The sequence below is a fragment of the Trachypithecus francoisi genome, unplaced genomic scaffold (assembly GCF_009764315.1).
Source record: "Trachypithecus francoisi isolate TF-2019V2 unplaced genomic scaffold, Tfra_2.0 Lachesis_group9, whole genome shotgun sequence".
NCBI lineage: Eukaryota > Metazoa > Chordata > Mammalia > Primates > Cercopithecidae > Trachypithecus > Trachypithecus francoisi.
The window spans coordinates 63,716,389-64,004,746 of record NW_022681474.1 but is presented as its reverse complement, the minus strand read 5'-3'; the positions used below and the strand labels follow the sequence as shown (position 1 = coordinate 64,004,746).

General features: G+C 40.6%; 1 protein-coding gene and 1 non-coding gene across 8 annotated transcripts; one reads left to right on the top strand and one right to left on the bottom strand.

Moving 5' to 3' along the window:
* Nucleotides 1-113,022: 113,022 nt before the first annotated feature.
* ARHGAP12 (Rho GTPase activating protein 12) lies at nucleotides 113,023-238,174 on the bottom strand. Of its 7 annotated transcripts, XM_033209944.1 has the most exons (21): nucleotides 237,969-238,078; nucleotides 234,003-234,124; nucleotides 214,638-214,675; nucleotides 212,330-213,084; nucleotides 169,029-169,292; nucleotides 161,421-161,561; nucleotides 159,866-159,946; nucleotides 149,903-150,028; nucleotides 146,099-146,173; nucleotides 145,767-145,781; nucleotides 137,950-138,011; nucleotides 132,841-132,922; nucleotides 126,909-127,010; nucleotides 124,376-124,474; nucleotides 120,917-121,022; nucleotides 119,369-119,485; nucleotides 117,347-117,445; nucleotides 115,951-116,028; nucleotides 115,715-115,849; nucleotides 115,375-115,477; nucleotides 113,023-114,565 (listed from the first exon to the last, which is right to left on the bottom strand). In XM_033209944.1, exons 4-21 carry the CDS (start codon nucleotides 213,011-213,013, stop codon nucleotides 114,391-114,393), a joined length of 2,544 nt encoding a protein of 847 aa, XP_033065835.1. In that variant the 5' UTR covers nucleotides 213,014-213,084; nucleotides 214,638-214,675; nucleotides 234,003-234,124; nucleotides 237,969-238,078; the 3' UTR covers nucleotides 113,023-114,390. The 7 variants fall into 7 exon arrangements, with proteins under 7 accessions (XP_033065835.1, XP_033065834.1, XP_033065836.1 ...); XM_033209943.1 differs by lacking the exon at nucleotides 234,003-234,124 and having other exon boundaries at nucleotides 237,969-238,174; XM_033209945.1 differs by lacking the exons at nucleotides 145,767-145,781; nucleotides 234,003-234,124 and having other exon boundaries at nucleotides 237,969-238,174.
* LOC117082943 lies at nucleotides 188,346-188,456 on the top strand. Its single transcript, XR_004436856.1, has one exon. It is a non-coding gene; the product is annotated as a U5 spliceosomal RNA (small nuclear RNA).
* Nucleotides 238,175-288,358: the final 50,184 nt, after the last annotated feature.

Sequence of the window (288,358 nt, the reverse complement as noted above, 5' to 3'; positions counted from 1 at the left end):
GTGAACAGAGACATGTTGCAATGAACAACAATCAAGTTTCCCACTATCTGTGGTTTCAGGCATCCACTAGGGGTCTTCAAATGTATCACCACAGATGGAGGGCAGCAGGTGGGGGACTACTGTACTTTGGGAAACTGTGTCTGATATGACCTAGCATTTAAGACATGACTCTGGTTGTCTGAAAAGACCTGAACGTTTGGAGATACAGAAAGAAGAATTTGGATATACCATTTGGGAGACATAAAGCACAGTGGAACCCCAGCACCTGCTGTCTGATGAGCTATCCTCCCCACATCTTTACCTTTGGGCCAGTATACCTAGAAGGGACATTCTGAATATCAGTGACATCCCAGAAGGAAAGTGCCCAGCCCTTCTCTCTGTGCAGGGTTCTCTCACCACCAGCAGCAAATGGATGGCAGACCTATTGATGTCCTTAAAATAGGGGCTCCTATGAGTCGAAAACTTAATGTGTGATTCCATGAAGATTTGTGAACACCAGCTATGCTTTGCCACTAATGAGCAGCACTACTGAGGGGATCGAAGGCCAAAACCCTCAAGGTACTTTGCTAGGAGGACCATTTATAGATACAGACAGTACAAAAGGATGAGGCCAAAAGGACCCCATTAGAAGATACATAACTTCTGAACAGGCAGGAATAAAACTTGGCAGGGAAGCGTCCCCACTGTCAGCAGCTACAGAAAACAATTATGTATACAACAACCATACTTTGAAGCCCTCCCCAGTAACTAGTAATTGACTGTCCTAAAGAAGCCTCATTTGGGATGCTTCCACACCCAACCTATTCTTATTGCTTGTTCCAGGTAAACAATGTCCCCCTTTTGACTAAAGTAACTGTTCTTCTTGCTTCTGCTCTCACCCACCTCCTGGGCACACTGCTAGATAAATCTTCCTAAAACATTGTCTTCACCATGTTGATTTCTCTCTTCAAACATTTTCAATGTCAGTTTGAATGTGGCTTCAGTCTTGCCACCCTACCTTATTCCCACATGGGGACTCTATACAGCCTCTATGATCCAGCCAAAGTTGTCCCTCTCCCAAAAGTTGCACATCCATTAAATACTCTGGTTATGTTCCCATTCAATCAGCTTGGTTTATGTTGATTTCCAACCTCAATCGTCATTTTAAGAGTGGTATCAGAGGGAATGGTTTAATAAAGACCTCTAAAAATTATCTCTTCCCTAAAAGCAAGGTGAACACTGACAAAAATGGTCATAATCAATGTTTGCAGAACTCAGAAAATTAAACAAAATCTTGCAGCAACCTGGGAGAATTTATTGAAAAAAAAAATGGCAGAATCTCAGTAAGAACAGGGAGTTTCATAGTATTTTGACTTACCTTATTCTCATCCCCCTATCTCCAGCTCCATGGTAGCCTTGGAAACCAACAGCATGCAATTTCAGTGAAAAACAGAAAGCTGGCAGTCTCTGGAGGGGCAGAACAGAGTTAGACCTCCTTCAAAGCCCCACTCTCATATCTACCTGGTGGTTCCCTGGAAGACCCCACTCATAAGACTTGTATTTTCTTGACCTAAGAGCTGACACAGTGCAAACAGTCTTTTTCTTGGAGGCATGTATAAAAATCAATCATCAGCAATTGTTTAACATCATAGCTGCCTGAGGAAGTAGATGATAATTAAGGCAAATAATAGGCTAGCCAAAAAAAGCTTAAAAGGAAAAGCTAGGAAATGAGATGTCCATGAAGAGCTCTGAGAAGCTCTAATATCTTCTTTGAAATCTTGAAGACCATGTGCATAATAGGCCTGTGCATATGCTCAGGGTAAACTTGAGAAGTCTCTAAGTTCTAACCTCCGGCTGACCTTGAGGCTCTGTGGAAGCAGAAAGCAAAGGCTAAGGAAGAGTTGACAATCAGCTGACTGAGTATTGAAGGCATGCCCCAAAATGCACACAGAACTTCTTTGCAAGGAGTGGGAGTCTTACTGATTAGGCATTTAAAGATGTCTCTGTCCAGTAATTAGCAGACCACTAAACTTACCAAGCAGAGACTTCAAGGTCCAGGATAAAGAATAGGGACTTTACAGAATTAGTTTTCTAAAAAAATTACTGAACAAACACACAGCCACAACAATGAATAGCAGTAGCAACAAGCCCCAGGAAAGAGTGAGAATCTGATTTCCAGAGTTGTTACATTATATGATTTTATTGTCCAGTTTGACCAAAAAAATTATGAGACATTCAGTAAAACAAGAAAGTATGGCCTTCCACAAAAATAAATGAATGAATAGAAACTGTTTCTAAGGAAGCCCAGATGTTGGACTTATTAGTCAAAAACTTTAAATCAGTTTTTTAAAATGTGTTCAAAGAACTGGAAAAAAAAGTCTAAAGAATTAAAGAAATGTATGTGAATGGTGTTTTGCCAAATAAAGTATATTGATACAGAGATATAAATTATATAATAGAGCCAAATAGAAATTCTAGAGTTGTAAAGTATAGTAACTAAAGTGAAAATTCACTACAGAGTCTGAACAGAGCAAACACAAGAGAGAATCAGTGAATTTGAACACAGATCACTTGAAATTATTCAGTCTGAGGAATAGAAAACAAAGAAGAGAAGTGAATAGAGTCTCAGAGACTTGATAGACAGACTCAAGCATACAAAATGCATGTAATAGGATCCCCAAAAAGAAGGGAGAGGGGACGAGAAGTCAGAAGAAAATATATGAAGAAATAATGACCCAAATTTCCAAAATTTGATGAAAAACATTGATCTCCACATCCAACAACCTCAGTGAATTCTAAGCAGCGTAAAGTCAAAGAGCTCAAACCTAGACAGGTTATAATCAAACTAGTGAAATACAAAGAGATAATCTTGAAAGTAGAAAGATAAGTGAGACATCACCTACAAGGGCTCCTCTATAAGAATTAACAGCAGATTGGCTGGGAGCAGTGGCTCATGCCTATAATCCCAGCACTTTGGGAGGCTGAGGTGGGCAGATCACAAGGTCAGGAGATCAAGACCATCCTGGCTAACATGGTGAAACCCCATCTCTACTGAAAATACAAAAAATTAGCCGGGCATGGTGGTGGGTGCCTGCAGTCCCAGCTACTCGGGAGGCTGAGGCAGGAGAATGGCGTGAACCCGGGAGGCGGAGCTTGCAGTGAGCCGAGATTGCACCACTGCACTCCAGCCTGGGCAACAGAGTGAGACTCTGTCTCAAAAGAAAAAAAAAAGAATTAACAGCAAATTTTTCATCAGAAATCATGGAGGTTAGAAGGCAATGGGGCTACGTATTAAAGAAGCTGAAAGAAAGAAACCTGTCAACCAAAACTTTCATATCCAGCAAAACTATCCTTCAAAAAATAAAGGAGAAATTAACAAATTTTCTGATAAACAAAAACTGAGAGAACTCATCACTAGCATACCTGCCCTACAGGAAATATTAAAGAAAGGCTTTCAAGTAGAAATAGAAGGGTACTAGAGAGTAACTTGAATCCACCTAAAGAAATAAAGAGCACTAGTAAAGGCAACTACATAGGTAAATATAAAAGGCAATGTAAATATATTTTTGTTTGTCTCTTTTTTCTCCTATTTATTTAAAAGAAAACTGCATAAAAATAATTCTAAATTCGTATTTATGGGAATATACATATAATATTTGATTTGTATGAGAACAGAACAAAGGCAGGGGAAATAAATGAAGCTATATAAAAGCAAAGTTTTTATACACTATTGAAATCAACTTGGTATCAAATGTCCTTTAATTCTCTTGTTACTAATTATGATTCCTACCAAGCTTGACTTGGCCCACCTCTAACATTGTCTGGTCTCCAGGGAAATGGAGACCTCAGAAAGACTTTATTTGCAGGATCCCAAGCCTTATGTACATGTCTATATGGAGCACCCTAGTCTATATGCCAATGATCTATGGACTCTCCAATGTAAACACCACAATGAGCATAGTATTAAAGAACTGTGATCTTGACAGCCCAAGAATAATGTCAAGAGCATCACCAGGCCAGTGCAGAGATCTGGTTCACCAAAGGTGTTACAGAGTCCAGGGATTTGTAAACCATAGATTGAGGTCATTGTTGGATTGTGAAATCAATTTAGAGGGCAGTGACCAGCATTGTCTTAATGAAGTAAAATGGAAGAGAAAGGAACGCCTCATGATGCATTTAGTAAGATGAATGATTTTCTGTAAAATTGTGTGATGATGATGTGCTTGTGAGACCAAGCACACTGGTTTGCAATGTAGAAATGTATTTCTTACAGTGGGCCATTGCGGAAAACATTTTTAAAGCAAGTTTTCAGACCAGCTTTCAACAATGGCAGAAGACACAGTAGCTGAAAACTTCAGGCTAACATTGGGTCAGTCAGATCTCCAGTTTTCTTTCTTCTGTCCAGTTTTCTAGTATAAGAATAAATAACTCACTGGCATACTTGGAAACTTTGAGGGGATGAGATAAACCTAATGTGACAGACTCTCCTCATCAAATTCACACCAACAGCAAATTCTCTGGCTTTCATTTCAAAATATCTCCAGCATTGACCTACTTCTCACGACCCTCACTACCACCCTTACTCAAACCACTGTTCTCTCTCCCATAGACCACCATATTAGCCTCCTAATAGGCATTCTTCTCTTACCTTTGTCCTTCTAAAGGTCTCCTGCCAAAAACCTAGATTAGATCACATTGCTTCTCTGCTCAGAACCTTCCAGTGTCCCTCTTCTCACTCAGAGTGAAAACCAAAGGCCTTTACTAATTGACAAGGCCCTATATGATCTGCCCACCACCCTTCTCTATCCTCATTTGCCTGTTCCTCCCATCCCACCACACTGCCTTCTTGATGCCCTTTGAAGAGAATAGGCAGACTCTCACTCAGTAGGGCCATCACCACTGTCTGGATTGTCCCTGCCATGGAGCCCAGATGTCTTACTCCCCACCTACTTCAAGTCTTTGCTCAAATATCATACACACACACACACACACACACATATACATACACACACATATATATACATATATACACATATATATACATATGTATACACACACACACACAAGGACTCTGAAAGGTCTAGAAAAGGCAGACCAGCTAGAGATCTCAGGACCCAAGAACGACAAGGCAAGTTAAGTTCCCCTGTGTTTCCCTTTTTGCCTCATATATCTCAGACAAGGTGCTGATAAAGGCCAGCAATCTGAAAACACCAATGGGATCAGTTAAAAAGAAAAAAAAAAAAAGCCTCTAAGAAAAACTTGCTTTCCCTAGCCAAAGACAAAGTATAACCTAGCAAGATGGAAAGTTTTTAGACAATAACAATCCCACCCCTAGCCAAACATCGAGAAAAAAAATGCAGTTGCACTGACACACCTACCAGCAAACACAGAATTGGGGAGCTAGGTTTCCTCTTTGCTAGGCTGTAATGAGGCACCTTTCCCTCTACTGCCCACCAGAGTGATGTCAAAGAAGACTGACAGAGGATCTGGAACTTGCATAGCTACCCAGCAGTTATAATCTCACCTCCCGAGTACCAATCGAGACTACATGAAGATCCTGGACTTCTGCCCCCACCCAGAGCTAACAAGGTACCTCTTTCTCCTCTCCACTAGTGAAAGAGAAAGGTGAATGAGAAACCACAATTATCACCACCATCCAGTGGTACAGAGGCCTGCCTTACCCTGGACCCTGTGAAGTCAGTGTAAGTTTGCTAAAAGAGAACATCTAAATAAAATCCATACTCCGTAGCAATACACAGGTTCAGGATACAAACATAAATCATTCACCACATCAAGAACCAGAGAAACTGCAAAATAAGTGAGAAAAGACATTCAATAAACACCAATACCAAGATGATGCAGATATTAGAATTATCCGACAAGGAATTTAAAGCAGCTGTTATAAAAAATGTTTCAACGAACAACGGCAAACAGACTTATAAGAAGAAAATCTCAACCAATAAACAGAAAATGTAAAGGAGAACTACATGAAAATTTTAGAACTGAAAAAAATATGCTAATCAAAATTTTAAAACTCTAGAGAATGGGCTCAGGAACAGAATAGGATGAACAAAGGAAAGGATAAATAAACTTGAAGATAAAACAATAGAAATTATCCAATCTGAACAAGAGATAGAAAATAGACTTTAAAAAAAGAGCAGAGCCATAGGAATCTATAGAACTGTTGTAAAAGATCTAGCATTCATGCTTTCAGAGTCCTGAAAGAGGAAAAGAAGGGATGAAAAAGCATTAGAGGAATTACGGCTGAAAATTTTCAAAATTTAACAAAATACATGAACTTACAGGTTCAAGAAGCTGAACAAACCTCAGTCAGGATAGGCTCAAAGAAATTTACGCTAACACATATCAGAGTCACACTTCTAAAAACCAAAGACAAAGAAAAAATCTTGAAAACAGAGAGAGAGAAACAATACCTTACCTATAGGGAAAAAAAACAATTCAAATGACAGCAGATTTCTCATCAGAAGTCAAGGATGCCAAAAGGAAATGGCACAACATTTTCCAAGTGCTGAAAGCAAATAAGTGTCAACTCAGTTATTTTTTCTGGTGGAGGATTTTGACTCAATGTTGATGGCTACCAACTGATTAGGGTGGTGGTTGCTGAAGATTGGGTGGGTGTGGCAATTTCTGAAAATAATAAAGACAGCAGTGAAGTTGGTCACATCAACTGACTTCCTTTCATAAATGATTTCTTTGTAGTATGTGATGCTGTTTGATAGCATTTTACCCACAGTGAAACTTCTTTAAAATTTTGGAGTCAACTCTCTTGAGTTCTGCCACTGCTTTATCAACTAGGTTTATGGAATATTCAAAATTCTTTGTTGTCATTACAACAATGTCCATAGCATCTTCACCAGGAGTAGATTCCATCTCAAGAAACCACTTTCTTTGCTCACCAATAGGAAATAATTCCTCATCTATGCGAGTTTTGCCATCAGATTGCAGCAATTCAGTCACACCTTCAGGCTCCACTTCTTATTCTAGTGCCATTGTTATTTCCACCACATCTTCAGTCTCTTCCTCCACTGAAGTCTTGAACTTTGAAGTCTTCAAAGCCATCCATGAGAGTTGGAATCAACTTCTTCCAATCTCCTGTTGGTGTTGATACTTTGACCTCCTCCCATGAATCACAAATGTTTATAGTAGCATCTAGAATTGTGAGTCCTTTCCAGAAGGTTTTCAATCTACTTTGCTGAGATCCATCAGAAAAATCACCATCTATGACAGCCATAGCCTTACAAAATGTAGTTCTCAAATAAAAGACTTGAAAGTTGAAATTACTCTTTGACCCATGGGCTGCAGAATGGACGTAGTGTTATAGTCATGAAAACAGCATTAATCTCCTTGTACATTTCTATCAGTGTTCTCCGGTGATCAGGTGCATTGTCAATGAGCAGCAATACTTTGAAAAAAAGTATTTTTTTCTGAGAAATAGGTCTAAACAGTGGACTTAACAGATTCAGTAAACGATGCTGTAAACATGTTCTGTCATCCAGGCTCTTTTGTCCCATTTTTAGAGCACAGGCAGAGTAGATTTAGCATAATTCTTAAGGGCCCTAGGATTTTTGAATGGCCGATGAGCATTGGCTTCAACTTCAAGTCACAAGTTGCATTAGCCCCTAACAAGAGAGTCAGCCTGTCCTTTGAAGCTTTGAAGCCATGTAGCTATGAAAGTCCTATAGAAAGTCTTCTAATAGAATGCTGTTTTCATCTCTATTCAAACATCTGGGGCAGACACAGTGACTCATGCCTATAAACTCAGCACTTTGGGAGGCCGAGGCAGGCAGATTGCTTCAGCTTAGAAGTTTGAGACCAGCCTAGAAAACAGCCAAACCCTGTCTCCACTAAAAATACAAAAACTGGCTGGGCATGGGTGGCGCACACCTGTAGTCCCAGCTGCTCAGGGGCCAAGGTAAAAGAATCACTTGAACCCAGGAGGTAGAGGTTGCAGTAAGCCTTAATTGCACCACTGCATTCCAGCCCAGGTGACAAAGTCAGACTTTGTCTCAAAAAAAAAAAAAAAATCTGATGTTTATTGTATCTATCTTCAAATTATCTTAGCTAGATTTTCTAGATAACTTGCTGCAGCTTCTCCATCAGCGCGTGCTACTTCACCTTGCACTTTTATGTTACGGACATGGTTCTTTCCTTAAACCTCATGAACCAACCTCTTCTAGCTTAAACTTTTTCTTCTTCCTCACCTTTCTCAGCCTTCACAGAATTGGAGACAGTAAGGCCTTTTTCTGTATTAAGCTTTGGCTTAAGGGAATGTTTTAGCTTGTTTGATCTTCTGTCCATTCTATCCAAACCACTCAAGTTTTCTTCATATCAGCAATAAGGCTGTTTCTGTTTCGTATCACTTGTGTGTTCACTGGAATAACAGTTTAAATTTCCTTCAAGAACTTTTCCTTTGCATTCATAATTTGGCTGTTTTGTGCAAGAAGCCTAGCTTTCACACTGTCTCAGCTTTTGACATGTCTTCCTCACTAAGCTTAATTATTTCTAGATTTTGATTTAAAGCAAGAGATGTGTGGCCAAGGCCTTAGGAGCCCACCCCTTGCATCAGTGTGGGCTGGATGTGAGACGTGGAGTCAAAGGAGATTATTTTGGAACTTTAAGATTTAATGACTGCCCTGCTGGGTTTCAGCTTGCATGGAGCCTGTAGCCCCTTTGGTTTGGCCAATTTCTCCCTTTTGGAATGGGAGTATTTACCCAATGTCTATACCCCCATTGTATCTTGGAAGTAACTAACTTGTTTTGATTTTATAGACTCATAGGCAGAAGGGACTAGCCTTGCCTCAGATGAGACTTTGGGCTGTGGACTTTTGAGTTAATACTACCTAAGACTTTGGAGGACTGTTGGGAAGGTATGATTGTATTCTGAAATGTGAGAAAGACATGAGATTTGGGAGGGGCCAGAGCAGAATGATATGATTTGGATCTGTGTCCCTGCCCAAATCTCACATCAAATTATAATCCCCAATATTGACATTGAGGCTTAGTGGGAGGTGATTGGATCATGGGGGCAGTTTCTAATGGTTTAGCACCCTCCCTCTAGTGCTGTCTGTGATAGAATTCTCCCAAGAACTGCTAGTTTAAGAATGTATAGCACCTCCCTGCTGCTTCTGATCCTCCATGTGAAGATGTGCCTTTTTTCCCTTCACCTTCCGCAGTGATTGTAAGTTTCCTGAGGCCTCCCTAGCCATGCTTCCTGTACAACCTACAGAACTGTGAGTCAATTAAACCTTCTTTCTTTATAAATTGCCTAGTCTCAGGTAGTTCTTTATAGCAATGTGAGAATGGATTAATACAATGTGTAGCTCTCCCTTTCACTTGAACACCTAGAGGCCATTGTAGGGTTATTAACTGGCCTAATTTCAATAGTGTTGTGTCTCAGGGAATAGAAAGGCCTTAGGAGAAAGAGAGAGATGGGGGAACAGCTGGTAAGTGGAGCAGTCAGAACATGTTATCAATTAAGTTCACCACCTTATACAGGTGCCATTCATGACACCACAAAACAATTATAGTAGTAGCACTAAAGATTGCTGATCACCAATCACCATAACAAATATAATAGTAATTAGAAAGTTTAAAGTATTCCCAAATTAGCAAAATGTGGCACAGGATGCAAAGTGAGCACGTGCTGTTGGAAAAATGGTACAGATAGACTTGTTCTACACCGGATTGCCACAAATCTTCAATTTCTAAATAAATAAATAAATAACATCTGAGAAGCACAAGAAAGCAAAGTACAATAAAATGAAATACAGCTATATTTACTTAAGAGAAAAGAAAGCTACTTCCATGCAAAGATGTGTACATGTATGTTCGTTGCAGCTTTATTTGTAGCAGCCAAACAAGAAACAGGAAAAAATATTTTGGGGGAAAGCATTGGCTTTCCACAAATAAAACCATTGGAACACTTATTTTGGCAAGATTTTGTTGCCAGGAAGAAAAAAACGTCTAATTGTTTGAATGCATTCTTCATTGAGCATGCTGGTGAAGGATTTGAGTGATCCTCTCACTGAATACTAGCGGCTTTCTCTTCCTCCAAGCTTCTCTTTGCTCCTCTGGAGGGATAAAGGAGTAAAAACATTAGGATGGGAAGGAGCGGAAATGGAGCTGGTCTTTCACTTCAGGCATGATTGGTTTTCTCCCGAGGTATGTGAAACCAAAAACAATCCACCAACGGAAGGAGTATTGCCCTTCCAAAAATCAACCCACTTAATCTGTATGAGAAAAGTGTGTTCTTCATATTAACATGAAGGAGCTGTTTTTTTGCAAAATAACCACAGTGTCCTTGCCATTCCTGTGCTAAGGGCTCCTGTGCTCCTTCCTGCTCCAATGACTTCCAGAGCTTCCTCATTTTACACAACAGCGAATGGTGGCAGTCAATCTGGCTTCTCTCCACCACATGGGGCTTCTCTCATGACCACAATGAGGATTAGGTGGTGGAATTGAAGCAGGAGTGTGCAGAAAGAAGTTTCAGTTCACTCTGCCACAAATGTACTATTTCCTCATGTAGACCGAATCCCAGCACACCACACATTAGCTGTGTGAACTCAGGCAAACTCCCTAACTACTCTGAGCCTCAGTTTCTCCATCAATAAAATAAATTTAATAATGTTGGCCCCAGTAAGGTCAACATTATTTATAACCCTTCAAACAGGGTTGTTGGAAGGGTTGTAAGTAATCTGTGGATCATTCCTTCCCTGGGATCTGGAGCTCATTTAGTGATAGATACTATCATTATTGTTATCACTCTTACATTAATGTATGCACCATACAAATGCATATATTTACATTACAAATCAACCTGGTGAATGAATACAAAGCTGCAATCGTACTTTCTTTTTAATTAACTTGCTGTGCCAGAGAGGTAATAAAAGGAATGAAATCAGCATTTTTTTCTCAATGTGCCTTTCATCAATTAAGCATCTCGGTAAGTGCCTCTTTCCAAGGCTACAAATATTCCTGTCCCAACGCTTGTGGGTGAGCAGGGCCAGATGGAGAGGGTAGTGTGTCACTTCTCTGCTGGTCTGCCCTTATGCCCTTTGCAGAGAGGAGCCTGCTCAGGGTGTTTGCTTGTGAGTTGTGTGATTATGACTCCAACCTTGCAGAACCTTGACAGGGAGCAAAGAGTCCTGGGTTTTCATCAGGTGCTGCCAGTGGGTCTTTTCCATCTGACATATTAATTCCTGCCTCTTCCTGTAAAGATAATTCACGCTTCTTGGCGGCATTGTGCAGTGCACAATGCCGGGTGCCAGGAATCTCCTGCAAACTTCAGCAGGGCTGCATTGTAATGTGCCACTAGATTAATCCAGCCATCTAAAATGCATTTTTAAAAAGCCAAAGGTCCTTCCCATGAATAACCTGGTGAGTATTTGAGCTTCATTATAATTTCCCTCTAATGGAGTTTGGGGAAATGAAATGGGAGTTATTAGCCAGATTTATAAGGCTGTCTACTGAGAAAATAGGGATGAAGAGAGGCTGACTTAGCAGACAAGGTGCATTGGCTACCTACCTAGCCAAGGAGAAAGAGCTGGCCCACAGTTTGCAAAGATGGAAAATATCCTTACCCAGCAAACACTTTTCCTGTGCTTCCAACAGAAGGCTGGCTGTGCTTTCATAATCTGAGGAAGCACTGCACATACATCCTCCAGCGGCCCCCTTTCTACGCCTGAGTCTTGGATTCAACACCCCACTCTCAGAGCGCATAATGTCAGTGATGCAAATGGACTGTGCATGAAAACTCTCCCACTGGTCTTTGGAGGGTAGAAAATCACTTCATTCAAGTGCAGACACACATGTTGTATTGGAAATGGCTGACCAAGGTTCCTGAAGGAGGAGGAAGCACTTGCCCTCCAAATGAAGCCAAGAAAGACCCTGTTGCCTGGAAGAGACAGGCCTGGTGAGGCAAGAGCCTGGGGTCTCTGCACAGCCAAAGGATATCATGCAGCCACCGGCTACCCTGTGAAGGCAAGGGGAGCTTCTCGTGGTAGGCAGGAACTTCTGGGCCTGCAGTCGAGCTGTTTTCCACTTGTCTAGGGTATACCAGCTGCCTCTGCACTGCGCTTAGATGAGCAACTATAACACTGATGTTCTTGTTAAGGAACTGCATTGTTTTGCTAGGGCTTCCATAACAAAGTCCACAGACTGGATGGCTTACCCAACGGAAGTCTGTTTTCCCACTGTTCTGGAAGCTGAAAGCCCGAGATCAAGGTGTGGGCAGGTTTGGTTTCTCCTGGGGCCTCTCTCCTTGGCTGGGAGGTGGCCACCTTCTTGCTGTGTCCTCACATGGCCTTTCCCCTGTGCAAGCGCATCCCTGGTGTCTCTGCATCTTCTTGTTATGACACAGTGGTATTGGGTAAACATCCACCCCAATGACCTCATTTTAACTTAATTACCATTGTAAGGATGCTGTCTCCAAAACAGTCACATTCTGAGGTGCTGAGGATTGAACTTCAACAGATGTATTTGTAGAGACCAAATTCAGTCCATAGCAGGGACTTTTAGACTTTTTATTTATTTATTTATTACCTTGTTTTTATTTTTTGAGATGGAGTTTCACTCTTGTTGCCCAGGCTGGAGTGCAGTGACACGATCTCGGCTCACTGCAACCTCTGCCTCCTGGGTTCAAGTGATTCTCCTATCTCAGCCACCTGAGCAGCTGGGATTACAGGTGCCAGCCACCATGCTGGGCTAGTTTTTTGTATTTTTAGTAGAAGAGGTTTCACCATGTTGACCAGGCTGGTCTCAAACTCCTGACCTCAGGTGACCCACCTGCCTTGGCCTCCCAAAGTGCTGGGATTCCAGGCATGAGCCACTGTGCCCGGCCAGACTTTTTATGATGGCAATGTTCATACAAAGCCTTAATTGTCACTGAGGACCAGTTATTTACTGGACTTCAGCTGCATCTTCAAAGCTGACATGTGAGGCAGGTCGCATTATTGTTCATACTTTACAGATGAAGAAACTGAGGCACACTGCCATTAAGCACCTCATCTGGTTAGTGGCAGGATTGCACCCATATCACAGGCTGCCGAAGCCTACACTTCCAATCGCCACGCTATTCTATCTCTTCTCCTGCGTTTGTGACAGAAAAATGTGCACACTCTAGAAGAGAAGAAAGAAAAGAAAAGCCACCCACAACTTTCTCCATCTGGGCTTTGTATGTAGATGTGGATTGTGTGACGTACTCAGTTCTCCTGTCCCCGTTCCTCCTTCACACCAGCTAACGTCTTTGACACAGGATTGTTGGTGGCAAGGTCAAAGGAGAGCTGTAGAGACTTAAAAACTGTGTCTGCGGCCTGACGCAGTGGCTCACACCTGTAATCCCAGCACTTTGGGAAACTGAGGCAGGAGGATCACTTGAGGTCAGGAGTTCAAGACCAGCCTGGCCAACATGGTGAAACCCCGTCTCTACCAAAAATACAAAAATTAGCCGAGTGTGGTGGTGGGTGCCTGCAATCCCAGCTACTTGGGAGCCTGAGGCAGGAGAACTGCTTGAATCTGTGGGGCGGAGGTTGCAGTGAGCAGAGATCAGGCCACTGCACTCCACCCTGGGCAACAGAGTGAGACTCTGTCCAAAAAAAAAAAAAAAAAAAAAACTGTGTCTGCAAAAATAAAAGAGCATGGGACAGTGTTAAGAATACAGGGTTGGGTGTAAGCAGCAGGTTCCTTAGCAATGTGTGCAGTATGAGCCCAATTTAAAACAAAACAAAAAAAAATGATCACTGGAATTCTAGGTAGATCTCTGGCTACTGGGCCTATGGGTGATATTCATTTTCCTCCTATATTACCTATATGTGTTTCCCATATTTTTTTGAATGTGCTATAATGAGCATGTAGACACAATGACCTCTGAAAGCAGAAATAAAAACAATAAATGTCATAAGAGAAAAATTAAACTGTGCTGGCTCACAGCACCACAGGTCTGATTTACTACTGCGGTCTCCATTCTGGAAGATTTCTCTGTTTGCCCCAGAAGGGAAAACAAAGGCAGCAGACGGAGTCTGTGAGGAAATCTACTGGAAACAACATCCTGAGTGAGGAAAGCGACAAAAGAGCCACCTCCCTAAAAGCAGCCCAAAGTGGCCATTCAAATAGTCAAAATGACGCAGGGATTTGGAAACAAAGTCCCAGCTTGCAGTCAGAGCTTCCTGAGCCAGTGAAAACAGCAAGTGCGGAAGAAGCAGCCCAGGCTGCCCCGTGTCCCCAGGGCCCATGGCTGCCACCTTTGCCAGGACCCCTGGGGGCTCAGAGAGAGCTCCATTCTTCTCCTCCCAGGTGGAGGGTCAGCCCCGTGCCCCAGGTGCCCAGCAGTCTAGGGGGCATGCCAAGTTTTGCTTGTGGGGAGCAAGGCTGCCCTTGGGCAGGAACCCAGAAGTGGCCTGAGCTGGGCTGGGCATGTGTTTCACCTCAGGCCACCTGCTTCCTGCTGGGCTGCACAGCCGGGAGCCAGCGAGGCGGACACAATGGGCAAGACCCACGTCACTTTCTTAGGGGAAGAAAATTACTCTTTGTGGACCGAGAGATCAAGACAGGATATCTATAAGTGTTTAAAGAAAAGCCCAGTCTGCAGTTCCCTCCCCCCCTCCCTCCCTAAGCACTTCCGAAATGTCCCTCAACACACCCGGCTCTTTAAATATCCAAACTCAGAATAAATGTGCACGCAGCATTTCCCCCAGCAACTGGGTCCACGCGGCTGCCAGCTGAGTCACAGATGTTAGAGCTGGGCCGGGCCTCTGAGATCACCAAGTTCAGGCTAAGAGCAGATTCACCAGCTCTTGGTGCTTCTTCCTTGTGCAGACACTTGCTGGCTGTGTCACTGCTGGGCCCCTCTCCTCTCCCAGTGGCTCCATGGGCTGTGCTTGTGCCACTCAGGTCTCCCTGTGCCCTTAATAACCACTGAACCACCCAGCCTAGGCTGCTAGGGCCACCGGATGCTTTTAAATGAGATGCTGAGTCTAGAGAGGCAAAAGAACTCCCTGCATTGCACAACTTGTTCCTGGCGTAACTGGAGCTAAAACCTGGCGTGACTCGCCTCCTCCAGCTCTTTCCTGGACTCTTACGGACGTCTTGGGTCTGATGATTGTTTTGTGGGGCCATCCTGTGATGGTGTGGGTGATTGCTATAGATTAAAAGTTGTTGCATGTACTTTCTTTAAGATCCCTCCAGATAGATTTAGACAGGCATTTTCTTAAGTTTTGGATTTTTATCAACTTGGACTATATGTATGGTTTGGTTTTGTTTTTCATAAAAATTCTTTTTGGCCTCTGGTAAAGATAACTTCCACCAGACCTCAAAATGTGAAACAGATACAAGCAGAGCTGATCTGGTTGGAGCAGGAGCAAAATCCCAAAGCTCCCTCTCCCACAGCCTCCCTCTGCTGCACACCCCCACCCCCACCCCCGCCATGTCCTGGGACTCGGAGCTCTGAGCAATCATTTGCAAAACACTGGGCTGTCAGTATCTGATGGACTTGCTCATATCTGAGAATCTGTGATTCGTGATTATGTGACTGTAGATAATGAAGGAAACGTCCCCAGGTTCCTACCCTATCCTCCACCTAACTTGGCAGCATAGAGTAACAAATAAGGATGAGGAGAGACCTGACAGGTATGCTGAATTTAAATGCACCCAGGGGTCATCAGTGAAATGTACACGCCCAAGCCCAAAATAAATCATTCATTCCTTCATTCCTCCAATAAAAATTGACTGCTAGGCACAGCAGATTGTATGCAGGAAAGTAATTCACAGCCTTTATTCTAAAGAGGTTTGGGTTTTATGTAAGAAAATCTGACATCTAAATACAAAAAAAATTATAAACACTTCCAATATAATGTTTTTCAGATTTTCATGATCAAGAGACACCACCCTTTCCAGCAAGAATCACCATCAATGGCTTCATGGAGGAAGCAGCATTTGAAGAATAGTGTGATTTTGATAGGTGGAGCTGGGAGAGGAGGGCACTTCAGAATGAGGAAGCAGTGTGTTCAAAGGCCCGGGGTCCATTTGGTCATACAGGCCGAACCATATTCACCTCTTGGAAGCACATTCAGGTAATAGTGAAGGGAAGGGCAGCCGTGGAATCAGTCACGTGGCAGCCCTGCTGGAAAGCACAGATGTGTTCAGGAAATCCTGAGCTTGGGCAGACCGTGGGAGGGATCTGAATGGGGAAGCAGAGAGATCAGGCAGGAGCCTGGGCACAGAGGGCCTGGAAAGTTGGGCAAAGGCACCATAGCTCCCCTCTGCACACAGTGGGAGGTTGCTAAGTGTTTTTGAGCAGGTAGTGACAACAGGGTCAAGCTTTCAGAAGCTGGGCCTAGCCATCGTATGAGGGTGAAATGGAAGGAGAGGGATGGAAGGCCAGGGCATGGTTGAAATTGCCGCTGCAGTAAAGGGGACAGGGAAGGGGCCAACTGTCGGGGGCAGGTGGTGCGGTTGGAAAAGAAGGGATAGGTGCAAGATAATTTTTTTAAGTCCTGGGAAAATCAACCAGGTTTGACAAATAACTGACTCTGGAGGTCAGAGGAGTGCAACAGTCAGAGGGACCAATCGGCCTGTTCTGGGAACCTGGGGAAGGAGTAGGGATCTTTTGCACTTTTACGGGAGACCACAGGGGTTTCTGCAACTGGATAGGCAAACGAGAAGTTCGATTTTAGGCCTGGGATGTCTGAGATGTTGGAGAGAGAGCCAGTTCAAAGTACTAGCTTTACCCCAAGCAAGGCTTTCTTTATGTCACCACACACACGTACACAAAGACTCCTCTTAGTGTTGATAGTAAAACAGTCTGACTTGGAAGGAAGGTTATCGATTCCACTAGGCCCCATACTGCATTTCCTCCATCTGATTTTCTCCCTTTCTTCTCTCCTTCCCAGGCAACACGGGGCTCAATGTGAGAGAAAGCTAAAAATGCAACTTCCTTGTGGCAAACATGGGCAACAATTAGAAGAGCAAGGAAGGGGAATTCCCCCCGGCCCCATATTTTCCAGCTGAGCTGTGCTCGTCAGGCTAAGCAGCGACAAAAATAATCACAGTTGCTTGCCACTTGGAATATTACTATCTGAACAGTTGGTGGATATGAACTGTTTTTAAAACAGGCTATCAAAACAAACCCGGGGAGAACATCTGTGGGGCCACGGGCCTGCGAGTCAGCTGAGGAAGGAAGCCATAACCCAGCAGCCTCTCCATCAAGTGTCCTTGCAGGGTAGGCAAGGGGGCGTCCCAAAGATCACCAGGGTGGGGTGGGATGGCCCAGGGTGGGAGGAGGCAAAAACAGGAAAGCAAGGGTCCAGCATGCAAACCAATTCTGAGCAATATACAGAAATGCAACTTCTAGAAACAATGAGGCGTAGGTAACGTGGGACCTCGAGCAGCGGTGGGAGGATGGGGTAGCTGCAGGCTCCACTGAAATCGCTTTAGGGCCTGAGGACATCTGCAGTGAAAACATCGCATGTTATTTTTAGCCGTAAGTTGAAATCCATGTTATTTAGTATGATGTTTATAAAAAATAAATGGTAGGCAGCCTTTCTTTCCTTGCTTCTCCAGCCGTCGAAGAAAGGTTTTTAGGTGCATACTTCTCTGCTTTGTTTAGCTTATTTTGCTTTTAAAAAATGTAACAAATGAGGGCAAGGATAACACCTGTTTATTATTTAAAAGCTCGAATGAGGCCCAGGCTGAGGCACCTGAACTTCCTGGAAAGAAAAGACAGGGAACCAGAGAGTAGGCGCCACGGTGGGAGAGCCGTGTCCCGCAAGGCCCGGATCCCTTCTTTGCTTCTCTTTGACCTGGGGCAGGGAACAGCTTTCAAAACAAAATTCTTACAGGTGGTTTTGTTTGTGGTCTTCGTGTGTGGTGAGTTTTTTTAAGTAGAGAAAGGATTTCCACCGGCAGAATTGCTTCCTCCCCTCTCTTCTGGTCCCCTAATCCCCTCAATAAACCTTATAAACACTCCCCAACTCTCTCTCTTGGGTCTCCCCATTGTGTAGGGTGCTTGTGTAAAAAATAATTGCACCCTGTGGTTGAAGAATAAGCGGGCAGATTTGATGTTTCAGGGGACAAATTTAATTAAAGGAGGGAATGGAGATTATTTGAATGCCCTCTGGGCTGCAGATCTAAGGTCAGTTTTATTAGTAATTCTCCACTCAGTTTTATTAGCCATAAATATGATATTTTGATCTTAAAAACAAAAACAACTGATGGCCCATGGATTCGTGTGCCAACTGCAGCCTGGAGGTATAACGAGGCGGACAGTGACTGGAGATCTGGCAAGAAGCCTGTAATCTTCGATGCAGATGCTCTAGAACTGTCTTCCTCCTCTGCCCTGCCTCTCTGGGGTCCCGCACAGAGAGCCCTGCCAGCCTCCCTGAGCCACGTTCTCTCTCTCTCTCCTCCCAGCCATGAGAAACCACAGCTTTGGGAATCCCATGGCCCCAACAAGGATGGAGAGCTGTCTAGCCAGAGCTGAAGGGATGGTCTTGGAGAGCTGCGAGGCCAGACAGCATCTCTAGGGGGCCTGGGAGGCAGGAGGGCCAGGAGGATTCCTTCTCTAAGAGCCTGTCACTACTGGGGGTTTTCCGTGCCCAGCATAAGGAAAACTTCATCCTTCAGCAATCATAGGCTCTCCAGATGAGTCCTTGAGAAGACCAGAGTGGAAGCAGCTTTGGAACTGGGTAATGGGTAGATGCTGGAACTGTTTTGAAGTGACTGCTGGAAAAAGTCTGTAATGCTTTGAACAGAGCACTAAGGATGATTCTGGTGAGGGTGCAAAACAAGAGAATAGATACAGAGAAAAACTAAAACTTCTTAGAGATTACCTTCCTGGTTGTGAGCAAAATGCTGGTGGGAATATGGACAGTAAAGGCCATTCTGGATGAGGTCTCAGATGGAAATGAGAGCCAAAGTATTAGAAACTAGAGCAAAGACCATGCTTGTTATGAAGTGGCAAAGAACTCGGCTGAATTGGGTTCATGCCTGAGAGCTTGATTGAAGGCTGATACGGTTTGTCTCTGTGTCCCCACCCAAATCTCATGTCAAGTTGTAATTCCCAATGTTGGAGGAGGAACCTGGTGGGAGGTGATTAGATCATGGAGGCGGACTTCCCCCTTGCTGTTCTTCTGACAGTGAGTGAGTTCTCATGAGATCTGGTTGTTTAAAAGTATGTAGCACTTCCCCTTTCACTCTTTCTCTCCCACTCCACCACGTGAAGAAGGTGCTTGCTTCCTCTTCACCCTCTGCCATGATTGTAAGTTTCCCCAGGTCTCCCCAGCCATGCCTCCTGTACAGCCTGTGAAACTGAGTTGATTAAACCTCTTTTCTTTATAAATTACCCAGTCTCAGGTAGTTCTTTATAGCAGTGTGAGAATGGACTAATACAGAAAATTGATACCAGAGAAGTGGGGCATTGATATACCTGAAAATGTAGAAGCGACTTTGGAACTGGGAAATGAGCAGAGGCTGGAACAGTTTGGAGGGCTCAGAAGAAGATAGGAAGATGAGGAAAAGTTTGGAACTGCCTAGAGACTTGTTGAATGGTTGTGACCAGGGTGCTGAAAATGATATGAACAGTGAAATCCACGCTGAGGTGGTCTCAGATAGAGATGAGGAACTTATTAGGAACTGGAGTAAAGGTCACTCTTGCTATGCTTTAGCAAAGAGACTGGCAGGCATTGTGCCCCTGCTCTAAAGATTTGTGGAACTTTGAACTTGAGAGAAATGATTAGGGTATCTGGCAGAATAAGTTTCTAAGCAGCAAAGTATTCAGGATATGGCCTGGCTGCCTCTGACAGCCTACATTTATTTGCATAAACAAAGAAGTGACCTGAAACTAGAACTTATATTTAAAAGTGAAGCAGAGCATAAACGTTTCAAAAATTTTCAGCCTAAACATGCAATAGTAAAGAAAAACCTATGTTCTGAGGAGGAATTCAAGGTTGCAGAAATTTACATAAGTAAAGAAGAGCCGAATGTTAATAGCCAAGACAAAGGGGAAAATGCCTCCAGGACATTTCAGAGACCTTAGGGGCAGCCCATCCCATCACAGGCCTGGAGGTCTAGGAGGGAGAAATGGTTTCATGGGCCGAGCTCAGGACCCTACTGCTCTGTGCAGCCTTGAGACATGGTGCCCTTCATCCCAGCCACTCCAGCTCCAGCCATGGCTAAAAGGATCCAAGGTAAGCTTGGGCCACTGCTTCAGAGGGTAAAAGTCCCAAGTCTTGGCAGCTTTCATGTGGTGTTGGGCCTATGGGTACACAGAGGCAAGAGTTGGGGTTTGGGAGCTTCTGCCTAGATTTCAGAGGATGTATGGAAATGCCTGGATGTGCAGGCAGAAGTCTGCTGCAGAAGCAGGGCCCTCATGGAGAACTCCTACTAGGGCAGTGCAGAGGGGAAATGTGGGGCTGGATCCCTCACATGGAGTCCCCATTGGGGTACTGCCTAGTGGAGCTGTAAGAAAAGGGCCACTGTCCTCCAGATCCCAGAATGGTAAATCCACCAACATCTTGCACCATGTGCCTGGAAAAGCCACAGTCACTCAATGCCAGCCTGTGAAAGCACCTGTGGGGGCTGTACCCTGCAGAGCCACAGGGGTAAAGTGGCCTAAGACCTAGCGATCCCACCCCTTGCATCAGTATGACCTGGATGTGAGACACAGAGTTAAAGGAAATTATTTTGGAGCTTTAAGATGTAATGACTACCCTGCTGGGTTTTGGACTTGCAAGGGGCCTGTAATCCCTTTGTTTTGGCCAATTTCTTCCTTTTGGGTTGGGGGCATTTACCCAATGCCTGTTCCCCCATTGTATCTTGGAAGTAACTAACTTGTTTTTAATTTTACAGACTCATAGGCAGAAAGGACTTGCCTAGTCTCAGATGAAACTTTGAACATCAACTTTTGAGTTAATGCAGGAACAAGTTAAGACTTTGAGGGACTATTGGAAAGGCATTATTATGTTTTGAAATGTAGAAGGGACATGAGATTTGGGAGGGGCCAGGGTGGATTGATATGGTTGGGCTCTATGTCCTCATGCAAAGCTCATGTCAAATTATAATTCCCCATGTTGGAGGAGGGACCTGGTGGGAGGTGATTGGGCTTATGGAGGCAGATTTCTCCCTTATTGTTCTTCTGATAGTGATCAGAAGACCTGGTGGTTCTCTGGAAGAGATCAGTGCCTAGGGCCCAACAGGAGGTGGCCAACCAGAGAGCTGGAATGGGGAGCAGAGGGACGGGGGAGCCTGTGGTCTGCAGCAGTGAGAGGTGGGCACAGAGCCAGCCTGGAGGGTGAATGGCACAGGACATTAGAGGCAGGACAGCCCTCACGACTATTGCCACACATCCCTTCTGCCTCTTGGCTTGGGTTTGGAGAGACAAACCTAAGCCAAGATCTCGCAAGATCTGGTTGTTTAAAACTGTGTAGCATTTCCCCCTTTGCTCTGTCTTCCACTCTGCCATGTGAAGAAGGTGCTTGCTTCCCCATCACCTTCTGCCATGATTTTAAGTTTCCTGTGGCCTCCCGAGCCATGCTTCCTGTACAGCCTGCAGAACTGTGAGCCATTTCAACCTATTTTCTTTGTAAATTACCCAGTCTCAGGTTTTTTCTTTATAGCAGTGTGAGAACAGACTAATAAAAAGGCAGAACTTAAAGGCAATGAACTACAATATCTGGTGGAAGAAATATCTAAGCAGCAAAGCATTCACTGTGCTGTGTGGCTTCTTTGAATTGCATATAGTAAGATTCAAGAGAAGATAAATGATGTAAAGATGAAATGTATCATTAAAAGGGAAGCAGAATAGAAATATTTGGAAAACTCTCAGACTGGTCATATAAAGAATAAAAAGTGTGTTTGTGAGAGAATACTAAGAGTGTGACCAAGCTGCTGTTTGCTCCTCTTTTTATAAAAGTGAGAGTGAGAGATGGTGAGAGGTGAGTTGGGAAGGGTGAGGAGGAAGGCTATAAAAATGAGATCAAGATGACAGAAAGGTGTGGGGTAAAGGGAAGGAAATGGAGCTGAAAAAAATGAGAAAGAAAGGAAACCCACATTTATTCTACTTTTCCTGAGTGCCAGAAGAATATTAGGCATCTGCTGGGGCAGAGAGCCCCACACAAAGGTAATTCATGAATGAAAGGAGGCTCCATTCATTCATTTGTTCATCAGATATGTTTTGAAGCATTTCCTATGTGTCAGACACTGTTGTAACCATTGGTCACATGACAGAATGAAACCAAGGTCAATGCCTGCCCTCATGGGGTCATGTGGACTGGGGCAGTGTGGAGTGCCATGGATGTTAGCTCACTCACTCACAGCAACTCCAAGAGGCTTGGAGAAGGTTATTGAGTTGCTCAAGGTCATGTGGCCAGTAAGTGGTCAAGAGGGCCTTTCGATGAGGATTTCTTTGGCTTTAAGTCAAAACCCATTGAAAAAAGGAAAGCCCTGTGCTTTGAGAGGGTCACAGCAGGAAGTACCCAACATTCTTATGGGAATGGTACCAAGAAAATGCAGGCATCTCTGACAAAGCTGCCCTAGACCCTAGAATGGCCTCACTGGTACCTGGGGGCACTTCATATTGGCACTGAGAACATTAATTCCTCCTGAATTCAGGAGCTGAAGTTCAGGCATGGGCTGTGGAGTTGGCCTTGCGATTTGAGTGTGGGAGAGGATGTCAGGGAACTCATGCTGTCTCCTCATCCCACTCTGGTCCCCAAGCCTCTGCCTCCCACACCGCTGACCTCCACAGCTCCGGAGTCTTGTCTCTCTAAACCCAAGCCAAGAGGCAGAAGGGATGTGCAGCAATCATCGTGAAGCCTGTCCTGCTTCTCTAGTGTCCTGTGCCATTCACCCCACAAGCTGGCTGTGTGCCAACCTCTCACTGCTGCAGACCCCGGGCTCCCCTGTCCCTCTGCTCCCCATTCCAGCTCTCTGATTGGCCACCTGTTTTCCTGCTGGGCACTAGGCACCGATCTCTTCCATCTCTGCTTCCTTCCTGGCCTTCCTATCGTTCATGCAGGATGTTTCCCTGTCTCAGGGATTCTACTTGCCCATCCGAGGGTTTGCAAAGCCTGATAGCCCTACAGGATGGGCTTGGTCCTGCTGTCCCTCTGAAAGCCCAAATTCACAACAATTAACTCACTTTCTTTCCCTGGATGAACTGCTCCCAAGTTCAGCACCTGGGTAAGTGCTCCAACCTCCTTCTGCCACTTCAGTGGGGACCTCCTCCCCTTCCCCACGCCACCCCCAAGCACGAAGCAGGTGTCCCCATCTCCACTACTCCTACTTAGTCCTTAGCCTCCTGCCCACTGCACCCTCCCAACCCCTTCCCCAGATGGTATCCAGGATGAGCACTTGAAGATACAAGCCTGATTATCTCATTCTAACCAACCAACTCTTGTAGATCTTGAGATTTTTAAAGCTTCATTTTAGGCTTCCCTTTGCTAACAGACTTTTCTCAGTCTGATTCTAGCCTGTCTTTTCAAACCTCTGGTTCTATACCCCTTCACAGGCCTCCCGCTACACACATACACACACATGTACACACACACACACGCACATACATACACACCATACTCTGGGCACACCCGTCTAGTTATTCACACGTGCAGTCCCTGCTGCCGATATTTGCACTTGGGACGTGACACTGATGCTTGTTATATTTCTTAAACATACCACATGTTTATGTCTTCTGTGCTTTTCCTCCTATTATTCTCTCTGTTGGGAATGTCATCCTCCCTTTCAGCCTAACATAATCCTATCCCTTCTCTTCAGGACCCCTTTCCTCTATTATTCCCTCTGTTGGGAATGTCGTCCTCCCTTTCACCCTAATATAGTCCTATCCCTTCTCTTTAGGATCTGGCCCAACAGCACCTCCTCCATGAAACCTGCTTCCCTGATGTGTCTCTTACATTCCCACCATCCAAAAACTGACAGCTCTTGCAGGAGGGAGCCATGACGCTCTCATCTTCTGCATCCGCAGCTGGTGCCGGGGACCAGTGCATTTGCTGCATGAGTGAATGAACCAATGTCCCAGTAATTCCGGAGCATTCTTAAGGCTGGTCTGTCTTCCCCACGAAGCCTGGGCCCCCAGAGTCAGCGAGCTGTGCACACAGAGAGATAATCATCTTGGTGTCTGTCTGGCCCCAGAAGCTGGGTGGTGCCGCTAAGAAAGCCAGAGCTGCTTTGCCTCCTATATTGCTACTGAAATTTGCAACTCAACTGTTGCATAACCAGGGGAACCTGGCTTCCCTCTGAACATCCCTCCCACTTAGTTTGAGAAATAGAGAAAGAGTCAAAGTTAGGTCAAGACTCACCTGAGGAGGCCCACCATCCAGGTCATGCCTGTCACTCCCCAGGCTGCCCCTCCCAGGGAATGGGGTCATGCGGGGTTAGGGGGTAGCTCACTCCCAGTGGTGACTGGATTGCCCTGGGGAGGGGGACAAAGAATCAGAGCACAGGCCGTTCTCACTTCTGACCAGGGAGATTGCACACTCTCCCTCCTTCCCTCTTGGAGGAACATCTGCAATTCAGGGACTTCTGCAAAAATTTCACACTCAGGGCTAAGAGCAATTCTATTTCTTGGAGGATTCTAGCTTGGCTTAGAGGAGGTTTGTACCCTCCTCCAGTTAAATGAACCAAGTATTTGGGAAATTACCTCACAGAGTCATGCCACCAACACCAAATGAGAGCCATCTGTACAGATGAAACAGTTAGGAGCTTTTGTGTCTCTGCGGGCCGAAATGTGTAGCCCATTCATTGTGAGAGGAGGCACTTTATTCCTGAGTTTCTTTTTTTTTTTCTAACACAGAAGACGCCTCAGTCAGCGCGTAGGAAACAGGAAGGAACCCGTTGTTTTAAATAGCAGACAGCAGAGAATTGACTCATTATGGTCCGCTTGCTGGAGAGTGTCAGCCAGAAGGCAGCCAGCCCAGCCCCCACAGCCCCAAGACACAGGTCAGGGGGCATGGCTGGGATTTTCTCACAGAGAGTCTGAGAGAAGCCAGTTCAAACCCCTTTCAGAGGGAACTGGTGAAGCCCTAGGTTTCTGTCTTACTAGAGACTTCACCACACGCGGCTCTCTTAAAAATATATAAGAATAAGAAAAGACAAAAACAAAAGCCCCCGTAAAAACCTACAAGAATACCTGGAAGTCAGACATCCTGTGTTTCCCTTTCCTACTCTGAATGACTGGGAGTAGGACAAACACAGCTCCAAGCCTCCTTTCTTATCTTGGCAATTGCTTCTTTTCCCTCTTCTGGGGTTTACAACAGTTGGCCCAGGGGTGTGAGGGAACAGACGGGAGCAGCATCTGCTGGGACAGAGGGCCCTACACAAAGGTAATTTCATGCAGGGAAAATGTGTCCCCCTCCCCGCCAACCCTGGGCTGCTGGGCCCAGGAGCCCAAGGGTTAATCTGTCTCAAATCCATCACTGTGACAGCCAAGCACACAAATTAGTCCTGCCCAAGCTGTCCGGACCTCTGAATTTAATTTTTTAAAAGTGCTTTGTATTGTTTCTGATGTGCAGATTGGAGTCCAGGTGTCGTGATGGAACCCGGGGGAGATGAGAGGGTAAGACTCTCGTGTACTGCATCTCACATCGCCCTCCAATGTCCTGTGTCTTCTTTGTCAAGGCAGACTAAGGGCGACCTAATTTCTAACACACAGGCCCAGGAACCTTGAAACTGACCCACTCGAGCCTCCTTGCAAGCCTCTCCAGCTGTGAAAATCCCCTGGCTCGTAGTCCTATGTCGTCCACAGGATGCTTTTCCTGCATTCTGCAGACAACTGCTGATCCCCAAGGGCAGGCCATGTGTGGCTGTATCTCCCATCCAGAGAACATCTACAAAGCTCACGCAGCCACGGAGGCTCATAGTTTGACCTGAAACCAATGGTGACTCCTGTCACCAACAGGAGTGGTAAAAACATCCTTTTTGGAGTATTAAGTGTTTGTAGAACCCTGGACATTTATGGCAGCAGAGTGTGTAGCAGCCTCAAAGAGAAATCTGCCCCCGCCATTGCCCCTTTCTAGAATCATACCAAACAATTGGGGTTTTCAGTAGAGTCTGGAGGCAATCCCGGAGACTGAGGAAGGGGAGAGCGTTCTACTTTTCCATTTCTCCCAAGCCATTTTGTATGCCTACAGGTGTCAGTATAAACCAAAGAATGTGCCTTGTCTCAGATGAAAAGTTAGAGTAACCATATAATTTATTGGCTAAACCTGGACACCGATGAGAGTGAAAAGGAGAGCTATTAATAACGATGCCAGAATGACAGGTGTAGACGGTGACTGTCCCAGGCAAACTGGGACATATGGTCATGCTATGACCGTGAGCTCTAAATTGGTGCAGGCTCCAGTGCTGGCCATCTATTAGGTTTATTTATAATATAATACCCAAGTGACCCTAGGTCCACAGGGTAGAGGGGGTTGAGGAGGGTAAGGAAGGTCAGCAACCATGCCTGTCTGAAGACCATGTGGAGGTAAGGAATGGGGAGAAAGGGGATCAATTTAATCTAGAAAAAGCTGACTCTGCTACAGACTTGAGGAAATCCAGGTCCTTTTTTTTGTCTGAGCTGCTACTTGCTCTCAGCAAAGAAATTGAGTTCTGCCAATCCCCTCTCCAGCTGCAAAACGCAGCAGAGTCCTGGGTCTTGAGGTTGGTTGGAATTCCAGGCCTACTATCCCCACTACCTTCCGTGAGTCCATCAGAAGATAGAACCTCAGGTCTGCAACATTTACTTATCCTTGGCTTTCTGTCAAAAAGTCCGAGCAGATGGTATTCTCCTTCATCCCTTCTTCCAGACAGTGACAGATCCACTGCTCAAAATCCTTTCCCCACCCTGAGCAAGGCTACAGCAGAAACCATCTTCTTCTAAGCCTTACCTGTTTAACCCAACCAGCAACAGGTTTATAAAAGACAACTTCCTCTATTTCCAGAAGCAAAAAAAATCTAAAGTAGTCTATTTTAAATTTTCTCTCCTCAGACCCCAAAGAATAAAAAAAGTTTTTAACTGTTGGATGGAAATTCTTTTTTGTTCACTTAAAACAGATTATCCCCTTCTAGAGTAGAAACAGTTAATTGGCCTATAAAATGGTATTCTATAGCATGTCTTATCCTTATCCTCAATCTGTAAGCAAAAATTACATTGAAATCCAATTGAAATGATCCAAAGTGGCTTCAAAGATAAAATTATTCTTCCAGAAACATGGTACTGTGGATAGACAATTCAAGATAATTCCTTTAGATATCATATATACCACAACATATCACTTGAAAAAGAAAAAATCCTTTATGTAACCATAAAAAATAAGAAACATATTTTGCATTCTTATATAAATTCAATTGAATAATCGATTAGAACTTAAAATAGGTTTTTGTCAGGGTCAGTTCTCTCATTATCACACTTTCCTTTTCCCTGAATAAAGCTATTATTAGTGGACTCATCATTTACTAGACTGTGATCTCCCAAAAGACATAGACTTTTACTTTGTTCATATTTTTGCTTTAAGAAAAAGACACAATAAATATTTGATAAGTATGTAAGTAAAAAGTCATACTAAGCATCAAATTATAGCAATAAATATAAATGGCTTATATTTCTCCAAAGCCTCAGATTGAAATGAAAAAGCAAACTTCAGTAATTTTCTGCTTACAAGAGTTATATCTAAAACAAGCCAGGTACAGTAGTTCACACCTATAATCCCAGCACTTTGGGAGGCTGAGATGGGTGGATCATTTGAGGTCAGGAGTTCAAGACTAGCCTGGTCAACATGGTGAAATCCCATCTCTACTACAAATACAAAAATAGCTGGGTGTGGTGGCACATGTCTGTAATCCCAGCTATTCGGGAGGCTGAGGCAGGAGAATCAGAATCCCTTGAACCTGGGGGGTGGATGTTGCAGTGAGCCAAGATTATGCCACTGCACTTCAGCCTGGACAACACAGCGAGACTCTGTCTAAAAACAAACAAACACAACAACAACAACAAAAGAGTTATATCTAAAACAAAATGGGCCAAACATACTAAATATAATAGGATTGTGGCAGCCAAAAATAAGAAGAAACATGAGCAAAAAGAAAAGAAAACTGGCAATATTAATATAGCAGAAGTAGAATTTAAAGCAAATCATTAAATCAAAAAATCAAAACAACATTTCTATATTCTCAAGGTCAACTCAACTGGATTTACATGTAATTATTTATTTTATACGTTTTTGTTTGTTTGTTTAGGGATGTGCCAAAAAGCCATTTGGGGATTTATGTATTCAATCTTTTGTGAGCAAAATAATCTGAAATATTCACCAAATATGATAACAATATACATAAAGTAAAAAACTAGAAATACATAAATTATTGACCAAAAAATTGCCATGAGATGCTTTAATGGATCTATGATGTATCCATAGCAGATAAAGTAAATTAAAAAATAAAATATTTGGATGGTGATGATATTGAATTACTTTATGTTGAGTTTTGCTTCTAGTTAGGATATAAAAAATTCCAAGAAATCCTGGCTCTCACCCTAACAGCCAAAACAACCTGGATAAGCTAAACAATAGTTTTTCGGAACCCCAAAGAGGCCTGAGGATGCAAAGTAACCTAAATTAATTCAACTCCCAAAAATGACAAACTATTTGTAGGAGACAAGATTCCTACAGCTGCTCTTACCCTTGCAGTGCTAACATGTCAGGAGGAGGAAGAATATTTGATAATTGAGGATAAGGACAAACCAGCTGAATCTCTAAAAAATTTTGACAATTATGTATGGACTGGTATTCTATAGATTAGAGTCCCAAGCACAGAATTAGGCTGTTCCCCTCCAGTAACGCCTTCCACAGATTTCAACAGGTTCTCAGGAGCACTGTGCCAAAGGCTGGGAGGCAAGGCAGAAGAAGTGAGAGAGATACTGCCTGAGATGTGTGAGTTCTCCACCAAGTTCAAAGCAGCCAACCTATGAAGGTAGGGGAGTGGAGTAGGAAAGTCAAGAAAAATCAACATGAGGCACCATGGACTTTTGGCTACCAAGAGAAGAAGGTAGAGAAGGACAGCTGAGAAAAATTGCTTCAGAAATTTCAGGCAGATAGAGATCTTCCCAGGTACAAAAAGACTGGGGCAAGACTAGAAAGCAAAGAGAATGCCTACAACTCAAAATGCTGGTAATAAGGTGGTCAAGCTGTAAAATTCAGAAAGCTGGAAGCTCAGCTATAAAGAACTAAGAATTCTCCGGAACCTTACCAGTACTCACACTGCCAAGGCCCAGAGAAAGGAAAGTCCTGATTATGCTCTTAAAATATTTGCATCTATTCATGAACCAAATCAAAATAAAGCTGCAATAAAATCTGTACCCAACCACATAAATTTTAACCCAGTCTCCCACTCTAGTACCTTCCTGGAGGTAACTATTATTTACTTCATTCTTTATTGTTCTTTTATGCAAAATAGCTGGCATCAATCAAAAATTACAAGACACGTGAAGAGTGATGAAAATGTAATTTAGGATCAAGAGTAGAAATAGTCAATAGAAACAGACAGATTGTCCCTGATTCAGATTTTGGAATTGCCAAAGATTTTTAAATAGCTATGGTAGGAATGCTAAAGAATCTAGTAGGAACACAGAAAACACATATGAGGAGATAGGAAATTTATAGAGACATGGAAGCTATAAAATAATCAAATGGAAATGCTAAACATTTTTTAATGCAATATTAGAAATGAACTCAACCGATAAACTTAGTGGGAGACTGGACTTGCAAAGAAAGAAATCAGTAAACTTATGGACAGGTCAATAGAATTTTTTTCAATTTGAAACAAAGAGAAAAAGCAAGTGAAAACAACAGAACAAAGAACTCGACATCTGTGAGACAATATCAAATATTAAGCAGTTCCATGTATGTGTGACTGGAGTCCCCAGAGAGGGCAGAAAGAAGAGGAAAGAAAAATACTTGAAGAGATAATGGCCAATATTTCCTCCAAATCAATTCAAGGAGCTCAGAAAATCCTAAGCAAGATGAAATGAGAAGAAAATCACACCAAGGCACAACACAGCCAACTACTGAAAATCAATATAAGAGGCAAATCTTCACAGCAACCACCTGGAATCCCAGCCCTCTGGGAGGCCAAGGCGAGTGAATCACTTGAGCCCAGGAGTTGAGGACCAGCCTGGGCAACATGGCAAAACCCCATCTCTACAAAAAATACAAAACTAGCCACGCGTGGTGGCACATGCTTGAGGTCCCAGCTACTAGCTGGGGTAAGGTGGGAGGATCACCTGAACCTAGGAGATTGAGGCTGTAGTGAACCAGAATTGTACCACTGCATTCCAGCCTGGGTGATGGAGTGAGATCCTGTCTCAAGAAAAAAACAAGAGCAACCAGAGAAAAAGTACATATTGTTTCATACCAGAAGCAACAGAGGCAAAGGACAGTGGAACGATACCTTTTTTTAAAGTGCTGAAAGACGAAAATGTTAATCCAGAATTCTATATCCAACACAAATTTGCTTGGAAAATAAAGGCAAAATGAAGATCTTTCAAACACACAAAAACTTAATTTATTTCTAGAATATGTGAATCATAAGAAATGCTGAAAGAAGATTTTTCAGGTTGAAAGAGTAGTATCTTTCTTAGGGGAAATAGTATACCAGATAGACTAGATAGATCCCTAGATCTGCAGGAAGAATGAAGAACAGGGAAGCTAAACATGAAGGCAATCGTTATTATGAAAGACCTCATCATTGTAGTAGTAGTAGTAGTGTGTGTGTGTGTGTGTGTGTGTGTGTGTTGCTATGTACAATTTTATAAAAGATTATTGACAGCTTAAAGTAATATCTTAGGGCAGTTGCAGTGGCTCACACCTGTAATCCCAGCACTTTGGGAAGCTGAGGTGGGCAGATCACTTGAGAGCAAGAGTTCAAGACCAACCAGGCCAACATGGTGAAACCCATCTCTACTAAAAATACAAAAATCAGCCGGGTGCAGTGGTGCACGCCTGTAATCCCAGTTACTCCAGAGGCTGAGACATGAGAATCACTTGAACCCAAGAGGTGGAGATTGCAGTAAGCCAAGATTGCACCACTGCACTCCAGCCTGGGTGACAGAGTGAGACTCCATCTCAAAATAAATAAATAAACAAACAAACAAATAATAAAGTAATATTTTATAAATAGTTTATAAAAATATTATTGACAATTTAAACCAAAAATAATGACTATATGTTGTGGGCTTTATGGCATAAGACAAGATTACAAAACTTGGGAGGAAATAAATGGAATGCTTATATAGTGTGCAATTTCTAGACGTCATTTTAAAAAGAGACAGTCCCCTTCTTCCTCTTTTGTCCTTCCTGTTGACTGGAGTGCAGACATGATGGCTGAAGCTGAAGCAGCCATCTTGTACCATGAAGTGAACTTGGGAAACAGAGCCTAACACAGTGGAGCAATTAGATCAAGGAGACCAAGGAGCTGACTAAACTTAAGTCAAGCACAGCTCTTCCAAAGACTGTGCAAATCTGAGGCACCCAAGAGGAGAGGAGGCTAGAAAGTGAAGGCCTAGCACTATCACTGGCCTCCCCAGTGGGAGGGAGAGCTTAGCAGACCAGACGTATTCGGGCTTCTCTTTGCTAAGGTTTCTCCCAGCAAAGACTGGGATGAGACACTGACTCCTCTAAGGCAGCAATGTCCACTGTCATCTGCTCTGCATCAACAAATGCCATTCTGCTTTGTGTCATCTGGAGCTCCCACTTGCTTTCAACTATAGAGAAAGATGCCAGAGAAATTAGGTTGGTGTTAAGCCAGGTAGAATTAACACTCGTTCTTGCCTTTATCCTAGATTAGTTGAATAACTGTCTGTATTGGTCTTATTCAGAGCTTCTCACAGTTGCTAGCAAATGATTCCTTTGGCCCTACATGAAAGAAAATAAATACAGTTAACCCCAGGGGTCCCTGTGGGAATTGCCAGTATAGTCCAGATGTGCCATAAAATTTCATTCAGACAAGGAACCCTGTACATAAAAAAATATGCCAGTGTAGGGACCCCCGTCTGACATGCTCGGGAGTGCATCCTCCAAGCCTTAAAACCCTAACTCCTGGCCTCCACCCTCTCTCTCCAGGATCCCTCTAAGCAGAACCACCTACTGTTCTTTCTAGGGCTGGAAAAGGAGAACAGGACTGCACACCTTGTCCCCACGCTGTGGCTGGCTGGTTTGGGGAGGACTCTGCAGCTGCACAGACCTCACCTCAACCTTGGTGGGTTCCTAGAAGCAGAAGCAAGAAGAGTCCAGGGCAAGTGAAGAGAGATGAGGATGAGAGACAGGCCAATTTTACCATATACCTTGGAGACCCTCAGAGTCTTCTCTGGGAATTCCCCTGACCCTATATTTCCTATTAATGATAAGTAGACAGCATAGTGTAGTTATAATTTCCATGTCGGCTAAATCTTCTGGCCACTCAAAATTTAGGTAAGGTTGACACAGATTTCTTTTCCATGACCTTTGCACATCCAATGTATTCCTGGGGATCGTCCATTTTCATTTGAGGGGTTAAGGTATTGTGGGCATCCCTGCCTCTACCCATGATATCTTGGGTTCCTACTATGTTGATTGAGACATGGAAGTCACACCATCCTTGATCTACACATGCTCAGGGTCATATTAGAAATGCTCACCCATCCTTGGCCAAGTGCAGGGGCTCACACCTGTAATCCCAACACTTGGGGAGACTGAGGCGGATGGATCACTTGAGGTCAGGAGTTCAAGACCAGCCTGTCCAACATGGCAAAACCCATCTCTACCAAAAATACAAAAAAAAAAAAAATAGCTGGGTGTGATGGCATGCACCTGTAATCCCAGCTACTTGGGGTGCTGAAGTGAAAGGATCGTTTGGACTCAGGAGGCGGAGGTTACAGTGAACCAAGATCACACCACTGCACTCCAGCTTGGGCAACAGAGTAAGACTCCATCTCAACGACAACAACAAAAGAGAGACAGAGAGAGAAAGAAAAAAGGAAAAAGAAATGCTCACCTATCCTGGTACAAGCACCAATGATCAGAACAGACAAACGATGGGGGTGAGCCCGCCCCAGGGCACCAGATTGATAGGAGCTCTGCACACAAGCCCACACAGACACATGTACACACTTACACACTGTGTCAGTGAGGAGGGTCTGCGAGACAAATTGCTGAAGGTCAAGAGGAGAGGTCATTTGTGTGCCATACGTATTATTATACTATCATTGGACATTCTCACTCTGAAAGTTATTTTGGCTGTGCCGCCATCAAAGGCTCCTCCTCACTTGGTCCTCACTCATGCCAGACACCATGAATACCTAACAGCCGCCTCCTGTTTTTTCCTTGCTATTGAAATCTCATTTTTATCCAAACACAGGGTCTGTGCTCTCCAAAGATGAGCCTTCCCACAGATATCAGGGGATGAGCGATGAGGGACTCAAGCAATTCAGACAATTCCGTTGTCCTTTTGCCAGGGAGGGGGTAAGAGGTAGGCACACATAAGACAAGTCAGATCCAGCCAGTGGTCTGAACAAAAGTCTCCTAGATGCTTCTAGAAAATATTTTCCTTCTTGGTAAATATAAAAGAATACAAAGGAAAAGCCTCTCTCAGCCGAGCACAGTGGCTCATGCCTGTAATCCCAATACTTTGTGAGGCCGAGGTGGGAGGACCACTTGAGGCCAGGATTTCCAGACCGGCCTAGACATCATAAGACCTTGTTTCTACCAAAAATTTTTTTCTTTAATTAGCTAGGTGTAGTGGTGCATGCCTGTGGTCCCAGCTACTCGGGAGGCTGAGATGGGAGGATTGCTTGAGCCAAGGAGTTCAAGGCTGCAGTGAGTCATGATCATGCCACTGAACTCCAGCCTGGGCAAGAGTGAGATCTTGTCTCCAAAAAAGGAAAGAAAAGCCTCTCCCCTCCTCTGCTTTCAGCCCTAGCTTTGGTGCAGCTGCATGAGGACATGTCATCCAGAGTTGCACAGACTTTGCTCGACCAGGAGAGGAGACTAACTGAGCCGAGGACAGCAGGCAGAAACGTCGAAGGAGCCTGTGTGCCTACTTGGGGACTTCGCCTTTATAAATGAGACACTTTCATTTCCTATTGGTTCTGCCACTTTTAGAGAGACATTCCGCTTCTTGTAGTCAGAAACTTGATGACACACAGGCTCCCCTCTCTTCTCTCCCTGTTCCTCTCAAGCTGAGGTAAAATCCTTCTCAAATTCTCATTCAGGGCAGTTTCAACAGCTCTTTCTGTTGCTTGGGTTTCTGCCAAAACCATGCCTTTCATACTCTCATCTTGTATCCCAAAGAGGTTTTTCAAGATATTTTCCCAAACAACAAGAAAAAAAATCCCTTCCCTAAGAAGAAGAACTGTGGTGCTGACCGTAAGCACATTTTTTGGTCTTAAAAAAAAAAAAAAAAAACAGATTCAGGGCAGATTCTATTCAGGGATCTCCAAGAGATAACAATGTCTATAAATCGTGGGATGTCCTGTCTGTCCTCTGTTGATTTCACTGTAGGCCTCCCATCTTAATCATCATAAAACCCCAGAGAAACATCCCTGATGATTTAGTCTCAGGAACCAACCCCCTCAATGCCCCCCCACCGCCACCTCCGCCCCCAACCCTATGATGGCCTCTTCTGAACCTTGGTTCCTGGAAGACTTTAGCCTTGAAATGGAGGCTTCTCCACTCTGATCCCAGCCTTTCTTTCCAGCTGGGACCTCCCACGGACATACTCTGTAATCCAAGAAAACCAAACTTACTTCCCCGCTACTCCCACAACCCTTATCTTTCTCACTTTGTCAATAATACCATCCCTTCTTTCCTCTCACTCCTTTTTCTCTAATTCCTTAGTGTCCAACATAGACCTGTCTTTGTCCATCCCCATCCCAAGAACCTATCTGACATGCAACAAACACTACTATGTTCCAGCTGTCGGACCAGGCTGGAGAGTCTAGGGAGACTGGGTGTTTAAGCTCATGAAGCTAATATTCTGGCAGGGAAAACAAACATGAAGCAGATGATTACGCGAATAATTGAGCTCAATTGAGACAAGTGCATTTCCTCATTCATCAGAGGGTGGGGGGTGGGAAAATGGCCCTCCTCCTCCCAATCCCTTGTCATGGAGAGGTGGGTGTAGTGTTATACAGGAAGGAACACATGTACAGGGGGAACTTGGCTTCAAACTGGCTCTGGCTGTCTTTCATTTGTAGAGCCAAGAGTAAGTCATGAAATCTCTCAAAGCCTCAGTTTCTTCATCTGTAAATTGGGGATAATAACACTTGGCATCGCAGGATGGCTATGAAGACTAAGGTATCTCAAACACCTAGCATAGCACCTTGTTAGGACTATTATTGTAACACAATGTTAAATTGGAAGTTTTGCCATGCTACAGTAAATGGCTTATTATATAAAGGAGATCTTAGATCATTTGCAGAATTTCAAAGCAGATAGCTGAAAATCAATTATACAACCTTGAATCCCTCATTCACATCAAGGAAATAAGAGTCGAGAGAGAGTAAAGATAAAGAGAATTTTGTAAGGAGGATTTTTGAGAGTTATTGGGAGCTGCAGGTCCCACCTTCATCCCAAGGGTAGTTCTGGTGGGGAGGGAAGATCTCTGCCCTTCATCTTGGGCCTCATGGGAGGACCTTTGGCGGGACCTTTCAGAAAGCTTGATGTGTGTTCCTTAGAGTTAGGGGCCCAAGACTGGTGCTCAAGTCCTGTCTAAGCAAGCCCAAGCAGCCTATGCCACTGAGTTGGAGGGTACCATTGATGTAATAACTTGAAATGCTCATGAAATTCGTATTGGAAGCTCCCATCCAGAGAAGGAAGGGGAAGCATCCATGCATCGGCTCCTCGTGGCCTGCAGGTCAAAGTTGCTCCGCAGGCGTTAATGCTCCCACACTTTCAGATTGGGAGTAGCTTTTTGCAGCTGGCTTATGGCAGGGCTTCAGAAAAACCACACGGCAGGAATCTAGCTGCCAAGGGGAACCTAGAGGCCAAGGAGCACCTGCACTTCACTGATCAAAGCAATGGCTGGAAGAAGAGGTAGGCCAAGGGGACTGAAGAGGTGCCAGAGGTGCACCGCAGAAACACCAATCCTACCTCCAGAATCACCCTTCAGAGCATCCAACTACGGAATGGTATGTGTGCTTAACTATACCTAAGAAAGAGACAGAAGAGAAGAGATGGGGTGGGAAAAGGGAGGAAACGGGAAGGAAAGAAAAATGTCTTTGTTTACTCTATTAAGCTTTCTTAGCCAAGTACATTTTCTTCACTGCCCCAAGGAAAGAAGTCACAGCTAAATGCAAAGAGAAAATACAAGTAGTTAACTCTCAGCATTTGAGTTTACAGTGCCCTTGATGAATTGACTGATTGATGGAACTGCTTTAAGCAATTTTTTTTTCAAAATTAATTTTAGGCCAGACATGGTAGTTCGTGTCTTTAATCCCAACACTTTGGGAGGCCAAGGCAGGTTCAAGACCAGCCTGGGCGACATAGCGAGATGCTGACTCTACAAAAAATAAAAAATTTAGCCAAGTGTGGTGACATGCATCTGTAGCCCTAGCTACTCCAGAGGCTGAGGCAGAAGGATTGCTTGAGCCTAAGCTATGAGCATGCCACTGCACTCTAGCCTGGGTGATAGAACAAGACCCTGTCTCAAAAAAATTTATTTTAACTATATTCAATTTTTGCTTTATACTTTGATTTTAAAGCCCAGCCCCAGTATAAGATGCAATTCCACTATACAAAGATTTATGTACCAAGATATTAATTTAAACAGCATACTTAACAGTAAAAAAAAATTAGAAGAAAGTCTAACCTGGTTGTTCAAAAATGAATGTCTTAATTAAGTAAATGATGGAACATTCTTACAAGGGGTCATTACACAGCCATCAAAAATGATGTTTACAAAGAGTTTTTAACGACTTGGAAAAACGCTCACAATAAAATGTCGAAAGAAAAAAAGCAAGATACAAAATTACATATACAGTGCAATCTAAATCATGTAAAAATATGTAAGGAAAAAAGCTGAAGCAAAACATGTTAAAATCTGCCTGAATTACAGAAATTTCCTCTCTTATGCTGATCTATATTTTCAGTTTCCAAAAATGAGTAAATAATCAGAGAAAGAAAGAAAAGCAATGGGGGTGTTGTTGGGGGGCAGTGGGAAACCTTTAGTTTTCAGTCTTGAGGATGGTGTAGACACTACCCTCCTATGCGTGTTTTGATCTAAAGGCTCTGCTGCACCTTCGTGGTTGCTGGGACTGTCCTGACTGTCATTCCTTGAGGCTTTGGTTCTCTACCACTTTCTCCTTCTACAGTGCTTCAATGTGATAACCATAGGAAGCCAGTATGTACAGGCCATGGCATCTGCACGCTTTCCAGCCATGGTATATAAGAACAGCATCACACCATCCAGGGTAAAAGCACTTGCAAGCCTCGTTCTTTCCTCTGTGTTAAATTAAGAACAGTGTCTCACTCAACATTCGTTCAATAATTTTGATGAAATTCAGACCAGCCCTCTCTTGATAAATTAGACAGTGTAGAAGACTATAACTCTGGAGGAGGAAGAGGCTCCGAGGGTATCTGGCATTTCCCTGGGTCATTATACTTGAAGTAGCAGTACTGGGGGTGGGCTTTGGAATCAGATGGGCACTCATTGGTTTCATAACTGTGATAGGTGGTATAAAGGCCCCCTAACGATGTTCACATCCTAATCCCAGAATCTGTGAATATATTACCTTACATGGCAAAAGGGATTTTGCATGATTCCGTTAAGGATCTTGAGATGGGGAGGTTATCCTGGGTTATTTGGGTGAACTCAAGTGTTCCTCTGTTTTTTGTTTTTTGTGGGTTTTTTTGAGACAGAGTCTAGCTCTGTCACCCAGGCTGGAGTACAGAGGCACAATCTTGGCTCACTGCAGCCTCCACCTCCCAGGTTCAAGTGATTCTCCTGCGTCAGCCTCTGGAACAGCTGGGATTACAGATGCCTGCCACCATACCCAGCTAATTTTTGTATTTTTAGTAGAGATGGAGTTTCACCATGTTGGCCAGGCTGGTCTCAAACTCCTGACCTCAAGTGATCCTCCTGCCTTGGCCTCCCAAAGGGCTGGGATCACAGACATGAGCCGCCATGCCTGGCCCCAAGTGTTCTTCTGAAGGGAAATCAGAAAGGCCATGGAACTGCCTTTGCAAAGATAATGACAGTGACAGAAGTCTAGTGTGGCTGACTCCATCTTGCTTCTACCTCACAGGCTGGCTGTCCTCGCTCATTTCTGGGCACAGGCCAACCTAATCACGGGAGGAGTTTGTAGTTTCAACCTTGAAGGAAAGATGAGAAGAGTCCCTCCCTAAAACTAAGCCCCTCTTTGCTCAGGGACTGAAGTCATCTTTGTAAAAACTAATGAAAGGCCATGAGATTAGGATTATAGAAGGAGCCTAAGTTCTGCTGAAATGTAAGTATAGTTTGTATAAGCCCTTATTGCTCATGGGTTATGTAGCCAGAAGTCACAAGATTTGTGACTTCCCAATCGCTCCTATAGATAACATCACTATTATAGAACCTAAGATTGGTCTTTTGAGACATTTTTCAGACTTTTGGATTCTGGCAACTGACCAACCTCACCCAGACTCATGGCTCAACCGATTCTGTGGCCTCTACCCAGACAGAGACTGATGCAGCTCAAGAGGACCGTTTTCTACACCACTGTGATTTCATCCCAATCAATCAGCATCACTCATTCCCCAGCCCCCTGGTCCCTAAATTATCCATAAAAACCCCAGCCTCTAAGTCGTTGGAGAGGCTGATAGAAGTAATAAACTCCTGTTCTTCCATTTGGCTAGTTCTGCATTAATTAAATCCTTCCTTTACTGCAATACTGCAATCTCAGTGAATTGTTTTATCTGTGTAATGGGTAAGAAGAACCTGTTGGGCAATTACAGTCAGAGTCAGAGGAGGTGTTGTGACAACAGAAGCAAAAGTCAGAGACAGAAAGAGAGATTTGAAGATACTACACTGCTGGCTTTGAAGATGGAAGAAGAAGTCCTAACCAAAGATGCCAGGAGTCTCTAGAAGCTAGAAATGTCAAGGAAATGGAGCCTCCAGAAGGAACACAGCCCTGTTGACACCTTTATTTTTTGAGCCTTAAGGAAATGTGATTGTAGGGCTTGAGTCATGTGACAGACAGCTGTAACCTAGACAGCTATAAGCTTTGTTTCTCTGATTATAGACTAGCTTTCTTCCCTACCTACACTGTTTTGTAAAATGTTGCAAATGACTAAAGGACCTCAGGGAAGATCCCTTCCCCCTTCCCTGTTGATCTTAATTGCAAATTAACTCCCTTCTTAGCTTTCTCACACGAAGACCTCATAGCTATCACATTGTCTGAAGATGGAAGGTTAAATACACTCTTTTAAATTGGACAGAAAATGAAAACCAGCTGTAAAGAAAAGAAAACAAGCCATCAGAAAACAAATTGTAACTAATTAAATTGTTGTAACTCGTAACCCAGCCTTGTATAGAAAGTGTTATGATCCTGCGAAATGTCTCTGTTTTCTGCACATATAACCAAGAGCTTAACTTTTAACTTTGGAGCACTGATTCCATTTCTCTGCAGTCTTTTTCTCCCAGATGGCCATTCCCAGATTTTTGCTTGAATACTCTTTAAACTGGATTCTGATGCTTTCAATTATTTCAGGACAGTGGTCATTTGTTATAGCAGTGACAGGAAACTACTGCAACAACCATGGACAAGTGCATTTCCTCATCTGTAGAGAAAGGATAGTCGTGTATATCTCACAGCATTGTTGTAAGCATCAAAACCAAAATTATATACACAATGCTCACTAGAGTATTCAATAATTGGTACCTATTCTCTCTCATTGTTTAGCACATCATCTTATACCTGTGTAGCACTTTGCAGAGCACTTAGGAAACAGGCAGACCAGCTTGAGCAACATAGCAAGACCCTGTCTCTACAAAAAATAAAAAATAAAAATAAAAAAAAACAAGCTGGGAGTAGTAGTGCATACTTTTAGTCCCAACTACTCAGGAGGCTGTGGCAGGAGGATCCCTTGAGTCCAGGCATTCAAGGCTGCAGTGAGCTATGATTGCACCACTGCACTGCAGGCTGGGTAACAGAAAGAGACCCTGTCTCTAATAAATACATAAATAGAAACATGTAATGTGAAATTAAACCAATCACTGAGGTAGGGAAGTTGGCGTTTATGAAATGTCATTACTTTACATGCCACACCATGGAGGCTCACAGAAGTTACGTAAATTGTCCAAGGTCACATAGCTATTTAAAACAGAATCAAATTGTTTCACTGTTGACTCTTAGCTGTGTGGATAGCTCACTACAACTATGATTCTCACCAAAAGAATCTGTTAAATATGAAGATGCTTGTACCTTACCCACAAGAAAATCTGATGCGAGGGGTCCTGGTGGTGCTCAGGAATCTGCATTCTGTTGAGCTTTCTAGTAATTTTGACATGGGCTGGTCTAGTGATCCCACGTGGAGAAGAGCACGCCACCTAACAGGTGCTGAGCTGTTGGGTGCTCCCATCAGCTTCTACTTCTTTAAGGAAATGAGAAACTACAGCTCCCTCATCAGGTTTTTAACTGTTTATTTCAAAAAATTTCAAACAGACAGGAAAAGACTACATCAATAATCATCTATATACTCAGTTCTTAGATTTTAAAACTGCTAGCTTTTTGTCATATTTGTTGTGTCTGTATATCTCTGTATTTTCCTTCTTAGCTGACCATTTTAAAGTATATTACAGACACCATGACATTTTAAAAACCGTGTCTATAAAATAAAGACATTTTCCTACCATCCACAATAAATTATCAGACTTAATGAAACCAACAATTTTTGGACATCATATATGTTCGTATTCAAATTTCCCTAATTTCCCCCCTAAATATCTTTCATAGGTGGAAAAAAAAAACAGGAACTGTGCTCTATCAATTTTGATGTAACTTCTTGAGACAGATCTTGAAGATTTCCAGGGTGATGTGTGGTGGGAGTCCCCTAGCTTTTCTATAGTCTGATGAGCACATGGATCACAGGGTGGTTTTCCCCTGGAGCCCAGGCCAGATGATGCTGCAACCTCCCCCTGGCCAGAAAGTCCCTCTTGCTGTCTGTCAGTGGTGAGGATCAGCAGGACCATGGCCTCATGGTCACCTGTCACTCTGTCACCTGTCACTGTGATGCCATGGAAAGCTGAGAGCTTAGTAACCAGTAGGGGCTAGGGTTTGGCAGAACAAACATTCAAACTATAGCAACAGGTATTTATTTCAGGGAGTTGTGTCATCTACCAAATGCTCAAGCTGCAAACTTTGGAACCATCCTTGACTGCCCATTCCTTTTTCCTCACATCCAAGTGATTACTTAGACCTGCCCATTTTACTCCTTGACTCCCAGACTCAACTGAAATCTACTCAGAATCACCACATGAATACAACTGGGAGGCTGTAGAACCCTTTCCGATAGTTGTTGCTATACTTGTTGATTAAGCAACAAGTATAGGAAAGAATTCTAGAGCCTCATAGCCACCACAATCATCTCATATGCCACAATCATCTCATATGCCACAATCATCTTTTGTGCTCTAAAACCTTCCATGGCTCCTCATTGCCTACAGAATCAAGCCTAAACTGCATCACACAGCATGCCAGGCTCTGCTTATCTGTTTCAGGATCTGTCCCTCTGTTTGGCTACTCTTCATTCATCAGGCGAGTGAAGGGAAGTACGGGAAGGAGAAGAGACAGACCTCCAAGCAGAGGGAACAGCATGTGTGAAGGTGTGAGGTAGCACAGAGCAAGGCACTGGGGATGTGACATGGATGAGACCACATTCCTACCCTGGAGCACACAGTCTGGAAGCAGAGGCAGATGTGTCTCAACTTTAATAAACAGCGATTGGGTGTTCTGTGCTGTGGCGGCTCAGATGAGGAGTGGGGAGGCTCTAGGAGGGTGTCTTCAAGGAAATGATCATGGAGAAGAGCATCAAGAGGTTAGTATTTTACAGGGAAGGAAAAGAGGATATTGTGTCCTAGCAGCGGGAGCACAAGGAGCCAAGATGTGGAGGTGGGAAATTGTAGGACAGATTGGGTAATGACCTGTCATCAGCTGCGACTGGAGAATAGAGAGCATGCATTAGGGATTGACAGGTTTGATCTGTTCTTACTCCAGTTTCTCAGAAGTTTATCTACTCTCAGGATGTCAGGCATTAGCCATATACTGATGACTGTCAAATCTCTACCTCTAATATACATCTCTCTCTTAAGCTTCAGACGTGTATATACAACTGCTAAATGGTCATCTCCACTTGACTCCTGCAGATACCAAGACATCAACAGATCCAACCTCAATCGTACGTGTTAAACCAGTTCCTTCACAAGTGTCTTAGTCCACTTAATGTTGCTATAAAGGAATACCTGAGGCCGGGTACTTTATAAAGAATTTATTTAGCTCATGGATCTGCAGGCTGTACAAGCATAACACCAGCATCTTCTTGGCTTCTGGTGATGGCTTCAAGCTGCTTCTACTCATGGCAGAAGCTGAAGGGGAGCTGGCGTGTGTGGAGATCACATAGTGAGAGAGGAAGCAAGAGAGAGAAAGGAGATGCCAGGCTTTTTTTTTTTTTTTTTTTTTTTTTTAACAACCTACTCTTGTGGAGGCTAAGAGAGTGAGAACTCACTCATTACTACTGGGAGGACACCAAGCCATTTATGAGGGATCTGCCTCCATGACCAAAGCACCTCCCACCAGACTCCACTCCAACACTGGGAATCACAGTTCAGCATGAGGCTTGGGGGAACAAACATTCAAACCATAGCAACAGGTGTTTACTTCAGGGAGTTGTGTCATCTGCCAAATGCTCCAGCTGCACACTTTGGAACCATCCTTGACTGCCCATTCCTTTTTCCTCACATGCAAGTGATTACTTAGACCTGCCCATTTTCTCCTTGAATAATTCTACATTCCACCCTGTTTTCACTCCCAGTGCCACTGCTGTAGTTCAGACCATGCTCATCCTCAACCATGCTCAGGCTATAATCAATGCATCAGTCTCCCAGTTGGTCCTCCTGCCTCTAGTGCTGACTCCTTCCATCCAATCTCCACACTGCAAATCAAAATGGTCTTTCCAAATCGCAAATTTGACGATGTTTTTTCCTGTATTCCTGCACACATATGCCTCTTAAGTTGCTTCAACATGCTCCCAACTGCTCTCAGAATAATGTCCAAACCTTAACATGGTTGCTCCCACCTGTCTCTTCAAGCTCATGGCTCTCACCTCCCCTTTTCCATCCCCAGGCCCTCTTCTTCTATCTCCCCTCTCTTTCTCAGTTCTTGGAAGAAGCCCTGGAACACTCTTCAGTTCCCAACTTGCTGCTCCAGGTAATTTTTTCCCCACAGGAAACAACATACCCGACACACTCCCTAGGCGCTGACAGAACCACATGTATCAAGGGCAACTTCAGATGGGGACCAACTTCCCCAGGCATTCCAGAGCATGAAGAAATTGTTGTTAGCCCAAAGAAGAAAAATGTAAAAATCAACCCAAAACTGCAAGATAGTTATCTCTAAACATTTTCCATCAACACCAAAATGTAGCAGGAGCTCTAGGAGAGCTTGGGTCACCTTTTCACGTGGCACAAATGGGTAGCGTCCTCTTTGCTGGCAACATGATGTGACACTACTCATTCTTCATGGTCAGCACTGAAAATCACAGGCTCCCTAGCAAATGGTCCAAGTGCCCAGAAATCAAAGTATAGGATATTGATTTATTTTTACGCACCTATTTGGAGCAGGATAATGTATACTGTAAATGAAAAATAAATATCAGAACCCCAAAGTCACTAAACCACAGGGAAAAGTCAAGCTGGGAACTGTGTCAGGCAAACTTGCCTCCTATTTCAAATAAGATAGCAACAAAGATTTAAAAAAAAAAAAAAAAAAAAAAGCTACATACCTCCCTCAAAATTTGCCCACAAAGAAATTCCTGTGGGCCTCAAGATCTTTACCCTAAAACAGTTCTGTTGAATTTCACCTTGGCAATGTAAATTGATAGCTTATCTTCACAGGTGCAGGACAAAGGACAGAACTCAAAGTCATCCCTCTGGTCACAAATGCATATCTAATTGCTTCTTCTGCGCTACTGTTTATGTAAAAACGCAGCTTCACTGAGCAAGACTAAGGCATACGTGACTATTCCTCTACCTCCTCTCACATGTAAATTGTATATTCAGGGAAAGGCTGATCAAAGACTCAAAAGAATGCAATCGTTTGTCTCTTATCCACCTATGACTGGAAGACCCTACTTTGAGTTGTTCCACCTTTCCAGACAGAACCAATGTACATCTTACACATATTGATTGATGTCTCCTGTCTCTCTAAAATGTATAAAACCAAGCTGTGCCCCGACCACCTTGGACACATGTCATCAGGACCTCCTGAAGCTGTGTCACGGGTGTGTCCTTAACCTTGGCAAAATAAACTTTATAAATTGATTGAGACTAGTCTTAGATACTTCTGGGTTCGCAATGCACATCTATATTTTGTCTGATTTCTTAAACACTGCCACACTGGGGGATGCCAAACAGCTACACGATCATTACTTACATTCTTACCAGCCTTGACTTCAGACACTGTGATTTTTTTTTTCAGACTTTTCCCAGAAGGATCGAGAGTCATACAGTTCAACTCTGTTATCATTTTCTGAACACAATCCATGTCCCATTCATGGAGAAAACCATTTCATTGGTCCCTTTTACAACTCACATTCCACTCTTCAGATAATAGTGCATCCCCACATTCAAAATTATTGGGTTTTAATTTGTGGAGCATATGGGAAACAAAGAAGAGAAGTTAGTGGCATTTGGCTCCATGTGGCCTCCATCATCTTCTGGTAGACTTCAGAACACAGATTATGAGGGAGTAGGATAACTGGTGTCTCTGTTCCCGAATGCTACTTCCAGTACTGGACTGCTACTTTTAAATCTTGGCTGTCTCAAAGCATCCCATATGACACTGACTGTTGACAAACCTTGGCGGCAGGATTTATCATCTTACTTACTACATCCTCCACATAGGCCCTCAGGAAAGTCTAGTCTAATAGTTACACAGCCACCTGTAACATGAAACTGAACTGATGTTCTCTCTTGCCCTGATATTGATGAGTAGGACCCAAGCTTAAGACAGGGGAATTAAGTACTCAATCTTCTAAAGAGAGCTATGAACTTTATACCTGCCCCACAGAGGCCCTCTTTGCCGATCTGAGCAATGGGACATGTTGTGGTCATCATTAGACTTGAGTACAAGATCACTTGCAGAGTCACTATCCTCTACCACTGACCTCCAGTCACTTCTGTCTTTGCTGCTCCCTCCTGTCTGTTCCCTGCCAGTTTTAGTAGAAAGATCAAGCTAATGGCTTGGAATGAATCTGTTCTGGTAGGAGCCCAGCTTGAGTCACATTCAGGATCTCTTGATATCTCTTAATCTTCTCTTAGTGGGCTTCAACTTCTAGGATTATCTTCCTCACCAGAATTTCTCTGCATGCACTGCAATCCACCATGATAGCAGATTAAAACGAATGTCTTATTTGTCAGAGAAATTAGTTCCTGTGTTAGTCTGTTTTCACGCTGCTGATAAAGACATACCTGAGACTGGGCAATTTACAAAAGAAAGAGGTTTAATCAACTTGCAGTTACATGTGGCTGAGAAGGCCTCACAATCATGGTGGAAGGTGAAAGGTATGTCTCACATGGTGGCAGACAAGAGAAGAGAACTTGTACAAAGAAACTCCCCTACTCAAAATCATCAGATCTCATGAGACTTATTCACTGTCATGAGAACAGCATGGGAAAGATTTGCCCCCATAATTCCAATACCTCCCACTGGGTCCCTCCCACAACACGTGAGAATTCAAGATGAGATTTGGGTGGGGACACAGCCAAACCATATCATTCCACCCCTGGTCCCTCCCAAATCTCATGTCCTCACATTTCAAAACCAATCATACCTTCCCAACAGTCCCCCAGAGTCTTAAATTATTTTAGCATTAACTCAAAAGTCCACAGCCCAGAGTCTCATCCAAGACAAGGCAAGTCCCGTCCACCTATGAACCTATAAAATCAAAAGCAATTTAGTTACTTCCTAGATGCAGTGTGGGTTTGGCATTGGGTAAATACAGCCATTCCAAACATGAGAAATTGGCCAAAACAAAGGGGCTACAGGCCCCATGCAAGTCTGAAATCCAGCAGAACGGTCAAATCTTAAAGCTCCAAAATCATCTCCTTTGACTCCATGTCTCACATCCAGGTCATATTGATGTAAGAGATGGGTTCCCATGGTCTTGGGCAGCTCTGCCCCTGTGGTTTAGCAGGGTGCAGCCTCCCTCCCAGCTGCTTTCACAGGCTGGCATTGAGTGCCTGCGGCTTTTCCAGGCGCATGGTGCATGCTGGCAGTGGATCTACCATTCTGGGGTCTGGAGGATGGTGGCCCTCTTCTCATAGCTCCACTAGGCAATGCCCCAGTAGGGACTCTGTGTGGGGGCTCTGACCCCATATTTCCCTCCTGCACTGCCTCAGCAGAAGTTCTCCATGAGAGCCCTGCTCCTACAGCAAACTTTTGCCTAGACATCCAAGCATTTCCATACATCCTCTGAAATCAAGGTGGAGGCTTCCAAATCTCAGTTCTTGACTTCTGTGTACTCTCTGGCTCAACACCACATGGAAGCTGCCAAGGCTAGAGGCTTGTACCCTCTGAAGCCATGGCCAGAGCTCCACATTGGCCCCTTTTAGCCACAGCTGGAGTGGCTGGGATACAGGGCACCAAGTCCCTAGGCTGCACACAGTATGGGGAACCTTGGCCTGGCCCATGAAACCACTTTTTCCTCCTAGGCCTCTGGACCTGTGATGGGAGAGACTGTCCTGAAGACCTCTGACATGCCCTGGAGACATTTTCCCCATTGTCTTGGGGATTAACATTCAGCTCCTCATTACTTTTGCAAATTTCTGCAGCTGGCTTGAATTTCTCCTCAGAAAATGGGATTTTCCTTTCTATCGCACTGTCAGGCTGCAAATTTTCTAAACCTTTATGCTCTGCTTCCCTTAAAAAACTGAATGCCTTTAACAGCACCCAAGTCACATCTAGAGTGCTTTGCTGCTTAGAAATTTGGTCTGCCAGATACCCTAAATCATCTCTCTCAAGTTCAAAGTTCCAGAAATCTCTAGGACAGGGGCAAAATGCCACCAGTCTCTTTGCTAAAACATAATAAGAGTCACCTTTGCTCCAGTTCCCAACAAGCTCCTCATTTCCATCTGAGACCACCTGAACCTGGACTTTATTGTCCATATCACCGTCAGCATTTTGGGCAAAGTCATTCAACAAGTCTCTAGGCAGTTTCAAACTTTCCCACATTTTCCTGCCTTTTTCTGAGCCCTCCAAACTGTTCCAACCTGTTAGTTTTCGTGCTGCTGATAAAGACATACCTGAGACTGGGCAATTTACAAAAGAAAGAGGTTCAATTGACTTACAGTTCCACATGGCTGAGGAGGCCTCACAATCATGGTGGAAAGTGAAAGGCACATCTCACATAGTGGCAGACAAGAGAAGAGAACTTGTGCAGAGAAACTCCCCTTTTGGAAACCATCAAATCTTGTGAGACTTATTCACTATCATGAGAACAGCACAGGAAAGACTTGCTCCCATGATTCAGTTACCTCCCAGTGGGTCTCTCCCACAACACATGAGAATTCAAGATGAGATTTGAGTGGGGACACAGCCAAAGCACACCAGTTCCCTTACCTCAGCAGCAGTTTTCAGGGAGCCTAAAGAACACCTCACTCCCCCAAAGCCTTACAACAACAGGATTTTTAATTATTGGGGTATTTTTTCATCTATACGAGCCCTCAGGACCTTTGCTGAAACCACTGCAATAACTATTTCTGAGCAATATTTCTCTTTCTCAGGGAGGTGAAAGACTGTTACCTTTTCCTACCCTAACTTAAGTAACTTTGGTACCTAGAGAAAGTTGAAAGATTGGGTGTTGTCCTGAATATTTCCCATCAGTTCCTCAAGATCCATTCTGGATGACACAGGAGACTGACTCGTTCAGACTGTATCAACAGTCCCTTGTCCTGTTGCTTCTGGTTAGATTCAACCACTGGGACTCACTGACAGGCAACTGAAAGGTAGAAAAAGGGTGACGCTAGGGGTATTCATTTGCCCTAAAGAGTTGAGGATTTGCCCTTTAGAGCTGCAGGTTGGCAGTAACAGCATTCCCCTTCCCAAGACCAGAGGTTCTCTTCTCTGGCCCTCTTCCTACAGCTATAGCTCCCTCTCCAGGCTCTGGTAACCACTCAGACCTGCATAAGAAAGCAACCCAGCTCTTTCCAGCCCAAGGGTGCTATGCCATGCCCTACTGATTTCCCTTAAGTCTGCTCACAACTAGGAAATATCTGTTTGTTAACTCTCTTTAATTACACTAATTCAATGTGCCATCCCTTTCCCACTGGAACCCTAACCGACAAAGTAATTGGGACCAGGAATAGCCCCAGAGGAAGATAACCCTCAAATGAAATTCTAGGGTGGGATTGAAACAGTCTTTCACCTCCCTGAATGCAGATAATTTATAAAATACAGTTGCACCGTAGTTACTCAAATGATCACCAGTAGTGGCATTGGAAAAATGTAGATGGATAGCAAGATGCTGGCAGAACAAGTGGCTTGGCTATGCTGGTAATGGATAATACTGATCTACGGTGTGGAATGGCTTTTCTGACAGCCCTGGAGACCATACGCAAACACACTGAAGGTCCTGCATGCCTGACTCAGAACGTGGGTGGAGAGCTCAATGGTAGATTTACAGAAATTTCTTATCTCCTGTAGGACAGATATGACTAAGGTTCAAGGCCAAGGACTGATTATAAAGGTGACAGACATGCAGCACCAGTTAAATTTTCAGCACCACTAGATTTCTTATGCTTCCCTCTGACTGAGAATGGTAAGTTGACGAAAAGAGTCAAACTGTAAAATATTTTAAGACATTTATTCTGAGCCAAGTATGAGTGACCAATGGCTATGACGTAGCCCTCAGGAGATCCTGAGAACAGGTGCCCAACCAAGATGCTAGAGCTACAGCTTTGTTTTATACATTTTAGGAAGACACAAGACCTCAATCGATACATGTAAGAGGTACATTGGTTCAGTCTGAAAAAGCAGGCTAACTCAAGGTGGGGGCTTCCAGGTCATAGGTAGATTCAAAGACTTTTCTGATTGGCCATTGGTTGAAAGAGTTAGGCTATTGTTTAAAGACCTAGAATCAATAGAAGGGAATGTTTTTTTGTCAGACTTAAAGTCTGTTCTGTCTGTCTTAAGGTATCTGTTTTAATATTAATGCTGGTCAGCTCTGCCTGAATTCCAAAGGGAGGAGGGTATAATCAGGCATGTCCGACCCACCCTTTGTATCATGGCCTGAATAACTTTTTCAAGTTAACTTTGGAATGCCCTTGGTCTAGAGGAGGGGTCCATTTAAATGGTCGGGTGGTCTGAAATTTTATTTTTAGTTTACAGGTGAAACGCTGATTCACAAATCAAGACATTTAAGCAGTCACAGATGTGACTCCCAAGTAACCACTGGACCCACTTCCACGCCCCTCGTTGCCTCCAGGCTCATAGTAAGAGCTACATCCCAGTATATCCCAGATGGAGAAGGACAAAGCGGACTCTGTACATCAGAAGAGTTGCAGGAAAATTGGCAGGAGTGTGCAGAGCACGTATGGAAGGGAGTCCTAAGGGTATTTGATGGAGAAGGATGAAATGCAAAACTTGATCAAGGAGAATGTAATGACATGGGTGGATTCACTCAAGACTCAGGATTTGCTGTGCTGGCTTGAGCACCTGGGAGTGGCCTTCATAGCTATGTTGGCTAGCAGAAGTCTCATTTGACAGTGGCTAGCAGTTAATGAGGACTTTTCTAGCATTCTGAAGAAAAGGAAACTGAAGGCTTAGCAAGTTGGGAATGTGGGAGAGGATCTATTCTGTGAGGCATTCTTAACCACGCCTTAACCACACTCCCCAGGAGGCCAGAGGACACTCCCTTCAAAGACCATAAGAATTCCATTAGTGAAAGGTTCACAGGCGTCCTGGAAAAGCACTTCTTGGCTGTTTTCTGTAAGCAGGAAATGACACTGGGAGAGGCTGCAATGGAATTAGGCTCCCTGATTGTAATGGAAAAAAAAAAAAAAGGAATCCCAGAGTAGTAGAGGCCAGATGTCTCAAAAGCACATGGGACACAATTACCCTAATGAGCTGCAGGACTGATGTGGTAGTTGGAGCATTTTACCCTATAGGGATCTGGGGCACTGGCTAACTAATCATGGAGTCCCTAGGATTGCAATAGATATGTAGACCTAATGGTGCTGCTTGACGTATGACAGCAAAAAAATTCTGAATCTGGTGGGCAGAATCATAGCGGGAATTTACCCAGTGTTCAGACCCCAAAACCCAGAGACCCAGAATCCCTTGACTTTGGGAGAGGGAGGAACAGTGTCTTCGCACAAGTGCCCTGCAATGTGACCATATGTATATACTGTGAATCTTTCTCCAGTCCTCCAGAGAGACTGGAGGTCATTTAGCAGAGTGAGAAGGGGAAATAGCTAGACCTTCCAAGGACTATTATATGCTATTTCTGAACTCATGCTAACCACCAGAGTCTCAGATTGCCACTGTAGCCCACAAGTCGCAGCGAGTTCATGGAGACCAGGTGATAAACAGAATAGTGGCCCAAGTCTGTCTTACAGTGGGCCCAATAGGACGGAGGATGTAAACTCCAGCTACATTTCCAGGCCCAGAATGTATGACAGTAGCAGATATATTAGGCAGAATTTTATCTGGAATGGTAGGAGGGGCCAAGTAGGAGCTGCCCACTTCCAAGTGGAACTGTCCCCTCTCACACTGAAAAGATAGTGAATCCAAAGAAATATCATAACTGGGGGGAATTACAGAGATGAGTGCAGTCATCAAATGCTTAAAAGATGCAGGAGTGGTGATTCTTACCACATTAATATTTAACTCATGTGTTTCACTGGCACAAAAGCCAGATGGATCACAGAGAATGACTGTAGGTTATAGAGAATTTAGTCACATTGGTGATGCAAATTGTAATTGCAATTTCAAATGAGTATTTTTACTAGAGCAAATCAAAAATGCCCCTGGCACCTGGTACACAGCTATAGTTCTAGAAAATGCTTTTTTGCCAATTCCACCAGTGAAGCTGGTTGTCTTCATATGGCAAGGACAACAGTACACATTCCCCCGAGGGTTTATAGCAGGGCTGTATCAATTATCTGCTCTCTGTTGTGATATAGTCCACCAGAACTTGACATCTTGATCTCTTACAGAACATCACCATTTCACTGGTGACATTGTGTTAATTGGACCTGGGGAACAGGAAGTAGCAAATATTTCAGATGGCCTAGTAAGATACTTGCATGCAGGAGATGGAAGATAAACCCCGAGACAGTATAGGGGTTTCCATATTGTGATGTTTCTAAGGATTCTGGGGCCTGGCAGATGTTAAGAGTGAGTGATGAATTGTTACATCTTATACTTCCTACCACAAAAAAAAAAAGAGATACAACATTTGGTGGACCTGTGGGTTTTAGGGATAACATATGCCATTCTCAGGCATGCTGCTCTGAGCATTTAAGCTGCCAGTTATGAGGGACATGAGACCAAAATATTCACTGGTTATGGTGCAAGCTTCTCTGCCTCTTGATGTCTATGAATAAGCAGACCCAGTGCTAGAGGAAGCATTTTTATGTAGCCTATTGATGTAGTTTACTCTGTGTCCCCACCCAAATCTCATGTCCAATTGTAATGATCAGTGTTGGGGGAGGGACCTGCTGGGAGGTGATTGGATCATGGGGATGGATTTTCCCCTTGCTGTTCTCATGATAGTGAGTGAGTTCTCATGATAGCTGGTTGTTTAAATGTATGTAGTACTTTTCCCTGGGCTCTTTCTCTTGCCTGCCACCATGTGAAGAAGGTGCTTGCTTCCCCTTCACTCTTCTGCCAGGATTATAATTTCCTGAGGCTCCCCCAACCATGCTTCTTGTACAGCCTGTAGAACTATGAGTCAATTAAACTTCTTTTCCTCATAAATTACCCAGTCTCAGACATGTCTCTGTAGCATTGTAAGAACTGACTAATACACGTATATAAAATGTAGTCAGTATCCCCTGGAGGACTCTAACAAAATTACTGGCAGATCCCAAGGCTTTGGGTGTAAGGCCTCTTTTGCTGATATTTGCAACGCAGCTTCTTGCTTGCCACTAGGCTCTGGTAGACAGGTTGAATTCCTCCCTGGTAACAGGACAGCAAGTGACTCTGTGACCAGGGCCACCCATCATGACCTGAGCATTATCTCACCTACAAAATCAGCCCGGAGTAAATTGCATAAGCAGTATGCTGACTAATTTTACATGTCAACTTGACTGGGCCATAGTGCCTAGATATTCAGTCAAATATTATTCCAGATGTTTATGTGAGGGTGTTTTTGGATGAGAATTAAGTTCGAATCCGTGGGTTTAGTAAAGCAGATTGCCCTCCATAATGTGACTGGGCCTCATCCAATCAGCTGAAGGCCTGAATAGAACAAAAGGCTGACCTTTCCCAAGCAAGTGGGGGTTCACGAGCAGACTGTATTTGGACTCAAACTGCAACCTTTTCCTGAGTCTGCTGGCCTACCACCATCACATTTTGGACTCACCAAGCCTTCACAGTCGAGTGAGCCAATTCCTTACAACAGATCTTTCTATATATATGCATATCCTGTTGGTTTCATTTCTTGGAAAATCCTAATTCAAGCAGATAGCTCAGACTCTTGGAACCTGCCCCTATTACTTACTTGCCTCTCCCACAACTTACATTTTCGGCTTTGTAGGAATCCCCTATGACTATTTAATGAAGAGAAAACCCCAGGCCTGGTTTAAAGACACACAGCATCAGCCAGGAGCAGATGGCCAGTGTCATTTTATCCCTATTCAGCTGTGGCTGTGAAAGCGAGCAGTGAAGGAAAATCATCCCAGTGGGCAGCATTTGGGGAAGGATATCAGATTATTCACTTCGGATGGAATGAGAAATGATCTGGAGTACAGATTTACACAGATTCACGAGCAGACGCTAATGGGATGGCCAACTGGTCAAGGACTGAAGAACAAGACTGGAATACTGGTGACAAGGAGGGTATGTGAGTAGACTTCACTACCTCAACACAGATTGTGAAGACATTTGTGTCCCACATGAGTGCCTACCAGAGGGCATCCCTGGACTTAATCATTGAGACCATGTATGAGGTGGCTTGTTCCACCTCTTCTCTGGGATGAAGACTGTGATTGTTTTAACAATGTGCAAGCAGAAGTCAGTGCTGAGTTCCCCATATGGCATCAATGCTCCTAGACATACGACCTGGTTGTGTCCCCATAAGCCCGTTGCAAGTTGAAAATATCGTAAGTTGAAAATGTGTTTAATACACCTAACCTACCAAACGTCATAGTGTAGCCTAGCCCACCTTTGCCATGCTCAGAGCACTTCCATTGGCTTGTCGTTGGGCAAAGTCATCTGGCCACACAGTGCTCTGTAAAGTGTTGTTTGTTGGCCCTTGTGATCACTTGGCTGACCAGGAGCTGCTGCTGCTGCCTCTGCCCAACATCACCGAAGAGTATTGTACCACATATTGCTAGCCAAGGAAAAGATCAAAATTCAAAAATTGAAGTACAGAGCCTACTGAATGTGTGTCACTTTTGCACCATTGTGAAAGTCGGTAAGTTGAACCATCCTAAGTCAGGGTTGGTCCGTATTATTTGCTGAGCTGAAGTCACCATCAATCTGGTGGTAGATTGCTAATAGTAAATCCCCTCTAACATAGTGTGGCAGTGATGGGTGCTTATATGAATAGATCTATATTCTACATGTTTTTGGTTTCCCTGTTCGGAACACTCCGCCAACACTATCCCTATAGAATGCCTTATTCTTCACTATAGATCACATTGCCTATGATCAGGAAACTCATCTTAAGACTTAAAGAAAAGGTGCAGCACAGGGTTTATTTTTAATTTTTATTTTTTGAGACAGGGTCTCGCTCTGCCACCCAGACTGGAATGCAGTGGTGCAGTGGCATGATCACAGCTCATTGCAGCCTCAACTTCCCAGGCTCAGGTGATCCTCCCACCTCAGCCTCCCAGGTACCTGGGACTACAGGCACACACCACCATGCCCAACTAATTTTCTGTATGTTTTGTAGAGATGGGGATCTTGCCACATTGCCCTGGCTGGTCTCAAACTCCTGGTATCAAGTGATCCTCCTGCCTCAGCCTCCCAAAGTGCTGGGATTGCAGGCATAAGCCACCATGCCCAACATATTGCATCCTCTTAGGAGGTGTTTGCTTCTGATCCTTGCAACCTTGAGTTCAGTGGGTTTGCAGGTCTTTGGGCACAAGGAAAGAACAAGGGAACATAACCAAAGTTCTATTAAATGGGAAGCTGAGACTGCCTTCTAACCATTTCAGGCTCTCTTTCTACTGATCCAACAGGCAGAAATGGGACTCACACTGCTGATCAAGGTATCTGATATGATTACAAAGGAGGAACTTGCTTGCCACTCACTATACAATGAGGGCAGAATCCAGGAATTTACAGGCCAGTGCTTGGTATTCTCTTAATTCACTGTTCAGTGGAAAATTGAGGCAACCTAATAACAACAGGACCACCAAGGATGCTGATCATGAAGGAATAAAGATAAAGAACACTGATCTGTTGAGGTACTATCAGAGAACAGGGAAATCGGTAATAGGCAGTAAGAGGAGGAAGCCATTATGATTAACTTGGGTCTCAGAAGCAGGTATAGAAGTGGGCATTGTAGCAGCTTCTATGTTAATTACTTGATGTTCTTTCTTCACTTTCACCCCAAAACCTCGCATGAAGAGCATCGTGGCTAACACTTTAGGTTTGAGATGAGAGCATGATGTTAGCGACCTGCCATCATTCTGTGGATGGTGAAGTGCAGGGTGGTCTCTTTTTTCCACTCTCTACTCTATGTCCCACAGGCAGGCCTTTGCATACTGCACCAATAGGTGCCATGGTCTTCAGCAGCTACATGGATTTGGCCAGAGGAAAGCACTGGCAGGAAACTGGAGGCAGGAGGACAGCGAGTTGTAGCATTTTTTCCACCTGCTCCTTCCCACTGGATTGGAGGTTGCCAGTGGCCTCAACACTGTGCCAAAGATTACAGCTTCCACCACACAGAGTTTCTTTTCCCGGGTTCTGATACCTGCTCCCTCTGCCTCGCTCCTTCTCTTCAAGCCTAGAGGGAGTAATGTCTCCCTCCTCCTGTGGTGCTTCCTTAACTATTTTTGACTTTCCTTAACTCTGTAAACTCTTGTCAATAATTTCTTTATTAAACTCTGCTGGACCAGGCATGGTGGCTCACGCCTGTAATCCCAGCACTTTGGGAGGCCAAGCTAGGTGGACCACTTGAGGTAAGGAGTTCAAGACCAGCCTGGGCAACACAGCAAGACCCCTTCTCTACCAAAAACCTTAAAAATTAGCTGGGCGTGGTGGTACACGCCTGAAGTCCCAGCTGTTTGGGAGGCTGAGGCAGGAAGATCGCTTCGGTCCAGGAGTTTTAGGGTGCAATGAGCTATGATCACACTACTGCACTCCAGCCTGGGCAACAGAGCAAGATCCTGTCTCTAAAAAAAAGAATTAAATATTTTAAAAACTCTTCTCAGTTGCTCCATTTGAATTGCCTATGACAGACCTCTCTGATACAGTCTGGCGTGGTCCAGCTGAATTTAGAATGGAACTCTTCTCTCAGACTACTGCCAATCCTCACGGGTTCTCAGCAGGCCTGATTCATATTTCCTGAATCTGTGAGTCACCTTTCTGCATCCTGTGTAAAGGTCTTCAGCCCCACATACATGCAGACACCTTTTACCAGCCTTCTGACTAGATAATCAGGAAGTCGTCCAACAAGGCTCTCCTAGTCTCAACTGGCTCACACATGAGCTTGCTTCATGGAAGTTTCTAGAGCATTTGGTCTCAGTCACTAAACATCTTAGGAGAAAGTTTTGAATGGTGAGCAAACTAGAAACCTGCAAATGAGTTGCAGGCATACCATGCACGATGATCCCCTCATCCTTCAGGGCAGCTGAGCAGAGCCTGGAGCAGCTGGGGGAGCCTCACTTAATGCTCCTGGGAGGGCAGCCAGGGAGCATGGGGTCTGCAGGCATGGTCCAGGGTCCTGCAGGCAGCATGCACAGTGTGTAGCCGCCCCCACCTGTTGCTCTGTCTCCGCCACCTGGCCATGGGCTTCAGCAGCCAGCCACAAAGTCTGCAGCTGCTGTACATGGACAAGAAGCCACAAGCAGCTAAAGGACCTTGTGTTTCATGTGCCCAAGGAGCGTGGCCCACAGCCCAAAAACCAGTCGGGAGCAGGCAGGTGCTCCTGGCAGGCCCAGCTCTACCTCTGTCTTCACACAGATGGGAGGTTTCTGTTGTGATTTGAGTGATGTGCCCTTTGGTGATGTCCAAGATAGTTGATGAAGCACTCCTCTAACAATGTGTGTGTATTCTGAAAATGAAAACTTATTTATTCTGAAATACTTGATGCAAAATAAATTAGTTTGAATTTGAAATTCTATTCACATAGGCATGCACACAAAAGTCCGACATTGCATATGACACAAAGAAAAGAAAAAGCTTACATTCCTTAAATACAAATATCTATTAAATACATTTGCAAATATATTTAAATATACATCTGTTATGTTACATATAATATCTATCTAGATGTAAATACACAAATATAAAGATTTAGTAGTTGTAGAACACTGTCTTATGTGTTATCAGCTACTACTACAAAAATATCTCTTCCACTTATGCCAGTTTGCCATATAAATATGATCATGTTTTACAGTGGCACTTATGGAAAAGGTCAGGAAACACTGCTCTGAGGCACTGTGCACACATAATTCCCCTGCCTCTGAGACCTGCCACTCCTATAACGTATCGACACCAACCACAACTGGGGATTAAACGCTGAATTGAACACCTGAAATCAAGACTTCCCTAACAAAACCACAACTCTCCATAATCATTTCCCTCATAATAGCAGAAATAATTTCCCATGGGGCTAAAGCAGTCTCTCTCTCTCTCTCTCTCTCTCTCTCTCTCTCACACACACACACACACAGTCCTCTAAGGTTACCCTGATATAAGACATGAATTGGCCTAGGATGGAGGTAGTTGATTTCAAAGGGTGAAAGGAACAACATAACCAGTAAACGGTTCAAGTAAAATTCGAATTCAGAGATCTGGCATGTCATAGGGACTGTGCTACTTAGCCATAGTCAAAACAGATGGGTCTGGAGTTGAAACACCTTGGTTCTCAGGCCCCTAGATCCTTCTAGGCCTGCTTATGAAAAGGCTAAGTATAAGAAAAGAAAGTGGAAATGAACGGCAATTTGAAGGAACCAGACACTAAATAGTACACGCTATGTGATTAAATTATTATAAAGAAGAAAAACATGCAAATTTAATCTATGCTGTTAGCAATGGGGATAGTGGTTAACCTCAGCACGGTGGGTCAAGGATGGTAAAGGGGGACACCAGAGGGGCTTCTGGGCTGCTTAATCTAAATGGTGGTTCCACAGGCATTTTCTATTTGTGAAAATGTATCAAGTTGTATACTTATGGGTTATCTTATATACATGTTTATTATGCTTCAATGACAAAGTTCTAAATGAAATGGCAGGGAGCTGATACTAATATCAAGATACTTGGTAGTCAGGTACTGGCACAGAAAACAAAACAAAAACAAAAATTCAGGGGCCCTCCCCAACCACAACCTCAATATGAAATAGCAAGTTAGTGTTTTTAGAAGCAAAGAAACAAAATGAGCTGGTAACTGGACTATAACAAAGTATACTTGTGTGACTTAGAGATTGGAAAGTAATTCTTCTCTGATACAATGTAGCAACTCAAGCCCTGATTAGAATAATGGGTAGTTTTGACTAATGTGTTTTTTTTTTTAAGATGAAGTTTCGTTTTTGTTACCCAGGCTGCCACCATCCCAGCTCACTACCACATCCACGTCCTGGGTTCAAGCGATTCTCCTGCCTCAGCCTCCTGAGTAGCTGGGACTACAGGCATGTGCCACCATGTCCTGCTAATTTTGTATTTTTAATAGAGACGGGATTTCTCCATGTTGGTCAGGTTGGTCTCAAACTCCTGATATCAGGTGATCCGCCTGCCTTGGCCTCCCAAAGTGGTGCGATTACAGGCATGAGCCACCGTGCCCAGCCACGTCCTTTTTAAAAACATTGAAAATTAGAAGGGATTCAGAGATGGGCAATAGAGATGATTAAAGAGATAAAAAATAAAAGCTCTCCAAAAAAAAAAAAAAAAAACATTAAAAGTAACACATTTTTTTTAAAACTTGGGTGGCTGGTCCTGTCATCTTGATAAATGATCATATAACTTTCCTACCCTTTCCTCAAATTATTTGTTCCTTCTCCCTTTTCTTTATTGGCAAGTGGACTTCTAAGAGCAGAATAAGTCGGTTGAAGTTAATGTATTGAGCAGATATACCAAGGTCATTAAAACACAAAATAAAAAGATGTTTGGTCATTAAAAAGCACTAGCTAGGCCAGGCATGGTGGCTCACACCTATAATCCCAGCACTTTGGGAGGCCAAGATGGGCGGATCACCTGTCAGGAGTTTGAGACCAGCCTGGCCAACATGGTAAAATCCCATCTCTATTAAAAATACAAAAATTATCCGGGCATGATGGTGTGTGCCTGTAATTCTAGCTACTCAGGAGACTGAGACAGGATAATCGCTTGAACTCAAGAGGCGGAGACTGCAGTGAGCCGAGATCACACCACCACACTCCGGCCCGGGCAACAAAGAGCAAAACTCTGTCTGAAAAAAAAAAAAAAAAAAAAAAAAAAAAAAGCACTAGCTAAAGTAATTGAAGTTGCTTAGCTTAAAGAAGAGAAGGCTTAATTGGCCTTAAAATAGCTGAGGATTTTTGAGAACCAAGGTTATTGGTCATCCGGCACCTCAGAGAAATAGAAGTAAATAATCTTAAAACAGATTTCAGCAAGATATCAGAAAGACTGGATAAAGGCATGAACCACAAGGTCTGGGGACATTCAAGTGAAGAATTAAGATATTTTGACTAGGCTAGGTTTTTTCTAACATCATAATTTTTATTATCTCATGAGTAATGAGTTCGATTTTATTTACAGTGACAATAGTTTAACTCTGGAATGCCCTAGAACTCTCCTGGAGAGGCGCTTTGACAGCATTTGCCTCTGCTTGGAGCCCTGCTTTTGAACTGGTACTGCCGGGGGAGATTGACTGTCACAGGATGCCCTAGGCAGCTGGTGGGCAGGGTGTGACCTGCAGCCCCTGTGCTCCCGGGGGCCCTGCCACACCAGGCCTGAGGATGCTGGCTGTCACCAGTCACTATGGTGACCTCATAGCCAGCAGCTGCTCTCCCCACTGTGGTGAAGGTGTCTAAATGGCTTCCGAGGCGGGTCCATGGGCAGTGGGCAGTCCCACATGAGGCCCGAAGCCAGGGAAGGTCCCAGCCACTTATTCAGCTGAGCCCATCACCTCTCCTGGGGCTCCCAGCAGAAGTTGGGGCTCACTTCAGAGGAGGTTTTGCCAGAATAGTCTGAGAAATGTCTCCTGGCACTTATGCGCCTCTGCTGACGTCCCCCTTGCCCTGGGAAAGTCTCTGAAGCCTGGAAAAGAGACCACAGTGGGAGACCATTTTTCCAAGTAAAAACTGAATTATGTGAATCCCAGGTTCAGGGCAAGACTCTATCCCGTCAGCCTGGTGTTTTGTCCATTTTTGAGCTGTTGCCAATAGGAAACCTGGACACTCCAGACCTGAATCTAGAAGCAGCTTCTGTTCTTTGTCCCAACAACCTGCAGCCCCTTGAGCAGACCCTTTTCCCCAACACCCCTGGTGCTCAGCCCTGCACATCCAGCCCCTCCACCACAAGCTCCGGGGCCAGCACCCCCTGCCTGGCACCTGGCGCCTGGCACACACACAGCAGGGCCGGGCCAGTGCCCGCAGGAGCCTAACAGCTGGCAGGCCACCTCTCAGCCCGGCTGGGCTTCAGGGGAGAGGGGAGGCCGGTCTGGGGAGGGAGGTCTCAATGGAGACTCCAGCAAGACATCTGCTGCCCTGGCCACGAGATCTGAAGGGCGGATGCAAGAAGAGACAGAGCGGGGGTGGCAGGACAGCCCCTACCCTGCAGCTTTGCCAAGCACTGGCTCCCACTCTCAGAGGTGGCCACAGTCTGTCCCTTTCAACGCCTGTCTCCTCTCCCCTCCCCCTGTCAGCTGGCATCTCAGGAAAGAAGTATCACAAGCAAACTGCCACGGAAAAACAAAGCTGTCTGCTGGCCGCCAGCCAGGCTTGCACTGCCGCCCATGCAGCCAGTCCAGGCTCCCCCGCTGAACCCCACTCCAGGCCTACAGGCCCTTCCCTGACATGTGGATCCCCGGCCCTGGGCAGCAGCTTGGCCCCAGTCAGCTCAGGGGAGGACACCTCTTCGCTTCTCCAGCCTCCTCTGACCTCCCCCATCCAATGCTGGGAGGATAGATGGGCTGAAGCTCTGTAGGCCCAGTGCCCGCCTTGGGGAGCGAGGTACTGATGAGCAAGAGGACTCGCCTTCTCACTAAATCACGAGCCTGGAGCCTACCGGGTGGCTCCTGTAGAAACAGCCCCTCCACCCCATCTGTTTTTCTTTTCTCTGGGCCATTGCTCCTTTCAATCCTATGAGTTATAGAAATTGGTGTTAGGGTGATGGACTGTCTCAAGGATCCAACGCTATTTCTGGGAGCCTGGTAATAAAGAAGAAAAAGAAAGAAAGAAAGAAAGAAAGAGAGAGAGAGAGAGAGAGAAAGAAAGAAAGAAAGAAAGAAAGAAAGAAAGAAAGAAAGAAAGAAAGAAAGAAAAGAAAGGAAGGAAGGAAGGAAGGAGAGAAAAAGAAAGAAAGAAAGAAAGAAGAAGAAAGAAAGAAAGAAAGAAGAAAGAAAAAAAGAAAGAAAGAAAGAAAGAGAAAGAAAGAAAGAAAGAAGAAGGAAAGAAAAGAAATTGTCAAGCCAGGTGCAGGTGCAGTGGCTCATGCCTGTAATCCCAGCACTTTGGAAGACTAAGGCAGGAGGATCGCTTGAGGCCAGGAGCTAGAGACCAGCCTTGGCAATGTAGGGAGACTCCATTTCTATTTTAAAAAAATAGGCAGATGTGGTGCTGCACAACCGTAGTCCCAGTTCGGGAGGCTGAGGTGGGAGAATCCCTTGAGCCCAAGAGTTCCAGGCTGCAGTGAGCCGTGATTGCACCACTGAACTCCAGCCTGGTGGCAGAGCAACACCTTGTCTCTAGAATGAAAAAGAAAAAAAGAAACTGTCATCACCCCATGATTAGCATAAGGATTTAAAAATAAACTAGCAGTTCTGGCCCTTGGCCTTGCAGAAGAACAGTTTATAAGTTGACTGAGGGGGTCCAAACATTGATGTCACCCACAACTCTCAGCCAATCTGGGATTTTTTTCCTTTTCTCCAGGAACGTTGCTGATTGTGTCCAGGATATGAAAGCAGTGATCTTAGGGAAGCTGGGCAGGGGGACAGGCAGCAACAAAAGTGACCTCTAGGCCCAGTAATGGAGGGGACTTTATCCCTGGTGACTAGTGGACCCACGTCATGTCTACAAGAACGTACTGTCCTGCTGGCCTAAGCAGTCCAAGGATGTTCCTTTGGGAAGTCCCCAAGTCAGAGTACAATCACAGGGTGACAAGAGGGTCATTGGCCCCGTCTTAGATCCTCCCCACTGTCAGCAGCACAGTGGGGTCCTGCAGTTTGTAATCACTATCTGCCCACTTGCTTCCCATTTCTGGTATTTTGCAGATTAGGCTTTAACCTTCCTTCCCACCCTTCCTGAGATCTCGAGACTCACCAGGAGAACTCCTAGGCAGTTGAGCTTGTCTTATAGGTGGTCACCAAACAGCCTTCCCTCAGGGCGGCAGCCTCTCTCCGTTGCATCTTCTCCCACTGGTCATCAGCCACTTGCAGCATGCAGGCCCCTGAGAACTGCCAGCTCTGGCTGCAAATTCTGTGAATCTCCCAGAGCTTCCACCTGCATGGCTCAGGCTCCAAGGAACACAGAGAATGCAGACCAGGACAGGTGCTGTGCATCACAAGAGCCAGTGCATGCTTCTGCATGCCAATGTGTGCTCATGCATGTTTGTGTATGCACACACACATGTGTGTGTGACCTAGCTAGGTGTGACCATTACTCCTCAGCCCAACTCTTCCCTTAGACCTCGACTCCCTCCTGTCCTCCCTGCCTCCTGACCCCTTTATCGGGCCATTATTGAGGACCTCAGTGTACCTCTCCCTTTCTTGCCTTTCTACACCATCATGTTATCATCCATTTATTTAACTGTCTCCCCTCAGGTTGCACGAAGTGGCAGCAGAGCTGTATCTGGTTTGCGGGCTAGCACAGTGATCACTTGTGTGTGGAGTGAATGGAATCCTCCAGATCTTCTGCTAATTATTAGCTCAGCCATCAGTCTCTGGGGCTCCAGAGGCACAGCCTAACATGACTAGCCTGGTCTCCTTGGCTCTTCCATCTTCTCACCCTCTGCATCAAAGCAAATGGAACATGTATTTTTAATGACTTAGGCAAGTCCCATGCTTTTAATAGGGAGAAAAAGGAGAAACACTTAACTAAATACACAAAATGGGCTTTATTCTCCTAGGAGTTCCATTTCAGGGTAGAATGTGAGAGATATATTTTTTTAAAAAAGCAATGGAATCTCTTTGCATCACCCCTTGTCACCCCCTCGGCAACTCTCACTTGGACCTCTTAGCCCTCCTGGGACACTGCACCCCCAGTCCCTGGAAGCCAAGGAAAAGCACATCTTATGTGCAGCAGGTGCTCTGTGTGGCCATGGAAAGAGCACTGTTCTGGGGGTCATGAAACCTGGTGCCAACCATGGTGTTCACAGATGTGCTGCTCACTTCTTTACACTCTTGTTTTTCCACAAAATAACACTAGATCCCTGCCTTGCCCTGCTGGCCTGCCTTATAGGATGGTTGTAAAGAATAAGTGAAGTAAGAACTAGGAAAGGACTTTGGAAAATCCCATTCTATCTCCCAAGTGCAATGGTGGTGGTGAGCCCTCAGAGGCTGGTGCAGAGCAGAGGCCAGGCCACCCTGGGAAAGGCCTGGAGCAGAAGAAGCAGGTGTGACATTGCCCCACTTCTCCCTTCAGCCTCACATCCCTTCCCTTTCTCCACCATGCCCTGTGTGTCCCTGCTAGGGACTGCATTGGGTCCCTCCAAAATTCATGTGTTGAAGTCCTAACCTCTAGGACCTCAGGATGTGACTATGTTGGGAGACAGAGCCATTAAAGAGGTAAGGAAGGTTAAATGAGGTCACCAGGGTGGCCCTAACACAATAGGACTGGTATCCTTAGAACAGATTAAGGGACAGACATGCGCAGATGGAAGACCACGTGAAAACGTCGGAGGAAGATAGCCATCTACCAGCCAAGGAGAGAGGCCTTGGGAGAAACTAACCCCGCCTGCCTTGATCTTGGACTTCCAGCCTCTAGAACTGTGAGGACACACACTTCTCTCTGTGGGGCTTTGCTATGCAGCCCTAGCTGATGAACAAAGCCCTCCCATTCTTTCTACTCATCCTTTGACCCAATCGGGTGTTGCAGGCCTTCAAGGTGCCACTTCCCTAGCCCCTGAGAAGCAAATTCCCAATGCCTGATTCACAGCGCTCTCTCCCTGACAGGGCAGAGCATGGCAGCTGGGGACGCTTTCACTCAAAGGTGTCCCCTTCAAGGGGCGATTTCTACCATGCAACTAAGACACTCAGGAGAGCAGAGCGTCCTCCCTGTCCATGTGGAGCCTGCGCTATTGGAGCATCCCAAAAGCGCATCCTTACAGCTAACAGTATCACCTGGGAGATTGATAACGATGCTGATTCCTAACCAGGTGCAGTGGATCTCGCCTGTAGTCCCCGCGCTTTGGGAGGCCCAGGCGGGAGGATCACTTGAGGCCAGTTTTAGACCAGCCTGAGAAACATAGTGAGATTTCATCTCTACAAAATCGAAAACACATTAGCTGGGCGTGGTAGCCAGTGTCTGTAGTCCTAGCTACTTGGAAGGAAGAGGCAGGAAGATCACTTCAGCCCAGAAGCTCAAGGCCACAGAGAGCCATGACCATGCCACTGCACTCCAGCCTGGGTGACAGAGAAAGACACTGTCTCTAAAACAATAACAAAAAGACTGACTCCTGAGCACACCCTTAGAGATTCTAAACCAATAGGTATGAGGTGGTCTGAGAATCTGTGCCTGCAGTCTCTGGGGACTTGGGGCACAGCTGGGTTTCAGAATCACTGACCAGCTTGCCACTGTGTGAGGATGTCCCTACTTTCATAGACAGGTCTGGTCTGATGAGCGGATCATGGTGGTAATCAGAATAACAGCATAGTTCCTCAGAGGGCACAGTCTGTTAACTCACAAGCACCTGCCAAGTCTACGCAGAAAACCTCTGAGAATCTCCTTTGTGAAGTCTGATAGGCCCTGGCCTCCTGGTTCCCCTTTTTTTTTTTGAGACAGAGTCTTGCTCTGTTACCCAGGCTAGAATGCAGTGGCGCAATCTTAGCTCACTGCAAACTCCGCCTCCTGGGTTCAAGCAATTCTCTTGCTTTAGCCTCCCAAATAACTGGGATTACAGACACCCGCCACCATGCCCAGATAATTTTTGTATTTTTAGTAGAGACGGGGTTTCACCGTGTTGGCCAGGCTGGTCTCGAACTCCTGACTTTAAGTGATCCGCCTGCCTTGGTCTCCCAAAGTGCTGGGATTATAGGCTTGAGCCGGCCCTGGTTCCTGCATTTAACAGAGCCCAGTAAAAAAATGATGTTTGCTCAGAGTCACGAATCACAGAATATTGAAGCCAGAAGGCACTTTAGGGGTCATGGAATGCAAGCGCCTCTGTTTACCTGTACAGAGACCGCAGGGGTGAGACATGGGATAAACTTGCCCAGACCTTTAATCAGCCAGCACTGGAGCCTGGGCCCAGGTTTCCAGATTTCCTATTTCATTCTTGCTTTCTCAAGAGCCCTATTAAACCCCATTCCTGTTCCCGAATGTGACCCTGACAGCAAAGAAAATAAGTGTGTCAGGGCTGACTGTGCACCTGCATGCCAAGCCTCACTGTGCATTGCCTCACTGAATCCTCACAGTCACCTGGTCACATTTGACTGCATGTTTCACATTTTGTAGGAGAGAGAACTGCTCGAAATCACAGACAATAAAGGTGAAGTCTGGACTTCCCCCAGGTCTGTCTCACTCCAGGTCCCAGCAGCCCCTAATCTGGAAATGAGAAGCCTGGGCTTTTCAAACTGCTGTGGAGAGCTGGAAGAGCACCAGGGACTCTCCTGCTGGGCTGGCATCCCGGGAATTTGTGCCGTTTGCTTTATGGCCTGGTCAGGAATCCTTCCTTTTTTTTTTTTTTTTTTTTTTTTTTTTTTGAGACAAAGTCTCACTCTGTCGCCCAGGCTGGAGTGCAGTGGCCGGATCTCAGCTCACTGCAAGCTCCGCCTCCCGGGTTCACGCCATTCTCCTGCCTCAGCCTCCTGAGTAGCTGGGACTACAGGCGCCCGCCACCGCGCCTGGCTAATTTGTTGTATTTTTAGTAGAGACGGGGTTTCACTGTGGTCTCGATCTGCTGACCTTGTGATCCGCCCACCTCGGCCTCCTGCCCCACCCCATGGCCTTCTGGCTTTGCTGTCTCTCTGAGCTGGGCCAGCAGGAGAGGGTCTGGCTCTGCCAATGGCCCCTTGGGTCTCTCCTGGCAGCTCTCAAATGACACTCCTACTGGGTGCCAGGGACTGGGGCAGACCTAGCAGAGGAGGGGACAGCTTCTGCCCTGGTGCCGTGGCTTTCTCTCAGCCTCTTGTTACTTAAGACTGGGCCATTTCATCCCAGCTGTCCGTTTTAAACACTGCCATCTCTGGCATCTCATTTTGTTCAAGGACCTACAGGAAGGCATTCTGTGAGCGTCCCCAACGTGTGACAGAGAAGTGAAGATGAGAGATGCGGGGGTTGGTCTCCCATACACACCAGCTTCCAGGACGTCCACTTTTAACTCCTGGGTCACTGCCCTCATCACCATCACAGCCTCCTTAATCCCACCTTCCACAACCCTCCTGCTCCCCACCTCCTGTCCTATCAGAAGATTCTAGCTCTTTGCTGTGACATGAACTAAATTGTGGGGCTTCCTGCATTCATTCATTTGTTCAACAAATATTTATTAAGTTCATGATGTGTCCCAGGCACTGTTCTAAGCACTGGGATGGAAGAAACCAACCAAACCACACAGACAAAAACCCCTGCCCTCATGGAGCTCGCATTCTAGCTGGGGAGATAGAAGGTTAATGAAATAAGTAATTAAGTGTAAGTTAGGGGCCACACCGGGGGGGAAAGAAAACAGAAGGGAGCCAGGAGGTGTCAGGGGTGGTTGAAATTTTCAATAAAGAGGCCAGGAAATGCCTTACTGAAGTTATTTTTGTTTTTAAATTTTAAAGCCAGTCTCATTAGCAGTGGGGGAGTGTATACCAATTTTAGTGACAGTAATGTTAGTAAGTTCTGATAACCCACTGCCATGGGCCCAGCCTGTGCCTGAGTGAAGACAAGAAGCGTTGCGGGCAGAAAGATCAGCAAGTGCAAGGGCCCTGAGGCAAGAGCAGAGGGAAGCAGAGTCAAGGATTGAGGTCAGGTAGGTGTGGGAGGGAGCAGGAGGCAGTTCATGCAGTGGGGCGGGGTCCGGGTAGCGGGGAATCCTGCAGGATTTGGCAGAGGAATGCAAAGGTCTGACAACACAGAAGGAAGGCGGGCAAGGGTGGAAGTGGGCGGAGCTATCAGGAGACAGCCGTCACCTAAGGTAGGTTTGGTGGTCGCTGGCTACATCCATGAAGTTGATAAAAGGTGGCTGAAGACATATCTCGAGGGTAGTGTCAACATCAACTGTGGACTGACCGGGAGAATGGAACTTGTTTGTTCCATCGCCAGCCCACCCCGTCTCTCCCACTGACTCATAAGCGCACATCGGCCCCCAGCTGCCCACACTTCCTACCCTCCTGGCAGACCCTAATTATCCAAAATTTTTCGACTCCTTCCGAATTCCCAAACCTTCCCTGTCCTGTCCCAGGAAGTCAAATCCGACTCAGACACTTAATAGCAGATGACCTTGAGGGAATTATTTTACCCCTTCTGACCCTCTTGGGGGCTTGGGTTTCATCCTGCCTGCGTTCAGGCTTCTCTGGCCTCACAAGGGGTCATGTAAAGAACTGCTGGGTTGCAGCTTAGAATCACCTGGTTTGAATCCCATGCTACCACTCATGAGCCTTGGGAAAGTCACTTAACCTCTCTGAGCCTCCAGTTCATCTTCTGTGAACGGGAGTAATATTAATACCCACCGTGTGGAGCTGCTGTGAGATAAAAGAAAACTGCACATGCAATGCACTTAGCCTCTAGTCCACTCCCTGGTAATGCTCTGATGCTGAATTATCAAATGCTGCCTTAGCTTTAAAATAAACAGAATGCAGGTTAGCATGCCTTTCCACCCCTACTCTGTAAACAAAATTAGGACGAGAATGAAAAACACCCCATCCTCTTTTTTGGAGAAAAAAAAAAAAATGCACGTTTGTGTCCTCTGACTTTGCTCAGCCTTCTTGCTGAGAGCACTGACTTTGTATGTAATTAATCTGTTCTCATAAAAAGGGCGGTGTCCCAGGGACACCATTTTGTAATCCCCTACGATTTGGCTTAAGGATTTGCCTCTGGGGGTCTGCAACAAACTGTGTGAATGTATGTAGCCTCTGAGGGGAGCAGATCTTCCTCCTCCCTGCTAATGAGCTCTAGGGGGCCTGGCTTTCCCTCCACCACAGGCAGCCTGCACCTTCCAGAAGCAGGTGAGGATGGGAACTGCTCCCTCTTGGCCTGCCTGGGTATTCACAAGTCTGTGAGCCAAGAGGCTGTCTCAGGGCTGTCTGGGCGGGTGCCAGGGGATGAGAGAGACAATAAAACACAAGTGCCAGGGCCATTTTCTTTTCTGAAAAGATCTTTATTTCCACGCTAATTGCAATTTCTGGTCGGCCTCAATTCAGACTCAGCCTTGCGCGCCTGGAAGTCATTCCTGGCAAGCTTCCTCCACCTTCTTTTTCTTGGCCAGACGTGGCCAGTCATAAACTGACAGGGAAAAACAGCTCTCCAAATGATATTGGTGTCTTGTCTAGGGTTATTATTGAGCTTGGGACAAATCCCAAACCAGCCTCTGCTGCTGCAGATGCCGACCTGAACTAGCTCCTCTCCACTTTACCTTCACCTTCATTCTGGTTTCCTGATTACAGATGAATTCATTTTTCCTTGGACCCTCCAGGCTGCCCCACAAACCAACACCTACACGAAGGCCAGAGATAGGCTGGGTTTGCTGGGCAGTCAGGCCCTGAACCGGTGGCCTCTCCTCCAGGACTGGACTCACCCTCACATCTGAAAGGCCCTTTATTCTAGGACTTAATGAGGCAAAAGCAGTTAAGGGCATGAGTATGGAACCCACCAGATGTGAATGGAGAATGGGGAATTTGCAGGGTGGAGAAGAGTTCAAGGGATGAAAGGAAGGAATTCTGGACAGGCTAAGAAATAAGCATGGATGTGGGAACAACACGCCACCTCACGTCTATAGACAGACGGGTTTCCCTCGAGCTGCGCTCCATGCTTCTGATGGCAGAGGCAAGGAGTTTGTGTTTGTAGGACGTTAGCGTGAAACCAAGAATCATCTTGTGCTTTGAGCATAGAGATAATGACGAAAGAACACAAAGAAATGATAAATGATTGAGGTGATGCATACCCCGTTTACCCTGATGTGATTATTACACATTGTGTGCCTGTATCAAAATATCTCATGTACCCCATAAATAGATACACCTACTACGGTCCCATAAAAATTAATATTTAAAAAGAAATACTGATGAAAGCCCAGATTTTTTCAAGGATGGGAATGGAAGGAGTTTCAGTGTATGTCAAGGCTCACAAACCTTATCTGAAAAAGACCACTGAGGCGTGTGTGTTCCTGTCCTTCCCTACCCCTTCCTATCCCTGAACCACACCTCTGGCCTTCCATGAAATTCAAGATTGCAAAATCATTGAATTCCAAACGGTCCATTTTCTGCTGGGTGCGATTGGTACTTGGTCTGTGTGATGACAGCTAAAGGAAAAAACACAATTACTTAAAATTATGAGGAAAGCCAGGCACTGTGACTCACGCCTGTAATCCCAACTACTCTGGAGGCTGAGGCAGGAGAATTGCTTGAGACCAGAAGTTCGAGACCAGCCTGGCCAACATAGGAGACCCTGTCTCTAAATAAAAATAAATTTAAAAATAAAAAATAAAATAATGAAGGAAAAAATGGTTTGAAAACAAAGGATGCAGACCAACTCAATTCATGCCATGTTCCTTCTTCAGGTGACAGACAGGTCCTAAGTGAGAAGAATTTTATTCACATAAGACTGACCAGTACACTATAATAAAAGGGTTAATTTTTATGTTCAGTTTTTTGTTCTCTCAGTTGCCAGAGATGGGGGGAAATCACATTAAGTGCTGGCAGCCAGGTTTTGTCACGAGAACAAGGCATCAAAGGGCGAAGTCCGTGAATGATCTTGGGAACTGTGCGTCACCCTGACCTTTAGAGGCGACTGCATCCTGATTGGCTGCCTATGCCGCCCTTTCCCCGGGAGTCGGGAGGGTTGTAAATACAGAAGAAATGGAAAGGCAGGTAATCAAACAAGGCCGCCGCAGTACGCGGCGCTGGGAAGGGGAAGGGGGGCGCTTTGGCCTTGAATCGGGTCCTCCGGGTGGGCTGGACGGTAATCCCCAGTGGAGTGCGCAGGCTTGCGGAAGCACGGGAGGGAGTGCAGAGAGCACAAGAGGGCCCACGTGTGTCCCGTGGGCGTCGCCCGAGCCTCCCCCATCCCCACCGCAGGACAGGTAGGGGCGGGGATGGGTGTGCTGGGGGGTGTGGTGTGCGTGCTGGGGGGAGATTGCGGGGGGAAAGGGGTGTGCTTGGGGGGTGGGCATGCTACGGGGTGGGTGTGCTGCCGGGGCTGAGTGTGCTGGGAGGGAGGGGGTAGGTGTGCCGGAGGGGTGGGCGTGCTAGGGGGCTGGGCATGCTGGGGGAAAGGGGTCTGGGCATCCCGGGGGCGGGGGGTCTAGGCGAGGCCCCCAAGGAAGGAAGGCCCTCCCCCGCACCCCTGCTGAGTGCGCGTCCGGGTGAATTTGGGGAGCAGGTCGCGCGGGTGTCTCCGCCGCCGTCCAGGTGGGCGACGAAGAGTCCTCACCCAGGAAACGGCGTTACTGCTCCACCGGGGGGACAAGCCCGAGCGCCGCCTCGGGTCCGGACAGGCCCCGCAGGGCTAGTCCCCCTAGGCCTCTGTAGTGTGACCAGGAGAGAGGCTTCTCCTCAGGCGATCTCCATCCAGGTCCTGGGGCTGGCAGCCGCGGCCAGGGCACCTCCTGCGCTCGGGAGGAAGCACAGGTTCCAGAAGAGCCGTAAAATGGCAAATCATGCCAAACTCTGGGGTGGAGCTGAAGGGGCCCTGTCTCCTCCTCGCAGCCCGGGCTTCGGGGTGGGGCGCCTAATTAGTGTTTGCCGATTGGCGACCGGCCGGCTCTGTAACCACGGCGACCGTGCGGCCCCGCCCAGCCCCGGCCCAGTATCCCCGCCCCCCACTCTCCCCATTGGCCGCCGGCGCTTCCCAGCCTACCAGTCACCGGCCGCGTCTCCTTACAAAGGGTGGAAAGACACCGCCTGGCAGAAGCCACGCCTCGCACCGGGAAGCCCGGCTGACGGCTTAATTGAGATTAACATAAACTCCAATCAGAGAAGAAAACGCGGACAGGATTACCTAATCCTATATGCTTAAAAGAGTACCACGAGAGCGCGAGCAGCCTCTAATAACAGGCCCTCGGCAGGTTCTTCCTCCTGGGTATCTAGACTCTAGTTCAGGCTCCATCATTACCTAATTCAATGCCACTTCCCTTCTAGGGGTATCAGTTTTCTCAATTTAAAGAGAAGGCTCGTCTGTCAGGACCCCACCAACTCCAGATTTCTATGAGCTACAGGGTCTGAGCGACGCCTGCAAACCAACACTGTTCATTCAGACCTGAACCGCTAAGCACTGAATCGGAGTTGATTTGACTTTGCTTTTTTCTTTGCCTCTGTCTGCAGAGGGAGAAATAGCTGCCTCATTCCCTCTTGCTGGAGGAAAAAAAAAAAGAGAAAATCAATAGGTGTTTAATCTGCAAGGAAGATGAATTTCGCATCTAACCCAAGGAGATATGGGACAGCTCCGGGGTAAAGATTGACAGAACTGTCAGATGTCAGAGTAGGCACAGGACATAAATAATCCAGTCCAACCCCCGACTTTCCAGATGAATCAGGCCCAGAGACGCCAGGCGACTTGAGCAAGGCCACTCAGCTGTCAAGAGCCCGGGTAGAAATCAGTGCCCTTTCTGCTACACCATTCTGAATGGCTCCGGCCACCTGCTTGCCTCAAGGATCCCAGTTTTCTCTGTCTTCCCTTTCTCTTCTTCCTCCTCCTCTTACAATGTTCAATAATAATTGGCAATGTGCAAATCAGACTCTCAGGACCTCAGAGGCAAGGACCAGGCTGAATTTTTCTGATCCTAGCAAAGGTGGATTCCTTGAAGAAAGCTGCCTTTCAGTCTAAAGTTATGAAGGATTCCAGTGATTTTGCAACCTGCAGACTTTGGTTCGGAAGGACTTACAGTCGGTTTCACAAACTTTCAACGCCTTAAGGAGCAGTGATGAAGCATTAGTCAGCAGTTTCGGGACTGAGGCTACATTCTCTGATTTTCCAAATGACCTAACCCCACAGCACAGAATCTACTGGATTTGATATCTGCAAAGACTTACCAGCCAGGCACAGTGCCTCATTCCTGTAATCCCAGCACTTTGGGAGGCCAAGGAGGGAGGACCTCTGGAGGCCAGGAGTTCAAATGCAGCCTGGGCAACATAGTGAGACCCTATCTCTACAAAAAAATTAATAATTATCCAAGTGTGGTATCCATGCCTGTAGCCCCAGCTACTTGAGAGGCTGAGGCAAGAAGATTACTTGAGCCCAGGATTTTGAGGCTGCAGTGAGCTATAATCACACCACTGCACTGCAGCCTGGGCCACAGAGTTGAGACCCTGTCTATCTTAAAAAAAAAAAAAAAAAAAAAAGGAAAAGAAAGAAAGAAAAAAAGAAAGACTTGCTTCCATTCAAGGATAGATTTCCTCATTTTACCAAGCCCACCTCATTCCCTTTACCTCTTTCTTGGGCAACCACCTCTACCCTAAAATCAAGCATTTATCAGAGTCGTATAATTTCATCAAATGCAGGCACTTACCAGGTTTACAAAAAATAGTCTGTCTTGGAGAGCTTCCATTGTGATGTTGAGGCAGAGCAACTGTATTTAAGGGCAACTCAAGACTAGCCCACCTGAAAGGTTCCCACACCCAAACTAACTTGCAGGTACAAACGAAGTCACATCACTATGAATACCCAGGTTTTGATGACTCACAGCCCCCACCAACAAAACTTCAGGACCTTGGGTGCCTCCCACCCTCCAGTGGGCTCAGGGGCTCCCTCCCTTGTGCTAATAGAGTCTTTCTTACCTGTGGTCCAGGGCCTGGAAAGCCACTTAAAGTCATCACTTCCCCATTGCCTGTAATCCCAGCACTTTGAGAGGCCAAGGAAAGAGGATCCTGAGTAACTGGGGCAACAGGAATGCACTACCACACTTGGATAATTCTTAATGATTTTGTAAAGAGGGAGTCTCCCTATGTTGCCCAGCCTGTGAATGCTGTCCTATTGCTTCATCACGCTGCTACTTCTGGAAAGTTTGTGAAATCAGATGTAAGTCCTTCTGAGTCAAAGCCTGCAGGTTGCAAAGTCCCTGGAATCCTTCAGAACTTTAGATTGTGGCCACATGAAAGGAAGGTTTCTTCAAGGAGAGGTGGGGTAGAGGAGTAGTCACTTATGTCTTGGTCTGGCTTGGTGAATCTGCATTTTTACACAAACAATAGGGCAGAGGGAGCAATCAGATATGCATTTGTCTCAGATGAGCAGAGGGATGACTTTGAGTTCTGTCCTTTGTCCTGCACCTGCGAAGATAAGCTATCAATTTACATTGCCAAGGTGAAATTCAACAGAACTGTTTTAGGGTAAAGATCTTGAGGCCCACAGGGACTTCCTAGTGGGTAAATTGTGAGGGAGATATGAAGGTTTTTAAAATCTTTGTAGCTGTCTTATTTAGGAATAGAATGAGAGGCAGATGTGCCTGATGCAGTACCCAGCTTGATTTTTCTCTTTGGCTTAGTGATTTGGGGGTCCTGAGATTTATTTTCTTTTCACATTGGCATGAGGAGAAAAAATCCACCGAACTCTCTTGAGTAGGCATCCCTTTTCTGGACTTATGCAGGAGGGGACACTGGTATTTGTTATCCCACCCAGCCAAGCTTGGGGTATAATTGATTTTTGGTCTTTGGGTTTCTAAATCAGTCTTATGACCTCATTAAAAAATGAATGAGAGCCAGGCGCAGTGGCTCAGGCCTGTAATCCTAGCACTTTAGGATGCCGAGGTGGATGGATCATTTGAGGTCAGGAGTTTGAGACCAGCCTGGCCAACATGGCAAAACCCTGTCTCTACCGAAAAATATAAAAATTAGCCAGGCATCATGGCACATGCATGTAATCCCAGCTACTCAGAAGGCTGAGGCAGGAGAATTGCTTGAACCCGAGAGGTAGAGGCTACAGTGAGCCGAGATCACGCCACTGCACTCCAATCTGGGTGACAGAGCAAGACCTTGCCTCAAAAAGAAAAAACAAAAAACATCCCAGCACTTTGGGAGGCCGAGGTGGGCGGATCACGAGGTCAGGAGATCGAGACCATCCTGGCTAACACAATGAAACCCCATCTCTACTAAAAATACAAAAAAATTAGCTGGGCGTAGTGGCGGGCGCCTGTAGTCCCAGCTACTGGGGAGGCTGAGGCAGGAGAATGGCGTGAACCCGGGAGGCGGAGCTTGCAGTGAGCCGAGATCGCACCACTGCACTCCAGCCTGGGGGCAGAGCGAGACTCCGTCTCAAAAAAAAAAAAGAAAAAACAAAAAACAAAACAAACAAACAAACAAACAAACTGAATGAGTCCCCCAGAACAACTGGGCAGGTGAAAAAAAAAATAGTTTTTAGACCTACAAACTTATGAATCAGATTCTGACCAAATTCCTGCCTGTGAGGTCCTACAAGCAGTAGGTCAGAGTCTTCCCAAGCCCCTCTGAGCCACAGCCAGCCATTTGCAGCAAATAGTTTTCATGTTTGTTGAATGAACAAATGGATGACTGAATGAGCAAATGAAAAAACAGATGACTGGCTGGTTAGCTAGTTGGATAGATGAACAGATAGATGAAAAGAACCATTTGATAAAATACTTGTCCCCTGAAAATCTCAAGCTGAAATGTGATCTCCAGTGTTGGTGGTGGGGCCTGGTGGGAGCTGTTTGGGTTGTGGGGACAGACTCCTCATGAATGGCTTGGTGCCCTCCCTGTGGTAATGAGTGAGTTCTTGCTCTATTTATTCATGCAAGAGCTGGTTGCTTAAAAATGCCCGGCTGAACACTGCTGGTGGGAGTGTAAATTAGTTCAACCATTGTGGAAGACAGTGTGGTGATTCCTCAAGGATCTAGAACTAGAAATACCATTTGATCCAGCAATCTAATTATTGGGTATATACCCAAAGGATTATAAATCATTCTGCTTTAAAGACACATGCACATATATGTTTATTGCAGCACTATTTACAATAGCAAAGACTTGGAACCAACCCAAATGCCCATCAATAATAGACTGGATAAATAAAATGTAGCACATATACACCATGGAATACTATGCAGCCATAAAAAGGGTGAGTTCATGTCCTTTGTAGGGACATGGATGAAGCTGGAAGCCATCATTTTCAGCAAACTAACACAGGAACAGAAAACCAGGCACCACATGTTCTCACTCATAAGTGGGAGTTGAACAATGAGAACACATGGACACAGGGAGGGGAACCTGTGCTCTCCCTCCCCTTGCCCCACACCGAGGCCTGTTGTGGGGTGTGGGGTGTGGGGCAAGGGGAGGGAGAGCATTAGCACAAATATCTAATGCATGCGGGGCTTAAAACCTAGATGATGGGTTGATAGGTGCAGCAAACCACCATGGCACATGTATACCTACATAACAAGCCTGCACGTTCTGTACATGTATCCTAGAACTTAAAGTAAAATAAAAAAAAAAAAAAATGCCTGGCCGTGTCTCTTGCTCCCTCTCACACCATGTGACACGCCTGCTCCCCTTCCCCTTCTGCCATGAGTAAAAGCTTCCTGAGGCCTCACTAGAGGCCAAGCAGATGCTGGAGCCATGCTTATACAGTCAGCACAACTGTAAGCCAAATGAACCCTTCTTCGTTATGAATCACCCAGTCTCAGGTATTCCTTTATAGCAACACAAAAAGGACTGAAACAACATTATATATATTGAGAGAGAGAGAGGAGACAGATATCCCAGGGGAGAGGGAGAGGGAGAAGGTGGCTCAAGGGCACCAGTGAAGGAGTTGATCTTGCTTCCTGATCTCCCCCTGTGTCTCCTGGGAGACTTTCTCCATCAGCTGTCCAGGCTCTTTCACTGCCCGAACACCTACGTAAATGGCCTGAGGCCGGGGGTCACTGTCTCCCCAAGTCCTTTGCTCCTGCAGGGCAGATCCAATCACGCTGTCTTCAGTCCCCATGGTCACATTCATCCCTCTCTGGGCCTGCAGGCTTTATACCAAGTTCTCCTCCAGCCTTGGGTAGGGTTAGGAGGACCCAGGCAGGAGGAAGCGGGGTATGCAGCTGCTGAGACTCCCAGTGAGGGTTCCCTATGGGGCCAGACACAAAGGTGGAAACGAAACACTTGCTGCTTTCACCTCTGGCCCCCGAGACCCCAACCTGCACAAAGGTGGGGCTGTCGGGTGCCAGGGTGTTGGGGCAGCAGCCCCAGAAGGCCCGTGTGAGCAAGTCATTGTCCCCTCCCCATCTACTCCTGGAGAGAGAAATCCCAGGGCAACCTGCGAATGCCAGCTGTGAGGTTGGCACCGTCAACCACGAGCCCCTCTCAGTGTCTCCGCCTGAACTCCGGGGTCACATCAGCCGAGCACCTGGCAGGGCTCTGAGGGACCGGGCCTCCACACAGGAAAAAGGCCTGGGTAGGCAGCAACGTGCTGCTAAGAGGGACTCAGAAAATGAAAACAAAGGGCCACCATTTTGCTGCAAGTCCCCGCTGCTTGGAAACTTTGGCTTTTCTGCTGATTTTGGTGGGAAACCCCACTCTGCTGTCTTAGCAAAAGGCCGGGAGAGCCAGGAACAGAGCTGGCCGCAGGGTCTGTAAGCATTCCACAAGGGCTGGCTTTTGTTCTCACGCAAGGTTTCCAACCGAAGACAAATGCTTTCCACATGGACTGAGAGAAGGAGACCTCCTTCCACTCGCTTTTGATCCTCAGACACTGCTGTGTGGCAACAGTCAGCATCCCACAGACAGCCTTCTCAAAACAGAGGACCCTCAGGGACCTGCCCACCCCACCTCCGAGCGGGATGACCACCTTTCCACACTGCGCTGTACCTGACCCCTCAACAATTCAGGGTCATGCCCTGAGACCGCAGGGAGCTCATCCTTACCACCAGGAAGGGTCTGATGTACAGCACCAACTGCCCTGACGCATAGACTGCTGTTGGTGGACATCCACAGTCTGTGGTCATCCCAGATCCCTGCCCAAAACTACCTTCCCCAGAGCCCTGGGGTCCCTCACTGCTCCCAGATAGACCAGAGTCCTCCCCCTGTAACTAGCAGCTGAAATTACGTGAAAACAAACCCAAAGGCTAGGGGAAAACATTGTCATCGCTGCTGGTGGCCATGTCCATTATTATAGTCTCTCTGTAGGAAATTTGTAAACTAACTAAACAAATAAAAATAAAATATTCCCTTACAATGAGTGTACTCTTGGATTAAGTATTCTCACTTCTAGGAAGTTATCCCCAGAAAATCAGCAGGAACGTAGCAAATAACTTCTACATAAGATGCTCCCTACATCATTTGAAAAAGTTAAAAAATTGGAAACAACCTCAGTGCCTACTAATTGGGGATCAAGTGGTCTCTTGTATTTTGAGTCTATAGTCACATACCCCTATCAAAAGTAATGTTTGCATACACCCTAATAAGTAGTCATTTACTTTTAATAAATTATATATAGGTACTATCAAACTTAAAATGTTACATGCATTACAAAACACATGATATGGAAATTTTAAGCAATATTTTAAATTTGCTCTATTTTATTCATTAATACTTCAGAAATATTTTGGTTTAAAAAGAGCCATGTGTTTTTGGATTAAATCAATCATTTCTTAAAGTTTTAGTTTAACACTATAATACAACTGAAAGTTCAATATATTTCCGTTCTTGGTTATAATAGTTGTAATAATTCAAAACAATCTTTTATAAAGACACAGATACTAATAGAGGAAAAGCATAATTGGACACACTTAATAAATCAAGAAATTAATTTCTCATTCTCATACACTAAGTATACAGAAATTTTTATTGAAATTAAGCTAAGTAAATTTTCTACTTCTATGATGTCAACCAAGAGGTCTTATATTTTTTATATTTAATGCATACAAAATACTAAAATTTTCATTAGAAGATCTTTAAACTAGTCAGAAAATTCTGTTTCCACATTTTATTTTATTTTTTCCTTTTAAAACATTTAGCTTCTATTTTAAGTTCAGGGGTCCATGTACACGTTTGTTACATAGGTAAACTTGTGTCATGAGGGTTTGTTATGCGGATTATTTCCTTACCCAGGTATTAAGCCTAGTGTCCATTAGTTATTTTTACTGATCCTCTTCCTCTTCCCACCCTCCACCCTCCAATAGGCCTCAGTGTGTGCTGTTCCCCTCTGTGTGTGCACATGTTCTCATCATTTAGCTCCCACTTATAAGTGAGAACATGCAGTATTTGGTTTTCTGTTCCTGAGTTAGTTTGCTAAAGATAATAGCCTCCAGCTCCATCCATATCCCTGCAAAGGACATAATCTTGTTTGTTTTGTTGGGGTTTTTGTTTTGTTTTGTTTTTGAGATGGAGTGTCACTCTGTCACCCAGGCTGGAGTGTGACGGCGTGATCTCAGCTCACTGCAACCTCTGCCTCCTGGGTTCAAGTGATTCTCCTGCCTCCCGAGTAACTGGGATTACAGGCATCTGCCACCATGCTCAGCTAATTTTTTGTATTTTTAGTAGAGAAGGAGTTTCACCATGTTGGCCAGGCTGATCTCGAACTCCTGACCTCAGGTGATCCACCCGCTTTGGTCTCCCAAAGTGTTGGGATTACAGGCATGAGCCATCGTGGCTGGCCTCATTTCATTTTTGAGACAGGGTTTCACTCTGTTGCCCAGGCTGGAATGCAGTGGTGCAGTTACAGGTCACTGCAGCCTTGGCTTCCCAGGCTCAAGGGATCCTCCCACCTCAGCCTTCTGAGTAGCTGGGACCACAGGCATGCGCCCCCACACAAAGCTAAGTTTTTATTTTTTGTAGAGACAATGTCACACTATGTTGCCCCGGCTGGTGTCAAGCTCCTGGACTCAAGCGATCCTCCTGCCTCAGACTTCTAAAGTGCTGGGATTACAGGTATACTCCACTTTGCCTGGCCTTCAATAGTATTTTCCAATGAAAGACTGTATTTAAATTCTTCCCCATATTTGTTTCATGTGTTATTTTGGCCAGTTTTACCATGTTATATGACCTTTAAGCTTCTAAATATTTATTATCGGTAGTTTAGTAAAAACGTTTAAGGACCGAAAGATTGCATGACTTTCAACATCAGTGAAAGGAAGTTGAGATTTGTCTTTGTATTTTCAATGTTAATTGTTTAACTGTCTTACCTATGGTGATACTCTCATGAGCTTATACCTCAAGGTGCCATATGCACTTAGCGTAAGGCCATCGTGAATGAAATGACTGTATACCTATGATTCACATAATCTTCTTAAGTGTTAATGTATTTCTGGCTGACTCTTTTCAAATCTGAATATGCTATTGTTTTCTCATCTAACAAGAATGATGATGAGTTCACAGTGGAATCTGAAAAAGAATCCACTCAGCCATTTTCTTGTTCTCTTTTTGTGCTCTGAGCTTTTTACTTTTATATATTTAGGCAATACAAGTGCAGATTTCTTTTTCTTTTTTTCAAGACGGAGTCTCACTCTGTCACCCAGGTTGGAGTGTGGTGACACAATCTCAGCTCACTGAAACCTCTGCCTCCCTGGTTAAAGTGATTCTCCTGCCTCAGGCTCCCGAGTAGCTGGGATTACAGGTGTGTGCCACCACACCTGGCTGATTTTTGTATTTTTAGTGTAGACAGGGTTTCACTATGTTGACCAGGCTGTTCTGGAACTCCTGACCTCAAGTGATCCACCTGCCTCAGCCTCCCAAAATGAAAGTGTAGATTTCTTACATGCATATATTGCATAGTGGTGGAGTCTGGGCTTTTAGTGAACCCATCACCTGAATAGTGAACATCGTACCCAATAGGTAATTTTTCAACTCTCACCCCACTCCCAACATCTCACCTTTTGCAGCCTACAGTCTGGATTATCTTAGCTAGAAATTAAGCCACCTGTCTATTTTGTGAAGGTTATTAGTTAAACTAATCTGGATATCTCTTTAACCAAACACTTAGAAGCTGCAGTAAATTGCAATTTGCAGAAAGCAAACAAAAATGTGCAGGTGCCACTGTCAACCTTCTGCCCCCTGCCGGACCCCACTGGCACCACATGTGCAGGCCAACCAGGATGGGGGCCAGGTATTAGAAAGTAATAAAGCTTCATTTCTGTCTTGTTTTTAGATAAAAATAAAGGTGAAAGGAAGTTGTAATATTTTCTTCCCTCACCCAGTGGATGGTCACTTTGAGGATCACAAGGGAATACTTGAGAGTCATTTAAAATTGTGTTATGGAAGACTATAAGCACATGGGAAAACATTTACAATATATTAAATGGAAAAAGGTTCGAAACTAGGATATACAGGAAACGCTATTTTATCTAAAAAGTGTAGGGCGCACACACATGCACACGCACGTGACATTTATTCATATAAATGACAGGAGGCAAATCAAAATGTTTGTCTAACAATACTTCATGCCTGTCATCACCGCTGCTAATTTAGCACCCCTTTGGGTTAAGTGGGTGTGTGGGGGGTTGCTAAGGTTGTAATGTTTGTCCCCTCCAAACCTCAGGTTGAAATGCAATCCCCAGTGTTGGAGGTGGGGACTGGTGGAAGGTGTTGGGGTCATGGGGTTGGATCCTCAAATAGACGAGTGCACTCCCTTGGGGGTGAGTGAGTTCTCACCCTAGTTCCCGGGGAGTGGATTGTTAAAAGAGCCTGGCTTCCTTGGTTTCTCCTGCTATGCAATCTCTGCGTGCAACAGCTCCCCTTCACTTTCTGCCACGAGTGGAGCAGCCCGAGGCCCTCACCAGATGCCCAGTCTTGAACTTTTCCAGATATCTACACTGTGAGCCAAACATGCCTTTTTTCCTTCATAACTTACCCAGTCTCAGGGATTCCTTTATAACAACATGAAATGGACTAAGTCAGGGTACACACATCATCCCGGAAGAGCAAGAGGACACATCTGGCCCTTGGCGTGAATGCGCCGGCAGAGATGACTGTGTCCAGATAGGGGAGCAATGGGCAAGAGGCTGAGTCAGGCCTCAGCTCCCTGAGAGCAGCCCAGGTGGGCTGTAGGCTGTCTGCAAACGGGCTGGGCACCAGCAGCCAGGAAAGGGAAAAGAAAGTCCAAGCCAGAAGGCACATTTCCCAGCCTCCAACTTTGTCCCAGAGCAGACTTTCTGACAGCCTGGGCGTAAGCAATGACCTCCAAGAGAACCTCACGAGACTTTGTGTCATGTCCTCCTCACATGTCAGAGGGCGGGGTTTGGGTTCTCATGTCAGGAGGGGAGTGTCACATGCTAAATAGAAATAGACTCATCTAGCATCTGGGCAACGTGAAGCCGTTGACCGGAGGCCATTAGCCAGACATGGTGGCAGGCACCTGTAGTCCCAGCTACTCGGGAGACTGAGGCAAGAGGATTGCTTGAGGCCAGGAGTTTGAGGCTGCAGTGAGCTAGGATTCCACCACTGCATTCCAGCCTGGGCAACAGAGCAAGACCCCAGACTTCGTGTTCTCTCTGGTGCTGCTCAGCCTGCAGGTCCTGAGCCCCTCCACTCCACTCCACACCTCCATTGAATGAAGAGCTTTCTTTGGTTTCTTGCCAATGCTGTTTAGTGCACGTGTCCTCTCTCTTGACTTCTATGTCAGCAAGTCTTACGAGGCCTGACAGGAGCCTAGGGTCTATCACTGAGGTGGCCAGGACTGACTGCCTGACCTTGACTATGGCCATTCAGAATCCCATGTTCCTCTCCTCCTCCTACCTCCCTGATTGGGACACACCAGTGCCAAGGGAGAGTAGGAGGAGACCCTAGAAGAGTTAGGGAACCAGCCAGGATCCCTGAGCTGTCCGTCATCTGCCACACCCTGGGGTTCCCTTCCCATTAAACACACATCTCATAGGTGAGGTGTTTTTTTTGTTTGTTTGTTTGAGACAGAGTCTCGCTCTGTTGCCCAGGCTGGAGTGCAATGGCCGGATCTCAGCTCACTGCAAGCTCCGCCTCCCGGGTTTTACACCATTCTCCTGCCTCAGCCTCCGGAGTAGCTGGGACTACAGGCGTCCGCCACCACGCCCAGCTAATTTTTTGTATTTTTTAGTAGAGACAGGGTTTCACCGGGTTAGCCAAGATGGTCTCGATCTCCTGACCTCGTGATCCGCCCATCTCGGCCTCCCAAAGTGCTGGGATTACAGGTGTAAGCCACAACGCCTGGCTAATTTTTGTATTTTTACTAGAGAGTGATTTTGTCTTGTTGGCCAGGCTGGTCTCAAAATCCTGACCTCAGGTGATCCACTTGCCTCAGCCTCCGAAAGTACTGGGATTAAGGCGTGAGCCACTGCGCCCGGCCATGGGTTCTCTCAGCGTACGTGGCCCCGGAGTGTCTTCTTTTTCTCAGATCAAAGTCTTGGGCCAGGCGAGGTGCAGTGGCCCCCACCTGTAGTCCCAACACTCTGGGAAACAGGCAAGAGGATCACTTGAGGCCAGGAGTTCAAGACCAGTCTGGGCAACAGAGTTAGGCCTCAACACTACAAAAAGTAATTTTTTAAAAAACTAGCCAGACATGGTGGCACACGCCTATAGTCCCAGCTACTCAAAAGGCTGAGGTGGGAGGATCACTGGAGCCCCGGACTTCAAGACCTCAGTGAGCTATCATTGCACCACTGCACTCCAGCCTGGTGACAGAGAGAGACATTTTCTCTAATTTTAAACAACCAAAAAAGAAAATACTGAGCCAAGGAGATAAGAAAATTATAACATTCTTTATTTCAGCTGCCATGTCTTGATTCTCAAATAAGACCATTGCACACATTCTCTCTCTTAGTCCCATCAACAGCCCCTATGGGGTACATTCTTTCGTCTTCATTTTCATAGGTGAGGAAACTGAGGCTCAGTGAGGTTAAACAAGCAATTTGCTTGAGGTCTCATAGCCAGGAAGTGGAAAAGCAGAAGCCCAGTGAACACGGGTGTGTCTGGCTGCCAATCCTGGGCACCTTCCCGTAGACTGCACTGCTAAAGCTTTGGCCGGTCAGCAGGCCATTGCAGGGCCATGTTGTGGACTCTTGTCCCAAGGCCCACCCCTTGCCCCCGCCAAGACAGGTCTGGCGGTCCTCAGCAGTTCGTGTTGACTTGGAGCTGGTGATAGCAGGGGCTCAGGGAAGCACCTGGGGGCCCCCACCCACCTACTTTTGGTATTTCATCCCACAGCCCAAGGAGGGCCTCAAACCCAAATGTCCCCAGACCAGGTCTGAGCAAATGAGATCCAATCTTCTCCAACATTTGGTAGCACATCAGGCCGATAGCATTGAGATTTGGAAGTAGAGGGAGAGCCATGATGGAGGGAAATGGGCAGTCAGGGGCCTGGGGAGAAACATTTCTGAATGCCCAGTTGTGCCCGCTGCACCTGCTTCCTCAGTCCCCAGAGCTCAGCCCATGGTGGGCGTGGGGCCTCAGATGCCTGTGAGTATGCATGTTTGCGTGTGCACGTGTGAGAGTGTGTGTACTCACATGAGTGCATATGTGAGTGTGTGAGTGTGCATGCATGTGTGAATGAGTGTGTGTGGAGGTGTGCACATGCATGTATGTTTTAAGGGAGCACAGATTCTCATCAGTCTGAGTTGGGGAACGAGCATTTGTTTGAGGCCACAAAGGCCAAACATGTGCTCTGTCCTCCTGCCAGCTCTGGGGCCTCAGGCTAAAGTAGCCTATTTTATGGATAAGAGGAAAAGCCCCAAGCACATTTAAGAGGCCACCTGGAGAGCTGATTATGATTTTTAAGAGCTAATGCCGCCACCCACGACTCACTGTTTATGAACAGCCTTCGGTCACCATCACTATCATAAACTGTGTGTGAGACCCTGTATATTCGTGGGCCACCCAAAGCACTTGGTGGGCAGGGGACAGTCAGCACTAATCAAGGTGCCGGGAGGAGAGAGGGCCCCTTGGCTGTGCTGGATAAGATGAGAACTGAGACCAAACAAAGGCTGCGAAGGCAGCTGCTCCCGCACGCAGCTGTGCAGCGGCCTATTGAAGGTGACAGATCCCGTTAAGTTATGCAGCCAGGCGCACAGAGGAGCCAGGCCCCTGTAAATCAACAACAGGCCCACATCTTTGGGAAGGCTTCTGCAAGCCTGAGGGCCTGAACAGGCCCACAGCCTGGGTATAAAGGAAGAAAAGGGAGGAAGAAAGGGGTGTGTGGTTATCCTGCAAGACAACACTGACAGCAAAGCTCTGAGCATCGGTGGTGGGGCAGGAATCTCAGGAACCCCTCATCTCTTCCTCCTGAGCCCCTGGAAAAATCCAGAAGCTCTGAACCCTTAGGGCTGCCTGAGTTGAGCCCAGTGCTGCCCAGCCTGTAGCAGGCAGCCTCAGCCACAGAGTAGATCAGCCCCCACCGTCCCTGCAGCCTGGAGGGAGATGGGTGTGGTGGCTCCCTGGAGGGTGTTAGACTGGACTATAAAATAGGGGTGCAGGGCAAGCCCCCTCCAGTCCTTCCCGCTCTGATTCCATGACTGTTCAGTGTCAGGGTGAGATTCCTCCCTGAATCCCTCCCTGAATGATAGAAGGAAGACACCCCCCAGTCCCCACTCTGGAGCAAGGAGAGAGCTCTGCAGGCATTGAGTGAGACATTGCCAGTGAGGAGACCGAGTTTCAGAGAAGCCACTGATGTGTCATGCCTAATGACGAAGCTGAAATCAGAATCTGAGTCACTTGGTGGCCAGCCCAGCGCCCAGTGCCACAAGGTGACCAGGTCAGGTGTCTGCTTGGTGGCTGCCAAGTTTCTGAAATGTTGCTCTCTGAAATGATGACACAAAAATAGAACCTAACAGGTTCATAGCTGAAAACAGGGATTGGTGAAAAAAAAATCAAGCCTTCAGCTGCAGCTCTTAGTATTTTCTTTGGCCTCCCTGCTGCCACCCCCATCACCTAGTGCAGACAAAAGCAGGAATTAATCACTATTATTCGCAGAGCTACCTCAGTGAGGAGGTGAACAGCTTCCTGTAGCACTGACTTCCAACACTATGGAAACAAGGGGAGGAGAACAGGAGAGAGGAAGGAGCGCCTAACTCCACAGCGGGAGAAGGGTTCCGAATTTGTGGCTCACACCCTCTCTTCAACACACAGAGAGTGCCTTGCCCTGTTTATCTGCTGTATTTGTAACAGGTGAAAACTCACGAAACTCATCCAAGTGGACCAAGTCGGCTTCCTTTAGGTAAAAATCATTTCGGTATTTAGAAAGGTAATTTCTCTTTTGGCCGTAAAGACCTTCTCAAAACTCATGGAAAAGTTGCACAGCAATGTGAATGTACTAATGCCAGTGAACTGTACACTTTAAAAATGGTCAATTTGAGATCATGTATATTTTACTATAATTTTATTTATTTTATTGTTTATTAATTATTTTTGAGACAGTCTCACTCTGTTTCCCAGACTGGAGTGCAGTGGTGCAACCAGAGCTCACTGTAGCCTCAAACTCCTGGGCTAAAGCAGTATGCTCACCTCAACCTCCTGAGTAGCTGGAACTACAAGCATGTGCCACCACACCCAGATAATTTCTTTAATATTTTTTGTAGAGATGGTGTCTCATTATGTTGCCCAGGCTGCTCTTAAACTCCTAGCTTCAGGTGATTCTCCCACCTCAGCCTCCCAAAATCCTGTGATTGCAGGCATGGCATACCATGCCTGGTGATACGGTTTGGCTGTGTCCTCACCCAGATCTCATCTTGAATTCCCATATGTTGTGGGAGGGACCCAGTGGGAGATAATTGAGTCATGGAGGTGGGCCTTTCACTTGCTGTTCTCATGATAGTGAATAAGTCTCATGAGATTTGATGGCTTTATAAGGAGGAGTTTCCCTGCACAAGCTCTCTTTTTGCCTGCTGCCATCCATGTAAGATGTGACTTGCTTCCACCATGATTGTGAGGCTTCCCCAGCCACATAGAATTGTAAGTCCATTAAACCTCTTTCTTTTGTAAATAGCCCAGTCTTGGTTATATCTTTATCAGCAGTGTAAAAAGGGACTAATACACCTGGCCACAATTTTTTTAAGTGAAAAAAAAAAAAAAAAACTAAAGGGAATAAAGAGGAAAGTGTTCAGTTGTTTCCAAGGTTGCCTCTGGAAAGACTGCACAAACTTCTGAAGTCCACAGGAGTGTGGGAAAGCACTCAGCCCAGAGAGTCCAACCCTGCCAGTGAATAGAGCCTACCATGGGCTCACCTCGGTCCTGGTGTGCCATGCTCCATCCTCTGCCCTCACCCTTGGACCCCAGGGCAGCTCCTCAGCAGAGGCCTCCACAGGGCCAGAATCAGGACTTAGCCGAGCTCCAAGCATTCAGTCCACACCATTCAGTACCAAATCCATTGAAGGAGACACTGATTCTCAGAAGCCACCTTTCATGGCCACAACCTCCATAAGAGCAGAGTATAAACAGCCATCAGGCTGGGCGCAGTGGCTCACGCCTGTGATCTCAACATTTTGGGAGGCTGAGGTGGGCGAATCGCCTGAGGTCAGGAGTTCAAGACCAGCCTAACCAACATGGTGAAACCCGACTCTACTTAAAAAAAATACAAAAATTAGCCAGGCATGGTGGCAGGCACCTGTAATCCCAGCTACTCGGGAGGCTGAGGCAGGAGAATCACTTGAACACAGGAGGCTCTCTTTGCTCACTGCAACCTCTGCCTCCCCAGTTCAAGCAATCCTCCCACCTCAGCCTCCCGAGTAGCTGGGACTACAGGTGTGCACCACCATGCCCAGATAATCTTGAATTTTTTGTGGAGAAGGAGTCTCATTATGTTGCCCAGGCTGGTCTTGAACTTCTGGGCTCAAGTGATCTGCCCTCCTCAGCCTCCCAAAGTGCTGGGATTACAGGCATGAACCACCAGGCCTGGACTGGGCGGAGTTTCTGTTTAGGGTTCTGTAGATGTTCTGATGGCTGCACAGCATTGCAAATGCACCTAATACCACTGTACACTTAACGTTCACTTAAAAATGGCTGAAATAGTAAATTCTATTTTATGTATATTTTAATCACAATAACACAATTCTTCAGTTACTTAACTCCTCGGGGGGAAGACACATATATGTCTATTTCCTCACTGCTACGTTAATAAGGATTCCACAGGCTCAGAGAAAAGCAAGCAATGCAGTCTGGTGTGACTTCTGATTTCTTTTCTTTTCTTTTTTTTTGGTGGGGGGTGACAGAGTCATTCTGTCTCACCAGGCTAAGTGCAGTGACGCAATCTCGGCTCACTGCAACCTCCACCTCCCAGGTTCAAGCAATTCTCCTGCCTCAGCAAGGCATGGTGGTGCACACCTGTAATTCCAACTGAGGCAGGAGTTACAGGAATTACAGGAGTTGCTGGAATTACAGGCGTGCACCACTGCACTCTGTTTTTTTTTTTAATTTTTAGTAGAGACGGAGTTTTGCCATGTTGGTCAGGCTGGTCTTGAACTCTTGACCTCAGGTAATCCATCCATCTCGGCCTCCCAAAGTGCTGGGATTACAGGGGTGAGCCACCGTGCCCAGCCTGGACTTCTGATTTCTGTGGTAGCATGACAGATTTCCAGACTGAGCTGCCCTCTGAAAAGAAATAATACATGGGGTAAAATAGAAATAAACTCTTTAAAAGCTTCAATAAGCTGACTGGAAAGTAACTACTAGGCTAGAACCTAAGGGGACGTAGGAACCCAGAGAAGTAGTAGAACCTCAAGGCATCAGGGCTGCTTTTTCCCTGCACACTGTGGCCATGGTGGGCAAGCTTGGGCTTTAGGCTTTACCAGCCTCTTCAACAAGGGAACAGAGGCCAGAACTGGGGCCCAGCCAAGATACAGAGAACCGATCAAAAAACCTTCCCCACCGTGAGGCCTGCACTCTCAGGGTTAGGATGGCTCATAGTAAACCCACACTCCCCATGCATGCACTCACACCCAGGAGGCACAGGTCCTCTCCGCAACTAGAAAGGCAGGGAGAAAAGGAGAGGGAACACCTCATGCCTAGACCCTGGCCCTAGGTGAATTGGCAGCCTAGGTTCACGGGAAACTCAAGCTAAGAATGTGGTATAGGGTGGCCCCAGATGGACCCAACCCATTTGACAGGAACAAGGCCAATAAATATTAGCAATCACCACCAGCATCAGTGTCATCACCTCCTCCACCATCACCCCCACCCCACCCTGCAGCCCTCTCTTCTCCCCTCCACCCTCCCCATTTCCTCCCAGTTCCTGCAGGCCACCAGGTGTCCTGCCCTGGGCCTCTCCATGGGCTCCACATTCTCTCTGTGTCTGGCTAACTCCCCTCACCCTCCTGACCTCAGCTCCAGGAGCATTTTCCCAGGGAAGCTTGCTCTGACTCAAGTCTAAACCAGGTCCTTTTGTCAACAGACCTTTATAAGCCTGTGTTCCTTGCTTTCAGAGTGCTTAAATCAGTTCTGAATTATACATTTGTAAGTAGGATTATTTGATTAACATCTCTGTTCCTCACTCAGGAGACCATAAATTCCCTAAAAGCAAGAAACGTACTTGGTAATATTCATCATAAATTTCAGTGCAGAATGCATAAAAGGTACTCAAAATCATTTTGGAATGGATGAATTGCCAAGGCTCAGGAGACATGGGGTTTCTTCTAACTTTGCCACTTACCTTGTGCCCCTTGCCAGGCACTGAGCTTTCTGCATTTTAGTTATCCCTCTTGTATAATGGAATAGTAAGACCTACCCCAAGTACCTAGCAGGGTTCTTATAAGAACCGACTGAAACCTGGCTGGGTGCAGTAGCTCGTGCCTGTAATCTCAGCACTTTGGGAGGCCGAGGCAGGAAGATCTCTTGAGGCCAGGAGTTTGAGACCAGCCTGGCCAATATAGCCAAACTCCCTTTGTACTAAAAATGCAAAAATTAGCCAGGCATGGTGGTGCATGCCTGTAATCCCAGCTACTACTTGGGAGGCTGAGGCACAAGAATCCCTTGAATCTGGGAGGCAAAGGTTGTAGTGAGCTGAAATCATGCCCCTACACTCCAGCCTAGGTGACAGAGCAAGACTCTGTCTCAAAAAAAAAAAAAAAAAAAAAAAAAACCAACTGAAACCCAATATATTAAAAATGTAAGGAATTTTATGATAGGTTGGTAGCTGAATTGATATCAAATTGTACCATATGGCAAACCCTTATTGAGTACTTACTATAAGCCAGGCACTTTGCAAAGTGCTTCAAATGCGTTCTCTCATTTAATCCTTATTTTATTTTATTTTATTTTATTTTATTTTATTTTATTTTATTTTTTTTGAGACGGAGCCTTGCTCTGTCGCCCGAGCTGGAGTGCAGTGGCCAGATCTCAGCTCACTGCAAGCTCCGCCTCCCGGGTTTACACCATTCTCCTGCCTCAGCCTCCCAAGTAGCTGGGACAACAGGCGCCAGCCACCTCGCCCGGCTAGTTTTTTTGTATTTTTTAGTAGAGACGGGGTTTCACTGTGTTAGCCAGGATGGTCTCGAACTCCTGACCTCGTGATCCGCCCGTCTCGGCCTCCCAAAGTGCTGGGATTACAGGCTTGAGCCACCGCGCCCGGCCTTAATCCTTATTTTAAAAACTAAGAAGATGTTTTTGTCTGCATTCTACACACGAAGAAACCGAAGCCATAAAAGCGCAGGAAACTTGCTTTGACTCCAATGAAGAAATCTGGGGCCAAGCATCCTGGCTCTCACCTGGAATCCCAGCACTTTGGGAGACCGAGGCAGGAGGATCACTTGAAGCCAGGAGTTCAAGACCAGCCTGGGCAACATAGTGAGACCTCATCTTTACAAAAAAATTAAAAATTAGCTAGGCATGGGGGCATGCACCTGTAGTCCTAGCTACTCAGGAGACTAAGGTGGGAGGATTTCTTGGGCCCAGGAGGTCAAGGTTGCAATGAGCCATGATGGCACCACTGCACTCCAACCTGGGTGACAGAGAGAGACCTTATCTCAATAAAAAATAATAAATAAATAATGATCTTTTGGCCAGGCACAGGCACAGTGGCTTACGTCTGTGATCCCAGCACTTTGGGAGGTCAAGGCAGAAGGAGCACTTGAGCCCAGGAGTTTGAGACCAGCCTGGGCAACATAGCAAGGCTCTGTCTCTATTTTTATAATAAAAGATAAATAAATAAATAACCCTTTTTTAACTTTAAGGTTTAAAAATTTTGCCACTGCCTCCAGATCCAAATGTATTGTTTCCGAAGTTTTTAAATAGAGCTGCACTTTGACTGCACTTCTAGTTTGAATAGAACTATTTCAGTCTACTGTGGACTCAGTTTACAATTACCATTTTGCTCTTGGAAAGTCTTCATATGTTCAGTGCAAAGCAGTTTTCAATTTCAATCACCCATGGATCAGGAAAGCCCTCTGTGTTCAGTGCCTAGCCTAGTGATGTGTCGGGCCCTCAACGTTCCTTTGGATGGTAGAGAAGTGTGACAATTACAAGGGTTTTCACTATGTTTCTGTAACCCTAAGATTCATCATCGTAAGCAAGAAAAATCAAAACAGAAAGAGCATGATGATTATTTTGTGAACATCTGACTAGGTTATGAGTGGGTAGCTATTTTATTTTGAATATGTACATGCTAAGTTTCCTTTCTGCCAAGAAGCATTTTTAACTCCTATGTGAAGTTCAAGGAAATCAAAATTCACACACACATAGACACACACACAACCATCTCAGCGTACTTTCGCCAAAGATAATGAACAGAGCAGACAAATCAATCTGACAGGTAATTTACCATTGTGGTTTGATTTCATCAGTCTAGCCACAATGCATTATGAACCAGGAAAACTAGACAAGTCAGGAGGATGATAGTATCAGTGTTTAATGTTTATTTTCCATTACCTGGCAGCACAATTATTCTCAGTAAAATATATCCATTCTCTCAGAGAAAAGCTTTAAGCAGTGGAGCTAATAAAAATTGTACTATTAAAGTTTAAAGCAGACTCAGCAACTTGGAGAAAGAGATAGTGTGTCTTTTATTGATGATTGGTGTGACAACTAGAACTCCCAGCAGATTTATCATGGCATTCAGGTGAATTGAAGGGAAACGGCACTCTCTGGACAAACAACTTCTATATTCACTCAATGAAAGATGTTTTTCTCCTTCCCTTGAGAATGTCATGCAAAATGTAGTCATTTTAAACTGAGTTGACAGTTCTGTGTTGGTGATTCCAACCCAAAACAATGTAGGACAAAGTCACTAAAAATCTCATGGCAATATGGGATGGGTCAATCAATGTTCCACATAAGCTGATGCCCAAAACCCAGGTATAAGTTCATCCAAAGGTGACTGGGACAGTGGAGTTTTTGAACATAGGCGAGTTGTTTGAGACAGGTCTCAAACACAAATATTTATTTCATGTGGGGACAATTTCTTCCCAATGATCTGGAAGAATAGGGCAATACAACCTTGAAAAAAAATGTTAGATTTCTTATTCTTCAAATGTGATTTATGTGTTTCTACTTTTACCACTGTCTCCCCTGTAACCAGCTACCAAAGAAATCAGCTTCATGGTTTTGGGGGATGGGGAGTGAAGGTTTTTTAGTCTGTTTGCTTGTTTGTTTGTCTTATTTTTGAGACAGCGTTTTGCTCTGTCGCCCAGGCTGGAGTGTAGTGGCACAATCTCAGCTCACTGCAGCCTCGAACTCCTGGGCTCCCAAGTAGCTGGGACTCCAGGTGCATGACACCACGCCTAGCTGATTTTTTATTTTTATAGGGACAGGGTCATGCTGTGTCGCCCAGGATGGCCTTGAACTCCTGGGCTCAAGCAATTCTCACACATCTGCTTCCCAAGGTACTGGGATTATAGGTGTGAGCCACTGAGTCCAGTTGCTTCAGTTTTAAGATGGTGTTTCCTTAGAAGCAAAAAGATCAATGCCAGAAGTGACTAAAATGCAGTTTCTAAGGCCTTATAAGTTTAATCCTAGCTCATTCCACCACAGAGAAAAATCAATAATAATAATAGAAGTATCAATAATAATAAAGCTGTAGTGAGGGATACAGTCTGCAGAAAACAAAGCACTTGCTGAATTTTTCTATCTTTTCATTCTACACTATTGTCAATAACACTCACTAAACAACATTTCATTTCTCATCACACTGAGAGTCAGGGAAACAATTTAGCTGAACCTAACGCCTAACTATTCCAAAGTCTCAGAAAGTATAACTATGCATTTATATATCACATGCATCCCCAGGGCATCTCAGAGACAAAGTATCTCTCAGATCCTAGAGCAGCTGTCTGATAGTCAGACCACTAGTCAAGTCAGAGAACATGGAACCATGTCAAGAAGTAGCTTCCCTGGAGACTAGAAGAGGAAGGCGGAAAGAAGGAGGAGGGAAAAGGTGGTAAAACTATCAGGTACCATGCTCACTACCTAGGTGATGGGATCATCCATACCCCAAATCTCAGCATTACACAATATATCCAGTTAACAAACCTGCATGTGTACACCCTGAATCTAAAATAAAAGTTGAAAATTGATAAGTAAATCCATTGCTGTGAATTCAGGCTTGTGGAATTTTTACGTTTAGTTGCATTGAGTTCAGATAATAATCAATGCTGTATTCCACTAATTTGACCCTCTGCTGCCTGAATATAAACAAATCAAACACAAGCAGAATGTTCACTATTCTGCTTCTTGTAGCACTTGGGCAGGAGCCAACAGGGCATGTCCCCGTGTATGCCACAGCTTCCTATAGCCCTGAGCATAAATAACAAGCCTTATTTACTGGTTATATCACCAGCAACAAAGCCTGGGCTAAGGCACCAATGACCCTGGATGAGAACAAAACCTGTAGGAGAATCTGATCTGTAGGTGATCCAAAATTCACATGAAAAAATGAACAAATAAATCAAGAAAGTTATTAAAAGGATAAGTAATGGGGAAGGGAGAAAGACAAGTTCTACAAGCTAGTAAAATATTCCATGAAGTCTCAATAAATGGTATAACATGAGCACATGGATTATAAACCAATGGTATAAACAGCAAGTTCAAAGATGAACCAACATATGGAAATCCAATATGTGATAAAGGTGTCATCACAAGCTAGTGGGACAAAGATGACTTTTAAGTTGGGATAACTGGGTAGAACGGATATTTTATATATTTAGAAACATAGAAAGTGGAAAATGAAACCATAAGAAAAAAGAAAAAATTCCTTTTTTATCCTTGGAGTGAGGGAAGATCTAACCACAAGTCAAGATCCAGGCACTTTTTTTTAAAGAAAAGAATAATATATTCAACTATATAAAAATAAAAAATGTTGTATGACAAAAAGAAAAAATAGACAAATGACAAAGTGGCAAAAAAAAAAAGTCAACAACTTGCATCATGGACCAACAGTTCTCAAACTTTTTGGTCTCAGGAACACTTTGCACTCTTAAAAATTATTAAGAGTTTCAAAAGTTGTGTTTATGCAGATTTTATCTATTGCTATTTACCATATTAGAAATTAAAAATGGAAAAACTTTAAAAATATGTATTAATTGAAAATAAACCTATTTCACATTAATATAAATATTTTATGAAAAATAGCTGTTTTTTAAAACAAAATGTAGCTATTATTTTATACACTTTGTAAATTTCTTTAATATCTGCATTAATAGAAGATAGCAAGATTCTCATAGCTGTTTCCACATTCAAGCTGTTGTTTCTATTAAAGAACACAGGGGAATATCCAGCTTCACACATATATGTAACTGGAAAAGGGAAGAGTATTTTAATCACCTTTTTAGATAATTATAGATATTTTTTCATAACAACAAAATATGATAAGTGGAATCTGAAACCATATCAATGAACTTTTCATGCTTTATTAAATTATAACCCGCTATTCTATCTTGCAATTTGAATGGCTCTTTTATCCATCATGTTTTTATAATATCACGCACCCATTGCTCTGCTTTAATACAAATTGGTTCACTGCATTGTGTTGAGCTTCCAAAGGTTGACACATCTCATTATACAACATTTTAAAAATCAGATTTGTTAATATTTTCACTAATCTCATCCCAACCGGCCTTGAATACTGAGAAGCTGTTCAGCTCATGGTGGTGAATACAAGTTTTTAAAATTCTGGTTTTCTCTTGAAAGCCTGAATTTTGCCATCAACAACAAATACTCCTGGTCCTTTCCCTTAAGGTGAGAGGATCATTTCATTTGTTTTGGAGAAAGCATCTGCCAGATATCGGAATCTGAGTAACCAGAGATTGTCAGTAGTTCTTTCAAATAAAAAATGATCCTCCATGAAAAAGTAGCTAGTTCAGTTTGTGACTCAAAAAGTGACTTCTGGCCAGGTCCAGTGGCTCATACCTGTAATCCCAGCATTTTGGGAGGCTGAGGTGGGAGGATGGCTTGAGCCCAGGAGTTCGACACCTGCCTGGGCAACATGGCCAACCCCCGTCTCTATAAAAAATACAAATATTAACTGAGTATGGTGGCACATGCCTGTAGTCCCAGCTATTCAGGAGGCTGAGGCAGGAGGATCGTGTGAGCCAGGGAGACAGAGGCTGCAGTGAGCTGAGATCACGCCACTGCATTCCAGTCTGGGTGACAGAGCAAGAATCCCTCTCAAAAAAAAAAAAGTGACTTCCTCAAGATAACCATCATACTACAGTAAAAATGTTTTATGTGGCCAGGCATGGTGGCTCACACCTATAATCCCAGCACTTTGGGAGGCTGAGGTGGGTGGATCACGAGGTCAGGAATTTGAGACCAGCCTGACCAATATCATGAGACCCCGTGTCTACTAAAAATACAAAACTTAGCGAGGCATGGTGGCACACGCCTGAAATCCCAGCTACTCGGGAGGCTGAGGCAGGAAAATCGCTTGAACCCGGGAGGTGAAAGTTGTGGTGAGCCAAGGTTGTGCCACTGCACTGCAGCCTGGGTGACAGAGCAAGACTCTGTCGAAAGAAAGAAAGAAAGAAAGAGAGAAAGAGAGAAAGAGAGAGAGAGAGAAAGAGAGAGAGAGAGAGAGAGAGAAAGAGAGAGAGAGAGAAAGAGAGAGAGAGAGAAAGAGAGAAAGACAGAGAGAGAAGAAAGAGAGAGAGAAAGAAAGAGAGAGAAGAAAGAGAGAGAAAGAAAGAGAGAAAGAAAAGAGAGAGAGAGAAAGAGAGAAAGAGAGAGGGAGGGAGGGAGGGGAGGAAGGAAAGTTTTATGTGCACTTCATATTTCAACACACAAGTAAAAATTGGAGAAAACTAAAAATGTATTGCTTCATTATTGACATTTTTAAATGAAATTGCCTTTTTTTTTCTTCAAGTGTGTGAAGAATACAGTGGTATTAGTTTGATGCCATTTCCTTGATTCATGAGGTTAATATCACTAATAAGGAAAAATCTCACATCATATGCCTTCTGATGTGCTAGGCTGAGAAGATGCAACCTGCATTTCACCTGAATCTTATCAGATAGGACTGACTTGGGTTGTGGGATATTCTGCAAAAGAAATGACCTGAACTCTTCATGAAAGTCAAGTCACGAAAGACCAGAAAGTGGGGAGAAAAAAGACTAAAGAAACTGCACATATTCAAAGAGACTGAAAAGACATGAAAATGCAATGCATGATCCTGAATTGGAGCCTTTAAAAAATTAAATTAGTAAAAGGGAAATTTTGGAAACATTTGGTTTGAATTAAGACTCTACATAGTAGTATTGTAGCATATCAAGTTAAGTTTTCTGATTTTTATCATTGTCTGCAGATATGCAACGAAGTATGTTTTTGAAAGAAATACATTCTGAAACGTGAAACATATAGCACATACAAGAGAAATGAAGGATGACAAAGTGGTCAGCTGGAACAGGGTGAAAGATATATGGGAGTTCTTTGCATTATTCTTGAAATTTTTCTATAAGTTTGAAATCATTTCAAAATAAAATTTTTTAAAGAAAAGAGAGAAAAAAATACCAATTTGCTTATATTTGTATAACTACTGAAGTGATGACAAGGATAGCATGGTGACCTGGAGTGGGACATGGAGTGAATGAGGACAGGGTGGGAGTGAAATTTCTCATGTATTATATCTTTTAATATCATTTTGACTTTTAAACTTAGTATAACTAATTCAAATGTCTTTTTTTTTTTTTTTTTTTTGAGACAGGGTCTCACTGTGTCATCCAGGCTGGAGTGCAGTGGTGCAGCCACTGCAGCTGTGAGTTCCTGGGCTCAAACCATCCTTCAACCTCAGCCTCAGCCTCTTGCGTAGCTGGGACCACAGGCACGGGCCACTGCGATAGGGGTCTTAATGTGTTGCCCAGGCTGGTCTTCAACTCCTGGTCTCAAGTGATTCTTCTGCCTTGGCCTCCCAAAGAGCTAGGAATACAGGCATGAGCCACCATGTCCAGTCTAAATTAAATCTTAAATCATAATCCCTATATTAGCCTGGCCTCCTATAGGTAATTGGATTCAATGCTTACTGCCATTTTTGATTGTTTGTTTTTCTCATTAACCTCCTGGTTATCTGAGTTTATCTTCTAGCAGTATTCAGAAGTAATCACTAGGCTAACTTTTGACACTGGTCTTGACTGCTGTTTTTGAAATTTTGAAATGGAATGTATGACATCTGTCTTGAGTCTTTCATTCAACATTGTTTGTGAGATTCATATAGGTAATACATGTCAGTAGTTAATTGACTTCCATTACTGAAAATCAGTAATATGTTTAGATAATTAGTAATATGTGTAGATGTTTTTCTAGTCTTTATTCTGTTCAATTGTTCTGTCTATATCTTTATATTAATATTAAATTACTGTAGCTTTAGAGCAGGGCGTCCAATCTTTTGGCTTCCCTGGGCTACATTGGAAGAACAATTGTCTTGGGCCACACACAAAATACACTAACACTAACAATAGCTGATGAGCTAATAATAATAATAATCACCAAAAAAAAACCCTTGTGATGTTTTAAGAAAGTTTACACATTTCTGTTGGGCTGCATTCAAAGCCGTCCTGGGCCGCATGGAGCCGGTGGACTGTGGATTGGACTAGCATCCTTTAGAGTAAGTTTTGATATCTGGTAATAGAAGTTTTCAAGCTTTGCTCTCCTTCAACATAGTTTTGACTATTTGACGTTCTTTTGATGTCATATGCATTTTAGGATCAGCCTTGACCATTTCCAGAAATGAATCTGCCAGGGTTTTAATTGGGATTGCATTGAATTTATAAATTAATGTGGAGAACGGAGACTTCTAATATATAAGCAAGGTATACCTTTCCATTTCTTTAGGTTTTCTTTAACTTCTCTCTAGAATGTTTTGTAGTTTGCTGTGTAAGGCCTTGCACATCTTTGTTATATTCTACATATGTGATGTTTTTGATGCTATGGTAATAGATCACTTTTAAGTTTTATTTTCTAACAGTTTATTGCTGACATTAAAAGTACAATTGATTTTTATAGTGCTTTTGTACTCACTTGACCTTACTAAATTCATGAATTCTATTAGTTTATTATATGTTTGTTTTTGTAAAAAAAAAAAAAATGAGTTTCATATCTTGGTTTTGGATCATTACACCTTTAATTTTATTCTTGCGTATTGCACTGTCTAGGACTTCCAGTAAAGTGTTGAGTTGTCATGGTGACTGATCCTTGTCTCATTCTCAATCTTAGGAACAGCTTTCAAAATGTAAACATTAAGTATGATGTTTGCTGCAAATTTTAAAAATATTCTATGTCAGATTAGGAAGTTCCATTCTGCTAGGCTGCTAAGAGTTTTTATTATGTATGTTGTTTAATTGTATTAACTGGGCCGGGCGCGGTGGCTCAAGCCTGTAATCCCAGCACTTTGGGAGGCCGAGACGGGCGGATCACGAGGTCAGGAGATCGAGACCATCCTGGCTAACACGGTGAAACCCCGTCTCTACTAAAAAAAAAGTACAAAAAAATTAGCCGGGCTAGGTGGTGGTCGCCTGTAGTCCCAGCTACTCGGGAGGCTGAGGCAGGAGAATGGCGTGAACCCGGGAGGCAGAGCTTGCAGAGAGCTGAGATCCGGCCACAGCACTCCAGCCTGGGTGACAGTGCGAGACTCCGTCTCAAAAAAAAAAAAAAAAAAATTGTATTAACTGTTATTTTTGTATCTACTAAGATGATCTTACGATTTTTCCCTTTAGTTAGTTATGTTAATGTGTCAAGTTGTATTGATTGGTTTGGTTTTCAACTATTAAACCAAAACTTGTATTTCTGAAATAAATCTAGCTTGATCATGGTGCACTATGCTTCTTATAAATAATAAGATTTGATTTGCTAATGTTTTGTTTAGAATTGCACCAATATTTATGAGAGAGATGAGTCTATAATTTTCCTTTCTTGTCATGTTCTTGTTAGGTATGAGGTTTTGCTGGCCTCAAAAAAATGAGCAAGAACTGTCCCCTCCTTTTTAATTCTCTGCAAATATGTGTATATAATTGTTATTTCTTCCCTAAATGTTTGGAAGAATTCACCAGTGAAGCCACCTGGGTCTGGACTTTTCTTTGCAGAAAGTTGTTTAATTATGAAGCTGATTTTTGTGATAAATATCATTTAGATTTTCTATTTCCTTTGTCAATCTTAGTATTTTTTTCTGTAATTTTTTCATTTTATTTAAAATTTCATATTTATTGGCATAAGTATTTCCATAAAGTCCTCTTAGTACCTTTTAGATGTCTCTAGAGTTTGTAATGATGTTCACTCTTGTTTTTTTATTCTTAATATTTATTATTTGTTATCTCTGTCTCCATCTCTCTCTGGCCATAGATTTATCAATTTTATTATTTTTTTCAAAGAATTATCTTTTGTCTTTAGCAATCCGTTATGTTGTATATCTACTTTCTATTCAGTTGTTTTTCTTTCACCTACGGGTTATTTAAAAGTTATGTTGCCGAATTTCCAAGCCCATGTGATTTGTATAGTTATCTTTTTGATATCGATTTCTTGCTTAATTTCACCATAGACAACATACTTCATTCACGGAAATGTGTTGAAACTTCAATATCCAACATACAATCAGTTTGGGTAAATGTCTCATGCACTTTAGGTGAAGGTGCATTCTAATATTGTTGCATTCAGTTTAATTTCATCTAATTTCATTTAAATTTCATGTATATATTTTTATGTTTGAACTTAGCATCTTACTATTTATTTGCCATTTTTCCCACCTATCCTACATTATTCTTTCTCTCCCCACTATTTATTTCGCCTTCTTTCAAACTAGAAGTGGCTTTTCAATGTTTCACTTTCCTTTACTATAGTTTCTTGGCTTTTATAATTACCCTAGAAATTACGTGACTCTTGACTTATTAAATCTAATATAAACTAGTATTTTCCTTTTTTTCTTTTTTAAACCTTTAGGTTCAGGGGTACCTGTGCAGGTTTGTTACACATGTCAACTCCTATCATGGGGGTTTGCTGTACAGATTATTTCGTTACCCAGGTACTAAGCCTACCCCAGTAGTTATTTATTTTTTCTGATCCTCTACCTCTTCCCACTCTCTACCCTCAGATAGGCCCCAGTGTGTGTTGTTCCCCTCTTTCTGTCCATGAGCTCTCATCATTTGGCTCCCACTTGTAAGTGAGAATGTGTGGTATTTGGTTTTCTGTTCCTGTGTTAGTTTGCTAAGGATAATGGCCTCCAGCTCCATCCATGTTCCTGCAAAAGAAATGATCTTTCATTGGTATATATATACCACATTTTCTTTAGCCAATCTATCATTGATGGGCATTTAGGTTAATTCCATATAAACATGACTTCCTAAACAATGCCAATACCTCAGAACATTTTGACTCTCTTTACTTGTCTCTCATCACTTGTATTATTGTAATGTATGGTAGCCATGTGAGAATACACATGCACACACACACATACACACACACATATGACCCACAATTCATCCTCATATATAGACCTTTTCATACTTTTCGTTTTTCCCCTTAATATCCATGCTTCCACCTGGGTTCATGTTTCTTTTGCCTAGGGAACTACATTTACTCTTTCATTTATCAAGAAATTTCTAACTGGCATTTAAATTGTATGCCAGGGAAAAAATTACTAGTGGCAAATTCTCTCCATTTTTATTCTTCTGAAAATTGTCTTTTTTTTTCTTCCTCTGTGAAGGATATTACTGTTGAGTATAGATTCTAGATTGGCAGTTTAATTTCAGCATTCTACAGTTTGTGTTTAAAAGTCAGCTGTCAATCTCATTGCTGCTCATTTAAAAGTAGTATGTCCTTTTGTCTTTTGGCTATATTTTTGGGAAGTTTCCCTATGATGTGCCTAAGATGTAGTTTTGTCTTTATCTTGTTTTGGTTTGTAGAACTTCCTCAATCTATGCTTAATAATTTTTAAATCTATTTTGGAAAATTCTCAGCCATTATATTTTCAAATAGTGCTTTTGTCATATTCTCTCTCACCTTTCCTGGAACTACCACTGTATGTATGTTAATTTTTTCTTTTTTTTTTTTTTTTGCCATGTCACATATAATCCTTATGGTCATTTTTCTTTCTTTCTTTCCTTTTCTTTTTCTTTCTTTCTTCTTTCTTTCTTCTTTCTTTCTTTCTTCTTTCTTTCTTCTTTCTCTTTCTCTCCTTCCTTCCTTCTTTCTTTCTTTCTTTCTTTTCTTAATCCTTTTTTCTCTTTGAGTTTCAGTGTGGCTATTTCTTTGACATATCTTCTGGTTTGCCTCTTTAGTTTTGTCTTATCTATCTATCTGCAAACTCATCTATTAAATTCTTATTTTCAGTTACTCTATTTTTCAGTCTCAGAATTTCCATTTAAATCTTACTGTAATTTCTAGTTTCCTGCTGAAATTCTCAATATTTTCATGTAATTTCTTGAACATATTAATCATAGCTTTGGATTAAGTCCAATATTTGGATCTCATGTGTAACTGGGTTTCTATTGTCTGCTTTTCCTGTTGATTTTGGTCAATTATTGCTTTATTATATGCCTGCTCCTATTATTGAATGCCAAACACTGTATATGAAACATTGTCAGTTTAGGTGTTCTGGTTGATGTTACAGTCTTCCAGAGAAGGTAACTTTTAAAATTTTTCAATATATTTTCCCTTGTTTTAATTGTGGCCTAATTTTCATGCAGATAAACACGCAGATCTGAAGTGTATAATTTGATGAGCTTCAACAAATGCATATCCCGTATCCCTATCAAAATATGACACCTTACCATTCTTGTGCCTCATTCCCAGTAAGTTTTCTCCCCTGACAACATAAATACCAACAGATGAATGTATACATAAATTGTAGTGTAGGCACACAATGTAATGCTACTAGCAGTAAAAAGGAAAAGACTGTGATACACATACCTGGATGAATCACAAAATGTTATCCTGAGTCAAAGAAGCTGAACAGAAGCTGTGTAAGCTAGGCTGGGAGCGGTGACTCACGCCTGTAACCCCAACACTTTGGGAGGCCAAGCTGGGTGGATCACTTGAGGCAAGGAGTTCGAGACCAGCCTGGGCAACATGGGGAAAATCCATCTCTACTAAAAATACAAATATTAGCTGGGCATGGTGGTGTGTGCCTGCAATCCCAGCTACTCGGGAGGTTGAGGCAGAAGAATCACTTGAACCCAGGAGGTAGAGGCTGCAGTGAGCAGAGATCGTGGATCGTGCCATTGCACTCCAGCCTGGGTGACAGAGTGAGACTCTGTCTCTAAATAAATAAATAAATTGTTATCAGTTTTTCTAGTTCTCACTTGGAGGATTCACCTGATATCAATCAGTTAATCTGCCACTGCAAGAGCATGTCTATTAATATAATTTTGCATATTGATGTGAGCCATATTGCTTAATCCTCCCACTTCTGTCATCTGCAGATTTGTATGCTTTAAGTCATTAATAAAGTTTTAATACCATGGTATTAAGACAAAGTCTTGGACCACTCAATTATTCTTGTAGTATACCACCAAGCCACTTATCAACACTCTCAATAGTTATTTGACAGCTGTATATTTCTTTAAAAGTACCAGAAGCTGAAGTTTTTATCTCCTTATCCATAGGATATTAGGAGCAATTCTGCCACAGGCTTTGCTGAATCTAAGATTGTATATGTAGCATACTTTCCATTGACCAAATCTTTTTCCTATACTGGAAAAAAAGTATTCACCTTGATGCTTCTGAATATTTCCTCTATTATTTACCAAACATCATTGACACATGCTCTGGGATTCCATCTGCAAGTTCTTCAAGAAGCAGAAACATACTGAAATGTAGTTGGCCTAGCCTTGGAGATAGATTCATTGAAAATTTTCATTTCTTTCTATAGCTGTTCTTAGCTTTTTAATGCCATCTTTACATTATTTATTTTATCCTTCCCTGTTTTAAGATAATTCTGGCTGGGGACAGTGGCTCATGCCTGTAATCCCAATACTTTGGGAGGCCGAGGTGGGCAGATAATTTGAGGCCAGGAATTCGACACCAGACTGGGCAACATGGTGAAACCTCGTCTCTATTAAAAATAGAAAAATTAGCCGGGTGTGATGACTGGCTCCTATAATCCCAGCTACCTGGGAGGCTGAGGCAGGGGAATCACTTGAACCCGGGAGGCAGAGGTTGCAGTGAGCAGATATCGTGCCACTGCACTCCAGCCTGGGCAAGAGAGCGAGACTCTGTCTCAAAAAAACAAAATAAAATAAAATTCTGCTCATTGGAGATGTAGCATTTCTTGTACTTCTGGATCTGAATATCATTTAATGGCACTCTTTGTTGACTAGCATTTTCTGAAAATTCACTAGGAATTTTAACCTTCCTAATATTTTTATAAATTTGTACTCTTTTATGATCAGTTTATGTGCTCCACACAGACAACTTTAGTTCATCCTTTGGAATCTGTGTTCACCAGAGGTCTTCCTATGCAAACATACCAGTTATTTTAGTTTCTGTCTCTTCCCACTTGGCCTTTCATTATTTGTATACAGCTGTCCCTCAATATTTGTTAGAGATTGGTTCCAGGACCCAATCTGCAGATGTCCAAGTCCCTTATATAAAATAATGTATCTGCATATAACCTAGTCACATCCTCTGTACATCTGTATATGTTAAATCATCTCTAGATCACTTATAATACTTAATACAAGTAAATGTTATGTAAATAGTTGTTATAGCATATTCTTACTTGTGTCATTTTTATGGTTGTATGGTTATTTTTGTTATTTAAAAAATACTTTCCATCCTTGGTTGGTTGAAACTGCTGATGTGTAATCTAAGGAGGGTCGTCTGTACTTGAAATCTCACTTTTTCCAAAGAATTCATTTTAACCTCTTGAGCCATAAGAACTTTCACTGAGTTTACTGAAATCAGACTCCATGCATGGTTGACTAAATCCAGTATTTCATTTCCTTGCCATTATGAATTGCAAGATACGGGAATCACTGTCTCCCAGGCATCCTGTCATTCCCAGACCACCAACTAGTTCTTTATTTATTAACATAATGCACACAGCTTCTCCACCTCTGAAAACTTATTAAACAAGGTGGGACTCAATTCCAGGACTCAACTTTTAGCAGATGTCAGGATGGTTGAAGGCCCTTAACCCTACAGGTCATTTCTGTGTATGTTATTGTTATAATCTGTACTAAGCAAATATCACCCAAATTTTTCCAAATAGGCGAGTGGTATCATATAATTATCCTGAAGTGTCACATATTTCCTTTTAGCAACACTTAAATGCTCATCTTTCTCCCAATCCGTAGATTGATGTATTTCTTTATAGATGAATGTCTTATTTTGGTATCACACAACTTGTCTTTCCTATTCAATCTACTTCACTTGGACCTAATGGATAGATGGCCATTTTACGGTTATAAATTTTGCATGTTCATTTTGTAACCTCTGCTGTGTCTGTGGGATGTTTAGTTTCTGACAAGAAATGATGTTCATTCTATTTTTTCAATGCTCTGCCTTTCATAGATACCTGGAAGCAAAATACTGGGCCCAAACAGCCTTTATTGTAAAGATGACTTCTGTGTATTGTATAGTGCTTCTGTTACATAAGTTCTTTCAATTCAGTGATGGTCTTTCTTGGCATATATAATTTAACTCATCTTAAAATTTAAGTCCTCTTGATCAGTTTACTTTCCTGCCAAACATTTGGTCTTTAGGAACATCATCCCTTCGCAGGGACCAGCATCGTATTATTGCCGTACTAATAATAAAAACAACTAACATTTATTACATACCATGTTTCCAGGGGTGAGCTGGTAAATGTTTAACAACTGGCACAAAATCCACACACAAATATAAGCGTATAATAAATTTTACTAATATAAATAGATAATACTCCTTATTGCTAATTCCACATAACCAATTTATTCACAAATAATCTTTTTATTTTTACCAAATTCTTGTATCTCTAGCCATCCTGTGATTGCAATTGATTCACAAGTGTAATCTGGCATGAATGTTGGTTGCTATTTTTATTTACATTAACAAATAAGATGAGAAAACAATCAACACATGTCAGAACTTCACTCATTTGTCCATGATATATCTGGCTTCTTTGCTGAATCAGATCATAGTTTTTGAACACTGGAAGAATATTTCCACAATTTCTTGTGTTGTTCACCATGTAACAACTACAGACACATTTTAAATTTTAATCTGCATTAATATTTTCCCCATCACTTTTTTAAGTCTGGACAAATTGACCAAACAACAAATCATCCCTGATTTGGTCTAAATACTGCCATCATCAAACTGCCAATTTCAAACTACCTTGAAGTCACTAATGTAGAACTGGGAAAAGGTGTAAGGTACCCCATTGTATAGTATTTCCACCACACAGGTACCTTAATATCTGTGAAATAACCTTAAAAGCAGAGATAATAGTAAAATGTGATAAAATAATAAAGAATTGCTTTGACTATTTCATTTGTTTTCAACGATGCCCAAGTGTCAACTGAAATAAAATAATAGGCAAGTTTATGGAGCTCCTCTCCAGCCCTTTCTTTTTCTTACAGTGTTATTTGTTGAGAAAGTCAGACCCTTTGACAAGTTGTTTCTCAGTCTGAGTCTTCTTGATTTCACTGGTAGGGTGTAGCTCTCCATCCTTTATATTTTCTGGAAGCTAGATTCAAAGCCTGATTCAGATTTAAATCTTGGTTCAATTCTTTTGACAAGACCGTAAGAGGTCTTGTTTTCTTCCATCAGGAAGCATACAATATCTAGTTATTTCTCTTTTTATGATGCTAACAGCCATTGATGCTTAATACATAGATTTATTAAATCAATGGGGAGTATAAAGTGGATGATAATCATTTCAATCATTAGTGGGAAACTTTTATATAGAGGTACTTTCCCCCATCTGCCATCTGGATACTTAGTGGTCAACTGCATACAGGATAGGCCAAATAGATGTTTGATTATTTCTATCATCAGTTTTTAAGAAGATATGAATTTATTCCCTCTCATCCTCCTAAAGTGATTCTCTTTTGATATTATTAATTCATGGGTTTAAACATATCAGTGAGTTTCAATTCATTGCCAATTATTATTATTGAAGCTCCAACTATTCCATTTTTGGCCAGTGGGATCTTCAAGTTGCCTCCAGAATTCTTTTGACAAGATCCTGCTAACATCTGACCACTTCCTTGTTATGACAAGTTCTTTCAGGATTATCTTGCACGTTTCCTGTTCCACACCTGGAATCAGCCGTATCTCCAAAATGCCTTGGTTTCTTTTAAAGAGAAATTCTATTTCAAGGTCAAAATCCAGGTAATAAGGATGCTCCCTCAGTTGGTCATTCTTGTTACACCTTTTCAGTGATCAGTTACATACACGAACACAAAGACACTTAAATATCTCATGACATCATATTGATACTCCCAATTCAAATTAAAGACTACAAAGTTTTTACTGTAACTTACCACAGCTGTAACTCCCTTGTTCCATTCTTAGAATCCTGATTGCCAAGGACTCAAGAGATGATAGAATTAAAATATCCCATATGTACTCATTTGGTATAATCATATGCTACATACACACCAGGCAGAATACCACTAATATGATTTCTGAAAACATTAAATTTTTGCCTATATTTTCCTCATTATTCCATTGTAAATGGCACTAAATCTTCATTTGTCAGGGTATATAGTCATTAAGGACTCTATTTTCTCCTTGCTGGCCCTCACTTCTTATTTCTGTAAGCAATTAAATATTTAATGTTAAACATCAAGACTCATTTGCTATCTCTAAGACATTTTGGTAGTCTGAAACTCATTCTGCAGTAGGTTCTTAAAGAAGGGCTCTCTTCCCAATCTCTTAATTCAGTGGTATTTCAGTAGTACTCATTATTTAAAACAGCAATCTCACATAGTGTGATACTGGCTTCATGGAACTTAATGCCAACTGAATATGCTACAAGCATTGGCAAGAGTGATAAGACAGACTTATCAGGTCCAGTCACTGTTACTGGCAATGTTCAGGCAATCAATTTGGCTAATATTAACAGGTCAGGAGATAAGGACATGACCAGAGAGAGCAGTCACTACATGTAGCTAGATGTCAGAAATGTCACATCAGAGCTGATTCCCTAACAAACAGGTTGAATTCAGGGTACCCCTGGAGTCAGAACTATGTCATCCAAGGATATTGGGGTTTCCCTTATGACAGAAAAGGTTGAGTTTCCTTCTCAATACAGTGGTGCTGTCTTCCCTAGAAACCTTTGATTCCTCTTTAAGTCCATCTTCTCCAAGGAAACTGAACACTCTGGACACAGGTGCCTCAGTAAGTCCTAGCACAGCTTCTGTGAGTAGCCACTCAACTGATTGTCTAAGACACAGTTGCTGAGATGGTGGCTGAGAGAAAGGAAAGAAGAAGAAAGGATTCATAGAGAAGCATTTTCTGTTTCAACGTGCTTACTGAGAAGACAAGAGGAGCGTCTGGTGAGTCAGGTTTACTAGAGGGCAAAGCTTCTACACCCTACGATTTGCCTAAGTCTGAACTAAGTCATTCTGTCAATGGGTTGGATCAGTATGGGTAACTAACAACTTATTATACTCCCCACCTAGAAATTTTAAGGTGCTTATTAATAGAAGGCCTTTTATAACAGGATTGAAAACATATCAGTAGCAGCTTCAACTAGAGCATCGTATATGCCAACTACGCATGAGTACCTGCTCTGGAAGAATTTGGCCTGGGACCCTTGAAACAAATCTGATAGTTATTTAAATGAAAACAAAAAATGCTGATTATCATGTATTCTATGAGATCTACATATCAAGTCATCTTCCATACTTTAGAACGCATCTGACAAAATCACGTGCAGACCTACTGAGTCGCTTTGAGACTACCATTAATTTCCTTGTATCCATGGTTAGATATCAGCTCCCATTTAAAAAGTTGTGTTATGTATGTTTTTCAGGTTTTTCACAACTTCATACAGGGTATTTTTAAAATTCAGAAGTAAATATAATATGAAGTAGCTTGGATCCCAAGGGAAAGTCCAAATTAGAATAATTTCTTTCATTGTTTAGATAATTTCTAAAATAAAATTTTAGAAAATCTTTCCCACTAATGTAAAAATGTCTAAAATCTAAATATAAGACTATTGTGACACAAACTTCGGAAACATTAATAATCTCACAGTACAGCATTCCTAGATTTTCCAAAGAGAACAATGTCAACTGAGGCTTCTGTTAAGCCATGGTCTCAGTCCGCTTTTGCCCAAATTGCAAGCATTTTGATGGTGTTGTATTGGAAGTTAAATCACATTTACCTCCCTTCCAGCCCCAATATTAAAGCATATAATAGGACAAATATTCAAGTTTAGCACACCTATAATAAAAATGTATTTCTCTCAATTTTAAACTTTCCTAGTGTCATGCACTTGAGACAAGCATGAGGGAGATGTATATTACATGCTGTAGATCATGTATTTTTAAAGTAATTTTGCAGAATGTGCAGTTTGCTATTGCTTATTCCCCACATCCCAACCTTCTAGAATAGCACCATCCAGTAGAAATTTCTGTTGAGGATGAAATTGTTCTGTATTTGCACTGTTCAGGATGGTGCCCATTAACTCCAAGTCCCTACTGACCATTTGAAATGTAGTTATTGTGACAGAGTAACTAAATTTTAAAGTACTATATAATTGTAAGTAAATTCAAACTCTTTCAGATGTGTACCCAGAAATGGAATGGCTGCATCGTGTGGTAATTCTATTTTTAATTTTTTGAGGAATTGCCATACTGTTTTCCACAGTGGCGGTACCATTTTACATTCCCACCCATCAACAGTGGAAAAGGATTCCAATTTCTCAACATCCTTGCCAACACTTGTTTTCTGGTTTCTTGATAGCAGCCATCCTGCTGGGTGTAAGATGGTATCTCAGTTTTGATATGCATTTCTCTAATAATTAGTGATGCTGGGCATCTTTTCATGTCCTTATTGGCCATTTATATATCTTCTTTGGAGAAATGTCTATTCAAGTCCTTTGCCCATTTTTGAATCAGGTTTCTCACTGTTGTTGAGTTTTAAGAGTTCTCTCTGTATCAAGGATACCAATCCTTTATCATATATACAATTCGCAAATATTTTCTCCTATTCTATTGGTTGCCCATTTATTATCAAAAGGATGATGTTATCAACAGGATATTTTAATGCACAAATTTTTAAAAATTTATTAAAGTCCAGTTTGTCTTTTTCTTCTGTTGCCTTTAGTGTCATATCCAAAAACTTATTGCCAAATCCGGTGAGTCTCTAGGATATCTATACATCCATGTTCATAGCAGAATTGTTCACAATATCTCAAACGTGGAAGCAACACTGTCCATTGACAAATGAATGGTTAAGCAAAATGTGGTGTATACACACAGTGGAATATTACTAAGCCTTAAAAAGGAAACCCTGCAGTATGCTACTACATAAATGAACCTTGAGGACATTATGCTAAGCGCAATAAGACAGTCATTAAAAGGCAAATACTGCATGATTCCACTTATATGAGGTAGTTAAAATCACAGAGTAGAATGGTAGTTTTCTCAGGGGCTGGCGGAATGGGGACTGACTGTTTAGTGGATAGTTTCAGTTCTGCAAGGTGAAAAAAGTTCTAGAGATGGATGGTGATGATGGCTGCATAACAATATAAATGTACTTCATACAACTGAACTGTACACTTAAAATTATTTCTATGGTAAATTTTATGTTATGCATATTTTGCCACAATTTTTTAAAATGCCACATATGGCTGGTGGCTACAGTAAATGGATAGCACCATTCTAGAACATAAGTGAAAGCAGAAATCCGTATTAAAAAGAGATTAATACACACAATGGCCTATCCAGGAATGTCAGTGGGTAGAAATAGAATCGCTGAATTCTGATTATTTGCCAGGGGACAGAGAAGGATGCTAGTTTACTTCCCATGCAACCAGAACCAGAAGAGACCAGTAAAAGCAGTACCTACCCCCTGCTGCTTCTACATTCCTAACAGATGTGCATAATAGAAGGAAAATGTTTCAATATACCACATAAATAACAACTAGCTTAGTGTGAAACAGAAAGTTGTTTGTTCCTCAAATATTATTGAACGTGCCAGAATACGCTTTAGTTAAATTGATCCCAAACCTTAAATAGAAATAACGTAGCTAATCAAAACATTACTTCTCTTCAGCCTTAGGCTTATTCTGTCACTAAGCATATGACTTTACGCATTCACATCAATCTGGGCCTCAGTCATTTCATCTATAAAACAATAAACCATGAAGGTGAGGGTCCCTACAGGTCCTTTCCTGCTTTATCAATCATTAAGAGTATTACTTTGGCATCTAAGATTCCCATTTTTCTTGCCTAAATACAGTCATGTACTGCATAATGATGTTCTAGTCAATGACAGACTGCATTATACAATGGTCATTCCATAAGATTACAGTACTGTATTTTTACTGTAACTTTTCTATTTAGATATGTTTAGATACACAAATACCACTGTGTTCCAATCGCCTACAGTATTCAGTAGTCACCTGCTGTACAGGTTTGCAGCCCAGGGGGAATAGTCTATACCACAGTCTAAGTGTAGTATCTGGTATACATCTAGGTTTGTGTAAGTACAATCTATGATGCTTGCATATACCAATACATTTCTCAGAACATATCCTCGTCATTAAGAGTCACATGACTGTATAAACAATTTCTCAAAATGCCAGGGAAAAGTGGCCTTGAAGTCTGTGCTGAATTTTCACTGGTTACTCTACCATGACTTGACAGTGGTTTTCATTTCTACCTCTGCACATGCTCTGTTTATAAAGACCTCTACAGCATCATTTGTCATTCTCATATCACTATGGATTTTATCATTATAACATTTATGACAGCATTACAAGTTTCCAAGCTACTTGCAGTATGAGCCACAACTATCAGAACTACTTGAAAGATCTGGCTACCAGCATTAATAATTAAAAATCATTACCAAAGACTGCTTTTCTGAAAACCTCGAAAGAAATAAAATAAAGGGAGAAGAGGGTCGATGAGAAAAAACATGTATTCTAAATACGTATTGTAGTAATTTGTTAAACAGTTACCTTGTTCTACAAGTGCTCTGTTTATGAGAGCACTATAAAAGTGCTTGCTTTCTTTCGTTTTCCCCCCCTCCCCCTGTGGGAGAAGGGAAGCAATGAAGGAAATGAAAGAGTTCATTTAAGTGCTATATTCACATAAGGCTAATTTGTAAAAGCTCAATCCAGCTGAATATACTTGCAGCCACCACTGGACCACAAAACTTCAGCTGAGCAGACTAATTGAGATTCTTCAGGAGAACTCCCTTGTCTTTGGTAGTTACAGATGTCTCATTAGGCATTCTGTATCTCCCGGTTCTCTAGAATACTAAGTCTGACTCTGTCCGGCCTGAGGACACAGCCTGTGAATTTCCAACAGATTCTAATACACCATCGCTGTGAGACAGTTCATTTTGTTTTGCACCCATTTGATTTTTGTTTTTGTTTGTTTCAAACTGAAGTTGCAATTAATAGTACTATGTTAGCTGCACTGGAATACTGTTTAAAAAAAATAACAAAAACTACGCTCCGCCTCCAAAACTGTAACATGCAGGCTAAAGGCCCTATTAAACACTTTCTGGAGTCTTACACCAGAGGAGTGCTTTCTATAAAAGAAGTTCATTAGAGCTGATGGCTGGAGTTCAGGGGGAATAAAATCTTATTTTCTATCCATTTTCAATTCTCTATAGAGATGCAATATTTGAACATTTGACTTTTCTTAGACGAGTGAGAGTGTGGCGCCCAGTTGACTATTTTTATTTTCTTCTTTACTAAAAAGACGTGTTGTGGATTCCTCTGTGTATTTCTTTAAAAATGCCTAAAGATCTTTGAGGAATTTGAGTCATGGGAAACTACATGTTTTTTAATTAGAAGCCTCTCCCATGAGCTGGAAAAAATCTCTTGGCACAATTATGGAACAACTATTTTCCCTTCACTGCTATCTTTTTTTTTTGAGACGGAGTCTCACAGTTGCCCAGGCTGGAGTGCAGTGGTGCAATCTAGGCTCACTGCAACCTCTGCCTCCTGGATTCAAGTGATTCTCCTGCCTCAGTCTCCCAGTAGCTGGGATTACAGGCACCTGCCACCATGCCCAGCTAATTTTTTTGAATTTTTAGTAGAGACGGGAATTTCACCATGTTGGCCAGGCTGGTCTCGAACCCCCGACCTCAAATGATTCGCCTGCCTCACCCTCCCAAAGTGCTGGGATTACAGGCCTGAGCCACTTGTGCCCAGCCCATTGCTATCTTAATGTTCAATATTGTGGGCTTGCAAAGAGGCGTGGAATGAAACAAATAGCAAAAACGTCTCCGCGTATCTGCCACTATTGGTGACTTTTCACTTGTATGTAAGCAATGGTGTGCACGCACACACACACGTAGCACACGCACACGTTTGTGTGTATATGTTATAAACACACATACAACCCATCTACCACTAAGTCCAATGTTTCACCAAATTATTTCATTTGTGCCTTTCACATAAGGAAAAAACAATTTATAGATTTGTCTCTATCTAAAATACAAACATCATTTTTTGAGATATTTAATAATTAACTTACTTTCTCCAGAGTAAAGGGTAAAATTTATTGTTTCTATACAATTTAAATAAGTGTTTTTCTTCTAACTGGAATGTGACAGTGTATTTAAATATATTTTCTTTTCTAAATCTCCAACTACCTTTTTCAATGACATTCTAAAGGAAGACTTACAAATAAAATTGATAATTTATTTCAGCTTTTAATATATTTTCTACTATAAAACCAAGCTGTCAAGACAGGAAAATATTACTAGCTTTGTTATTACAAAAACAATTGAGAATTTTTAATTCACAAAGGATGAAAACACAAGACATTAATCTCACTGTACATACAATACTACAATAAACTGATTAGCTGTAGAATAAAACAATTAAGACTTCACACATACACGCACACACACACACATACACACACATGTACCTTGAAACAAGAAACGCAGGACAATTTTAATCTTTGATATATGTTCATGAACACCACGAGCAAGAACATCACTGATTTGAGTCTAATTCTTTTCCTGGTATACAATCATTATATAAGCAAGATCTAAAGCATATTGTGTTATTAAGGACATCTTTAGGCAAATATAAACATCCTGATTTAGGGCTTTTCCTCCCCACCCAGAACAATCTGCTTTAGCTATCAAGTAATTTGGTTTGTTATCAATTTAACACGCTCACAACAACAAATACAGAATTTCTACCACAAAATTCAGGTGAGAGGTTTTCAGACAGATCATACAAAAAAATACTCGTTCCCAAGGAAGGCAATCTGTAAATTATAAATGCAACCCTAAGGAAAAAAAAAAAAAAAAAATCCTGGTCACAAATCACTCACTTTCAAATACTGATGGAGAAATAAAAAGTGTTATGTTGGGGGTGGAGAAATGTTGGCATGGAAGAGAGGAGAAAATGTATGAATGAGGAAAGTGTTATCTGCCACAGGAAATATTGGATTCAGTTGATTTTTAAAAATGAGGTATAAGAGTATGTCAGTAAATGCAAAAACAAAAAAATTAAAAAACAAAATGCACATTTCCAATGGAAAAATCTCTAAACCTCTTATAGTTTTATTAGACATTTCATGTACAGAAGTTAATCTAGAAAAATACATTTTAAAAATCTTCAACAGACCATGCTCCCTGTAACAAAACCTTCCAAACCCTGTGTTTTATTATACAAAGCAATCTACATTAGTAGGTAAAAAGAAATTCTCCAATTTAGCAATGTCATTTTCCATCCAACATCATCTAATTTACAGATGGGTTTCCACTATTCATACTGGAATTAGAATTCTGTAATAAATTTTTTCTAATGTTTTCTGTACATATTAAATAACCTAAAAGGTTCCTCTTGTAGTGCATGTGCCATTTAGCAAGTCTATTCAGTATTTTTCCAGTACCATTCTCATTACAGTGATTTGCCTGTAAATGTAATTAATATCTAAAAGTGCACACAGTTAACTTTCCCAAATAACGGCCTATTTCTGGAGGAAACCTAATATTCACAGAAAAGATTACCAATAACATGATTAGAAATGTAGGGTTAGAATGTACTCTGAGACTATACAACACAATTATATACACAAGCTAAAGGACATTAAGTCTTTAGCCTATATTTACATAAAATAATGTGTGTTTCCACAGGGTCATACCAAGAACTCAGTATGGTACTAGATATAATTAGGATTGTTAGCTACAATTCAGTATAGCAAGACAGCCCTAAAATGCCCTGAACTGACTTAAGCTAACTAAAACTCCAGTATATCACAGTGTTTTAAGTAATATTAGTGTGCTGCCCAAACAAGCAACTAAGATATCCAGTAAGGATGCTGTGTAACACAGTAAAAGACAGCAAGCCTTCATCAAGGGGTTATTTTGGGGTTATGATGAATTTTGGCACTTAAGACTGCCACTGCATGCAGAAACCCCGAAAAAGAAATACACAGGTTTCAAAATGGATATACTTCATTTTGTTTAAAATGCCCAAGAGCCTTTTCAACATAACTGATAGTAAGTATTTTGTTCTATCAAGTCATGAATCTTGAGAAGAAAGTCTACATTATCCAATTTCAGGGAAAAAATACAGTTTTCTTACCAAATTATCCAGTGTATATGACTGGTCAGAATTTTAAGTTTGATTTTTACTGAAATTCAGAGTATGAAACGCAAACATTCAGGATAAAATGAATTCATAACTACACGCAGTTATATAAACTTGCAACAAAGCAGCAAATATGAGGGCCTAACACACATCTTGACTCTCTCCTTCCCTTCTGATCCCTCAAAAAAAAAGTGCAAAATTAGAGTCACTGCTTGGTCCAAAAAATAAAATACATTGTGTATAAACATTTGAAATCTGATGGAATCCAGCTTCTATTCCACAGGTTGTCTTCAGTAAGAATCAGCGTCCGAAGATGGAACTCAGTTCCAGAAGAATTAATTCTACAATCTGATTTTGGTACACAGTATGAACTGCTATATTACCAGTCTCTTTTTCTGGTTTTAATAGAGTGGGACCAAAAACAATTGCTATACTCTGATAGGTCATTCGATTTTTCTCTCCATTTTCTACAACTCTGAAGGGAAAAAAAGAAGTTGTTAAAAGAGAAAATAAAAGAGAGGGAAAATTCTTCAGATGGTATTAAAAACCTAACTGTTTGCATTTTAAAAAGAGAAGTAATGCTCCTTTTCCTAAGGTGACGCATAAAACTATTTAACCAAGCAGAATTATGCCTAAATGCCATGTGAAGCTTTATTTTTCATAAACACAGTTGAAAGGTACAATTAAACTTTAAATGTGTGATATTTTAGCTTAGTTTTAAAAATAGAACATTTAAGTATGAGTTACAATTCAGGTAACAATGACTGATCCATTAAATTGATGGGAAAAAAATCTCATTAGGGTGTGGAGATTCAACTTTCTATTTTACTCATTTTATGTTATTTCTTTTTTAAAAAACCTCTCTAGCTGGGATTTTTTGTTTTAGTATTCTACTGTACTTTCTATCAGATGAAAGAACTCAGTTATTAAAGTAGGTATGTAGTAACTTAGAACCATGGTAGCTTTATTATAGGGTAACTTAATACACCTCAATTAATATCCAATCTCATCTTCATATTAACTTTAGCAACAATTTCTGAACACCTATGTGCTAAGCATTACATAAATACTTTACATACAATATCTACTTTATTGTATTCTTCATAGCAAATCATTTACCCATGACAGACTGATACTACAAGGAGCTGAGTAACTTTTTCAAGTTACAAAGACAGCAAGTAGCATAGCTGGGATCCAAACCTGGGTCTGAATGACCCTGGCCCCACAGGTCTTCCTGCTTCCCCTTGTGCTATACCACATCCCATGACTGGGCAGTCCTCCTACCTTCTGAGATGTCGGAAAAGAATCTGCATTGTATCTTGGTTTGGCTTTGGCAACTGTCTGATTAGGTCCTTAACAGCAGCGACTCGCTGTCTTGGTTCTTGCTCTGAAAAAAGATAATAACCAGATATTTTACAGCAAATTCTTATGAAACTGAAAGCAATGTCACAGTTTGGAAGCTGATATTTGGTAATACACAGTGACACCTGGTGGTCACATTTAAAATGTTTGGAGTAAAACAATCGAAAATATTTGCTTCAAGTAAGATAAAAAAATAGGGTAGCTTAATCTGTGCAAAGAATTTTCAATATCTAGAAAAAACTGAGTAGAATTACATACTTACTAATTGCATTAACAAAATCATTAAAATGATTAAATGTAAAAAGAGGTTCTGGTAATTCTCGAAAAAACATTTTGAGTGCTCCAGTAATGACATGAATATCTTCCCATTTACTGTCGTTCAAGTCCAACTTCTCATCTGAAAAACAGCAGGAATTGGACATTTTAAAAAATTACTTTAAGCTAGTTCAAAAACTTGTAAGTGATGCATTTGAATAAGAACAGGAAATATAATCTTACCGTGATTGACTGCAAACCTTAGTTTCTGGATCACTGCGAGGTTGCCACTTACTCTGTATATCCCATCAACATCCAAACCTAAGAGACAATAATAATTTGTGTGTGTTTAAAGTACGTGTTTGCCTCTTCTGAACATGTTTGCATGTGTCAGAATTCTCACTCATTAGCATTAGCCTAAAATCAAATGCGCAAATATTCTTCTTCTCTAAATGGCTTCTGGTAGATGCTTGGCAGGGGAGAGAGATGGAGATTCGCTCTGAATTCTGTTTAATAAACAGGAGTAATTCTACTCTGCTCATCATATAGACTGTGAATCAGCTCAAGGAAGTGGTTTCATTAATCTTAAAACACTAACAATTTCAAATACATTTCTGAAAATATCTGGGGATAATTCAAAATTAAAGGAAGCCAGCAGGTAAAATCGGCCCATGCATATTTTGCACACCATTTTACAATGTAAACGCACATATTGTAAAAACTTTATTGAAAGCATCTGTCATATTAAGTGTTTGTAATAAGTAAACTTAATATAATCACTAAACTAATGGTTCTATAAAAACAATACAAAATTTGCTATGATTTATTATTTTCTTTTATATATGAAACAGAATCATCTGAAATTCATACAATTAAGCCCCAAAATTTCAGGTATTCATTAAATGATAATAATATACAAATTCGAATGTACACTATTCATTTAGCTTCAAATTAAGACAATAGTGTGGCATCCCTATTGCCATGCTGACAAGAAGAGTCAATGGGACAAGAGACTGGCAGAAATTACAAATTGAATTACATATTTTAATTGTACAAAATTTTTTTATGATATAGAGATAAGTTAATGTGATTACAATCAATATACTACTAATTTATATAACTAGTATAAACATTATAGCTATGTTTAAATTAACCACAATAGAAATTAGTTTGTCATATTTTACAGAAAATGACATAAAAATTTTTATCTCATGAGACATTTGTGGTTGACCTAACAGTTTAAAATGTCATCTGATTTTTAGAACAGAAGAAACTTAATAAGTAAACATAATCTCCTCAGATCTTACACATTGTCAGATTATTTCTTAAAAATAAACTCAATTTCACAATCACTACCTTCTTCATTTTAAGCAAATGCTTAAATGAAATGGCTTCAAAGAAAAGCATATACTTAATTAACTGCGAGTACCAAGCATTCAATAGATGCCTGGAGAGGTACTAATTTGAAACAGGTGTAAACATGTGATTTTGTAAACAAAATTATTTTCTTAACCTCTTAGGACTATAGGGAACTTTTGGTTGCATCACTCAAAATCATAAAAATTCTGGGAATTTTGATGGCAAAACAAGAAGCTGGTTTGCTTAATGTAAAAAAAAAAAAAAAAAATCCTTCTCTTACCATGTTCTTCAACATGTTCAATACATAACTTCACAAACTTTGGTACTGTGCCATTCTCTCTCTGACACAGATTAGCAAGATTGGATCCAAATACCTGATCTGAAAAATATTTATTTTTAAAAAGTCAATCACCTTGCTAAAATTCAGTTCATGAAATGGCTAACCATTCAGAGTGCAACAGAAACATCCAGTGTAACCAAATATTGTTTAGCATGGCCCTATGCCTTATGCAATATGCATCTTGCCTACTTCTCCATTTTCACTTCAAACAATTCATTTCCAAACTCATAAACACCCCCACTCACTCTTGCCTGAGAACCTTTGTACTTTCTACAGCTTTTTCAGAAAGCAATTTTCCACCCAATTTGGCTCCTTCTTATCACTCCTGGTCTCAGCTAAATTGTCACCTACTTTTAATAACCCCTCTGACCATCCTTACCTAAGCGAACCCAATTCCAGACACATCCTATTTATTACTGTGTTAGACTCAGTATTTGCTACTATTTCACAATATCTTGTCTACCTCCCACTTGCGTATAAGTTTCATGAGGGCAAGGACCAAGGACCATGTAGGTCCTGAACACCAACAGGTATTCATAGCACCTAGGCTTGTGCCTAGCACTTAGTAAATACTCGACTATTTTTAAAACTATTAAAACAAGCATATGCCCACCCATCACATATCATCAACATTTGATTTCACAAAATATATTTCAAAGACTCTTCTATTAATCTTTCAACCCAACAGTTTTGAAATTCCATATTAGTGGTAAACGTTCAGGAAAACAAACAGTGTGAAGTGATAAGGACATAAAGTGACAACAGTTTATATTTCTCAGGGAAAAGGCCTGGTGAACAAATTAGCAACAGTTTTTCTATTCATTTATTTGCCAGGCTTTTTTTTTTTTTTTTAAGTTTTTAAAGACTCTAAACTCATCATACAAATTTATATGCTTTATTGGAGAGTACCTGTTATCCATAACTCTTAAAGTTGCTAATTTTAATTACTTAATTAGCTAGTCTCTTCCTAGAAATCTTAAATATCTTTTTTTTTTTTTTTTTTTTAAGACAGAGACTTTATCACCCAGGCTGCACTGCAGCCTCTAATTCCCGTGCTTAAGCGATCCTCCACTCAGCCTCCCAAGTAGCTAGGAATAAGGGTGTGTGACACCATACCCAACTAATTTTTTGTAGAGAAAGGGCCTCTCTATGTTACTCAATCTAGTCTCAAGTTCCTGTACTCAAGCAGTCCTCCTGCCTCCCAAAATGGGGGGTTTATAGATGTGAGCCACTACACCTGGCCTTAAATACCTTCTTAATAAAATTTGCTTATGTTTTAATGCAGATGCTTCACAAATAGACAGCCTTTGCTAGAAGCTTCACAACCATCTGAGTATATACATTATAGACTATATTATCTTTATTTTTATTTATGAATAAATGCCATTGTTTTAAGTCATGTATTAGAAAATTTCACCTTTGGAATGAAACATCCTTGTAAGAACTAAAAGCATACACAAGTAATGTGATTTTTAAGAAAGATAAGAAAAGATTTTGTTAGTCCATTATAGTGCTTATAAATGAAATAACAAGTAAATAAGTTAGAAAAAAGCACCTTATGCTAATTTTTCAATTACCTTAAATGACAGCCAAAGGTAAAAATTATTCGTTCATTTTTCTTTCTACTATTAGTGATATTCAAAATTTCTTATTTCTTGTGATCTTTGCATCTCAAAACTAAACTTCTCATTGTCACAATTTCTAAAAAATCTGCCACCCATCACATCCAAGTAGTTCCTCTGAAACAGGCTTTCCTAAAAGTTTAGTTTGTTATTTGTCTGTCCACTGCTTTAGTTAAAATAAACTTTTTTAAAAATCTATTTTAATTACTTAATGTCTTTTAATCACTGTACTTAAATACTTGAATAAAGAATATTCTTACTGTTTGAAAATGTTTGTTAATTTGAAACATCTTATTTATGTAGGCCAACATTCATTATTATCAACAATACTTCTACCAACCTTTAATATAACCCTTTTCACGAACAGCTTGCAAAGTGGGGCGTCGTGTAAGAAACTTCTTTAAGTTTTTCTTGGTTTTTTTCTGTTCTGAAGAATCTATGCTAGATACTTTAAAGGCTTAAGACAAAAGGACAGGTAATAAGCATTTGTAAAAGTTTTTTTGATACAAGTTTTTCCAGCCAGCATGCAAAACATATTAACCTCACATGTCAAGATCATAGTACAATTCATTTATTTTAACTTTAATGTGGTTTAAGGACAAGATGTGAAGAATTACATTAACACAGAACCCATTTCAAAGTTATAAACCAAACCAAACATTTCATTTTTATCACTAAAAACAGATGACAACCGTACCTTCTATGGTATATCTGCCAAGACATTCCTAATTTACTCTAACATATTCATTATTTCATAAATTATTAACTACTTATCTTTATTGATTGTCCATTAGTTTTAGAAGGTAAAATGACCACCAAAAAGTAAAAATACATAAAATACATAACAAACAAAAGAATCCCTATCTTCACTGAACAAGAAAACTGGAGATACACACAGATATATATAGAAATATAAATACAGACATATAACCATCATAACTATTATACTTGTACTTTAAGCTAACTTTCATCATAATTATTTGTACTCTGAGCTACAAATGGGACTACACGAAAAATGTCCTCCATTGCCTTGAGTCTTGATTTCTTTTTCTGTTATAGTAACAAAAATTCAAAAGGTATATTTCTTGAAAATAATTCTATTTGGGGAAAGTTGAGGGCATGAAGAATCTATAATATAGGGAAAAAAAATCACATTTTTATGTTAAATTGCTACCTGTTGACAATGTCAGTAATAGGCCTCAAGTTCATTAGAAATACAGAAAAGTAGAACTGATTTTCTAATCATTCAGTTAATATGAAGGCCAAAAAGTTCTCAGTTAAATGTGGATTTGTTAAAATGGACTGAACAAAGTACCAAGTCACACAGCTAATGGCCTATTTAAGCAATGTAATTCACAAGGGGCCAACATTAGAAAATGCTTTTCTTAAAGCTGCTTTCACTATGCACCTTTCTGTAGTAACATCTGGAGATAGGAATGCAAGCATCTGTTTACATGCACAGACACACCCTAGTCCAGAGACGGATGCCTGGTGTCCAGTAGGAAATTATGGTACATATTCCATGACTTTTGACTTCTTAAAGTATAAGATTCTATGTAGAATCTTAAACAGTAAGTATATATTTTTAAATCAATAAAGTTCAGCTTGCTAGAGGCCTCAACAGAAACGCACTATACTTCTTCTCTGAAGGCAGCACAACACCTTAAAATTAATGAGATGCCACAGGATGCATACTATGAGGCTGAAAAATGACAATAATGAGTTAAGAAGAAAGAGGGCTGATACAATGAGACTGCACTTGGGATAACTGCATAACCTTTTTGTAACATTGGACATTCCATTCAGCTTTTATATATGTATTTAAAACCTTCAAAATGCTAAGAGAACAAGTTCCAATCCTTAGCAAAATAGGAAAAGGACAACTTACAACGAAGTTTTTTGGGATCCTTTTGTTCCTTTTCTTTATCATGCTTTTCTATTCCTGGTGAATCCGGGAGTATCTCCTCTTCAATTCCTTCATCAGTGTCTACTGCCTATTGGTTAGATATTTCCCAAACATATATTACACTTCTAGTATTACTATAGTTGGAATGGCATAATTCTCACGACGACGATTATAAATGACTCTTCCAAACAATTTTAGGAAACCAATTAACATACAGTATGGATGACTTAGATATTTGACAAATACTTTTTCTCTCCCTACATGGTATCAATTTTAATTTTTTTAAAAAAGAAATTATTGCTGAAAATTCACAGGATAATGTTAGTTTACACTGATGATGACGCTACCTTGCCAAATTTTAATCAACTCCTTATTAGTGACACTAACAGTTAAAAGGTAAGGCTATAGTTTATGGTGAAAAACACAATGGAGCTACATTCTCTGACAACAGTACAAGACTTCTACACACGGACCTGACAAGAGTATCACCCTGTAACAACAGGACAAGACTCATCCTCCAGATTGATGGTTGTCAACTGAAAGAAATCATAGAGCGGCCAGGAGCGGTGGCTCACACCTATAATCCCAGCACTTTGGGAGGCCGAGGCAGGCAAATCACCTGAGGTTAGGAGTTTGAGACCAGCCTGGCCAACATCATGAAACCCTGCCTCTACTAAAAATACAAAAAGTAGCCAGGCGTGGTAGCACACACCTGGAATCCCAGCTACTCGGGAGGCTTAGGCAGGAGAATTGTGTGAATCTGGGAGGTGGAGACTGCAGTGAGCCAAGATTGCGCCATTGCAATCTAGCCTGGACGAGAGAGTAAGACTCTGTCTCAAAAAAAAACAGAAAAAAAGAAATCCTAGGGCTCATCTGTAACTTAACTAAGGTCACTTGTACAGACTAAAGAATGACTGAGTTCTCAAAATGAAAAACCTTTGCTCTGCCGTCACATGGAGATCTTTACTCCACCAGCAATTTATTTTTGTGGATGGTGTAAGGAAGGGCTTCAGTTTTTTCTTGGATTCCCAGCTGCACCAGCACCATTTGCTTCCTCTACAGTGCTCTATCTGGCATAACGTGTCCACAGGTACACGGGTCTGTTTCTAGGTTCTTTACTGTTTCAGAGGTACGTATGCCTATCCCTGCATGGATACCACACTTTATTAAGGAATATGGCTTTTCAAAGACAACATATGATAGTGCAAGTCCTTTTTCTTTCTTCTTCAATAGTATCTTAGGTATTCTTAGCTTTTTGCATTTCTATATAAATTTTAGAATAAGCTTTTCAAGTTCTACCAGAAAAACTACCGGGATTTTAAATGAGATTCAAAAATCTCGAGTCTCTAAATCATTTGGAAGAAAATTTTATCTTTATATTATTGAATCTTTAAATGCATGAACAGGATATACTTCTCATTTACTTAGGTTTTCTTCAGTGTCTCTGAATAAAGATTTGTAATTTTCCCTGCAAAGTTCTTACACCTCTTGCTACATTGAGTCCCTGGTATCTTCTGACACTTTGGAAACAGTGTGTATTTTAAAATTTCTTAATCAAAAATACAGGCCAGGTGCAGTGGTTCCATGCCTATAATCCCAGCACTCTGGGAGGCAAAGGCAGGCAGATCACTGAGGTCAGGAATTCAACAGCAGCCTGGACAACATGGTGAAACCTCATCTCTACTGAAAATACAAAAACTTAGGCAGGTGTGGTGGTGGCACGAACCCAGGAGACAGAGGGTGCTGTGAGCTGAGATCATGCCATTGCTCTCCAGCTTGGGTGACAGAGCAAGACTCTGTCTCAAAACAAAAAAAAAGGAAAGAAAGAAACGTGTGTGTGTGTGTGGTGTGTGTGTGTGTGTGTGTATAAAATCATCTCTCTTCACTTGGCTTATTCCCTGAGCCTGTAGGTCTCAATTAAAAAACAAAACAAAACAAAAATCTACTTTCTCTGCAAGGCCTTCCCTAACTAATACACTAGGTTTGCCCCAATTGGTATTTTTACAGAATGCTGTACACCTCCTACCATCATAACACTCATCACATTTCATTTTATTAACTGTTATCTGTCTTGAATAATCATCTGTCTGTGGCTATAACCTCAGCCTAGGAAAGTGCAGTATCTGACTGTGTGCTGCTATGTCCCCAGTGCGGACAGCATTCACATATTTGTTAAATGAATGCACGCATACTTGCTTTCAAGAGACAGTGAACAGACTACTGTGACTAGAGCTGAAAGTCCATATTGAGTAAAATCGAAGGTACATTTTGAAAAGATAGATTGGGCCTACACTGCTGAATTTTAATGAATCACAGAAAGTTTCTGAGCAGTAGGGGATTAGAAAATTGACATTAGGAAGTTTCATATGGTGACGGCATTAAGGATGAATTAGTGACAGGTGAGATTAAATAGGGAAAAAAAACTGTTCAGGAGGTTACTCTTATTTTGGTATTAAGATATAAAGGCCTGCCCTCATGGTTTCAGTAATAAACAGAAAAGAAAGGACAAGATTCAGAAATATCAGGCAATATTATAAACTCCAAAGGAAGAATTTATATATAGCTTCATAACTAATTTGCTAGAAGAGGTAAAGTTCTCTTTTACTTCCCATAAGTAGTATCTTTCATTTCTCTGTCATTAATATAATATGATCCTCAAAGAAGAGTCATGTCCCCATATGGCAGAAGGCGAAAAGGAGAATATAGAGTATAAAAAAGTGCAAGCCAGGCATGGTGGCGCACACTTATAGTCCCAGCTACTTGGGAGGCTGAATGGGAGGATGGCTGGAGCCAAGGAGTTCAAGGCTGCAGTGAGCTATGATTGAGCCACTGCTCCAGCCCAGGTGATGGCGAGACCCTGTTTCAAATAAAAAAAGTACAGCCCCCAGCTGCTTACTAATGTTCTTACTAATATACCTGCAGAATGTAAACCTGAGATTCTTTTTGGTTGTTGTATATAAAGAAGAAGAAATATACCAGGAACACAAGGGTACTGAACAGCTTGGAGGGGAGGGGCAGAAAAACTAGAGAACTGTCACTAGAAAAGAAAAAGTACTAATGAAAAGGCTACAGCTTCTTTCATTTCACAAGCTCACCTCAGACTTCTTCCACCAAATAGTATTATTTCCAACTCATTCAGTTATTGAATAAATACTACGTACTAAGCACTATTTACCCCTTCTTTTTGAACTATTTTTTTTTTCAGCCAATGACTGATGGGAACATTATTTCAAATCCATTGGTAGCAAACATCACATAAGTGAGAATGTTAAATCATTCACCAGGCCTGGGGGGCTGCTAAATTGACCATTGTTTTTTCCGCCTCTGTCAAAACATATATAAAATGTCTTCTCACATATAGATTGCAATCCGGATATACAATAAGCAATTAAAAAAAAAAAAAGCTCTGAAGTAAAAATTTTACCTAAGTCAAAGACATACCTGATTATTGATTGTACTACTAAGAACTTTAAACCAATCATTAATAACAGTGTCATTGTCGGACTGAATTAGCAGTTCTGTCCCTTGTCGAGTTTTCAGCTTTAGAGAAAAGCAGGGAGAAAAAGAGTATGGTTGGTTTGTGCTTTCAGCAAAATACATGAATACCTTTAATTCAAAGTTAACAAAACCACCAAGAGTAGCTGCCATATACTATGTAACAATGATGTAAGGTTAAAGTACTACATAGCTATGGAATACCTTTTTGGTTTCAAATAATATCAGTTGAATAAAAAAACAAAGTTGTTTCTCACAATAAATTCTTAGAAAAATCTAATAATTTAGGATCCCGAACACCATCACACAAATGCCATAAAACCTGCTGAAACTTGTACGTTTATCACTTAAAAATCCGTTCAAGTATCAAAGTGGTGCATTCTAAATTAGAATAAAGAAATAAAATCTATGATATTTTTACACAACCTGAGAAATTTTTTTCTGTCTCTCTGGCTAAAAAATACAGAAGAAAGAATACATAAAGACTTTCAATATTTCCTACTTAGTAGGTAAATATAATGGCTTAGTACAAAGAGCAGGCATAAATGTCACACCCCTTTTGGGCGGAAGTATTACTAAATTAAGTGTCAGAGCATGAGCTGAAGACAGAATACTATGTATTATTCTATATGAAGGCAATAACTAATTTATGTACAATCTCTGTTTTGCAAGGTTTCTTACACTTAAGTGAGGAAGAATTTTGACACATTTGTGGAAAGCACTCGTCCCATTTTCTGATTAAAAACTGATTTGAGACATATTCCTCAAACAGTTTCACAAATAACGTTTTTAAAAGGTGCCCTCAAAAAATAAATTTTTGAAAAAGTTATATAATATTAACTTGGAAAATACTGGATTGAAGAAAATCTAACTAGATTCTGTCCTTTAAGATGTCACAGGCTTTTGATGTTCTACGGAATATAGGAATAAAATATACACTGCTTCCCAAATTTATTTGACCATGAAACCATTTTTATTCTTATTACCTTTTGAAACTACAAGGCTAATTCAGGAAATAGTGACTTCTTTCACGCAATTTTCTAGAGTTAGTCAAGCCAGTTTACCAATATTGAATGTTTACTGCACATAAGATACTCTGCTCTGTTACAGGTTCTTATTTAAAGGAAAAACATAGTCTCTTTACTTCAGGGAAAAAGAAAAAAAATTGTAATTATCTAATGAGAGAAATAATTGACAAATGATAACCCAGGTACACTAAAATAAATATTTATTGTTATAAATAAAGAAGTAGCCTCATTGTTATGGTGATGCTTGTCATGAGTCTTGGAAGAAAGGGAGCATTTGGCATGGCGAGACTGGCATGGGTTGGTGCTCGAGGCAGAACAATAAAGAGTAAAAATCAGACCGGAAAACCTGGGCTCCACTTGGAAAATAGCAATTAAACCAATCTGTCTACACAACAAAACAGGAAAGGCCTGAGACATGAGACTACAAAAAGAGGCTGGGATCTCGAAGGCTGTCCACAAAATCAGTTGTTGTCTCTGGTTGGATCTCTGTAACCACACCCTTCTGGAATGGGACAGACATTGTTGCTCTTCTGTCAATAGGCTGCTTCTCTTCCCACAACTCTGAATACTTGGCTAGCCTCCTGAACAGTCTTAACCAATGAATACTCTGAAAGTAATGTGCGACTTCCAAATCTAGGTCTTGAGAAGCCTTGCAGGTTCCACCCTCACCCTCTTGGAATCCTGAAGCTGTCACTTGATGCAGCCGGGGGTAGCTCCCTTGAGAATGAGAGATCTTGTGGACAAGGAGGCCTAGCCAACAGTGGGCGCCAACACTAGCCATGAGGTCATCTTATACCATCCAGTTCCAATCAAGCCACTAGATGACTGAAGCCTCACGAATAGTCCTCAGTGAGATAAGAAGAAAAATCACCCAGCTCAGCCCAGGTCAGGCTGAGCAAACAAAACGTTCTTTTGTTAAACCACTAAGTTTTGAGGTGGTCTCTTATGCAGCAATAAGTAACGAATACAGATCATATACTGCTGGGGAGGGTTTGCAAGATAAAATGGAAAAGTTTAAAAAAAAAAAAAACTTTATTTTTTAGATCAGTTTTTGGTTCTAGTAAAATTGAGAAGATATAGCCATAGAGATATCCCATACACACCCTGCCCACCCCCACATACAGCGTCCCCCATTATCAACATTCCCCTTAATTTACTTTTTAATATTAGACTTGGTAAGTAAAGAGAACCACATCCTTTTTATTATTGCTGGGAAAAGACAGGATTTGTGACACAAAGGCTTGTAATATACAGTCTGAGTTCAAACAACTTATGCAAATAAAACCAGTTTTTACACCAGTTTTTTCTTAAATTACAATACCATCTAACTTAATCACCAACTTTGCCTTAACTAGTCACAGTGAAAGACTATTTCTCAAAATAGCTCGAAAAAATAGAACATCCAATTACTACAGTTTAGAATGTGTTATACTTAGAAAAAAATGTATTACCTCAAATACATTCTTTTTGCTGGATTTATCCTTGGAAGCCATCTCAATTGTTGCCCCCTTCAGGTCCACTGTGAACTCTGGTTTGGACTGATTACTGCCGAACTTCATTTTTGAAAAAGAAAAAAACCTTCACATGATACTCACATATATGTGTATTCAAAAAGAATTAAGAACAATTTTATATTTTTAACAATAAATCAAACAGATTTTCTCAAATTCTTCTTTTTCTCTGTTATAAAGTAACAATTTCTACTTTAGAAATTGAAAAATATCTAGAATATATGAATACACAAGTCATAGAAAACAAAATAAAATGACTCAACTTCCATCATAATATATATATATATATGAAAAGCCAAACTGAAATATTTTTTTACCCATCAGAATGGGAAAAAATTTTTTTTCAAAACTATGTTGGTGAGGCTATAGACTAAAAAGGCCTCATATGCAAGTGGGATATAAATTGGAACTACTCCTAGAAAAGAAAAATTGGTAATGCTATATTTGCAAATTTACAAATGCATGTATACTTTGGCTTGGCAGTTCTGCATCTTGGAATTTATCCTAGACTACACACGACTATGTAAAATGCTATGTACACAAAGGCAATACTCTTATATATGTAATAAACAGTATCAGGTAGATAACAAGTGCATTTTCCAACTAATAAACATTCTCTAAACCTGATTCTGTGCTTTCAGTATTTCCTTATTCAGTAGTTACGCTGTTAACAACAAGTTGTGGAAACAGAAAACACTAAGTCCCATATTCTTTTATCTTTGTCAGAAACTGTAATTAAAGACAGACGCTATAAAGCTTCAGCAATTTAATGAGGAACTACAAAAAGAACAGGAAGACAGTTGTTATGGGTGGGTTCAGAAGTACTTAGCTAGCTATTACATTTTGTTAACTAGATAAGGAAAAGATTAGCAAAAGTAGTATAAAATTTATGTTAAATATACATTTACTCTGTACCTTGACATCTTTAAATTTCTGTTTAGTCTGTTAACTAAGAATAAAAAGTAACATTCCTATGGTATTGAAAAGTTTAAAGGTTTTAAAACCTCTAAAATCTACTGAATTGTAATCTAAAGATCATAAAAATCTGTTATAAATATTTCCTACAGAGAATTTCATTTGCTAAAACATTTCAAATCAAATTAACTTGTCATTAGAAATTATCTTACCCAACTTTGTGATAACTTATTCACTATTTGTAATCTCAGTAACTCTATTCAGGAGCTTCACATTTAAAATAGAGTTTGCCTCAACCTGCTCCCTCTTACATCTTTTTAGCTAGCAGTGTTAACTTAAACAAAATTTAGGATTACATAAAATTTATTAGTGGAGTCAATGAAAATTTTGAGATATTACATGGAATTTATTTGTGGAATCATAATAAAAATCACAATAGAAATTGTAACTGTATCCTACAAAGTCTTTGCCTGAAGTACCATTGTCAATCAAAAGACAAATTAAACATAAAGCTGTATGTTGGGCACAGATAACTTCCTGAACAGAAATGATGTATTGCAAAATGTTATCAAGTTTGAACATATATTTAACAAAATGACAAAAATCAATTATTTAATTTGTTGTCATTATACACGCTGTAGATGGTTAGCGCTAAGCTAAGATACAAACAAGAAACCAAATAAGATACCGCAATTAAATATAAATACAATGACATGACATGGAATACTGAAAAAAAAAAAAATGCAATCAGTATAGCTGGCAACATTTTGTTAGTTATTATTTTCCAAAAGCTAGTCCCACTTTTCTCTACTGTAATCAACCTCCCCACCAACGTATTCATGGCAAAGAAAACATAATTATTGTGGCAAAGGGCATGCAACAGGAACACATACAGTGACAGCTGAAACAGGATCAGACTTTACATATGCAACAGCAGGCCGACGACGGACAGAGTTTTTCCAAGAAGAAAGCAGCGAAAGCAAGAGCTCAGAGACTGAGCCTTGTTGGCAGAAGGACTTGATGGAAAAGGGAAGAAAATGATGATGTCATAACAATGCACAACAGCAAAATAACACACAAGAGAAAAGCATAATGGAACCAGACAAGACAAAGATACAATTCTATATGAAGACATACAACACAAGCAAAGCTCAACTTCCAAATATCTTTGCAAAGGTCCTAGAATTTATCCTGATGATTATTATATAAATTCATGTTTTATTTTTAAGATGAATGCTTTATAGAATTTATCTTAAACAGACTTGTGTTAGCCATTGACAGGAGTCATGTCAGGCCCTTCACGATCTTGATTAGACCCTGTCCAAAATCCCCTAGCTTCCTCCTCATGCCCTGCTGAGTAGTATCTTCTGGTGTCCCTTTCCAAGTCATCTCTTGGGAGTAGCCCTACCATCTCACCTGCCTTTCCCTTCGTCTAGGACACTGATACTTCCTCTAGGAGACAGGGAATTTTGTCCTCTGGAGGACATCTGGTAACGTTTGGAGATATTTTTAGTTGTCACAACTACGGGCAGGGTGCTAGTCATCTACTAAACACCCTAGCATGCACAGGACAGCCCCCCCACAACAAATAATTATCTGGCCCAAAAGAGTGACTATTTTTAGAAATTTAAAAGCATGTACAAATGAATGTTTGAATAACTACCAGTATCTATGGGTTGATTTTTTAAATGCTCAAGGACTATGATGAATGATAACTGAAAAGAAGCAGAACATATGTCATGTTACACTGAACCTGTTCACTTGTCAGTCTTCCCCACTACTACATAAGCTTTGAAGACAGGGACCATGTTATTTCTTTCTAAACCCAAAGCTTAACAATGCCCAGAACACAGCAGGCTTTTAGGTCTGTTGAACAAACAAACATACACACATATACTTCTGAGGTGAAATGAGGTGAGAAAAAAGCAAATGTAAGTTTATGTTACTGATACAGCAATCCAGTAGATAACTCTTTTCCATTCCAGAAAACCACTGGAAGGTATATGTCCTAGAGGAGAAGAAAAGGCTCACTAGATTTTTGGATGAGGCAGCACCAATGTAAAATATTTCTTATAAAGTGAAATTGCATGCAGCCTCTGTGCATTTCATTTACTCAATTTTAACCATCCACTCTCTGCAAAAAAAAAAAAAAAAAAATCAATACAAACCATGAATAATTTTTAAAAACTAGGACTCTGAATAGCGTGGGTGACTTTGCTCAGTGTTCCATCAATGAGTACATGCCCTCTAGTGAGTACAAGATTTGAACTTGCTGTTTCCTCAAGTGGATCTCAAGTTTTTGTACTAAGTGTGAATCTAATTTTTAAAGAACTATATAGATTTCTCCTGTAATGTGGCCCTTTAACATAAGCCATTCAAACTCAACTGAAGGAAAAGTTATTCCTCCTAAAACCAAAGGAAATATGGGCTCTGCTAGAGATCAGTTTCTGTATAGCATCTTCCTGAGGAATATTCAAGAGCAGTTTTCACTTGAGGTGACTGTTGGTTTTTTGGCTTATATTTTAGCCTTAGAATCTTATCCTCGGGTAAGATGTGATTTTGCTGTATAAAGATAATACATTTTACCTATAACAGATCTAGTTGGTGACTGAGCAGATCAACAAGGCTAGAATTCTTTAACATTCCTTTCAATAATCCCAATTCCAGAGTTAAAGAGCATCTTGTTTCTCTAAATTTTGTTATTTATGAATATTGTGGGGTCCTAATACATTATACACACTTATATGATTTTTAAATAATCTTACTTCCTTTTACTTATTAGGCCATCCAAATTAGTTCTCGTTCCCTTAAATATGTAGTGATGGGTAAAATAAAACAGTCTGAGGTTTTAAAATTAGTCATAAAATACAAATTAAGAATTGACTGTACAACGAAGCATTTTACCACATTTTTAATCTTGTTTAGTCTTTACTGAGACTATAAAATGGTGTGGTTATGTTTTTTTAAATTATACCTATCTGAAATGATTATATTATTAATACTATATCAATAGTAATAAGATGTCATTTGAAAGGTAAAAATTAAAATAGTGACTCCCTATAATTAAAAATTCATTGAGAATTCTAAAATTTCAAAATTGGTTAGTTCAGTAAATTTTAAACTATGCTTTGGTTATTGCCACATGGTAACATAGTAATACAACCTTGGCTGATAAACACAAATACCTCACCTCCTTTGTCAGTACTAGTTTTAATCATGAGTTCTAAATCATGTAAGATCTTCTAGAGTGAAAACTTTAAATTAAAAAAAAAAAGTTACCATCCTGTGCTAACGATTATGTACTAGAAGGTATTCATTTAACATCTTTAATTTTAAAGTTTTCATTTCATTTAAATCACGTACAAACCTGCCCACCTATAGGATGCTCTGTCTACTGGTTTCATCTGTACCTGCCACAACCTTCAGTCTTTAAGTATCAGTAATTATCAAATAAGTGACCACTATCCAGCTGTCTTCAGATACTTTTAAAAATGACTTATTAATCTATTATTGCTTCTCCATTCCTTTTCTTTCATCCGTTTTCTTCACTCAATTTCAAATAAAAGTTGAGCCATAAGTAGGAAGAAAGAAACAATTACACAGTGCTCTAGAAATGCATTAATGCGAAAGAGCCCCACATGTTTCACCTTGGGGAAAAAGAGAAAGACATAATTATCCATTTGCTTTAAGATATATCAAACCAAATTTCAACCCTTTCACGGGTCATTTCCACTGGAATGGCCGAAGAGGGAGCAAATTAAAGGATTAGTAAAGCAAAACAGAAGAAACTATCTAGAATGTTCACATCCATGCTCAATTCATGTGGATTTTTAGGTTTCCTCATCAGAGAAGCTGAGGACTAACATGTTCTGTGTCATTTGGGGTTCAGAACCACGTTGCATGGCTGCAAGATAAATGTGGACGGCTAAAATTTGCTTAAATTTTATAAATGGACTTTTCTTTCATCAAACATAAGATCCATAGGTTTTGTATTAATTTTAAAGAAACTCATTAATTGTAATAAAATATTGGTTACGATAGAATATGAGGTAGACAAAATACATTCAGAATAACTTTATTTTAAATTTTACTTGAGCATTAGCACTTCAAACTCAATTACCAAAAACTTTCAGAAATAGCCAGAACATGGATTCTAGAGCCAAAAAGCCAAAGTTCTAAACCCAGATCTGCCACTTGGTAGCTGTAAGACCTTGAGCAAATTATTATACTTAACTGTTTTATACCTCATTTTCTCATCTATGATAGGGGAAGGGCGAGATCAGAGCAATAGCTACCCCAGTGTTAAGGAGACAATATATACACAATCCTCTGCACCGAGAACATATGTGGGATACATAATGAGCATTCAAAAAATGTAGCTATTATATGTCACAAATTATAATTTTTAATGTTTGTATTGCAAATAACTGAAGAATAGAGTAATGATAGTAAGCACTCAAATATGTAAAAAGCTTCAAAATCCCAAAAGTAATGGTGACATTTCTTTTTCTTTTGAAAGCTGGCTGACAATCCAGACACTGACACCTGAAACACTGATTCGTAACCAATGGTCAGATCACAATTCAAGATACAGCTTGCCACATTACTGTTTATTTTCTGACTAAATATCTGAAGGAGCAGTCACAACAGCAAAGCTTTAATATCCTGAAAATGAATCAAGAAATGTATTTGCTCTATAATGACCAAGTAATGAGCCCACTTTTCAGTTGAATGGATAAAACAGAATCTATTGATTTTAATAATAACACTAATTAGACTGTCCTACTCACTCTTTTTCTCTCATAAGTTAAAATGAATCTTTAAGAAAAGTTTATTTATTTTTATTTGCACACTAGCTGTCACTAAAAGGACTCTGGAAATTACCTTTTGAAATTCAGGTACGATACTATTCACATAATTTAAATGTATAAAATCTCCAAAGAGAAGAAATACTTACCCAACTTGTGCTACTTCCTTGAGTTTTGGTAAAAAGTAAAGAAGAACCCTGCAACACCGCCCAAGAAGACAACCAGTTCTTTCTGTAATTGTAAGAATGACCGATTAAAGCTCCAATCTCGAGTTCTTTCTGCCAAATTCAAAAAATTAAGACCTACTTAGCTCTTATCAATGTTATCTACGATTTACAGCCCTTGTTGACATTTTAGTTGTTTTTGTTGGGGATAGATACTAATGAAATTTACAGTCATTTTATGGTTCAAACCTGATAATGAAGGCCGCAAAACAAATGAAGTTAATCAGAGAAGTAAGTTATCACAAATAACTATGAATGAATGATGCATGTAATTATGTTCACGTGAAATTAATACAGCACTTTGTGATCAAAGACACTAATTTATTTTAAAGTCACACAAATGGAATATTGTATTTGTCAAGAATTCTTACTCAGAAGTGAAAATTAGACAAACACACTTCCCTCACTCACCTAATTCTTTACACAGACTGTTTTACATTTCTTGGTGATCTGCCTTCCCCTAATTGGGTTGGAGTACCCAGGTAGTAGGTACTAGGTACATTACAAGCATACTGATAATTGTACACTGATAGACCACATGACATTTAAAAAAAATTTTTTCCTGTATTACAAAAGCAACACATATATGGTGCGCAAAAACTCTGAATACAAGATGCGTAAAGGAAAGGGAATCTCATTGCTTCTCCCTCAATCCATACTCCAGAGGTAACCAATGTTAAGACTTTGGTGTAATACGGGGCTTTTAAAGAAACTGTCCACCTACCTACTATCCTATCTCCAGATACAGAGGTACGCCTCACATAGCATATGTTATTATCAGTTGACCCATTTAGAACTTTAAAGCTTTTGAATACTATACCCCAGCCAGATTCCCCTCAACTTCTCCCTTATCATATTAGAGATCTTTATGTAAATGTTTCTGTCATAGGAATTGTAAATTATTTGAAAAAAGAAAACAGTTTTTATTTATTTTTTTATCTACCTCAGGTCTAGCACGGTACTTTTCAAACAGAAGATATGAATCAGTGTTTACAAGTAGGAAAATAAATTAAAATTACCCTATATGAGGACACAGTTGCTAGGAAGCTAAAATGAATGTCAAATCTGTCTACCGCATGGATTTATTAAAGCTTTCCTTATAGCCAAACATATGGCCAACTTTATAAAAACCTCTAAAGGAGGTTTATTTTCTGTTTTCAGAATGTAGAATTTAGTATCTATCAATAAGACCTATTTTTTAAAAAATTACTTTTTATGTCTACTTGAACTTTATGGATTAAGAGAAGTGAAATAAAGTTAATTACTATTAAGTTTCTATGTTTCCATTTATTTCCTGTGTTTTTTTGCTTATGTTTGTTAATGCTACTTTATTTGGTAAATGGTGATTCCTAATAATTACATCTTCACTGTGGACTTCTCCACATGCTTTACCATTTTAAATACTACCTTCGTAATGCTTTATGCTCTCCCCCTGGGATGAACTTTGCTGAGATCCCTAGTCTTGCTTTACTTTCTATACCTTCAAAACACCTTATTGCTTTTTTTTTTTTTTTTCAATTTTTCTCAATCATCTTTTGGTGTTTCTTTTACATATAAAATTTGGTTAAGTTTTGCTTTTTTATGCTTCAGTCTGAGCAACTTTTTCTTTCAATAGATGAGTATAGTCCATTTACATTTACTGATATTGGTATTATAGATGGTGCTTTTTCTGTCATCATTATTTCATTTTCTGGATCTCAAGATATTTTAGAAGTATTTTAATTTTTTGTAAATTCATTTTATACTCTCAGTCTTCTATTTCTTTAGATATCATCTACTGACTCCCTACTATGACAAATACTTAAATTAGCCTATTTCCACTTTAAGTAAGCTTTTTTAGTTCAATTTTCAAAATGAGAAAAACTGTAGAACTAGTAAATATATATCTGAGAACAACTATTGAATATTTAAATAGTGAAATAATGACTATTGTCTCAAGGACTAAGCACTTGTGTGACTTAGTTGCAAGGTGAATTAGTCACATTTTTTTTTTCCTGGAACCCAATTTTTTCTCCTGAAAAAACAACTGATGTACATACTACAGTTATTCAGACTTGGATATGTGGCAGGCAAACATTACCTTAAAAATAAATGAAGTTTTCAAAGAAAACAAATAATATTATTTATAGGCAATAAAAAATTCAAACTTTCAACATGAGGCTGGGCGTGGTAGCTCATACCTGTAATCCTAGCATTTTGGGAGGCTGAGACGTGTGGATCACCTGAGGTCAGGAGTTCAAGACCAGCCTGGTCAACATGGTGAAACCCCGTCTCTATTAAAAATACAAAAATTAGCCGGGCGTAGTGGCACACACCTATAATCCCAGCTACTTGGGAGGCTGAGGCAGGAGAACTGCTTGAACCTGGGAGGCAGAGATTACAGTGAGCCAAGGTTGCACCACTGCACTCCAGCCTGGGCGACAGAGCAAGATTCCGTCTCAAAAACAACAACAACAACAACAACAACAACAAAGCTTTCAACATGAATGAACCTTAAGGACATTACGCCAAGCAAAATAAACTAGTCACAACAATCAAACATATACCATATCATTCCACTCATACAAAATATCTAAGGTAGTTAAAATCACAGAAACAGCAGAAAGGTTATCAAGGGCTGGGGGATGGAGGAAGAGGGAATTAGTGTTAGTAGGTATAGAGTTTCAGTGTTACGAGATGAAAAAGTTGTAGAGATCTGTTACACAACAATGTGAATATACTTAACACCACTGAGATGCACACTTAAAAATGGTTAAGATAGCAAACTTACATATTTTTTTACCACCATAAAAAAAAAAACTGAAGCTTTCAAACAGAAAGTAGAATTTTGGAATACCTGGCATCTGCTACAGTGGATTTGACAATTTCCCAATACTTTTCTGACAGTACTGATGTGTGATTCTTTGATATTATAAAATAAAATGTGTAAACATTTGAGAAACGAGCAAAGTTAGAGAACTAGTATTTTACAAATGACCTGCAAGATATTATAAAATTAAGCATGGGCAAAGATTCACTCAGATGCAACAAAGACCAACAGTTTTTAAAGTAACTGAGTATGAACCGTTCACTGGCAGTTTTTCAGAGTCTTCACTACAACCAACCCTCGACAAACTACCATTTGTAGAGTTTCGGAGCAGCAGGAAAATGCACAATTATCTGAACATATCTTAAAACATTCCTCCATTTTCCACCTTTAGCTGTGAAAGGGAGGATTTTTTTCACATACTTCAAACAAAATAATATGTCACAACAGACTGACTGCAAGCAGAGATGAAAATTCAGCTGTTTTCCATTAAGCCAAATACTAAAGATTTACAAAAAATGTAAAACAATGCCTCTCTTCTCATGGAAATTTTTTGTCTTAGAACACACAGTTTTTCTTCAAAAAATTTTTGTATCAATTTGTAATAGGTTATTTTTTAAAGAATTATCCTTAAAATTTGTTTTAATTTCTCACAGTATCTGTAGATATAACCTATAAGGTTATAGATACAGACCAAGGCTCTTTAGAATATTCAGTAATTTTTAAGCATTTAAAGGAAATTTCAGACCAAAAAGTTTAAGAACCACTAATACATAGCAAATTAAAGAAGATTTTGCTTAACTCTACGTAAATAAATTTGAAGATGATAGAACAGATGATTTCCTTAGGCAAATATTAAACTGAAAAAAATACTCCAAAAGAAGGGAAAGTCTAAATCATAGGAAACAACAAAAGCAAAGAAAGTAGTCCAAGAGCTATCTGCACTACATATTCCCAAAATGGAGAAAGAAAAATAAAGACTCAATTCACAACTGAATTCTACCAAAGAACAATTTAAGGGATACATAATTGTAGTATTTATAAAGCTATTTCAGAGCACTTTAAAAAAAATCTAACTACCAAAGTCTGACAAAAGATAGTTCCACGAAAGCAAACCTAAAAAACTCAATTACATGTTAATTTAAAACTCTTTAAATGCAACTTACATTACATAGAGTTTATTTCCTTAAATCACTAGGATTTCCTTAAATCACATTAACCAAAAAATCCAACAATCCAATAGAAAAACAGACAAAGGGTATAAAGAGACAATTCAACAAAAAGGAAATACCAACAGTTTATGATACCATAACCCACTAAAAAGGAATGCAAATAAAAACATCATTTTCCCTCTTCTCTCTCCTGGCAAAAATCAAAGAATTTAACAACATACTAAACTCGCGAAAGGTGTGCAGGAATGCACGGCTACTGGAGGCAGAAACAGATTCAGTATCTTACAGTGCAATTTGGAACACTGTCAAAATGACCTTGTAAGTGGCCCAGCAATTCCACTTTCTATAAAATTTATTTTATGGGCAGATTTGCATACTTGCAAAATGAGTCATGCAAGATGCTAAATGTAATATTACATGTACTAGCAAAAATGATATACAACTGACATGTCTACCAACAGACAGGTGTAGTTAAAAACTTGCAAATAAATAATAGGTAAATAAACTATATAGTACAGCCAAACAATATACAACTATGCAGCAATTTAAAAACAATGTGGCAGCTCGACAAGCAAGAAGTGAAACCACCTCCAAGATAAATTGTGAAAAGACTATGTTTAGAAAATTAATCTCTATGCATACAAACATATACATATATATCCTATCTCTGCAGGAAAGCACTAGAATTCAGGAGACTTAACACTGGTTGCCTCTGGGGAGGGGAAGTAAAGATGGCTGGGGGACTGACTTTTCACTCAATACTTAGTCTACCTTTGTTTTTTACCGTATGCATTTACTGCTTACTGAAAAAAAAAATTAAAGCAAATGCATCCTCAGAACCCTCTGCCTCATTACCTCTTAATATTACTTAGGAAATATGTCAAGACAAAGGAAATTTTTCATAAATCTCATGACAATCTTACATATGTGATTACATAGAAAACAAATGGTGATTCTTCAGAACCTATTGTTTATATTAAAATAATTATATTGAGAATTTTTAATTTATTTCAATCAGATGAATCATGTAAGAACATTAATGACTTGTGTACTTACCGAACCTTTTTCCCATTTTCAGCAATTTTTGTTACATTTAATAATCCATATTTCTCTTGATCCTATGGAACAGAGTAATACTGTTTATACATCACTTACATAGACAATGAGGTCCAAGTTCTTACATATGACTGAACCAACATGGTCTCGTTCTCCAAAAATTAGCTTAAAAGAAAATATTAGTCAATGTGTAACATGCATAGTTCTAGAATATATTAAGAATATAACTTCCCTAATACTTTTGTAGTTTTTTCTTAATTTTATAATTAAACATTTCCTTTTCTCCTTAAGTCACAGCAGCTATTAGATACTTTGCTATCAAATTAGATTTCTATATGAACAAAGCAGCACTGAAAAATAATTTATGTCTTTCTATTCAAAGAAAGTAATACAATGCTACAACAATAAATTCTAGAAAAAAGGAATGATTTACTTTGCTGCTATTTTACAACTACATAATCTGAAAATTATTCAATATACTAACTCACTTTGTCAAAATGTAAAAATAGGCAGACCAAATACTGTGTCTATATTTAATAAATTACTCAAAAGTTAATTGGTATCATGTACAGAACTTGCCTTAATGTAGCATAAAAATTCAGCACGTGCTTTATTAAGCATATTATCAGACTGTGAGTTCCACTCTAGATAAACTAGATTTATTAGCCAGCTGATGTCAAAAACAGTGACACAAGCTTTATCATCAAACCCTCTGAAGGCAAAAGCCATTGTACTAAAGTTAATGTTAGCTTAAAATTCTTTCAGATGGAAACCAAGATGCACTTTCTCACTGCTTTAGTTTCCTAGAAGCAAATGAAATTAAAATGAGTTGAGTCCATGCGTTGTCTGTACATAAGAAAACAGTCAATTTTAATTCAACTAAAGCACTCGTGCACACGCACTCTCTCTCACAAGGAAGAAATATTCCCAATTTTATTTAACTGATTACTCTGCTATATTTTCTCAATGTACTTTAATCAGAAAATACACATTTTTCTGCATGAGAGATAAACATAATATTATTTTTCTACCAATGTCTGAAAGTTTTGTCTGGTCTGATTAAAAACTGACATCTGTAGACAAAGCTGACAAACTGTTACGTCAATTTACATTTTTGGTATACTGGGGACTTGGGAAATGGCCCATATGAACTTTCATTGTAATTTTTTCATAAAACGTAGCTTAAATCTCCTTAGATATGCAAGTCTGATATTCTTCATAAGAACTATGTTGCTCCTCAACAAAAACATTAATAACATAATTGTAAGTAGGTGTAGTTTTTTTTTTCTTTTTCTCATAAACCCTCATGTTGAGAGCTGACTTTCAACAGATCACAGCAAGGGAGCTACGTAAGATGTTAAATAAGAACATTTTTAATTTGCTCCCCGCACCCCTTAAAAGCAGGGAGAAAACAAATCTTTCAATCATATGGGAACTAAGTAACAACATTAATCTGAGTGGATGGGCACTGATTACTTGAGCTAGGGAACACAGGAATTGGAAAGGCAGAGAGGTGGGAATTAAGCCCATTTTTAAAATGCCACAGCTGAATTTGTGTTATTTAAAAAAAAAAAAAAAAAAAAAAAGCAGAGGCAGGAAGGAAACACAGGCATCAAATCAGGAAGAAAAATGAATGGAATAGCAGTAGTGACAGACAGCCTAAGCCTAAGGATGAGAAGGAAGAGTCTAGATCAGGGATTCTCATCCAAATCAATGGATGGACCGAAACTGGCACAAAACCACGCATGCATATATGCATCACTCAAAGAAAAGGTCCAGAACTTTCACCAAATGGTCACAGGGATCAAGACCCAAGTACTAATGCTCTAAGTATTAATCACTAACTTGAATGTAAAGAACAAAATTTGCTACACCCAAAACGTACAAATACAAAGAACAATTCCCATACAATGTGAAACGTGCTATGAGAAAGTTATGCCTAACTCAATCTGGGAGAGAAAGAAATCAGACAACCTCCTGGGGAGCTTAACACTTGAACTAAGGAACAGGAGTCCGCTAGACAGAAACAGCAGGAGGTAAAAACAACCAACAGTGAAAGGCACAGGGGCTAAAGACAGCATTTCATATCTGAAGGGCTTTAAATTCCCTCAAAAGTATTGGGTGAAGTGGAGAAGTGGCAAGAAATGAGGTAGCAGAAAGAATGCACTAAGAAAGGGTACCATGACCAGGGACCAACTAGAAAACTATTTTAATCATTACTATAAGAGACGATAGGCCGGGTGCGGTGGCTGAAGCCTGTAATCCCAGCACTTTGGGAGGCCGAGATGGGCGGATCACGAGGTCAGGAGATCGAGACTATCCCGGCTAACACTGTGAAACCCCGTCTCTACTAAAAAAATACAAAAAATTAGCCGGGGGAGATGGCGGGCGCCTGTAGTCCCAGCTACTCGGGAGGCTGAGGCGAGAGAATGGCGTAAACCCGGGAGGCGGAGCTTGCAGTGAGCTGAGATCTGGCCACTGCACTCCAGCCTGGGCGACAGAGCGAGACTCCGTCTCAAAAAAAAAAAAAAAAGAGAGACGATAAAGACCTGAATGTGGTGGCAGTGAGAGAGAAGAGGGGCCCAATTTGACAGATTCAGGAGACAAAATTGACAGGGATTTTTGTGAGGGCAAGAGCACAGATCTTGGGGAAACTGCCAAGCTTAAGCAACTGGGTAGCTGGTGATATCTCCACTTCAACGTTACTTTAGGGCTTTTCCTGACCACTTTTAAGTAAACTTCCCATTATTTACGACTGCCTGTTTGTTTGCCTCACTGTACTTACTACAGACTAAATGTTTGTGTCCCCCAAAATTTGTATATTGAAATCGAATTATCAAATGTAATGATACGTGGAGGTGGGGCCTTTGGGAGATAATCAGGTCATGAAGGCGAAGCCCACATTAATGTAGTTAGTGCCCTTATAAAAGGGAACCCTTGTTATTTCCGCCATGTGTGGACACAGTAAAGAGGAATCATCTATGAACCAGGAAGGTGCCCTCACCAGACAGTGAATTTAACAGTGCCTAGATCTTGGACCACCCCTCAGACACCAGAACTGTGAGAAATAACTTTCTGTTGTTTATAAGCCACTCAGTTTATATTTTTGCTATAGCAGCTCCAATGGACTAAGACACACTTGATGCAAAGTATAATTATGTATTTTTTTTTACTTTTATTACTCATTATCCACTCCTTTAGGCCGTAAGTTGGAACCACATCTGTTATGTTCATCAATAACCACTGCCTAGTACCGTATCTAGTATGTAGTTGGTATTCAATACGTATATGATAAAGTAATTTACCAACAAATTAACAGTACTATAACAATGAAGAAATATAAGAGGGTCAGTAACAGAGAAAGCTTTAACTTTTAAATAAGTTTTTGAATTTGACATAAAATAAATAGGCAGATGAGTAATACAGGTTCGGATACACAGGTAAGAGTTAGGAAAAACATTTAAGGCAGGGCATGGTGGCTCATGTCTGTAATCTCAGCACTTTGGGAGGCCAATGCAGGCGGATCACGAGGTCAGGAGTTCAAGACCAGCCTAAGATGGTGAAACCCCATCTCTACTAAAAATACAAAAATTAGCTGGGCATGGTGGCAGGCGCCTGTAATCCCAGCTACTTGGGAGGCTGAGACACAGAACTGCTTTAACGTGGGAGGCAGAGGTTGCAGTCAGCCAAGATCGCACCACTGCACTCCAGCCTGGGTGACAGAGCAAGACTCCATCTCAAAAAAAAAAAAAAAAAATTTAAACAGATTTTTATTTCATACTATTTAGTATACTTTCTCTACATAATATGTGTCAAAATCAACCAATGTTTTCGTGTTGCTTACCAAAGAAGCTTCATTAAAAATATCTTAAGTCCCATAAAATATATACAAACTTATACATGAATATTTGTTGGTCTAAATATTTGATACTCTAAAAGAAACTTTATATTAAAAATAAGCAGGAATGCTTTAATAAGGACTAGCAAATTATGGTTAAATTGAGTAACAATATTATTCTATCCTAACAGGCAAGAACACAATAAACTTCAAATTCTACTAGGTAATCTCAGAAAAATTATACAGGTTCATAATTACTTTGCAGGCTCCAGAATTTCTAATCGATGTTGCATTCTTTTGGTAAAGTAGGTAGTTCTCAATTTAGGCTAACAAGTGTGATATACCAAAACCAATATACCTGTTCAAAATCCTCACCTTTAGTTAATTGTGTAATAATGAGATTTTTAAAATATAGAATAAGTAAACTTGCACAATTATACCTAGAGCATTGAAAAAACACCAATGTAATGAAACATCCAGAATGGGTAAATCCATACATAGAAACAGAATGCAGGCTAGTGGTTATCAAGGACAGGGGCCTAGGGAGGGTGAAATGGGGAGTGACTTTTAATGGGTATGGGTTTTACTTTGGGGTGATGAAATGTCCTATAACTATCAGAGGTGACAGCTACACACATTGTAAGTATATTAAATGCCACTGAATTGTACCCTTTAAAATGGTTACTGGTTAGTTGTATGTTACATAAATTTTATCTCAATAAAAATAAATTTTTTAAAGAGCCAATGGTTATAAAAATAAACGTTCATGTTTTTTAAAAAGGCTTAGAATAGTAATATTCAACGAAAAAAATAAGCAAACTTGTCCATTAATACTTCAATAATCATTAAATTTTAAAATGTCTTTTTCTCTTAATTGATTAATGCATATTAATACCATAAGTGGAAATACAACATCAAAGCTCGTTTCCAAAATGCATATTCTAAAACTTTACTCAGTATTCAGTAATTGGGAAATTTTAAATGCATATTCTCATAGGTACATTGGGACAAATAAAGAATAGCTTCTTAGAGCAGCCCAAAAAACCTATTTAATCCATATTGTAGTCAAATTGTAGAAGAATATATTATTGGTTTTTAAAAAATGTATATTCTGCCTATTTCAAGTAGATTTAAAGGGACTACAAAAAGTAACAATAACCATTTAAAAATTAGAAAAAAGAAAAAGTTAACATGTTTAAAATTTATGTTAAGGGATGAAATTTTAAATGTGGTTTGATTAAAAGAGATATACGAGCAATTTGCAGGGATTTTTAGAGAGACATTAGGGAACTAAAAATGATGATGATATAATTTCCACTTCTAAATCTGTAGCTTCCTTCTTTCTTATCATTAAGCCTTTATACCAATCAGATTTTAACTTGCAAAGAAAGAGGGAAATATCTCCCTGTAGTAACCGGGTAAGAATGAGAAAGAGAGGCAAGACTGCTAGAAGCCATGCAAGTGCAGAGGAGGAACCAGAGGGCAGAGTGAGCGAAGAGACATCCCAGAGGGCAGAAGCCTCAATAGGAGGGCACAACAGCATGGACAGAGCATTCAGGAAAAAAGGAATGCTGTCTGGTAATGGAAAAACAGAACCACCTCTGGTAGAATTAACACAGCAGTTTGTTTTTTTCACCTAAAGGTAAAGAAAGATTGAAACAGAAGAAACATTGGTGAGGCAGTTCCCTGTGATGGCCATCAGAGGGTACTGTGAGTCCCGCATGGTCTAGCTGCTGTCAAACTTCAGAAAATGGATCAATGGGTGGTGAAATAATGTGCAAACAGTCCTTGTAACCGCACGTGGAACATTTAAAAAATTTTGTTTCTAGGATTACTTAGGAATTCTCATTTAACAAAATGAAAATAATACATAAAAGATCTTTGTGGGAACTGTGTATTACCCACATTTAAAATAGTTTTAAAGGGTTTTTTACTTTTCTAGATGGACAGATTAGAGTACTGTAGTAACAGTGCCTTAGATTCATATGGCAATTCTTGCCAAAACCACCAAAATCATGTTCACTTTTATCGTTACGTAATGTTTATGTAATGTTTATGTATCCAGTACTGTGCAAATAATGCAAAAGATAAGTATCTGTCCTCTATTTAAACTTAGGAGTTTAACACCTGGTAGGGAGACTAGAAGTACATATAATAACTTGCACTTATTAAATGCAATTAGTGACTTGAGAGTTCAGAGATAAGAGAGCATTAATGGTTAGTCTGACAAAGTCTTCTGGAAGGGTCCATCTTGATGGAGGTACAGGATTTAACTATGTATAGAAAAAGCAAGGCCCACTCTAGGCAGGGGTACTGCCTAAGCCAACATCAGAAGGAAATGTGTACAACCCCTGATTAGCACCAAAAAGACCAGATTACACTAGGGAATGGAGAAAAAGTTAGAAAAATGAAACAGTGTCTGTGAAAATCTTTACCTCTAAGAAATCTGAAGTGTCCCAATCAATGACAGTGTGTCATAATTTCATAAACTAGAGAAGCCATAATAAAAGTTTGTCTTTTAAAAAGCTTTAACATTTATTTATTCAACAAGTATTTACTGAGCAGCTATTATATGGCACTATGGGAGTACTGGGCTAACTGTTTCTGCTCTAATGAAGCTTTACTCTGGTGGGGGAAGACAGACATTAATAGAGAATTGGAGGTTCCTATAAGTAATAAATAATGACAAGTTATTTTATGTAATCGAATAATATATAATCAAATACTATGAGGAGTATTATAGGAAAACTTTACCTAACCTAGAGAATTGGAATAAAATTCTCTGAGGAAGTAAAGTTCAAACTAAGCCCTGATGAATGAATAGAAGCTAACCAGGCAAAGATGTGGGGGAGAATGTTTCAGCATGCAGAGGAAATGACACACGCAAGGACCCTGAGCTGAAAGGCAGGCTCCTTTGAGGAAGTGAGAGAAGGGCGGAGTGATAGGACAACAAGCAAGAAGGAAAAAGGAAATATGAGATGAGGTGGTGGAGGCACTCAGGAGCCAGAGCATGCACAGCCTTGTCATGCTCATTAAGAATTTTAGGGCTTCATTCTACAAGAAAACAGGCTGGGCGCGGTAGCTCACATGTGTAATCCCAGCACTTTGGGAGGCCAAGGCAGGCATTATCACTTGAGGCCAGGAGTTCAAGACCAGCCTGGGCAACATAGCAAGACCTCTTATCTCCATAAAAATGTTTAAAAACTAGCCAAGAGGGCCAGGTACAGTGGTTCATGCCTATAATCCCAGCACTTTGGGAGGCTGAGGTGGGTGGATCACTTGAGGGCAGGAGTTCGAGACCAGCCTGATCAACATAGTGAAACTCTGTCTCTACTAAAACTACAAAAAATTAGCCAGATGTTGTGGTACATGCCTGTAATGCCAGCTACTCGGCACGCTGACAGAAGAATCACTTGAACCCGGGAGGTGGAGGCTGCAGTGAGCTGAGATCGTGCCACTGCATTCCAGCCTGGGCAACAGAGCAAGGCTCTGTCTCAAAAAAAAAAAAAAAAAAAAATTAGCAGAATGTGCTGGTGCATGCCTGTGGTCCCAGCTACTAGGGAGGCTGAGATGGGAGAATCATCTGAGCCTGGTGGGGGAGGGGCAGGTGGTTGAGGCTGCAGTGAGCTATGATGGCTCTACTACACTCCAGCCTGGACAACAGAGTGTGACCCTGTCTCTATTTAAAAAACAACAACGACAACAACAAAAAACCCAGAAGCCACTGAAGGGGAATAGCATGATCAGCAACAGATGGAAAAGACTGGGAGTGAATATAAATATAGAAATCAAGTAAAATTTCATCAGAGTTAAGACAGGTATCTTAAGAGAAGTCACACAGAGGTTTTCCAGGTTAGGAGAACTTACAGTTGAGCTATATTATTTCCAATATTCATCTGGCACAGACTTGGCAATATATTTTACAGCACAGAAAATGAAGGTGTCTATGCCCATTAAGAAGGAGAGGATAGGTTCTTACCTTTGGACTGCTGGCCTGAGGAAAAAAGAGTAAAGTATAATTTGATAGTATTGTCTGGGAAATTTTATATTTATGTTTAAAAATAAATATAAGTTCATCACTTAAAAATATGGTATATAATTTAATCATGTAAGATACCATATTTTAAACAAAAGGGAGACTTTTAAATCAATAAAATCTGACTATTAAACTTACTTTGATTGTGATTTTTTAGAAAAACCAATGACATTTAATAGAAGCCCATTTAAACATTACATTAAGAGTAAATTAACTTGCTAAAATTGATTGAAATAACTGAACTACATTATAAGATATGCTTCTATCATACTAACTGTATCTTGGTGCTTTGGTGAGGAGGGAGAAGACTCATTTTCAGGAAAGCAGGGTTTTGAGACAGTTGGAGATTCCTACAAGAAATAAGTAATGAAAAAAGTTACTCTATTTTATATAATTATCTTTCTGCCTCTACTCACAGCGGGAGAGCTTAGTAAGAGAGAATAACAAATTTTTTCCTCGTTATTTTTGTTCTATATTCAGCTCCAAGCTAATAAGGTAATGATTTTAAAACTACAAACGCTATTAAAAGTTTATAAAATATGGCGCTTTTTATAGCAATTACAGTTTAATTTAAATAACGCATATGGAATTCTCAAATGATACGTGCTGCCTTAAAATCATGATGTTATATCAGTCTGAATCAACCATATTTAAAATAAGTAAAACCTAAACACTTCCGGATAAATACGTTATAATCATGATACTAACTGCTCTTGGTATGGTAAGTATAAATACCCAGGATTAGGCAAGGTCACAGAAATAACTTGGCAAATGCCAGAATAGGAATTTATTTTTAGTCAAAAGCTATATAAGAAATTACATTGCTATTAGTATTTAAGGTAATTTATAGAAAACTTTTCAAAAATTAGAAATAAGATATTTTAAATTCAAGAAAGAAACCTAAGATTTAAATATTAATAACTCCCCAGAAAAAAAGAAGTTTTAATGTCTAAGCCTACAACAGTATCATAAGAGCAAACCAATAACGTGTTTTTTTTTAAGCAGTCTGCTTTGTCAATATTAAAACACAGAATATGATTTCTATTACAGATGTTGATAGTACTATTCACAGAGGGTAGGACTGAAAAACTTTTCTTGGTAGCAACAGCCCACCTCCACTTAAATTTTCTCCATTTCCTTAGATGTTTTGAATAATTTCAGGAAAAGAGAATGTTTTAAATTATACACCATTACCTATTATTAAATTTTTTCTATCAAACCAAAAAGTTCCTTTGAACATTCATCTCCACGTATGTAGCATTCTAGTTTTCTATGCTTATGAAGCTGGAGAAGGTGCTGTCAACGAATCTGGGAATTTGTTTTAAGTAACACTTGCAAAAGCCATTAACTCAACATTTATTCATTTGGAAAAATGTCTTCAGGTTTACATCCTACACAGTTTGTGAATATAGAAACTAATAGCAGTAAAAGTTTACATGGAAGCCCTTGAAGGGATAAGCTTATAAATCAAACAAACAAGGCACTATTAATGGAGAAAATATTAAAATCACATCAAATAAAAAACTTCAAAAAAATTTAACTTAAGGTCCAAATCTCACTTATTTTTTTCTGACAACCTCTGATCAATTTTTGATTCTAAGACTGTCTGATAGTAAAACAGTATGAGAAAGAGGGAAGATCTGATGATCCATAAAGTAGAAAATAAGTAACTGAATAAAATGATAATTATATTTTTCATAGCACATTCAGTCCCACAGAAATAAAAACCACAAATACAGTAATAATGTATGTGCAACAATTATAACTATTATAAACAAGAATTTTACATGTATACATTTATCTATATTTAGATATATCCATATAAATATACATCATATACATCTATGAAGAGTTATAGTAAAAACAGAAAAAAAAGGCAGAAACAGATGCATTCACACATACACATACATACACCCACCCCTCCAGGGTTATCTGTAAACTGAATTAGGACGTCATCACAACAACATTTGCTATATAGTAATAGATGGTTCTTGACTTATGATTGTTCAACTTTAAGGTGATGGGAAAGTGACAGGCATTCACTAGAAAACATACTTGAAATTTTGATCTTTTCCTGGGCTAACAATATTCAATATGACACTCTCTCATGATGCTGCACAGAGGCATGTAGCCCCAGCTTCCAGTCAGCCACCTGATTACCAGGGTAAACAGATTACAAAGGTAAATAATTGATACTCTACAGTGTACCGTGTTACTGAATGATTTTGCCCAGCTGTAAGTTAATGTAAATGTTCAGAGCACATTTAAGGTAGGCTAGGCTAAGCCACAATGTACAGTGGGTTAGGTGTATTACACGCATTTTCACCTTGTGGTATTTTCAATTCATGGTATTTTCAACTTATGTGGGTTTACTGGGATATAACCTCATCCTAAGTTGCAGAGCATCTGTATTAGGTTGCTGTGATTACAATTCAGGTTATACACACTTCATCCCTTATCACATATTAGCTAGTTTGTTCTGGTAGTCAGTCCCTTTTTCAAAACCTCAAAAACTGCCCTATGTTAACAGACTTATGCATCTGTTTGCAAAGGGTAAGGTAGGGGGTAAAAAAGACAATTCTACCAAAAATAAGTAAATCTCTAATCGCAAAAAAATCATATTCTCGCAACTCTAGGACAAGGAGATGAAAGAGGAAATGTACTAAGAACTGCATGCAAGTTATTTAAAGCAACAGATTGAAAAATAATTTTAAAAAATGAATTGAGAGATTAAAAAGGAGTAAGATTGTTTGTTATTTTATGATGTTGAAAACAAAAGAAAAAGGAGTAAGACATTTTAAATAAATTATCAAAATAATCATCCTATTTGTTCCAGTATGAAGAGGCGGTAGAGTTGGTTCAACAATGATTTGCCTTAGAACAGTATATATGGTATTTGGGAGATTCCTATTTATCCTAAATAGTAATCTGGTTCTTGGTTGAGTGAATTTTTCCTATTAGAAATCCCTAGGTATTTTACTTACCTAGATTATCTCAACACTAATCTATTTTCAAGCATATCTTCAATAGCACAGACTCAGAATGTTATTCCTTTAATGTGGTCTCTACATTCAACACAAGATCCTTACAAAATAGAAGCTAGAAACAGGTGTGCCACTTTCACTGTTTTCTATTAGTCCATCTTACACAAAGAAAACTGTTTCTAACACTCCACCTTTAAATTCAACAAAGACCAATTTTATAGTAACTTGTAGTACCAAAATATTATACTTGTTTTGACTGATCAATTGAGATTAGTGATAAAGGAATTTAGGACTTAAAGTATCCAAACATAATGAAATATGCTATAGGGATAGTTCATTCTGTTTTCACAAACACACCTAAAAATTACAGAAAAACTGTAAATCATGCTACAAGAAGCCTGATGATTTAAAAAACCTTTACATTTCAACATTAGTATGCCTAATATTCTGCAAATTCATACTAAGTTCCCAACTTATCCCCAAAATGAAGCCACACTGTAAATAAGTAACTTGAAAAGAAGTGTTTAAAACATCCATTCTAATGTTTGCATTAAAATTCACCCTTTTTTGAAACAGAGAACATTACTTCTCAGATTGATAAAAGATGTGCTTTCTACAGAGAGCATTTAGAGAAACAAAAGGAATATAATTCCAATATCACCTGGGATGAGAAAAATTAATTAAATGTCTTCCCTATGAAACTTCCTAGACACTGAAGACAAAGGATAACAGAAATGTGACTTTAAAATAAGCAAGAAAAATCTGTCACCTACTAGGATCAAATGTATCACGGTACACAGATCAGTAAGCCACAGATAAGTCAGTCCATTGTGCAAAAACCAAAATCCTCAAAACCAAAACCTACTTCATGACAAACTGATGCTAAATACATAAAAACGTAGTCAATTTGATAAAAGAAAAAATAATGTAGTAACGTTTCAACATACATGCAGATCAAAAGCTTAAATTAGTTCAAAAGAAATAAAATGTTCTAGCAAAGAATATTTACTAAATACATGAAATATTAGTACAAACAGTTACAATTCACTATACAACACAATGCAAAGAACTTGCCAAAAATCTCAACAGTCCTACCTTGTCGTTAGTGTCCAATACAATGGTGCTGTGTCTCCACTTTGTTAATACTATTGGTTCTTGCAGCCGCCTATCCAGGCTCCTACTTTTAATTATTTCTCTTTGCTGCTGGGATGAAGCATTATACTAAAACAAAACAAAGCAAAAAACACAAAAAACACTTCATAAACAATAGAAACGAAAGTGGAATCTAAACATCCTGGCTCCAAATGACAAAGACTGTTACGTAAAGTTCATCATATGACATCTCCATACATTTTCTAGACTCAGTTTTCTCATCTTTAACCAGAACTGTGGCACAATTAAGAAGATCACAGACTCTGGTGTTACACAGACCAAGGTGTTATCTTTGGCAAAATATTTAATCTTTGTCAGTCTAAGTTTTGTCAACTGTGAAGCAGATAAAACAGAAATATCATCTCATTCACAGAGTTGCTCTAAGGATCAAAGTATTAAAGAATAACATATTAAAAGAGTAGTACATTATCAATAAATATTAACTATCATAATTTATAAAATAAAATCAGACAAATTAATTTTTCTACTTCTACTAAGCATTATTTTAAAAACCTAAACCAAAAATTAAATTCAAAATGAACTAGTAAGTTCTTTATATATTCTGGATTCTAAACCTTTCTAAGCTATGTGAGTTGATGATATCTTTTCCTAGTCTGTAGCCCAGCTTCTCCCTTATGTTTATGACATCTTCTACATAGAGAAGGTGTTTTGTTTAATTTTAATGTAGTCACATCTGTCAATCTTTCCTTTTATAGTAGCCTTCTGAGTCTCGTTCAAGAAATCTTGCCTACTCTGTAGATATAGATATTCTTTGATATATCCTTCCATAGTGTTTAAAGTTTTACTTGCTATATTTATATCTTTAATCTAACTGAAATGAATTATTTAGCATGAAGTGAGGTCAAGATCTACATTTATTTTCATTTTTATCATGTGAAAACCAATAATCTTAGTAACATTCTTACCTAGTCCATGCTTACCCCACTGATTTGTTTTCTTTTTAGTTGTTGTTGCAGCATCTCAGATGACACAAACCAATGTTTGTCTGTTTGTTTGTTGAGAAAGGGTTCCTCTCTGTCACCCAGGCTGGAGTGCAGTGGCATGATCAGAGCTCACTGCAATCTTGAACTCCTGGGCTCAAAAGACGTTCCTGTCCCAGACATTTGAGTAGCTGGGACTACAAGCACATGCAGCACACTTGGCTTTTTTGTTGTTGTAGAGCCAAAGTCTCCCTAACCCCACTGATTCGTAATGCCACGTCTGAGCTTTATACATGTGCCCTTACTATCCCAACTTAATTACCATAGCAGGAACTCTCTCTCTCCTGTCCCCTAACCACCAACTACTCCATATTCAGGAATATGTTGACTCTTTACGGATATTTGTTTGCAAATACAAATTTTAGGTTCCATTCCCAAAAAAAGTGAGGGAAGGGATATTAAATGGAAACGCACTGGACTTGTAGATTAATTTGGACATTGTTATAAAACTCAGCCTCCCAATCCAAGATCATGATGGTATGCTACACCATTTATTTGGGTCTTCCTTTATTCTGCTCTGAAATTTTCTTTATTAAAATCTTACAGACCTTTAATAAACATGTTCTTAGTTACAACTCTTGTTGCTACTGCTGCTAATGTAAATAGTATCTTCATTGCTATCACATTTTCAAACTCACTTTTTACTAGACAAATGGGTAGTTTTCATGTTAATTTTATATCCAGCAACTTTGCTGAACTCTCATCAGTTTTAAGTTTGTAGGTTCTCTTGGGATTTTCTAATAATAATAATAATAATAATAATAATAACCTATTGCATCTCTTCCTTCTTAATTCCATTATTTCTTTCCGTTTCTTAATTGTTGACTAGAAGCTGTGATAGAAATGTTCTAGTCTAGTCCCTAACTAATGGGAAAGCTTCTGTAATCTCGCCATGAAGTATGAGATTTACTGCAGATTATTTAATAGATAACCCTTAGCATAATGTATCATTATAAGAAAGTGATTTTTATCTGGGCTCGGTGGCTCACGCCTGTAATCCCAACACTTTGGGAGACTGAGATGGGTGGATCACCTGAGGTCAGGAATTTGAGATCAGCCTGGCCAATATGGTAAAAGCCTGTCTCTACTAAAAATACAAAAACTAGCCAGGTTTGGTGGCGCAAGCCTGTAGGCCTAGCTACTTAAGAGGCTGAGGCACAAGAATAGCTTGTACCTTGGGAGGCGGAAGCTGCCGCGAGCCGAGATTTTGCCACTGCACGCCAGCTTGGGCGACAGAGTGACAGTCTGTCTCAAAAAACTAAAGAACAGTGATTTCCTTACAGAAGCATATTCTTGGATCATAGTGGTTTTACATCCATTTTGCAAATCTTTTAACAGGTGTGTTTAGAGCATTTACATTTAATGTGATTATTTATAATGTTAGGATGTAAGTCTGGCATTTTATCATTAATTTTCTGTCTGTTTCTCCTTTCCTACCTTCCTGTGGGCTACTTGAGGAATTTTTACTATTATATTTTAATATATCTACAGTTCCTTGAACCTCTCGCTATACTTTTTTAGTGCTTGCTCTAGGGATTACAATATACACAATTTATCAGTCTACTAGTATCAACATTTTACTACTTCAAGTGGAATACAGAAACCCTACTAAAAATGACATCCCTTTACTCACTCTTTATGAAACAGTTGTCTCAAATATCACTACTGCATATCAGGACTACTTCAGAAATGTTACAATTTTTGTTTCAAATGTCAAAGAAAATTTTAAACACCCAGGACAAAAGTCCCCTCAGATATTCACCCTTTCTGTTGTTCCTTATTCATTCCCGATATTGCAAGTTTTCTTTTTTTTTTTTTTTTTGAGGCGGAGTCTCGCTCTGTCGCCCAGGCTGGAGTGCAGTGGCCGGACCTCAGCTCACTGCAAGCTCCGCCTCCCGGGTTTACGCCATTCTTCTGCCTCAGCCTCCCGAGTGGCTGGAACTACAGGCGCCTGCCACCTCGCCCGGTTAGTTTTTTGTATTTTTTTAGTAGAGACGGGGTTTCACCGTGTTAGCCAGGATGGTCTCGATCTCCTGACCTCGTGATCCGCCCGTCTCGGCCTCCCAAAGTCCTGGGATTACAGGCTTGAACCACCGTGCCCAGCCTATCTATATTGCAAGTTTTCTAATCACTTCCCTTCTGTTTGAAAGACTTCCTACAGCAACTTTTTGAAAGCAAGACTGCTGGGGATAAATCTTAGTTTAGTTTCATTCTGAAAATGTCCTTATATTACTTTCATTCCTGAAGGATATATTTTTGCTGGGTGTAGAAGGGTTCACAGTTCTTTTCTTCTAGTATTTGAAAAATGTTATGCCACCTCTTTCTGGCTTCCATGGCTTCGGACAAGTCACTTCATTCAAATTATTATCCTAAAGGTAATGTGTTGTTTCACTGAAGGGCTTTCAAGACTTTGTGGGGCGAGGGTGAGGGTCTTTCGTTTTCAGAAATTTTGATTACAATGAGCCTGGATATGGATTTCTTTGGGGTTACATTATCTAGTGTTTATTCAGTTTCTTGAATCTATTGGTTTGGGAGCATTTTCAAACACTACTTCTTCAAAGTATTTTTCTGCCTCACATTCTTTCCTTTCTCCTTCTGGAACTTCAATGAAAAGGAAGGGTATCTCTTTTGTATTTTCCTACAGGTCTCTGAGGCACTGTTCATTTTGTTTTAGAAATCTATTTGTCTCTCTGTTGTTCAGACTAAATAATTTCTTTTTTTTTTTTTTTTGAGACGGAGTCTCGTTCTGTCACCCAGGCTGGAGTGCAGTGGCCGGATCTCAGCTCACTGCAAGCTCTGCCTCCCGGTTTCATGCCATTCTCCTGCCTCAGCCGCCCGAGCAGCTGGGACTACAGGCGCCCGCCACCTCGCCCGGCTAGTTTTTTTTATTTTTTAGTAGAGACGGGGTTTCACCGGGTTAGCCAGGATGGTCTCGATCTCCTGACCTCGTGATCCGCCCGCCTCGGCCTCCCAAAGTGCTGGGATTACAGGCTTGAGCCACCATGCCCGGCCAAAATTCCTACTAGCCTATCTTCAAGATCAGGAACTCTCTTCTTTTACCTCCATTCCGTTACTGAGCCATCCAGTATTTGATTTTTGGCTCTAGGATTTACCTTTGTTGTTTCTGTATATCTTCCATTTCTTTGCTGAGACTTCCAACCTCTTCACTCATCTCAAGTGTGTTTATAATTGCTTCCTGTAGCACTTTTATGACAGCTGACTTAAAATCCCATGGGATAATTCATTCCTATCATCCTGGTGTGTCACCAACCTACTGTCTTTTCTCATTCAAGTTCAGATTTTCCTGGTTCTTGGTATGACAAGTAATTCTAGGTTATAGTTGGATGTTTTGAGTACTATAAGACTTTGGCTTCCATTTAAACATATTTTAACAGGTGGTGAACCCCATTTACATCCAGAATGCACATCTCGGCCTGCTTTTATGGCCCATAGTTCAAACGTCAATTTCATTTTAAAAACCTTTTCATTGCTGTTCTGATCTGCCCTGTTTGTGCACTACCTAGAGGCCAGTCTGAAACCTGGGCAGTACTCCACACCACGTTTCAGTTCTCAAAGATTTTGCTATGCTAATTCTGGTTGCTTTCATGTGTAGGCCACTGGGAGTAGTGTCTAGGACCTTATACACAGTTTAGAAATCCCTTTCTCTGGCTCCTTCCTCTCCACAATCCTCTTCCCACACACTGCTTGGGATAGGACGGGGTTGTTGCCTTGTTGCTGTTGTTCATTTAGTGCATAGGGAGGTTGAATCACAGGGTTCCTTGCATGCACTGTGGGTCTAGTCAACAGGGCTCCACCCCAGTCTCCACAGTACCCAGGCAGGGAGCGGGAGAGTGCTGTTTCAATAGTGCCGGTTAGCGATGACCGACTGGGCTTCATAACACGTTATGCACAGTACATCATGCAGAAGGATATGCTTTTGTGGTGTTCACCTGGAACACAGTATGGTATAATAAACAGAGACAGTGTGCTTTACTTGGCTTAAAATGTTGATCATGTATTACCACAGATTTTAGGGTTGGCTAAAAACTGTCTGATCTAGAGGGGCTCATCTGGAAAAGTCTGTCCCTCATCCCCCTCCTGGAACTGGGAGGCTAGCCTGGGCACATTCTTCTCGTGGCAATGGCAGAGGTCCAAGAGCAAGCCCTGACTACAAGCCCATTTCGATACTCTCCTTGTGTCATATTTGTCACATCCCAGAACAGCTGAACTCAGTTAATGACAGGACAATTTGGGAGGCCACCACAAAGAACTAATACTAGAGTCATAATGGATCCAATGATGCCATCTACTGCACTGTGATGGCTTTTAAGATTGTCTCTTTATTGTGAAGTTCTGCAGATCCAGAAAAATTTGTTGACATGTTGATTTATTTGTATTTATCCTTGACAGTATTCAAAGCATATTTTCTAGTTAAAGATTCGTGTCTTCTTTCAATTTTAGAAAATTCCTAGAAATTATATTTTCAAATATTGTTTCTACACCATTCTTCCATTCTCTTCTTTTGGAATTCCTAATACATGAATATAGAAAACTTTCAACTCATCCTCTGTTTTTCTTAACTATGCTTTCATATTTGTTAGATTTCTGTCCCTGTCTAAAGTTTATACTACTGACTGCATTTTTTATGTAACTATGTTTTTTCATCTTGAAGATTTCTATTTTATTCTTTATCATATTTACCTATTCATGTATGTTTTTATTTTTCCTAATTTCTTATTCTTTTTAAATGAAAGCCTTCATTTAATTCTGATCATCCACAACATAATTTTAAGCCTTTATTAAATTATTCAGAACATTACTTTCAGCTGGGCATGGTGGCTCACGCCTGTAATCCCAGCACTCTGGGAGGCCAAGGTGGGCGGATCACAAGGTCAGGAGTTCGAGACCAGCCTGACCAACATGGTGAAACTCCATCTCTACTAAAAATGCAAAAATTAGCCCGGTGTAGTGGCGCATGCCTGCAATCCCAGCTATGCAGGAGAATCACTTGAACGGGGGAGGCGGTGATTGCAGTGAGCCAAGATCGTGTCACTGCACTCCAGCCTGGGCGACAGAGCGGGACTCCATCTTAAAAAAAAAAAAAAAAAAAGAGCATTACTTTCATCTGGAGTGAGTATCATATTCTGATTCTTGATTTTTCTTATGTCTATAATAATAGCATTGGATTTCTTCATGTATTTTATTTGAAATATTGAACAGCAGACTTCATTTTGAGTGGGGAATGTTTTGTTTTCTCTCTCTTCATTTACTCTCCTTTATTTCTTTCTCTCAATCCTCCTTCCTAATAGTTTTGTGGTTCCCTTCCCCTACACCTAACCCAGAGTGTGTGTATTTATATATATATATATATATATTCTTTTTTACTCAGCTGTCATATGAACATGTTTCTTCTTTCCAAACTTACAACAAAAATTTTTAGGGTAAAGACCATATTCTATGTATCTGCATTCATCAAAACATATTACATAATACTGAACACCAAAGACGTGTTCAGAAAATAGTAAATTAAATTTTAGTATCTGCATGGTTACAAGCTTAACAGATTTATCTTAGACTTACTAGTAAGTGCTAAGTCACTTAGAATGCAGAATGTAACCTGGAGTTGTCTTTATCATGCAGTAACAATCTATGAAATAGTGACTCTACAACATTTTTCCTTATTTCCTCATTTCCACTGTATTTAATTCAAACCTCTTCATATCCAATTTAACTGACAGTTAAAGAAACTGTGAAGACCTTCTGACACTTTATGCTAAGCAGCAAATGGCAGCAGAAAATGAAATAATGTCACAAAACTGAAGATTCAACGCTGGTCACAATCAGCACACATTTCCATTGCTGTAAAACACCCTTTGAGGTCTTGATATTATTCAGTCTCTTGCCTCTCTTCTTTTTTTCATTAAAGGCATCTCTGAAAGTAAACAGGTTTCCTAACACAGCCTATAGTTCTTCTGACCAAGGAAATTATGTAATTGAGTTATAAAGAAACCCAATAGGAATATTTAGCTACCAGTTAAGGCTCCAAATTGTTCCTCATATTAGGCTATCCTGGGAATCTCTCCCTTCAAAGAACCCTGACCTGGGACAAATCACTCAAAAGCAGCCTTGTGACTGATATCATTACTCTAGGGAATCAGAAACCACTGTGAAGAAAGACACAGCAGACGAGTCCTCCAAAAACTCAACTGGTACTGGTAAGAGGTACAATTCAAATCTGTCAAGTGGAACAAAAAAATTAATCTGTTTATTTAATTATTATATTAATAAAAGATTGGTCTTCTATAACCTAAATCGTTTTCAGTGAACTAAACTTTGAGCAGATTTTTCTTCTGGTTCCTTCAAGTGGAAATCAGAGCTCGTATTTTATAAGCATAACATTTATTAGAACAGCCTAACAGAACCAATCCCTGTTATATACAGTTTTCAATACTGAATAAATTACATCCCTCAAAACAATATTTTTACCCCAACATATAAGTTATTACATATTTTGGCCATCATGATCCATAAAATTCTTCTTTCCAAATTAATCACTATATATGTTTTTTTATAAATGGTAACAATTTTGAAAAGTAGTATCTGAGGTATTCTACTACTTTTTCCCAGCACATTAATAAAATAAATTGTTTATCTTATTATGTTTATCTCCTTTCCCCTAAAAGTTCGTAACAGTCTTACTAAGCTTGAGGTATCATTTTCCCACTTAAAAGTTTTATTGGAAGACAATGAAATATTTGGAAAATAAAATGGTGGGTTATGTAACTTCTTATAAAATTTAACTTTAAAAAACTGTTGCTAGAGTATCACAACTGCTAAGCTACGGTTCTTAAAAATATTACAGAGTTCTGACTGCCTGGCACAACTTCAAAGTTTCAAGGGTAAATAAGGTTTTATCTTCAGAATCACATTCTAAAAATACAAATTAATAATAATGAAAATGAAAAAAATCCACAAATGTTTTATTGAATTATGTTTCATAATTTTAAAGAGTAATGAGATAAAACATTCAACCCTGAAATACATGATTTGTGGCACTTTTCCATAGACTTTTTATTTGGATCTTTTTCATTCATGGTATTTTATGATTGATGAAGTAAAACCACAATGTGGTAATATTAATATCTTCATAACTTTTTATACAGAAGCTCTAATAATTAAAATATAAAAATTATTTTCACTAATACTAATATGTTAAGCTGAAAATAGTATTTTTAAAAACAATCCTATTGTACAAATGTAAATTTTAATATGACTCCTAATTTAGAAAGCATAATTAATTTAAACAATAAAGTCATTTAACATATGGAATAGTTTTTCCTGCTGAGCTGAGCAAAGAGAAAGTAAGTACCTATGTAAAACATGTGATAAAGGATCAAAAAATGCTTATCTGAAGATGTGACAAGTTTTTTAAACTACAAGAAAATTCTGAGGCTATGCTTCATCAACAAATTAATCAAAGGCACCAGTATTTCCTTTATCTATCTCCTCATCCCCCACACCCATGAACTTTTCCATTATAGCCACCTACACATTGTTCCATGAGATTACAAAATTGTAAAAGCCGTCAATTACAACGGAGCTCTCTTCTGCTACTTGGTCAACTCAGACTCACAAAGGTATTCTTAAAAATCAATTACAGGATATGTATTTCATTTTCATCCTATCCATATCAAGCCTTAGAATTTCATAAAATAATTAAAGGCCAGGTAGCATTCACATATAGAAGAAAGCACTATTAACACTAGTTTACTAGATTAGTGTTTCCCAACTTGTCAATTTAGTAACAGCTAGTGATTTTTTCTATATCCATGTTTCATTTATACTATTAATATTCTTCTTTAAATTGACTTACTTTGGGGAAAAGACAAATTTTAAAAACTAAAGTATATGTAACAATTGACACCACATATTTGCCTGCTAATTAACAGCTGTTTTCTAGAACATTAAAATAATGCACCAATTAAAATTCAAATGTTTGTTCATATATCACTTAAAATTATCTCAAGCACCAATAGTGATGTACATATGACCACTCTGAAACCTACCACCTTAGATAAACTCAGCCCTGGTACACTTGTCCAGAAATGAGATGTCCAGCTAAATCATAAGGACATCTTTTTTTTTTTGAGACGGAGTCTTGCTCTGTCACCCAGGCTGGAGTGCAGTGGCCAGATCTCAGCTCACTGCAAGCTCCGCCTCCTGGGTTCCCGCTGTTCTCCTGCCTCAGCCTCCCAAGTAACTGGGACTACAGGCGCCTGCCACCTCGCCCGGCTAGTTTTTTGTATTTTTTTTAGCAGAGACGGGGTTTCACCGTGTTAGCCAGGATGGTCTCGATCTCCTGACCTTGTGATCCGCCCATCTCGGCCTCCCAAAGTGCTGGGATTACAGGCTTGAGCCACCGCGCCCGGCCCATAAGGACATCTTATCACTTGTTGCCTATATCTCAGCCAATGAGTGGCTCAACCATACACACATTTACATAAGAGGATAAACTTGAATACTGAGTTACTTTTCTTTCTCTTAAAAAATGATTAAATATAAGAACAACTTTATGTAGAAAAATCAATATACTCAACACAACTAGATATAAGATGACATTATTGGTATTCAAGAGAATTCCTATTTCCAAGAATAAGGAAAGGCCAATTTCAAGTTTACCTAAAAGATATTCTGAATAGGAATAATCAGTATCACACAGTGAAGATACCTGTACATCTCAGAAAACTTACACCACTCACAGTATTCCCAGTGAATTCTGAAAAAATTATTCTTCCTACTTTGTAAAAGTATAATAAAGACTTTACAATAAATCTGCTGAAACCATCTCCAGGTTATTACTTCATCTACTATTTTTAAATGGAAATTCGGTGTCAAGGTTTATTACCTTTGGCAATTCCCATTCTGACCGAGATCCGTCTGCACTGTAGTAATATTGTCTACCTTGATCATCAATATGCTTGAGCCACTATAAAAACAGAACAGGTGTTATTAAATTTAAATAAAAGTAAGTTTAAGCTACTACTATCAGAGATACTAGATTTAATTTTTACGAATTTTATTCTACTTGCTCAGTAACACTGCAACAAAAAATTCTTTTTTTTTTTTTTTTTTTTTTTTGAGACAGAGCTTTGCTCTTGTTGCCCAGGCTGGAGTGCAATGGTGCAATTTTGGCTCACCACAACCTCCGCCTCCCGGGTTCAAGCAATTCTTCTGCATCAGCCTCCCGAGTAGCTGGGATTACAGGCATGTGCCACCACGCCCGGCTAGTTTTGCATTTTTAGTAGAGTCAGGGTTTCTCCATGTTGGTCAGGCTGGTCTCGAAATCCTGACCTCAGATGATCCGCCTGCCTTGGTCTCCCAAAGTGCTGGGATTACAGGTGTGAGCCACCGCGCCCGGCATGCGACAAAAATTTCTAACTAATTATACTAATAGACTTGCATTTTAAGTTTGGTAAGAATAAATATACTCATTATTAAACATGACTTTATTTGCCCTCTCTATCCTCCAATGTCTGGCTATAGTTGTTCAAGCACCACTTAACAACAAGCAACATACAATATAAAGATACACAGATGTACATATGCACTGGTACACAGGTACACTCCCATTCTGAAAACAGGTTTGAGAAACTGACAAAAGGGAAACGCTTTTTAATTAAATGTACAACTAAACCATTTAAAGCCTCATTTCATGCAAACCTTTAGGAGTTACTTCCTATGGCCAAACACAGTAAAATTTTAAATAACAGCAACAACAAAACATCATGCAATAAAACACAGGGAATACGAGGGGAAAAAAGTATTGCTAATACAAACATATGAACTTGAGTATGAAATAAATGAAAAAACTGCTTCCATATGTTCCAATGTCAAATAATTGAGGCAGGAAAGAGGGATAAAAGCCGGGCCCCATTTACTCCCAAGCATATCTTCTCTGAACATGTACTACCAACCAGGTGCTTCAAATGATACCAGATGCAATACACACAGAAAATGTCAACATTCATTTCCAAACTAATCATAAAATACTAGATTGATGGTTTTTTACATAAATTTGATTGTAATAGGAAAAGGAGAATAGGCAGTAAGGCGATGTACGATAATGGCACAGAGAGAAAACCATTTCCAAAAACTATTCCCCCAGAAAAATATAAAGAAATATGCCTATTGAAGAAATCTAAACAAATGACATTCAACAGGTTTACTCTTAAAAGGTCTTCCATGGGTATTAAGAGCATAAAAATCATTATCATCCTAAGCAGTTTAAAACCATTAATCAGTAGTTAGACTGAGTTTTCATATTGTCAACTGGCATGATTATAAAGTTACAATGAGGACTATTTTCATGAGTTTTTTAAAATACTACTAAACCTTCAGTACACAACTATTTTATGAGAGAATTCTGCCAAAAAACACTAGATGAGAAAAAAAGAATGTACCTTTTCATTAGTATAGTCACTGGTATATAAGGTATGCCCACGTTCATCCAATTCTTCTGACCAACCCCTTGGAGGAGAACCACACTGACTATCTGACTGGCTGTAAGAAGTGCTGTAGTAGTTTTCTTCGGATGAAAGAAGCTACAAATAGTCAGAAACATAAGGATTTTTCTTCTTTGAATATAAATATGAATCAGCTGAAAATCTAATAAATCAATTTTACTTGAGTATAAGTACTAGGATAATTTAAATATATTTGAATATTTGATTTTGAAAGTAAACTGATAAGTCTTTAAATAGTACATTGTAAGAGGTGAGGTAAAATTAACAGTGGTTATTTTATCACATTAGTGCAACCCTAGAAAAATTCATCACAATAAAACTAAAAACAGTATTTTCAGACTAAGGAGAGCTCGAATGTTATTTAATGTTGCTTTTGGCTGAAATCAAGTTTAAAAATGAAAGGAGTAGACGTGTGTACACATATGTATGTGTAAACAAGGGAGGAGATGAGGGAACTACATTAGACTGAGCTCTCCCTCATGTACCACAAGCGCATAGCCACATGCAAGGCAAACAACATTGCTAAATAAAGATATCTTGGACTATTTTTCTATAATTTGTGTTATAATTTAGTGGTAAATTTTCCTAACTCATTCAATCAAATGCTTATTAAGACTACTGGAAAAAAAAAAAAAAAAAAAAAAAAGACTACTGGAAACTAAATTTCAAAACAAGAAAAAATAACATTGAGCAAATTCAAACACAATACAGAGAGACAAATAAAAAATTCTGTATGAAAATAATATAGGGGCCAGGAGCGATAGTTCACGTCTGTAATCCTAGCACTATGGGAGGCCAAGGCCAGAGGATCATTTGAGTACAGGAGCTCAAAACCAGCCTGGGCAACATAGTGAGACCTCATCTCCATTTTTTATTCAAAAGAAGAAGAAGGAGGAGGAGGAGGAGGAAGAGGAGGATGGGGAGGGGGAGGGGGAGGGGGAAGAGGGGAAGGGAAGGGGGAGTAGGGGAATGGGGAGGAGGGGAGGGGGAGAAAAGGAGGGGAGGGGCAGGAAAGGTGGGGAGGGAAAAGGGGGAGGGGGAGGGGGAGAAGAAAATAAAATAATATGGATATACATGATAAGCTGCAGACACATGAGAGAAGCAAATTAGAAGACTGGGAAAATTTAGAAACTTTTGATGCCTACTGACAAGAGGGACCATAATATGACTAAATGGCAATTTGCTTTCTGCACTTAAAAGTCATTCATTTAAGAATCATTTATTAGGTTAGCACTCATGTGCAAATGACCCTTCCTATCACCTCTAGGTAAAATAGTTTCAGCAAGTAAAACTTACTCATTCATACTATATTTTCTATCATCATAATTTGGTCTGAAACACTAAGATGGGTAGATTCTCAACACTGCAGTTAAATATATTAAGATTCTAATATTAATATGTTCACAAAAACATAGCTTTACAGAAGCACTGCATAAAGTGAATTATATATGTTTTACAACAGAAACATTTTTTAAACACTGAAAACCTAATTCAAAAATCAGGAGTTCATTTTTATTTAATTGAAGCAACTTAAAATGCAAGCTCACAGACAAGAAGAGTGCAGTAAAACTTTTAGAAACAAAAATGGCAATCAAGTTAGTAAAATTAAGAAACAAAATCACAGAATCAATTTTTCAAAGATACGACTTTCTAGCTAACAAAATTCTCATCATAATTTTCCAACTTTTGCACAGTAAATATGATGTTCTCTTCTACCATGAAAAGTAACCTCCAATATCTTTATATGCTTTATATTATACCACAGAACCAGGCTTTAAGATCTGGATATCCTCTACTGAAAAATAGCTGTTTAATGGCAGTTAAATAAAAGTTAAGATAATTTTTGGCAAGCATTCTATAGATGTTAACTATTCTATACCTAATAACTTAATTCAAAGGTGTAACCGATTCAGTAACTTTGGGATATATTCTGCAACAAATGTATCCTAGTACAAATATGAGGGGGCTATGACAGATGTTCCATTTATAGAAGAATGGCAGGTAGGTATCCCAATTGATATCTGAACAGAAACAGTTAAAAATGTACATAAAATGTTTTTTTTAAATAATCTATGAACAAAAGGCTAATTAAGAAATACTCAGAGGTCAAAAGCTAAGTGGAAACAAGAATCAACAGAGTCAAGCAGAAGAAAAAAAGACCAGCTTTCTTCTTGAAGGCATTTGACAGACCCCAAACTAAAATGTTACTTTTCAAGACCATGCGGGAGTGTTAGAGAACTGAACTCAGGATTACCAAAAGCAGGAAATCTAAAAGGCTGTCCCACAATACAGAGCTGGGAACGCCAAAGAATTATACTCACAAATTATGGGTGAACCATAAACAAATCTTGCCCCTTTATTTCACACTAGGAAAATCATAGAAATTTTCCCCAATAATTGGGGAAAATAAGGGGATTCTCTAGCCACAAAAGTCTTCATGAAATCCAAATTACTATTAATACTACCTGGGTGGCTTGTAAAAACTAAAGCTAAAGATGTACTTTTAAATACTCATAGTTTCCCTAGGCATCCATCAGAAGAGACTTGCCTTTGAAGGAACCTACCTTCAACCCCAGCATTAAAGACTTCCTACTTACAAATTCCAACAACTATAACCTCACATTAAAAGAGATACACTCTCAAAACAACCTGAGTAAGAGTCAGCAGAAAAACAGTATAATCAGACTCTCTAAAACTTTACGTACAGAAATTAACAAAAATAAAATAGAAAACAAGATTAGAGAGCTACAACAAATAAATGCAACATATAATCTTCACTGGATCCTTCACAGCAGGGAAAAAAACTATAAAGAATATTACTTGACAACTGAGAAACAATGAATACTAATCATGTAGGAAATAACATACTAATATTATATGTCTTGGGTATGATAAATGATTTGTGGTTTTGCCAGAACATGTCCTTATACTTATGGAATAAAATATATTATCTGCTTCAAAACACTCATACACACACATGTGTATGTGTGTTTGGGCAGATGAAGGGAGAGAGAGAAATAAAACAAACGTGGCAAAATTTTAACCATTGGTAAATCTAGATGAATGGTACATGGCATATAATGTTCACTGCACTGTTCTTTTAAATTTTTGAAGATTTAAAACTTTTCAAAGCAGTGATATCGCGAAACTCCCCTAAACAAATACTTTTTAAAATTCAAGGATTGACTTAACATCAAATGAAGGTATAGACAAAGAGAAAAATACCAAACAGAAGCTGGATCTTGAAATACTGAAAATAAACAGAGAGACATGGATGAACAGCGTGAGATTAAACATTCATTTAATCAAGGTTCCAGGGTAAGAAGAAAGAGAATATGGGGGCGAGCCTATATACAGTTATAGCTAGGAACTTTCCAGAATTGATCAAAGACAGGACTCCTCAAATTCAGAAATCCCAACAAAGCCCTCACAGAAAATAAAAATACCTTTACCCAGCTACATCACAGTAAAAATATAGACACATGATCTTTAAAGCTGCCAACAAAAAGAGACAAACTATGCTTAAAGAAAAGACAATCAGATTGACATCCAAATTTTCAGCATCAACAATGGAAGCCAGAGAATGTGAGAATAAAATCTTCAATGAACAAGGAAAAACAAACAAGTAAATAGTCAACTTAGAACTATATATTCATGTTCTTCAAAAGTAAAAGTAAAATACATTTTCAGACAAAAATTAAGATTCTATTACTAACAGACCCTCATGAAGGAATTTAAAAGCATGTAATTATGGCTGGGCACAGTGGCTCATGCCTGTAATCCCAGTACTCTGGGAAGCCAAGGTGCGAGGATCACTTGAGCCCAGGAGTTCAAGACCAGCCTGGTCAACACAGTGACATCCCATATCTACAAAAAATTTAAAAATTAGCCAGGCATGGTGGCTCATGCTTGTAGTCCCAGCTACCTGGGAGTCTGAGGCAGGAGGACGGCTGAGCGCAGGAGTTTGAGGCTGCAGTAAGCTATGTACTCCAGCCTGTACTCCAGCCTGGGCAAGAGAGCAAAACCCTGTCTCCTGCCAAAAGAGGTTCATATTTATGACAGAAGAAGAAAATGTGAGAAGACAAAGTGGTAAAAATTAGGATTAATTTTAAGAGTCATGTACAACAACAACAAGGGGGCTAAAAATAGAAATATAACATATGACAGCAACAGCACACATAGATCCTATATGACTTTAAGGAACAAGAATATAGTGATTAACTTCATGCATAGACTAACTACGCATGCTAAAGCTAGACATGGTGGCCCATACTTGTAGTCCCAGCTACTGGTGAAGCTGAGGTGAAAGGGCTGCTTGAGCCAGGAGTTTGAGCGTTGAATCTATCCTGGGCAACATTAACAAGATCCTGTCTCAGCAGCACCTCCAGCCTCTATCCACTAGATGTCAGTAGCACGTTCCCCATTGTTGACAACCAAAAAAAGTCTTTGGACTTTACCAAATGTCCCTGGAAGGCAAAATCAGCCCTATTATGAATGATTGTTCTAGGGTAACCACTAAAATAATAAGCTTCTGTGTTAAGACAGAAGGGCCAACAGGTGCTCCCTCCCAAATCCCACTAAAATCACAACAGCAAAATATGCTTAAAATGACGTAAACCCACAACAACAGGGAGAACAGTGAAGCAGATGAACAAAAAAACTCAATTATCTACACAGAAGAAAGTAGAAGAATCTAAACCAGTATGGTGCAGACAAAGGGCGGGGGGCGGGGGGGAAGAAACCCGACAAGCTTACAGAACACAATCTGCAAATGGCTTGGCAACTGACGGTATGAGGTATCTCTGAAACTCGGGAGTGAAAGCAGTGGTACTAAAATAAGAATTAAAAATGCCAGAATCTCCTTCTACATATCTGGCTGCTAGGCGTGCAGCCCATCCCTACTCCAGCAGAATTACAGAGAGTTATTCCCTCTGACAAGGGAAAAATACTAAGATTCTGAGTTGGGGGGACAATAGATACAATAGGGACGTGGGTACCAAGAGAAAGAAGGGAGACTGAGGGACCATGTGCAAAATGAATGCCAACACCAAGACACAGACAGCCCTTACCGTGTATAGGCAGGAGACCTAAAGATGTCTGTGGAGATTCTGATTAGTCCAAAAGGAAAGACCTAATGGTTCTAACACTGGAGACTCCCCAACAAGGGGCTGACCCAGATCCCCATTAAAGTTAAAAATGCCTCACAGTTATGAGAGAAAATAATTTCCATCCTAGAATTCTACACCCAGGAATACTATCAATTAAATATGAGAGCAGAAGACAGATATTTCATACACACATAGTTTCCATTTTACCTCCCATACACAACCCTTCTCAAGAAGTCACCGGAAGATGTGCTCCAGTCACTTTGGAAATATTAATCTTCAAATAATTTGTACAGAGACCAGTAATGTAAATTGAGACCCTGTATGGACACTCCCATCTATTCACTAAAATAGCTAAGAAATATGTTTAAAAGTTCCTATAAATACTTTAAATTCTTTTAGTCTATAATTTAGTCTTTTCCCTAATTCTCCAAAATTGTAAAATTTTACTTTATTATTGATCCACTGGATACTTTATTTTCAAATCTTTCTAATGTTCAATTCAAATAAAATTTTCCTTTTTTCTTTTTTTGAGACAGAGTCTCACTCTGTTGCCCCGACTGGAGTGCAGCGGCTCTATCTCGGCTCACTGCAGTCTCCGCCTCCTGAGTTCAAGCGATTCTCCTGCCTCAGCCTTCCTACTAGCTGGGATTACAGGTGCCTGCCACCATGCCCAGCTAAATTTTTTTGTATTTTTAGTAGAGACAGGGTTTCACCATGTTGTCCAGGCTGGTTTCAAACTCCTGACCTCAAGTGATCTGCCTCCCAAAGTGCTAGGATTACAGGCGTGAGCCACCGTGCCCAGCCAAATTTTCCTTTCTTATTATAGTTAAACATGAACAATTTTTCTATTTTTGCTCTCACTTAAACACTAAAAACACAAGTTACTACCAAACTAAAGCTATAAATAAACCAACTGAAAAATGGGACAAGAAAGGAGTTATTAACTACAAAAGGCTTTTGGGGTCTCCTAAATACAAGATGTGTTCCCTGATTTTTCCAGCTCCTATCTACTTGAAGCTTGTTTTTATTTGTATGAGCTAGCTGCTTTCTGTAGGAGCAGGATGTCCTACGCAGGTGGAGGGGCTCCAATCTACCAAATGGCAAGATTTCACTCTATTCTATCAATCCTACCAAGTTACTCCTGTACGTTTAAATAATCCCAAGGCCTCTTGCCAGACTACTGAGATAAGTGTTTCTAAAAATACAGCTGGCCAATTTACTGCACCATCCTGCAAGCGGTATGGAGGAAGGTGAAACCAGAAGGAGAAAAAGAGTACAGAGACTTGTTAGAGGAAATAATGATTTTAAAGTGAATTGTTAAGACTTAACAGAATGATTCCACTGTAGCAAAGGAATTATATTTCCTTCATATATAAGTAAAACAATGGTCTTGTATCACTGATTGACAAAGAGAAAAAATGGGAAGTAGTCTGGTAGCCATACTAAGCCAACAGAGAAAAATATCACTTTTATTTATTTTGCTGGGTCACATCACATATGTTCTATTTTTTTCTAAAAAATGTCACTGGACAGCCAGGTGCAGTGGCTCACGCCTGTAATCCTAGCACTTTGGGAGGCTGAGACATGGGGACTGCTTGAAGTCAGGCGGCAACACCCCATCTCCACAAAAAAACTTTAAAAAAATTAGCCGGCCGGGCGCGGTGGCTCAAGCCTGTAATCCCAGCACTTTGGGAGGCCGAGACAGGCGGATCACGAGGTCAGGAGTTCGAGACCATCCCGGCTAACACTGTGAAACCCTGTCTCTACTAAAAAATACAAAAAACTAGCCGGGCAAGGTGGCGGGCGCCTGTAGTCCCAGCTACTCGGGAGGCTGAGGCAGGAGAATGGCCTAAACCCGGGAGGCGGAGCTTGCAGTGAGCTGAGATCCGGCCACTGCACTCCAGCCTGGGCGACAGAGCAAGACTCCGTCTCAAAAATAAAAAATAAAAAAAAAATAAAAAATAAAAAATTAGCCAATGGCACGTGCTACTAGGGAGGCTGAGGTGGAGGATCAGTTAAGCCCAAGAGTTTGGGGCTACAGTGAGATACCATTGCACCACTGCTCTCCAGCCTGGGCAACACAGCAAGACTCTCTCTCTTAAAAAACTGAATTAAATTTAATTTAAAATATCATCAGCTTGTGCAGTAACAACTGAAATAATATCTTCTAAGACATAAGAGAGTGCATTGGCACTAGACAACTTAAACCCAGGTCTGGAACTAGTACGCACAGTATCAGGTTAGCAGCTGTCTATTAGTCAGAGATTAGAAAGTAGCTAACATTAATATTAGCAAAGCTTGTAAATAATTTTTAATGATCTTAGAGATTCAAGTGTTTTAACATGCTGAGAGTAAGAAACAAAACTACTTCTTTGGTTTCTGAAAAATGAAAAGAGAAAATCTGGTAACTTGCAGTTGATTCCTTAATTACTCATACCTCTTGATCCCCTGGACTTTGGAAATCTCCTTTGCTAATGCTTGCATCCCGAGTCCAACGAGGTGGTTTCCAAGTTCTTTCCTGTGTTCCTCTGTTATAGTAATAGCAACGCCCTGAGCTGTCTTTATGAGTTTCCCATTCTCCATTAATCTGAATTGCCGGGCTCCCAGGAAGTGGGGGAAGAGCAGACTGGGATATTTTCAGTTCTTGAAGATTAGCATAGACGGGAGAATCTGGCCTTCCTTGATTTGGAGGTGTGGTTGCCTGTAAAATAAACATTTTTAAATTTCATGTTTAAACTGGTATAATATTTAAGTCAAAATTAAATGAAACAGGAGATTTATAAACATTATACTAATTCATTTTAAAACATATATACAGGTGACTATATTCTAAGGAAATAATTTAAGTCTTAATATTCATAGTTTCCTTGAAAAATAAAGCTTCAAACCGAATCCAAAGTATGCATAATACTTTGGATTTTTCCTTTACCTGAAACAAAGTGATGAAGAGCCAAGAGCTGTGGGTTCTAATTCAAGATCTGGCACTAATAAGTTGTATGATACTGGGTAAGATCACTTTACTTCTCTGAAACTGACAGTTTTTAGCTCAAGAAATGAGGGAATTGGACTAAACCACCAAGGTCTTCTTTGGCTCTCAAATTCTATGATTGTAAGCAATATTTTAAATAAAAAGTTTTACATATGAGTAGCACAGCTTTTACTATGAAAATTATCAAAAGAAAGATTTCATATTCTAAGCTCTAACATTAAATCAGAAACATAAGTGAAACATAAAAGAGGAATAATACTTAAGCTAAGAATTTACTACATTCTATTCCTTCTCAGGTATAATTTCTCAGAGGCTATAAACAAATCATGTAAATCATTTAATCTCTTCCTAGCTTCCTTATTTGTGAATTTCCTAACAGTAGAAAACTAAGAATTCATAGTAACTCTGATTTACATGTTTAATGTTAAGCTATAGCTTTATTTTTTATTTTTAAATATCTCACTAGATGTCAGTCAAGAGCAGGATACTTCATACCCTTTGTATAAAGACACTGTAAATTGTATTAGGTTACACAGAACTTCAGTTGCTGAAGAAAAAAAGCACATGTCTGAGAACACCTGCTTATATTACGTATTTCTATTTCTGTATATATTTTCCTTCTATAACAGAATTTCTTAACCCTAGTACCACTGACATTTTGAGACACAAAATTATTTGTTATGAGGGCTATCCTCTGCACCGTGGGATGTTTATCAGCTTCCCTAACCTCTACCCACAAGATGACAGTGGCCCATGCGCACACACCACACACACACACACACACACACACACACACACACATACGCCTCCGATGTGACAACTGAAAAGCCTCCAGACACTGATGAATGTCCCTTGGGGGCAACACTGGCTCTAGCTGAGGAACCAGTGCTTTTCCCTATAAATCCTAGAATTATATTCAGATGTTCAATTACTTCTGTAATGTAACTAGAGTTTCATGAATGCTTTAAAATACTGAATTTGAAAAGAATGTGAATGGAAACACTGAATCAGTTTTACTGAAATTAAAGTACTTTAACTTCTAAAAGTATTTGTCTATAATGTTTGTGAGTTTAAATCACTGAATAAGCTGTAACTGTGAAAACACAGTAGAAATAACCCAAACACAAATACATGTTTGTAAAATGGTCACTTTCGGTCTTACACATGATAGTTATACATGTACTGTATTCAATGATGCAAATTCGACTATTTTCCTTAAAATGTTAGCTTCAAATTTATCACTAAACCACATCTATGAAGAAAATCTATCCATGGAGACAGGTATCATTTCTCCTTCAGATTAATTCCATATCCTAGTGAATGTGTTTTCTCTGATGAAAACAAATTATGTTAATATAAAAATTCTATATGGTAAATCATGTCTCAGAACCTAGACTATCTAGAGAATATTTATTCAACCAATATTAAAGAAGTTCTTACTTTGCTCCTGATACTGGCTAGAACTTGGGGAAATAAAGATGCCAAGAAACAGCAATTTTCTAAATGATGTTTCTGAACAAACTCTACTAAATCTTCAAGAAAAATTAATTCCTGTTGTTTAAACACTTCAAATTTTTAAAGTTTTTCCAGCTAGAAAAAACTGAAATGGCCTTTGGCACAATCTATAATGCTGGTATAATTCTGAAACAAGAGCAGAGAAGAATTAAATAAAACTGTAACAAATCTCACTTATAAACATGGAAGAAAATATCCTAAATAAACCATTAGAAATCTAGCACTACATTAAATGAAACAAGCACAGATGTTAAGAAAGTCTGTCTTTAGGAAATCTCATATTGTAATTCTTTAGATTCATAGATAAACACGATCATCTCTACAGACACCAAGAAAGCATTTGATAAAATTCAACACAGATTCAGGATATAACTCTTGGCAAGATAGGAACAGGTGACCCTTCCTTAATTTGACTTTTAAAAATTATTATTTAAAGTAAACATCACAATCAACAAGACAGGTAAGTTCTTTCATTAAAGTCAAGATTAAAATTGAAGTATATTATGGTCTATAAGGTTAACATAATTTTGAAACAAGAGCAGGGAAGAATAGAAGAACACTGTAAACATATCTCACTTATAACTAAGTGCCAAGTATAACTGTTCAACACTGTACTGGATTTGTACTAAGATACAAAAAATGAATTAAACTCATAAAATACACAGAAGAAAAAAGAAACTGTCATTTGTTGTTGAAATAACCAATAGTTAAAAACTAAAATTCACAAAAAATACTAAAAGAGTTTCACGAATTGGCCAGATTTTTGATCATCTAGTCAGTTTCCCATACATCAGCAATGACAAATAGAAAATACAACAGAAAAAAAATCTCTTTCATAATAGAAAAAAAAGTAACACTTATAAGTAAGCCTTAAAAGAAATGTACAAAATCAAGTAAGAATATTTGTAAAAATTTCCTCAGGTACCTAAAATTAAACTTCAATAGATAAACCCTTGTTCCTAAATGGAAAATAAAACGAACTTCATAAACATGCTAATTGTTCAAAAATTAACCTATAGATTTCATAAATACAATGCAATATTTGGCATACAATATTCAGTACACTGCCCAGTACACAGGAGCACTTAATTTGCTGAATGAATGAACAAACTATTAACAAACATGAACAAAAGTATGCAAACACATATCTCCCCAAAAAAAGCAAAATTAAGGACTTGGAACCAGCTAGATGTGATAAAGAAAGGAAACTAAGAAAACATCCACGCTTCTAGTTTTGAAAAAATGATGGACAGCTGTGTCCTTTTTAAGCTAGAAACTACTGACAAATGAATTGAGCGTCATGTACTCAAGCTAGGTGAGTAGGCTACAAATTATGAATTTAAAATTTCCTTGCCTTCTAGAACCTCATAACATGGTAAAGGAAAGTAAAACATGATAATAATAGACACAATGCTAGAGCTACACATGGGACACTGTGGGAGCAAAAAGGAAGAGACCTGGAAACAAGTGACTATGCCTTAGAAATAAACAAACAGGAGTTGGCCAGGTAAAAGTTGGGGAAACAGCAGGGAGCAAGAACAAAAGCTAGGAAAAACAGCATGGTACTTTCAGGGAATGATGCTGATGTACAGAGTATGTAAAAGGAGCAGCAAGTGAAAGTCCTAAGGAAAAGCAAGTGACAGCACAGAGAGTTTGAAGGTCATGTTGCAAAGCAAACATCCAGAAGCATTTAGGGAACTACTGAAGATTAAGCCAGGAAGTGCATTCTGATTTAAATTTTAAAAATATTGAAGATTTTAGAAGAACGCAACTAGGAGGTTGGTACAGTAGTACAGAGAGAAGATGAAGAGAGCTGCAATAGGACAAGACAGTAGGAATGCAGAAGTAGGGACAGATTCAAGAAACAATCAGAAGGTTAAATTAACATACAGGTTGTATGTTTGCTTATGTGAAGTACAGTTTGTTTTATCATGTGTGTAGTTTTACAGATTAATGTCAAGATGAAGAAAAGAATGGAAAGAGAAGGGCAAAGAGGAGTTACATTTAGATTGCATTAGGTTGGTAAGTCTTTTGAAAACCCAAGTGGAAATGCTAATAGAGTGTTGGTTATGTAAACTGGGAACTCAGTTCCCAATTTACAAAAATCAGGGCTAAAAATAGAAAAGTCATCAATATACAGGTGGGGTCAATAACACAGGAAAGCATACAGAGCAAGTGCAGGGTGAAAAGAGAACCCTGGAAAATACTAAGCAGTTGCTTTATCAATTAAAATGAGAACATAAGTTTAAAGTCAGCACAGGATCTCACACAGTGATTTCTATTGTTATTACAATAATCATTATTGCAATTAACATAACTAAAGAACCAGACTAAGAAGACAGATAGGAAGTTAGAAGTAGAAGGTCTACCAGGGAAGAGTAGCATTTGAAAGTCAAGAAGGAAAATTTCAAAAGAAGGGAAACTCGACATTATCAAATTCAAAGACTTAATACAGAGACTCTGAAACAATCACTCAATTCAGAAGTTTTTAAAGACTTCAGCTACCAGCCATTAGGATCTGAAACTATCTTCCTGCCATAAACTAGAAAAGCAAATAAAATTCAGAAAACAAGTATTGTGAGGCATTGTACAACAAGCAGCCAGACTGTAATCCTTGAGAGAAACAAACAAGGTGAATCCTACCATTCCCAGGCTTTGTGCCTGGAAGTGGTTTGCAGGAATCGGCCCAGCAAAGGGAAACCCAGAGTCTAGCAATCTTGGTGAGTGAACAGGACAAACACTGGGAATAATACAAGAAATGGAAATAATTATAAACATCATACATTGAGAAGAGAAAAAGTTGAAGGAAATGCTCCCTATTTTATTTTATTTTATTTTTTGAGACAGAGTTTCGCTCTTGTTGCCCAGGCTGGAGTGCAATGGCACGATCTCGGATCACCACAACCTCCGCCTCCCTAGTTCAAATGATTCTCCTGCCTCAGCCTCCTGAGTAGCTGAGATTATAGGCATAAGTCACCACACCTGGCTAATTTTATGTTTTTTTGGTAGAGATGGGATTTCTCCACGTTGGTCAGGCTGGTCTCAAACTTTCGACCTCAGGTGATCCACCCGTCTCGGCCTCCCAAAGTGCTGGGATTATAGGCATGAGCCACCATGCCCAGCCCCTAATTTTTAAAAATCAGGGAATCTAAAGTTGGATGGCATTCTTCAAAACTGATAAACCAAGAAACAGGTGGAATTTTGTTTGAAATCTAGTGACTTAACAGTAATTCTAAGTAGAAGCACAGATAGTTAGGTTATTGACAATGAAAGGTAAAATGTTAGTTTCTAGTAGAAATAGGAACCTTGTTTTCTTTTTCTTTTTTTTTTTCTTTTTGAGATGGAGTCTCGCCCTGTCACCCAGGTTGGAGTGCAATAGTGCGATCTCAGCTCACTGCAACCTCCACCTCCTGGAGAACCTTGTTTTCTTAATGAATTAGTTCCATACTTAAAATCAGCTTAAATCTTCAATTTTCAAAGTGTATGAAAAAAGAATAGATGAGGACTCCGTATTTGTGAAATGCTCTGATCTCTGGCAAAAAGAAAGTGCACGTGTATTATTAACTGCCTAAACCATTGAAAAATTCAAGGGAATTAACACTGATTGATTATCAATTTTCCTCAAGCTTGAAAATATAGGTTCCGGTATAAAAAATACTTAGCGTAAAATACCAAACTAATTTTTACATATGCACAATATATATATTTAACTACAATGAGGGATGGTTAAGTAATAATGCACTGTCTTTTCTAGTAAACCAAAAACATGTTTTTTAACAAATACACTCAATGCTGGTGAAGGTGGGATGTAACAACTCTAGTTTACTGTTGGCAACTTTAACCAGCAGAACCTTTTTGGAAATGTTTGGCAGTACGTTCGTTTCAAGGGCTTTTAAAAATATTTTTAGAACCTTGAGCAAAGGGAAGAAAATTCCTAAAGACAGAAAAAAAATGCTTGCTTTCCTAAGGAAGATGTTCATTCCAGTGTTATTTATATGAAATAAATCAGAAACAACCTAAACATCTAACAACAGAAAAATGGTTAAGTAAATCATGACTCAACAGATGAGGCAATACTATACTAGCAGTGAAAGTGCTATGAATGATTTCTGATTTAAAAAAAAAAAATCTGGCAAGGCATAGTGGCTCACACGGTAATCCCAGCACTTTGGGAGGCCAAAGAGGGCAGATCATCTGAGGTCAGGAGTTCAGGACCAGCCTGGCCAACATGGCGAAACTCCATCTCTACTAAAAATACAAAAATTAGCTGGGCATGGTGGTGCGTAAGTAATCCCAGCTACTTGGGAGGCTGAGACAGGAGAATCGCTTGAACCCTGGAGGCAGAGGTTACAGTAAGCCAAGATGGCGCCACTGCACTTCAGCCTGGGTGACAGAGCAAGACTCCATCTTAAAAAAAAAAAAAAAAAATCTGCATGATCTGCCATCAGCAGGTCCAGGGAAAAAAAAAGTATAAAGGCAACTAAGAAAAGCAGAAGATAAAATAATACAATGAAATTCCAATTAAATTTTAAAGCATAAAGAAAAACAAACTAAAACATCAGTTTTCTCTGGATATTAGTATTACATATGTTTTTTTCTATATGCTTTATTTCCCGATTTTATTATAATGAGAATGATCACCTTTAGAGTTTGGGGACAATGATGTGGGGCAGGATAGGCACTTGCCTAGTCCACCAGACTTACAAAAGTGACAATAGTATTGACCCTATAGAAACTAGTGTTTCTTCACAGGTAGTCAATGGGTCATCAGAATCATCTGAGGCTGCTTATTAAAATTCCTGGGCCATATTCCAGACTTACTGGGGGTGGAAAGTGGTGATAGTGGTCGGGGGTTAGTTAAGAATTTATATTTTGGGGCCAGGTGTGATGACTTACACCTCTAATTCCAGCACCTTGGGAGGCTGAGGCGGGAAGATCACTTGAGCCCAGTAGTTCAACAACAGCCTGGGAAATACAGAGACCCTGTCTCTACAATAAATAATAAATAACTAGCCAGGCAGGGTAGCACATGCCTGTGGTCCCTGCTACTTGGAAGGCTGAGGTGAGAGGATGGCTTGAGCCCAGGAGGTCAAGGCTGCAGTGAGCCACTGCACTCCAGCCTGGGTGACAGAGTAAGACCCTGTCTCAAAAAATACGTATTTTTAAGTACTCTATGTGATATTTATGTACATTATTATTCAAAAGACAATAAAAAAACTCAATCTTCCTGAGTGGGCTTAGGGCAAACTAGCCTCTTCAGCCCAATATATTTGTATTATAAAAACATAAATACTTAAAGACAATTCTTAAGTCCATACCACCATTTGCTGTTAGCCTGCAGATAAAGAAAAGTTAAAATGAATAAGCAGTAAAAGTACTTCCAATATGTGAGTCAAATAAAAATTAGCTTTCTAACATTTATAAGAACCTTGTTCATGAATTGTCATCAACAAAAATAAATGGAATTTTCATACTTTAAAAAAAAAAAAAAAAAAGACCAGGCACTGTGGCTCATGCCTGTAATGCCAGCACTTCGGGAGGCCGAGGCAGGCGGATCACCTGAGGTCAGGAATTCAAGACCAGCCTGGCCAACATGGTGAAACCTTGTCTCTACTAAAAATACAAATATTAGCCAGGCGTGGTGGTGGGCGCCTGTAATACCAGTGACTTGGGAGGCTGAGGCCAGAGAATTGCGTGAAGCTGGGAGGTGGAGGTTGCAGTGAGCCAAGACTACACTACTGCACTCCAGCCTGGGTGACAGAGTGAGACTCCGTCTCAAAAAAAAAAAAAAAAACCCACCCCCTTTCCCCCCCAAAAAAACAAAGTTAATTTTATGGGTTATATCTGTCATTAATTAACACTGAATTGGGACCAGTACCTCTGCACATGACCTAATTTCATATTTAAAAAAAGACTTGGCCTGTTCTACTTTATCTATAGACAGACTAAAATAATCTTCCCATTATCCACTGAAAAGAAAAATTAGGGAACTATATATACAAGAAGGTAACCTTAAACTTAGATTCCACTTGCATCATTACTTTTTCTAATACCAAAAAATACTGAGATTTGTCCTTTTTACTTCTGATATTAGTTCAGAATTGCTTCTATAATAAACTTCTGAGAATGGCAGAATTCATACTAAGGAGCTACACCTCTTGCTTCTTAATCAGCACATGCTACTCAGTATTAATACTTACGTATCTACCTTACTACAAGTACAGAATTATATTTATATTACTGAATATTATAATTCCCTATAGTCTATAATCATACCTTTGACTTAGACTTATGGAAAAAAACATTTACATAAATGTTTGGTACCCTGATCATATCAGGCTTTAAAGCAGAACTTATTTTTTAAATCTCATTTTAAATCATACAGAGAAAAGGATATTTATGTATTTTTGTACTTTAGCTGCTTAAACAGTCTCCTTTACCATAATTTCCTTTTTTTTTTTTTTTTTGCGATGGGGTCTCCCTCTCGTTGCCCAGGCTAGAGTGCAATGGTGCGATCTCAGCTCACTGCTACCTTCGCCTCCTGGGTTCAAGCGATTCTCCTGCCTCAGCCTCCTGAGTAGCTGGGACTACAGGCATGTGCCACCACACTCAGCTAATTTCGTATTTTTAGTAGAGACGGAGTTTCTCCATGTTGGCCAGGCTGGTCTCAAACTCCTGACCTCAGATGATCCACCCACCTCAGCCTCCCAAAGTGCTGGGATTACAGGCTGAGCCACTGCACATAGCCATAATTTGTATATAATAATAAATTATGTAGTTATATAAATTATAACATTGGGCCAGTTAACATAATAGAGTACAAAAAGTTAAAAATATGTCAATGGGACAATGCTCAGCTAAAACAGGACTAAAATTCGTTTTAGTTCACAAACAAATTTTGTTTAGTTTCACAACTAAAAATTACATGATGGTATTACCTGAAAAATATAACTTTCTAAAACAAAGTCATTTAAAGCCAAATTTTAGGGGAAAAAACATATACCACCCTCTGTTTAATAATTTTGAAAATAAAAATTTACAAGTTCTAATGCTCCTGTCTAAAGTGTGACTGCATTGAGATTTCAAGCTCTATAGAGTACACTGATATTTTCATGGTTTACTTACTTAACTAATATTTAAGTACTAATTATGAGCGGAGCAGTAGATGAAAATAGGACAGTCCCTGTCCTTAAGGAGCCAACAGCCTAGTAAAGAGGATGAAACTACTCCAATGGCACAACTAACTGCTGCAGAGAGGAGTGTACAGGATGCTCTAGAAGCACAGAAAAACCCAGCACTAAACAGGGATAGGAGGTGAGACACAGCATGCAGAAAAAGGTTCGGTTCACAACAGATGTTTAACATGATCTTTAAAGGAAAATAGGAGCAAGTCAAGAGAGTGGTGAAGGGCATTTCAAGCACAAGCAACATTTTATTGTTCCTCGGATATAACACACAGATATGGAAAACAGCCTTTGAATAAGGAAACACAACTGGTAACTAAGTGAATTCGGTATCATGTTATCTTTACTAGACATCAGTTTTCATGGTAAACATATGATTTTCCTTACTGATTTTTTTCAGGTGATTTTTCTAGTTATTGCACCTCAAGAGTGCTCTATTACTACAGGGTTGGATACCTTACCTTGTATTCATACACTAAGACTTAGCTGTCACCTTACAGCTTGCTTCTGTCCTCCCCCTCTCCTTTTATCACCTTAGCCAACAGTCTGAACGTTTTCTTCACACTGTCACAGATCTGTCACCACTTCTCCCGCCTCCCCGATGAAGACAATAATAAAGCAGGTACCAGGTAGAAAAGCTGTGTGTCTGACAAATGCTTGTTTCTAAAAAGCCATATACAAACATACTGATGAAGTCATCTCTCAGCTACCAACTCTCAGTAACAGCTGGAAGCAGTTTATTGCAGCAATCATGTCATGCTATAAACTACAACCACTGGTAAAGACTATCTATCTGTACCTAGAGGGTTGACAGAGAAGAGATGACAGACACCACGTGAAAAGGAATGAAGGAACTAATAGGAACCAGGACATAGAGAGTCATGGGAGTGCACAATTAGGAAGTTTATTACAGGCAAAAAGATTTGCCAAAAAGGGAACAAATGACCAATTTCCCCTTCAAGATCGAGCCCACATCTCTCCAGTCTCCTTTTCTCTCACACCCTCACGCTCATCCTTTCCTCAGCCTTTCTTCTCTACAGCTCATCAGTACTTACGACACCAAACTCTAATCCCAGATTTATTTGTCTTTCTTTCCTTCTAGAATTTTAGTCTCTTTAAGGCAGAAACATTTGTCTTGTTTGTCTCTTCATCTTCAAGGTCTAGTATAGCACTTGCACAAATTGGCACTCAATAAGTTCCTGAGTGAAAACTATTTTTATATAACTAAATAAGCTATCATGAAATCCACACACTAAAATTAACTCCCTACTTATGTTTTTAGAGTCTCCTGGGAAATCTATTACCTAAATTCTATTGCTTCAATAAAACCAAAATCTCTCCCTCAAACATCCTCCTCTCCCTGAGCTACCAACACGTATTCTGAAAGACCTACCAGCATGGGTATTCCATCTACCTCAAACTCATTACATCCTCTGCCTCAACCTTCTTCCATAACATACTACCCTACAGGAGTCACTAATTCAAATAATACTATCATAAACTCCTCAACCAGCTGTCTCTCAAAGTCATCTGTATCTCCTCTCTTTACCCCAACAAAGTATTACTAATTCTCTATTCTAATATATCTTGAATTTCTTCCTCTCCTATCTCAAGATAAACTGCCTTAGTCCATCTTTCGCTGAACTAAAATCGACATAGGGTCTACTGCCCCCATTTCTTTGCCTCATCCAGTTGATCCTCCATGGTACCACTAGTTATTCTCTAAAAGCACATATCTGATATTGTTACTCATCTGCTTAAAAACTCAATGAAAATTGCATTAACTGTATAATAAGTCCAAAGACCTTGAAAGAGAACTGTGGCTCTTAAGTACTCCAGTCCCAATCTTTTCTGCCTCATTTATCGCCATTCTCCCTATATTCTTTGTTCCAAAATTCCCATACTACTCATAATTCTATTATTAATGCATACCATTTTCCTCCCAGACCTTCAAATCTTTACTTTGTCCCTCTGAGATAACCCGTTCCCAATCACCAAACCACACTCAAAACCATAAAGAACTGACTCAAACTCTTTGAAATGTTCCCCTGTTTCCCAAAGGCAGAATTCACCTCAAGAGTGCTCCTGAGGCTCTTCCTGTGCCTCTAGAGCATCACTGTCTAATAGAAATATAACATGAGCCAGGTATGTAATTTTTTCTACTAGCTACATTAAAAGGGTTTAAAAAAAGAGATAAAATGAATATTTAACACAATGTATCCAAAATATTATCATTTCACCATATAATCAGCACACAAATTACTGAGATATTTTATATTTTTGGACTGTTCAAAATCCAGTGTGTATTTTACAGTACATCTCAATTCAGGTCTAAATTTTTCATCAGAAACACTTTATCTATATTTCAATTTCTTAAAATGCACAGCTGAAAAAGTAGATTTATCTATCCAAATTATTCCAAACATTCTCCAAAGTTTCCCAATAAATGAATCCAGCATCAGTTTTCATCTTTAACTTACAATAAATAATTAAAATTAAAACTTGAGTTATTCAGTCTCACTAGCCACATTCAAGTGCTCAATAACCACCCATGGCCAGTGGTTACTATCGGCCAGCACCAATCTGCAGCATTAATTTGTCATTTTTCTGTATCTCCCACTAAGCTGTAAGCCCCTTAGGAGTTAAGAACAAGATCATGTCTTATCATTACACATTCTCAAAATCTAGAAACAAATGAACAAACGAAAGACCCCTTTCTCAAGCCCTAACACAGACTCTGATGATTCTCCTGTTCTCAGGAACTGCTTTTCCAATCCAAAGAATATTTCAAGAAACAGAAAGGTAAATATGATAGCTGCTAGAAACTACTTATTGATGAAACCTCATTATTAATTTGTGTTAAAAGTATTCATCCAGATATGTTTGTCCTTGTTGGTCGGTAAAGCAAAGAAAATTCAACGGGACATTATGCTGAGATAGTAAGACTTAGTTACTATTTTATGCTGATGAGGTAACATGCAATGACCTGGTACACAGCTATTCATTATTGTAAATCTCCCTCCCTGGGGACCTGAATGGTAACTCTATCATCAGCATTCAGAGAATGACTAAAGAATACTCTGTCACTGAAATTTCCAGAGATTAAAAAGTTAATGGTACAACTGCAAATGAAAAAACTACATCTGTGATCACTTGTTGAAAGCATACACTATATGAATAAATCTAAACTTAGAAGGTGAGGCTTCTGGTGGCAGCAAAACAAATTATGAATTTCAAAAAGATAAAAAATTGATCCATAGTTTTAAGGTATACATTTAAACGGCCAACATACTATCTTTTCTGTCTCTCATCTTCTGATAACTGAATATTCTTTTTTTGTTTAATTTCAGAAGACAAAAAATTTTGAAAAACACTACCTAAGGAAAAGGTAGTGGAAAAGGTTGTGTCCACTTCAAATGAACACAACTACATAAATGGGTTTCTAACTTACTATCTGTACAAATTCATTAACAAGTATGCATGAGAAAGTCGTAACACAGCTGCTTGGGTAATCTATTTTATTAAGTCCAAACTGAGTGTGTAATTACAAGTTTTAAAGCATTATTTCCTTAAAGCTGTCTTGAAAACTTTATCAGGAAGAAAATTAAAAGTAGATGCTTTTCCATCATTTTAATGGTCATTTTATACCAAGGCAAGAAATACCTAAGCCCTGAATTTGTTAAACAAGAGATATTTAAAATAGGTAGTTAGACATACATAGTGGACTCCATAAGTATAAAAAAATACATTCAGTCCAGGTGCGGTGGCTCACGCCTATAATCCCAGCACTTTGGGTGGCCAAGACACACGGATCACCTGAGGTCGCAAGTTCGAGACCAGTATGGCCAACATGGTGAAACCTCATCTCTACTAAAAATACAGAAATTAGCCGGGCTTGGTAGTGGGCACCTGTAATCTCAGCTACTCGGAAGGCCGAGGCAAGAGAATCTCTGGAACCCAGGAGGCAGAGGTCACAGTGAGCCAAGATAGCACCACACTCCAGACTGGGTGACAATGCAAGACTGTCTCAAAAAAAAAAAAAAAAAAAATTCACACACATACTCATGTATCTGCCAGAAAAATCATAGAAGACCGACTATATGTAAACTTCTGTCACTTATTCCTGAGTCATGGAATTACTTCTGGGTTTGTTTGCTTATCTGTACTTTCTAATTTATTCTAGAAGGAGTTCATCTATTTTGAAATGAGATTAAAAAGGAAAACAATGCTTATCGGAGAAAAAGGGCCATTAATTTTAAAGTCATGTAACAATTCTGGAATGATCTTTAAGAAATTCTCTAGCTAAGCTCTAAAAGCACAAAACACTTACGATACCCATGGAGGTCAATACTCAAAACTTAAAGTTTGCTCAGAAAACACAGAGCAGGTAAGGAGGAAGGGTTCATTCAAGGTCACAGATATTTTGGCTTCAGTCTCAGCAGAAATGCAGTCACTAAGTTTAGAATTATAATCTTCATAAAAAGTCACAACAAGAATACAGTTCCCATAAGCAAGTTCTCCAAATTGCTAATGAATAAGACAAAGCAGGGTTGGGTAGGGTAGGGAAGGATGTACAGTAAAGTAGAATAGGATTGTTCTATAATGGCAGTGATCAAAAGTTCACCACCTCTTTAAAAGGGCAATTCATCCTAAAGTTCCACAAAACTGAGGCCTGTCTAGACACTGTTCATTCCCAGCACTTCTCTCTTTTCATTAAATAATTGTGATAAAATATACATAACATAAAAGGTACCATTTTAACCATTTTCACGTGTACAGGTCAGTCACATTAAGTACTTTCGCACCATGGTGCAACCATCACCACCATCCATCTCCAGAACTTTTTTCATTTTGCAAAACTTAAACTCCATACCCACTAAACATTAATTCCCCATCCTCCCTCTCCCCAGTCCCTGGCAACCACCATTCTACTTTCTGTCTCTATGAATTTAAGCACTTCATATAAGTGGAATTACATAATATTTGCCCTTTTGTGACTTATTTCACTTAGCATGTGTCAGAATTTTCTTTCTTTTCAAGGCTGAATATTCCATTGTGTGTATCTGTGTAATTATTATTGATGTATTCATCCATCAATAGACACAGTTGCTTCCACCTTTTGGCTATAGTGAATAATTCTGCTATGAACATAGTGTACAAACACCTTTTTGAGTCCCTGGCTTACAGTTCTTTGGGGTAGGTACCCAGAGCCCTTCTCTTCTGAAACTCCTCAAATAAAACTTACGTATTGCTCTAAAGATCATCATTAAAAAAATAACACTAGGCCGGGCACGGTGGCTCACGCCTGTAATCCCAGCACTCTGCAAGGCCAAGGCAGGTGAATCGCCTGAGGTTAAGAGTTCGAGACCAGCCTGGCTGACATGGCAAACACCATCTCTACTAAAATATACAAAAATTAGCTGGGCGTGGTGGCGCACACCTGTAATCCCAACTACTCGGTGGGCTGAGGCTGGAGAATTGAACCCAGGAGGTGGAGGTTCCAGTGAGCCAAAATGGCGCCACAGAACTCCAGCCTGGCAACAGAGGGAGACTCCATCTCAAAACAACAACAAAAAACCACCACGCACAAAAAAAACCACTAATATTTTACATGTTTTCTACTCCACAACATCTTATATATGCACTGAAGACCATTAATCCAAAAGTGGAGGAAAAAAATCAGTCAGCAGCTAAATTTAAAAGCAATTTAGTTGATCTTCCTTCATTCATATATCCCCATCCCCAGAGAGAGAAATATAAAACATTCTCCTCATATTTCAAAGTGCAGGAAACAAAAATTCACCTAGTAGGTATATTCCAGTGCTACAAAGAGTTAGTGCTAGTTAAAACTGCAGTTTGTTTTCCAAGGTCTTGAGTATCCTTTAAAGGCAGTTACAAACCCTACTCCCAAACTAGCTCTCAGTTCAGAATTTTCAGAAAAGGTTCTAAAATACAAAAGACATGTTTCTCCAGTTTCTCCATAAGTCAAATTAACTCCTGATCCTCATCTAAAGACTCACTATCCTGTTCCAAGATCACTTGAGATATCTGTCAGCTCCTTTTGGTCCCAAATGCTTGTTCTTTTTCATCAGGCATCTCAACATCCCGAGGAGAAATCAAACAGGCAAATGAGAAAAATCTGTGGCAGATCTAAAGTCAGTTAAGATTTACTAACTTCTTGCCCAGCATTTCCTTTCGGGACACTGTTGCGCGTTAGAATGAGATATATTGAAAGTAGCATAAAGACGCCTGGTTCCTTTTTAATAGAACAAAGTGCTATCAGAGGAAGAAACAAGTCTGGTTATCCCAGCTTTCAGTCTTCATATTCTGTTTTAGCAATACACTAACATAAAAACTACCTATGTATCAATAAAAATATATCAGAATAACTATACTATTATAAAGTATCCATACCATTTTTCTAATTACCTATAGTTAATAGAGGAAGACTGACATTTATTAATTCCCATTTTAAGTCATTAAATCTGAAGCTGGAAAGTCAAAAAGATCACACACCTTTTCACTTGATTGTGTATAAAGAACAGCTGGCTAGTAAGTTATTGTACCTGATAAACAGATTATTTTTCTCCACAAAACACATTTAAGTTACATTAACAAAGCTGCCAATGAAGAAAAAATTACTTTAAAAAGTGAAATCGTTTTCTACAAAACAAGTTTTGATCCCAATGTGTGCGTTACAATTACTAGAGTGTTTTAGCAATACCATCCACATGACATGGGTGCTTAAAGAGGCTTTTCAAAATAAGCATAAAATAATGAAAGAAAATCTGACACACTTAAGATATTTAGCAGATAATGAAATTTTAAAACCAGTTGGGTGAGATGGCGCATGGCTATAATCCCAGTACTTCGGGAAGTCAAGGTGGGCACATCGCTCGAGCCCAGCAGTTTGAGACCAGCCTGGGCAACATGGAGAAACGTTGTCTCTACAAAAAATTAACTAGGTGTGCTGTCTCTTCAAAAAATTAACTCAGTGTGGTGACATGCACCTGTATTCCCAACTACTCGGGAGGCTGAGGTGAGTGGATCACCTGAGCCTGGGAAGTGGAGGCTGCAGTAAGCTCCAGGCTGGGTGACAGAGGAGACCCTGTCTCACAAAAATAAAAAATAAAACATTTTCCTGACTAGAAAAGTGATGATTAAGCTGCACAAAATGTTATACATAATCTTCTTTAAATTATGAAACACAGATACAAAAGGCAAAAGTATCCTTCTTTTAAAAATAAATTGGAAAACAGAGAATAAGTTGAAAAAGAAAGCAGAAATCCACCACCCGATTTTAACTTTCATTGATATTGTGAATGAGGTTGTAATCATAATACAATCGTAATAGGTACAGACCGTGACCCTTTACACAGATTTTCAACTTTCAAACATCTTGGACTTCCATAATTTCATACTAAAACTCCTAAACCTACTTCAATAAATAAAATCAGAACTTCCTTACACTAACTGATCAGCTTTTTGAGCAATCACATAATAGACACTTCCGTTTCAGAAGCCTCAGGTATTATCTGTACAGCAGTCCTTGTGCAATTCTGTATTTGAATGTCTTATTGTATTTTACATTTATTAAAATGGGGCCAAAAGCATAAAAATTTTAAAAAGTGCAGCAGTTCCCTATATTCCTTTATAGTATAGGGATAAGCAAACTATGGTCCAAATCCAGCCTGCTGCCTTCTTTTGTAAATAAAGTTTTGCTGAAACAAAGGCATGCTCCTTTGTTTCCATAGTGGCTATGCACTTATGCTCTCATACTACAACGGCAGAGTTGAACACTTGCAACAGAGACCACATGGCTCACAAAACCTAAAATGTTTGTTACTTGGCTCTTTACAGAAAATGTTTGCCAAGCCCTGTGAAAATACCCTCCCAATTTCTAAGCTAGATTTTGTTAAAACCATGTACACAAAAATTAGATGAATATGTATTGTTCTTCATTCTTCCAAAGTAATACCTTCAAATCATTACAAATTTTCATCCTTTTAACATTAAGAGTCCCCTTCTGTAACATCAGAAAGAAAGAACAGAAAATGAAATCTTCTTCAATGATTTCAGCTATGCAAAAATAGAACAAAGGTCTAAGTGTCACTTTACCATTAACAGTGTATTTCAACAGTGTTAATTTACATGTAAGTTTTAATATCTATTTAAAAAGACAAGAATAAGGCCAAGTGCAGTGGCTCATACCTGTAATCCCAGCAGTTTGCGAGCCCTAGGTGGGCAGATTGCTTGAGCTCAGAAGTTCAAGACCAGCCTGGGCAACATGATGAAATCCCATCTTAACAAAAAAATACAAAAATTAGCCAGGCGTGGTGGCACACACCTGTGTTCCCAGCTACTTGGGAAGCTGAGGTTGGAGGATCGCTTGTGCCTGGAAGGCAGAGGTCTCCAGCCTGGGCAACAGGGTGAGACCCTCTCTCAAAACAATAACAACGATAACAAAAAGGTAAGAATATTTCTCTTGTTTAACTATGGATACAATTATCACAAAGAACTTGGTCTTCTTTAAAAATGAAAAATTTTATTTTGAAAACATAATTTTATTAGTAGTCGGCTCAAGTCAAATAGACAAAATTAAATACATGATTTCTACCTTTCAAAATTGTTTAACTTATTTAACTTAATCTTCCCCACATATTTCTTCTCTGACCTCAAATCTTATCCTATTCATTGCCTCATCCTACTAATTACCTGCATTCCGACAAATCACCTAATATGGCTCACACTTGGCTCTAGTATTTTTAAAAAAGACAATACTACATAGACTATCAGGCTGACACTAAGCTGGCAATTTTTAAATCAGATAAATCCCATAACTAATACCATCAGTGCTACACTTCTAGAATCCCATTGGGATATCCTATGTATTCCAAGTTCTTAATGGTTATAGTGACGGTGCATACATGCTTCTACAAGGTTTCTGGCCATTCTCTGCAGGTACCTTTAACAATGCCCAGAGGTCAGGGAACATCCAGTTAAATTAACTTTTTTCCTTATGGGAAATAATAGGGAAGCAACAGAAATAACATACTACTCTACCTAGGTATCAGGTATTTATTCATAGACATGGTTCTGTTAAAAGATACGCTCTTTGCTCATCATTACATTCCTCGAACCGTGCACAATACAAGGTACAGAGCTGGTGCTCAATAAATATTAAATGAGTATATGAATAATTCATTATTCAGGTAAATTATATGTCATGGTTTTCGCTTTCGTTATTTTGTTCTTTTCCATCAGTGGTTTCTCTGCCTTTGCAAATAAAAAAATGATTAAAATGTTTAACAAAATATGAATAAAAAATATAATGGTTCTCTTAAAGTCCCTAGTTCAAGTTGGGTATTCAAAAATCTTTTGTTTTGCCTGGGTGCAATGGCTCATGCCTGTAATTCCAACACTTTCGGAGGCCAGGGCAGGAGGACTGCTTGAGCCCAGGAGTTTGAGACCAGGCTAGGCAACACAGTGAAACCCCATCTCTACAGAAAAACAACCAACCAACCAACCAACCACAACAACAACAAAAAACCCACTTTTGTTTAATTTAATGGGTTCAAACATTTCTGAAACAAAAAGAACACACTACAGATTCTCCATTTGAATACCCTGTCTTGTTATGGTCTCAGAAAAATGTTTACCTAGAAAACAGAGCCTAATAATATCGCTTTACATAATATAACTAAACGTACATAAGTTACCTGTATCAAACGAGCCCCAGAAATTGTTAATAAGTTCCACCTTTAATACTTCAATCAGGTCGACAATTGTATTTCTTTTTTTTTTTTTTTTGAGACGGAGTCTAGCTCTGTTGCCCAGGCTGGAGTGCAGTGGCGCGATCTCGGCTCACTGCAAGCTCCGCCTCCCGGGTTTACACCATTCTCCTGCCTCAGCCTCCCGAGTAGCTGGGACTACAGGCGCCCGCCTCGTCGCCCGGCTAGTTTTTTGTATTTTTTAGTAGAGACGGGGTTTCACCGTGTAGACCAGGATGGTCTCGATCTCCTGACCTCGTGATCCGCCCGTCTCGGCCTCCCAAAGTGCTGGGATTACGCTCTGGTTTTTCTTCAAATCGTATAAATCTTTCGCCTTTTACTAAAGATTTCCGTGGAGACAATTGTATTTCTATAAAATTTATATTCATATATTCACTTGTTAAGTAAATTATACTTCTTAAATATTAAAACAAGTTTTGGCCGGGAATAGTGGCTCATGCCTGTAGTCCCAGCACTTTGGGAGGCTGAGACAGGCCAATCACTTGAGCTCTGGGAGTTCAAGGCCAGCCCGGGCAACGTGGCAAAGCTTTGACTCTACAAAAAAAATTTTTTTAAAAATTAGCCAGGTGTGGTGGCACACACCTGTGGTCCCAGCTACTGAGGAGGTTGCGGTGGAAGGATTACTTGAGCTCAAGAGGTCAAGGCTGCAGTGAACCAAGTTGCAGTGACCTCAATTCCCCCCTTTTCCCCTCCTCCATCTCTATCAGGCTCAGGTGATTCTCTTACCTCAGCCTCCTGAGTGTCTGAGACTACAAGGATGTGCCCATGCTGTATGAGTTCCTTTAAAAAAAAAAACAAAAACAAAAACAAGCAAAAAAAAAAACCCGCTGTACCACATCAGTTTTCCATCAGAATATTAAAATTGACAAAGGACTAACCATCAAATATAATATGCATGTAATGGGCAGTATCATGTTAAAAAAAAAATTAAAACTTTCCTAAAGCAGTAACATTATACCCATAGACTGAAAAACAGGAATAAATGTCCGGGCCCACAGACACACAAGAGGCCAACACAGAACACACACAAAAAAACATAAAATATCAATTCTAAAGCAATATGCAAAGTATACATTTATTTTAAGACTTTTTGCTTGCTGCCTTAAAAGTCTGAAAATCTCGGCCGGGCGCGGTGGCTCAAGCCTGTAATCCCAGCACTTTGGGAGGCCGAGACGGGTGGATCATGAGGTCAGGAGATCAAGACCATCCCCGCTAACCCGGTGAAACCCCGTCTCTACTAAAAAATACAAAAAACTAGCCGGGCGAGGTGGCGGGCGCCTGTAGTCCCAGCTACTCGGGAGGCTGAGGCAGGAGAATAGCGGGAACCCAGGAGGCGGAGCTTGCAGTGAGCTAAGATCCGGCCACCGCACTCCAGCCTGGGGGACAGAGTCAGACTCCGTCTCAAAAAAAAAAAAAAAAGTCTGAAAATCTCTTTTGAGGGGTCTCAAATGGAAGTCCACAAAGTTTTGAACATTTTATTGTAATGAAATTTCCTTTAGCAACAAAAGAAACAATAAACACTTGATTAATTCAGCATTTACTCTGAGCACTTGCCTGACTTATCTTGCCAATCATCTCAATACCCTAGAGTTTATTCCTCTTCATGAGGAAGTTGTTAACTAAGATTTAAAACCAGAAAGGTCTATTTAATTCCAAAGTCCTGGTTATTACTCACTATCCATATTATCCCTACTAAGTACTAAAAGTATTAGTAATCGTCTCTTAGAGCTGTGTTTAAAAAATGCCTTTGTTACCACAGTGTAAAGTATTTTTGTAACTGGCATAGTAAGAATACTATAAGTGTTCACAGAATAGGAGAAACAAGTGCTTCAAATTTAAAAAAACAGGGAAAACAAAAAGTTTAGATGTTTTTAAATCAGATGAAAATAAACTAAGAATAAACATCTATGTTTAAAATACTTTAGTAGCCAGAGCACACCCAACCAAATTGCTACCTAGGATTTTCCAATACTTCCATTTTACGAGAGTTTGGCAACTGATGATATCTGATGGTGTAATTACTTTTTTTTCCAAAAGTAATGTGTATGACCTGGAGATATTCCACACTAACAAATATAATACTATAAAGAGAACTAAAAGACTGAAAAAGTCAAATTTTTCAAAGAAAGAGCCAAAAAACTTTTACGTTTCTTTGCTAATGCTGGAGAGTGGAACGAAATGCACAAAACTATGAGCTCTTTAAGCGTAGAAACTAGGCTGGGTGTGGTGACTCACACCTGTAATCCCAGCACTTTGAGAGGCTGAGGCAGGCAAATCATGAGGTCAGGAGTTTGAGACCAGCCTAGCCAACAAGGTGAAACCCTGTCTCTACTAAAAATACAAAAATTATCTGGGCGTGGTGGCACATGCCTGTAATCCCAGCTACTTGGGAGGCTGAGGCAGGAGAACTGTGTGAACGTGGGAGGTGGAAGCTGCAGTGAGCTGAGATCGCACTGCTGCACTCCAGCCTGGGCAAGAGAGCGAGACTGTCTCTTAAAAAGAAAGAAAAGCAGAAACTAAGCAAGACTTTGCATTTTATCTAGCACAGTGAAAGCTTCTAGTAAGTGGCAAACGAAAAACAGATACTGGATAACCCCGTCTTACTAAGGAAAACTCAATGGGGCAAAAAATTCTGTCCCCCAAGAAAACTGATTAAGGTTTCTCCGCATTAAGAAATATCTACTCTTGGGCTAGGCACAGTGGCTCACGCCTGTAATCCCAGCACTTTGGGAGGCCGAAGCCAGCAGATCATCTGAAGTCAGGAGTTTGAGACCAGCCTGATCAACATGGAGAAACTCTGTCTCTACTAAAAATACAAAATTAGCCAGGCATGGTGGCACATGCCTGTAATCCCAGCTACTCGGGAGGCTGAGGCAGGAGAATCACTTGAACCTAGGAGGCAGAGGTTGCGGTGAGTTGAGGTTGCGCCATTGCACTCCAGCCCGGGCAACAAGAGTGAAACTCCATCTCAAAAAGAAAAAAGAAATAACTACTCTTTTAAGACTTACATTAATTATCCCCTTGCCTAAATTTGCTTCAAATTTTAGTTCAACTAGCTAAATAGATAAAAGGTGAGAAATGGTGTCAATTCATCTTAAAGTATTGAAAACAGTTCTCACTAGGGTATCTCTTACACTGCATAATATGCTTGAAGAAGAACCAACACAGTAGAGATATTTTTAAGCTTTCCATTTTCCAACTTCAGCACAAAAATATTTAAAACAGTCTGACCAGAAACTACACAAAATCTTTCCTTCCTCTTTCCATTCTTACTGGAGACATAAGTCTCACTTCTTGTCATTCCCATTTTTGCACATTCAAGGTTTTCACATCTTGAAACTGAGTATTTTCATACTGTGCTTTCCTTTCAGGAATGTGACCTTATGTAAAATATATATATATATATATATTTTTGAGACAACGTATTGCTCTGTCACCCAGGCGCGATCTCAGCTCACTGCAACCTCTGCCTCCTGGGCTCAAGTGATCCTCCCAGCTCAGCCTCCCAGAGATTTGGAACTACAGGCACACGCCTTAATGCCCAGTTAATTTTTTTTGTATTTTTTGTACAGACAGGGTTTTGCCATGTTGCTCAGGCTGGTGTTGAACTCCTGAGCTCAAGTGATCCACCTATGTCAGCTTCCCAAAGTGCTGATGCTACAGACATGAGCCACTATGCCTGGCCTAAACTTTTTCTAAGCCAAAAAAAGTTCCAATACGTGAATATTAGTATAGTTTATAACATGGCATAAATGTTTACACCTAAAAAAAAAAAAATTTAATTCTACGTATGGTTAAAAGACCACGTCTTTCCAAATTAAAACTGACACAAATTGTCACAGAGAATTCATCTGTGAGTTCATATCTATTGATATTTAGTAATAGAAATCAAAACTAAAAATTTTTTAAATTATGTATTAGTTCATTTAAAAATAAACCTGTTACATATTAACATGTTTTTATGAAAAAGTGATTAATCTCCCCTCCAAAAAAACAGTAAAAAAAAAAGGCGCTGTTTTACATTTTTACAAATCTCTTTATTGCCTGGATTATCACATCTGTTTCTACATTCAATATTTTGCAATATGCTTTTGTGGTTGAAGTATATAACAATGGCCTTATAGATATGTCAGACAAGGAAGAAATACTACTTTAACAGCCTTTTCATACAATTATGAGCATTCTTCTCAGACACTCCACCAAAACTTGACAAGTGGTAGTTTCTTAAAGATAAATTGCAATGTGGAATCTAAAAATCATTAACAATTAACTCTTTGTACTTTCTCACATTATAACCCACTTGTCTATCTTACACTGTGAATGGCTCTCTCACCCATCGTACGCTGGTTACTTGAGGAACATTCATTCACTGAGTTATGCTTATCTTCCAAATGTTGAAATATTTCATTACACAACATTAAAAACAACAAAACAAAAACTTTAATATCACCACTGCATTCATCAGGAATCTTGAGATTGGGAAGCTGTAAGCTCATGACAGCAAATCTAAGTTTTCAAAATTCTAATCTTCGGCTGAGCTCAAGCAATCCACCACATCATTTCTTGATAAGTTTTTTAAAAGCTTGAATTTTATCATATGCAATAAAAATCAATTATTTTATTTTTTTTAATTTTTTTGAATTTTAGGGGGTACATAGTAGGTTTGTATATTTATTGAGTACATGAGATGTTTTGATACAGGCATGCAATGTAAAATAAGCACATCATGGAGAGCAGAGGGTCCATTCCCTCAAGCAAAACTCGATTAATTTTCTTTAAAGTGATAGGCTTACTTTGTTCATTTTTGAGAAAATGTCTAATATCCTAATATGAATAATCAGTTTGTCAGTCATTCTTTCAAGTAAAATTTACCAAACAAGAGCAACAAAATTTTAATGTAATCATTTTTAGTAGTTTTTAAAAGGTATAACTACTTCCTTGACTTCTTAACCTGGTAATAGGAAACTATTTCTTCAATGTAAAAATAAAGTATCTCTTTACCTTAGAAAGCAGCTATGAAGCAATCACACATGTTAAGTTATCTATCCAGTGCTTGACACACTGAAGATACCCTCCTCCCTCCCTCTATCAGTTAGAATAGGCCCTGGCTTTTTATTTTTCTATCATCTCATTAAAAACCAAGAGTTCCTTCCTGCTTTGCCTACTTTCCAACAACTTTTAAGTTACTGAATTCCAGTCTGTTATGCCATATAAAAACAGACAAATGGCCAGGTGTGGTGGCTCACACCTGTAATCCCAGCACTTTGGGAGGTGGGTGGATCACTTGAGGCCAGGAGTTCAAGACCAGCCTGGTCAACCTGGCAAAACCCCGTCTCTACTAAAAATACAAAAATCAGCTGGGCATGGTAGTGCACACCTATAAGCCCAGCTACTCAGGAGGCTGAGGCATGAGAATCGCTTGAACCTAGGAGTCAAGAGGTTGCAGTGAGCCAAGAGCCTGCTACTGCACTCCAACCTGGGTAACAGAGCAAGACACCATCTAAAAAAAAAAAGAAAAAAGAAAAAGAAAAAAAAATTTAATTAAAAAAAAAACAGACAAATAAGCAGTTATTCAACCATAGCTTACAAAAAGAGGGCCTCAAAAGTCAATCTTTCACAGATTGTGTGACACCAATTTTTCTGATTTAGAAGCCTATTCCTATACCTCTTTAATATACACCAACCTACATTCATGGTTTTCTAAAATTCTGATCTTGACTGTTTTAACAGACTTCAAAGTAATTGTTGTGATAAAATCATTTGAGTAGTCATTCTGAGTTTAAACCATCTGCTTGGCATTTACTGAAGCAACTGCTCAAGATATTCTGTGCATGGAGATGAGATTCTTCTCAACAAAAATGCAAAAATTTTTCCACATCTGTTGTTTTTGTTGATATGTCACCTAGATTAGCAAATTCTTCTCTAGAAAGAAAACACGGTGAAAACACAGAACATTTTTAATGTACACATTTTTTAAATTACTCTATCAGGATTATGCCAGTTTCTCAACCATATTTTCCACTGCTACTCTGCTACAATTATACTACAATTATCTATGTGTTTGTGTGTATATATATACATATGTACACAGAGAAAGAGAAATTTCTGATACTCCAAGCCAAATGACACTGTGATTTTGGCCTTTAAACATAACATCTAAGATTTTTTTTTTTAATCATAGATTTAAGCACATGAATATTCCAGTATCAGAATCCATGTACAGATGTGATGGAAATTTATACGCAACTGACTTTATACAGTAGACAAGAATTCTGAAATATAAAAAGTATACTGATATCACATTCTAAAAGATAAGATATATTCCAATGTACAGTAAATAACTGTGCTATATGAACATTTATTGGTTTTGACTGCCCTTTTTTGGGGTACTAGCACCACCACCATTACCTTCTTTGGTTATCTGCTCTCCCCCTCAAATGATATGATTCTGATGAAATTGTCAATCATACTACCCTGCACATCTCACAAAAGGACTGACACAAAATGCAGTTCTGATAAATCAGAGTGCTTAACCTAGCTACCAGAATAACTGGCCCAGACACGAGCACAAGAACTAAGCTAGGCTGAGAAGTTTTTGCAAAGAATTTTACATATGATCTTCAAGCCTTTCTCTTGGAGTATCTAATTGTGATAATAAAAATGTAGAGCAGTCAGTAGCTATACCCTGTGTATTAATCAAGAGTTCTCCAGTGAAACAGATCCAGCAGGATCCGCAGGATGTGTGTGTATACATACAGGGAGACAGAGGCAGAAAGAGATGTATTTTAAGATGTATTTATTTTAAGGAATTACCTCATGTACTTGTGGAGGCTTGGCAAATCTAAACTCTATAGGGTAGAGGGGCAGGATGAAGATCCAGGGAAGAGTTGCAGTTTGAGTCCAAAGGAGGTCTGCTGGCTGAATTTCTTCTTGCTCAGGGAAGGTCTTTGTTCTACCAAGGTATTCACCAAACTGGATGAGGCCCACCCACATTACAGAGGGTAATTAGTTTTACTCAAAGTCCACTAAATTACAAGTTAATCTCATACAAAAAGCACCTTCACAAAAACATCCACAATAATGTGTGACCAAATATCTGGGCATTGTGGCTCAACCAAGTTGACACATAAAAAGAACCATCACGAGTTCACCCTTTCCCAAACTGTGGACATATCAAAATCGGTATTCCCTTCACTGCACAACAGTTATTTACTACATTATCTGTTGTCAAAGGGTTGTTTGGCAAAGATCAATAGGACACAATCTTTGGCATTAAGGACTTTACAATCTGGAGAGAGAAAGACATGCACAAACTCTCATTCAAAGGGAATATCATTTTGCCCTTTCTATTTTATACTACATAGAATTCCTCTCTACTCAAAGTCTGGATCTTCAAAACTTCCAATGGCGAACTATAATAAGTTTGGGTGCTCTATTCCTTGCCAGCTCCGTCCTGGTCTTCAAGCAGCTGGTGTCAATGACTGGCCTGGTACAGAACACATATAACGTGGGAAGACCTAGAGACCCACTATCAGAAAAAGAGGATATGACAGACAACTGCTATTTTGTCTGCCTGACACTGCTCCTTTACTCTGGGAACAACATGTCTCCCTTATTTGGGGACAAACAGCTACTTCTCTGGGGGAACTGTTTCTCCTCAAATTCCACCTAGGCAGTTTGGGTGGGGTCCAATCATGCTCCTGACCATAAGTCTAAACATGTCCCAAGGCAAGCCAAGCCAGACTCTTTCTCCGAGATTTTCTCAATTAGAACTAAAGAAAGAAAAAATAGATACTCTAATTTTAAAAACTAAGAATGTGATCCTGGCAGGTGCCAGAACTTGTCTACAGCCATGTGGAAAAATCTCTTTGGAAGGATAAAAGAATCATGGAGAGAAAATCAGAGATGAGAGATCGAAGAGGTAAAAAGAATCCTGACAGTGAACAAGACCCTACTTCCAATCATTCCTAATGCCCAAATGAATAATCCCCTCCTGGACTTTGGTCTCATGGGCCTGAACATTCCCCTTTGTCTAAGCTAGTCACAGCTGGGTTTCCAGCACTTACAATTAAGAGTTCTAAAACACAAGGATGAAAGCAGGAAAAAAAAAAAAAAAGGTAAATAAATATAAAATATAAGAAAAACTGCATCTAGGAATCATGAGGTAGAATCACAGAGTTTAGGGGAAAAAGGTTAAGAAAAAGACAGAGATTAATTTCTTTTAGAAAAGAAAAGGGTCAAAACAGAAATTCTGCAGCTGATTTGTAGAAAAGATGGATGGGACGTGAACGTAAAAGGACTTTTTTTTTTTTTTTGAGACAGAGTCTCGCTCTGTTGCCCAGGCTGGAGTGCAATGGTGCAATCTTGGCTCACTGCAACCTCTGCCTCCCGGGTTCAAATGATTCTCCTGCCTTAGCCTTCCTAGTAGCTGGGATTACAGGTGTCCACCACCATGCCTGGCTAATTTTTTTGTACTTCAGTAGAGACGGGGTTTTGCCATTTTGGTCGGGCTGGTCTCAAACTCCTGATCTTGAGTGATCTGCCCACCCTGGCCTCCCAAAGTGCAGGGATTACAGACATGAGCCACCACACCCGGCCTAAGAATCAAGTACTATTAATACTAGGTTATACATTCTAGGCAAAGGGATTTAGAAAACCCAGAACCTGGAAGTATTAGCTAGCTAGCCTTCTAAGGCAAAGCCACTGAATATCATCTGTCAACTGTTTCAAGTAATGCTCTGCCAGTCACATAATCATCTAAGTGACCTTACTTCAGTTTCTGTGCAAAAAGGTACAACACAAAACAAATTTTACAGCCGGGCGCGTTGGCTCATGCCTGTAATCCAAGCACTTTGGGAGGTCGAGGCAGGTGGATCACTAGGTCAGGAGATCAAGACCATCCTGACTAACACAGTGCAACTCCGTCTCTACTAAAAATACGAAAAATTAGCCGAGTGTGGTGGCAGGCGCCTGTAGTCCCAGCTACTCAGGAGGCTGAGGCAGGAGATGGCATGAACCCGGGAGGCGGAGCTTGCACTGAGCCGAGATCGCACCACTGCACTCCAGCCTGGGCAACAGAGCGAGACTCCATCTCAAAAAAAAAAAAACAAATTGTACCAATAATTGCAACAAATAGTAATACAAAGCTCACCTTTGCACTCAAATAAATGATGATCCTACTTTCTACTTTCTAAAAATGTTTTTAATAACTTTGAAAGTGTAAAAATCCAGTAACCACTTAAAAATTTTATCTTCTGTGATTAACGAATCTAAGAAGGATTTTGATTTCTTTTATTTTCTTAATCTTTTTTTTTTTTTTTTTTTGGAGACAGGATCTTGCTCTATTGCCTAGGCGGGAGTGCAGTGGCACGATCTCAACTCACTGCAACCTCTGCCTCCTGGGTTTAAGTGATTCACTTCAGCCTCACAAGTAGCTGGGACTACAGGCATGCCCTTCGCCACATTGACCAGGCTTATCTTGAACTCCTGGCCTCAAGTGATCCGCCCACCTCAGCCTCCCAAAGTGGTGGGACTACAGGTATAAACCACCATGCCTGGCCAGATTTTTGTATATTTTAATATATATAAACTAAAACAAACAGAAAAAAACATGGGATCTTAAACAGCCATGAAATTCTCATACATACTTGTGCTTAGTCATTCTATTCTCCAACACTGCCTGTATCCACATTACTGTGCAGTGAATAGAACTAATATTGTACCAAGTACCTCTTTTTGTGTCTGGGTACATAAGTCATTTCACAACAGAATTTCATTTAAACCTAATGACAATTGTGAGTTCCATTTCTAGAGGGAAGAAAACTGAGGCTCAGAGAATTAAGTGGCTCACCCAAGGATCAGCAAAGCGGAGGCAGATCCCAAATCTGAAAAGTTAAATCAGTTTCAACCCAAGTTCAGTCCCCACATCGTCCTAAATTTAAAAAAAGTAAAATAAACAACAATTATAGTAGTGCTCAAAGAGACAAATAATTCTAGCCTACAAATAGGCTGCTTTCTAAGACGACTGGAACTTCTAGCATATTTTACCAAAAAATATTATGTTATAAATACTGAGGATTAGGTTTTCTAATTCACCAAAACTTATTTAAGCCATTATATAGCAGAAATCATAGGTACTAAAAGAAGACTGAGGCCCTATATCACCTAAGATTCCTAATTTTAGTCATGCTCTAAGCAATAATTTAGTAGGAAGTCTATGGTAAGACTGGACTGGTGACAAAGCAGCATTTCAGAAAATTTTAAGAAAGCTAAATAATGACTCCATGGTTCCAGGAGTGTGGCAAGAGAGGACTTATCAAAAAGATTTATCAGCAGCGAGCTAGGATTTGGATGAAAGGGGACACTATTAACTGGCTATTCAAAGCCAGTTTACACTTGTTTTTAGATTCAGTACCATCTATGTAAAACAGATTTAGGAAAATCTCTAACCAACATTAAAACAAAAAGGACTTTATACCTAATCCTGAATTAACCAGAAAATCCAATTAACCTAAAAAAAAAATCCCATTCCTCAAGCATTCTTCTTAACTGAAATTCCATTTGTATAATACTTTTTAACATATTCCCTACAGTGAAACTGCACATACAGTATGATTCCTACTTTGTAAATATATGTATATATATTTAACATTTGTATTTTTTAAATACAATAAACACCTCTATTAGCAGCCCACACAATTTAGAAAAAAAGACTAAAAGGAAATATTTAAATGGTTTTCAATTAGAACTAAAGCTGAAATCTACAACAAATTTGGGAACTGGTTTTGTGAACCCATTATACTATGATAACAGCACCTTGAAATGTTGGTTAATGAGTTGTTCCATATATAAAATTGTCCAAATTAATATAAGATTAGGCTTCAAATGCCAGAAATATGTTTATCATCGCAAAGAATAAACTCTTTACGAACGTATACGCCAACATAAAAAGCTAATATATAACAAATGTAAACATTTCTAGATTTATGGTCATCATGATAAAAACTCATTATTGCATTTCTAAAATAATATGATTCTAAGATTTATGGATTTCTGGCCTTCTTCCTAAATATCAGGTTGTCAGTTATCACTTTTCCTTCTGGCATCATGTCAGCCTCATAGAGAAAAGTCTTATCATCTCTACTCCCCAGTTTCAGATCATACTTTCTAATGCTAGGGACCTGGGAAACTTGATACTCAAGATTGGTAAGACACATATATTAAAGGAAAATCAATGTGATTATGAGGGGAAAAAAAGGACTTCAGCAAAGTGTATGGTTCTTAATAAACCATATAAAAACATCTCATAAAATCAGTGAGTTAAGCAAGATGGCAAGATACAAGATGAACGTGAAAATCAACTGTAGAACTTCCTATTTTAGCTCAGACATGTAACAAGCTTGGAAGTCATCACTCTCATTCTAAGATCAGACAAAAGCTGAACAAACTGAAAATAATTATTTCTTGGACTCATTACAGAACCAAAGTCACGTGGCAAACCACTACCCCAAAATTTGGAGAGCAAGGCAAATTCAGAGTGATACAGATCTATTTCCCTGGAACAGAAACCCTGGAACTATAAACTGGAAGGAACATTTAAACGGTCATTTCAATGAACTGCTGGAGGCTAAGTGTGGACTACGATTGAGAATGACTAACTTCTAGGAGTGGTAGTCTTGAAAGAAAGACCTTATACTCTTGTGGGGTTTACTTCCAAAAACAACACCAGCTTCCTATAGTAAAGAGCCAAGATACTCCCATAGCTCTGACAAGGGGAGGGAAAAAATAACTAGTATGAAATAAGCCCAAGTCATTCATCATAACAAAGACTTACTTCCCAGACTTACAAAAACTTAAAAGGGTTTACCAGAGCCTTATCTGACCTGAAGAAAGGGCACTTCCCAGACTCCACCTCCCTGGTCTTGCCTAAGGGAAAGGGTAAACTAACAGACACTTGTTAAGTTCTCAGCTCAGTGACACATAAACACTAAAAGGCTGAGATTTAATCCTAACAGAACACTATCCTCTTCCCCACACTTTACCACCACTCCAACAGGCCTACATAGTACATTAACAGTGAACTGAGGGGCACGGGGTGGGAGTTGGGGGGGTGCCTACATGAAGTAGATACTAAGGAAAATCTCTTAGAGACTAAAACACTGATGTCTGATGAATTTAAAGCCTCTGGTACCTACAACTACAGCGAACATTAAAGGCAATTCAGTTTCTACCCAGATTAACCCAAAACACCACTTCAGTTCCTATCACCTGATATATGATGTCTGGCTTTCAACCAAAAATTGCAAAGCATGCCGAAAGGCAAGAAAAAAACAGTATGAAGAAACAAAGCAAGCATCAGAATCAAACTCAGTTGTGACACAGATGGAATTATTAGACTAGAAACTGAAAATATCTACTATTAGGCTGGGTGTAGTGGCTCACACCTGTAATCCCAGCACTTTGGGAGGCCAAGGCGGGCAGATCGCTTGCACCCAGGAGCTTGAGACCAGCCTGGGCAACAAGGTGAAATCCCATCTCTACAAAAAAAATACAAAAACTAGTCAAGCTTGACGGCATGAGCCTGCTGTCCCAGCTACCTGGGAGGCTGAGGTGGGAAAATCTCTTGAACCCAGGAGGTCAAGGCTGCAGTGGGCTATAAAGAAAAAATTTAACAACATATAAGAACAAACGAATAATGTAAGCAGAGTTGTCAAATCTAAGAATGAAAAAAAAAAAAAACCAGAAATTAAAACACTGTAACAGAAAAGAAAATGCCTTTGATGGTATGATTAGTAGACTGGACATGGCTGGGGAAAGAACCAGCGAGCTTGCAGAGATGCCAAGAGAAACTTCCCAAACTGAAAGCAGGATAAATACTAAAAAACCTACACAACGGCATATCATACTTGAACTGCAGAAAACCAAAGATGAAGAGAAAACCTTGAAGGAAGCCAGAAGGGAAAAAAACCTTAACTACAGAGGAACAAAGATGTAAGAATTACAGCAAACTTCTCGTCAGAAACCACACATGAGAGTGGGGTGAAATATTTAAAGTGTAGAAAGAAAATAATCATGATTAGCATTCCACATCCAAAAAAATTATGCATCAAAATTAAGTAAAATAAACATCTTCTTCAACAAATAAAAATGAGGGGTCAGGCCAGGCGTGGTGGCTCACGCATAATCCAGCACTTTGGGAGGCTGAGGTGGGTGGATCACTCGAGGTCAGGAGTTCTAGATCAGCCTGGCCAACACTGTGAAACCCTGTCTCTACCAAAAATACAAAAAATTAGCCAAGCCAGGTGGGTGGCACGTGCCAATAATACCAGCTACTCAGGAGGCTGAGGCAGGAGAATCGCTTGAACCCAGGTGGCAGAGGTTGTAGTTAGCTGAGATCGTGCCACTGCATTCCAAACTGGATGACAGAGCAAGACTGTCTCAAAAAAAAAAAAAAATGGGGGGCCGGGCATGGTGGCTCACACCTATAATCCCAGCACTTTGGGAGGTGGCGGTAGGAGGATTACTTCAGCCAGCAGTTCAAGACCTATCTGGGCCACAAAGTGAGAGCCTGCCTCCACCAAAAAAATTAAATAAGAAAAACAAATAGCCAGGTGCGGTGGCATACACCGGTAGTACCAGTTACTTGGGGGGCTGTGGTAGGAGGATTGCTTGAGCCCTCAACCAGGTGGTTGAGGCTCCAGTGATCTATGATCATGACGTTGCACTTCATCTTGGGTGACAGAATGAGATCCTGTCTCAAAAAATTTAAAAATGAGGGAAATCAGTACGACTAGATCTGCCCTGCAAGAAATGTTAATATTGTTAAAACGGCATTACTCCCCAAATGATTTATAGACTTAAGGCAATCTCTATCAGGATCTCAGCTGGTTTCTTTACAGAAACTGACCAATTGATTCCACAATTCATGTGGAATTGCAAAGGACACAGAAGAGACACAACACTCTTGAAAAAGAACAATAAAGTAGGAGGACTAACACTTTCTAATTTTAAAACTTACTACATAGCAAAAGTAATCAAGACAATCTTGTACATGCATAAGGATAAACAGATCAGTGGAACAGAACTGAGAGTACAGAAATAAACCAGGTGTTTTTGGTCAAATGATTTTCAACAAGGGTGCCAAACCATTCAGTGATGTAGAGTCTTTTCCACAAAATGCGCTGGGACAACTAGATAGCCACACAGAAAAAAATGAAGTTGGACCCTTGACATCATATATGAAAAATAACTCAAAATGAATCAGAAACTTAAATGTATGAGCTAAAACTATAAAACACGAGAAAACGTAAGAGTAAATATTTCTAAGGCCTCAGATGTGGCAATAGATTCTTAGATATGACACCAAAAGCACGAGCAACAACAACAAAAGTTGGAGTTCATCAAAAGTGAAATCTTTTGTGATTAAAAATACATTATCAAGCCCAGTGCAGTGGTGCATGCCCTGTAGTCCTAGCTACTAAGGAGGCTGAGGTAACAGGATCACTTGAGCCCAGGAGTCTGAGGCAGCAATGAGCTATGACTGTACCTGTGAGTAGCCACCGCACTCCAGCCTAGGCAATCCAATGAGAACTTGCCTCTTGAAAAAATGGCTATTATCAAGAAAATGAAAAAACAACTACAGAATGGGAGATGTGAGAAAATATTTGCAAATCACACATTTGGTAAGTGACCGCCACCTAAATTATATAAAGAATTCTTACAACTCAGCAATAAGGCAAAACAACTTAAAAATGTGCCAAGAATTTGAATAAACATGTCTCCAAGGAAAATATATAAATAGCAAATGAACATATGAAAAGATGCTCAACATTATTAATCATGAGGAAATGCAAATTAAAACCACAATCAGACACTTCCTACTCACTAGCATAACCATAAGCAAAAAGCCAGATAATAAAAAGTATTGACAAGGATGTGGAAAAATTGGAACTCTAATGCATTGCTGGTGGGAGTGTAAAATGGTACAGCTACCTTGGAAAACACTCAGGCAGTTCCTCAAACAGTCAGATATACATTTACCCCATGACCCAGCAATTCCACTCCTAGGTATCTACTCTATGGAAATAAAAACATGTCCACAGACATCGCCAGGATGGTCTTGATCTCTTGACCTCGTGATCTACCCACCTCGGCCTCCCAAAGTGCTGGGATTACAGGCGTGAGCCACCGAGCCTGGCCCACTTGCATTTTTATATGCAGTCATATGCTGAATAACATTTTAGTCAATGGTGGACCACATACACAAATGTGGTCCCGTAAGATTATAATACTGTATTTTTGCTGTACCTTTTCTATGTTTAGATACACAAATACTTAGCACTGTGTTATAGTTGCCTACAGTATTCAGGACAGTCACATGCTGTACAGGTCTGTTAGCCTAGGAGCAATGGGCTACACCATCTACCCTGGGTGTGTAGGAGGACAGACCATCTAGGTTTGTGTAAGTACACTCTATGATCTTCCCACAACAATAAAATTGTGTAACAACAAACAAACAAACAAAAACACATCCACAGACGTTTATAGCAGAAATACTCATACTAGCCAAAAAAGGTGGCAACAATCAAAACGCTCCAAAAGTGGCATATGGATAAACAATACAATATTATCCCACCACAAAAAGGAATGTAGTACTGATACATGCTACAACATGGCTGAACACTGAAAACATTTCGTTAAGTGCAAGAAAGCAGTCACAAGAAAGGAATCACATAAATACGATTCCACTAAAATAAAAGGTCCAGAATCGGAAAATCTATAGAGATGGAAAGTAGATTAATGGTTGCTTGGTGCCGGGGACCACAGACAACAGTGGTGTGACAGCTAAAGGGTACAGAAAACTACAAAACTCTAAAGAACGTTATCAAAAACAGTCTAAATAAATGAAGACACAGTCCTTGTCCATGAATTATAAGACTATACTGTTAAGATGTCAATTGTTTCCAATTTGATCTGTAGATTCAACCCAATTCCAATCAAAATCCCAACAAACTATTTTGTAGATATGGACAAAGTGAAATTTAAACCTTACATGGAAAAGTAAAAGAATAGCCAACACAATACTGAAGTACAACCAAGTATGAAGACACACACTAGATACTTTCAACACTTACTATAAAGCTACATTAATCCAGACAGCATGGTATTAACAAAAGAATGACCAAGAGATCAATGGAACAGAATAAAAAGTTCAGAGACATACCCACAAAAATACAGTCCCTTGATCTTTGACAAAGGAATGAAGTCAATTCCATGGAGAAAGAAACATCTTTTTCAACAAACGGTGGTGAAACAATTAGACGGATATATGCGAAGAAAATGAACCTAAAGACCTTACACCTTTCACAAAAAATTAACTCAAAACGGATCACAGGCCTATATTTAAGGTGAAAAACTATAAAAATTCTAGAAGTGGCCGGGCACGGTGGTTCAAGCCTGTAATCCCAGCACTTTGGGAGGCCGAGACGGGCGGATCACGAGGTCAAGAGATCGAGACCATCCTGGCTAACACGGTGAAACCCCGTCTCTACTAAAAAAATACAAAAAACTAGCTGGGCGAGGTGGCGGGCGCCTGTAGTCCCAGCTACTCGGGAGGCTGAGGCAGGAGAATGGCGTAAACCCAGGAGGAGGAGCTTGCAGTGAGCTGAGATCCCGCCACTGCACTCCAGCCTGGGCGGCAGAGCGAGACTCCATCTCAAAAAAAAAAAAAAAAAAAAAATTCTAGAAGTGAAACAGAAAATCTTAGGTGACTTTTGGTTTGGCAATGAGTTTTTACATACAACAGTAAAAACATGATCCATGAGAGAAATAATTGTTTAGTTTTGTACTTTATTAAAATTGAAAACTTTCGCTCTATAAAATCCTGTATGGTGCTGTAATTGTGGATACCCAATTTTGTGCATTTGTCAAAACCCATTTAAGTTACCACACAAAGAATGAGCCTCAACGTATGCAAATTTTGTTTTTAATGTAGGCATTTGAGGTGGGTCGGGAATTCCAGGACAGAATGCAGACTATGACAAAACAACCTAACTTTATTAAAAATGTGTGAAACTGGGTCAGGCTCAGCAGCTCAAGCCTGTAATCCCAGCACTTTGAGGCTGAGGCGGGCTGATCACTTGAGGTCAGGAGTTCGACACCAGCCTGGCCAACATGGCAAAACTCCATCTCTACTAAAAATACAAAAAATTAGCTGGGTATGGTGGTGCGCGCCTGTAATCCCAGCTACTGGGGAAGCTAGGGCAGGAGAATCGCTTGAACCTGGGAGGCAGAGACCACAGTGAGTCAAGATTGCACCACTGCACGCCAGCCTGGGTGACAGCAAGAATCAGTCTCAAAAAAAAAAAAGAAAGAAACTAGTTGGACTCAGTGGTTCATGCCTGTAATCCCAGCACTTTGGGAGACAGAGGTGGGCGGATCACTTGAGGTCAGGAATTTGAGATCTGCCTGGCCAACATGGTGAAACCCCATCGCTACTAAAAATATAAAATTTAGCTGGGAATGGTGGTGGGTGCCTGGTCCCAGCTACTCAGGAGGCTGAGGCAGAAGGATCACCTGAGCCTGGGAGGTGGAAGGTTGCAGTGAGGCGAGATCACATCACTGTACTTGGGTGACAAAACAAAACCTGGTCTCAAAAAAAAAAAAAAACAAACGTTTGAAACTACCTCCATAAACCAGGAAGAGGGAAAAGGTGCTAATCTCAAAAGCTTTGAAAGTGTGTAGAATCTGTAAAACTAAAGTTACTATATTCTAGTACTATAAACACTTTATTCTAGTTGATAAAGTCATATTCCACAGAAGTACAAGTTAACAATTCTGATGCTCCTGTATGTGTATACCAGAGGCTCTAGAGAAGAATTCCTTCTTTGCTTCTTCCAGCTTCTGGTGGCTGCTGGCATTCCTTGGCTCGCGGCCACATCGTTCCTATCTTGAAGGCCAGCATCTTCAAATCTCTGTTTCTTCTTCACATAGCCTTCTCTGTGTGCAGTGCCCTCTACCTCTCTCTTATAAAGACATTTGTGATTACATGGAGGGTTTAGGATAATCTCGTCAAAATCCTTAACTTAATCACAACTGCAAAAACCCCTTTCCCAAATAAGGTAACATCACAGGTTCCAGGGATTAAGACCTATTATCTTTGGTAAGTATTATTCAGCCTATCACAATAGCTAAAACAATTTTGAAAAAGAAGAATAAGTGAGAGGAATCAGTTTATCTGATTTCGTGACTTATTATATAACTATGGTAAATAAAACTGCATGGTATTAAAGAGACATATATGAATGAAACAGAATAGAAGACCCAGAAACAGACCCACACAAAGAAGCCCAAATTATTTTTAACCAAGGTAGAAGACAATTTATTGGAGGAAAGGCAGCCTTTTCAACAAGTGGTACTATAATAATTAGAAATCCATAGGCAAAAAAAAAAAAAAAAAAACTTACGGCTCACACCTTATATAAAAATTAAACTTATGGCCAGGCACAGGCACAGTGACTCAAGCCTATAATCCCAACACATTGGGAGGCTGAGGCAAGAGTATCACTTGAGGCCAGGGGTTCAAGACTAGCCTGGACAACACAGTGAAACTCTATCTCTACAAAAAAATTATAAACTAGCTGGGCATGGTGACACATGCCTGTAGTCCCAACTACTCATGAGGCTGAGAAGATTACTTGAGCTCGGGGTTCAAGGTTGTAATGAGCTATGATTGTGCCACTGCACTCCAGCCTAGGTGACAGAGTACGACCCCATCTCAAAAAAAAAAAAAATTAAACTCAAAATGGATCACAAATTCAAACATAAAATGCGAAACTATACACTTTAAAACAAAAATAAGAAAGCATTCAGGATCCAAGGCTTCTGTGATGGTTAACTGTATGTGTCAAATGGGCTGGGCCACAGTACCCAGATATTTCTATTATTCTGAAAGTTTCTGTGACGGTGTTTTTTTTGAATGAAATTAACACTTTTAAATGTGGACTGAGAGTAAAGCAGATTGCTTCCCAGAATGTGGGTGGGTCTCATCCAATCAAATGAAGGCCTGAATAGAACAACAGACGGACCTACCTCAAGCAAGAAGAAATTCTGCCACCAGACAGCCTATCGATTTGAAGTGCAACATCAGCTCTTCCCTGAGTCTCTAACCTGTCCGTCCACCCTGCAAATTCTGGACTTCATGCATCACTTAACGATGGGGATATTTTCTGAGAAATATAACAGTCAATTTCATCTTTGGGCAAACATCACAGAGTGTTCTTACACAAAATGAGATGGTATAGCCTACTATTCACCTAAGTTAGATGGTACAGCCTATTGCTCCTAGGCTACAAACTTGTACAACATATTATTGTACTGAATAATGTAGGGAACTGGAACAAAATGGTATTTGTGTATCTAAACATAGAAATGAACAGTAAGAATACAGTATTATTACCGTCTGGTACTGTCATCACAGATGCAGTCCATCATTGACTGAAATGTCATTATGTGGTACATGACTGTATACACACACACATATACCCTTATCAGTTCTATTTCTCTGGAGAAGCCTAATATAGCTAGAGTTCTTATACTTGACATAAAAGCATGATCTATAAAAGGGAAAACTGATGAACTGGACTTCAACAAAGTTAAAACTAGTTCTTAGACTTAACACAAAACCATGATTCCACACAAGGAAAAACCAATAAACAAGACTTCATCAAAGTTAAAAACTTGTGCTCTGCAAAGACACTGTTAAAAGGATGAAAAGGCAAGCTACATGCTGGGAGAAAATATCTGCAAACCATATATTTGGCCAATGGCCAGTATCTAAACTATATACAAAAAAAAAAGCTATCAAAATTCAACAGTAAAAAAAAAATCCAATTAGAAAATGGGCAAAAGACATGCAGAAACATTTCAATGAAGAGGATACATTGGTGTCATTGGTGATATTTGACATTGGTGTCAATGGCAAATAAACACATGAGAACATATTCAATGTCAGTAGCCATTAGAGAAACGTACATCGAAATCAAAATGAGACATCATTACCCACCTATCAGAATGGCTAAATAAAAAAATAGTGACACCACCAAATGCTGGTGAGCACACAGAGGAACCGGATACTCATACATCGCTGGTGGGAATTTAAAATGATATAGTCACTCTGCAAAAACACTTGGATTATTTCCTAAAAAACCATGCAACTACTTTATGAACAGCAATTATACTTGTGGGCATTTACCCCAAAGAAAAGAAAAGTTATATACACATAAAAACCTGTACAGAAATGTTTATAGCAGTTTTGTTTGCAACAGCCAAAAACTGGAAACAACCTAGACATTCTTTTATGGATAAATGGTTAAATAAACTATGCTACATCCATACCATAGAATACCACTCAGCAACAAAAAGAACAAACTATTGATAACACACAGCAGCCTGGACCAATCTACAGAGTTATGCTGAATGAAAGGCCAATCCCCAAAGGTATGGATTCCATTTATATAAAATTCTTCAAATGACAAAATTATAGCAATGGAAAACAGATGAGTGGTGATCAGGGTTAAGGAGAGTTAAGGTGGGAGGGAATTGGTTATGGCTATAAAAGGGCAACATATGGGATTCCTGTGGTGATGGAAATGCTCAGCATATTAACTGTACCAATATTAAACCCCTGATCGTGATATTACAGTATAGTTTTGCAAGATGTTACCACTAAAGGTAACCAGATAGGGGTACAAGAGACCTGTCCAAATTATCATTATTATTGAGACAGGGTCTCACTCTGTTGCCCAAGCTGGAGTGCAACGGTGCAATCTCAGGTCACTGCAACCTCTGCCTCCTGGGCTCAAATGATCCTCCCACCTAAGCCTCCCAAGTAGCCGGGACTACAGGCACATGTCACCACACCCAATTAATTTTTGTATTTTTTGTGGAGACAGTTTCGTCATGTTTCCCAATTTAGTCTCAAACTCCTGGGCCCAGGTGATCCTCCCACCTCGGCCTCTCAAAAGTGCTGGGATTACAAGCATGTGCCACCATGCCCGGCCTCCAAATTATTTCTTACAACTGCTTATGAATCTACAATTATCTCAAAATGAAAAGTTTAATTAAAGAAGACTGATCAGTAGTGATATAAGTCAGAAAAATGAAAACCTAAGAAGGACATAGGAGCTGAGGGTGTGGATACTGAAAGGGAAGGGGCTCGAGACTAGTTACAGAGTGTATACATAAGTAAAAATTCATCAAGTCATACACTGAAAATTAGAAATATTTACACCCTTGCTGTGCCTGAATAAAAAATTATTTAAATTTGGCATCTGATTATTAATCTTGTTGGCTGTGATAATTGTATTAATTATGTATAAAATTTTGTGGGGTTTTTTGGTTTTTGTTTTTTAGAGACGAGGTCTCACTATATCACTCAGGCTGGTCCCAAACTCCTGGCCTCAAGTGATCCTCCCACCTCAGCCTCCTGCATAGCTGGGACTACAGGGGCACACTAAAATTCTTTTAACCACCTTGTAAATGTATCAACAATGAAACCATGAGTATCTTTAGTAGAAACAGTTTGGGTGGTGTGGTAGAGCCAGAAACCACCCTGGAGAGGTTACGAAGTGAGTGGGAAATGAGGAAGTGCAGAAAAGCAAATACATATCAGTCTTTCCAGGGGTTGCCAATAAAGGTACAGGAAGTTAAAAGATGCTCTGAGGGGAAGGTGGAGTTGAAGAAGAGCTTTACTAAAATGAGAAAAACATGAGCAAATGTAAATGCTGAAAACAGTTGACAAACAAGTCTAATGAGCATAATACTATAATCTTTGGCATAAGGTGTGTGAAATGTGAGAAGAGTGAATATGAAGAGAATGCTTTTTGACTGCACAGAAAACACTTGCATTGTACTGGGGGAAAAGAGGACTACTGATACAAGTGTATTTATAGATCTGATGGTGGAAATAATAACAGAAGCAACAACAATAATAATGGCAGCCATATTTTATGGCATACTTATAGTCAGTCTCCAAGGAGGTTCCTCAATGATCCTCAAATCCTGATATGCACACCCCCATACAGTCTCCTCCCACACAGAACAGGGCTGAACTGCACAATCAATAGGATATGACAGTGAGCAATTTCAAAGATGAGGACTAAAGGACAGTGCAATGTCTACCACGTTCTCTCTGCTCCATCTGAAGAAAACTAGAAACACACAAGCAGCCATGAAGAAGCCCAACCAGTACCACATGAGTGAGCCATCTTCAGAAGCAGTCCCTCCAGCCCCAACCTCAGGAGACACCCCTCGCCTTCAGAATCACCCAATTAAGCTGCTTCTGATTTAGTGACTCACAGGAACCAAGAGGTAATGTTTACTATTTTAGGCCACTTGAATTGGGGGTAGTTTATTAAACATCAATAGATACATAATGCATTTATTATGTGCCTCAAGAACACTGTGACTCCCATTTTTAAATGAAGAAACTAAAACACACAGAGGTTCAGTAATTTTCCCCAATTATCACACAGCTGACAAGTGATATAGAACCAGATTCCAATCTAAAGCCAGTACTATGAACCACGTGCTCCCCAAAGCTGAAGTAGTTTCCATCCCATGGCTTTCTTATTTGCTGTAAAGTGGAAGGCAAGGTTATCTTCTCATGAAAGCAGGGGAAAGTAAGTGAATCAGAGAACTAAGGAAAATGGAGAAGGTCTGAAACAGCTGCCATGGAGAGTTAGGAAGAGGGCTGACTGGAGAAATCTAATAGGATTTCCAAACAGTGTTATGGCTCCGAGAGGTTAGGAGCCATGGAACTCCAGGGCAGTGAACTTAAGATGACTGTAATGAAAAAAACATAGGATTGCATGTGTACATAAATATAAAATGTAATTTGAAGTGTGAAACTGTGGTGATGGCTGGATGGAATCCTGTGTCTTTCCTGAGGCCCATTAGTTTCCTGAGGAGCTACATATAGAAAAATTCCAGGAAAGACTATGTATTCTATGTCAGAGTATCACATAAAGACTGAACAAAAACTCACTAAGACACACGATGATAAACTGACAGAGCTACTTCACGTAGCTTCCTTGATCTCCAACACCAGAAGTTTTTCTAGAGTCTTCCCTTTTTCCTATTTCCATTCCAAAATGTCACAAGAAAATTACAACCTACAGAAAGAATATATTTCCATAACTATCAGACCACACCTAAGGGCACACTTCACAATTATTCACAGACTTGAGGAATAATCTTACAACAGAGCTTCAGGCCAAAAACTCATTAATTTGTATATTCACTTAAAGTTACACTTTCCAAAATATATTCAAGTTTCAATTTCACGTATGTACTTTTAAAATGTCTTCACTCGAGAAATAAAATGGCATAGATCTAATCTCAAAAGAAAGGTTTAAAAAGAAAAAAAAAAGCCAGGTACAGTGGCACACACCTGTAATCCCAGCTCTCTGGGAGTCCAAGGCAGAAGGATCACTTGAGCCAGGAAGTGACCAGGTTGGGCAACATAGTGTGACCCTGTCTCTAAAAAAAAAAATTTTTTTTAATTAGCTGGGTGTGGCAGCATACACCTATAGTACCAGCTACCGGGGAAGCTGAGGTGAGAAGATCGCTTGAGCCCAGGAGGTCGAGGCCGCAGTGACCCATGACTGTTCCACTGCATTACAGACTGGGAGACAGAGCAAGACCTTGTCTTTAAAAAAAAAAAAAAAAAAAAAGAACCAGGAACACAGAAAAATTTTTCCAGGCTAATATTCAGTGAAATCAGCTGTGGATACTTAGACACTTAAGACAAAAGTTAGCAGTTAATATTCCAATGACATCTTTCCTCAAATAACCAGTTATTACCTGAAGACTTCTTGGAAACAAGTCAAAATGGGTACAGGTAGAAAAGAGTAAAAATTTTTTCTATTAGAAGAAATATCATCACTGAGTAAATTAAGTAAATCCCCTCTGCCTTATACATAGTCAATAGAGAAAAGGGAAAAAGAAGTTTCCACACTTAAAGTAGATCTAGTCCTGTCATGGTATAAGAATAATTATGAAAACCAAAAAGTGATCCTTTATGAACTCCACAAGTTATTTTACATATTTTCTAGATCTTTAAATCAGGATAGAACCCATGTACTCTGAAAATACAAAGCAAAACAAGTCTTAACTCTTATAAATATTTCAATTAAAAGAAAAACTATAATATTTTCACTAGGGTGGTACAAGTGTTTCCTCATTCTATTTTTAATCTTACCCGTATCTGTTCAGTGGAGCTGCTGCTAAGTTCATCACCAGATTCAGAATCTTGATGTATTCTTTCAGAGCCTTCTCCTGCGGAATCACAAGACTGTTCCTGGGAGAAGCTAGTTTTCTCTACATCCAAGAACTCTGGACCGGGAAAATGACCAAATAAGCGTGTCCTATTCTGGCTGGAAACTTTAGGAGAATGTGAGTCATTGTTAAACTTTCCATTATTATGGGTCAGGTCCAGGCTCAGGTTGACAGTATGACCTGGATTATAACTGGGTCCAAAATTCTGATTGGCATCACGAATAAGACCTGTTCCTTGAACAGACGACGACGGCTTTCCGAAACTTGAAAGCTCAGGCAATTTGTTCACATTTTCTGTTGATCTCTGAAGATGCAAACTCTGCATTATTTTCATGGAGTTATTTGGTAGACCAGCTACCTGCTTAACAGGTGGCATTAGAGCTTTGCGCGTGACCTCCTTCACATACTGGGCTGGCACATAAAACGCTTTGGAGTTTTCATCTGGCTTGACTTGCCACCAGTCATCATTGGTCTTTTTCACCAAGATGTACCGCTCCCCTTGTTTTATCACAATCTTTCTATCCTTTGCTTCATATTCATAATCATATTCCACCTCAATATACACTTGTCCTGGAATAATCTTTCCACTTCTGTCAGCCATTTTCATTCAATAATATTCACCTCTCAAAAAGGATGTTATACCACATTATGGCTTTATGGTTTGTTGGATGAATATAGCTGTTTTATTTAAACGGAGGAAGAGAATGAAGAAAAAAGTTAATGCAATCTGGATTTGGTATTTACTCACAAGCATCATACAGTATAGGCCATTTAAAGAACATTACTTCAAATCTCAAACCCCAAAAAGCAAACATGTGACTAATATTATATGCACTGCCACATTAAAAACACTTTCATTCTAACTGTAATCTACATTTTTCAGTCACTTATGACCAAAACAAAAGCCAATAACTGGAACAGTAAATATACACTAACTAGGTAGACACAAGAGAAAAACTTTCCTTCCTTTCATGACTCCCTCAAACCTCCTTCACCTTCTTAGAAAGGTTCACTAATAACAACTAATATGCATTTACTTTCATTTCTATACCAATTCCAAAATATTTTAGTACCTCCTAGAACACAGCATTATGGGTTTAAATGATTACTGCACCCTCATATCACTACAGCATGAGCCAGTTCCCACCTGTTTGGGGATGAATTGTGTTCCCCCAAAAGATAGTTCAAGTCCTAACCCCAGGATCTGTGAATGTGACTTTATTTGTAAAGAGGGTCTTTGCAGATGTAACCAAGTTAAGACAAGGTCATACTTGATTAGGGTGGGCCCCAAAATCCAATGACTGGTGCCTTTATAAAGAGAGGGAGATTAAGGGCACAGTGGCTTACACCTGTAATCCCAACACTTTGGGAGGCTGAGGCAGGTGGACGGCTTGAGCCCAGGAGTTTGAGACCAGCCTGGCCAACATGGCGAAACCTGCCTCTACATGAATTACAAAAATTAGCTGGGTGTGATGTCATGCACCTGTAGTCCCAGCTACTTGGGAAGCCGAGGTGGAAGGATCTCCTGGTCCCAGAAGTTTGAGGCTGTGGTGGGCCAAGACCCTGCCACTGTACTCCAACCTGGGTGACAGAGTGAGACTGTCTCAAAATAAAAAAGAAAAAAAGGAGAAGGAGATTTACAGAGAGGAAAGCTACAGAGGGAGAAGACCATCTGAAGAGAGAGGCAGAAACTGGAGTGGAGTGAAGCAGCTAAAAGCCAAGGAACACCAAGGACTGCTGGCAACAGCAGCAGCCAGGCAGGGGTGAGGAAAGCAGGATTCTCCCCCGAGCCTTCCAAGGGAGCATGGCCCTGCCAAAACTGATTTTGGACTTCTTGCCTCCAGACCAGTGAGAGAATAAAAATACATGTCTGCTGTTTAAGTACCCCAGTTTGTAGTATTTGTTACAGCAGCCCTAGGAAACTAATACATTCAACACAATGCTCAAGGATCCTAAGGCAAACTGAGATTTACCAAAAATGTGTAAACCCAAGGTTCCATAACAATCTACTAATTTTCTATAGCAAACAAGTACTGAGCATATTAATGTACACTACAGGTGTAGTAACCATCATTCTCCTGAGGATAACAATCTTCTCTATGACGAAAAGCCTATAAGGCCAGGTGGTAAGTCAGTCACTGACACAATGGTAGTAACTGAAATTTACTTTCTAGACAAACTACTTGACTAATAAATTTAATACAATACAGTTTTAAAAAATAAAAAATTACCTTAGAACAAGGAGATGTACACCAGTATCAATTTAAATCTGTAAAAAAAAAAAGTTCATTAACTCAAATCAAGATCGCTGAAGTAAGACTAAGAATATAATGCTGCTTACATTTTTAAAAGCAAAACTTTTTTATAACAGCTATAAGGAACCAGGAAAGTTTTATACATCAAGATTGTGGTCAGCACCACCCTCCAAACACATGCAAACACAACCACCAACAGCCACTGAGGTTGGCTTTACCACTGCCCTCTCCCACTGTACTTCCATACTGTCTCAACTTCATTTTGTCCCTTATTTTTCATTCTGACAAGCATCTTTCTAAACTTCTGATTATATAAGAAACAACTCTTCTACTATAAAACTGTTAAGATGAAAGAACTGTTTTTCAAGTGTATGTATTGAATGGGTAAAGAGAATAAAAACATATGTTAAAAGTTATTAGGTGTCCTAATACATTTGTCCCCCGATTACTTTCTAATTATTTTATTTTTTTATCTTAATTAATTTATTTTTTGAGACAAGAGTCTCTGTCACCCAGGCTGGAGTGCAGTGGCACGATCTTGGCTCACTGCAGGCTCCACCTCCCGGGTTCAAGCAATTCTTCTGCCTCAACCTCCCAAGTAGCTGGGATTACAGGTATGAGCCACCATGCCCAGCTAATTTTTGCATTTTTATGAGAGATGGGGTTTCACCATGTTGGTCAGGCTGGTCTCAAACTCCTGACCTCAGGTGATCGGCCTGCCTCAGCCTCCCAAAGTGCTGGGATTACAGGCATGAGCCACCGCACCCGGCTATTTATTTTTGAGACACAGTCTCACTCTGTCACGGAGGCTGGAGTGCACCCGTACAATCTTGGGTCACTGCAACCTCCACCTCCTGGGCTCAAGTAATTTTCCCACCTCAGCCTCCTGAGTAGTGGAACTGCAGTTGCACACCACCACACTCTACTAATTTTTGTATTTTTTTAAAAATGAGGTTCCACCATGTTGCCCAGGTAGGTCTTAAACTCCTGGGCTCATGTGATCCACCCACCTCTGCCTCTCAAAGTACTGGGATTACAGGCGCAACCACACCCAGCCTACTTACTAATATTAAATAGGTTAAAATATCTTAACAATGGAGAGATGTGGTGGCATAAGCTTAACCAAATGATCAAACAGCACTAATGCGAGCTGACAAGATATGCCTCCTACGTGATGCAATAAAACATATACAATGCCACCTATGTTACATTCTTGTCAAAAGCATGTTTCACCTTAAGCAATTACTAGAAAACAATCAAACAAATCCAGAATGTCAGACATTCTATTAGACAACAGATCTGAACTCTTCAAAAAAGTACTGTCAACGGAGGGAATGGATTCTTCCAGATTAAAAAAGACTATTGATACATAATAACCAAATCTACTTGGTGGTCCAATAAATACCTCAAACTTATCACATCCAAAATGAATTCCCATCTCTACCCTACCCGAGCTCTGCCAAATATGCTCACCCCATGGTATCTCCCATCACAGTAAACAGGAATTCTGACCTTTCAGATGCTCAGTTGTTACTGTCATGCATTACCAGAACACTAGTCACTATGTGCTTTGATCCTTTACCTACACAAATTTTTCACAACTTTTCAAAATTTTACACTGAAATGCTTATCCTTAGGTGATTTTTTTCCAGGAAAGTAATAAAATAACTTAAGAAATATCTTTGAAGATAGAGATGAGTGAGGGAATAGGCAGCTACTTTTGAAAAGGTTACAGCAGCTCATACATACTATAGTTAGTTAGACATTTATCCGCAAGAGTGGAGAAAAGAAGGATGAAGAATAACAAGTGAGCTGTATGGTTTCACACTAGTGGGAGAGGAACTGTGGGGCTGGGGAACAATGGGTTAAAGGTCAGTCCACATTCAATCTCTTTCACTGCCAGGCTTTATGACTATCCCTTCCCCACTGACTACAAAGGTAAGTATGAAGGAGGAGTTAGGGAGAAAGATAAGGAAGTCAGTTTCACTGTGTTCAACATGAGACATCCATCTAGAGTTTTAGTTAAAGGCAATGAGAAGTAGGAGGGCAAAAGAAATGGAGAAGTGGTCAAAAGGTATCTCTACAGAAAAGGTGGTTAGATACCAAGGCAGGTAAAACGAGCAAGAGTGGACACAATGGGATAAAGAGTAAGAGCTGAGATAGATTTCTAGTCAATACCGGGGTGAAGGGTGGGGAAACAGGTTGGGAAGCTCCAAGAGAAACTATTAAAATTATAAACGTGCAGAAAGCTACATAGCAGGAACTACATGTTACAATCCAAGGTCTAGGAAAAGCCACATAAAAATGAAAGAAAAAACTTATTATAAATTATTGATTCAGAAAGAATGAAAATATTAACCCCTTGTTAGACGTATAGTTTACAAATATTTTCTCCCATTATATAGGTCGTCTCTTCATTCTGTTGACTGTTTCCCTTGCCACACAGAAGCGTCTCCGTTTGATGTAATCCCATGTGTCAGCATACACTGAGCTCCACGGAAACAACCCCAGGGCAAGTGTAAGCCAGACAGGCACTGAGCAGCTCTATGCCTTGCTGAGGAAAAATAACTGAACATGGGCAAAAATCCAAAGAAGTCAAGAGACAAAATGTCATCATACACATTCTTTGTGCAAACCTGCCAGGAGGAGCACAAGCAGCAGCACCCAGATGCTTCAGTTAGTTTCTAAGGGTCTTCTAAGAAGTGCTCAAAGAGGTGGAAAACCATGTTTGCTCAAGAGAAGGGAAAATGTGAAGACAGGGAAAGACAAACCTGGCCCATTATGAAAGAGAAATGAAAACCTACATCCCTCCTAAAGGGAAAACAAAAGAGAAGTTCAAGGATCCCAATACACCCAAGGGGCCTCCTTTATTTGGACTTTTTCTTGTTCCTTTCTGAGTATGGGCCAAAAATCAAAGGTAAACATCCTGGCCTATCCACTGGATATATTGCAAAGAAACTGGGAGAGATGCAGATGACATTGCTGCAGATGACAAGCAACCTTACAGAAAGATGGCTGTGAAGCTGAAGGAAAAATACAAGAAGGATATTACTGCATACCAAGCTAAAGGAAAGCCTGATGTGAAAACAAACAGGAGTCATCAAAGCTGGAAAAAAAAAAAAAAAGCAAGAAAAAGAACGAAGATGAGGAAAATGAAGAGAATGAGGAAGAGGAGGAAAATAAAGATAAACATGCAGCAGCTGTTTTGTTAAAATTCTGAATGCTTCTAATACAATTTTTTATTAAGAAAATAACAATAATGCCATTTGCTATTTTTGCTTTTGTTGCCTGTGCTTTAGAGGTCATACTCAAAAGTCCTTGCCCAGACTGATGTCATGAAGCATTTCCCCTATGTTTTCTTTCTATAGTAGGTTCACAGTTTTAGGTTTTATATTTAATTCTCTAATCCCACTTTGAGACGATTGTTCTATATGGTGAGAGACAAGGTTCTAGCTTCATTCCTCTGCATGTCGCTATATATCTGACAAGGGGCTAACATTCAAAAAGGATAAGGAATCAAATAACTCAACAGCACAAAAATAGTAATAATAATCCAATTAAACAACGGGCAAAAGCCCTGAATAGATGTTCTTCAAAAGAAGACACACAGTCAATAAGTGTAAGAAAAAAATGCTCAACATCACTAATCAGGAAAATGCAAATCAAAACCACAATGAGAAAGCACTTCACCCCAGTTAGAATGGCTATTATCAAAAAAGGCAAAAGATAAGCTGGTGAGAATGTAGAGAAAAGGGAACCTTTACATACTGTTGGTGTTAATGAAAATTAGTACAGCCAAAAAGGAAAACAATATGGAGGCTCCTCAAAACATTAAAAACGGAACTACTATATGATCCACCAATTCCACTACTGGGCATATATCCTAAGGAAATGAAATCAGTATGTGAAGAGATACCTGCACTCCCATGTTTACTACAGCAGTACTTGAAATAGGCAAGATATAGAATTAATCTAACTGTCCATCAAAGGATAAATGTGTATATACATACACACATACACACAATGGGATACTACTCAGCCATAAAAAAGAAGACAATCCTGCCATTTGCAACAACAGGAATGAACCCAGTGGACATTATGTTAAATGAAATAAGCTAGGCACAGAAAGACAAACACGACATGGTCTCACTCATATGTGGAATCTAAAAAAATTGATCTCATAGAAGCTGAGGCTGGGCACAGTGGCTCACGCCTGTAATCCCAGCACTTTGGGAAACGGGGGTGGGTGGATCACCTAAGGCCGAGAGTTCAAGACCAGCCTGACCAACATGGAGAAACTCCATCCCTACTAAAAATACAAAATTAGCCGGGCGTGGTGGCGCATGCCTGTAATCTCAGCTACTTGGGAGGCTGAGGCAGGAGAACTGCTTGAATCCAGGAGGCAGAGGTTGTGGTGAGTCAAGATCGCGCCATTGCACTCTAGCCTGGGCAACAGCAGCAAAACTCCATCTCAAAAAAAAAAAAAAAAGAAGAAGAAGACATTGAGAATAAAATGGTGGTAACCAGAGGCTAAGGGCCTAGGGGAGAAATGCTGAGATGTTAGTCAAAGGACACCTAATTATAGTCAAATAGGAGGAATAAATTTCAAAAAAGCTATTGTACAGCAAGGTGACTACAGTAAATGACAATATACTGTATTCTTGAAAACTGTAAAGAGAGTAGATGTTTGCTCTCACCACAAAAATAACTATGTGAGGTAATGCATTTGTTAATTAGCTAAATTTAGCCATTCCACTATGTATATATACTTCAAAACATTATATTGTACACAATAAAATACATAGTGTTATCAATTTTTTAAAAATGTGCTCAGAATGTGGAAATGGAATCATGAAATAATTTACTAGCTTATTTTAAGTTTAAGATGAAACTTAAATTTCACGGAAAGGACAAAAATCAGGTAAATTCTCTGAAAAAAATAATTAAAATGATTATGGGATAACACTAAAAATTTAGATATAGGTAAAAGTACCTGCAAATGTGTGAATAATTTATGCTGTTTTTACTTAAAAACATAAGCTGTATTAAAAAAAGATTTACAGTTTTAATTTGGGGTTGTTTCTTCCTCTGTTCCCCAGACCTGTAGATTCTGTTCTTTAGAGAAAGTTGAACGCTGTTTAGTATTTTGGTTAAAAGTTTGCTCAATCAAATACAACGCTGTCCAAGGACAACACTCCTAGAACTGAAATGTATTCTATACTATACTCATCACCACATGCCTCCATCCATATTCATCCCACACACTTACAACTACTAAGTACCCAACTCCCAATATATACAAGATCTGCATATCTGCTGCCTGCTACACCCTGATGCTGCTGTTAGTAGTCTCAAAAACGCCCATACAAGCTTTTCACGCCTCTTACCAGTCTTCCTCCTCCCTTTCCAGCCACTTTTTCCTCATGTTTCAACAACCACCCCACGCACACACACACACGCCTGCTTATATATTTTACTTCTCTGTCCCCAAGTCAGTTTCAAATTTCCTATCATGCTATTTTATAATCTAAAAGCCTTCTCCTCTCTATCTGCCAATTTTTTAAATTTTCTTCCCATTTAAACTACCAAGAAGCCTATCAAAAACCATACAGTTCAGCAAATGTTGTCTTCCTCCCCCAGGACATCTGTTTTAACCAACCAATCTGTTTAAGAGGTATATCAAAAAAAGTAAACAGATAAACAAAATGTTAAAGAAACATAATGTATCTTTTTTTTTTTTAAGAGATAGAGTCTCTCTCTGTCACTCAGGCTGGAGTGCAGTGGCGCCATCTCAGCTTACTGCAATCTCCGCCTCCCAGGTTCAAGTGATTCTCCTGCCTCAGCCTCTTGAGCAGCTGGGACTACAGGCACCCACCACCACGCCTGGCTAACTTCTGTAGTTTTAGTAGAGACAGGGTTTCACCATGTTGGTCAGACTGGTCTGGAACTCCTGATCTTGTTATCCGCCCACTTCAGCCTCTCAAAGGGCAGGGATTACAGGTGTGAGCCACCACGCCCAGCTGAAACATAATGTATCTTAATTAATGAGCTTACAATTTAAGTTCAGTTCAGATATGTATAACCTATTTAGCAATACTAATATTGTGAACTATAAAATGTTAATATAGCTTCAAACACATAAAATATTAAGACACTTTACCAGTTTAAACACTGAACTTGGCATCAAATCCTCTGAGTAATTTTTAAAGTACTTGTTTAAAATTAATAATCCCTAACCAGGCCCCTACTACAGAAATCAATTAATCTTGAGCACAACAAAAAAGTAAAGAACAATTCCAATATTAAGTTCCAGCAGAAGAAATCATTCCATCAAATACTTCTGTTAGCTGTACACTTAACAAAAATCACAGGCCATTATTAGGCACTTCAGGTTTTTTTCTTAATGAATGATCCCTGCTTTCTTTAAAAAAAAAAAAAAAAAAACGGACTGGGCACACAGGCTCACACCTTTGGGAGGCTAATGTGGGAGGATCCTTTGAGGCCAGGAGTTTGAAACCAGCCTGGGCAACACCGTGAGACCATGTCCTACAAAAAATGTTTAAAATAAGAAAAAACAGATGCAGAATATAAGACATTTCTCATCTGAATTTAGGTAGGCTATCAAAGAAGACAAGGAAAGTATAATGATTTATATCATAAACCATTCTGGCCATAAATAAATAGCAAAAACAGAAACAGCAAAAACGATAGAGGAAATAATCAGGCTGGGTGTGGTGGCTCACACCTGTAATCCCAACACTTTGGGAGGTCGAGGCCGGTGGATCACTTGAGGCCAGGAGTCCAAGACCAGCCTGGCCAACATAGTGAAACCCTGTCTCTACTAAAAGTACAAAAAAAAAAAAAAAATAGCTGGGCTTGGTGGCACACACCTGTAATCCCAGCTACTGGGGAGGATGAGGCATGAGAATCCCTTGAACCTGGGAGGCGGAGGTTACAATGAGCCCACATCGAGCCACTGCACTCCAGCCTGGGCAACAGAGCGATAGAACGAGACTGTTTCAAAAAAAAAAAAGGAAATAATTGGGTAACTGGAAAGCAGGCAGAAATACAATCAAGTGTAAACTGGTAAAGCAAATTCAAAACCAAAATTTAAATCTGAAACAAAAATTAGGAAACAACAGCAGAGGCATCTAAGGAAGCAAGCAAGTTTTAACTAAAATGACATTTGCAATGGGTATGTTTAAAAGATGTGTGCCATGAAGTCTTAGAAATAGGGTGGACTTCATGACTTTTTCTTGATTATTATAAAAATGTAGAGAATGTTGTAAGAATGATAAAATGATTGTTATAAGAGTGTAGAAAATATTCCATTTCAGGCCAGGCATGGTGACTCATACCTATAATCCCAGCACTTTGGGAGGCCAAAGCAAGAGGACTGCTTGAGGACAGGAGTTTAAGCCCAGCCTGGGAAACATAGGAAGACACTTCCTCCACTTAAAATTTTAAAAAAAGAAAAAAACTCCACTATCATTACCCAATATCTACTCAATATTAAAAAATAATTTTAATACAAAAAAAAGAAAGAAAATATTCCAATTCAAAAAAAGGAAGAAATATGACCTTTAGTTTGGCAATCAGTTTTTCCATACTCCAAACTTATGATCCTTCAAAGAAAAAATTAAGCTAGTATTCTATTAAAGTTAACAATTTGTCCTCTGTGAAAGACACTGTTAAAAGAACAAAAACACTAAGAGAAAATATTTGCAAAATACAAGTCTGATTACAGACTTGTATGCAAAATACACAAATAATTCTAAAAACTCAGTAAGACCAACTACGCTTTTAAAATGAGCTAAAGATCTGAACAGATACGTCACCAAAAAAAAAAAAATTATATATACATACACACACACATACACCCACATACGCATGCACAGATGGCAAACAAGCACTTACAAAACTGCTCAACATCGTATCATTATGGAACTGCAAATTAAAACTACAATGAGATACCACCACACACCTATTAGAATGGCTAACATCCAAAAACTAACAATACCAAATACCGGCGAGGATGTAAAACAGGAATTCTCATTCTTTGCTGGTGGTAATGCAAAATGATACAGCCATTTTGGAAGACAGTTTAGCAGTTTCTTACAAAGTTAAACATGCCCTTACCATAGGATCTAGCTATCACATTCCTAGGTATTTACCCAAATGAGTAGAAATCTTATGTCCACAAAAAGTTCCGCATGTAAATGTGTATAGTAGCTTTATTCATAATTGCTCCAAACAGGAAACAACCAAGATGTCCTTCAACAGGAGAAAGGATAAATGAGCCGTGAGACATCCATGTAATGGACTGTTATTCAGTGATAAAAGGAAATGAGGGCTGGGTGCAGTGGCTTATGCCTGTAATTCCAGCACTTGGGGTCCTAAGGCAGGCAGCTCACTTGAGTCCAGGAGTTCAAGACCTGCCTGGACAAGAAAGAAAGACCCCATCTCCACAAAAAAAGTAGAAAAAATATTAGCCAGGTACAATGGCACACACCTATAGTCCCAGCTACTTGGGAGGCTGAGGTGGGAGGATCAATTGATCCCCGGAGGTTGAGGCTGCAGTGAGTCATAATCATATCACCACACTCTAGCCTGGACAACAGAGCAAGACCCTGTATTAAAAAAAAAAGAAAAAGAAAAAGAAAAGAAAAGAAAACAAAAAAGAAACGAGTTATCAAACCATGAAAATATGTATCTTAAACATATGTTGCTAATGAAAGAAAGCCAGTATGAAAAAGTCACAGAATGATTTCAATTTATGGCATTCTGGAAGTCAAAACCATAGACAGTGAGTGCCTGGAGTAGAAGGGGACACAGAATTCCATAGGTGAAGCACAGACAATGCTTTTAAGTCAAACCTATTTTGTATTTGGTAATACAATAATGGTGGATATATGACATTATGCGTTTGTCAAAACCCATTCGTCTTTGCAATGAAAAGTGTGAACTTCAAAGTATGCAAATTTAAAAATATCATTGGGCAGGGGCAAGATTCCAGGATGGAAAGCAGATGTGACAAGAATCTAACAGTATTACAAACACATGAAACAACCTCACTGAACAGAGTGGGGGGAATATGCTGACATAAGCTACTCTGGAAATCAGTGGTGTCTCTAAGAATATGGGCAGAAGGGGCTGGGGTGGTTACACCCATAATCGCAGGACGTTGGGAGGCCAAGGCAGGAGGATCACTTAAGGCCAGGAGTTTGACACCAGCCTGGGCAACACAGTAAGGTGTGTCTCTATCAAAAATTTAAAGATAAATAATTTTTTTTTATTTGCAAAAGGAAAAATACGCAAAAAGAACTGCACAAAAGTTGATAAAGTTCTTTCCCCAGGAATGCAAGTTAAATATCTTGATACTGCTATACATGTATACTGGAATAAAACAAGTAACTCAATGGTGGATAGCAGGTATCAGGTTTCTCAATGTTGGAGTGAAAATTTACAGATAAGCAAGAGAAGGAGGCTAGAATGATCCAACAGATTAGCCTTGGAGACATCAGTAGGAACTCATTTTTAGTTTACCACAGATATGTAAGTGATCATATATAGAAATATTACAGATGTGTATATACACTGCTTGATATTATACACACATATTTCCTGGCTGTCAATAAAAATGACAAGCTAGCAGTAACAAACACACCTAGCACTCAGCTGTGGCTTCTTGCATCATTCTCGCAATAAAAGGACCAGAGGTCTTCGGAGAAATGGCGGATTCTAGGAAAGGGGCAAGAACTATGCAAGATGGGCAGGTACAAGGCATCATGTAGTGCCATAATGACTTTCCCACAAACTAGATTTTAAGTACTTGATTTAAATGCTTATTACCAGGCAATTGTGTTCTGAACCTAAAACTCAATTTAAAATTAATGCCATGCATATCTAGCTCATATTCATAACAACATCTTACATTATGCTGCCCCATGTTTAAGTAATTTAAACAACTTACAAATGTATTTCTTTTGTTCTTTACCTTTAAACAGTGTTTACAGCAAATCACAATGCCTGTTTTTCTCATCAAAACATAAATAACAATAATTCAAAAAGTACTAGGGTTCTCCATTATTGAATGGTTATTATATCTTCAAATATTCCAGCTTTTTTTTTTTTTGGAGAGGCAGGATCCTGCTCTGTCAACAAGGTCAAAGTGCAGTGGTGCCATCATAACTCACCATAGCCTCGACCTCTGTGCCTCAGGCAATCCTCCAGCTCAGCCTCCAGAGTAGCTAGGACCACAGGTGCACGCCACCATGCCCAGCTAAATTTCTAATTTTTCTGGAGAGACAGGATGTCAGTATTTTGCCCAGGCTGGTCTGGCACTCCTGGCCTCAACTAATGCTCCCACCTCAGTTTCCCAAAGTGCTGGAATTACAGGCATGAGCCACTGCGCCCAGCCTCAAACTTATTTTCAAATGATCTCCTATACATGGAGATGTAAATGCTGACTCAGATATACAGCAAAGCAGAAAGTGAGGACCCGTTGTATTTTTTTTTTTTTTAATTCACCAGCATGGGCAAACCAGTGAGACCCCATCTTTACAAAAAAATTTAATAAAAAATTAGCTGGGCATGGTGGTGCAGGCTTGTAGTCCCAACTACTCAGGAGACTGAAGTGGGAGGATCACTCAAGCCCGGGCGTTCAATAGATGCAGAAGTGAGCTGTTCATGCACTCCAGCCCGGATGACATAACAAGACCCTGTCTCAAAAAAAATTCACAAACTCAACCCTTTATATTAAACAGCCCCGACCAAGCCCTTTCTGATCAAAAGACACCAAAGATTAAGCTGTGTTTTCATCCCTTCACATCTACTTGTACACACTAAGAAAGTGTTAATGTAACAATGAAAGGTACCAAGAAGACAGCCTATACAATAAAAAACCCATAATGAGTTAAAAAAAAAAATCTAAGGAACAAAAAAACATTTTTCTTGAGCCAACAGGTTAACAGTCTTTCCCCTTCAGATTCCATTATTTCATCAAAAGCTCCCCATGTCCAAAATAGTTCCACATTATAAGCCTTTAAAACTATCCTTCTAGCTGGGCATGGTGGCTCACGCCTGTAATCACAGCACTTTGGGAGGGTGAGGCGGGTGGATTACCTGAGGTCAGGAGTTCGAGATCAGCCTGGACAACATGGTAAAACCCCGTCTCAACTAAAAATACAAATATTAGCCGGGTGTGGTGGTACATGCCTGTAATCCTAGCTACTTGGGAGGCTGAGGCTGCAGGATCACTTGAACCTGGAAGACAGAGGTTGCAGCAAGCCAAGATCGTGCCACTGCACTCCAGCCTGGGCAACAAGAATGAAACTCCATCTCAAAAAAAAAACCAAGAAACTTTTCTTCTATGACAATCATTCTGTGTCTACATTTTTAGGTTTTCTCTTCACTCCCTTCTAACTGCACTCCAGTCAATGGCTTCTTCCTTCTGTATTCAACACCACAAAGTCCTATATTTTAATTTCTTAATAAGAATTTTCTATAATAATCTGTTTTTTAAAAGAAGAAGAAATAAATTAACCTTTTTTTTTTTTTGAGATGGAGTCTTTGCTCTGTTACCGTGTGCAAAGATTGCTTTGCACAATCTCAGCTCACTGCAACCTCTGCCTCCTGGGTTCAAGCGATTCTCCTGCCTCAGCCTCCTGAGTACCTGAGATTACAGGTGCCCGCCACGGTGCCAGGCTATTCTTTGTATTTTTAGTAGAGATAGGGTTTCACCATGTTGGCCAGGCTGGTCTCGAACTCCTGACCTTGTGATCCACCCACCTTGGTCTCCCAAAGTGCTAGGATCACAGGCGTAAGCCACTGCTCCCAGCCAAAAATTAATGTTTTTATAGTTCACATAATTTTTATCTTGCCTCTGGGACATCTCATCTACCTGATCGTGTAGTAACACCATCTCAGTTTTTCTTGGGGAAGGCACGTACACCCATAGTCTTAGTTCATGTAGTTACATAAGTTAATAATAAGATATCAGGCAGGGTGCGGTGGTTCACCCCTATAATCCCAGCACTCTGGGAGGCTAAGGCTGGTGGATCACCTGAGGTCAGGAGTTCGAGATCAGCCTGGACGACACAGTGAAACCTCGTCTCTATTAAAAATATAAAAATTAGCCAGGCATGGTAGCATGTGCCCACTACTTGGGAGAATGAGGCAGGAGAACAGCTTGAACAGGAGGCAGAGGTTGCAGTGAGCCGAGATCGCACCACTGCACTCCAGCACTCCAGTCTGGTCAACAGGGCAAGACTCAGTCTCAAAAAAATAAAAAAGAAAAGAAATCATTACCCTAGTCTTTATAAAAGTTCGATGGAACTTTCGATTTCCTAACAACTTATTCTAGAAGAAAAACATTCACTTCACAACACTACTGGCTACTCAGGTATCTTCTCCTCCCCAATCTATTCGGGTACTCTGAAACTACACACATTACTCTCTTGATCTTCTGAATATCACTTACATTCAATCACTTTCATGTGTTTACCAATCCCCCATGTTTTAAACAGATATAATCCACAAAACAAAGGCAAAAACATCCATAAGTGCAGCAATTATTTAAGTCTGGCCACTGCAAAGCTCTAGTGTCAGACAATAGTAACTCACCCAAAAAAGGAGAAAACACTCTATAATGTTTAAATTATGCCAGTTTACTTCAAATAAACACTGGGATATCAAGAGTCATGACGGGCAAAGAACCTGAATAGACATTTTTCAAAAGAAAACACAGATGGTCCCCAACTAACAATGGTTCCAGTTACAATTTCATGACTTTATGGTGGGTTTATTGGAATATCAAATACCTTTGTTTTCTTTTGAGAGATGGAGGTCTCATTCTGTCACTTAGGTTGGAGTGCAGTGGTACCATCACAGCTCACTGCAGCCAGCCTCAAACTCCTGGGTTCAAGAAATCTTCCTGTCTCAGCCTCCTCAGTAGCTAGGACTACAGGTACGTACCATCACACCTAGCTAATTTTTAATCTTTTTAGAGATGAGGGTCTTGCTATGTTGCTCAGGCTAATTTAAATGCATTTTTGACTCACAACATTTCTGACTTATGATCAGTTTATTAGAACATAATACCATCATAAGTTAAGGAGTATCTCTATATAAGTGGCAAGAACCTGCAAAGATGCTGAATATTACTAATCATTAAGGAAATAACATACACACACACACACACACATACACACACACAAAATGAGATACCACTTCGCACCCAACAGGATGGCTATCATTTTTTTTTTAATTAAAAAATAGACCAGGTACAGTGGCTCATACCTGTAATCCCAGTACTTTCGGAGGCTGAGGCAGGAGGATCACTTGAGCCCTGGAGTTCAAGCCCACCCTGAGTAACACAGCGAGGCCCTGTCTCTACAAAAAAATTTTAAAAATAGCCAGGGATGGTGGCACACGCCTGTAGTCCCAGCTACGCAGTAGGCTGAAGTGAAAGAATCGCTCAAGCCTAGAAGTTGAGGCTGCAGTGGGCTGTGACTGTGCCACTGCACTCCAACCTGAGCAACAGAGCAAGACCTTGTCTCCAATAAATAAATAAATATAACTAAATAAATAACGAATGTTTGTGAGGATGTGGAGAAACTAAAACTCTTGTGCTTTGCTGGTGGAAATGTAAAGTAGTACAGCCACTGGGGAAAATGGTATGGTAGTTCCTCAAGAAAACTGAAAATGTGGATGAACTCTGAAGACTATTTATGCTTAGGGCAAATTACATAATTTCATGTATATGAGGTACCTAGAGTAGTCAAATTCATAAAGACAGAAAGCAGAATGGTGGTTACCAAGGGATGGAGAAAGACAGCAACAGGAAGTTAATATTTAACGGGTATGGAGTTTCAGTTTAGAAAGATGAAAAAGTTCTGGAGATGAAGGGTGGTGATGGCTAGACAACAAAGTTAACTTATTTGACGCCACACAACTGTACACTCAAAAATGGTTCAAACAGTAAATTTCACGTTATATATATTTCACTAAAGACATTGTAGTATACAATTTAAATCACCTTATACCCATCTACTCAAAAGCCACAAGTAACTAAAATCCTCATGAAGCTCTTACAAATCCTCTTTAAAAGTAAATATAGGGCCGGGCGCGGTGGCTCACGCCTGTAACCCCAGCACTTGGGGAGGCTGAGGCGGGTGGATCACTAGGTCAGGAGATGGAGACCATCCGGGCTCGCATGGTGAAACCGTCTCTATTAAAAATACAAAAAAATTAGCTGGGCGTGGTGGTGGGTGCCTGTAGTCCCAGCTACTCAGGAGCCTGAGGCAGGAGAATGGTGTGAACCTGGGAGGCGGAGCTTGCAGTGAGCTGAGATCACACTACTGCACCTCCAGCCTGGGCAACACAGTGAGACGCCATCTTGGGGGAAAAAAAAAAGGTAAATATTGGCCAGGTGCGGTGGCTCAAGCCAATCATCCCAGCACTTTGGGAGGCCAAGGTGGGCGGATTACGAGGTCAGGAGCTCAAGACCAGCCTGATCAACATGGTGAAACCCCATCTCTACTAAAAATACAAAAATTAGCTGGCTGTGGTAGCATGCGCCTGTAATCCCAGCTACTCAAGGCAGGAGAATCTCCTGAACCTGGGAGGCGGAGGTTGCAGTGAGCCCAGATCGCGCAACTGCACTCCAGCCTGGGTGACAGAGCGAGACTCCGTCTCCAAAAAAAAAAAAAAAGTAAATATTAAAAAGCAAATAACATTCAAACTCTTAGAAAGCTGAAAAGCAGCTGGGCACAGTGGCTCACGCCTGTAATCCCAGCACTTTGGGAGGCCGAGGCAGGTGGATCACAAGGTCAGCAATTCCACACCAACCTGACTAACATGGTGAAACCTCATCTCTACTAAAAATACAAAAATTAGCCAGGCATGGTGGTAAGTGCCTGTAATCCCAGCTACTCGGGAGGCTGAGGCAAGAGAATCGCTTGAACCCAGGAGGCAGAGGTTGCAGTGAGCCAAGACTGCACCATTGCACTTCAGCCTGGGCGACATAGCGAGACTGCGTCTCAAAAAAAAAAAAAAGAAAACTGAAAAGTTGCACTTACGCAGCATACAAGTGATGAACTATTATTACCAATCCCTCAGTACATTTTGTCATCCACTAGAAAAAAAAAAAAAACGCTCCATGATTTGTAAGTTTTATTCAAATTAATTTTAACAAGAATAAAAACCAATAATGTAAACTAAAAACAAAATTAGGTATCACTACACATCAACTACAATAAAGTTGTTTTTTTTTTTTTTAAAGACAATACACAGTGCTAGCAAGGATTCCAGAAACTAGAGCATTTATATAGTGTTAGTGAGAGTGCCAAATAGCACAGCCAGTTTAGTAGTTTCTTACAAACCTAAGTTCCTGTATACCACATCCTCGGCCATGGAACATGCCTTAATAAACTGAAAAGAACTGAAATCATGTAAAGTATGGTCTCTAATCACAATAAAATTAAATTAGAAACTCTTTAAAAAGTATCTTAAAAACCCCAAAATTGTTTTTGGAATCTAAGCAACACACTTCTAAATGAGTCAGTAGTCAAAAATGACATCAGGCTGAACAAGGTGGCTAACGCATGTAATACCAGCTCTTTGGGAGTCGGAGGTGGGAGGATCACTTGAGGCCAGGAGTTCAAGACCAGTCTGGCGAGTTTTGAACTCCTGGTGAGACCCCATCTCTACAAAAACTAAAACAAACAAACAAAAAAACTAGCAAGGCATGGTGATATGCACCTGCAGTCCCAGCTACTAAGGGAGGCTGAGGTAAGAGGATTATAGGAGCCCAGGAAGTCGAGGCTACAGTTTGTGCTGCTGCACTCCAGCTTTGGTGAGAGTGAAACAATGTCTCAAAAAAGAAAAAAGAAACCAAACGGGAAATGTGTACTGAACGAAAATGAAAACATGTAATTTCAAAATTTGTGGGATACAGCTAAAGCAGTGCTCAGAGAAAATTTACAGCACTAAATGCCAGAAAAAAAGTCTCACATCAATGACATAAGCTTCCACTCTCAGAAGGTAAAGAAGAGCAAATTAAATCCAAAGTTTGTAGAGGTCGGGCACGGTAGATCACACCTGTAATCCCAGCACTTTGGAAGGCAGAGGTGGGCGGATCATGAGGTCAGGAGTTCAAGACCAGCCTAACCAACATGGTGAAACCCCGTCTCTACTAAAAATACAAAAATTAGCTGAGCATAGTGGTGCACATCTGTAATCCCAGCTACTGGGGAGGCTGAGGCAGGAGAATGACTTGAACCCAGGGGGCAGAGGTTGTAGTGGGCCGAGATTGTGCCACTGCATTCCAGCCTGGGTGACAGAGCAAGGCTCTATCTCAAAAAAAAAAAAGAAAGAAAAAAGAAAAAAAAAGTTTGTAGAAGAAAAGATATGAAAAAGATTAGAGTAGAAAGCAATTAAAAGGAAACAGAAAAACGTAGAGAGAAAAATCAATGAAACCAGAGGCTGGTTCTTAAAGAGCAGTAAAACTGCCCAGGCGCAATGGCTCACACCTATAATCCCAGCACTGAGGAAGGCCAAGACAGGTGGATCACCTGAGCTTAGAAGTTTAAGGCCACCCCGGGCAACGTGGTGAAACCCCATATCTACCAAAAATACAAAAAATTAGCCAGGTGTGGTTGGCATGTGCCTGTGGTCCCAGCTACTCAGGAGGCTGAGGTGGGAGGATCACTTGTGTCCAGGAGGCAAAGGCTACAGTGAGCTGAGATCATGCCACTGCACTCCAGCCTGGGAAACAGAGCGAGACTCTGTCTCAAAAAAACAAACAAACAAACAAACAAACAAAAAATACACAGATCAGTAAAACTGACAATCCTCTAGCCAAACTAATGGCAACAAAAGAGAAAAGAAACAAATTATCAAAAAGGTAACCAGAGACGTAACTACAGATCCTGAAAACATCAAAAGGAAAATAGAAAATACTATGAACAACTTTATGCCAACAAATTCAACAATCCAGATGAAGTAGACAAATGTCTTTTTTTTTTTTTTTTTTTTTTAAAAAAGACAGAGTCTTGCTCTGTTGCCCAAGCTGGAGTGCAGCAGCATAATCATAGCTCACTGCAGCCTCTAATTCCTAGGCTCAAGCAATCCTCCTAGACTCAGCCTCCTGAATAGCTGGGACTACAGGTGCATGCTATCCTTCTAACAAATTTATTGAAAGATACAAATAACCAAAGCTTGCTAAAGAATGAACAGATAACCTGAATACTCCCTGTATCTATTAAATAAACAGAATTTGTCTTTAAAAGCTTTCCACAAAGAAAACTGGCCCAGGCAGCTTTGCTGGTGAATTTTACCAAAAATGTAAAGAAGTTACTACCAATTCTACATAAATCTCTCAAAAAAACAAAAAAAAAAACTAAAGCAGAGAGAAAACATCCCAACTCCATTCAACCAAAACCAAAGACATTATAAAAAAGAAAAAAATCATAGGTTAGGTAAGGTAGCTCACACCTGTAATTCCAGTGTTTTTAGGAGGTCGAGACAAGAGGATCACTTGAGGTCAGAAGTTCAAAACCAACCTGGACAACACAGCATGAAACCATCTCCACAAAAAAAGTTTACAAAATTAGTTGGGCATGGTGCTGCATACCTGTAGTCACAGCTACTTGGGAGGCTAAAGTGGAAAGCCTGTTTGACCCTGGGAGTTCGAGACTGCAGTGAACTGTGAACATGCCACTGTACTCCAGCTGGGGGAGTGACAGAGCAAGACCCTGTCTAACAGGGAAAAAAAAAAAAAAAAAAAACAGGCAAAAGATTCAAACAAACTTATTCAAAGAGCTACAGATGGTAAACAGGCTCATGAAAATAGGCCCAACATCTTTAGTCATCAGGAAAATGCAAATTAAAACCAAAAAGAAAGAAATGTCACTACACATCTCATAGAACAGCTAAGTCGGTCATACCAGTGTTTTTGAGAATGCAGAGCCACTGGAACTCACACACAAAGCTGGTGAGGACGTAAAACCGAACCAGCATTTGAAATAAGTTTGGCAGATGCTTAAAATGTTAAATATGCATCTACCACATGATTCAGGGATTTTACTCTTAGGTAGTTACCAACAAAAATTAAAGCATATGTCCACACAAAGACAGGAGCTTCATTTGTAACAAAGAGAAACTCGCATGTCAATCAACAATTGAATAAACTAATTGTGGTATAGCCACACAATGGAATATCACTCAGCAATAAAAAGGAATGAACTACTGATACACACAGCAAACTGGATGAATCTCAAAATAATTTTATTGAGTGAAAAAAAAAATCCAGACCAGAATCCATACTACATGAGTCTATCTGCATAAAGTTGTAGAAAATTGATTTCCTAGAATCAAACTAATTGATAGTGACGGAAGGCAGAGCAATAGTTGCCAAGGGACATGGGGAACGAATTATATAGGAGCTCAAGGAAATTTCTGATGAGTGAAAGACATGTTCATTATCTTGAAAATGGTAGTGGTTTCACAGGTATATACATACATCAAAACTCTTCAAATTGTACACTTAAAATATGTATGTGCAGCTTGTTATACAGCAATTATACCTCAAAACTATATTTTAAAAAAACTGTTAAAACCCTAATGATGTAAATTAAAACAACCAGATATCATTACCCACCTACCAGACGGCTTTCAAAAACACAGAATGTATTGTATGGTAAAGATAGCGGCAACTGGAATTCTCTTCACTGCTGGTGGAAATGCAAAATGCTACAACCACTTTGGAAAATAATTTGGTAATTTCTAATAAAGTTAAATATACGCTTACCATATGATCCAGCAATCCCTCTTCTAGGTATTTACCCAAGAGAAATGAAAACATAACTCTACACAAAGGCCTCACATGAACATTCATAATGACCAGAAATTGAAAACTCAAAGGCCTAAGAACTTGTGAATACAAATTGTGGTACAATCCATCTCTAAAATAGGAAACAGTACAAACCTCAAAAAAACCTTATAAGAACAGAAAGAGAAAACGTGAATAAAAACCACTTAGGTATAAAGAATGATAGATGGTATCACATTAATCACTGCTTACTCAAGGAAGCAAAACCTGTGATAATAGAAAAATACAAATCATATCGTATGTAGCCTTCTGTGTCTGACATGTTTCACTTAGATTAATGCTTTTGAGATTCACTCATGTTGTCACCACAGTTTATCCTTTTTTATTGTTGAATGTTATTGTATTTTATGCATGTATATTATACCTTTAAAAAACTGAAATTAAAAAATATATATTATGTAGCAAAATATAGGAAATTTTCAGCTAACTTTAAAAGATGTCACTCTAACCTCATATTATGAATTCTGCTGTGGTGCAGGAAAAGAGCACAGAACTTGGAGTCAGAGGTCTAAATTTTAAATCTAGGTTTTGCCATTTATCAGCTCTCGGGACCGTAGGCACCTTAACTTATCTGTAAAACAAAGCAAACAATACAAACCTCAAAAGATCTTTGTGAGAAGAAAGAAAAAGAAGTTTGTAACTTTCAGACGTCACAGAGTATCTATATTAATCAGTGCTTACTCAAGGAAGTAAAAGTTGTGAGAGTAGAAAAACAGTCACAAATGCACTGATAATTTATAAAACATCCTATCTCTGGCTCTTGCTGTGTGACTCCGGACAAGTCATTTAACCTCTCTGGGCTTCAGTTTTTTCCATCTGCAAAGTGCAGCTTATTAATAGTACATACTGCATATTGGGAGAATTAAGTAAATGTGTGTAAAGCACTTGATACAGTGCATGGCGCATGGCAAGTGCTTTAGAAGTTTTAGGTCTTATCACAAAAAAACTAGTATTATTATCCTACCAGACCCAATACTGGCCACCATCCTGCCCAACCAAGCTGCAGCAGTGTAAGTGATTAATGATCTAGATCACTGGATTCTCAAATTTTTAGTGAGCAACGGAATAATCTGAAGAACTTCTTTTTTAAAAAATAAACTTATTTTAAAAGAGTTTTAGATTTACATAATGACTGCAAAGATAGTCCAAAGAGTTCCCAAGTACTCTGGACCCAGTTACCCCCATTAACAACTTGTTAGTACTGGTACATTTGTCATATTCAATGAATCAGCACTGACACATAACCATTTCCACACTCTATTCAGATTTCCTTAGTATTCTCCTAACGTTCTTTTTCTGTTCCAGGGTCCCATCCAGAATGCCACATATACATTTTTTAGCCATATCCGAGAGAGTTTTCAAACCACAGATTACAGGCCCTAGCCCTAGATATTCTAACGACAACTGGAATGAAGTGGGGCCCTAAAATTTACATTCCCAAAGATTGCTGATGGGGCCAATCTGAAAATACACTAAGAATAACACTGGTCTACACTTTAGACTCCAAAACTGTTGTTCAATACAGTAGCCACTAGTCAAATGTATCTAATGCAAATTGAGAAATGCTCTAAGTGTAAATAAAACACACTTGATATTTCAAAACACCTGGTCCAATGTAAAGAACATAAAACATCTCATTAATAATTTTCATATTGATTACATGTTAAAATGACATCATGAATAAACTGAGTAAAATATATTCATTTATTTCACTTTTTTCCACGTGCTTACTTTTTATAATGTGAATACTAGAAACTTGAAGCGCAAGTAATTTATAGAGACATTACATTCCTATTGGACAGCAGTGGTCTGTGGTCTGGTAGAACAGCATCCACATGACCCCGTGGGTATTACAAGTGCGGGTGATTCCTACGCACATTAGAGTTGGGGAAGCTCTAGATTATCAACACGGGAAAGAGGCTTAGAGACTACACCATTTGGCAGTTCAGTTCAAATAAAAAGCTCATCAATTGCAAAACGAAACTGCAGAATATTCATTAAGTCCATGAAGTCAGTGAAAGTAATAGGGAAATGGCTGAATTACAGCAAAGCCATATACCAATGAGCCGGGGCCAGTTAACTGAACAACAACAACAACAACAACAACAACAAAAAACCACAAGGACAGTGGCCCAATAGGTTCCTCAAAAGAGATATCTGAAAAGCCCCATTTGAAGCACAGGGATGCTATGTCGTACTATGACACCTTTCACATCTGATTCATACTACAAAAGTGCATATTTGCAATTCTAGCCAAAATTGTTAAATACAGGACAAAAGTTTAATTTCACTTTTCTCTCCCATGATTTATTATAAAACTGTAATGCCCATTTTCTCGGGTAAGTAAAATATTAGTACTACTGTTTAATGGTTTTACAGATCACTATTTAGTTTTCACTCCATTTAAAAATTTTAATTACCCTTATTATTTTCAGTAACGTCACTTACATAGAGTACTTAAAAATTTGTAAAGTTTACTTTCTATCAGCCTACTAAACAACCACTAAGCATATACTTTCTAATTAAAGAAAAGTCAAATGATTAACTACAAGTAACATGCTGTTTTTCTACAGCACTTACCTACTTTCACTTGCACCTCGAAACAACTGGTATTAAATACAAAACCAAAAGAGACGTAATGTATTGATAATTCTATATGAACAACTAACTAATCTATACAGACGGCATTATCTTAAGAATCAACGAGTCCTCAATCTCCAGCTTGATGAAGTACGAACAGAAATCTATCAACAAATAGTGGGGCATAAATATACATACACACACATAATTTATTATACTACACTTTTGGGGGTTCTTTTTCCCCAACAGAGAAACTCCTTTAGAACAGAGGAGCCACATGCAACCAGGGGTCGCACATATATGCCCAGACGGTCTGGCTCCTCAGGTGGCATGGGTCGGGGGGTCACGCTTTCACTGCCTGCTTTGGGCTCTCAAAACCCAGCTCTGAAACGTTTCCAAAGCAATTTTAAAACAAAGAAAAAAAAAATACTGCGCCAGGAGCCAGACTGCCTATTCAGACCAGAGGTGGTGGAAGAAGATAACCCATTCTGTAAAATACCCTCCTATAGATCAGGTAAAGAAAAAGCGATATGGACAAATAAATACACATCTAGGCCATCGTTCCCGACTTTTAAGTACGAAAGAGGAGTGGCTAGGGGCTAGTTACTTTTTAACACTTCCATTGAAACACACGGCGTCTCCCAAGGTCTAACCTCTAGAAGTCGGGTGGCAGAACCTGAACCAGAACCCGAGTGAGCCTTCCTGCCTCCACGACCTCCCTTTAGGAATGCATGCCTAAACAGTCGATAAAATATACTTCTCTATGTCATGATTAACCCAAAAGTCAGCCACAACCAATCGTGTTATTAGAGCGCTAAAAGCCTCTACCCACAACAAACACTCCACATGGGATGACATTAGAACTTTCGACAAAGGTGTACTTTCAACGTCGTGCTTTAGCCTTTGAAAATACATTGACAAAACTGCAGCTGCAGTCAAAAGGAAAACATCACACGCCTCCAAAGCTGAAGGGCGTGCCTTTTTCTCTAACGAGGACCTTATGGCCATTTCTTCTCAAAGGGTCTGCAGTCACTTAAGGTAACAACGCGTAAAGGAGAGCCGTTCTGAGAAGACAACCAGCTCCCCTGAGATGGGAGGCGGGCTGCACGCTGGTAAAGAGGATTTTTCAATTCAAGGACTTTGAGGAGATTCCGCCCAGAGAAGCTGGAGGAGAGCGAATGCACGTCCATCCAGCAGGGGCAGGGCATGAGGAAAAACCGCAAAGAAGAAAGTGTCCGGTTTAAGGTCAACAGTCCTGGAGGGACGCCCCAGGTGGGCCCCCTGGGTGGGTGGAGGCCTGCGAGCCCCACTGCGGTTAGGGAGTGGGCCCATGGCGAGGGAGGGGCCGGCCCGGCCTTTTGCACACACACGCACACACACCCGCCTTTTGCAGACACGCGCACGCACACACCCGCCTTTTACACATAGACACGCACACACCCGCCTTGTGCACACACGCGCGCGCACCCTCACACTCTCCTCCCTGGGGGCGGGGCGGGCGGGCGCTGCCCTCACACAGGAAGTCAGGAAACCCATGGGGCAGAGGAGCCACAACTTCGGGCCATTTAAACCCTCTTGCCCACGTCAGCCAATAGGCTGCGCCGGCCCCCTCACCCCCGGCGCCCACCCCCGCGTCCAGAGCCCCTCGCGGCGTGCCCGACCTCCCCTCGCGCGCACTTCGGCGGTGCTGCCGCCGCCGCCGCCGCCGCGCCTCCCGCACACGCCTCCCCCCGACTACACCGCCCTTGGCGGGCACAGCCCGACCCCGGCGCGCCTTTGTGCAGCGCCTCGCCAACCTGCCCTCCGTCCGCCAAGACCCACGCCCTGCACCTCACCCGGAGCCCGGCGGCCTCGCGGCGGGCGGCTCCCTCCTTAGTCCGTCCAGCGGCTGCGGGTCGGCGACGCGAGCCGGGAGAGCGCTCACACGGCGACGGCCGCTGCCGACCCGTCCCCGCAGGCTGGCCTCTGAGGGAGGGTAAGTTCCAGGGCACGTCGGAGCGCGCCGGCGCGGGGGCGGGGTGCAGGGCGGGGCTCACGTGACGTGCGGGGGCGGGGCGGGAGGCTCACGTGACGGCGCTGGAGCGCGGGTGTCCGGGATTGTCGGGGGTGGCGCGGGGTGTGGCGGCTGGCGGGGATCCGGACGGGGGCGCAGCCAGGTTACGGTGTGGGGACTCGGGCCGGCGCGGGAGTCGGCGGCTAAGGAGGCTCGCACTTTGTAAACAGAGTGGGAAGCGTTAAGAAAACGCTCGTAGGGAAAACCAGGGAAGGGCGGACAGAGCGCCAGGGTGGCAGGAATGGAGCCCGGGCAAAGACAGCCCTGCCGTGTGCCCTACCGCTCCCTTCCTCGGCCCCTGGAGCTGCGGCCGGGCGTGGGTCAGTCGTTCACGGGCCCGGAAATTCCACTGGGACACCCGAAAAAGTGCCGCTTGCCGGCTCAGGCGGACGGAAAGGGACTCGGGGCACTGAGTCCATTGCCGGGGTCGCCAGGGCACAGGTGCACACTCTGGACTGAGGAGACCCCTGGGACGCGGAGGGCTGCTCCAGGGCAGAACCAGTCGGTCAGCATTCAGCCTTCCACGGCCCTGAGGGTGCGAGCCCTGCGGGGGCCACAGGGTCATTGTCCAAAGTCATCCGCGTTTGCACTGTGGCAGCACCGAACCCGGAAGTCACAGCTTTGGAAGGTCTTTGATGGTGATCCAGTGGCAGGAGGAGCTCAGCTGGAATGGGAATCAGGAAAGAGACCTGGCTTCTGCCATTTATTGGATTTCACCCTTCTGAACCTCTCAAAGGAGAGCTGGCTTCTAGCTCTAGACTTCAATGAGTATGAGAAAAATAACTGAGAGGCGTTGGAACTTTAGTAACTACCCATTCCTTAACCAGTTGTTGATTGTGCCTGTTGTGGTGCCAGGATGAAATATTTAATAATAGAGACCAGAAAGGGGAGGGGGGGAAAAGCCAAGCGTATATAAATGATTCAAGCGCTCAAGAGCTACTCTCCGGAGTTGGCTTTTCTGTGCTTCCCTCTGTACTTGAAGATGCCACAATGCATGGCTTCCTTATCAACCAGCTGAACTCCGAATTGTTCCTTACAGGATGCGAAGAATCCAGTAGGGCAGTGGCAAGACTTGTGGTTTACAACCTTCCTGTTAAATTAAGTCTAATGCGAGCTAAAGTGTTAAGATATTCTCCATTTAGAAAGGAAAGAGGCTTACAATGAGAATTTTTGAAAAATAAGCCTGAGACTGTGCTGTCTCCATCGTTGCATTTGCTTTTCACAGCCCTTGGCACCCACTGCCTTTTTTGTCTCCCTCAGTTTCTAACCCATTCTGTTTCCATGCATTTGTTCAGTATAAAGAGTATTTCCTGTGTGCTTCTGAAACTACTTTCCATAGACTCTGCTTGTGTTCTCCTTATAAAACCAAAACAAGAGCAGTGCGAAAAGGAAACGACCCTGATAGGAATGTGCTGATAACCTTACATTCCCTACTCTCCAAACCTGAATTGGGCACCCTTGGTTTTAGCAAGAGATAGAACTCAACAGTTTGCATGCACTTGCGGATCTGCCTGTAACCCCACTTCCTATTTCACAAACTAATCTTGGATGATACCACAATGCCCACAGTATGCTGATCACCACCAACAGCAGATGGACTCGGATAAAGAGAGCTTTCTCGCTAGTGTGTTGTTTTAAAAGAACCTGATGGAGAGCTATGATCATATGCAACATTGCCTCTAGTTAGTTTTTAAATAACACTTGTAGCATATGTCTGGCGCCTGTGCTTAGGATTTCAACAGATCATTTTCAGGATTTTGACATTTAACTGGCTTCTTATGAAGTAGCAGAGAGTTCCAAAATGTAGAATGCAAATATAAGCTCCACACGCAGGCAGAGATTTGAGTCTGATTTGTTTGTGTGTATATCCCAAGTGCCTAAAAGCACTTGGCATACAGTAGATGCAGAATAGATTCCTGTTGAATGTATTTTTGGGCGAAAATGTAGTCTGTACTTTGCATAAACTTGTCCTGCTTTCTTCCTAATTCTTTAATAAGTAACCTACTTTTCACTGTGTATTTTTAAATGAAAAAGCATAAAATTATATCTGGCATTACCACTTTGGCTGGGCTATAAAGAAACAGGAATTTGGCAGTATCTATTAAAATTACAAATGCATATATACCCGGAGCCTTGAATTTCATTTCTAGGGATTTATGCCACAGATGTTTCCACACATAAGAAGTAACAAGGTGTTTCTTATTATTGAGAATAGCAAAAGATTGGGAACAAGCTAAGTATCCATCAACAGGATACTAGTTAAATTATGATAGAGCCATATGTTTGAACATTGTGCAGCTGTTAAATAAAAAAAAAATCAGAAAGCTCTTTGTTTTAACATTAAGCTCTCCAAGATTTTTTTGTTAAGTGGAAAACACAGAAATATGGCACAGAATATTGTATCAAATTGTATATGCATTAAACAGGACAAAGTAACTGTTGAGGTATGAGAACACAGTAAATGGAAAGCATAAGAAATAGATTTCACTGTATTCATATTTAAGCTTTTTGATATTCAAAATTTCAGAATGTTTTATCTATTCAAATAGTGAAAATGTTTAAAATTTTTCTGGCATTTTTTTGTTGCTGCTGCTGTTATCAAAACATTCAGGCTTCATCTGTTCTATAAAAGTTTACCTGGTTAAAATAAACATATCAAGGAGGCTGGGTGCAGTGGCTCATGCCTGTAATCCCAACACTTTGGGAGACTGAGGCAGGCAGATTGTTTGAGCTCAAGAATTCAAAACCAACCTGGACAACATGGCAAGACCCCGTTTCTTCTGAAAATACAAAAAAAAAAATAGCTGACTGTGGTGGCGTGCGTCTGTGGTCTCAGCTATACCAGAGGCTGAAGTGGGAGGATCACTTGAACCCAGGAGGTGGAGGTTGCAGTTAGCCAAGACTGTGACACTGTACTCCAGCCTGAGTAACAGAGTGAGACCCTGTCTCAAATAAATAAATAAATAAATAAATAAATAAATAAATAAAATCAAGTAAACCAGTACTCAGAGGCAAACTTTTGAAAAACTCAAGAGTTTTTGTTCAGATTGAATAATGTCTGTTTCTTAGCATAATGATTTGAAATCCAGGTACTACATTTATTTTGAGGCTTAGTACGTTTTATCAAATGTATATAAATTTTTGGAAGTACTCTATTTTTCTTCAAGTTTAGTAAAGCCTTCCTTGAACAAGTTTTAACAAATTGGATCCTCCATTTTAAACAATAAAATTAGAATTTCATGGATCATTTGTCTGCTAATTAAGGTCAACAAAATATATTTTGGGAAAAACACTAAAGGCATATGTTTCTCTGTGTATCTGTTTGCTCACCCACTTTGTAATATCAACTGCTTCTTGTTTCCATGGGTTACACAGATGGCCTGTAAATGATTTTGTCTAATAATGTTTCAGTATTTGATTATATTTATTTGTGGGCTTAAGAGAATTATCATGAGTACAGTAGCAGTCAGACTTGCATAACACATCTTTAGGGGTTTTAGGAGATTTATTAATATTTTCTTGTGAAATCTCATTGCTTTCACTATATAAATTCATATGATCAGTTTTAACTATTATGAAAGACAAATACAGGCTTAAAGAATTAGTACTTGTGGTCTGACATGGTGACTCACACCTGTAATCCCAGCACTTTGAGAGGCTTAGGCAGGTGGGTCACCTGAGGTCAGGAGTTCAAGACCAGCCTGGCCAACATGGTGAAACCCTGTCTCTACTAAAAATACAAAAAATTAGCTGGACATAGTGGTGCATGCCTATAGTCCCAGCTGCTGGGGAGGCTGAGGCAAGAGGATTGCTTGAACTCGAGAGGCGGAGGTTGCAGTGAGCCAAGATGGCGCCATTGCACTCCAGCCTGGGTGACAGAGCGAGACCCTGTTTCAAAAAAAAAAAAAAGAATTAGTACTTGTAATCGTTGATTATACAAATTAGGACATTCTTGTTATACCCAACTAACTCTGAGTCCAGGAGTGGGGGAAAAAACCACTCAGGGAACATAGGATCAGCTCCAAAAATTAAATTTTCTGCAAGCCCTGCTGCTAAAACAGCCTGCTGTAACCATAAGATTAGTTTTACCTAGTAGCTGCTGAAATGACCTACTGTGATTCATAGACTAGTTTTACCTACTGCTGTTTTCAGCAATCAGAGTTTGTCAGCTCCCCAAAGCTTCTCCAGTGGCAGTAAACTTTCTTTTAAAACAATACATAACATTTCTCCTTCTAATAAACTACCAACCTTCTTTTTGTTCTTTGAACATACCAAAGACCACCCATATGTACATATATTTATATATATATACCCCAAATTCCAATTCTGTGATTCCCAAATAAAATGTTTAATTTAGAGATTCATCTCTATATTTTATTTTGACTTCTACATAATTGCTGTCAGAAGTGGGATCCAAAGCAGACTCATCTTAGAGAATTAGCCCCTGGAGTGTGGTGTGAAATACCCACATTCAGGCCTCTTGAGCCCCCAAACTTCTACGGGCCACCTCTTTTCCCCATGGTGAGTCTCTGTTGGCTTGAACTCATTTTTTTTCTTCTGGTTTAGTTCAGTTTTATTTGGGAATTGGTTGGGAGGCATCCTTTCCCGCTACCGGTTATGAAATTTTCTGTTTAGGGAAACTTTCTGCCTCCTTGCTATAGACTTGGTTAAGATGAATATGTTTTTCTTCCTGGTTATGAGGACTCCTGTTTAAAAGGGATTTTTTTTCTCTCTTTTGTTAAAGAAGGCTTATTAACCCTCTTGGGGAGTACATACTTTATTTTCTGATTCATTTGCACACTTAGATTTTAAATTGGTTTTTGTGGCCAGGTGCCATGGCTCATACCTGTAATCCCAGCACTTTAGGAGGCTGAGCCAGGCAGATCATTTGAGCCCAGGAGTTCAAGACCAGCCTGGGCAGCATAGTGAGACCCATCTGTGATACATGTATATATATAAGTTTTTGTGTATTTGGCATTAAGCCAAGTCAGCTAAATTTATTTACAAATGGGCTCTCAAAGTTCAAAGGCATGCCAAAATAGTTCCCCCTTCTGAGACTCCAGCTGACATGTTCAGACATTATGGGGATCATTAAAACAGTCCATTTTTCTTAAAACTAAAGTAAAGGGCCACATCTATGAAATCATACAGTCCAAATAGGACAGATATCTCAATTGGTATCTTGAGGTTCAAAGACTCACTTTCAAGACTCAAAGGTTGCCTCACTGGAAAGTACTGTCACAAAGCTACCTGGGACTCATTCTTCCCCAAAACCTTTCCATCCCCTTCCTACACCTCCTCCCCTTTATCCTTCTCTGTGCTAAACTCTCTTTTTCCAAAACTCCTCAACTATTCTGGCATACTGATTAATAAGAATCTATTCTTGGCTGGGCGCGGTGGCTGACGCCTGTAATCCCAGCACTTTGGGAGGCCGAGGCTAGCGGATCACGAGGTCAGGAGTTTGAGAACAGCCTAGCCAACATAGTGAAACCCCGTCTCTACTAAAAATACAAAAAATTAGCCAGGCGTAGTGGTGGGCGCCCGTAATCCTAGCTACTCAGGAGGCTAAGGCAGGAGAATTGCTTGAACCCCGGAGGCAGAGATTGCAGCAAGCCAAGATCACGCCACTGCACACCAGCCGAGGCACCAGTGTGGGACTTGTCTCAAAAAAAAAAAATTCTTAATAGTTACTATTAAAACTGTAGGGTTTTTTTGAGATGGAGTCTTTCTCCATCGTGTAAGCTGAAACGCAGTGGTGCAATCTCGGCTCACTGTAACCTCCACCTCCCAGATTCAAGCAATTCTCGGATCTCAGCCTCCTAAGTAGTTGGGATTACAGGAATGCACCACCACACCTGGCTAATTTTTGTATTATTAGTAGACACAGCGTTTCTCTGTGTTGGCCAGGCTGGCCTTGAACTTCTGGCCTCAGGTAATCCACTTGCCTCAACCTCAAAGTGCTGGGATTACAGGCATGAACCACCACATCCAGCCAAAACTTTAGTTTTAGTAGTATTTCTATAGTTATTCTGGCCTTTATGCTGTTTCTTGAAGGCAAAAGATGAAATTTCTATGTAAAAGACACCTTCCCTATACTAGAAGGAAAGGCAGCACTCTTAGTCTCAAGCATGAGTAACAGAAACCGAGAAAATATTGTATAAACCTTGTTAGAATAGCTTTTGCAGGGTGTGGTGACTCACACCTGTAATCCCAGCACTTTGGGAGTCTGAGGCGGGAGGATCACTGGAGCTCAGAAGTTTGAAACCAGCCTGGGCAACTTAGTGAGACTTTATCTCTACTACTTAAAAAAACAAAACAAAACAAAATCCCAACTACTTGCGAGGCTGAGGCAGGAGAATCGCTTGAACCCGGGAGACCGAGGTTGCAGTAAGCTGAGATCACGCCACTGCACTCCAGCCTGGGCAACAGAGCTAGACTCCATCTCAAAAAAAAAAAACAAAAAGCGAAAAACAAAAAAATAGCTGGGCATGGTAGCACAGGCCTATAGTCCTGGCTACTTGGGAGGGTGAGTTGCTGAGGTAGGAGGATCACTTGAGCCCAGAAGGTTGAGGCTGCTGTGAGTAGTGATCACACTGTTGCTCTCCAGCCCTGGCAACAGATTTTTTTCTGTTGCAAGACTGTGTCTCAAAAATAAATAATTGTAACAATAATAACTCTTATCTTTTGGGGCTCCTCACGTAATTATCACATTTTTCACAGTTAGCCATTTTTTGTCCAATCCAGTATATTGGTAATGACTCAAACTACTTTACCCAAAATTTGTTTCCCAGCCTTTTTAAGATTACTTATTAAAGAAACAAAGGCCAGGCACAGTGGCTCATGCCTATAATCCTAGCGCTTTTGGAAGCGGAGGCAGGTGGATCATTTGAGGTCAGAAGTTCAAGAGCAGCCTGGGGCAACATGGCCCTGTCTCTACAAAAAAAAAAAAGAAAACAAAATTAGCCAAGTTTGGTGGCACTTACCTATAGTCCCAGCTACCTAGGGGCCTGAGGCGGGAGGATAGCTTGAGCCCAGGAGGCAGAGGTTGCAGTGAACTGAGATCGTGCTGCTGCACTCCAACCTGGGCAACAGAGTGAGATTTTGTCTCAAAAAAAAAAAAAAAAAAAAACCCTTAAAGTTTAGCTTATCTTGTCAGAAATATGGTTTGAATCTAATTGTCTTCTTATAAACCAGTAAGTTTATGTTACTGTGCTTTACTCAAGAATAAACTTTTAATAAAAACTATATGCCAGCCTAGGCAACACAGTGAGACCTCGTCTCTCCAAAAAAAAAAAAAAGCTGGGTATGGTGCACGCCTGTGGTCCCAGCTACATGGGGAGAGTAAGGCAAGAGGATCATTTGAGCCCAGAATGTTAAGGCTAGAGTGAGCTATGTTTGTACCACTGCATTGCTGCCTGGGCAACAGAGCAAGACCCAGTCTCAAAAACAAAACAAACCCAAACAAAAAATTATATGGTCTTTGTTTTTGTTTGTATGTTTTTATGGGTTTTTTATTTCTATATGCATATGATCATTTTCTACCAAAATATATAAAAGAGCTCTAATTACTTAAGATTCTTTTTTTCCAAAATATATAAAAGAACCCTAATTATTTGACTTAAAAGGAAAAATTAAGTGCTCAAATCTAATATTTTATCAAGTATTTTATCAAAAATATAGTAACTAGAAAATTTTTTTTAGTTCACAGGACTTAAGTAAATCTTGGATGATAAGCTAATTTTAAGTTTGTTGATAAAATAAAAATGTCTTCAAAATTGTTAGCACACATTTGGGGCTATGGAGTGGCTTGATTTGCTGGCCAGACAAGATTATATTTGTCCTTGCTAGCTGCTTAAGATCATAAAAGTATGAGTTTCACCTAAAAATAAATGTACAGATGCGAGTGCAATGCAGTGTCCATTGTTTCCTGTATACCAAGCACAACAATTTAACTTTTAAAGGTTTTTCTTTAATAGAAAAATAGGCCGGGCGCGGTGGCTCAAGCCTGTAATCCCAGCACTTTGGGAGGCCGAGATGGGCGGATCACGAGGTCAGGAGTTCGAGACCATCCTGGCTAACACGGTGAAACCCTGTCTCTACTAAAAAATACAAAACAGCTAGCCGGGCGAGGTGGCTGGCGCCTGCAGTCCCAGCTACTCGGGAGGCTGAGGCAGGAGAATGGCGTAAACCCGGGAGGCAGAGCTTGCAGTGAGCTGAGATCCGGCCACTGCACTCTAGCCCGGGCGACAGAGCGAGACTCCGTCTCAAAAAAAAAAAAAAAAAAAAAAGAAAAATAAGATAATGACTAGCTCTGTGTAATATCTCAGTGGCTTTCTTTCTCGACCTTTTTGCCAATTTCTGTAGCTTTTTTTTTTTTTCTCAATTCTGACTGTGCTGTTGTGTCCTGATACATGTTTGTCTTCAAGGCCTGAGAGAACAATGCTTCCTCTGGTATAACTTGATTCTGTACTCTTGGCTTTTCTTGGTGCATCAAAGTTGTTCTGTGTAACTAGGCAAATTTACAAGCTGTATGTCCTCCTGCTCAAGGTACAGGTTTCTTGTTTACATTACTCTTCTATAATGTGATGTATATTCATAACCTTAGTCACATACTCTTCCAGTGTTTAGCCAAATGCTAGTACCTTTTCATGAAGTTTGACTTCCAGGTAATTCAAACAGGCATCCTATAAAGAGAAACAGTCATACTACAAGAGGTTTTTCTTTTCTTTTCTTTTCTTTTTTTTTTTTTTGAGACAGAGTGTTTTGTTTGTTTTGTTTTGTTTCGGAGACAGTGTTGCATTCTGTTGCCCAGGCTGAAGTGCACTGGTGCATTTTCGGCTCACTACAACCTCCACCTCCTGGGTTCAAGCAATTCTTGTGCTTCAGGCTCCCAAGTAGCTGGGATTACAGGCACGAGCCACCACACCCAGCTAGTAGAGATGGAGGTTTCACTATGCTGACCAGGCTGGTCTCCAACTCCTTAACTCAAGTGACCTGCCTGCCTTGGCCTCTCAAAGTGCTAGGATTTCAGGCCTGAGCCACCACACCCAGCCACAAGAGGTTTCTCTTTACCTTTTAAATAATCAGCCTAAAAAAACAGATAAGTTATATTTTAAGGTAGTTTCTTGTGCTTTTCCTGTTTTTATTAGGTTTTTGACTACTTGGGAAAAGTTATCTCAATACAGAGCCAAGTTTTTTTTTTTTCTCTCTCTCTGTCTCAACGGAGTTTTGATTTTGGATTTGTTTGTTTGGTTGGTTGGTTGGTTTTTTTTTTTCATTTTTTTATTTTTTGGAGACAGAGTCTTGCTCTGTCACCCAGGCTGGAGTGCAGTGGCATGATCTTGGCTCACTGCAGCCTCTGCTTCCCCAAGCAATTCTCCTACCTCAGCCTCCCAAGTAGCCAAGATTACAGGCACGTGCCACCATGCCCAGCTAATTTTTGTATTTTTAGTAGAGACAGGGTTTCACCATGTTGGCCAGGCTGGTCTCAAACTCCTGACCTCAGTGATTCACCCACCTCAGCCTCCCAAAGTGCTGGGATTCCAGGTGTGAGCCACCACACCTGGCCAGTTTTATTTATTTTTGAGGCAGGATCTTGTTCTGTTGCCCAGGCTAAAGTGCAGTAGCATGATCTTGGTTCACAGCAGCCTTGACTTCCCAGGCTCAAGCAATCCTCCACCTCAGCCTCCCAAGTATCTGGGAACTATAGGTACATGCCACAACACTTAGCTGAGTTTTGTATTTTTTGTAGAGATGAGGTTTTGCCATGTTGCAAAGGCTGGTCTCAAATTCCTGAGCTCAAGCCATCTGCCTTCCTCAGCCTCCCGAAGTGCAGGATTACAGGCATGACCCACCATGCCTGGCCTATGTTACTTCTTATATTTGCTTTTGAAGTCTTTCATTTATCACTCTGATTAAATAAATGGCTATTATTTCTCAATGGCATGTAATTCTTCTTTGATTAAATATTTTAAGCCTTTTAACATCTTCGCCACTTTCCCGAAACCAAATTCTAATTTAAAAGTTTTAACCAGGGCCGGGCGCGGTGGCTTAAGCCTGTAATCCTAGCACTTTGGGAGGCCGAGACGGGTGGGTCACGGAGGTCAGGAGATTGAGACCATCCTGGCTAACACGGTGAAACCCCGTCTCTACTAAAAAAAATACAAAAAACTAGCCGGGCGAGGTGGCGGGAGCCTGTAGTCCCAGCTACTTGGGAGGCTGAGGCAGGAGAATGGCATAAACCCGGGAGGCGGAGCTTGCAGTGAGCTGAGATCCTGCCACTGCGCTCCAGCCCGGGCAACAGAGCAAGACTCCGCCTCAAAAAAAAAAAAAAAAAAAGTTTTTTAACCTAAAATTGACTTTGGGATTGTCCATTGGTCCTCTGGAAAACCTCTGCAATCTGTGTGTATACTCTGAATTGCAATTCTGTGATTCCCAAATAAAATGCTTAGAGATTCATCTCTATTTTTTTTTTTTTTTTTTTTTTTTTTTGAGGCGGAGTCTCGCTCTGTCGCCCGGACTGGAGTGCAGTGGCCAGATCTCAGCTCACTGCAAGCTCCGCCTCCCGGGTTTACGCCATTCTCCTGCCTCAGCCTCCTGAGTAGCTGGGACTACAGGCGCCCGCCACCTCGCCCGGCTCGTTTTTGTATTTTTAGTAGAGATGGGGTTTCACCGTGTTAGCCAGGATGGTCTCGATCTCCTGACCTCGTGATCCGCCCATCTCGGCCTCCCAAAGCGCTGGGATTACAGGCTTGAGCCACCGCGCCCGGCCTCTATATTTTCTTTTGACTTCAGCATAGTAAAGGGCTAATAGACAGATTGCCACCTAGAGATTTTTTGCAAAATTATGTAGCCCTGGCTGCGTAATAGAAGAAAATGTAGTAATTGGTCTTCAAATTTAAAATGTGTAATCAGCCAATCAATAATTTAGATATATTTTAATTGATAATTTGTTCTGCTGTTATCCTGTAAATTAAATATCCACTCATTTTAGTTTCACTCAGATATAGGCACTAAGGAAATAACCCTAAAAGTAATAAAAATCAGCAATAAATAATTTATTATTTGAGATCATTTAGACTGCATGAAAAACATTTACTATTTGTCACATTCGGACATACTGTGTTCCTATATGAAACACAGCTAAGATATAAATAATATTTCTTGATTCAAAAATAAAAGTGCTTCCCTAATATTGGGAACAAGGGAAAAATTCCTGCTTTTGCCACTCCTAGTCAGTTGCACTGGAGGTTCTAGCAAGTATCGAACAGCAAGTACATTGGTGGAGAAAACTTGATGTAAATTTATATAATCTGGTACAGTAGATAAAAACATCCAAACAAGTTATAGCATTAAAATCCATAGGCTTGGTATATTGAGGTGGGTGGGAGGATAAAAGGAGATAATATATATCAGCACATTCCTATCAAGGCACACTTTCCCTTTTGCAATAGGCCCTTGTTCTCGTTTTAGAAAGAGATCACAAGGGGATTTCATGGAAAATAGTTTCAGGAGCAAAACTTGGCATATGGCATATCATATCAATAAATGATAAAGATGGTTCCTGCTCCCTCCAGGCTCTATAATGCTCCCCAACTCACCTTCTCTTACAGGTTCCTTTAACCTACATTCACCTTTGTGAATAGCCTATCTTTAAGTCTGTTTCCATTAAATTCATTTGAGTGGACTTCTCTCTGACAAGCCCTGACTAATACACTTGATTAACTGCTTTCCTAACCGGGAACAGTTTGGGAACATAACAGGTCTTTGATGTTTGTGCAACTAAAATTAGAAGGATTCCAGGAACATCTCAGTAAAGAAAGTAATAGCCAACATCCTAAGAGACAGTGAAATGAAAAGAGGAGAACACTGTATCAGAAAGCAGCAAGGAAGGCTCAAGAGTTGCACAGTTTCAAAACATTCAGTGAAGATTCAATAAGCATCAAGGTAATTGAACGTTTTGTGATGTTCGTTATGACGTCTCTAAGTGACCTTCAGTACTGGACATTTTAAGGTAATGCTCCTAAAAGGTATTGCAACCTCCCAACAGTGAGATTTTTAAAAATAAAAATACAGGTTTGCGAGGAACTTCTTCCCTTGCCTCTACTCACTGATGTCTCAAATCATTGGAATGGAAGAGACAGAGGGACAGAACATCCTCTTACCTAGGCAGGTTCTCACATATGGTAATTTGCATAATCACTGGCACACATAAAACCAGCCCCCTCTATCACAGGATGCCAGCTAATGCTTAAAAAATTCAGATTTTTGTCCTCAAATACAAGCTTCCTAACTATAAAAAATTGTGAGAACTTTCCATGTTTATTCCAACTTTGATATTATTCATTCTACCTTCTAAAAATACAGTAAACAACATCATATATCAATTACCATTCACTCAAAAGAATATATCTTATGGAAAGAGATGAGTTGTATCTTAATATGGCAACCTATCTAATTAAGAAAAAAAGGATTTTTCCTAATTCCTTAGATTAGCATAGTTATTGAAGAACTTTGATTATGAAAATTATTGAGGTTTTGGGAGGCAAAATAGGTCAACGTTCAGGGAACACTTATACTCTAGCTGTTGATATTATCATGACAGTATTTAGGGAGCTGTCATGGCAACCATAATTTAATCTCCATGAGTGTCTTGGAACACCCAGGCACCCCCGGAAATGAGGAGGGTGATTCAGTGGGCGGCACACTCCTGTCCTTATGAGTCAGGAAAATACCAGTGCTCTCACTCACATTGCTGGAGGCACCATTCTATGAGATATAAAATGCAGCCACTGTGTGATCTGTGACACTTTCACAAGAGCAAAATGTTGGCTTCATTCAATATTCCTGCCAAGTCTATTTTGATTGATTTTGAGACAAATTTTCACTTCATGACTAATGCAGAGCCTTGATCTCTCATCTTTTTGTCTGTTAAGCAAATCACAGCATAGTCTTCACTTTGATCTTTGGGGTGTAAAGTCAGTGGGAAGGTTTAAAGCTTTGAACAGTTTTTTTCACCACCTTACTGGTTTTGTTTGAAGGTTAGTGAGAGAAAAGATTAAAATTAATGGCTAAAATGAGATAGTTTTAGCTTTCATTTCCTGGTATAACATCACAGATTCTAGAATTGTCAGGACTACCAAGTTTAAATCTATAGGTATGGTAAAGCCTCTGTGCTTTGCATATTCTATAAAATCTATGAAATCAAAGTGAACTGTCCTCTGACTCTGAAACATCTATTCACTATCCACAGTGTGCTAAGTCCACAAGAGTTATTTTAACAAAAGAAAGAGAAACAGGCAAATAACATGGCTACTTAGAAAAAGCACTAGAGCCGGGCTCACACCTGTAATCCCTACACTTTGGGAGGCCGAGGTGGGCAGATCACCTGAGGTTGGGAGACCAGCCTGACCAATACGGAAAAACCCCACCTCTACTAAAAATACAGAATTAGTCGGGCGTGGTATCACGTACCTGTAATCCCAGCTACTCGAGAGGCTGAGGCAGGAGAATCACTTGAACCTGGGAGGCAAATGTTGAGGTGAACTGAGATCGTGGCATTGCACTCCAGTCTGGGCAAAAAGAGTGAAACTCTGTCTCAAAAAAAAAAAAAAGGAAGAAGAGAAAAAGCACTAGAATAGCTGGGCACAGTGGCTAATGCCTGTAATCCCAGCACTTTGGGAGGCCAAGGCAGGTGGATCATTTGAGGGCAGGAGTTCGAGACCAGCCTAGCCAACATGGTGAAACCCCATCTCAACTAAAAAAAAAAAATTGCCAGGTGTGTTGGCACCTGCCTGTAATCCCAGCTACTGGGGAGACTGAGGGACAAGAATTGCTTGAACCCAGGAGATAGAGGTTGCAGTGAGCCAATGTTGTGCCACTGCACTCCGGCCTAGGCTAAAGAGCAAGATCCTGTCTCAAAAAAAAAAAAAAAAAAAAGCACCAGAAAAGTCCTTGCCATGTAGAACTTTCTGACCATTTTTTTCTGTTTGATTAACTTTCTATTTTACGGCCGGGCGCGGTGGCTCAAGCCTGTAATCCCAGCACTTTGGGAGGCCGAGACGGGCGGATCACGAGGTCAGGAGATCGAGACCATCCTGGCTAATACGGTGAAACCCTGTCTCTACTGAAAAATACAAAAAAAAACTAGCCGGGCGACGAGGCAGGCGCCTGTAGTCCCAGCTACTCGGGAGGCTGAGGCAGGAGAATGGCGTAAACCGGGAGGTGGAGCTTGCAGTGAGCTGAGATCCGGCCACTGCACTCCAGCCTGGGTGGCAGAGCGAGACTCCGTCTCAAAAAAAAAAAAAAAAACTTTCTATTTTACGTGCGTTTGTGTGTGTGTGTCTGTCTGTCTGTGTGTGTGTAGAATAAGAGAGAATTTAAATATATGTGAAATCCTATTTCATATGGGGGGAAATATATGAAGGACAGCAAAAGTTGTGTAATAGTTAAAGAAATTGGGGGAAAGGGAAAATCAAAAACTGTCTCCCTTGAGTTTGACAGACAAATTGTGTTGGCGCTCCATCCGAACATGTGGCTTCTCTAGCACTACTTTTAATTATGTCTTTAAGCTCTTAACCAGTTGAAAGTGTCTACTAATACAGTTTCCAGCCAGGCGCAATAGCTCACACCTGTAATCCCAGCATTTTGGGACGCCAAGGCAGTGAGGGTTCTCTTGAGGCCAGGAGTTCTAGATAAGCCTGGGCAACATAGTGAGACCCATCTCTACACAAATAAAAATAAAAAATAGTTTCCCATAGCTTCACACAAATAAAGCAAGTTGCTGCCTGCTTTCCCAGTCTTTTATGAATAAAATTCTTCAAAGTGTTGATATTGAATTTCCTTGTTGCAAATCCATATTATTTCTATAGAGTTTCCCATGCCTTCACTTCAATGGTTAACTGAAAAGAGGGGTAGATTCCCCTTTGTGATATGCTTCTCTTAAATCACAAAGCTTCTGGAGCCCTCCTTCTTAGTGGCTAACAAATTTATTTCTTCTCATATTAATCCGTCTGTTGAAACAAGATTGCATATTCTCGGTCAAACTGGTTCCACTTCATCTCGCTGACCTTCGTTCTCCTCTATGTTTGCAGTACCCCACTGGCTGATACAGAATGAGACTGCATTGCTAGTATGACTCAAAAGAGGTTTCAGTTTGATTAAAATCTGCTCTTTGATATTTGTTTTTTAAGCTTTTAGACATATGATGTTTTTAGTTTACACAAATTCACATTCTGTTGTCAGAAAACTTTATTTATTTTTAAATAAAATAGTAGTTATTTTCACTATAGGTATAAAATAAAAAAGGAGTTCTGAAAACAGTTTTTTTGTTGTTGTTGTTTTGTTTTTTTGAGATGGAGTTTGGCTCTTGTTGCCCAGGCTGGAGTGTAGTGGCATGATCTCAGCTCACTGCAACCTCTGCCTCCCAGGTTCAAGTGATTCTTCTGCCTCAGCCTCCCAAGTAGCAGGGATTACAGGCATCTGCCACCATGCCTGGCTAATTTTTTGTATTTTTTTGGTAGAGACAAAGGTTTCACCATGTTGGCCAGGCTGGTCTCAAACTCCTGACCTCAAGTGATCCACCCGCCTCAGCCTCCCAAAGTGCTGGGATTATAGGCATTAGCCAAAAACAGTTTCTATTAAAGATGATAAGGAAATAATATGGACTTCCTTACTTGATTGTGCTTAGTAATAACATTCTACCAACTGGATGGGGAAAGAAGCAGTAGAAAGATTTATTGAGGGGATTTCTTAATGGAACTCCCCAGTTAGCATCGTAGCTCTGTCATTAGCAGCGCCATCTTGGACAAGTCTTATCTTGGGTATTACCTTGTATGACCTCAGTTTGTCCTCTGTCAAATGAGAGGATTGGCTTAGCCAATTCTCAGATCCTATTCAGTCGTAATAGGCCTTGATTCTCTTTATTACCTTAAGATATTTGATGAAGTCATTTTTGGTTCTTATGTTTTAAAATAACATTCATTTTAATATAGTAATACTTAACACTCGTGTTTTCATCCTCAAAATATTTTTCTCTTATAATGTTTAAAATATATCTTGGATAGCAAGAAGAACTGTTACTATCCCCACTTTTCAGATAAGGAAGTTTAGGAAGGTTCCATAATTGACCAAATGGAACAAAGGCAGTCTTAGACTAATTTAAAGGTCTTTTTTATTTTTTTTTATTTTTTATTTTTTTACTGTCACTGCATTGGCCAGGCTGGTCTCACACTCTTAGTCTTAAGTGTCCTCTCACCTCAGGCTCCCCAAGTGCTGGGATTACAGGCATGAGCCACTGCTCCTGGCCTTATTTACTGGCTTGAAGCCCTGCCATTGCCAATGGCAGGCATGTCATGAAGCCTGGGACAGGACATTGCAGTACAGAGTGTGAGAACAATTCAGCTGAACTACCTTCACTTCAAAGCCAGGAGCCTGTATTTATTTGTTTGTTACTTTTTTCAGTAGATACAGGGTCTCACTATGTTACCCAGGCTGACCTCGAACTCCTGACCTCAAGGGATCCTCCCACCTCAGCCTCCCAAAGTGCTGAGATTACAGGTATGAGCCACTGCACCCAGCCAAGAGTCTGTATTTATATCCCCTCCTTGTACTTGCTCTAATTGTATTCAGAAGAAAAGCTGTACATGGAAGTGCCAACCTTTCAGGAAGTGGCTACAGAATAAAGTATGACACTCCATCAAATTAAATTAAATTAAAATCACATCTGATTAAATCATTTTAAAAGATGAACCTGGCATGGCAACACTTTGTGTAACCATCATAGCTTTGCGGTGAGTCATGGTGAGATGTACTCCCGGTGTTATATAATATATAATGAATTCTTTGAAAAGTGATCAAAACTTCCAATACACAGTATTAAAATGAGTACTGGGTTAGGTAAAGGAACAGAGCCATTTTACTATGGTAAGATGAACCTTTTTTCATTTGGATAGCACAGAAAAATATATCGCTGATCTTTTTGCTCTTTCTGGCTTTCCCTTCACATTGCTGTTTGAATGCTTAGTCTGGAATAACTTAAAAGAGGATGAATTCCATGGTGTCGCATACAGAAGGCCTTTCTCTGGGCAGTGCTTGTCAGTTCTCTATGTAAATAGGGATAACAAAGACCCCAAGAGATGAACAGACAAAGGACATAGTAGACAATTCACAAAAGAGGAAATTCAGTTGTTTAACAAAAAGTGGGAAAAGGTTCCATCTCACTAGTAATCAAAGATATGCAAATTAAAACACTAATGAGAGACCCAAAGTGTTTGGTTGGTTGTTTTTTATGACAATACAGTAATGGCATCAGTGTGAAAGCTGCTTTCTTGCACATTGCTAGGAGCAGGGTAAATGGACTCAGCTCTGTTAAAAAAAAAAAAAAATTGGCAATGATACAAATAAAAGTCAAAGTGTTAAAAATGTTTGTGCTTTTTGAACTAGTAATTTCACTCTTAGGGATCCATCCTATACAAGCCTAAATATGGAAAATATATTTTGTATATACTAAAGCATACATCACAGTGCTACTATTTGTAATAGCAAAAAGAAAAACTAAATAAGTGTGTGATATGTTAAAGTATGGCTCACTATACTGAAACGTGAAGCAATTATAATTGTTTTATGAAGTGTTTCTAATCACCTAGGAAAAGACTTATGTTATCATGTAATATGAGAAATGAGGTCATGAACACTATGAAACACCTGTGAAAATAAACAGATTTTTTTTAAAGATGAAGAAAATTATTTTTAGAAAAAGTAACTATGAAAGAAAATACACTAAAAATGTTAATTTTTTTTTTTTTTAAGACAGAGTTTCGCTCTTGTTGCCGAGACTGGAGTGCAATGGTGCAATCTCAGCTCACTGCAACCTTCACCTCCCGAGTTCAAGTGATTCTCCTGCCTGAGCCTCCCTAGTAGCTGGGATTACAGGCATGTGCCCCATGGCCCGCTACTTTTTTTGTATTTTTAGTAGAAACGGGGTTTCTCCACATTGGTCAGGCTGGTCTTGAACTCCTGACCTCAAGTGACCCACCCGCCTCGACCTCCCAAAGTGCTGGGATTACAGGCATGAGCCACTGCACCCAGCCAAAAATGTTAATATTAGTTCTCTTTAGACTGATGTCTTCTTTTTACTTTTCCATATTTTCCGGAGTTTTATATTGATTCCTTAGGACATTTACAGTGAACATAAAAATGTTAGAAAGAGAGAAGAGCTCAACATTTTTCATTAGAGCACCCTTAAAAAATACATTTTCTAAGGAAACCTGAATTGACTAGATCTCATCTCTTTTTTGTTTGTTTGTTTTAGGTACATCTTCGCCTATACTAGATAGATCATTGATGTACTTACTAAAACAAAAGGAAATGGTCCTGTTCCTGTGAAATTGTGTAAGCATGTGCCCTAAAAACCATCTTTGTTTTAGATTCTTTCCAGTCTATTTAAAATTCTGGTCTTTATCTGACAAGCTGGAACTTTTCTTTTCTTTTCTTTTCTTTTTTTTTTTTTTTTTGAGACAGAGTTTCGCTCTTGTTGTCCAGGCTGGAGTGCAATGGCACACTCTCAGCTCACCGCAACCTCTACCTTCCAGGTTCAAGCGATTCTCCTGCCTCAGCCTCCTGAGTAGCTGGAATTACAGGTATGTACCACCACGCCCAGCTAATTATGTATTTTTAGTAGAGACGAGATTTCTCCATGTTATTTTTATTTTTTCCTTTCCTTTTTTTTTTTTTTTTGACACAAGATCCAGGGTCTTGCCCTGTTGCTCAGTCCGGTGTGAAATGGCAAGATCTTGGCTCACTGCAAACCCTGCCCCCTGGGCTCAAGCAATCCTCTTGCCTCGGCCTCCAAGTGGCTGGGACTACAGGCATGTGCCAACATGCCTGGATAATTTTGTAATTTTTGTAGAGCCGGGGTTTCACCATGTTGCCCAGGCTGGTCTCGAACTTCAGAGCTCAGGTGATCCATCCACTTCAGCCTCCCAAAGTGCTGGGACTGTAGGCATGAGCCATGCCCATGTTGTTATTTTTCAAAAAGAAAGAAAGGAAAATGGTAAAAATAATGATAAATATTGGTATTATTTAGTCTCCAAAAAGAACAGCATGGCCTTTATCAGAGGTATGTCTAGTTCTCAGAAAAAGAACTCAGAGCAAGAGAAAATGATAGATATTTAATAGCAGGCAAAAGTCTTTTTACATAAAACCTGTCAAAAAAGAAAATCATATGGTAATTTGGGACTGTAACCCACTGTCAGTTATTTACATGAGTTTGAATAGCATTGGGTTGGGTTGTGTTATGCCACCTAAAATCCAAACCAAATAGGTATACCCAGTTAAACAGACTTGGGAAGAGAAGGGTGAAGTGTCAGCAGGATTCTTGAAGTCATGGTGGAGGGGAAGAGAAGTGGCCTGCAGATTTCATCAGCAGTTCTTCCGGTTCCCTCCTTTTTCCTAAAATAATCTCTCTGACTTTATCACTGCTGTTAGGAACATACAATATGTTTTTAGTACAGATTCTACTTAAATATCAACAATTTTTCCACTCTATCAGCTGTTCTGTAATATGTGATTCTGAAAACAAACCAGAAAAAAAAAAACAAATACTGGAACACTTTTTGCTTTTAAACTTTGCTCTTAAATGATATGACCCCTTTTATGATGGATGTTCTTAGCTCCAAGGGTGCCAGATTTAGCAATCCATTATTTATCCTCTTCTCCTGGGACTAATCATTTTTCCTAAATTACCACATTTCACATTCACAGCCCTTTTAATGCTCACACCCTGCACTGTTTTGTGTACATTCCATTCATCCTGCTCACCCATTATGGGTTATTGCCATCTGGTGGAAAAACAGGGTTGACTACCAGATGGTAGTTTTGAAATTCCGGAAGTGAAATGAAGTTGTTTTCATCAGGGAAAAATGCATTTATGTCTCTCATGCATATTCTGGTGTTCTAAAACAACAAGTGTTTTTCTGTTCCATTTCACATGGGGAAGCATACAACCATTTCAGCTGCTGAACACATTAAAAAATTGACTTTCTATATACACCACACAAAAATCGTGCTGTGAAAAATTTAGGCCCCCTTTTTATTTCTTTTTTCTTTTCACTCTGTCACCCAGGCTGGAGTGCGGTGGCAAGATCACAGCTCACTGCAGCTTCAACCTTCCAGGCTTGAGTGATCATCCCACCTCAGCCTCCTAAGTAGCTGAGAGTACAGGCTCATGCCACCACAACTGGCTAATTTTTAAAAAATGTTTGTAGAGGCCGGGCGCGGTGGCTCACGCCTATAATCCCTGCACTTTGGGAGGCCGAGGCGGGCGGATCATGAGGTCAGGAGATAGAGATCATCCTGGCTAACGGTGAAACCCCGTCTCTACTAAAAATACAAAAAATTAGCCGGGCGCGGTGACGGGTGCCTGTAGTCCCAGCTACTCGGGAGGCTGAGGCAGGAGAATGGTGTGAACCCAGGAGGCGGAGCTTGCAGTGAGCCGCGATTGCGCCACTGCACTCCAGCCTGGGCGACAGAGTGAGACTCTGTCTCAAAAAAAAAAAATGTTTGTCGAGACGGGGTCTCACTACCTTGCACAGGCTGGTCTCAAACTCCTGGGTTCAAGTGATCCTCCCTCCTTGTCCTCCCAAAATGCTGGGATTATAGCGTGAGCCACCATGCCCAGCTATCCACCTTTTTAAATAATCCTGCGATCATAAAACAAAAATGACAAAACAAAATAGAGTTAAATGTCTCAACTGTTTCTCCCTTCACTAGGAAAAAAATGCAGTATTAGATGTTTTCTGCTTTTAAGTTCTATTATATGATAGCACACTTGAGTCATTAAGCAATTTTAGGGTATTAGTTCTTAAAATGAGACTTATTCATATTCAAAATTTAGCATAGTCTTCAAAGTGACAGGATGAATAATAGTCCAAAATGATTTAGGAGTTTCTCTTTCTCAAATTGTCATAAAATTTACTAACACTGTCACAATCCTTTAACATCTAAATTAGGCCAGGTACAATGGCTCATGCCTATAATGCCAACACTTTTAGAGGCCAATGCAAGGAGATTGTTTGAGCCCAGGAGTTCAAGACCAACCTAAGCAACATAGCAAGATCCTGTCTCTACAAAACAAAATTTTGTTTAATTTTTAAAGAAAAATAAAAATCTAAATAAAATGAGATAGTAGGCCTGAGATCCTCAAAACTATCAATATTATAAAAGACAAATAAGGCGGGGGAGGGTGGTCAGGCACAGTGGCTGATGCCTGTAATCCCAGCCGAGGGGGCAGATCACTTAAGGTCAAGAGTTCAAGACCAGCCTGGCCAACATGGTGAAACCCTGTCTCTACTGAAAATACAAAAATTAGCTGTGTGTGGTGGCACATGCCTGTAATCCCAGCTCCTTGGGAGGCTAAGGCAGGAGAATGGCTTGAACCCAGGAGGCAGAGGTTGCAGTGAGCTAAGATCGCGCCACTGCACTCCAGCATGGGTGACAGAGTAAGACTCTGTCTCAAAAAAGAAAAAAAAAAAAAAGGTCAGGGGGATTTTCATAGTCTGTTCAGGCTTTTATAACAAAATACCATAAACTAGGTGGCTTACCAACAAGAGAAATTTATTTATCACAGTTCTGGAGTCTGAGAAGTCCAAGATCAAGTTCCCAGCAGATAGCAGGGAATGGTGGCCCATGCTTGTAGTCCCAGCTACTCAGAAGGCTGAGGCGGAAAGATTACTTAAGCCCAGGAGTTTGAGGCTGCAATGACCTATGAGCATGTTACTTCAGTCCAGCCTGGGTGACAAAGCAAGACAAAGCAATACCCCATCTCTAAAAATGAAATTACCAATGTTTTAAAGAAGATGCCAGCAGATTCAGTGTATGTTAAGAACCCACTTTCTGATTCATGGATGGCGCCTTCACTTGTGTTCTCGTATGGTGGAAAGGGCCAACCAGCTCCCGTGGGCACATATTACAAGGTCTCTAATTTGATATATGAGGGTTTACCTTGGGGTTTAGGATTTCTGCTTATGAATTTTGAGGGATGATAAACATTTAGACCATCGCAGAGATTGTTGTGGTTAAAAAGAGATTAATGAGACATAATTACCAATCATATTCTTGATTGGATTGTGAATCTAGAAAAAGAAAAGCTTTAAGGATAATTGGAGAAATCTGAATATGGGCTATATATTACTATTATTATGTCAATTACATTTGTTAGGTAGAACAATGCTGTTGTGGTTATATAAGAGAATTCCCTCTTCTTGGGAGATGCAGGATGAATATTTAGGTGTGGAACTTACTTTTTTTTTTCTTTTTTTGAGACAGAGTTTTGCTCTTGTTGCCCAGGCTGGAGTGCAATGGCACGATCTCGGCTCACCGCAACCTCTGCCTCCTGAGTTCAAGTGATTCTCCTGCCTCAGCCTCCCGAGTAGCTGGGATTACAGGCATGTGCCACCATGCCCAGCTATTTTTTTGTATTGTTACTAGAGACGAGGTTTTGCCATGTTGGTTCAGGCTGGTCTCCAACTCCCGACCTCAGGTGATCCGCCCACCTTGGCCTCCCAAAGTGCTGGGATTATAGGTGTGAGCCACTGCACCCGGCCAGAACTTACTTTTAATTGGTTGAAAAATATAAAAAGAGAAATAAAGCATCCGTGGCAAAATATTAACAATTGATTGATCTAGATGAAAGGCTTATATATGTACATTGTTCTGTTTTCTCAAATTTTAGATAAGCTTCATAATTTTTAAAATAAAAACTTGGCAGAAAAACACAATTGAAGAGAATGGTCCTTTAAAAACCTTCAAGAGAGAAGAAATCCTTTTTCACCACATAAAACAAGATGCCACTGACACACAATGGCTAATCCACTGAGTGCATTACTTTAATTATAGGCCAGTTTACCTTATTACTAGACATCAGACTATACGGAAGCTCATTCAGTAGGATCAAAAAACTTAAGTAGTTTCAACTTCCGGCCATGATGGAACAAGAAGAATTGGAAATACCTTCCTACCTTAACCAGGAAACTGGATAAAAATACATGAAACACTGGTTTCCAGACATTGGACAACAGGAAGCTCAGGACAGTATTTCCTAGGAGAAGGAAAACAAATGAGGTGAGCCCTATCTTTGTCCCAGCTTACTGTCTAGAGAGTGTCTAGGCTGTAGCTCATGGAGGGGAAAATGCAAACAGTAAAATACATAGAAGAAAAGTCTGTCAATAGAAATAAACCTTGAAATGACACGTATGATAAAGTTAATAAACAAAGACATTAAAACAGTTAAAGAACCATGACAAAGAGATACACAGAAGATAATAACCTGTGTTGAACTTCTAAATATGACAAACACAAAAATATACAGTGGATAATATTAACAGAAAACTAGAAACCACAGGAAAAAAAATTAGTGAATTTGAACACACAGCAATAAAAACAATCCAAAATGAAACACAGAAGAAAGATTGGAAATTAAAATGAACAGAGTTTAATGGCTATATGGAAACATAAAGTGGTATAATATACTTGTAAATAGAGTCCCAGAAGGAGAGAAATATGAGGTGGGAGGTAGAAGCAGAAGGACTATTTAAAGATAATGACCAGGCTGGGCACAGTGGCTCACGCCTGTAATCCCTGCACTTTGGGAGGCCAAGACGGGCAGATCACGAGGTCAGGAGATCGAGACCATCCTGGCTAACACGGTGAAACCCCGTCTCTACTAAAAAAATACAAAAATTAGCCGGGCGCAGTGGCAGGTGCCTGTAGTCCCATCTACTGGGGAGGCTAAGGCAGGAGAATGGCGTGAACCCGGGAGGTGGAGCTTGCAGTGAGTGGAGATCACGCCACTGCACTCCCGCCTGGGTGACAGAGCGAGACTCCGTCTCAAAATAAATAAATAAATAAATAATAACCAAAAATTTTTATATTTGATGAAAATTATATACCCGCAAGAGCCAAATACTTAAGTGAGCTGGAAGAACATAAAACACGATTAAATTTACCAAGACATTAACCAAATTGCTTAAAACTAGTGGTAAAAAGAAAAATCTTAAAAGCAGGCAGGAAAAAAATATACATTAAGTATATAGACTTTTTATTGCAAATAATGCAAATCAGAAAAGAGTAAATCAATATCTTTAAAGCAATGAAAGTAACATACAGCCAACCTAGAAATCTGTATCTAGTGAGAATGTCTTTCATAAAGGAAGGTGAAATAAAAACCTTTTGAGACGTATAAAAGTAGAAAGAATAAACAGCAATGATACCCAGGTAGTATTGTTACCAGTGGCGAATCCATATGGGTCTGCAGCAACCTCAGTTCTCCTCAGAAGAAATAATTCAGCTGAGGTGCTGAAGGCAGGAGACACTGAGGCAAGTTTTAGAGCAGGAGTGAAAGTTTATTAAGAAGCTTTAGAGCAGGAACAAAAGGAAGGAAAGTATACTTGGAAGAGAGCCAAGCCGACGACTTGAAAGGTAAATGTGCAGTTTGACCTTTTGACTTGGGGTTTTATATGTTGGCAGACTTCTGGGATCTTGCGTTCCTCCTCTCCTGAGTCTTCCCTTAGGGTGGGCTGTTCACATGTGCAGTGTGTTTATTGGAGTTGCACACATGCTCACTTGAGGCATTCTTCCCTTGCCAGTGGGATGTCCCTGGAAGTTTGTGTACCAGTTAAACTCCGCCATTTTGCCTCTTAATGTACATGCTTGAGCCCACTCACCCAACTCCTGAGACTTATAGGGAAGCTGCTGAGCACCAGTTTCAGGTGTTTCTGTCTATTTGGAGACTGCCTTTTTCTGGCACCAGCTGCAACCAATTATTAATTAGAGAGACAGTATGACAACTGCCTGACCACCTGAAATTCCTGTTGTTGGGGGAGCCCTTTCCTGCTCTGCTCATGCCTGACTAGCTACCTGCTGTAATATTTCCCCCCTCAAGAGTCCAAGACCCCAATTCTTTGGGGGAAATGGATGAAGGGCAGTCTTCTGTAACTACTTCCTGTTGACAGGGGGTGGTGGTGGTTGTTCTGTGGGTCTTAGCCTCTTGCTGGTTGTCATGGCAGGGTGGCTCTGTGGGTTGGTAAAAGTGGTATCCTGCCAGGTCCCAAGGGAGACAAAGGCAGAATTTCACCTCTGTCATGTCTCACCGATGGGCAGTCTAGGCGTAGAAGGGTGACTCTTGAATATTGAGAGGAGGGTATCCCTCACTGAAGATCATCTGTAGCTTGATGGCCTGAAGGCAAGGAGACAAATCAAGTTGTTAGATTTAAAAGAATGTTAATATGAAATAAAGGAGTGAGGACAGGTCCAAAAATTTTCGAAGCTGTCGAAATGCTCAAGTAGCTGGTGTAGCCATGCCTACTCTAAGACTTGGATGCATGTGGTTGCCACCCAATTCTAACATGTACCCAAAATTAGAATATTGATCCAGATTTTTATATTACTCATTCTCCTTGCTAATTCTGAGCTGCAGCCAGATGACTGCTTGGTTCACAGGAATAAGCAGGGTTAGTCTAAATTGCAGACAAAAATATAAAAACAACTGATGAAACTAGAATCTAATAATAGCTATACCATAGTTCTCAAAACAATTTTTCTCTCTCTAGTCCTCAATTTTATTAAAAACAAATCATGATAGGACTGGCTTATTTGCAAAATATGCTTTAGTCTTATTATACTTAACCTGAGTATTTGTATAAGGTACAGCAAGAGTAATTATTTGCCATATAGGCTCCTTTTAAAATTAGCTTTGATGGAACTTTATTCCATAAGGATCTCAGATAACACTCTTTTTAAAGCCTTAAGCCAAGCCATTCGTTGGTGCCATCAAATACCTGTATGAGCTGGGTATATTTTTGTTCTCTTGAGGTCCCAAGATACATTGGTTTCCTGGGCCTGTTAGAAAATGACATTCTTTACTTACGACAGGTCAGGAACCTTGAACAGGGACTGTGTAGACAAGGTATGAGGACCATTTTCCCAAGGGGCTTTTATGGGCTCTATAAATCAAGTTTGATTTCTTAAAGGAAAGCATGCCTTTCCAGTCAAAGCCTTGGTAAAATAACCAGTTTCTCTAATTGTGTCCTGTTGCAAAAGAAAACAGATTCTTATTGCACTTATGCAAATGACTATATTCCCATAAGTTAAGAATACTCACAAATAGTTTCCAAATTCTGAAGAAATCAGATGCAGAGAAACAACTATGTTCCAAATATTGTTTATAGGTTGATATGGTTTGTCTGTGTTCCCACCCAAATCTCGTCTTGAATTGTAATCTCTATGTGTTGGGGGAGGAGCCTGGTAGGAGGTAATTGAATCATGGAGGTGGACTTCCTCTTGTTTTTCTTGTGATAGTGAGTTCTCATGAGATCTGGTTGTTTATAAGTGTGTGGCACTTCTCCCTTCATGCTCTCTCTCTCCTGCCACCGTGTGAAGAAGGTCCTTCCTTCTCCTTTGCCTGCTGCCATATTTTCCCGAGGCTCCCAGTCTTGCTTCCTGTTAAGCTTGTGGAACTGTGAGTCAATTAAACCTCCTTTTTGCATAAATTACCCAGTCTCAAGTAGTTTTTTATAGCAGTGTAAAAACGGATACAGAAAATCGGTAACAGGAATGCTGTATGACTATAAAGATACCTGAAAATGTGGAAGTCACCTTGGAACTAGGTAACGGGCAGAAGTTGGAGGGGTTCAGAGGGCTCAGAAGAAGATAGGAAGATGAGGGAAAGTTTGGAACTCCCTAGAGACTTGTTGAATGGTTGTGATCAAAATGCTGATGGTGATGTGGACAGTGAAGTCTAGGTTGAGGCGGTCTCAGATGGCGATGAGGAACTTATTGGGAACTGGAGCAAAAGTCACTGTTGTTCTGCTTTAGCAAAGAGACTGGTGGGATTGTGATCCTGCACTAGGAATCTGTGGAACTTTGAACTTGAGAGAGATGATTTAGGGTATCTGGTGGAAGAAATTTCTAAACAGTCAAGGATTCAAGATTAGCCTGGCTGCTCCTAACAGCATAGAGTCATATGCATTCACAAAGAGATGGTTTGAAATTTGAACTTATGTTTAAAAGGGAAGCAGAGGATAAAAGTTTGGAAAATTTGCAGCCTGACCATGTGGTAGAAAAGAAAAAAAACAACAACAACATTTTCTGGGGAGAAATTCAAGCTGGCTGCAAAAATCTGCATAAGTAAAGAGGAGCCAAATATTAAGAGCCAAGACAATGGGGAAAATATCTCAAGCGCATGTCAGAGACCTTCGTGGTAGCCCCTCCCGTTACAGGCCTGGAGGCCTAGGAGGGGAAAATGGTTTTGTTGGCCAGACCCAGGGCCCTACTTCTCTGTGCAGTCTCAGGACATGGCACCCTGCATCCCAGCTGCTCCAGCTCCAGCCGTGGCTAAAAGGGGCTGAGGTACAGCTCAGGCCATTGCTTCAGAGTGCAGGCCCCAAGACTTGGCGGCTTTTATGTGGTGTTGGACCTGCAGGTGCACAGAAGGCAAGAGTTGAGATTTGGGAACATCCACCTAGATTTCAGAGGATATGTGGAAATGCCTGGATGTGCACACAGAACTCTACTACAGGAGCAGAGTCCTCATGCAGAACCTCTGCTACGGTAGTTGGAGAAGAAATGGGTTGGAGCCCCCACACAGAGTCCCCACTGGGCCACTGCCTTGTGGAGCTGTGAGAAGAGGGCCACCCTCCCCCAGACCCCAGAATGGTAGATACACTGTCAGCTTGCATCATATACCTGGAAAAGCTGCAGGCACTCAATGCCAACCTTTGAAAGCAGCTACTGGGACTGTACCCTGCAGAGCCTCAGGGGTGGAGCTGCCCAAGACCTTGGGAGCCTACCCCTTCCATCAGCATGCCCTGGATGTGAGACATGGAGTCAAAGGAGATTATATTGGAGCTTTAAGATTTAATGACTGTCCTGCTGGATTTTGTACTTGCAAAGGGCCCGTAGCCCTTTTATTTTGGCCAATTTCTCCCTTTTGGAAGGGAGGCATTTACCCAATGACTGTACCTCCTTTGTATCTTGAAAGTAACTAACTTATTTTTAATTTTTTATTTTACAGGCTCATAGGTGGAAGAGACTTGCCTTGTCTCAGATGATACTTTGGACTTGGACTTTTGAGTTCATGCTGGAATGAGTTAAGACTTTGGGGGACTATTGGGAAGGCATGATTGCTTTTTTGTTTTGTTTTGTTTAGACAGAGTCACGGTCTGTCACCCAGCTGGAGTGCAGTGGTGCAATCTTGGCTCACTGCAACCCCTGCCTCCTAGGTTCATGCAATTCTCCCGTCTCATCCTCCCAAGTAGCTAGGATTACAGGTACCCACCACCATGCCCAGCTAATTTTTGTATTTTTAATAGAGACAGGGTTTCACCATGTTGGCCACATGATTGGTTTTGAAATGTGAGAAGGACATGTGATTTAAGAGGGACCAGGGGTAAAATGATATGGTATGGCTCTGTGTCCCCACTCAAATCTCTCATCTGGAATTGTAATTGCCAGTGTTGAGGGAGGGGTCTGGTAGGAAGTGACTGAATCATGAGGGTGGACTTCACGTTGCTCTTTTCATGTTAGTGAGTTCTCATGAGATCTGGTTGTTCGAAAGTATGTGGCATTTCCCTCTTCACTTACTGTCTCTCCTGCCACCACGTGAAGGAGGTCTTTGCTTCCCCTTCACCTTCCACCATGATTTTAAGTTTCCTGAGGCCTCCCAGTCATGCTTCCTGTTGAGCCTGTGAAACTATGAGTCAATTAAATTTCTTTTTTTTCATAAATTACCCAGTCTCAGGTAGTTCTTTATAACAAAATGAAAGCAAGCTGATACACAGGTATATACTTTACTCGGTTGTTAAAAACTGTACATAGCTGAAAGAAAAGTTTTCTTGACTTTGACAAAGGATTAGCAATGTGTTAAGCAAAAAGTCATGAGGATTATTTCAGTCTTCTATTAGTTTAGTCCATGCATATTTAGTAACTCATTATGCTTGATATTAATGAACATGTTAGCTCTCCAGGAGAGTCCTGAAAGTTTTTTCCTTTATTCTAATGTCACAATCTCCAAAGTTTTCAGAAACCTGCATTTAACAGCACCTGTTAGAGTCCTAGATCTGTTTATAAAATCACCTTTTAAAGAGGTTTAAAACAAGACAACAATTGTCTGTGCATGACAAAAAGTTTTAGGGTAGCCATAAAGACAAAATTGACAAGGAAATTTATTACCTCTGTGGCACAAAATAATTTAACCTAACAAATATAGAGTTATTATGGATAATGTATACTAAGTAATTTTATTTTTATTTATTTTTTTTGAGACAGAGTTTTGCCCTTGTTGCCTAGGCTGGAGTGCAATGGTGCAATCTCAGCTCACTACAACCTTTGCCTCCCGGGTTAAAGTGATTCTCCTGTCTCAGCCTCCCGAGTAGCTGGGATTACAGGCACATGCCACCATGCCCGGCTGATTTTTATATTTTTAGTAGAGATGGAGTTTCATCATATTGGTCAGGCTGGTCTCGAGCTCCTGACCTCAGGTGATCCACCTGCCTCGGCCTCCCAGAGTGCTGGGACTACAGGCGTGAGCCACCACACCCAGTCTAATGTATAATACGTTATATTAGAATTATAGGAGTTTTGCATAATTTTGAAATACATACCGATAACACATTTACATAAACACAGTCCAAAGAAAGCCAGATGTTACCTTAGCATTAGTGCACTATTCATGGCAAACCCAACTCTTAACTAAACCTTATAAACAAATCTATTCAATTTATTTTTTCTTTTTGAGATGGAGTCTTGCTCTGTCACCCAGGCTAGAGTGCAGTAGGGCTATCTTGACTCACTGCAACTTCTGCCTCCCGGGTTCAAGTGATTCTTCTGCCTCATCTTCCCAAGTAGCTTGGACTACAGGCACATGCCACCATGCTGGCTAATTTTTGTATTTTTAGTAGAGACGGGGTGTCACCATATTGGTCAGGCTGGCCTCGAACTCCTGGACCTCATGATCCGCTGGCCTCGGCCTCCCAAAGTGCTGGGATTACAGGTGTGAGCCACTGTGCCGGGCCTTTTTTTTCTGTTTTTGATTTTTTTTGAGACTGAGTCTCGCTCTGTCACCCAGGCTGGCATGATCTCAGCTCACTGCAACCTCCGCCTCCTGGGTTCAAGTAGGAATAGATAGGATAAAGCTAAAAGTATGAGCAAGTTGTGCTCAACCTCCACCTCCTGGGTTCAAGTGATTCTCCTGCGTCAGCCTCCTGAGTAGCTGGGATTACAGGCGCGTGCCACCATGCCCAACTAATTTTTTGTCTTTTTAGTAGAGATGGGATTCCACTATGTTGGCCAGGCTGGTCTCGATCTCTTGATCTTGTGATCCACCCACCTCAGCCTCCCAGTCTGTTCAACCTTAATCAGTTTAACCATAAGGTAAAATTTTTGTTGTTGTTGTTTGTTTGTTTTGTTTTTGAGACAGAGTCTCACTCTGTGACCCAGGCTGCAGTGCAGTGGTGTGATCTTGGCTTACTGCAACTTCCGCCTCCCGGGTTCAAGCAATTCTCCCGCCTCAGCCTCCTGAGTAGTTGGGATTACAGGCACGTGCCACCACACCCAGCTAATTTTTGGATTTTGGGTAGAGATGGGATTTCGCCATGTTGGACAGGCTGGTCTCAAACTCCCAACCTCAGGTGATCCACCTGCTTTGGCCTCCCAAAGTGCTGGGATTACAAGCATGAGCTATTGTGCCAAACTAAGGTAAAAATTTTTATAAACTTTTTATAACCCTTTAGAATGTTCTGTTAAAGAGCAGAATAATACTCTAAGAAAACTGTGTTGTGTCTTTATTCCAGTGTTCAATTTAGGAATAAATTGAATAATGCCCCTTTAATTTTAGCTAATGTATTCACACACAGAACTTCTTTTACAAGATTAATCTTTCACAAACCTTCCACAACTTGCTCAAACCACTAGCTTTATCCTATCTAACTTAAAACAATTTTTTGTATTTTTAGTAGAGACAGGGTTTCACCATGTTGGCCAGGCTGGTTTCGAACTCCTGGCCTCAGGTAATCCATCAGCCTCAGCGTCTCAAAGTGCTGAGATTACAGGTGTGAGCCACCATACCTGGCCAACATTAAACAACCAGTTATTTTTATTTTATTTATTTATTTATTTATTATTTTTATTTTATTATTATTTTTTTTTGAGACGGAGTCTCGCTCTGTCGCCCAGGCTGGAGTGCAGTGGCTGGATCTCAGCTCACTGCAAGCTCCGCCTCCCGGGTTTACGCCTTTCTCCTGCCTCAGCCTCCCGAGTAGCTGGGACTATAAGTGCCTGCCACCACGCCTGGCTAGTTTTTTGTATTTTTTAGTAGAGACGGGGTTTCACCGTGTTAGGCAGGATGGTCTCAATCTCCTGACCTCGTGATCCGCCCGTCTCGGCCTCCGAAAGTGCTGGGATTACAGGCTTGAGCCACTGCACCCGGCAAACAACCAGTTATTTTACTTTAGGACAAGAATTTACCACATGAGATCCTTTCTCAGACAAAATCTCTTTTCTTTTTAACATTCCTTACCAGAATAACTTATAACTTACCTTTACAATTTTTGTATTAGACAAGTAATTTTCCATCTTTTAGGAAATTATTATTTGTACTGCATGTTGCTATGAGTCCTGTGAAGCGGGAGCAAATAAAGATGTTATCTACATACTGTAGAACTTACTCTTTCTCAAGAGATTGCTCAGTTAGATTTCTTCCTAGGGTGTGTCCAAAGAAGTGTGGGCTGTTTCTAAACCCCTGAGGTGGACTGTCCAGGTAGAAGTTATTGGTTAAAGCTTCAGTTAGCTTTACCAGAAGAAATAGAGCTATTAGAAAGAAAGATGAATTCAGAGATCAGGTAAATATTAAGCAAACACCATCTTGGAAAGTATATTTTTGCCCCAGTGAGGTGTGGGGTAGGAAACATTAGACATTACCAGGGATTGGTCGGAAAATGGTAATTGGTTCTTTTTTTTTTTTTTTTTTGACACGGAGTCTCGCTGTGTCGCCCAGGCTGGAGTGCAGTGGCCGGATCTCAGCTCACTGCAAGCTCCGCCTCCTAGGTTTACACCATTCTCCTGCCTCAGCCTCCTGAGTAGCTGGGACTACAGGCACCCGCCACCTCGCCCGGCTAGTTTTTTGTATTTTTTAGTAGAGATGGGGTTTCACCGTGTTAGCCAGGATGGTCTCGATTTCCTGACCTCGTGATCCACCCACCTTGGCCTCCCAAAGTGCTGGGATTACAGGCTTGAGCCACCGCGCCCGGCCGGTAATTGGTTCTTTAAGTAATATGAAGCGTATGAATCTTTTCTTTTGGAGGGAGGAGGTATCATTTGTCCCTGTTACCCAACAGGATTTGGAGGAGAGTTGCTCAGAGAAGGAGATTAGCACAGAGTAGGCAGCTCTTGAACCCAAAAGGGAAATTTTTAATTTTACTTGCCATCTCCAGAGTTGCCCTTGGCTTTGTTCTGTTGATGACTATGTCTGATTTGGAAGCCAACTAGAGGAAACAGTCCATTTAGCTCAAGGCCATCAAGGTTTGGGATCCTGTCCCAAGGCCCTTTGGCTCTCAGGGCCATCCCATTACACTGGCTGAGCATGTGGCAGAGGGGGCATGCCATGCGCAGCTTTTTCCCATTTGTCCCATTGAGCAGTTTGCCTTCCAGTGGCCTGGCTTCCCACCATGATGGTAGCAACCTGGAGGGAGCTGGAAGAGCTTATAAAGCAACCAGTCGTTGAGCCTGCCTCTGATCCCTGCATTTCTCCTTTGCCTTAGCCCTCTTTTCCTTGTTCTATTCTCAGTTATAAAAGACTGAGAAGGCTAATCTGAGGCCTTTCTGCACAAGGTCACTAGTTCCAAGGCTAACATTTGTAATTTCCTCCCAGTTCAATTTTAGACCCTCATGCACAGGGTCACTGGTTCCAAGGCTGGCTTTTGTAATTTCCTCCCAGTTCCTTTTTAGGCCAAACAGTATTGCAAAGGAAAACTATCTTTTTGTGTCAAGGTTGGTGGGAATCAAACTTTTCCCAGTTTGGGGGATGCATCTAAGGGGTGTATCTTGCGGTATGGAGACGCAATTACCTATTTGTGAAGAGAGAACACAAAAGAAAAAAAGGGAAAAAGGAAAAAGAAGGCTTTTCCTCTACTTTTCTATTGTCCTGAATGAGGCATCCCCCATGGTCCTTAGGGTTCCAGAATGAACCGGTCCTACCAAGTAGCCTTGGTTCCATCTTGTCACAGTTACCTACTTGAGAAGACAGGAGATACTAGACTGAACCGTAGGCCCCCTGTTCATCCTTGGGGTTCTGGAATAACCGATCTTGCCATGTAACCCTAACCTTGCTTTAATCTCTATTCTAATAGTAATCTGTTAGCCTGGGACCAATCTTCATCTCTGCCCTACAGGGCTCTTGCCCCTGCAGCCTTTGGCTGGCCTATGTCCTTGTCTCCATGACCTTATAGTGACTCGCGTTTGGAGCATTCTAGCAAAAAAAGTGATTATCTCTTTTCTCAGATTCCCATTTCCCATGTTCTTCCCTCCTGACTCCTTTTTAAATATGACCTTGAAGCATGTTGAGAAGGGTATAGAAGTAATTAGAGAAATGGAAGTTACAGGAGGAAGTGGGAGGAAGTGAGAGGAATACTCATGAAAAGCCTTCATATGCTTGCAAAAATAGCAGACCTAATATTTATTTGCCCTCTTGTTTTGTTGTTTTGTTTTGAGACAGAGTCTTGCTCTGTCGCCCAGACTGGAGTACAGTGGTGCGATCTTGGCTCACTGCAACCTCCGCCTCCGGGGTTCAAGCAATTCTTCTGCCTCAGCCTCCCAAGTAGCTGGAATTACAGGTGTGCACCACTACACATGGCTAATTTTTGTATTTTTAGTAGAGATAGGGTTTCACCATGTTGGCCAGGCTGGTCTCGAACTCCTGACCTCGTGATCCGCCTGCCTCAGCCTCCCAAAGTGCTGGGATTACAGGTGTGAGCCGGTGTGCCTGGCCCCCTTTATTTGCCCTCTTGATGTAAAGTAGTAACCTCCGGAGGACTTGGGGCTTAGGGTAAGAACTTGCAAATGGCAAAAGAAGAATATCCACTCCTCCCAAAAGAGTGCTAACTCAAAAAAGCCAGTAGGTGGGATCCTTCAAGCGTCAGAGTGAGGCCCTATGCAGGTGGACAAACTACTTCAAAACCCACTGGAAAACTTGGCCCTGGGGCATAACAGGAACAAAAACCATGTGGTAAGTCAAGGAGCTGATGGAGCTGGAGTTCCAGTTAGTGTCTGTCCTGACCATGTACCAGCAGACAGGGGCAGGGTTAGAGTCATGGAAGCTGATAGGGTTTAAACAAGTATAAATCTCAGGGGATATCTGCAGGAGAGCTCGTGTCTTTGCTGCCATGCAAACACAGTAAAAGCCACGGACACACAAATAATAGGGAATGTGTGTTTAAGAAGTCATGTGGCATGTGAAGTGAAAGCAAAGAGGCAGACTTGCCCCCAAGGCAGATGGTCCAGCAGGGGCACAAGGCCCATTTCAAAACACACACACACAGAGAAAAAAACAGAAGAACAGGCAGTGTGGGTTCTTGGTCAATTTTAGCTGAAAAAGAAGAGGAAACCCGACATTGCACAGTTTTAGGCTTTAGCCCTACCACTCTTGTGAGCCCCCGTCTAGGAAAGCCATTAGTGCCTCAGTGTGAACCTCAAGGTCCTTCCCACCCCTGCGAGCCACAATCAGGGTGAGCTGTTATCAACCCCAGGGGAACAGAGTCACATATGGCCAAGAGGAATTATTCTGCGGTTTGGTTAGTAAGCAGGAGAGAGAAAGGAAGAAGAAAATGATGCACAGGGGTTGAATGCCTCCAGGCAGAGAAGGCAGGGCATAGAGATGTCTTACCACAAGGGAAAGTATCTGAATCATGCAGCACCAAAGTATGTGAGCAGTGGAAGTCACCAGAATCAATTGGCACCAAAATATGTTAGTAGCAGAACGTATCCCAGTCGTGGCACCAAATTGTGTTACTGGGGGCAAATTCTTATGGGTCTGTAGCAGCCTCAGTTCTTGCCTCCTCAGAAGAAAGAATTAGAATTCCTTTTTTTTTGAGATAGAGTTTTACTCTGTCACCAGGCTGTAGTGCAGTGGCACAATCTTGGCTCCCTGCAACCTCTGCCTCCCGGGTTCAAGCAATTCTCCTGCCTCAGCCTCCCAAGTAGCTGGGAGGCACCCATCACCATGCCTGGCTAATTTTTGTATTTTTAATAGAAACGGGGTTTCACCATGTTGGCCAGGCTGGTCTCGAACTCCTGACCTCAAGTGATCCACCTGCCTTGGCCTCCCAAAGTGCTGGGATTACAGGTGTGAGCCACCACACCCGGCCAAAAGAAAGAATTTGACTGAGGGGCAGAAGGCAGAAGGAGACACTGGGGCAAGTTTTAGAGCAGGAGTGAAAGTTTATGAAAAAGCTTTAGAGCAGGAACAAAAGGAAGGAAATACTCTTGAAAGAGGGCCAGGCAGTCAACTTGAAAGACAAGTGCACAGTTTGATCTTTTGACTTGGGGTTTTATACACTGGCATACTTCTGGGGTCTTACATCCCTTCTCCCCTTATTCTTCCTTTTGTGCAGTGGCCTGCAAGCACTTGGGAAGTGAGCATGTGCAGTGTGTAGTGGAGTTGTACACATGCTCACTTGAGACATTCTTCCCTTACTAGTGGAATGTCCCTGGAAAGTCATATACCAGTTCATCTCTGATATTTTGCCTCTTAGTGTGCATGCTTGAGCACACTCACTGAACTCCTGAGATCTTATTGGGAAGCTGCTGATCACCAGTTTCAAGTGTTTCTATCTATTGGGAGACTGCCTTTCCCTGGTGCTGGCTGTGACCGATTACTGTTTTAGAGAGACAGTGTGACAACTGCCTCCCAACACCTGATAGTCATCTGACATTCCTATCAGGGGAGTGCCCTCTCCTGCTCTGCTCATGCCTCAATAGCTATGTACTGTAACAGTATGTCAGGGGCCTTTGGTGGGACTCTGAGACTTGCTGGCTTCAGGTGAAGCTCAGCACATTCCTAGCTGTGATGGCTATGAGGTGAGACTCCTTCTGCTTTAGAGAAGCAGAGGGGAAAGTAAAGAGGACTTTGTCTTGCACCTTAGGTACCAGGTTGGCTGCAGGGGGATAGAGCAACAAGCAGTCTCTTAGAGTCCCTGCTTCCAGAACTTGCCTCTTGGACAGCATTTCCGGACCTGCCTGGGGCCAGACAGGAGCTCACTGGTCTGAAGGTTGAGTCCCAGGCCAGGCAGCATTCACCATGCGCTGATTGAAGAGCCGTTGGACCATAAGGGAACATCAACAGTAGTCTGGCAGTCCTCCTTGTGGGCCTGTGGTGGCATTGGCCATGGGGTGAGGCTCCTCCCATTGCAAAGGGGAGGGAGGAGTGGGAAGGACAGCACCTTGTGGTTTGAGTGTCAGTTCAGTTGCAATACAGTAGAACACCAGGTAGACTTCTGAGGTTTTTGACTGTAGTCCTTAGCTCCTGGATGGCATCTGGACCTGCCTGGGGACTAGGGGAACTCGCCACTCTGAAGGGAAGGACACAGGCCTGGTTGGCTTTCCCCGCATGCTGATTGTAGAGCCCCAGGCTGTGAGTGAACATAGGCCGTAGCCAGGGAGTGGTTACAGCAGGCCTTAGGAAAGACTCAGTGCTGTGCTGTCTTCAGCTCTGACCCAGCACAGTCATACCAGATGGCCACAGAGGTGCTTATATTACTCCACCCCAAGCTTCAGATGGCTCAGAATAGGAAGACACTCTACTTGTTTGGGAGAAAGTAAAGGGAGAGAACAAGAGTCTCTGCCTGGTAATCCAGAGAAATCTCCCCAGTCTTATCCAAGAGCATCAGGTAGTAACTCTACCAGTCTGCAAGAGTCATAGTGTTGCTGAACTTAGATTGTCCCTAAAGCAGATATGGCTTAGATCACAGCACCCAAGTTCTTTCAGTTATCTGGAAAGCCTTCCCAAGAAACACGGGTACAAGCAAGCTCAGACAGTGAAGACTGCAATAAATACCTAATTCTGCAATGCCCAGACACAAACAAACATCTAAAAGTGTTAAGACAATCCAGGAAAATAGGACCTCACCAAGTGAATGAAATAAGACACCAGGGGCCAATCCTGGAGAAACAGAGATATGTGACCTTCCAGACAAAGAATTCAAAATAGTTATTTTGAGGAAACTCAAAGAAATTCAATATAACCCAGAGAAGGGATTCAGAATTCTATCAGATTAATTTAACAAAGAGATTGAGATAATTTAAAAGAAGCAAGCAGAAATTCTGGAGCTGGGCCACATGTGGTGGCTCACGTCTATAATCCCAACACTCTGGGAGGCCAAGGCGAGCAGATTGCGTCAGCTCGGGAGTTTGAGACCAGTCTGGGCAGCAGGGTAAAACCCTTTCTCTACTAAAAATACAAAAATTAGCCAGGTGTGGTGACGGGTGCCTATAATCCTGGATACTCAAGAGACTGAGGAGGGAAATTGCTTGAACCTGGTAGGCAGAGGTTGCAGTGAGCCAAGATTGTGCCACTGCACCCCAGCCTGGGCAACAGAGTGAGACTCCATCTCAAAAAAAAGAAAAAAAGAAAACTCCAGGATTTACTCTCCAAGCAGAGAGTAAATGGCATCTGTGTAAGTACTCATTATTCCATTGTTGACTTGATTTACATAGAAAAAAAAAGTACCTGAAAAATAAATTTAAAATGGATTTTAAACTTGAGGAATAATATTGAGAATTTATTAAAGGTTTTAGCCCAATGTCTGTGTGTTTGATCTAGCTATTATTTCACAATCATATAATCTTATGCACACAGACTCTGGAGCCAGACTATAGCTCTTATCTAAATTTTACCACTTACTAGCTGAATGTCCTTGAGCAAGTTATGCAATCTCTCTGGCCACAGCTCCTCATCTTTAAAACAGAAATAATAAAATTACCTGTCTTACAGGGTTATTTGAGGATTAAATAATTTGCTTTGAGCAGTGCCTGGCAAAGAGTAAATGCTGTCTATGTAAGTACTCGTCATTCCTGTTGATTTACATAGAAAAAAAATTGTACCTGAAAAATGAATTTAAAATCGACTTTTAACTTGAGGAAAAATTTTCAGAATTTATTAAAGTCACTGTTGTTCTTTTCTCAAGAATTCTTGGGCTGGGCATGATGGTACACACCTATAATCCCAACACTTTGGGAGGCCAAGACAGGAGGATCCCTTGAGACTAGGAGTTCAAGATCCCCCTGGGCAACATAGTGAGACCCCATCTCTACAAAAAAAAAATTTTTTTTAATTAGTGTGCATGACGGCATGTGCTTGTAGTCCTAGCTACGCAGGAGGCTGAGGTAGGAGGGTCACTTGGGCCCAGGAGTTTGAGGCTACAGTGAGCTAGAATTGCACCAATATTCTCCAGCCTGAGTGACAGAGTGAGACCTTGTCTCTAAAAATTAAAATTAAAAATTAAAACCATTTTTAAAAGAATTCTTTATTTTTCTATTCATAGTTATAGAAAAGAATATTAGCATTAATAAAATAGTGAGACAGCTGTGTCTCCTCAATTATATTTTATATAAGCTCATCTTGAAATTTGCTTACTTTGCTTAGTATAATTCAGTGGAATTAATTAGCCAAAAATGATGTATGGCAAGGAAGAAGAAGAATGGATTATCTGATGTGAAAAACTGGTTGCAAATTGGCAAATGTGAATAACAGCCGTCAGCCAGGCGTGGTGGTGCAGCCCTGTAGTCCTACCACTCAGGAGGCTGAGGATCACTTGAGCCCAGGGGTTCAAGTCCAGCCTGAGCAACACAGTGAGACCCCTGTCTCTAAATAAATAAATAACCAGCGTTCGCATTCATTGGGTGTTTTCTGAGTGTCAGTTGCTGTTCTAAGCACTTTACTTGTGGTAATTCTTTCTAATCTGACAGCACATCTGGGAGTAGATATTCACATTATCTCCATTTTGCAAATGAAGAAATGGAGGCCCTAAGTGGATAAACCACTTGCCCAAGATCATAAAACTTGTCATCAGGAGAGCCAGAATAGTCCCTATGCTGGTTATTGAGAATTAATGCTGCATAGTTAAGAAAATAAGAATGCCACTAATTTTTAAGGAATCTTAATTTGAAGGAATTTAAATGTAATCTATTTTAATCACTAGGATATTGGTGCCAATTTGATTTCAGATGGTGTTTTTCTTAAAATTGAGGTAGATAAATAACAGGCTGAATAAAATGAATGGAAGACCATTTCAAAGGGGGTGTTTTTTACATGGTATTAGTGGTTCTTTTTTTCCGGAACTCAGTCAATATCAAGATAACCAACCATTTTTCTGCAAATTGCATTTTCTGCACATTCCTACCTTTTTTTTTTTTTTTTTTTGACAGTCTTGCTTTGTCACCCAGGCTAGAGTGCAGTGGTCCAATCATAGCTCATTGCAGCCTCATGTTCATGGGCTCAAGCAATCCTCTTGCCTCAGCCTCCCAAGGAGCTGAGACTACCAGCATGCACCGCCACACCTGGATAATTTTTGTATTTTTTGTAGAAACCATGTTGCCCAGACTGGTCTCAAACTCCTGTGCTCAAGTGATCCGCCCATCTCAGCCTCTCAAAGTGCTAGGATTAGAGGCGTGAGCCGCCACACCCAGCCAGTATTCCTTCTTCTTAAACCAATCTCTCCTTTGAATTGATTTGAATAATATGTCTTTTTAAAGAATTCTTATAATTGTTTCTTAAGAGTTTTGACATCGTGTGTGTGTGTGTGTGTGTGTGTGTGTGTATGTGTGTGTATGTGTATGTATTTCTCAACTAGGAGCAATCCTCTTTCCCCTACTCCCACCCAGGGGATATTTGGCAATGTCTGCAAACTTTTATTTTGAGACAGGGTCTTACTCTATCACCCAGGCTAGAGTGTAGTGACACAATCATGGCTTACTGTAGCCTCAATCTCCTGGGATCAAGTGATTCCCCCCCACCTCAGCCTCCCGAGTAGCTGGGATTACAGGTGCACACAATCATGCCCAGCTAATTTTTGTATTTTTTGGTAGAGACAGGGTTTCACCAAGTCACCCAGGATGATCTCGAACTCCTGGGCTCCAGTGATCCTCCTGCCTTGGCCTCCCAAAATGCTGGGATTACCCACGTGAGCCAATGTACCTGGCCTGGAAATGTTTTTCATCATCACAATTTGGAGAAGAGAGGTGCTATTGGAATTGTCCCACACAACAGAGAATGTTACTAGTGGTGAGGCTGAGAAACCCTGGTGTGTGTGTTGGGGGTGGTGCATGTGCATGTTTGTATAGCAATGTCATTTCTAAAACATAAAGGTAAAAATGAAATTAATGTTTAGATGATACTTTGTTTTTGAATACAAATATTGATTCTTTATTCAATTATAGTTATTAATTGCTTCCAAACATATTGTCACTTGGTAAAGGTCTATAAATATGTATTGTGCACCTATTCTTTTTGCAAGGTACTGTGCTAGACGCTAGAGGTAGACATCATTCCTGCCACCATGGAACTTACTATATCATTCTAAAGAGATCTGAACATTAATGTTTTGCCAGCCTCAGCCGGGCATGGTGTCTCATGCCTGTAATCCCAGCCAAGGCGGGTGGATCACTAGAGGTCAGGAGTTTGAGACCAACCTGATCAGCATGGTGAAACCCCATCTACCAAAAAATACAAAAATTAGCCAGACATGGTGGCGTGCACCTGTAGTCCCAGCTACTCAGGAGGCTGAGATGGGAGGATCGTTTGAACCCAGGAGGCGGAGGTTGCAGTGAGCCAAGATTGTGCCACTGTACTCCAGCCTAGGCAACAGAGTGAGACACTGTCTCAAATATATTTAGATAGATAGATAGATAATATGTTTTATTCATATATATGTTTTTGCCAGCCTAGATTGGACTATTTCAAAGTATGATATTTTCAGTTAAAAAGGGGAAAGAAATTGGTTGTCAACTGTCTTAACACAAGATCAAAATATAAAATGAAATTAGATGAAATTAATGAAATTGATCTTCAGTAGGTTGTTGGAATATGTTCAAGGTATTAAATCATGAGTTTTTTCTCATTTTGGGAGTAAAGCTTCCCAGGTCTCATTGCTGTCACTAAAAACAGCTGTCTTTTAGGATATATTGAAACATTACATTTGGAATTTTTAAATGGTCTCTTCTAGTCCTACTTTTCCTATTTAATGATATTGTTATTGCTACTCACAATATGGCAGAGCTAAACTTATGCTTGAATGATATGAATATAGCACTTAGAAGCACTCAAAATATGCATCTCACTATGCCTCAAATTCCAGCACTTGACAGGAATTCATTTTTCTTAGGCATTATGTCTTCAATAGTTCTCTATAAAAAGCTGATACTCTAGAATGAAAGAGAGGGAATGTAATAAAAAGTAATGTTTGTGAAAGATTTCATTTTACATGTTACTGCTTTGGGAAATTAGAAAAGATATTAGTTGACTCAGAAAGATATGAGGAGGGAAAAGCAGATTACAAAAAGTAGCAGGTACAATATGGTATAGAATATGAATTCATGAATCATATTATATTCATGAATCAATTCATGAATTCATATTCTATCCCATTTTGTACCTGCTACCTAGGGGTGTGTGTGTGTATGTGTGTGTGTGTAGCAGGAAAGATACACACTGAAAGGCTACAATGACACTCTGAGTGGTTTAATTGGAAGTGATATTCATTTACTCATGCGTGCACACACACACACGCACAGTGTTTTTTCTACAATTAACATGCCCTATTTACCTATTTATGTCAGTTTTTTATACAGGTTAAAATAAAGAAAGCATTGAGGCCTCAAGTAGGTTTAAGTACAAAAAAAAAAAAAAAAAAAACCATGAAGTCACACTGAAATCTGTAGCACCACGTCATATCACACGTAGGTTTAATAACCTGCTCTGGGAAAACAGATGTCAAACTTTTAGGCTGGGTGTGGTGGCTCACACCTGTAATCCCAGCACTTTGGGAGGCTGAGGTGGGACATAAAGTGTGCCAGTGATGTGGTGAGAGGGGAGACATTTTAGCATAAGAGAGCATGTATAGTCCACAAAGGACCCATGACGGAATCTCGCAGGTCTCACTCCTAGCGCATTTAATGTAGAAGTTGATTTTATTTTATTTTTTGAAGCGGGGTTGTCACCAGTGAGTAGCAACTATTGAGCTGGTGGTTTGGGTGTTAAGAAGAATTTATTTACCAAGACAGTTGTAGGTAAAGAAAGGCAAATTTATTAGAGAAAGTATGAAAATACACAGCAAGAAAGCAACAGGCAGGCCAGCACAAAGGAGTCAATGACTTCCAAGAGACAAAGGCTTGCTGGGGATTGTGTAGAATAGTGTGTATGCTGTATGCCGAGGAAGGCTTTGTGCAGTAGTGATAACACCAAGGTTGCGGTGAGCTAACTTGCAGGTGTCTGATAGTTGGGTGCAGGGAGATTGTGAGTTATTTGCACAGGAGGGCTACGTGTCCTGGACCACGAAGAAAGGCAGACTGATAGCTTATCTGCTTCTTCTTTTTGCTTTCCCCTGGTCCTGCCAGCTTGATTCCTTTTCCCTAATTAGGACTCCACAGAGGTCTTGCTTTGTCACCCAGGCTAGAGTTCAGTGGTGTGATCATGGCCCACTGCAGTCTCAAACTACTGGCCTTAAGCAATCCTCCCGCCTTAAGACTCCTGAGTCATGGACTACAGGCATGTGCTCCATGCCTGGCTGATTTTTGTATTTTGTTTTAGAGACGGGATCTCACTGTGTTGCCCAGGCTGGTCTGGACTCCTGGCTTCAAGAAATCCTCCTGCCTTGGCCTCCCAAATTGCTGGGATTACAGGTGTGAGCCACCATGCTCAACCTCAAAGTTTGACATCTGTTTCCCCTGAACAGGTTATTAAACCTACATGTGGTATAATGCCGTGCTAGAGATAACAGTGTGACTTTGTATTTTTTTATTTTTGGGGATTTCTTGTTTGTTCGTTTGTTTTTTGTGACAGAGTCTCACTCTGTCACCCAGGCTGGAGTGCAGTGGCGCAATCTCAAATCACTGCAACCTCCACCTCCCGGGTTCAAGCAATTCTTGTGCCTCGGCCCCGTGAGTAGCTGGGATTACAGACGTGTGCCACCATGGCTGGCTATTGAGTCAAGGAAGGGTTTCACTATATGAGGTCATTTGCTTGGCACTTCACAGTTGCATTCTGCACAACATGAGCTTTAATATTTGAAAAGATTTCATGCTTCTCATAAGTAACCAAATCAAACTACATAGAAATACACCCCAACAATCCAGAACTCTTCTAAAGGGAAGGCTACAAACATACATACTACCAACACAACCACTTTGTTGAGAATCGCCTCAGAAAATTTTGCTAAATGACATATTTGATTCAAAGAAATGCAATATCAGAACTTGAGAATATAGAAGTGTTTAAGTTTCAGCCCATTTTTGCAGGTAACGGTTTATAAAATACTCTGAAATAAACAGTGAAGATTATTCTCTGTCTCAGGATAATTATATACAGTGTTTCACTTGATTTTGTTTTGTTTATTTGAGACTGGGTCTCACCCTGTTGCCCAGGCTGGAGTGCAGTGGCACAATCATAGCTCGCTGCAGCCTCAAACTCCTGGGCTCAAGTGATCCTCCTGACTTGGTCTCCCAAAGCATTGGGATTGCAGGTGTAAGCTGCAGTGCCCAACCCAATGTTTCACTTTAAGTAGTCCACTGAAATATAAGAAATAATTCATTTCAACAAGGATGTGATGGATAGCTGCTGTTTCAGTTGCTGTGCTAGGTTCAGAAATCAAAGATGAATAAACTTCAAAAGCTAAAAGGAGGATATCGAATGTTCCCAGTATAAAAAAATGATAAGGACCAGGCACGACGGCTCACACCTGTAATCCCAGCACTTTGGGAGGCCGAGGCAGGTGCATCACCTGAGGTCAGGAGTTCGAGACCAGCATGGCCAACATGGTGAAACCCCATCTCTAACCCGCCTCTACTCAAAATACAAAAAATTAGCTGGATGTAGTGGCAGGCACCTGTAATCCCACCTACTCAGGAGGTTGAGGCAGGAGAATCACTTGAACCTGGGAGGCGGAGGTTGCAGTGAGCCGAGATCATGCCACTGCACTGAAGCCTGGGCAACAAGGGCGAAACTCTGTCTAAAAAAAAGATAGGCTAGGCACGGTGGCTCACACCTGTAATCCCACTTTGGGAGGCCAACGAGAGAGGATGGCTTGAGCCTAGGAGTTTGAGACCAGCCTAGGCAATAGAGGGAGACCCTGTCTCTACACACATACACACACACACACACACACACACACACACACACACACACTTTAGCCAGTATGGTGGCACATGCCAGTAGTCCCAGCTACTCTGGGGGCTAAGGTGGGAGGATTGCTTGAGCCCAGGAGATTGAGGCTGCAGTGAGTCATGATCACATCACTGTAGTCCAGCCTGGGCAACAGAGCAAGACTGTCTGAAAAAAACAAACAAAACAAAAACCACCAAAGAAATGCTAAATGTTTAAGATGATGGATATGCTAATTACCCTTATCTGGTTGCCACACATTATATGTATGAAACATCACTATGCATCCCATAAAAATATACATCATTTTTCAATTTTAAAAATGATAAGTAAGCTATGATCTTTGCACACAGGCCTTAGAGTTCAGTGAGGGGAACCAAGCTCCACACCGTGGGTATAATGCCAGGGAGCATGGAGGGGGGATGCTGACGTGGCATGGGTGCTGGGCAGGTTTGGGAGGAGATAATGCTTGAACTCAGTCTTGCTAGGCAGACAGGGTGAAAGGGAAAAACATGTCAAACTGACATAAAAGTGCAGAGACATGCAAGAGCCCAGAGTTTAAATAACTGCAAATAGTTCCTAAAGACAATTGGACTTCCACTTCTGGCCAAGGTGGAGTGACAGGGACTGGATTCAGCCTCCCATCTGAAAGAACAGAAAAAACAGACAAAATACATAAAACAACAGATTTCAGACACTGCACACCAGGCAGCAGAGAACAATGATTCTTGAGAGAGGGAAAACAAATGAGGTGAGGCCTGTGATTACCCAAGCTCATTGCATGGAGACAGCTTCCAGAGAGCAACTTAGAGAGGGGAAACCTGGGCAGAGCCTGGGGGCCCAGGCAGGCCATGGCATCTTGAGTTCACAGGGCAGAGTTCCAGAGGGGAGATTGCAGCACAGAGAGAGAGCTTCAGAGATAGGGGCCCTCCAGTTTTCAGCTGAGTACTAATCCAAGCATGAGTGTGCAGAAACTACTCAAGACTCAAGAAAGAACCATGAGATCAGAGCAGAGAGAATAATCCTTGAATGAAAAACCTTGTAATTCACAGAGCATCAGGTAGAGTACTCTAAAGAGCATTTCCTCTGTAGTCTAGAATAAAGGCTGCTTTCATCTTGCCTAGCAAAGCTTAGGAGAAGCTTCAAAAAGATTAAACTGTTTCCAAACAATTTAACTGCTTCCCAGAATAAAGCTGAAGAAAATGTTTATAGGAATAGAAGACTAACACTTAAGGATGTGAAATTCACAATGTGTAGCATCCAATAAAAACTTTCTAGGCATGCAAACAAAGAGAAAATACAGTCAATAATGAGAAAAATCAATGTATAGGAACAACCCAGAAATGACACGCATGTTAAAGTAGTCAAAGAATTAATAGGCAAAGTCATTAAAAACAGTTATGATAACTGTATTCCATATGTTTAAAGTCTATAGAAAAGATTGAGCAAATCGAACATCTAGATATGAAAAATGCAATATCTACAGAGAAAAATATACTGGGACCAGGTATCACAACTTTACATAATCCCAGCAAATTGGGAGGCCAAGGCTGGAGAATTGCTTGAGGCCAGGAGTTCAAGGCCAACCCGGGCAACATAGCGAGATGCTGTTTTCACAAAAAATACAAGAAATTAGCCAGGTGTGGTGTCACCCACCTGTAGTCCCAGCTACTCAGAAGGCTGAAGCAGGAGGATTGCTTGAGCTCAGAAGTTTGAGGCTGCAGTAAGGTATGAAAGTACCACTGCACTCTAGCCTGGGCCACAGAGTGAGACCTTGTCTCTAAAAAAAGAAAAACAAAAGAGAAAAATACACTGGATGGGATTGGGATTGACAAGAGTTTAGACAATGCAGAAGAAATGAGTAGTATAGTTGAATATGTAGCAATAAAAACTATCTAAAATGAAACAGTGAAAAAAGGTTGAAAGCAAAATGAACGTTGCATCAGTGAGCTATGAAGCAACTTCAAGTTGCATATACTGTATCTGAGGCCAAAGTTGATTGATCCGTGGGTGGACACCTTGTCCATGGCTGGACACCTTGAACGTGGCTGGGCCAGTGAGTTTTAGGACCCAGAGAGAATCACACTAGTCTTGCTCTGGGTGACTAAAGCAGAAACATGGAGATCTTTGTGTTTGCCACCATATAGGCCGAGAAGCAGAAAGTATCAACTGCAACAAGGGGAGAAAGAAACAGACATACAGAAGAAAGTTGATGTATAATTTGGAGAAATGGGCCAGGCATGGTGCTGCACACTGGTAATCCCAGCACCTTGGGAGTTCGAGGTGGGCGGGTCACTTGAGGTCAGGAGTTTGAGACCAGCCTGGCCAACGTGGCAAAACCCCTTCTCTACTAAAAATACAAAAATTAGCTAGATGTGGGGGCACCCTCTTATAGTCCCAGCTACTCAGGAGGCTAAGGCATGGGAATCCCTTGAACCCAGGAGGTGGAGGTTGCAGTGAGCCAAGATCGTGCCACTGTACTCCAGTCCGGATGACAGAGCGACTCTGTCTCAAAAAAAAAAATAAGAAGAAGAAATAAATCATTGCAATTTCCAGGTCTTGGTTCCAGTTGTTTCTGAGCCTAGCTGTATCCCTGTACTATTTGGCTTCTCCTTAGAGCCCATGAAATAAGGTTTTTTGTCACATAAAATGAAAAAGTCCTTAGCTTATATAAAGATGATGCCTTTGATTTTTGGACATGTTAAGATTGGAGTGTCTGGGATATCAGTGTGGAAATCTACACTAGGCAGATGAATGAACTTATCTAAAGCTCAAATTCCCATTTTTATTCTGTTAATCTATATTTACCTAAATCCATAGGAATGTATGAAATTGACAATGGAGAACCTATAGAGGGAGACAAGATAAAGCCAAGGATGGAACCTGGAAAAAAAACACATTAAAGAGATAGGAAGAAGAGCTTCCAGGGAAGGAGTCTGAACAGGAACGTCTACCAAGCTAGGGTGAGAGCACAGCGTTGAGGGCATCGAAGGAGGAGAGAATTTAAAGAAAAGGGAAATGTAGAACAGTATCAGATTCTTAAAGGACATGACCCTAAAACGTTCCTGACCCTTGACTGACAACCACCAACTTCCTGTATTTCTAACCTTACTTCCTTTTCTCTGCCCATATTTACCACACATCCGTCCATATTTCCCTGTTTCTGACCTCAGCATGCTAACTTAACCATGGTGATTAGTCTCTTTTAGGATAGTTCGATTTTGGCAGTCTTTACCCTGCATTCTTCTACAATATCTGACCCAATTTAGACCCAATTAAAGACCCAGTCAAAGGAGATCAACAGGGAAGGGCTGTGAGCACTACTCCCCCAAAAGATAATTGCATGCCAGTATGACTGCCAGAGTCAAGAAAGGAGCTGGAGGAGAACGTATGGTTTCAATGAGAGGAAATTGTCCTCATCCATCTATTAAAGCTCTTCTAGGAGGCACATATGCGTAGGGACAAAAGCTCATGAATGGCATCTATTTAGATTTGCAAAAAGCCTTTCACAAAGCTCCACACAAAAGACTGTTTTAAAAATTGAGTCATCATGGTACGATGGAGACTGGTGCAATGCACGAGGAAGTTGCTTAGAGACAAGAAACAATGGCTTAGGAAAAAAGGGCACTCCTTGGAGGAAGGAGTGTAAACATTGGCATTCCCCTATGAATATCCTTGTTTACTATTTTTATGAATTGTTGAAGGTGGGTAGGTACAGTGACATTAAGTTCTTCTGATTATGAAAATCCCCACTATATGAGAGTAACCTGAAGTTAGTGTGAGGCTATGCCAATAGGCAGAAAATATTGCAAACATCGGCAAAAAGAAGATACTGAATTTAGGGAAAAATCATCTAAATTATACTTAGAAGATCCATAGGCCAGGCGGGGTGGCTTTCACCAGTAGTCCCAGCACTTTGGGAGGCCGAGGGGAGAGGATCGTTTAAGCCTAGAAGTTCAAGACCAGCCTGGATAACATGGCAAATCTCCATCTCAGCAAAAAACACAAAAATTAGCTGGCACGGTAGAATGTGCCTGTTGTCTTAGCTACTTGGGAGGCTAAAGTGGGAAGATTGCCTGAGCCCTGGAAGGTCAAGGCTGCAGTGAACCAAAATTGCACCACTGCACTTCAGCCTGGGCTACAGAGTGAGACCCTATCTACAAAAAAAAAGAAAAAAAATTCCTTTGTTGAGAATCTACTATGTGACTAGATACTGTGTGACATGTTGTGAAGCATTATAATACTTAAGGCTTTCTCTTTGCTCTTGGGGAACTTAAATGGAACAAGAAAGTATTTTCTGTAGTAGTTCACACAATAGAGTGTAAGTTTTCTAAGTGTTAAACTAATAAGGCTGAAAAATATGAATATACTCAACATATTTAGATATTTTTATAAAAGGCATTGTTATGATGGCTTTATTAAGGGAAGCTAGAATATTTGTGGCTAGATTCATGACATCTGGATATATTAGTCAGGACCACTTTTGTTCCAAATGACAAAAATTAAAACTAACTTAAAAGGTTGGGTGTGGTAGCTCACACCTGTAATCGCAGCACTTTGGGAAGCAGAGGCAAGAGTCTCACTTGAGACCAGGAGGTTGAGGCCATCATAGGCAACACAGTGAGTAGAGACAGCGTCTCTACAAACCAAACAAAACAACGACAACAACAACAACAACAAAACCCAGCCAGGTACAGTAATACAGACCTGTAGTCCCAGCTACTTTGGTGGGAGGCTGAAGTGGGAGGATCACTTGAGCCTGGAAGGTCGAGGCTGCAGTGAGTTGTGACCACACCACTGCACTCTAGAGCCTAGGCAACAGAGCAAGACCCTGTAATTAATAGATATATAGATAGATAGATAGATAGATAGATAGATAGACAGACTAGATAGACAATAGACAGATGATAGATAGGTAGATAGATTGATAGATCAGGAGATAAAATTTTAAAAATAAAATCACACACCAATTACCAGTTGTGGTAGGCAGTCTCTAAGATGACCCCTTAGGATCCCTGGCTCCTTGTATTAACACCTTTGTATAATCCCCTCCTTATTTTAACTTTTGTTTTAGGTTTGGGGGTAGACACACAGGTTTGTTACATAGGTAAAAACATGTCACAGGGGTTTGTTGTATATACTATTTCATCACCAGGTATTAAGCCCAGTACCCAATAGTTATCTTTCCTGCTCCTTTCCTACCTCCCACCCTCCCCCTTCAAGTAGACCCCAGTGTCTGTTGTTTCCTTCTTTGTCTTCATAACTCTTACCATTTAGCTCCCACGTATAAGTGAGAACATGCAGTATTTGGTTTTCTGTCCCTGAGTTAGTTTACTAAGGATAATAGTCTCCAGTTCCATCCATGTTCCTGAAAATGACATGATCTCCTTTTTTATGGCTGCATAGTATTCCATGTTATATATGTAGCACATTTTCTTTATCCAATCTGTCATTGTTGGGCCTTTAGGTTGATTCTATGTCTTTGCTGTTGTGAATAGTGCTGCAGTGAACATTCACAATCACAAGCATGTGTCTTTATGGTAGAATGATTTCTATTTCTCTGGGTATACAACCAGTAATGGGATTGCTGTGCAATCCCCTTTTTCTATGTGGGTTGACTTGACTGACTTCTAAAGACAAGACTATGGCAGAAGTGATGTTTTGTCACTTTTGAGATGAGGTTACAAAATACTGCAGGTTCCGTTTTAGATGCAGTGACTCTTTCTGGCCTTCTCTGTAATCATTCACTCTAGGGAGAG

Excerpts from the sequence above, each read along its gene's own strand:
- ARHGAP12 (XM_033209943.1), bottom strand. The coding sequence starts at position 213,013 with ATGAAAATGGCTGACAGAAGTGGAAAGATTATTCCAGGACAAGTGTAT. Across the intron at positions 127,011-132,840 it reads AAGGAAGTAGCACAAGTTGG|TTCGGCAGTAATCAGTCCAA; the intron begins GTAAGTATTTCT and ends TCAAAAATGAAG. Across the intron at positions 117,446-119,368 it reads TGAAAAGGGTTATATTAAAG|ATCAGGTATTTGGATCCAAT; the intron begins GTTGGTAGAAGT and ends AATATTTTTCAG.